Source organism: Mirounga angustirostris, unplaced genomic scaffold (assembly GCF_029215605.1).
Source record: "Mirounga angustirostris isolate CCGP_5_RB_7025 unplaced genomic scaffold, mMirAng1.0.hap1 SCAF_11, whole genome shotgun sequence".
In the NCBI taxonomy this organism is placed as follows: domain Eukaryota; kingdom Metazoa; phylum Chordata; class Mammalia; order Carnivora; family Phocidae; genus Mirounga; species Mirounga angustirostris.
This window is the reverse complement of record NW_026991719.1, coordinates 13,264,163-13,552,520: the sequence shown is the minus strand read 5'-3', so window position 1 is coordinate 13,552,520 and position 288,358 is coordinate 13,264,163. Positions and strand designations below refer to the sequence as shown.

Here is a 288,358-nt window from a genome sequence, read left to right as displayed (position 1 = left end):
TTTGGGCCCTATAGGGTATAATACCTAGGTTACGAGCCAGAGGTCCCAGCACAAGGCCACTTTGGCAGAACAGTGTCACCCTGCAGTGGGCTGCACAGAGGCCTCAACAGGTACCCAGGGGTCTGCAAGTCAGCAGGAGCCGAGGGGAGGCCTGGTCACCCTGGGAGGCATAGGCCTTGGCCACACCAAAAGAATGGTCAGATCCCAAGTTGCACCAGCAAAAAAAGACATCAACCTAGCATCCAGAAGAGGCTAAGGAACCTGCCTAAGTTCCTTTCCTGATGGAGTAGGGAATGTGCTCTCTCACCAAATGAGTGTCTGAACATCTCCTGATAGGCCCATTTATATTATCACAGCTGACTACGCTGAAACCAGATTGGACATTTCGTTTAATTTTATCCCACCAACAAGCAGGTGGGGCCTCAGTAGGCTCATTAAAGATCAAATAAAATAATTTTGTTGGCCCACCCACGTGCCGGTGAGTTTAATTCAGCCATGTGTACAATGAAGGGGCTTAGCCAAATGACCTTCCGTGTGCTTTCTAACTTTAGAATGTTGTGATTTGGGACCTGATGCAGCAGGAGGCCACCAGAGCTGAGAACAATCTGAGACAGCCCCGGAGGAGAAGAGGACTGCCCTGCGTCTCCACAACAGGGAGGCAGCCCCCAGGTAAAACAGCCCTCGGGCCCAGAAGATATATGCTCCCTCCGCCGGGCCACACTGTGTCCTTGCGGCCAGTACAGGATTAATCTGGTAACTTTGCAGTGCTGGGGCCTCACCTGTTCAACTAAACTTCCCAAACTCAGGTGCTGCCTCAGTCTCAACCCCGTGTCCCCAGGGCGTGGCACACTGAAGACGCTGAACATTCCCGCAATCCTTTCGTCTCCTTTTTAGTCATGGCTCTAGCTTCATGCCCTTGATTTGTTCCTCTGGTAACTTCAGTTCTCCCACATGATTCACTCATTCAGCAAATATTTACTAACCCCTTCCCTAGGGCCCGACATTGAGCTGAACCCTAGAGGTCGGACAAATGTAAGACGCGGGCTCTGCCCTCAAGGAGCTCAGCCTACTGATGAAGACAGACACAGGAACAAATCACTGCTAAGTAACGTGGCTCTGGCAACAAGAGAAGTGCATGCAAGGCATTACAGGAGTGCTGAAGAGAGGCACTGTGGGGCTTGGGGCCGAGAGGCCAATGGGTCTGCAGATGGGGCTGCGTGGAGAGGAGTGTCAGCCTAGACACCGTCCCCGCGGACGACTGACACCCTCACGCACGGATTCCCACCCCCAGAGTGCCAGCTAAGCTTAACACAGACTGTGACATGTCAGATCTCAAATCCCAGTCCTTTTCCCACGGTGAAAAGAACGGGCATTGAGTTAAAGTTTCCTCTGAAACTCCTTCTAACGTCTTGGCTCCACATGCCAAGCCACTGTTCTCCCCTGCATTCAGTTTATGTATGGCGACCACTGGCCTAGAGAGAGAGGAGACTTGGAAGGCCCACGCCCACAACACAGTGTCTCCCCTACCCAGGCCATCCCTGGGAGTTGTGGGGTCCGGGCCAAACTTACTTTAAGCTCTTGAGATGAAGTTGATATTAAGGGCTGATCCAAAAGGGAAAAGAGGCCTCCAACTCGGCGCCGTCCATAATCCACCCAGACCCCGTCAGAGCCATTCCCCATGGTGGCATGTGCTGCCCGATGGGCTTTCCTGCCCACCCGCCAGCACCCGCAGCTCGGTCGGTGGGCTGCCTGAGGCTGCTGGGGGCCGCTGTGTTGTTGAGCGGGGACAATGAGCTGCGCAGGGACAGAGCCTCGGGGACATACCGGTAGGTACCGGGTGTAAACGAGCCCGGTAAAGAGCACCCCTTCGAAGTGGAGTCAGGCATGTCTGTGGGCTTTGCTGTCTGCCTCACCCCTGCTTTGCCTCCTTCCCTCCCGGCCCACTTCCCACTCCCATCCTGGTCTTTAATACAGCGCCATCCCCAGAAGCCTCAGGCCGGAGTTTGCTTCCAGGGAACGCAGCCCCAGGACTGGAGGGGGGCGTTCTGTGCTCCCCACTGGCTTGATTTAGGTAAGGGGGGTGGGGGTGAGCTTCAGGACCTTCGTTTACCACCTGGTGACAGGCACCTGGGCCACCCCAACTCCTTCTCCAGGCTACAAGCCACAGTGTCACGGGGCCTGTTTCACCTCAGCACCTGCCCCGTTTCTCCGCAATCTGGGGGAGGCATTGTGAGCTCACCAAACCTTCTGGACCAAGCCCTTCTCTGCTAAAATGCCAAGAGGTCTCCTACAAGCCACTGAAAGTAGCTTCCTACATAAACTTTGCTTGGGTTAGCCCTAGGGCTTCTGCCAAGTGTCATGAAAAAAGGCACATAGGTTTGAGTCCTGACCGCTCATCCGGGGGGTTACAATGGGGGGAAGGGTGTGGGCGCACTTTCACCTGGACAGGGGAGAGAACAAAAGATTTCTCACTCGACATTGACTGAGCTTTTCCTTGCCAGCTTTTTCTGAAAGAAATTCTGTTATAAGCGTCCTTGACCACAGAAGATCATGAAAATACTAAGGGAACATTTTTAGGCTTAATGTAGCACCTCTAAATCATGTATCTTGGCAGCACAGGTCCTGCTGACTCGGGATGTCAGAATTGGCAGGTGTGAAAAATCCCTACCGTCCATCACTGTAAAACTCATCTTCTCCCTGGGGTCTGAAGCTAGCAGAGCTGAGGAAAAAGAAAACACATCGAGGAGGAGACGCTGCAGGAAAAACAGCCAGGGCCTTCAGACTCAGAGACAGTGACATTCATCATCATTAGCCAAATGAAGAGTTAAGCCAAAGGTCAGCAACCTCTCCATTACCGGCTCCCTCGTCAGAACGGCTGGCAGAAGGCGGGCCAGACAGTTTCTGAGAGGCCCCCAGTTTGTGGCACACATGTCACTTGGGTGTGAGGTGGCCTTGTGAAGACCTTCAGCAAAGGCATGGCCAAGTACACCCTTGGTGCTCCTGCCCTGGTCTATGTAGTCTGGACAGAAATTTGGTGGAAGGTACTTGTCATTCAGAGGACAGTGGACATAAAGGACAAGATGAGGTTCTGGAGAGGGTGTGGGTAGGGTCTAGAGGGAGAGGCTTCCAGAATGAAGAGGCTTCAGGGGCATCTCTAGCTGTGGGCAGGACTGCTATATATTCACTAAAATCCACTTCCTGTGTTCACTGGCACACAGCTAGATACATTTCTCAGCCTTCCTTGTGTTAGGCATTGACGTGTGACTGAGTTCTGGGTAGTGGAACATGGACAGAAATGTGGTATACCTGTCCTCACTTTGAGCCATAGAACCTCCTAGAGGATACCCCCCACTCCCTTCCCACCCCTGCCTCCCAGGGACAGAGGATGGAGTGGGCAGCACTGAAGCCCTAGAGAGCAGAGGCACAGGGGGGCAGGGATCCGGGAACCCCCAGCCCCACACGGTCAGCCGGACTTTGTGTGGGCAAGAAGCAAATGTGTGTTGTGTTAAGCCCCTGAGGTTCTGGGGTTTACCTGTGAGAGCAGCTAATATTACCTAAATTAATTCAGCAGGGAAGCAGAACCATGACAAAAACCAGCTTCAGTGTTTCACAGTTGAGCCAAGAATGGGCATTGCTGACAAGAATCCTAATGAGAAACAAACCTACAAAGTACGAGTTCCCTGGGTCACAAGTTTCCTTCCTCAGGTTGAGAAGCAGAGTACAAACAGCAAGTGCTGTGCACGCTGACAGGCCTAGAGGTGAATTCTGGCCTTCCCCCTGCTGGTTGTGGGACCTCACAATGGTGCTTCTCCTCTAAGGCTCCCTTGCCTCACCTTTAAAATAGAGACAGGCTCATTCCTGGGGTTGTCATAAGGCTCAAGTTCAATGAGATTACGCATCTAGTGTCCACACAATGCCTCATGCAGAGTAGACCCACGTTAAATATGAGCTTTCCATTTTCTTCCTTTTCTTCCTCCAGAAACTTCTGCACACTTGCCGTTTTTCCACCATCATCCCTGGGTAGTGTCTGACCTCAGGGAAATGGCAGACACCTAGACGTCTCACGATTTATCGGGTGCAGTAGAAAGCCAGGGGCCACTGCTGGCCTTCTTTGTCACGCTGGGCCAACTTGACCAAGGCTTTCATTGCCCTGATTGATCATGTTCATTTTGAGCTGCATTTGGCTTGGAAAAAAATTCGTCCCCAGCCCTCATGGTGAGCAGGCCCCAAAGATACCTGAGCAAATCTGCTACCCAGCTCCGGTGGCGGGCCCCCAGGCGTCTGGCCCCCCGGCCGCCGTCGTGCAGCTGTGACTGACAGGCAGCGGGGAGCAGAAGCTCTGATGTGAGGATCTGCATTGGCTTCTAGAAAAACAGCAACAGCAGCAGCAGGCTCCACCGGAAAGCAGCCCTGCCAGCACGGCTGATGCGAACACCCCACCGCCCAGGGACCCACACCGGAGGGTAAAACAGCAGGTGATTGATGGCTTCCCAAACTAACTTAGCAGACCAACTTGACTCTAGAGTTGAAGACGGAGGTTTGATTCCAGCCAGACCCTAGTGGGCCATTTCCTGACAGCTTGGAGCAGAGAGCAAGAACTGAATGTTGCTTCCTCAGCTGTACACAGAAATAGTCCCTTGCAAGTGTGGGCAGCTCTAGCAGCAGGGCTCAGGCCTGGCAGCTGAAAGACTCCCAGTGCCTAGGCCATGACCCAGACCCATGCTGTCGGAACTTCCGGGGCTGGGACCCAGGCATCTGGAGGCTTTCAAGCTTCCCCAGGTGATTCCACCGTGCAGCTCAGGGCGAGAATCCCTGGGCTACCCCTTCCAAGTACTCACCCTTGCATTAGCTCCCTCCCTTAATGTAGGACTGTTGGCCCCATTTGACAGAGAAGACAATAAACTCAGACAGCAAAACTAATTTACTTAAAGTCCTATGCCTGATACGTGAACGAGCTAGGATGCGGCCCCAGCCTTTTGGTATTTAATTCAGTAATCTTTCTCCTTAACCCTTCCAGCCTCATCTTCCTCTTCTATAAAATGAGCATCCCATTAACCTACCTCACAGGGCTGTTGTAAGGATGAAACAACTCCATCTTACTGTTTAATTCATTTGGCTTAATATCTACATATGGCCTTCCAGTTTGCCCAGCACTCTTCAAGCACTTTACCAATATTAACTCAGCTTAGTTCACTAAAATAGCTTCCTGTACCCTCCTACACCACTGGGGGTAATTACTCTGGGGAGTGATTTAGCAACATGAACAATTGCCTTTAAAATGTGTGAACTTTTTGACCCAGCAAAATCTTAAAAGTCATGAAAGGAAATAATTAAGGGCGTATGAAAAAAATTGAACTACAAGGGTGATCGCTGCAGTTTTTATAATGACAAAAAAATGGGAAACACTAATTTTCAAATATAAGGGATTCATTAAATAAATTATAGCACAGCAAAAAGCTGAACTAGCACGGCTCAGTTTTAAATGGTGTGCGGCACACCCTTCCATGTTATCCGCCTCTGATTCTGGGGGAGCTATTTCATAACTCTGTAAGCTGTATCACTGATGCAATGTAAAGTCTCTCTTGCTTAGAGACAGGCAAATCCTATCCTGTCCTGTCCTGTAGAAGTTCAAGGGACTGCCCTCACCCACTGTGGAAGAGTAGTTTTGCCTCCGTTTGCACCTTCATTTCAATATTCTTTATCTATAAATATGTCTTTTCTTTTTTTTTTTTAAAGATTTTATTTATTTATTTGAGAGAGAGAGTGAGAGAGAGAAAGAGCACAAGAGGGGGGAGCGGGAGAGGGAGAAGCAGACTCCCCGCTGAGCAGGGAGCCCGATGCGGGACTCGATCCCAGGACTCCAGGATCATGACCTGAGCCGAAGGCAGTCGCTCAAACAACTGAGCCACCCAGGCGCCCATAAATATGTCTTTTCTTTGGATTTTTTTTTTTTAAGATTGATTGATTGATTGATTGATTGATTTTAGAGGGGGGGAGGGGGAGAAGGAGAGGAGAGAGAGAATCCCAAGCAGGCTCCATGCCCAGCTTGAGCCCAACATGGGGCTTGATCTCACGACCCTGAGATCATGACCTGAGCTGAAATCAAGAGCTGGACGCTTAACCAACTGAGCCACCCAGGCGCCACTTTGGATTTTCTTTTGAACCATCTGCCTGGTTCCCTCATATTTTTAATGAGTTAAATAAAACCTTTAACAAGTGTAAAATGAAATAAATAAATGATATGTGGCAAACAGATCCCAGGGTGGTTATGTTCACACTGGGCATAACACCCTCCCCTTGAGTGTGGGTGGAATCTGCAACTTGCTTCTAACAAACGGACCATGGCAAAGGTGATGAGATGTCATTCCTCATTCCATTGGAATGAGATGTCACTCCAAACCACTCCTACATTATAATGTAGATATAAACAGATATAGACAGATACGGACATAGATACAATACTTATCTTGCTAGCACACACTAGAGAGACTCTCTGGCCGGCTTTGAATAACAACTGCCATATTGTGAATTGCCTATAGAGAGAGCCACATGGCCCAGATTGCTGGTGGCCTCTAGGACCTAAGGGCAGCCTCTAGCCAACAACCAGGAAGAAGCTGAACCCTCAGACATGCAGCCTTAGGAGAATGAATTCTCCCAACAACCTAAATGAGCTCAAATGTGGACTCTTCCCTAGTCGAGCCTCCAGATGAGAAAGAAGCTTGGTCTACATCATGTTTGTAGCCTCAAGACCTTGAGCAGAGGCTCAAACTAAGCCAGGCCTGGACTCCTGACTGATGGAAACTGCAAGATAATAAATGGTGTTGTTTTAAGATCCTGGATATGTAGTAATTTGTTACACTGAAATAGAAACTAATAGGGGTGTCATGAAAGAATATTCTTTTACATGAAAGATATCTACAAAATACTATTCAATTACAAGCTCAGATTATAAAGCAATATGATTCAACTCTCTCTCTCTCTCTCTCACACACACACACACACACACCACACGCAGAATCTAGAAAGCTAATAGTATAGTAGAACTTGGGATGGCTTGTATTTCTTCTTTTTGATTCTCTGTACCTTCTAAAATTAGTTGCATTTTTAATATAATATTAGAAAACATTGAAAATAAAAATACTGAATAAAATATTCAAGTGTGGTTCTGTCAGGGTGGTGAAATCATGGTTGAATTTTATATTTCAGAATTCAAAAAGTTATTTTAATTTTTCCACTTTGAAGAGCTGACACTGACCGGTATAATTAAACAGAATAAATAAACAATGCCCAATTATTTTTTTCAATGACTGAAGAAAAACCCCACCATCATTGCTCTCAGATGTAATCAGGAGGGAAAAATCCATCCATGTGGGGTCTGTCTGCCACACATAGAGATACAGGACAACACAGAGTTAATAGCACGAACTCTAGTGCCATATGACCTGGATTCTAAGTTTGGCTACCCAGTGGTATTTTCTGGGCAAATTATTTAGTCTCATCTATAAAATGGGAGAATAATAATATCTACCTTGTAGGGTAAGGATATCATGGGGATTCAATAAGACAGTGTATATAATTTATTTTAAAATGACCCTGGTATATAATAGGTGCTCAATAAATTTTGGTTAGTGTTATCATCATCATCATAATTACAGTTATTATCAACCAACTTCCTGTTGCAGGAGTGGCAGATATTTCAGTCCTGATTTTATTCTTAGGTTCATTAAAACAAGTACAAAGAAAAACATAAGAATTATAATTATGGCATATTAATTCAGGTATTTAAAAGAATATCACATGCCTTGAAAGACCTAAAGTGGATGCTATGGGATGCCGAAGACACATTTTGCCCACCTCAATGCTAGAAAGAGATTCTTCGGTATAATTAGCACTACGCTTCTGCTGGGGTGACATGGGGTGGTTGGAACTGGCCCTTTAAGAATTTGAGTCAAGCTGGTTTGAGGTTTATCGCAGGCTCTAATAAACTGGTTCGTTATGGTATGAGGTGAGTCAGGTCTGGGTCAAAACTCTCTCAACATTCCAGGGGCCTCTGGGCACTGGGTGGGAGGTGGGAGCACTCCAAGGCCACCATGAAGCACAGCTGACGAGTTACAGCTGCCCTTTGGGATAGTGTCCAAATCTGGGCTTGGTTGGGGCAGGCCAGGCCAAGGAGACTTGACAAACAGGCTGGAGCAGGAGAGGGGCCAACATCAGGGGACCTGTAGGCTGGGTGTCTGGTGATGTGACCACAGGCAACAGGCAAGTGGCCAGCCAGACAGGCAGATGGAATCAGGCACGTTCTACAAACTTTTCATTGCCTGGGACAGATCTGGCCTCGGGAGGCTGGCCGAGAGCGGTTGGCAGAGACTAGGCCAAGCCACCGATGGCACAAGGGAGCCAAGCTACTGGCAGCAGCGCCACAGCTCTAAGACGCTAAGGATGGTTTGCTGTCCCAAGGCTCCAAACACTTCCAGAGACAGACATGGAATTGCTCCCATGATGAACAGGGTAAAAAATGAAATCCTTCTAAATCTCCCCCAAGAAAACTCCAAAAGGAAATTCATGCTTCCTCAGGAGGACCTCTCTCCGCACTCACAAAGCCCAAGCAGCGCAATAATCTCATCCATGTTGTTTAGATTAGGAGCTCAGCAATGCATGGTGAGGAAGGAGCGATACAGCCCCAGACTCAGAGAAGGGACAGTGCCTCTCTGGTGGGTCAGGTTTTACTATGATCATGATGATGATTATAATTATGATTATGATTATGATCCTTGAAAAGAAACTTCAGATGTGTTTAAATAACTGGCCTTTTAAGATTCCAATCCTAAAATGTCAAGACCAGTTTCCTAATTCACAACTAAAAAGGTGGAGAGCAATTTAGACATAAATATTTTCCTGTGCATGTGGAACTGTCCACTATTTAACTAGTTTCCAACCCTGGAAGGAAAAGATTTCTAACTTGAAAGGATTGTCTGCTTTGGTGCTTTCCTTTTTGCTCTCATGGCCAAACGATATCCAGGTCATTGTCTCCTTAGACACAGAACACTGCAGGAGCCTTTTTACCCTGCAACTGTCTGCTAAAGCCAGCATACCCAAATCACTGCTTTGAGGGGTACAATACCCCACTTAAAAGCCTATGATGGTGCCTACATTTAGTCAGGGTGAGTAATGTCAGATGCTGTAACAAACAACCTAAAAAATCTCAATGACTTAACATGATAAATGTTTCTTTCTTGTTCATGCAAAGTCCACTCTGCTGAATGGTTCTTCTGTAAGGGGAGATTCAGGAATCTAGTTTTTATCAATCTGGAGGTTCTATCATCCTGTGTGTTCAAGGGCTGAGCTCGTATCATCCAGCTACCATGTGGGGCAAAGGGAGAGCACGGAGGATCCTATACTTACTACCTAGCCATCTCAGCCTGGAGGTTACACACACTCCTACCACTCACATCCCATTGGAGAGAACGAGTCATGTGCAAGGAGAACTGGGAAAACATAGTCTCTGGCTGGGCAGCCAGTTCCCAGCAATAACTCTACACTACAGAATGGGAAACCCAGTATTTGGTGGTCAGCCAACCATCTATTCCAACAGAATCTCCTCACCCACTGAATTACTTCCAAACGTTTTAGGATGGTATTCAAAACCTACCCCAACTTAGCCCCAATTCAAGTCGTGGAGGCCATCTTCTAGCCAACCAAGATGACCCAGTCTCCCACCACCACCAGACATATCAGTTAGCTTTGGCTGCATAGCAAACCATTCTAAAACTTAGTGGCTTGAAAAAATAACCATCTATTTAGATCACAATTCTTCAGATTGGCAATTTGGGTTGAGCTCAACTGAGAGATTCTTCCGGCCCAGCTCTGCTCCCTCATGGTCAGCTGCCAGACTGGCTAGGGGCTTTGGATCTAGAGAGTACCTCGGCTGGGACAGCTTGCCTTTGCTTCATGTGGTCTCTCATCCTCCACTAGGCTACTCCTGGCTTGTAAACCTAGCAGCAGCAGGCTTACGAGAATGAGAGCAGAATAGTGCAGAGCCCCTTGAGGTCCAAGCTCAGAACTCACTCACTTCTGCAGCATTTTAATAAACAAAGCTAGTCACAAGGCCAGTTCAGATTCAAGGGGTGGAGAAGAGAGTCCACCTCTTGATAGGAGGATGCGTGAAAGTACTACACCAGACATGTACTATGCTCTCCACGCCTTCCTCACAGGGTGTCATCTACCCAAAACCTCTCCCTCCTCCTTGTCTTTCTCTGTGGACAACTCCGGTTCAAATGCCTCCTATTCCACAATGACTTCTGCCTTAGTTTAGATTCTCCCAAAAACAGAGCCTGAGACAAGGACTTAGATGGAGATATTGAGTGAAAAAGTAAAAAGAGTAAAGCAGAGATGGAAGAAAAGCCAAAATGGGGGTGCTTTACTGAGATCACTGCTGGGGGGTAGGCAATGAGAGGTTGATTCCACGGGGATCCCTAAGAAGCTAGGGGATACCTCTCAGGAGTGTCCATTATTCAAAGAAGTGGGGCCCGGAGCCTTTCTCCACCAGCTCCCATTTTTTATTGGTTGAGGGTTACCCTGAAGGACAGTATCTTCCCCACACTTTCGGGCTGCTCTTGCATGTGGACCAAGCCAGCTCCCACAGCATCAGAGGACAGCCTTGAGGCAGAAAGACCCATGAGCAGGTCTGAAGTGGGATGCTGTCAGCATGATCATGAGCTCCCCTGGAACTATCCTCTACAGCTGTGTCTGAAATCAGAGACCAGGGAATGTTTTCTGAGGTCCCAAAAATGTTAGACATAATTTCCCTGATGTCTTGTTGGAGAGGAATTCTCCCTCCTCAGGGATCCTGTGCTCTGAAGTTTCCATTATTCCTATGGCAACAATTACATACTGTTTTTAACTGTAGACATTCATATATGTGTACAATCTCCCTTCTGGACTAAAAGCCACTAGAGGACAGTGGCTACATCAGATAGAACTTTTTAGAGCCTTAAGTTGGCCCCTAGCGCCAAGCCCTATCAGTTGTGTTGGCTGAGTAAGGACATCAGTGCACATACTGACATGGTAATCCTTCACTCCAACACTCCAACTAGTAACTGCAGGTATCCATAATGCGCACCACTAGAGGGGTCGTAGAAAACAAACAGAAACAAGCAGAAGACTCACACTGCCCAATCTCAGGAATTTTTAAATCTTGTTGGGTATATAAACCACACACACGCACACACCATAAAGTCTAATAGAGAACACACTGAAGGTTCGCAGCGAGGAGGTAGGGGCATGGGGGAGACAGGTGATGGGGATGAAGGAGCGCACTCGTTGTGATGAGCACCGGGTGTCGTACGGAAGCGATGCATCACTAGAGTGCACACCTGAAACCATAGTACACTGTATGTTAACTAACTGGAATTTAAATAAAAACTGTTTTAAAAAGTAAACATGTCTAAGGCAATGCCATGGAGTAATCTGGGGGGACAATGGTTATGCCAGGAAGATCAAAGGAGGTGGTGGATTAGTCTGGCTGCCATAGTGGAGACCTAGCTGAAGAAGGATACAGTGCAGTAAGAATGAGGTGCCATTCTTCACCAAATGGGTTAATATTTTTACAATGTCTTTCTGGTCATAAATATGATCCATGTGCATTATAGAAGAGTTGGAAGATGCCAAAAAGAACAAAGAATAGAGTTCATAATCCTACCACCCAAACGTAACCACTGAAAACACTTTGGCATAGTTCCTTTTTTCCTCCTTCATACACATTTATGTTATGTGGTTGAAGTCATACTGGATATTGATTCCTAGTTTATTTAGCATGAGAGCTAGAAGAGACAGAGAAAATTGAGCCCAACTGCCTCATTATGTAAATGAGAAATGGAAAGCCCAGAGAAATCCAGGGACATATGAAGCCCCCAGAGTTAAGACCAGAATAGAGGTCTTCCAATTCCAATCCAGTGCTCTTTCTATGATAAGATGCTGCCTCTATTTACCTCTTCTTCCTTCCCACATAATTACGAATATAGACAATAAACTTATGTTTGTGGCTTGAGATTTCCCAAGTCAGTATGTGCATTTAAAATTGTTTGCCTACATGTGCACACACTGTCAGGGAAAGAGGTAATGGTGACCAACAGAGCCACCCCAATGAGAAAGCACTGGAGCATGCAGCAGGGACTCTGTAAGTGTGACTGGGGTGTTCGTGTGGCTGGGGCATACAGAGAGGCAGAGCAGGACTCTCAGCTCCGTTTTTTCCACATGTCCTCAAGTATAAGCTCAAAATGTTCTGTTGCCCATGCTGGAATATAAAATAAACTTCTCATCCAGGAAGGTGTTTCTGCCAGGTCTCCTCTGTGTCTGGGTGGATTCGTTTTTCTAAAAACGTTATGGTCCTCTGCAAAGAATGACTACAAGGGCTGCAGATGTTGTGGGCTCCTGTGAGCAGATGTTCATGACTGTAAAATCTCAGGGAAATTATACCTCAGCCTTTTAAGTCAATGAGCTAAAACCCAACATAACGTTCTGGGCTATTTATTATTTCCCCCCCTTAGGGCAGGCTGTGGATTAGTAGCAACAAAACAAATACATTTCCTGGGCAGTAGCCCATGGTCACCGGGGTCACAGATAAGCCCAAACCTCTCTGTGTCTTGGCCACGATGATGATCTTTCTTCTGGGCTTAACTGACAACACAAACCCTCTGGTTTCAGAGGAGAAATATATTCAGGGATTCTGTGGGCGGCAAAGAAAGCAACACCTCCCCCACACCACACCCCCCCCCACCTCCGGAAGTGACTTCCAACCCCTCCACTGCCACTGTCACCCATGCCAGGCGTGAAAGAATCAGAGCGTCAAAAGAGAGCTTCGGAATGATTTAACCTCCCTCCTATTCTGGAACCCAGTGCAGTCTTACAAAAAATTATGCATAATAATCAGGAAGGCTTAAAGGAATTTTTATAAATAGGCATTAGAAGAAGTCACAGCTCGCTTGCTTGCTTGCTTGCTTGCTTTTAGTAAATGCAAGAACATCTCTTTTGTTCACCCATACTTCAGTATCTAAGCACCTTTTTGTGGGGAGAGATCAGGTTCCTTCTGCGAAGCTATGCATCATTTCTGTTCAAGAATAAGGACAGGGCATAACATTCTCACCACCGTGAACAAACGAGCACACAAGCTGTTTTCTTTCTTCCTCTCCACCAACCTCTCCTCCCTTCCTACCAACCCTTCCACCCAAGCGTGGAAGTCAATGAGTGATGAATAGCAATCTCCCAAGCATGATTCAACATTAGGCCAGAACATTGCAAGAAGCAGACTCCAAGCAACCTTCAAAAGCAGAATCTGTTCAAAAACACACTCCACTCTTCCTCAGACAACAAAATGGGGTACAGACTGGTCCACAACCGGAATCCCCGCAGATGGGAATCTGGAGAGAATGACAGAATTGTGGCGGGGAAAGCACATGAAAATATTGCACTTACTTTAAACGCCCAAGGGGAGAACAAGATTCCTAGGTGCTGAGAATGATTTGTAACCAGCAAACAAATAGGCACTTCATGGCTGAGCCCATTCCAAGCAATACAGCTAGGGTGCAATCTGGTTTGGTTGGTGGCAGTAGGCAGAAGTCCAGGTTGCTTTAGTTTATCCAAACTGGTTTGTCCATTTCTTGCTTTAATGTGCAGAGTTTGTTTTTAAAAATCATTGCTAACAGCTTCTCTCACAGTCTGACCGACTCACCAAATGTGTATCTGGTGGAGCAAACCAGAGCTGTTTAGTAAGTTTGGGGATCAGAAGTTGTAGAAGTCGAGAGGGAGGAGCAAGATGCCAGAGGAGTAGGAGACCTGGATTTCATCTGGTCCCAGGAATTCAGCTGGATAGGGATCAAACCATTCTGAACACCTACGAACTCAACAGGAGATCGAAGAAAAGAATAGCAGCAACTCTCTGAACAGAAAAGCGACCACTTTCTGGAAGGTAGGACGTAAGGAGAAGTGAATCCCAGGCGATATTCGGGAGGATAGACGGCGGGGGAGGGGCCTCCGTCGGCCGCTTCTGGCAAGTGATAGAGCCGCGGAGCACAAAATCGGAACTTTTAAAAGTCTGCTCCGCCAAGGGACGTCACTCTGGTGGCTAAGCGGGGGGTGGAACCCCCCGGGATAGTGTGGTCTCAGGACCCTCGGGGTCACAGAAGGACCGGGGGTGCCTGAGGGCGGCCGAGCTCCCAGGTATCGGAGCAGGGAAGCCGGCTGCAGAGGCGGAGCCCAGGGCGGGCTCTCAGCTCGGGGTGGCCATAAACCGTGATCCGCGGCACAGTCGGGCCCCTGCTCCTCCAGCAGGGACCCAACAAGCGGCAGATCCGGGGAGACTCCCCTTCCTCCCCCGGGAGGAGCCGCGCGGGAGGGCACCGCAGGGATCTGCTGGGTTTGGAGACTCCACCCGGGGTCGGGTGCCAGAGAGAGAAACGCGCGGTCACAGGCCGGGTGAGCACGGAGTGCGGCCGGAGACCGGGGAGACGGGAGTGACTGACGGCTTTTCTCTGGGGGCTCACTGAGGAGCGGGGCCCCGAGTTCTCGGCTCCTCCGGGGCGGAGATTGGGAGGCCTCCATTTTCACTCTCCGCCTCCAAAGCTGTACGGAAAGCTCGCAGGGAACAAAAGCCCCGGAGAGCAACTCGAGCAGATTACTTAGCCTGGACCGGGCAAGATCGGGGCAATTCCGCCTCCAGCAGAGACATTTGGAAACCACGGCAACAGGCCCCTCCCCAGAAGATCAGCGAGAACAGCCAGCCAAGACCAAGTTTACCGATCAATGAGAACGGCAGAACTCCAGCACTAGGGGAATACTACACATAGAATTCACGACTTTTTTACCATGATTCTTTAGTCTTTCAAAGTTAATTTTTTTTTAATTTTCCTTTTTTCTTTTTCTTTTTTTTTTTGAATTTTTCTTTTTCCCTTTTTCAACCAACATCTTATCAATTCCTTTTTTAAATTTTTCATTTTTACAGTCATATTCTAGCTCTTCATTGTATTTAACCGTATTTTTTGTGTATATATAAGTTTTTCTTTCTTTAAAATTTTGGGATACAGTTTCTTCTAACAGACCAAAATATACCCTAAATCTAGTGTATGATGTTGTCCTAGTCTCCCGCATGATCACATTCTTTTTTTTTCATTTTTTTCAACCAACTTCTTATCAATTCCTTTTTTAAAATCTTTTTTAATTTGCATCTTCATAGTCATATCCCTTCATCTTATTTACCCTTATTTTTGTATATATATGTTTTTCTTTCTTTAAAATTTTGGGAGGCAATTTCTTCTAACAGACAAAAATACACCCAAAATCTAGTGTGTGGCTCTGTTAGTTTCACCAGCTTGATCATATTCTTTTTTTTTCACCCCTTTCTTTTCCCCCTGGTTTCGGGTCTCTTCTGCTTTGTTTAGTGTATATTTTTCTGGGGTCGTTGTTACCCTTTTAGCATTTTTTTAGCATTTTGTTCTCTCATTCATTTATTCTCATCTAGACAAAATGACAAAATGGAAAAACTCACCTCAAAAAAAAAAGCAAGAGGAAGTACCGACTGCCAGGGACCTAATCAATACAGACATTAGTAAGATGTTGGAACTAGAGTTCAGAATGACAATTATAAAGATACTAGCTGGGCTTGAAAAAAGCATAGAAGATACTAGAGAATCCCTTTCTGGAGAAATAAAAGAACTAAAATCTAACCAAGTGGAAATCAAAAAGGCTATTAATGAGGTACAATAAAAAATGTAGGCGCTAACTTCTAGGATAAATGAGGCAGAAGAGAGAATTAGTGATACAGAAGACCAAATGATGGAAAATAAAGAAGCTAAGAAAAAGAGAGATAAACAACTACTGGATCATGAGGGCAGAATTCGAGAGATAAGCGATACCATAAGACAAAACAACATTAGAATAATTGGGATCCCAGAAGAAGAAGAAAGAGAGAGAGGGGCAGAAGGTATATTGGAGCAAATTACAGCAGAGAACTTCCCTAATCTGGGAAAGGAAACAGGCATCAAAATCCAGGAGGCACAGAGAATCCCCCTCAAAATCAATAGAAATAGGTCAACACCCCGACATAGTAAGACTCACAAGTCTCAGAGACAAAGAGAAAATCCTGAAAGCAGCTCAGGACAAGTGGTCTGTAGCCTACCATGGTAGAAACATTAGGTTGGCAGCAGACCTATCCACAGAGACCTGGCAGGCCAGAAAGGACTGGCAGGATATATTTAGAGCACTAAACGAGAAAAATATGCAGCCAAGAATACTATATCCAGCTAGGCTGTCATTGAAAATAGAAGGAGAGATAAAAAGCTTCCAGAAAAAACAAAAACTAAAAGAATTTGCAAACACCAAACCAGCCCTACAAGAAATATTGAAAGGTGTCCTCTAAGCAAAGAAAGAGCCTAAAAGTAACACAGACCAGAAAGGAACAGAGACAATATACAGTAACAGTCACCTTACAGGCAATACAATGGCACTAAATTCATATCGTTCAGTAGTTACTCTGAATGTAAATGGGCTAATCAAAAGACATAGGGTATCAGATTGGATAAAAAAAAACAAGACCCATCAATATGCTGTCTTGAAGAGACTCATTTTAGACCCAAACACACCTCCAGGTTTAAAGTGAGGGGGTGGAAAACCATTTACCATGCTAATGGACACCAAAAGAAAGCTGGGGTAGCAATCCTTATATCACACAAATTAGATTTTAAACCAAAGAGTATAATAAGAGATGAGGAAGGACACTACATCCTACTTAAAGGATCTATCCAACAAGATCTAACAATTATAAATATCTATGCCCCTAACATGGGAGAAGCCAATTATATAAGCCAATTAATAACAAAATCAAAGAAACACATCGATAATAATACAGTAATAGTAGGGGACGTTAACACCCCCATCACCAAAATGGACAGATCACCTAAGCAAAAGATCAACAGGGAAATAAAGGCTTTAAAGGACACACTGGACCAGATGGACTTCACAGATATATTTAGAACATTCCATCTCAGAGCAACAGAATACACATTCTTCTCTAGTGCCCATGGAACATTCTCCAGAATAGATCACATCCTAGGTTACAAATCAGGTCTCAACCAGTACCAAAAGATTGGGATCATTCCTTGCCTATTTTCAGACCACAATGCTTTGAAACTAGAACTCAATCCCAAGAAGAAAGTCGGAAACAACTCAAATACATGGAGGCTAAAGAGCATCCTACTAAACAATGAATGGGTCAGCCAGGAAATTAAAGAAGAATTTAAAAAATTCATGGGAACAAATGAAAATGAAAACACAACTGTTCAAAATCTTTGGGATGCAGCAAAGGCAGTCCTAAGAGGAAAGTATGTAGCAATACAAGCCTTTCTCAAGAAACAAGAAAAGTCTCAAATACACAATCTAACCCTACACCTAAAGGAGCTGGAGAGAGAACAGCAAATAAAGCCAAAACCCAGCAGAGAAGAGAAATAATAAAGATCAGAGCAGAAATCAATGAAATAGGAACCAAAAGAACAGTAGAACAGATCAACAAAACTAGGAGCTGGTTCTTTGAAAGAATAAATAAAATTGATAAACCCCTGGCCAGACTTATCAAAAAGAAAAGAGAAAGGACCCAAATAAATAAAATCATGAATGAAAGAGGAGAGATCACAACCAACACCAAAGAAATACAAACAATTATAAGAACGTATTATGAGCAACTATATGCCAGCAAATTAGATAATCTGGAAGAAATGAATGCATTCCTAGAGATGTATCAACTACCAAAACTGAACCAGGAAGAAATAGAAAACCTAAACAGACCCATAACCACTAAGGAAATTGAAGCAGTCATCAAAAATCTCCCAACAAACAAGAGCCCAGGGCCAGATGGCTTCCCAGGGGAATTCTACCAAACATTTAAAGAAGAATTAATACCTATTCTTCTGAAGCTGTTTCAAAGAATATAAATGGAAGGAAAACTTCCAAACTCATTTTACGAGGCTAGCATTACCTTGATCCCAAAACCAGACAAAGAACCCATCAAAAAGGTGAACTACAGACCAATATCCTGGATGAACATGGATGCAAAAATTCTCACCAAAATACTAGCCAATAGGATCCAACAGTACATTAAAAGGATTATTCACCATGACCAAGTGGGATTTATTCCTGGGCTGCAAGATTGGTTCAACATCTGCAAATCAATCAATGATACAATCCATTAATAAAAAAAAGAACAAGAACCATATGATCCTCTCAATAGATGCAGAAAAAGCATTTGACAAAATGCAGCATCATTTCTTGATTAAAACTCCTCAGAGTGTAGAAATAGAGGGTACATACCTCAATATCATAAAAGCCATGTATGAAAAACCCACAGCAAATATCATACTCAATGGGAAAAACTGAGAGCTTTTCCCCCTAAGGTCAGGAACACGGCAGGGATGTCCACTATCACCACTGCTATTCAACATAGTGCTAGAATTCCTAGCCTCAGCAATCAGACAACAAAAAGAAATAAAAGGCATCCGAATCAGCAAAGGAGTGAAACTCTCACTGTTTGCAGATGATATGATACTTTATGTGGAAAACCCAAAAGACTCCACCCCAAAACTGCTAGAACTCATACGGGAATTCAGTAAAGTGGCAGGATATAAAATCAATGCACAGAAATCAGTGGCATTTCTATACACCAGCAAGACAGAAGAAAGAGAAATTAAAGAGTCGATCCCATTTACAATTGCACCCAAAACCATAAGATACCTAGGAATAAATCTAACCAAAGAGGCAAAGAATCTGTACTCAGAAAACTATAGAATACTCATGAGAGAAATTGAGGAAGACACAAAGAAATGGAAAAACGTCCCATGCTCATGGATTGGAAAAACAAATATTGTGAAAATGTCAATGCTACCTAGAGCAATCTACACATTTAATGCAATCCCTATCAAAATACCATCCACTTTTTTCAAAGAAATGGAACAAATAATCCTAAAATTTGTATGGAACCAGAAAAGACACCGAATAGCCGGAGGAATGTTGGGAAAAAAAAAAAAAAAGCAATGCCGGTGGCATCACAATTCCGGACTTCAAGCTCTATTACAAAGCTGTCATCATCAAGACGGTATGGTACTGGCACAAAAACAGACATATAGATCGATGGAACAGAATAGAGAGCCCAGAAATGGACCCTCAACTCTATGGTCAACTAATCTTTGACAAAGCAGGAAAAAATGTCCAACGAAAAAAAGACAGTCTCTTCAGCAAATGGTGTTGGGAAAATTGGGCAGCCACATGCAGAAGAATGAAACTAGACCATTTCCTTACACCACACACAAAAATAGACTCAAAATGGATGAAAGACCTAAATGTGAGACAGGAATCCATCAAAATCCTTGAGGAGAACACAGGCAGCAACCTCTTCGACCTCAGCCGCAGCAACTTCTTCCTAGAAACATCGCCAAAGGCAAGGGAAGCAAGGGCAAAAATGAACTATTGGGACTTCATCAAGATAAAAAGCTTTTGCACAGCAAAAGAAACAGTCAACAGAACCAAGGACAATGGACAGAATTGGAAAAGATATTTGCAAATGACATATCAGATAAAGGGCTAGTATCCAAAATCTATAAAGAACTTCTCAAACTCAACACCCAAAGAACAAATAATCCAATCAAGAAATGGGCAGAAGACATGAACAGACATTTCTGCAAAGAAGACATCCAAATGGCCAATAGACATATGAAAAAGTGCTCAAATCACTCGGCATCAGGGAAATCCAAATGAAAACCTCAATGAGATACCACCTCACACTAGTCAGAATGGCTAAAATTAACAATTCAGGAAACGACAGATGTTGGCGAGGATGCGGAGGAAGGGGAACCCTCCTACACTGTTGGTGGGAATGCAAGCTGGTGTAGCCACTCTGGAAAACAGTATGGAGGTTCCTCAAAAAGTTGAAAATAGAGCTACCCTACGATCCAGCAATTGCACTACTGGGTATTTACCCCAAAGATACAAATGTAGTGATCCGAAGGGGCATGTGCACCCCAATGTGTATAGCAGCAATGTCCACAATAGCCAAACTATGGAAAGAGCCTACATGTCCATCAACAGATGAATGGATAAAGATGTGGTATATATATACAATGGAATATTATGCAGCCATCAAAAAAAAAAGAAATCTTGCCATTTGCAATGACATGGATGGAACTAGAGGGTATTATGCTAAGTGAAATAAGTCAATCAGAGAAAGACAAGTACCATATGATCTCACTGATATGAGGAATTTGAGAAACAAGACAGAGGATCATAGGGGAAGGGAGGGAAAAATGAAACAAGACGAAACCAGAGAGGGTGACAAACCATAAGAGACTCTTAATCTCAGGAAACAAACTGAGGGTTGCTGAAGTGGAGGGGGGTGGGAGGGAGGGGGTGGCTGGGTGATGGACACTGGGGAGGGTATGTGCTATGGTGAGCACTGTGAATTGTGTAAGACTGATGAATCACAGACCTGTACCCCTGAAACAAATAATACATTACATGTTAATTTAAAAAAATTTTTTAAAAAGAAGTTGTAGAAGTCCCCGATAATTTCTATTTTCTCTCTGCAAATGATGACAAGTTTATTTCCTATAAATTCAATGCAGGGGGTGTGTGTGAGTGGATGTGTGTGTGTCTGTGTTGGCAGAGGGCAGTGCTGAAGAAAATGGAGGAGGAGGAAAACGGGAGAAATAGAGCTAAGGTCACAGAGAATGATCGTGTAACAGTGTTGAGGCCTCAGGTAACTTGGACAATCCAACTCTGTATATGCCATTGTCTGATTTGTTTCCCATGAGCCTGGGTATAGATTGACCAGGTCTGACAGCTAGACTGACCCAGAGGTAGGGTTTTGTCAGGTGAGGGCAAATAAAGGCTAAGGAGGCCATGGAGTTCAGGATATTTTCAAGAATGTGAAGAGTAGGGCGCCTGGGTGGCTCAGTTGGTTAAGCGACTGCCTTCGGCTCAGGTCATGATCCTGGAGTCCCGGGATCGAGTCCCGTATCGGGCTCCCTGCTCGGCAGGGAGTCTGCTTCGTCCTCTGACCCTATCCCCTCTCATGTGTTCTCTGTCTCTCATTCTCTCTCTCTCAAATAAATAAATAAAATCTTAAAAAAAAAAAAAAAAAAGAATGTGAAGAGTACCTGGAGGGAAGACGACAGAGAAGAATACCCGGAGCTCACACAAGGCAGGATATAGTACCTGTTCCCACCGACCAGCATGGAAAGCCTTTTAAGTCATGGGGCATTAGGTGGAGCACTCAGAAGTGTTTCGCCTCAATCACGGGAAATAATGAGCCCTAAACTAAACGTTGTTCTGGTCCTGCCTAGTAAGTCTCAGAAGCAAGACCCAAAAGAATCACACTGCTTCTAAGTAATTTAACCACATCCCAGATAAAGGGAAAACTATTTAGTGGAGTGCAAAAATACCCAACACCCAATAAGGTAAAATTCACAATGTCTGGTATCCAATAAAAAATATACCAAGAAAGCAAAGAAGCAGGAAAATCAATCAATTGAAACTGACATAGAATGACAGAAATGATTGAATTAGTAAGCAAAGTCATTAAGACAGTTATTATAACTATTCCATATGTTCTAGAAGCTAGAGGAAAGAGCACAAGCTAACTAGAGACAGAAATGGTAAAAATATGGTAAATTATAGCTCTTTAAAGCATGTGTGCAGGTTGAAAGCAAAATACAGAACACCATGTGATGGGGTTCTCAATATATGTTGATGTAAGACAACTATAGCATGAAGAGGGGAGGGTAAAGAGATCTACATGGCAGTAAGATTTCTACATTTTCATCAAAGTAGGAAAATACTGACTCTAAATAGACTGTGAAAAGATAAGTATGCATTTTGCAATCCCTAAACAACTACTAAAAGATAATCAGCTGGTTAAAACATACCACAGTACTGGCCCAAAAGGGGATCCTACATCTGTTGCCATAAAAAAAGTCAATAAACCATCAGAAAACCATCACCTCCACAATTACTGCTCTAGGGCAGGGGGTCAACAAACTATGGGCCAAATTTTTATAAATCAAGTTTTCTTGGAAAACAGTCATGTTCATTTATTTACATATCATATATGTCTGTTTTCATGCTACAGTGGCCTACTATCTGGCCTTTTACAGCAAGCTTGTGGACTCCTGCTCAAGTACTTTATAGCCTCAGCCCAGGCCATATCGACAAAGATGAAAGCCCTATGATCTGCCTCTCAACCTGCGTTAAGTTAGAGCTTCACACAGGGACCACTTTAACTGCTGCTAGAGAAGCAAAACTGCCTCATTTCTACTTTGCACATCTCTCAGGAAGGTATCTTCAGGGCAAAACCTGGGACACATATGGAATCCAAGCTGTAAGAGAAAACAGCAAATGGATTTAGCTTTCCAGTCCCCAGCATGCAGTCAGGCATGCTGCAGAGGCCTGGAATGGAACTCAGTGGGCCAATTTGTACTATCTGCCAAACCATCCACCTTAACAGTCATTCCAAATAAGAAATCCATGATCAAGCCAACAGGATGGAAACCAGGAAAAGGTTTGAGGAGAACAGAAGGCACTTTACTTTTATTATTTAATTTTTGAGATATACTTCACATACCATAAAATTCACTATTTGAAAGTGTATGATTTAGTGGTTTTTAATATGTTCAAAAACCTGTAACGCCATCACTACTATCTAATTCCAGAAAATTCACCACCCCAAAGAGAGCCCACACCCATTAGCAGTCATTCCCTATTTACCCCTCCTCCTAGCCCCTGGCAACAGCTCTTCTTAGCTTTCTGTCTCTATGGACTTGCCTGTTGAGTACCTTTCTTATAAATAGACTCATGTGGCATTTTGTGTTTGACTTCTTTTACTTAACACGATGTTGAAAGGTTCATCCATGTTGTAGCATGTGTCAATACTTCATTCCTTTTTTGGATATGGGTGGATACACCATATTTTGTTTTTTCATTCATCAGCTGATGGATATTTGGGATGGTTCCACTTTGGGCTATTATAAATAATGCTGCTATGAATATCTGTGTACAACTTTTTGTGTAGACATATATTTTCAATTCTCTTGGGTAAATGGGTAGGAGTAGAATTGCTAGGTCACATACTAACTCAATGTTTAACTTTTCAGGAACTGCCAAATTGTTTTTCAAAGCAGCTGCACCATTTTACAATCTTTTTTTTTCAAAGATTTTATTTATTCATTTGAGACACAGAGATACAGAGAGAGAGAGCATGAGTAGGGAGAGAGGCAGAGGGAGAGGAAGAAGCAGGCTCCCCGCTGAGCCAGGAGCCCGATGTGGGGCTCGATCCCAGTACCCTGGGATCATGACCCGAGCTGAAGGCAGACGCTTAACTGTCTGAGCCACCCAGGCGCCCTACCATTTTACAATCTTAACAGCATTGTAGAAGGGTTCCAATTTCTCCACATCATTGCCAAAACTTGTTATTTTCTGTTTCTTTAAATAATATCATCCTAATGTATATGAAGCAGTATCGTATGGTTTTGACTTGCATTTTCCTAATGAGTAATGGTGTCAGGAATTTTTTTGTGTTTGTTGACCATTTGTATATCTTCATTAGAGAAAAGTCTATTCAAAGACATTACCAATTTGAAAAATTGGGTTATTTGATTTTTATTATTGAGTTGTAAGAGCTCTTTGCATATTCTGGATACCAATTATCAGATATATGATATCTGATTTGTAAATATTTTGTCTGATTCTGTGAGTTGTCTTCTCATTTTCTTTTTTAAAAGATTTTATTTATTTATTTGAGAGAGAGAGAGAGAGAAACAGAGAGAGAGCACAAGTGGGGAAAGCAGCAGAGGGAGAGGGAGAAGCAGGCTTCCCGCCAAGCAGGGAGCCCAATGCAAGGCTCGATCCCAGGACCTCGGGATCACGACCTGAGCCAAAGGCAGAAGCTTAACCGACTGAGCCACCCAGGCACCCCTGTCTTTTCATTTTCTTGATAGCATCTTTTGAAGCACCAACATTTTTATTTTGATGAAATCCAATTTATCTATTTTTTCTTTTATCATTTGTGTTTTTGCTGCCATGTTAAGTAACTATAGCCTAATTCAAGGATACAAAGATTTATGTGTATACTTTCTTCTAAGAGTTTTATAGTTTTAGCTTTGCATTTAGGTCTTTGGTCCATTTTTTTAAAGATTCACTTATTTATTTGAGAGAGAGAGAGAATGCAGGGGGGGCATGGAGTGGGGGAAGGAGAAGGAGAGAGAGTCTTAAGCAGACTCCACGCTGAGCATGGAGCCTGATGCAGGGCTCCATTTCATGACCCTGAGATCATGACCTGAGCCGACACCAAGAATCAGGCACTTAACTGACTGCACCACCCAGGCACCCCGGTCTTTGATCCATTTTATAAGTTAAATTTTGCATATGATGTGAAGTAGTGGTCCAACTTCATTCTTTTGCATATGGATTTCTAGTTGTTCTAGCACCATTTACTAGAAAGACTGTGTTCATGCCTTATTGAATTGTGTTGGTATCCTTGTAGAAAATCAATGGGCCATAAATGTAAGGCTTTTTTTTTTTTGAATCTCAGCTCTAGTCCATTGATCTATATGTCTAGTCTTATGCCTGTATCACATTGTCTTGATTACTATTGCTTTATGGTGAGTTTGAAATTGGAAAGTGTAAGTCTTCCAATTTTGTTATTCTTTTTCAACACTGTTTTAGCTCTTTTGGGTTTTTTGAGTTTCCATTTGAATTTTAGGAAAAGCTTATCAATTTATGCAAAAAAGGCAGTTAGGACTTGGATAGGGATTGCACAGAATCTATAGATCAATGTGGGGAGTTTTGTCAATTTGACAGTATTAAGTCTTTCAATCCATGAATATGGGGTACCTTTCTATTTATTTGGGTCTTCTTTAATTTCTTTCAATAATGTTTTGTAATTTTCAGGGTATAAGTCTTGCACATCTTTTCTTCAATTTATTCCTAAGTATGTTATGCTTTATGTTTCTTTTGTAAATGGAATTGTTCTTTAATTTCATTTTCAGAGTCTTCGTTGCTAGTGCATAGAAATACAATTGATATTTTAAAGATTTCATTTATTTGTCAGAGAGAGAGAGCACAAGCGGGGGGGGGGCGGGGGGAGGCAGAGGGAGAAGCAGGCTCCCTGCTGAGCAAGGAGCCCGATGTGGGACTCAATTCCAGGACCCTGGGATCATGACCTGAGCTGAAGGCAGCCACTTAACCAACTGAGCCACCCAGGTGTCCTAGAAATACAATTGATTTTTTAAAAGATTTTTATCTGAGAGAGAAAGAGCACATATGGGGGGAGGAGGGACAGAGGGAGAGGGAGAAGCAGACTCCCCACTGAGCAGGGAGCACTACGACATGGGGCTTGAGCCCAAGACCCTGAGATCACGACCTAAGCCAAAGGCAGACACCTAACTGACTGAGCCACCCAGACGCCCCTACAACTGATTTTTTAATATTGATCCTGTGTCCTTTTACCTTGCTGAACTTGTTGGTTAGCTCTAATTTTCTCTCTCTCCCTCCCCCCACTCCTCTGTGTGTGTGTGTGTGTGTGTGTATTCTTTAGGATTTTCTATATCCAAATCATGTCATCTGCAAATAGAGATCGTTTTTACTTCTTCCTTTCTAATCTGGATACATTTTGTTTTATTTACTTGCCTAACTGCCCTGGCTAGATCATCCAGTTAAATGTTTAACAGAATTACCAAGAAGGGGACTTGGTAATCCTCGTCCTGTTCTTGGGAGGAAAGCTTTCAGTCCTAAGTATGATGTTAGCTGTAGGTTTTTCATTGATGCCCCTTACATAGTTAAGGAAGTTCCCTTCTATTCCTAGTTTGTTGAGTGTTTTCATCATGAAAAGATGCTGGATTTTGTCAAATGCTTTTTCTTTGTCTATTGAGGTGATCAAGGGGGTTTTGTCCTTTATTAATATGATGTATTACATTGATTTTCACACAATGAAACAATCCTGTGTACATTAAATAAACATCACTTGGTCATAGTGTATATTCCTGTTTATATGTGGATTTGGTTTGCCAGTGTTTTGGTGAGGATTTATGCATCTATAATCATAATGGATATTGGTCTATAGTTTTCTTTTGCTGTAACATCTTTGTCTGGTTTTTGTATCAGGGTAATGCTGGCCACATGGAATGAGTTGAGAAGTATTCCCTCTTCTATTTTTTGGAAGAGTTTCTGAAGGCTTGGTGTTCATTCTTCCTTAAACATTCGGTAGAATTCACCAGTGAAGTCATCTGGTCCTTTACTCTGTGAAAAGTTTTTTGATTACTGATTCAATCAATGTCTTTACTTACATCCAGATTTTCTGTTTCTGCTTGAGTCAGTTTCAGTATTTGTGTCTTTCTGGGAATTTGTCCTTATCATCTAGGTTATCCAATTTGTTGACATAAAATTGTTCATATTATTCCCTTTTAATCACTGCCATTTCTATAAGGTCGGTAGGAATGTCCCCACATTCATTATTCACTTTATTAAAATGAGTCTTCTCCTTTTTCTTGCTCAGTCTATTTATAGGTTGGTCAATTTTGTTGCTCCTTTCAGAGACCCAGCTATTGGTTTCACTAATACTTCTTTGTTGTTTTTCTATTTTCTATTTCATTAATTTCCACTCTAATCTTTGTCACTTCCTTCCTTCCACTTGCTTTGGGTTTAGTTTCCTCTTCTTTTTCTGGATTCTTTTTTTTTTTTTTTTAAGATTTTATTTATTTATTTGACAGAGAGAGATAGCGAGAGAGGGAACACAAGCAGGGGGAGTGGGAGAGGGAGAAGCAGGCTTCCCGCCAAGCAGGGAGCCTGATGTGGGGCTTGATCCCAGGACCCTGGGATCATGACTTGAGCCGAAGGCAGTCGCTTAACGACTGAGCCACCCAGGCGCCCCTTTTTTCTGGATTCTTAAGGTAGAAAGTTATTGGTTTGAGATCTTTCCTTTTTTTTTTAAATGTAGGCATTTACACCTATAAATTTCTCTATAAGCACTGCTTGAGCTGAATTCCATAAGTTTTGTCTATTTCTCCCTTCAATTCTGTCAGCTTCTGCGTCATGTATTTTGGGACTCTGTTCTTAGGTGCACACATGTTTATCATTGTTTTCTCTTGCTAATTAATTGACCCCTTTATCATTATAAAGCATCCTTCTTTGTCTCTAGTAACAATTGTTTTCTCAAAGTCTATTTTATCTGACATTAGCATAGCCACTCTAATTCTTTTGATTACATTTGCATGATATCTCTTTCTATCCTTTTACTTTCAAGCCATTTGTGTCTTTGAATCTAAGATGTCTCTTGTAGAAGGCACATTGTGGATCATTTTTAAAATATCCATTATGCCAATCTCTGCCTTTTGTCTGTTTAACCCATTTATATTTAATAACATGGGGCCTACACCTACCATTTTGTTATTTGTTTTCTATATTTGTTTTCTATTTCTTTTGTGTTAGATATATTTAGTGTACCATTTTAATTCTTTTTATTTCTTTTATTATATTTTTGAGTTATTTTCTTAGTGATTGCCCTGGGGATTAAATTAAAATATTAACTTATAACAATCTAGCTTGGATTAATACCAACTTAACTTCAATAGTCTATAAAAACTTTGCTCCTATATAGCTCCCTGGATTGCTGTAACCTTTGGCCAGTTGCCAGAGTTCTGGAAAAAATTGATTCTGACCATTTTTGCTAGTATTCTTATAGCTTTTATGGAGGAGAGTATTTCTGGAGGTCTTTGCTCCAACATCTCCAGTGACATTACTCCCAGGCAGTTCACTTTTAAAGGGTGCCTATAATCTTAGGAAGGAGTGAAATAGAGTAGCTAAAGGTGTAAAAGTAAAGATGGCTGTTGTTGCTTCTCAGTAGGTATATAGCTGTGGAGGAGTGCATTGTTGTTTCCAACTATCTACCCCTCTCTCTATCCATGCCCCCTGTCTGCCCTGTGACTTTGCAGTGCTTCCATCTAGAGGTGGAATATAGTTCTCTAATCCACTGATGATGTTGCCTAGCTATATAGCTTTCTTTGGCCAAGGGGAATGTGGACAAAAGTGAGGGTGCCAGTTCTGAGCTTAGATCATAAAGCAGTTGATGTTTCCACTCATCCTTTTTCTGCTGCTGCCATCACCATGAGAAGAACATGTGCAGCTAGTCTGCTGGTCCAAGAAAGAAAAGAGATACAGGAAGCCAACCTGGACTCAACCTGGAGTTTGGAGCCAAGTTCAGCCAAGCTTGGTCTATATCATGGAAATGTAAACCAACCCACAGGTGTGTGAACAAGAACAAATGATTTAAGCTGGTGAGTTTTGAGCCGGTTTATTATATAGCCCTGTTGTGGCAACAGCTGGCTGATACATGTTGTTTTGATCATACCTTTGTAAGACCTGGACCTCAAATACAAATAGACCTACCAGTTATTTGTGCCACTACCACTTTCCTTCTCTCTCTCTTATCAAATGGAAGAGTTTGCTCTACCTTCTCTGGGCTAAGGAGCCATTTTAGATTTTTGTCAGTTATGAAATGAATATCTGGTATGAAAGGCAACAACTACATTAGATCAAGCACACCCAAGGCAGCCTCTACCTCTCAAGGAAGCAGCCAGCAAATCACTCCTCAGAGAGCAGAAACTCAAGGTCAAAAAACCAGGTCTTTTTTTCAAAAGAGAAATGATCAATTCTTCCCTCTCTGAGGGGAACAGTTTGCAGTATAGAAAGCAGTAATGGAAACACCAGTTTTCATTCCAAGGATTTTCTTCCAGAAAACTGGTTATTTTCTTCAGAGCAGTTTGTGATCACATGCTCTGAACTAGATGACATCATTTGCGGGGGGAAAATGTCTCTGTCTCAGTATCTTTCTGGTGAAAATTTGTTTAACAGCCCATAGGCTCTTGGCCCTGAAAAAGGAGAGTGTGAGGAAGATATATGGGGAAATGGTTGTAAAGGTACTTGGTAACCTTTATAGGTGTTTTTTTAAAGTTGTTGGCAATTTTTTGTTGGCTACTATACCTTGCTCAGTTAAATTTTTAGTCTTTAACAGGTAAACTCTAGCTTACTGATAATGTTAATCATGGATGATGATCATTAGAATAATGTTAAAGAATGAAGTAAGTACAGAAAAATTGGTTAATTCTTTTCTGGATATAGGAAAGGGTGTGTTCTGTGAGGTGGTAAATGAATGTACATGTATGAAAGTTTAAGCCTAACAGTTCACTGATGCCTCTGCCCTCAATCTTTTTTTCTCTTTTAAGATTTTATTTATTTATTTGACAGAAAGAGACATTGAGAGAGGAAACACAAGCAGGGGGAGTGGGAGAAGGAGAAGCAGGCCTCCCACTGAGCAGGTAGCCCAATGTGGGGCTCGATCCCAGGCCCCCGGGATCATGACCTGAGCCGAAGGCAGACGCTTAACCGACTGAGCCACCCAGGCACCCCCCTCTGCCCTCAATCTTAAGGACATGTGTTATTTATGTAACCCCCTTCAAGTGGGGCTTATGTACATCAAGGAGGTGTAGGGTTTTTTTTTTTTTTAATGAAAGAGAAACACATTTTCTGGAGAACCAAAGAGTGAACCAAGTACAACTGCTTGCTTGGGGACTGGCAATCTATGGCAGATTTACAATTGTCATGAGCCTATGACAGCCATTGTCGTTTGCCTATCCCAACTCTCATCATAGTCTTCTTTTAGTAATACAACCCCAATTTTATTTAATATAACCATGGTCTTGCTTGAAGATTACATTTCCCAGCCTCTCTTGCAATTAGATATAGCCAAGTGACGAAGTATTGGCCAATGAAATGTAAAAGGATATATGTATGGCTTATAGGTAGTCTCTTTAAAAGAACCACAATTCCCTTAATTACCTCTTTCTTGTTCCTACTGCCTGAAATGGGTGTAATGACTGGAGACCCATATTGGACCATAAAGTGACCTTAAAAAAAGGAAGCCACGTGCTAAGAATTATAAAACAGCATGATATTCACCAGGCTTCCTGTGACATGAAGCTACTATTCTAGCCCTGGCCTGTTACCTCCTGGCCTATTACCTTCTTTTACCTCAGAGAAGAATAAAATTCATTTCCTTAAAGCCAGGTTTATTGTATAATATATAGTAAAATTCACTCTTTTTAGGTGCACAGTTCAATGAGTTTTGACAAATTTATACAGTCATGTTACCACCACCACATTCAAGATGTAGACCATTTCCATCCCGCCCAAAGAAGTTCCCTCATGTTCCTTTGCATTTAATCCCTGCCCCCATCTTGAGCCACTAGAGATCACGGATTTGATTTCTGTCCAAACAGTTTACCTTATCCAGAATGTCACATAATTGGAACCATACAGTATGTAGCCTCTTATATTTGGCTTTTTTCACTTAGCATAATGCTTTTGAGATTCATCCACGCCATTGCATGTTATCAGTAGTTTGTCCCTTTTTGTGGCTCAGGTACTACAATTTATTAATTCATTCCCCACCTGATGGGTATTTGGAGTGTCTCCAGTGTTGGTAATTATAAATATAGCTACTACAACTATTTGTGTACAAGTCCTCGTATGGACGTAGTTCACTTCTCCTGAGTGGTACTGATGGGTAGTATGATAAGTTTACATTTAATAGTATAAGAATCTGCTAAGCCCATTTTTACCCAGCAGCAATGTATAAGACTTCCTATTGCTCTGAACCCTTGTCAGCACTTGATAATGTCAGAAATTTTCATTTTACCCATTCTAATAGGTGTGCAGTGGTATCTCACTGTGGTTTTAATTTGCATTTCTCTAATGACTAATAATGTTGAGCATCTTTTCCTGTGCTTACGTCATCTCTTTTGTGGAGTGTATGTCCAAATCTTTTGCCCATATTTTTAGTTGTCTTCTTAGTGTTGAGTTGTATTTAAGATATAAGTCCTTTATGAGACATGTGCTTTGTAAATATTTTCTCCTGAAGTGTAATTTGTAATTTTCTCAACAGCATCTTTAAAAAAACAGAAGTGTTTAATTTTGATGAAGTTCAATTAGCAAATTTTTCTTTTGTGGTTTGTGCATTTTGTGTCCTATTTAAGAGTATGTTGCCTGCCCCAAAGATTTTCTCTTATGTTTCCTTTTAGAATTTTTATAGTGTTGGACGCCTGGGTGGCTCAGTTGGTTAAGCAACTGCCTTCGGCTCAGGTCGTGATCCTGAAGTCCCGGGATCGAGTCCCGCATCAGGCTCCCTGCTCAGCAGGGAGTCTGCTTCTCCCTCTGACCCTCCTCCCTCTCATGCTCTCTGTCTCTCATTCTCTCTCTCTCTCAAATAAATAAATAAAAAATAAAAAATAAAGAATTTTTATAGTGTTAACACTTACATTTGGATTTATGATATATTTCAAATTTATTTTTATATATGGTGCAAGGTAAAGGTTGAAGTTCACTTTTCTGCCTATGGTTATCCAACTGTTCCAGCACCATTTACTGAAAGACCATCCTCCTTCCACTTGAATTACTTTGGCACCACTGTTAAAAATTAACTGACCATATATACAGGGGACTATTTCTGGACTCTATATTTTGCTCTGCTGATCTATGTATCTATCTTTACGTCAATGCCATGCTGTCTTGATTACTGTAGCTTTGTAGTAAGTCTTCTAATCGATAGTGAGAGTCCTCAACTTTGACCTTTTTGTTTTCAGAACTGTCCTGGCTAGGGGAGCCTCAGCCAGTTAAGCATCTGTCTTCGGCTCAGGTCATGATCCCGGGGTCCTGGGATCGAGCCCCGATTCAGGCTCCCTGCTCAGCCGGAAGCCTGCTTCTTCCTCTCCCACTCCCCCTGCTTGTGTTCCCTCTCTCACTCTCTCTCTCTGTCAAATAAATAAATAAAATCTTTAAAAAAAACTGTCCTGGCTATTTTAATTGCCTTAATTTTCCATGTAAATTTTAGAGTTAGCCTGTCAGTTTCTACAAATAAGAATTGTAGGATTTTGACTGGGATTGCTTTGAATCTATAGATAATTTGAGAAGCATTGACAACCTAACAACTTTGAGCCTCTGACCCACGAACATGGCATACCAAGAGAAAAATAAAATTCTATCTCATTTAAGACCCTGTTGCTCACAGTTTGTTTTTACATTCAGCCAAGCCTAATGCTAATCAACACAGAGGCATTCACAACTTGTTATGAATGCATCAGACCTCAGTTAAAAGAAATAGAGGTACTAAAAAAGAAAAAAGGATGGCAAAAGGACACTGGAGTCAACCTGAAAGAACTTCAAATAGCCAAAAATGAAACAATTTGAACCAAATAAATACTGATGGTACTGGATTGTAACCCAAAGAAGAAAACAAATATCCATGAATGCATACTGATATAAATACATCATTGAATACATGGGGAAGAAGAAACAAATATTCCTTACATTAGAATTTCAACTAACATATATAGAAAGAAGGAGAAAAACAGAAAATCACCCTTAGAACACCACAGCAATAACTGCTGCAGGCAAGAGTCATTGATGTGTGCGCATATGTCAAATTCTTTAAACTTTACACTTTATGTATGTGCAGTTTGTTGTGTGTCAATTTCACTTTAGTAACACTGGAAAATTAATCTCGCTGTCTTTTATACTCCAATGAAAAGTTAACAATGTGGTACTTCATTCAAGTACAGGAGGTGAACTTTCTGTGGGCAGCAGAACTGTTCTAATACCTACAGTTCAAGTATCAGAGTATATCCACGGAAATAAGGGCAGGTTCTGTGGGTAATCTGCCCTTACGCCCTCACCCTTACCACATCAGGTGCTGGCCCAACTTCCAAAAGCCAGCACCTGCATTTGCCTGCTGGACTGCTCTGGCTGCTAAAACCGACTTGGCCTGCCCATCTGTCAGGCCAGAAGTGCCAGGGAATTAATGTCCTCAGAGGAACAGCCCTCAACCTGTGACTTCTGGGAATTGACTGGTGTATAAACATCCCAGCTTTCTCATCTCTTGGGGGTAGTAACTCTAAAACACATGTTCTACAGTGTTCCCCAGAGGTCCAGAACAAGACTATGCTCTCCTATTGCCTACAGAGCTAACTGGTTTGATAATGTACCCTGTCTTCCCATGCTTCTCTCACTCCCCCCACTTCTCTACTGGCATTTCCTTTACTTCCAAATAAACTACTTGCTCTTGAATCCTTGTCTCAGGGCTGGCTTCTGGGGGAACCCAAACTAAGACAAAGATGTAGTGGGCACCTTTAGTGAATACATGAGCATCCGTAAGAAATATGGCTAAGAAACATACTCCCCTTGAATAGAAAAACTACCAAGAGTTTCAGGAACCTAAAACTTTATGTTTCAGCCTATGAATACTTTAGAATTACTGTCTATAAAACCAGTGCGATTAAAAATAAGCAATACTCTCTCCCTCTGCCCCTCCTTCCTCTCTAAAGCATTAATTAATTAATTAAAAAGTAGGGTCGCCTGGGTGGCTTAGTCAGCTAAGCAGGACTCTTGATTTCAGCTCAGGTCATGATCTCAGGGTTGTGAGATTGAGCCCCGTGTCAGGCTCTGGCCTGGGCATGGAGCCTGCTTAAGATTCTCTCTCTCCCTCTGCCTCTGCCCCTCCCCCCATCTCTTCCTCGAGAAGAGAAAGAGAAGAAAGAAAGAAAGAAAGAAAGAAAGAAAGAAAGAAAGAAAGAAAGAAAGAAAGAAAGAAAGAAAGAGAAAGAAAGAAAAGCAATAATATATGCAACTAGCTTAGAGCTGATCTGCTTCTCACCATTTCTGATGGATAACTCAGGCAATCTTGACCATCATCCAGTTTATTGTCAGTCTAACAGTATATATTTGTCTATTTGTCAAATGTTCAGCAACTCTTCACCACTGGGGTTTTTGTTTTTGCTATCCCTTAGTTGTTTGTTTTCCTAAGATATCTGAGAAGAAAAGAGGAGGGCAAGCTCATTACACAAAGCTTCAGCTTTATAAAGCAATTACTTATCCTAATGAGAGGGGGTGCTGAGCTCAAGGCTTGAATACAATGGGTTGACAATGCACAATTTGCATCATGTATTAACAGGGCAATTAAAACCCATGCAAAATCTAGATATTGGAAATGAAATGGTTCTGGAAATAGCAGCAGCTGACATAGTTACTTATCACCTGAGGAGTGTTGGTAATTGTGATAGATTGCAAAAATTGTCCCAATTCTTTGCTTTTGCATGTACTTACACCCCCTTTGCCATGTAACTTTGTAGTGTTCTTTTGCTGTGTGTGGAGGTTCAGCTATATGGCTTCCTTTTGGACAAATATAGGAGACTATGACACAAACAGAGGTTTGCAAAGAGCCTCCATGATTGGACTGGCTCGCTCTTGCCTTCTGTCATCACCATAAGAACATACTCAGGATGGTCTGATGGTGGATAAGAGACATGTGGAGCACAGCCAAGTCGCCTCACTCATTTTAGCCAAGGCCATCTTGGACCAGCTGACAGTCAGCTAATTGCCAGAAATGCAAGTAAACCTGGGCAAGACCAGATATACTGCTCAGTTGAGCCATCACCAACCCAGAGACACATTAAACTTATACATAATATTTTGAGCCACTGAGTTTTGCAGTGGCTTGTTACATAGCATTCTGATGGAGATAACTAATACAATAAGGCTGGGGATTGAGGAGTATAACCTTTCTTGGGGCAATGGGCCCCAAAACTCACATAAAAATGGGTACATTTAGCAAGTCATCTGAATACTCATAAATATCTAGGTATGTGATGGATTCTAAAACACCCATAGCAGAGATTGCAAACTGGTGGCCCACCATCCATATCTGGAGATGTGTTCCTATGGAATGGTGAAAGCATGATTTCCTGTCTTCTTTTCAGTCAGAAATAAGTGAATCCTATATATTAGAGAGCTCACCTCTATTGGCTTAAACTTCTTTCTCTACTACCAATTGGATGTAGAATCTAAAGGTAGACCTTGGGGGGTCAATAAAACTTGACTCTGTATCAGATAGGGTTCAGTCAGAGAAAAAGAACCACGAGGAATGATGTAGAATAAGAATTGGTCATAGGGATGTGACCTTCAGCAATTATGGAAACTGGTAAAATGGTCTCAGTTTGGTTGTTTCTTCTGCATCTGGTGCAGAGCCTGTAGTCAAGTAGGCATGAGCTAGGCAAGCACAGGCTCTTCCTAGGCTATGATTATGTCCACACAACTTTCTCTCTCATTTTAGTTATGAAGTCAAAAGGCATAATAATACTTTATTTTTTTTAATGTAAAGCTACAGAAGCCCTGTTATTGACATCATTTTTCCTCCCTGAGTTCATCATTGGGGTGTATATACTGAGCCAAATGGTGTCTGGATAGTTTAGCCTCCTGTGAATCACATGAATACCCATTACCTAAATCAAACTGGGTTTCTATTAGCAAAGAATATTAGGAGAGATGGGTGGGCAGTGGCTTTGTGTCTATTCATTCACTCGGCATTTACTTTATACCTGTAACCACATCAAGAGCATCAGATATGAAAGCTCCACAAGTAACATGTAGGAAAAGAGAATTTCTCCATGGCTCAGAAAAATTAAGTATGACCATCTTGTGAGTTCTACAGGGAAACTTAAAAATAGACACATGAAATGGCCAACAAGCACATAAAAATATGCTCTACTTAATTAGTCATTAGGGAAATGCAAATCAAAACCACAATGAGGGGCGCCTGGGTGGCTCAGTCATTAGGCGTCTGCCTTTGGCTCAGGTCATGATCTCAGGGTCCTGGGATCGAGCCCCGCATCGGGCTCACTGCTCGGCGGGAAGCCTGCTTCTTCCTCGCCCACTCCCCCTGCTTATGCTCCCTCTCTCACTGTCTCTGTCAAATAAATAAATAAAATCTTAAAAAACAAAACAAAACCACAATGAGATACCACTTCACATCCACTAAGATTTCCCAAAAACCAGGAAAGTAAGTGTTGGTGAAGATGTGGAGAAACCGAAACCCTCATACACTACTGGTAGGAATCTAAAATGGTACAGAGGTATAGAAAACTGTGTGGCAGGTCCTCAAAATGTTAAACAGAATTATCATGACCCAGCAATTCTACTTCTAGTATCTAACCCCCAAAGACAAGCATTTGCCCACACAAAAACTTGTATGTGAATATTCATATCAGCATTATTCATAATAGCCAAAAACTGGAAACCCAAGTGTCCATGAATGAATAAATGGATAAATAAATTATGATCTATCCACACAACGGAATAGCATTCAGCTATAAAAAGGAATGAAATACTGCTACATGCTACCATGTAGATGAACCTTGAAAACATTATGTTAAGTGAGAGAAACCTGACATATATTGTATGATTCCACTACCTGAAAGGTCCAGAATAGGCAAATTTATAGAGCCAGAAAGCAGATTACTGATTGCCTGGGACTGGGGGAGATGGAATGGGCAATGCTTGCTCAATTAAATCCCATTTAACTATGGGGTTTCCTTTTGGGGGATGAAGATATTCTGTAACTAGACAGAAGTGGTGATTGTACAACACTATGAATGTGCTGCCATGGGATTGTTCACTTTAAAATGGTTAATTTCATTACATGTAAATTTTATTTCATTTTTTAAAAATCTTTAATAAAAGACACATGAAAGAAAATAGCTTTTCCCACCTTTTTGTTAAGAATAAAGTAGTTAGAACTGCCAAATCCACCCTGTGTTAAAAAAGAGGCAGGTCTGAGAAATAAAAATCTTCCAAAGATGGCAGAGCAAAAAGATGGAAGGAACCCAGGTTTGGATGAGTTGTCAAGTTGTTTTAAATGATCTGTCACAAAACCACTCTTCCTTAAGACTTTTTATCTTGTGAGATAATTAATTCCCCTATTAAGAAGTCTTAGGAATGGGATGTTCGCCAAATGCTTTTATTTTCTCTCTTTTGTTTATATTTGCTGTCTGGAAGCTGGCAGGCTTCTGGAAATTTCCCTAAATGATTCCAGATATTCCCATAATTCTTTTCAGACACCACACCTTTTGAAAACACTCCTCTTTACTTACCTGTAGAAACCAGACACGCACCATTCCTATTGTTATAAAAGCCAAGTGCTGTGAACCTAACCACTTACAGAACCCAACCATTCCAGACCTCCCAGAAACAGAGACTGGAGCAGGACAGAACACAGGTACATTCTGTCCAGATCTTATGTGCAGTTCATGGGCACTTGAAATTCCATAGTCAGAAGGAACCTGACTTTCAACAAAATGGATTTCTTTTTAGTCTCAATCTCACAATTAATTTTAGTGTTTCTGTATATGCTAACGGGGCCTCTTCTCATTCCTATTGCTAGATGCACACACACATGCCCACACTTCACAGCATGTTCCTGCAGAAATGTTTTTACTTTAAAAATTAGTCAGAAATAGGGGTGCCTGGGTGGCTCAGTCATTAAGCATCTGCCTTCGGCTCAGGTCATGATCCCAGGGTCCTGGGATCCAGCCCTGCATCGGATCGGGCTCGCTGCTCAGCAGGAAGCCTGCTTCTCCCTCTCCCACTCCCCCTGCTTGTGTTCCCTCTCTGTCTCTCTCTCTGTCAAAAAATAAATAAAACCTTAAAAAAAATTAGTCAGAAATAGGGGCACCTGGGTGGTGCAGTCGGTTGAGCATCCGGCTCTTGATTTTTGCTCTGGTCATGATCTTGGGGTCGTGGGATCGAGCCCCGTGTCATCCCTGAGGGCTCTGCGGTCAGTGCGGAGTCTGCTTGTCCATCTCCCTCCGCTCTTCCCCCTGCTCACGCGCGTTAATAGGTGAATAAATAGAATTTTTTTAAAAATTTGCTCAGAAATCACAATGCCACAAATCCCTCAATGTAGCTCTATCTCGTCCTACCCCAGCCCATGTCCCCCCAAAGAAACCGCGTTGGGCGGAAGCAAAAGGAGGAGGTAGGAAGGCAATTTGCCACTTCCTGCCCTTCCCTGCGCTGGAGCCATGAAGGAGGTGGAAATCCTCAGGGGTACTTGAGCTACGGTTGTGGGGGTCCCGTGTTGCCAGCCACATCATTGGACAGGAGCCAAGGCAGGTTCTCCTTCGTATTATTCAAGATATTTCATATGAAGAACTCAAATGATATCTGCTGATTTAAGCTTTGTGTCAGGTATAACTTATCCCAACTATGACTCACGTGATGCTATATAGCTGCAGAATGTTTCCACATACATCATGCTATTTAATTGGGGCTATAGTTCCTCAAAATAGGTCATCTTCTTGTCCCCACTTTATGATAGGAAGTCAAGAAGTTAGGAGCCATGAATTGCATGTAGACACAGCCTGGACATGGCAGCCTGGCCTCCAGCCCAGGCCTTCTGAGCCCAGATCTCATGCTCTTTCTCTTTGTGTTCTCTGTATTCTGGGGCCCAACTCCTAGTACTTGGCACTCAGGGTCCTCCTTGGAAGGACTTAGGAGTCTCCAGGGACTCCTAACTCCCACCCCACAGCCCAGGCTGTCTGATGTTCCCTTTGCTAAACTTACTGTTACAGCAGCTACCTGTAACTGAGTCAAGAAATGCTGCTTTCATGGCCAGACTCATGAACTGGGGAGTAAATCATAACCCTGCAGGACTGATGGAGATAAGAACAGAATTTCCTTTAGAGACCCACTAGAAGCACACACCATACCTCTCTGACCTTTTTTCATTTTTCTTTTTTTTATATTTTAAAGATGTTTATTTATTTATTTATTTGACAGAGAGAGCGCGCACACATGCACAAGCAGGGAGAGCGGGAGAGGGAGAAGCAGGCTCCCCACTGAGCATGGAGTCGATGTGGGGCTCGATCCCACCCTGGGATCATGACCCCAGCTGAATCCCAGCTGAAGGCAGACGCCTAACCGACTGAGCCACTCAGACACCCCCCCTTTTTTTCATTTTTCAAGAGAAAACTTTTCTTAAAAAACATGAATGCTCACAGAGGTCAGAAAGAGCCTTATATCTTTTGGTCTCCCCCCCGCCATCCCTACTTACCCCATCCCCAGGAAATTCCTGGTAGACACCATAATGCTGGAAAGTCAAATAAGAACTTTGTGTTAGTTTCCTATTGCTACCATAACAAATAACCACAAATTTAGTGGTTTGAAACAACATAACTTTATTATCTTACACTTCTGAAGGTCAGAAGTCTAGGTACAGAATGGCTTAGTTTTTCTAAAATAAAATTAAGGTGTTGGCAGAGCTTTATTCCTTTCTGGAGGCTCTGGGGATGAATCTGCTTCCATGCACAGTCAAGTTGTTGACACAATTCAGTTCTTTGGGACGATAGCACTAAGGTCCTTGTTTCCTTGTTGGTTGTCATCTAGAAGCCTCTCTCAGCTCTTTATGGCCAGTTGTGTTCCTCATCACATTGCCCCCTCCACCTGCAAGTCCTTCCGATCTTCACATCTCTGCCTTCCTCTTTTGCTTTTAAAAGGACTTATGTGATCACATGAGGTCTATTAGATAATCCAGAATAATCTTCCTGTTTTAAAGTCAGCTGATTAGCAACCATAATTACATCTGCAAAATCCCCTTTGCCATGTAACACAACATGACCACAGGAATAACACCAGAACACCAGAGGGTGAAAATGGGAGGGGGCACCAAATTCTGCTTAGCACAATCCACCCTCTGGTGGCCCCCATGAGCCCCATACACTGCACATGGCCCCAAGTTTTCCCTATGGTATTTAAGCTTTGTCTATGGTGGTTAGGGTTTCTCTACAATTGTCCTTAATCTTTCTGAGCCCTGACCAACAGTATTTAACACCCACATTTCTACTAACAGTCTATTTAAGACAATCTAGGCTTTTCTCTATCATTCTGCCGCATCCTAGGTAAGTTACTTCACTTCTCAGGATTAAAAATTTCTTCATTTGCATGAATACTAGTTTTAAATTTTACAGAATACCCCACAGAATGATCTTAATCATCTCCTAAGTGGCTTTGGATTTCAGCCATTACCAGGCTCCACAAAAAGAATGTCATCAAAACTGGGGCGCCTGGGTGGCTCAGTTGGTTAAGCGTCTGATTCTTGATTTCACCTCAGGTCATGATCTCAGGGTCGTGAGATCGAACCCCATGTCAGGCTCCGTGATGAGCATGGATCCTGCTTAAGATTCTCTCTCTTTCCCTCTCCCTTTGCCCCTCCCCCTCTCCTTCTCGTAAAAAAGAAAAGAAGAAGAATGTCATCAAACTATCTGGTGGTCCGTTTTGGGCCAGTTCAAAAAAGGGGCTGCGGTCTGGTGAAGTTGTTTGCCTATCTCAAGATCAGGTGTGGGCTGGTGGTCTCTGAGATGATCTCTGAGATGATCCTGAGACAAAGATCCTCTATTTCCCAATGCTGGACACAATGCCAAGGACTGACAACAACCAATCCTCAATTTTTAGTTTAACAAACACATGTCTAGCATTTTGCTAACTAGGCACTATTCTAAGTTCTTTATATTAACATATGGGCACTATTATTGGTAAGTTATGGATGAGGATGTGAGGCATAGAGAAGCAAGTAACTTGCCGAAGACCACATAGCTATTAAGGGATGGAGCCAGCATTCCTTAATAAAGATCTCATACTTTTAACCACTATGCTATACTGCTGGAGAGCCAACCTCCAGGCCACCCCTTCTTACTCATCCCAACAGTGGAGTTACAAGACATGACAAGAGGACATTATCACCCCACCCCCACCCTACTGCCTCCCCTGGGCCATCAGAGAATTAAGGAAGAGAGGTACTTGGGAGAAGAAGAAAACGAGGTGACCAAAATCAGAGTTAGGGAAGGAGGTAGAAAGTACAGAAGTTGGACATTAATGGGCTCAAAATGTTAAAAGTTTAAGCCTGTGTCTCCATGTCTTCTGCCTCATGGCTGCTTAAAGCTGACTTCCAGAAATGCTGAGACATTCTAGCCAGAGAGCAGAGTGAAAAGAGAATCAGCTATGATCTTCAGAGAGCAAGCTGAACACACAGTGGGAGCCAATAAAAAAAACTGATTAAAATATATTTTAAACTATTTTAATTGTTGTGTCTATCAGAGGGAGGAAACTACTATTTAAAACGTAAAATCACTATAACCAGCCATGCTGCCATCTAAGAGAAAAATCCCTATTATTAAGAAATATATGTCTACATTGTTTCTTCCCCTTACAGAGGCTGGCAAGAAAAGAATGAGAAAATACAGAAATGTTAAAGCTTCTATCATTCTTCTACGCTGTGAAAGGTGAGGTTGCAAACTGGCAGTGAGTAGGCCCAACCTGGCTCACAGACATGTTTTGTTTGGCCTGCGTAATGTTAGCCTGCACAGTGGGTTTTTTTCCCCCTCCGTGTTTTAAATTGAAAATAGTTGCCAACATATAAAAAAAAATAGGCAAGAACTCTTTGACAGATGTATTGCAAATAAGTTCTACTGTGCCGCAGCCTGCCAAAACTCTCTTTGTTGTGAATTCTGATAAACAGAGGTTCCTAATCTTAATGAAATCCAATTTATCAATCTTTTCCTTTTTGGTTAATTCTTTGTATGCCCTGTTTAAAAAAACTCTTTATGAAATTCATGAAGATATTACCCTATACTTTATTCCAGAAGCCTTATTGTTTTACCTTTCACATTTAGATCTATGGCCCATATTGAACTAATTTTTGCACACGGTAGGGATCCAGGTTCATTTTTTTCCACATGCATATCTAATTGTTCCAGTACCATTTATTGAAAAGACCATCTTTTTCGCCCACTGAATTATGGTAACATCTTTAATGTAAATCAAGGGATTATATATGTGTGAATGTGTTTCTGGGATCTCTATTCTGTACTATTGATCTGTTTGTCTAACATCTGCAAAAATACCATACTCTTAATTACTGTGGCTTTATAGCTAGTCTTGAAATCTAGTAATATAAGTCCTCCAACTCTGTTCTTCTTCAAGATTATTTTGACTATTCATTGGGATGAAAACTTAAAATTGGTACATGTACATTATACCTCAATAAAAAAGTAGGTAACATAAAACAGACGTTCTGGGGGGTAAGGCAGAGGTGATATTGAGCCCCTCTCAAGGAATTAGAAATCTAGCAACACAGGAGCCCGTATGGCAATCATCTAGACCTGCCCTCATAGACGGAGTATACCAGCATGGATCTGTCACAGTCCCGGCTTATGACTCCCTACCACTGTGACGTATGGGCCAGCGCCACTTCTCATCTTACTCTGACTCACTTCACTAATTTACACTGCTGCTCGGATCCTGGAAGTATTTAAATTAATGGACTAACTTAGCAGAACCTGTTCATGTAGCTCTGACCATGTAAAGGGGTGTCCCTGGCAGTGATGGGGAGAAGGCTACATTGCTCTGAATAATTGAGGGGAAATGAAGGAAGCCTCAGGGGCTCCCCTGGAGGTTTCACAACACAGTCACTATTAACATGTGGGGCCAAACCATTCTCTGTGGTGGGGTTTGTGCGATGCACTGTAGGATGTTAGCAGCATCCCTGTCTTTAACCCAGGCTATGCCCTCCCAAGTTGCGACAACCAAAAACGTTTCTGGATATTGCCAAATGTTCCCTGGGGGGCAGAGGCAGAAGTGCACCCAGTTGAGACCTACTGGCCCAGACCTAGCATAGAAACAGGAAGGAGAGAAAAGAGATCTGTAGTGGGGGTCTGGGCACTGAGTTAGAACAGAAATACTGGCAGGACCTCCCCAGTTCCCACCTGCCACCTTCCGTCTTCACTCGGAGAGTGCACTGTGCAGCTCAGAGCTGTGAATGGGTCGGCCGCAGCACAACCCGCAAGGGGCATCTTTCGTACAGAACACAATGTGAACAACGTCCCCTGGATATAAACTCTATTCCATAAATTCTGCCCCTTTCCCGCCCCACCCCATCTTCCATACACAGACACACAAATGCCTCGTGTAAATGACGTTCTGCCGGGAAATAGATGGTCCATCTATCAAACTAATTCCTAGGAAACATATCTGAGCCAGAAGTGACAAGGATAAAAACATCAGTTCCTCTGCCTCTCACAATCTCCAGAAAGACTGAGATGCAGGCTCTCACCACACATGGGTTGAGGTTCAAGCCAGTTTCATTTGCATTTCAAAGGTCCTACATCACAATTCTCTGTATCTGTATTTAATTTGCTTTGCTTTCCTTTATTTCATTCCCCAAGCATTATCTTACTTCCCTTTGGCTTTCCTTCAGCCTTGTTGCTTTGAGTAAGTCTAATCCAGGGGTGGAGGCATGCACTCTGTTCCACAGTGGTGTACCTAGGGCAGGAGTGGTCCACCCCAGGTCCAAGAAACTGGGGTGCATTCTCTGTAAAAAGTTTAAAAGAAAAACAGTAACAGAACTGACCACAAGTCAGTCTTTTATTTTCAGCATGTGCCAGTGGTTCTAAACTTGTTTAGACACTGGCCAATGTTAAAATGCACCCCCCCAAATATTCTGTCGGTCTATGTTCAAAACAATTACTGTGGTTACTGTTGTTATATATATATATATATATATATATATATATATATATATATATATATATATATATATACTCTATGATTGAAAGACAAATGCAATGAGAAAATCGCTTAGACCTGCCAACACCAATGTCTGCACTTCCAAAATACCTATTCTAAAAACAGTATGGCAGTACTCTTTGAAGTTGGAGTTTGCCACAGAGATGCTACACTTGGGAGCATTTCTCCCCCAGACTCAGGGATTTTCAGAATTATTAAATAAATTCAAATGAGAACTCGTGTTCCAAACAAATCGGTATTTCAGCTTCATTTCCAAACTCTTCATTCCTGTACTTCGTTAAGCCTTCCTGCCAAAAAAAAGAAAAAAAAAGAAAGAAAGAAAAAAGGAACAGAAGAGCCCTGTGCCTTTCGGTCACCTCAGTGCCCATTATCTCCCCCAAAAGGAAAGAAGTGAGGATGGAAAACGTCTCGCGTCATCCAGTGGAGCTCCTGCCTCGCAGGGTTTAGTCCCTTGTGCTCTGGGCTTCGGGCCTTTGTCCAAACACATGCCACAAGATGTGTAACAAATCAAATGAACAGGTTTGGTTCATGTCAGAAGCACCAGTTTACAGTCTTCCAGTGAAGACTCTTCTACCTCCTTTCTAGGAGGTAGAAAAAAATGGAGAGAACACCTATCACTTCTTGAATATTAGTGAAGTGACTTCATGCGTTTGTGCTTAAATCTTGAAAGAGGCTAGAATTTCAGGATGCTTTATGCCTTCTCATGACATGCCTTCCCATCCAGCCCCCATGCCCAACTCTGGCCACTTCCTCCCCTCCACACTCCACTGGCTCCTCCTTCCAGACGAGAATCTTTTGCAGTTGCCAGAATACACCATGTTCTTATACTGCCTTGCCTTAACATATGCAGCTCCCTCTGCCCGGAACACCCTCTTTTTCTTAGTTAATGCTTATCCCTTCTTTAAGACTCTTCCATGAAGCTCTCCTGGATCCCCACAGTCTGAATTAGATGTCCCACCCCCACACCATGTGTTCGCAGAGCCAACTGGCCTTGTGTCTCCTGGTGGACAATGTGCCCACTACAACTTTTTCCTCCTGAACTGACAGCTAGACCACATTTCCCAGTCTCCATCACAGTTAACTGTTGTCATCTGAGCTCTGGGAAATGAAGTATGCATAGAAGTGATGTGTAGCACTTCAGTGAAGAGAAATTTTATCTTTCCTACAGTATCTTTTTTTCCTAAAAGGAGGAAGATGAAAGCACACATGAAAGGAGTCTGGGTCCCCACATAACCACAAAGAAAATGGGGCAACTAAGAATATCCACTCTGTACTGTAAGGTGAGAAATACACGTCCATTGGGTCAAGCCACTCTACTCTTGGGGTTCTTTGTTACAGCAGTCAGCCTACCCTCATACATCTTAGTAACCGTCCCACACTGCACTGCAGTTCCTGTGTAGGGGTCTGTGAGCAACTTGAGGGAAGGGATGCTGTATTGTAGGTCTCACCTCCAGTTCCTGACATAGTATTCGATACACAGCAAGAGCACGGCAAGTATCTGTGGAGGGAAGGTCAGGAGAGGGAACAAACTCATGACTGGACCCTGTAGCACAGGAGAAAGACTGCCTGAGGAACCTTTTGATCCTTTGCTGTCAACTAACTGAGACCTAGATGAGTCCATGTTGCCTCTCTGCACCACGGTTTCTTTGGCTGTAAAATGAAATTAGCTAGAGCAGCAGTTCAGTAGTAGTGGGCACCAGTATCACGTGGAGGGCTTGTCATCACGAACACTGCCAGGCCCACTCCCAGAGTCCCTGATTCAATTATTCTCCAATGATAAGTTCCCCAATGATGCTGATACTGCTGGTCCAGGGACCACATTTTGGGAACCACTTGCCTAGAGGACCTCAGATCTCTTTTATCTCCAAAATGATCCTCACCAGCGCTTGGGAAAGGTCAGGGTCAGGTGATCTCCAGTGCCCAAGTTTATGAGCCAGATCACAGAAGATTTTTTCCAGAGTTCATTTGGTATTCAGAACTACTAGATTACTAGAAATATCCCATGTGTAGTCCACCATATGCATTCACCATACAGAATAAAACCCCCATATGATAGGAAACTGGTAGACTCCTAAAATTATTCAAATTTTAAAAGTAAGAAACTGCAACTGGGATGACAGATTACTTGGTGGGGCTCTCAAGCCCACTCTTCCTGAGCCCTCCCCCTTTACCCCTACTCTAGCTAAGGATGTGATGATGGGAACATTTTTGAACAAAAAGAATACTGACAGGATGAAGCAAATTACCTGGACCCCACATTAAGTCAAATTTTCAATTCAGTCGTTCTTTAAAATGCACTGTTAGGCATGATCTCCCATGATCGCCCAGCGTTGACCCTGTAAAGATGTTTAAGGGCCTACCTCAGATCACTAGGAGGTAAAAATAATAAAATCTCAGACTTTAAATGGGAAGACCTCCAACTCTTTCCCACGGCACTTCCAGGAAATGCACAAGATCAAATGCAGGCCACAACATATCGACACCAAGACTCCATAAAAGCACACTTAGTTGTCATACATTTATTTTTAACATAGCACCTCAGTTTCACATCGTGTACATTTTCCAAAGTTGGAGATTTTTAATCTACTATGTTCTTCACAGACTTTCCAACAAGTGTGAAAAAGAGGCAGTAAGGTTAGCATCTACAAGTCACAATCCAATATAGGTCACCCTATATTTATGTTTAAGATCAATATACATAATGTTCCCAAGGCCTAGCAAATGTGTAAGACTCTGGCTAAGTAAAATATTAACACAACTTGTTAGCACATTATGAAAAGACAGAAGGCATCAAATATATACTTTGCTGTTACTCATTTTACTGTTCAATGTACCTGTAGTGAAAAAATATACACTTTTACTCTCAAGGTTAAAATAGACCATCACCTCATTCTCTCTCCTGGCCCACTGTAATGAAGACCAAAATGGCCCTTCCTGCCTCTGGCTTTCTTGAACATATTTGCGATGAAGACAAAAAGAATGGCAGTGCTAAAGAAAAGGGTACACCCGGTTCCCAAGATAGGTACAGGTGAATTCCTCATACAAGTTGCCTTAAGACAAAACAAAAACAACAAAACTCAGCTGATTCAATCGCCCTATGATGGGGTGCTTGCATCCAACTGCACCGCTCTTGAGGGCAGAGCTCTGTGAAGGACCTTCAGGATCCAGTCCTGTTGTCCAACAGAGTACTTTAGCAGGACGTAACTGGTCGCTGAATTTCCCTAGTGTGGCCCTCAAATCCCAATACAAGCCCTCTTGAAAGTCCCTTGTCCTCTGGTCTTCAGAGTCTTAAGCCCATTTTCTCCAACTTCCCACAGCCATGAACTTAAATTAGAGCAAGACAGGAGAACTCACAAAACACAAAAAAATAAACATTTTCCAATTGTTAAGAACACAGCAAGTCTTCTGTAACTAGAACAAGTCCTCTCAGTTGAAACCCTGCCTTCATCATCATGTAGGTTAGCAAATGTAGACAGTAACTATCTAAGCCTAAAAGCAATTGTGTACTCAGCATCCCTTGCTCACATTAACAGACTGGCTGTTTCAGGGAACACCTGTAAGGCAACCTCTGAACGCCTATTTTTGAGGAAGGCAGCAGCTCTTAGACTCTGTGCTGCTTTTAAAGTCTGTCCTCCATGTCTGTTCTTACAGCTGCTCTAGGGAGGGTCATAAAACTAGATGCATTTCTCACTGCAAACAGGCAAAGTGGGGTGGCGCACAGAGTAAGACTCACACGCAAACTGCCATCAGTGACTGAGCTGTTGGCATTGGTGGGCAGTAGCCTTCAGCCTGTGCCAAAAGAGGAGATGCCACCTCAGAATTCCAAAAACCCAAATCCCCACTTCTACTAGGAACTTGAATTACACTAAGTCATGATGCAAAAAAAGAACATAACAAAACACCCATCACTAAAGTGTAAATTCAAGAGATCCTCTGAAATCAGAGTTTTCAAAAGAGTACACTTGCAACAGAATAAGCCAGTTGGAAAGAGAAACCAAAGTCACTAGTGTTCTATTTATTTAACTAGAGGAGAAAGAGACCTTCCTTTTTCTAACTGATATTACATTTTGTTCATAATGTTTAAACCACAAGCTACTAAGTCTTACTTGTCAATAATATGGGAAGATCTGGTTGCTATGATATTGGGAATTCTTTTTTTTTATACTTTCAAAATCACATTCTTTTTGTGATGTTTAGTCAGGAGGTGTGATTGTAGTTTGTGTTGAACAAATGTTTTCAGCTGTAAGGTGTTATACTGTAACAGATCTTTCCAACTACTGCTTAGAAGAAGACATTTGCAAATGTCTGTCTTAATTGCAAGAAAAACACCCATTCGATTTTCTTATTAATCTTCTGAGTACAAATCTATTATTACCATGGTTGAGAGATCATTTAAGAAATAGACAAATTATCATTTATAAAGAGACTATAGAATCAAGTCACATATTAAGAGAAGAATGCTTTATGATAGTTCAGACACTGGTAGGAAATCAAAGAAAAATGCATGTTTTTGATTACTCCCCCTGAAATATGCTGAAATCGAACATTTGCAACCCACATAACTAAAGATATATCGAAGAAAACCGTAACTTACTACATATTGAGTTCATTTCCATCGCAGGAGTCTATTTGAAAAACAAACCCCCGTAAGGAATCCAGGAATGGAATCCATTCAAAGCAACAACTGTCAAAAGTTCTGCCAAGAAACTTGGAGTAATTTATTGCATCATGAAAGGTGAGGTGTTCAGAAGAACAAATAGTTCAATCATATTCTTCCCTTCAGATTTTATTTTTTGCTTCAATCCAAGAGAAATATCTAGATCTAAAACTCACTGAAACATGTTTTCATACTTGAAGACTAAGTAAATAAAGTTCAACATGGTAAACAGAAGAAACCCTCCTAATCTATTTTTAGTATTGCTAGAGGCTAGAGGACTTGACTCAGAATCTGTAAGATCAGCTGGCATTCCAACTCTGCCAGTAGTTATCTCTCTACAGATTCTTGGGCTAGAAAATGTAGTTTCTGATGGCCTTGGTTTCCCCACAAGCAAACTGCAGGGGACGGGTACAAGTGCTCTCAGCTCTGACATCCTCTTCTCCAAGGAGAGTAAAATGGGCATAGCTTCCAGCTAAGATGTCTCCCCTCCCAACCAGGCCCAAAGCACTTGCCTAGTATTTATAAAGCAGTTAGATCTTTCCAACTGAAACAAGTGCAAGTATCTGCCTTGATTACAACAGCATCTCCATTCCAGAAATCTACCTCTTGGTTGTACTTCATGTCTGCTGGACAGGGATGTGGCAGAAGTAATACACCACTTACAAGAGACACTGAGGTACCCCATTAGCCCGCTATCAATTCCTACTGTGCTTTCATCATGGGACTATAGGACCCCTTTAGAGGAAGACCACTTAACAAGTTTATGAAGCCCCCACAGATGGGGGCAACATCGACATTATGTCCACTGAATTCTGCCCAACGAGTGGGTCTAGTTTTGGAGAAGTTTTATAGAACTTCTATAATGGTGATTTCAGTCCCAGCCTTCCTGTAAATCACATTGAAGGCTCACAGAAACATACAGGAGCTATAATCCTAAATTAAAAGTGCACATTCTGAGAAAACAGAGACATGGAAGAAGAGCACTAGTCAGGTAATAATAATAGTGTATATTGGTTTTTTTTTTTAACCCACTTCTAAGCAACTAATACACTATGGTCACTGTTAAGTGCAGTCAAGGAGGGCACGTATTGCATGGAGCACTGGATGTTATATGTAAACAATGAATCATGGAACACTACATCAAAAACTAATGATGTAATGTATGGGGATTAACATAATAAAATTTTAAAATGTAAAAAAAAAAGAAAGCTGAGTATAGACATTGATGTGTGCTTTAATGCAATGCTCATCTCAAAATATCGGTGAAACTATGCAACTCATGGGACTTTAACTGTCCAATGTGAGTTTGGTCCTTTAGTGAAGACCAAGCCAGCTAAACAAAACCCCAACCTCCTAATTTGTCTCACTCTGGCACTGACTTGATGGGGGGAAAACATATCAATATTTTTTTTAAATGTATACTAAAGACTAACATTCCTGAGCTCATATGCCTCCTTACTGGACATGCAGTGCTATCTCGAGGGAGCGCACAGGTACTGGAAGATGAGGAGATGGAGCGCACACGCTGTTCTTTCCCGGGCGGAATGTAACAAAAGCTAAGCATGCTGTGGAATGTCTGCAGCAAGGACATTGCTGATAAAAATAGCTTTAGCCCCTCGATCTCAGGACATGGGAAAAGAGGTTACGTCAAAAATCTGCACTGCCCATTCATAATCTTAGGAAGGGTTTAAAATGACTCCAAACCCCTCCCAGAGGGACAGAAAAGGCTACCCAAAAGGGAAAGAAAGGGGGAATAGAGAAATAGTTTAAGTTCTGGGATTTTCAAAATCAAATCAATTCAAAATCTTTTAATATGCACAGGATAGAATCAACAATTTGTTTTTCTTTGGGAAAACATCATCTGATTGAGCCTTTCTCTTCTGCCATTAAGCTATTGATAAAGCTTGCAAATAAACTAAGGAAGCATTAAATAAACACCTCCTTATTCTAAAAGCTGTCAACTCTACTGAAACTGAAGGCTTAATCCCACACTGCAAACCTATCCTAAACCACCTCAAAAAGGACCCCAGGCACACCCCACACCTCTACTCTAAGAATGGGTAAATTAGCAAAATACACGAGAGAGAGAGAGAGAGAGAGAGAGAGAGAGAGAGAAAGAGAGCATTTCTTGTAATCAGTCTCTCAAAGTGATGTGAAAGCGGGCATGCCCTGATCCCTGTGGGGGTCAGTCACTTCCCATATTCAACTTGAGCTTTCAGGAGCAGTGGGTGATCAAAACTTCCACAGGATACTGGCTTCGGCAATTTGAGCTCATGGTTTTACATCACATACACTGGAGTCAGCTGGGCTCCACTGGACGGTACATAAACCAATCACTTCCCAAGGGTACACTTCACAGAGAACAAACAGTTGTATATCCAGAGTGAAGATCGGTTTTCTTTCATTAGTCCTTTATACTCAATACAATCACAATCCAGGTTAAAATAACAAAGACAAAAATAACTACCAGAGTTGTTGGATTGCTGGTAACAACCATTTCCCCTTCTTCTCCAGGGTGAATACCTGGGTTCAAGCAACAAATATTTAACAGTCCAAACAGTCTCTTCAGCCTTTCACATCTGATGTGTAGTTTCCAAATTCATGCATTTACAAACATGTTATCCCATGCAGGATAAAAGTAGCGATCTGGCAACTATTTATTTAATTTGATCGAGTGAGGCGGTTAAAGTGGATTGCTCTTACCCAAAAATTTACATGAAAGGACTGAATTCTGTGAGTTGAAGGCCTAACTGGGCCAAGTTAAATAGATCATTGACAAAACTTCCACTTTACAGAGGTGCAAAGACCCAATAAGTCTCTGCCATTTAACAGAAAACAATAGTTATGTATTATTTATAGCTAGATACAATGTCAAAATGGCACTAGAGAAGCAATTTTTGGCATATGGTGGCGGAGGGCACGGAGCCTGTCTAAATCTGATGCTCTTGTTTTAGTTTTTGCTTTTATTATCATCATGCCAAAGACTATCCAGTTGGAATCCCAATTATTCAGGAAACCAAGCTACTGTATTTGATATACATACAAAAATAAAACAAGCATCCTGAAGGTATTGGCTATGAGGTTTTATACAAATCATAAATTCTTTAAATAAATAATGCTCTAAATTGTTTTTAATTGCTAGAAGATTGGTTTTTGGTAAGGAGCAACATCTAACAACTTGAGGAAGTACTTAAGAATGGGAGATAAATTCCACTGAAACTATAATTTCAAGTGTGAGAATCAGTTGTATTTTTTCCACCAGAGTAAAACATACAAGTGAAGTACAAGAGAAAAGGAAATATGGATTATATTCCGCTGCTCGCAGCTTTTCACACAGTCTTGGACACCTATGACAAGTAGTTGGGTTGAAACATTCAAAGGAAAGATCTTGGCAGAAAAAGTCACCCACTGTTACTTGAGTCTTGGGGGTTACAACACAGTGACTGGACGAAGTTGTTCCAATTGGTTTTCCAACGCAATCCGTTCTTGATGAACCTCCTGATTTGTACAAAACAGAGAGAAGGAAACAAAAAAGCAAAGGGGTCATTTCCTGGGTTCATCCCTACTTCATCAGATATTAAAAAGAAACTTGTAAGCAGACCCACAAACACTGAAGTACCACATGATTCTAGGGCAAGCAGACTAGAAGGCATCATATTTACAACTGGTGACTAGACAGAGGCGGCTTCACAATTTGTCATCTCGCAGCTCCTCTCTGAAGATGAGGAAATGAAACTGACTGACGCCACCCCTACCTCAATCTCACTGGCAGTGTTAACAGGATCAGTGGCTGGCAGAAGTCGATGTTAAAAATCAAAAGACAAGAGGCTGGGAGAGAGCAGAAAAGCAAAAGCAGAATACTAATACTGAGAGGTGAGCCAGCAGGACTCAATTTCTAGCTGCGATCTCTCATTTCTAGTCCAGCACCACACCCTGCCGGGTCTGAGGGATGAGCAAATGCACTGGCCATCCCTCTGCCAAAATCTCATCTTGGCTCCTGCACAAAACACAGCTGAGGGTATGACTGCATGGCTAAAGGCAGGGAGAAAGAAAAACAGGATCAGCCATCTGCTATTTGGGAATTCAAACTTTCGGCCCTAAAACAGATTTATTGGCAGGAAGAGAGGGGACACTTAAAGACATTCGTAAGTAGAATCAGTTAAGATGGGAAAGAACTCTGTAGAAAGGCTTAATTCTGAGATACCCCAGAAGAATTAACATGCTAACAGTCCAAACAGAGTTCAGCAAGCATTTGTTCACCCTCCCCCACTACCCAGCCATCTAAGAGTCTTTGATTAACTGTATACTATGGGCCAGATTCTGCTCTAGATGTGACAGTACCAGCAAAGAACAAGATGGATCAGACCAATGCCTTCATAGGCTTTATTCTCAAATGGCTAGAGGAAGACAATAAAGAACAAGATACTTTCAAAAGGAAATAAATAAGATGAGGTAATAGAGGAATCTGGAAGACAGGTGGAACAGCTGGTCATGGAAGGCTTCTCAGAGGTGATGCTATCTGAGCAGAGACTTGAATGAACTGAGGGGTGAGCCATATGAAGACATGGGGGAAGGATATTCAGGGAGACAAAATGGCAACTACGGGGGCGCCTGGGTGGCTCAGTCATTAAGCGTCTGCCTTCGGCTCAGGTCATGATCCCAGGATCCTGGGATTGAGCCCGCATTGGGCTCCCTGCTCCACGGGAAGCCTGCTTCTCCCTCTCCCACTTCCCCCTGCTTGTGTTCCCTCTCTCGCTGTGTCTCTGTCTAAATAAATAAAAAATTTTTTTAAAAAATGGCAACTACAAAGGCCCCAAGGGAGGGAATAAGTTTGGTGTGTTTGATACCAGAAAGGCCTGTGTGACCAGAGGAGAGGGAGCCAGGAAGACACTGGCAAGAGCTGAAGTCTGAGAGTTAGGCACAGACCTTGTGGACAGAGTCAGGAGTGTGGACACCATTCACAGTACAGGGGGATAGCATTGTGGGTTTTGAATCAGGGAATGTATGTGGCTTAATTTAGAATTTAAAATGTTCACTCTAGCTACTGTGTAGACAGTGGATTATAGAGTAGGGCAAGAGCGCAGGCAGGGAAGAGTTGCAAGGTTACTGCATGGACCCAGGTGAGAAATGAAAATGGCTCTGATCAGGGTAGCAGCCATAAAGATGGCAAGAACTGGATGAATTCTGGTTTTGTTTTGTTTTGTTTTGTTTTTTTTAATTTAGAACTGATAGGACTTGCTGATAAAGTTGACGTAGAAAAGAAGGAAAGAGATTTGTGATCAAGCAAGTGGGTGGTTAGTAAGTGGTACTGAGAACAAGATTAGATGAGAAATAGGCATTTCAAAGGGACGGTTGGGAATGAAGCGTCTGAGGTGTGTATTAGATATATTAAGAGAATATGTTGAGTAAGCAGTTGTAATTGCACGTCCAAAGATCAGAGGTAAAAGAAGTAAGGTTTGAGACATAAATTTAGGATCACCAGGCTATGGATGATCTTCAAAGCCCTGAGATTGTGTATCATCTAGCAAAAGAATACAGACAGAGGTTGCAGGTGAAAGATGGAACTGAACATACACAGCATACTCATTCCCTACTAGAACTCCACTAAAACAATGAAAAAAAGTTTTTTAAGTCACAAACACACAAGAACAAGAAAAACAAAAGGGAAGAAGTGATACCAATACAATTTGCAAGCAGGAAGGCAAACTGATGAATGGTAAATGACTCAGCAAATCCAAGCAAAATAAATGTGGGCATTCTACCAGTTGTTACATTGCTGCATGGTGGGGTTCGTCTGTAAAGTGACCCAAGTACCTCTTTATTCAAGGGGCCTGCATCTGTAAACTGACTTAGTCTGGAAATTGATTGACAGGCTGTGACTAAAGCTCTATTTTGATGATTCTTCAGACTTCTATTCACGTGAGCTAGAACATTTTCACTCATACAGATCAAGAAGAGAAAACTAAACCTAAGCTAAGCATAGCGACAAAACAAGAACCAACTTGATTTTACACAGAAGAGTTCCTGAAAGACTCAAGCTGGCAGTGCCAGATACCTACGTAAGTGGAAGCGGAAGAGGGGAGGAGGATGGCTAGAATAAGTGTTGGGTGAAAGTCTGCTTCAGAAGCAATTAGCTCCCCAGCTTCTTCCTGCTACCGGGGCAGAATACTGAAGATTTATTCCTTGAAAAGGTAAAACACAGGGCCTCTTGATTAGCAGTACAGAGACACAGCTGAGGACAAGATACTGGACTGGAACTAAGGAGATTAAATGAATATCCTAGATACTGAGACCCACAGCCCTCTCCCTCCACTGAACCAGGTCTTTCCCTCCATGTAGGAGACTTAAAAAAAAAAATCTCTCTGGAAATTCTATCAGATTAAAAAGAAAGCACCAATGATACTGCCTTGGGAGGATCCCCAACTATACAGCCCAACCAGACTGTAAGACTGAAGCTCAAAGTTGACAAGCCCCACAACATGCTATGCACTTCCAGGGAGCATTTGCATCCTCCTCCTAAATATAAGCAAAGGACCATCAGATATTGAAGGAAAGCATCTAATAAGAAATACGTAATAGTAAAATAGAAAAGTATTCAGGAAGAAAAAAACTACCATTAATAAAAAATATTACAACAATGAAATGAGAATAGGATATCTTTAAAAAGAAACAATTAGAGAACAAAAAATGAACTCTTGGTTAGTAAATAACAGTTTGAAAACTTAAAATTAAGTAAGTCTCCAGAAATGGACAAAAAGACAAAAATAAAGAGAAGGACAGAAAACAGAAGATAAAATATGAAAATATTAGAATACCAACAAGCTAAGAGTTCCAAAGTCTGAAAAATATCAGCAAGCAAAAACAGAGAAAATGGGCAGGGGAGTGGGGGGGGTGGGGAAGAAACATGGAGAAAATACAACAATAACAAAAACCAAGAAAACCCTCAGAACTGAAGAATATGGGTTTCCAAATTAAAAGGGCTTACCAAGAAGAAAGAACATTGTATGAAAATGATCTACACCAAAGCAAAGTAAGAGGGGAGAAAAACAAGAAATAAAACACACAAAAAAACAAGTTTGTACACAAAGATTCATAAAACAGAATGAACTTTGACATTTTAAAAAATAATCTTTTTCATTACATGGTAAGAGTGACTTTTTTTTTAGCGTACAGTTCTATAAACTTCAACACATGTATGTATTTGTGTAACTGCCAACAACCAAAAAGCTCCCTGGTACAACTCACTGATCTATAAACCTTCACCTTCACGCACAACCCCTGGCAACTACCAGTCTGTTTCCCAGCACTATAGTTTTGTCTTTTCAAGAAAGTTAAAAAAAGGGATCAAACAGTATAAAACCTTTCGACCCTGGCTTGCCTCACTCAGTGTAACGTCTTTGGAGTTTCATCCAAGTTGTGTGTATCACTACTTTTACTGCCGAGTGCTATTTCATTGTGTGAATGTACCACACTTGACCTATTCATCCTCTGAAGTACATCTGGGCTGTTTCCAAGTTTTGGCCATCACATAAAACTGTTATGAACATTCATGTACAGACTTTTTAGTGAACACAAGTTTTCATTTCACTGGTGGATACCCAGGAGTAGAACTGCTGGATCACATACTCAGTGCATATATAACGTCCTAAGAAACTGCCAAATGATTTTTCAGAGTGGGGTACCATTTTGCATTCCTATCAGTGCATGAGAGTCCCAGTTGCCAGCACCCGGTATTGTCATTATTTTCTGTCTTAGCAATTCTACTATACATGTGGTGGTACAAGATCACAGTTTTAATTTGCATTTCCCTATGGCTAATAATGCTGAGTTCTTCTCACGTGTTTATTTGCCATCCTTATATCCTCTTTGGTGAAGTGTCTGTTCAAGTCCTTTGAGTTTTTGGAGTTTTGAGAGTTCTTGAGTTTGGAGAGTTCTTTATATAATCTGGATACAAGTCGTTTGTCAAATATATGGGTTGCAAATATTTTCTCCCAGTCTGTAGCTTGTCTCTTAATTCTCCTGACAGTATTCTAGGCAGAGCAAAAGTTTTTAATTTTGATGAAGTACAATTTAATTTTTCTGTTCTAGGTTACGCTTTTGGCATCATTTCTAACACCAGGTCATGCAGATTTTTTCCTATCTTTTCTTCCAAAAGTTTTACACCTTTATGTTTTATGTTTTCATCTATGACCCACTTCAAGTTAATCTTTGTATAAGGACTGAGGTTTCAATCAAGGTTCGGTTTTTTTTTCCACATATGGAGGACCCATTGTTAGAAAACAACTGTTGAAAAGACTATCCCCTTTCTCAATGAATTGATGTTGCACCTTTGTCAAAGACGGAATGGCTATATTCATGTAGTCTACTTCACAATCCTCTATCCTGCTCCACTGATCTATGCATCAATCCCTCCCCCAAGCCCATATTGTCTTGATTACTGAAGCCTGATACTAAAGTGATTCCTCCAACTTTGTTTCAGCTATTCAAGTTCCTTGGCCCTTACATAAAAATTATCAGATTAGCTGATCTATACCTACAAAAAGTCCTGCTGGCACTGTGATTGGTATTGTAGTGAAACTATAGATCACTTTGGAGAAAAGTAACATCACTACTATGTTAAGTCTTCCAATCCACAAAAAGCAAACATGTCTCTCCATTTATTTAGGTCTTGGATTTCTTTTAGGAGCACTTTATAGTTTTCAATATTCACAACATATGTGTTTTGATGAATTTATATGAATTGATACCTAAGTATTTCATTTGGAGGAGGGTGGCAAGATATCGTGAATGGCAGTGTTTTTCATATTTCTGTTACCAATTGTTCATTGCTTACATAAAAGAATATGATTGGTTTTTGTGTGTTGACCTTGTATTCTGTAACCTTCACAAACTCAATTAGACAATGAAAATGTAAAAACCAATTCAATTTGCAATAGTGTCACAAAAAATTAGGAATAAATTTAAGAAAACACATGTAATATGTGTACACTCGGAACTGCTAAGAGAAATTTCACAAGATATAAATAATTAGAAGATGTACTCTACTAACAGATTAGGAGACTCAACACCGTTTAGATTTTGATCCTCCTTAAACTGATCTATAGATTCAAACGAATCCAATCATAAGCCTGGCAGGCTATTTTGTAGCAAATGACACAATGATTCTAAAATTTATATGAAAGAAGGGGCCCAGAATATCCAAAGGAATCTTGAAAAAGAAGAGCACGTTGAAAAATTTATACTACCTGATTTTCTTACTACAAAGTAACAGTAATCACGATTGTGTGCTACTGGTGTAAGAATCAACAAATAGATTAAAGGAACAGAGTAAGAACCCAGGGGCACCTGGGTGGCTTAGTTGGTTAACCATCTGATGCTTGATTTCGGCTCAGGTCATGATTTTGGGGTTGTGAGATTGAGCCCCATGTCCAGCTCTGTGCTCACTGTGGAGTCTGCTTGAGATTCTCTCTCTCCCTCTGCCCCTCCCCCATTGGCGTGCTCTCTCTCAGAAAAAAAAAAAAAAAAAAACAGAAATAAATCAACACTTATATGGTCATTAGACTTTTCACAAGGGGACCAAAGTAATCCAAGGAGAAAAGAAATTCTTTTCAACAAATGGTGCTAGGTTAGATATTGATATAGGGAAAAAACAAACCTTGACCCTAATCTCAAACCATACACAAAACTTCACTTGAGGTGGATCACAGACATTGGTGCAGCCACTATGGGAAACGCTATGAAAGTTCATCAAAAAATGACAAAATTATCAGGAGTAACATCAGCATCATGGCTGTATAAGACATCCCTTGTCCATGTCCCTCTGCCAACAACAACAGTGCCAAAAAAAATCTGGCTTTCATTCATGGGCAAAGTGCCTTTGTGTGAGCTGTGCGATCCAGCACCATACATAGACCAAGAGATCCACCCAGCCATGTATTGGGTAATAGGCACACAGACCTCAGTCCCAGCTCTGGACCCTGCACTGGCTTCTGAACCAGCTCTAGTCCCTCTTAGCCACCATCTGGGAGTCTATGGAAAACACTGTTTTAGACAATCACCCATGGATGACAAAGCCTTGGTGGAAGTCCAAATTTCCAGGAGAGAAGTTCTAGCACAATGCTAGAGCAAAAAAAAAAAAAAAAATAGTAGTTTGGATGCACTGGAGGACATAAGAGGAACTGTAAGATTTTACTCATATCACCCTCCTCCACAAGGTAGCACAGCTTAGGGCCAAGAGAGATCTTCTCAGCCCATGATTTCTCCCATGGGAGAAACAGGAGTGTGTGGGTACACACCCACCTTCCCCAGCTGTGTGGGACACTGCCAAAGAGGCTCAATTCTCTCTTGCCCCGTCCAGAGTACTGAATTATAAACTGCATGACCAAGAGGCAGAAAGTAGCTGGGAGAGCGGCAGACAGGACCCTCAGAAGGTATTAAAGGAAACATGGACCCTACAAAATGTGTTGCGGGACTCATCAAGAAGCCTACTCATGAGCTTCTGGGGATCCTCCAACTGCCCACAGGATACTTTTCAGCATACCTCTAGCCTTACCCTCTCTCTCTCTCTCTCTCTCACACACACACACACACACCTATCCTGTACCAGATACCTGTTCACACTCCCTAGGCAGCAAACTTTGGCAGGTGGCTGGTGAGCACATGCATAAAGGCTGTGCTGGCTCAAATCTGAGGGTCATGGAGAGACCACAAAATTGAGCTTTAGTGCCACCTTTGGGAAAACAAAAGAGAGGCTGCTAGCACTTGGCCTGGTGTTTTGCAGGATCAGAAGGCATATAAGCTTAATAATTCTTCCACAAGAGGGAGCAAAAAATGTCAAGCAGCTACATTCATAAAAGGTCTGAGAAAGCCTCAGAATCCCTAGCAGGACTGATGAAACGTACTTGTCTCCTGAAGGCAGTTAATAAAGACTGAAGGAAGTGACCGCTACTTCAAATACGAAGACAGCAATGCAAAATTTCAAGGAACATGAAAAATTAAGGAAACATGACACCAACAAAATATTGCAGTAATGTCCAGTAACCAAACCCAAAGACATGGAGATGTGTGATTTACCTGCTAAAGAATTTAAAATAGCTGTCTTAAGAAAACTCACTGAGCTACAAGAGAACACAAAAAGACAAAATCAGGAAAACCAAATTATACAAACAAAATGAGAAGTCTAACAAAGAGACAGAAGTCATTAAAAAAGAACCAAAGAGAAATTCTGGAGCTGAAGAATGAATGAAAGGAAAATTACAATAGAGAGCAAAAACATCAAAATGGATCAAACAGAAGAAAGAGTCTATGAGACAGAAGACAGAACTTTAAAATTATACAGTCAGAAGAGAACAACAACAAAAAATAATCAAAAAGAGTGAAGAAAGGCTACATTACCTATAGGGTACCATCAAAAGAAATAATATGTGATTTGCTGGACTTCCAAAAGTTGGAAAGAGAAGGGGGCAGAAAATGTATTTAAATAAATAATGGCTGATGAGAGATATGGATACAAGTCCATAAAGCTCACAGACCACCAAACTTAACTTAAAGAGATCCTCTTCAAGATTCATTATAATAAAACTGTCAAAAATCAAAGAGACACGATCTTAAAAGCAGCAAAAGAAGTTTGTAACTTACAAGCAAAGCCCCAAAAGGCTCTCAGCAGATTTCTCAGCAAGCACCTTACAGACAGGCCAGGAAAGAGTGGGATAATATATTCAAAGTGCTAAAAGAAAAAAAATGTCAACCAAGAACACTCTATTTGGCAAAGTAATCCTTCAGAAATGAAGAAGGATTAAACACTTTCCCAGAAAAACAAAGTTGAGTGGGTTCATCAACATTAGACCAGCCTTGCCAAGAAAGGCCGAAAGGAGTTCTTCAAGCTGAAATGAAAGAATGCTAATCAGCAACATGAAAACATAAAAAAATACAACATACTGGTAAATGTAAGTATATAGTAAGATTCAGAATACTCTAATACTGTAATATGATGGGGTGTTAACCACTTAACTCTATTACAAGGTAAAAGGACAAGAGAATCAAAAATACCTATAGCTATTTACAAATCAATCAATGTGATACATCACACATTATCAAGAGGAAGGATAAAAACCCTATGACTATCTCAATAGATGAAAAAAACACATCTGACAAAGTACAACATTCATTCATGATAAAGACTCTCAACAAAGTGGGTTTAGAGGTAATATACCTCAACATAATAAAGGCCATCTAATGAAAAACACACAGCTAACATCATACTCAATGGTGAAAAACTGAAAGCATTACCTCTAAGATCAGTAATAAGATGAGGATGTTTACTCTCACCACTTTTATTCAACATAGTACTGGAAATCCTAGCTGCAGCAATCAGACAAGAAAAAGAAATAAAAGGCATCTAAACCAGTAAAAATAAAGTAAAACTGCCACTATTTGCAGATGAGGATATGAGACACAGAAAACCCTAAAGACAGCACCAAAAAAATATTAAAATAAGTGAATTCAGTGAAGTTGCAGAATACAAAACTAATATATAGAAACCTCTTGCGTTTCTAAATACTAAAAATGAAGTAGCAGAAAGAGAAATTAAGAAAACAATCCCATTGACATTTGCATCAGAAAGAATAAAATAGCTAAGGATAAAATTAACCAAGGAGGTGAAAGACCTGTACTCTGAAAACTATAAGACACTGATGAAAGAAACTGAAGATGACAAAAACAAATGGAAAGATATTCCATGCTCATGGATTGGGGGAACAAATATTTTTTAAATGTCCATACTACCCAAAGCACTCTACAGATTCAATGCAATCCCTATCAAAATACCAACAGCATTTTTCACAGAACTAGAACAAATAATCCTAAATTTCACATGGAACCACAAAAGACCTCAAATAGCCAAAGCAAACTTGAGAAAGAAGAACAAAGCTGGAGGTATCACAACCCCAGATTTCAAGATATACTACAAAGCTGTAGTAATCAAAACAGTGTGGTACTGGCACAAAAACAGACACATAGATCAAAAGAACAGAATAGAGAGCCCAGAAATAAACCCACACTTATAGGGTCAATTAATCTATGACAAAGGAGGCAAGAATATCCAATGGGAAAAAGTCTCTTCAATAAATGGTGTTGGGAAAACTGGACAGCTACATGCAAAAGAATGAAATTGGACCACTTTCTTACACTATACACAAACATAAATTCAAAGTGGATTAAGACTAAATATGAGACCTGAAACCATAAAACTCCTAAAAGAAAACATAGGCAGTAATCTCTTGGCTATCAGCCTTAGCAACATTTATGGATATGTCTCCTTAGGCAAGGGAAAATAAACTAATAGAGCTATACCAAAATAAAAAGCTTTTGCACAGCCAAGAAAACCATCAGCAAAAAGGCAACCTACTGAATAAGGGAAGAAGATATCTGCAAATGATTTATCTGATGAGGGATTAATATTCAAAATATATAAAAGACTTATACAACTCAATACCAAAACAAAACCCAATCCAATTAAAAAATGGGCAAAGGACCTAAACAGACATTTTTCCAAAGAAGACATACAAATGACTACCAGACACATGAAAAGATGTTCCACATCACTAGTTATTGGAGAAAGGCAAGTCAAAATCACAATGCGATATCACCTTACACCTGTCAAAATGGCTAGTATCAAAAAGATATGAAATAACAAGTGTTAGTGAGGATATGAAGAAAAAGGAACACTCATGCACTGTTAGTAGGAATGCAAATTGGTGCAGCCACTATGGGAAACAGTATGAAGGTTCCTCAAAAAAAGGAAAAAAACTACCATATGACCCAGTAATTCCAAAATTCAGTGTTTATCCAAAGAAAATTAAAAACACTAATTCAAAAAGATATAGGCACCCCTATGTTTACTGCAGCATTATTTAAAATAGCCAAGATACAGAAGCAACCCAAGTGTCTATCAATAGATGAATGGGTAAAAAAATGTGACACACACACACACACACACACACACACAGAGGAATATTACTCAGCCACAAAAAAGAATGAAATCCTGCCACTTGCAACAACATGGATGGACCTAAAAGGTACAATGCTAAGTGAAATATGTTAGACAGAGAATGACAAATACCATATGATTCCACTTATACATGGAATCTGAAAAATAAAACAAATGAACAAACAAAAAAACGGACTCTTAAATACATAGAACTGGTGGATGCCAGAGAGGAGGTGAGTGGAAGGATGGGCAAAATAGGTGAAGTGGATTAAGAGGTACAAAATTCCAGTTATAAAATAAGTAAGTCATGGAGATGAAAAGTACAGCATAGGGAATATAGTCAATAATATTATAATAACACTGCATGGTGACAGATGGTGACTACACTTGTGGTAGTGAGCGCTGTACTCAGAATACACAGAATTGCAGAATCACTATGTTATATGCCTGAAACTAAGTAACATTGTATGTCAACTATACTTCAATAATAAAAAAGTTAATAAAAAGCAAATCAGTATCATACAGGGAAGCAGAGTGCCAAAGGTGCTGGAGACTTGGTATTACTCCTCCTCTGCTCTGTTACATGGTAGCTAAGTGACCATGGGCCAGTCACACAGATTTCAAGGGCCTTGCTATGCCCATCTGTTGAAGGAGGGTTTCCAAGCTCTCTTAAAGCTCTGAAATTCTATGATTTAGAATCCTAAAAATCAAGTACATAAAACATTAATAGGCACAATGCTAGAGTGACAAGCATCCAGTTAATACCTTGAGGGAAAACAATGAGGTAGTATAACTTTTAACAGGAATTAATACAATTAAGGCAATAAAAATTATTTCACTCCTGAACAACCAATAGGTCAAAGAAGAAATCAAAAACGATCTTGAAACAAATGAAAATGGAAACACAACATACCAAAACAAATGACCAACAGGTATGTAAAAGATGCCCAACATCAGCAATCACCAAGGAAATGTAAATCAAAACCACAATGAAAGGTACGTGGCTGGCTCAGTTGGTGGAGTATGCAACTCTTGATCTCAGGGCTGTGAGTTCAAGCCCCACATTGGGTGTGGAGCCTACTTTAAAAAAAAAAAAAAAAACTACAATGAGGTATCACATTACACCTGTTAGAATGGCTATTATCAAAAAGGTAAGACATAAGTGTTGCCAAAAATGTGGAGAAAAGGGAATCCTTGTGCACTGTTGGTAGGAATGTAAATTGGTGCAGCCACCATGGAAAACAGCATGGAGGTTCCTCAATATTAAAAAAAAGAACTACCACATGATCCAGCAATCCCACTTCCAAGTATCCAAATGAAATAAAAATCAGGATCTCAAAGGGATATCTCCACTCCCATGTTCACTGCAGTATTATTTACAACAGCCAAGCTATGGCAACATTAGTATCTGTCTACAAATGAATGGATAAAGATGTAGTACATACATACAATGGAGTACCATTCAGCCATAAGAAAGAAGGAAATCCTGTCATTTGTGACATGGATGGACCTTGCAGGCACTATGCCAAGGGGAGTAAGACAGAGAAAGGCAAATACTGCATGATATCACCTGTGTGTGGAATATAAAAAAAGCCAAATTCATAAAAACAGAAAGTAGAATGGAAGTTGCCAGGAGCTGGAGGGGAAATGGAGAGATGTTAACTAAGGGTGCAAAGTTCCAGTTATAAGATGAGTAAGTTCTAGGGATCTAATGTACAACATGGTGTCTATAGTTAGCAATACTACATTACATACTTCAAAGCTGCCAAGAGAGTAAATCTTAAATGTTCTCACCACATAAAAGAATTGGTAATTATGTGAGGTGACAAAGGTATTAACAGTACTATGATAATCATATTGCAATATGTAAATGTATCAAATCAACATGTTGATACCTATACACAGTGTTATATGTCAATTATATCTCAATAAACCTGAAAAAAATAGAACTACCAAATATGATCCAGCTTCTGGGTATATATCCAAAGGAATTAAAATCAGTATCTTGAAGAGATTATCTGTACTCTCATGTTCACTGTGGCATTATTCACAGTAGCCAAGACATGGAAGGAACCTAAGTATCTACCGATGGACAAATGGATAAAGAAAATATATATACATACAATGGGATATTATTCAGTCTTTAAAAAGAAAGAAATTCAGCCATTTGCAACAACATAGATAAACTTGGAGGACATTACACTAAGGAAAATGAGCCAGACACAGAAGGACAAATGCTAAGTGACACCACTCATATGAGGAATTTACAACAGTCAAACTCCTAGAAGGAGAGTAGAAAATGGTGGTTGTCAGAGGCTGGGGGAAATGGGGAAGTACTATTCAAAGGGTACAAAGTTTCAGTTATACAGAATGATTAAGGTCCAGGGATCTACTATACAGCATAGTGCCTACGATGAATTATACTGTAGTGTATAATTAAAAATTTGCCAAGAGGGCAGATCTTATTATGTTAAGTGTTCTTGTCATGTTCACAAAATAATAATGATGATAATAATAAGAGGGGGAAGGAAACTTTTAGATGTGATGAATAGTTTTATGGCATAAATTGTGGTGATGGGTCCATGGATATATAATTATCTTCCAACTGTATGTATCACATTGCATACATTAAATATGCATCGTTTGTTGTGTATCAATCATACCTCAATAAAGTGGTTTAAAAAAGTAACTTAAGACCTAAATGCAAAAGCTAAAACAATAATGGCTTTAAAAGAAAACATAGGAGACTATCTTCATAATTTAGATGTAGGCAGTTTCCCTATATGAGAAGAAAATAAGAACCATAAGAGAAAAAAACCCAATAAATTAGACTGTTTAAAAGTTAAAAATATCTGTTCTTGAAAAGATACAGTTAAGAAAATGAAAGACTGGAAGAAAACATTTATAAAACAGGTATCTGACAAAGGACTAGTAACCAAGATAGTATAAAAAGCATCTACTTACAATGCCACAAAAGACGACAAAAAATGATTTTTTAAATGGCCAGATACTTTGAACACTTCATAAAACATATGAAAGGTAAATAATTGTAATAAAAAATGCTCAGCAAAATTAAGCATCAAGGAGATGCAAAATAAAAACTAAATCACCACAGGATAAACAAAAATTAAAAGATCACCACCAAATGTTGGCAAGGATGTGGAATAACAGGAACTCTCACGTTCTAGTGGGAGGAGTGCAAAATGCTACAACCACTTTGGGAAAAGCTCTAGCAGTTTCTTTTCTTTTTTCGTCTTAAAGACTTTATTTATTTATTTGACAGAGGGAGAGACGAGAGAGAGAGAGCGAGCAAGAACACAAGCAGGGGGAGCGGCAGGCAGAAGGAAAGGAAGAAGCGGGCTTCCCGCTGAGCAGAGAGCCCAACGTGGGGCTCGATCCCAGGACCCTGAGATCATGACCGGAGCCAAAGGGCAGACGCTTCACTGACTGAGCCACCCAGGCGCCCCAAGCTTTAGCAGTTTCTAATAAAACTAATCACATATGTTCGCCACATTACCTACTAATCCAAATCTTAGGTACTTCCCCAAGAGAAATGAGGACATATTTCCACACAAAGACTTATTCAAGAATGTGGTTTTCTTCAAAATAGCCAAAAACTAGCAACAGCTCACATGTCTATTAATAGAAGAACTGATAATGAAATTGCAGAATAATCACTCAGTGGAATACTATCCAGCAGTAAAAAGGAATGGATTACTGACACGTGCATTATCAATGAATCTCAAAAATGTAATACTAAGTGAAATAAGCTTTACATAAAAGTACGTGTTAGGGAACACCATTTATATAAAGTTACAGAATAAACAACACTATGACATAACAAAGTCAGAACAGTGGTTGCCTCTGTGTGCGTGGGGCTGGAATTGACAGGGAAGGAGCATGAGGGAGCCTCGTAGGATGACGGTAATGTTCTGTATCTTGATAGGGGTTTGGGTTCCATAAGTATATGCATTTGTAAAAATTCAGCAAATGGCACACTTAGCATCTGTGCATTCATTCTATGTAAAACTTACATCATCAAAAAAACCTGTAAAAATACTGAACTCTAGTTACTGATCTGCATGTTGCAATATTTAGGGGATGCATACAGATGTCTACAATTTACTGAAAAACATGTTAAAAATAAGGTAGAATGAGGAACAGAGGGGTAGATATGTGATAAAACAAGTATAGTAAAATGTTAAAAGAGGTGGCTATAAAAGTATTTACCATAGGATTCTTTCACCTTTCTTGTATGCTTAAAAATGTTCATAATAAAATATTGGGGCAAAGGGGGAGTAATAAAAGAGAACTCAAAGAAGGAAGAAATAGCACAGAATGCTAAGGAAGAAGCACCAGGAAGGGAGGGAAGGAGGGAGGGAGGGAGGTAGTGGAAGGAACAGGAAAAAAGTATAGTAGTCCAAAAGCCAGTGAGAAAGGCCATTTCAGAGGAGGCAATGGCCAATTGTGTAGAATTCTGAAAATTCGAGTAACATTGAAAGCGGCCCATTGGATTTGGTTGTAGGAGGGATGTGAATGGAGCAGAGCAAAGCCAAATTGAAGTGGAGAGAGAGAAAGCTGTTGGTGAGGAAGGAGAGTAAATGAAAACAACTCCTAAGAAACCTAGCTGGGAAGGAGAGCAGAGAGAGGGGGCTGCAATTGAAGAAGGATGTGAAGTCAAGATAATGGACAATACTGGAGCACGTTTATATGGATGGGAATGATGCAGTAGAGAATCAGGGGATGCAGTAGGTAGAACTGTGTCCCCCAAAATGATATGCTTAAGTCCTAACTCCCAGCATCTGTAAATGTGACCTCATAGAAAAATAGGACCTTTGTGGATGTAATTTAATTAAAATGCAGTTATGCTAAACTAGGGCAGGCCTTAATTCAATGACTGGTGTCCCTATAAGAAGAGGACACTTAAATAAGAAGAGGAATTTGGACACAGACACAGAGAGACCCAGAGAGAAGACCATGTGACAGTGAAGACAGATATTGGAATGACACATCTGGAAGCCAAGGAACGCCCAGGATTGCCAGCCACTACTAGAAGCTGGGAAGAAAGAAGAAGGATTCTCCCCTAGAGCCTTCAGAGACAGAGCACGGCTCTGCTGACACCTTGATTTCAGACTTCTAGCCGCCAGAGTTGTGAGAAGTGATTTCTGGTACTTTCAGCCACCAAGGTTGTAGTACTTTGTTATGGCAGTCCTGGAAAACCAAAACAGGGGAGATGAATGGTGATGAGAAAGAGGTGGTAAGGAGAGAGGTGATGTTCTTGAGAAGGTGATACGGAACCATTTGCCCGCCGGAGGGGTCGGGCCTTTGATAGTATCAGGGCTACCCTCCTCCACCTACATAAGTATATACATAAGTATATTCAGGGAGGATCTAAACAATCAAGGGCTTGTCCAGAAGCTTTCGGGAATGAAGAATGCTTCAGACAGCCTTTGTAATAAATTCTCTGTCCTAGTCACTAATAAACAATATGTAGCCTGCATATTCAAGTTGCTAGTCTTCCTCTAAACATACAAGAACCAGCCCATGAAACTTAAGTGCAGCCATTCTCTGCCTTCCAAAAGAGGTTTGAGAACAAAGATGCAAGTCTTACCAACAGAAATGGAAGCAGGTGCTCAGCCAATGGTCAAAACAAAACCACCAGATGAAAAGCCCAGTAATCCAATTTCGGGAAGCTCCTTACCTTGAGCTGCTGTTGAAGTTCACTGTTCAGCCGGGCCAGCACTGCATTTGCCTCTTTATTTTTGCGGATAGCAGTCTGAATGGCCTTCTTCTGTTTGGAAGACTGTCTATAAAAAAGTACAAACAGTTCAGGGAAATAGAACTCAGAGGTCCGGACCCTTGTGGGTCAGAACACTGACTCATGAGAAGTGCTCAACTAACAAGGGGCTAATGTCACAGGCAGGCAGGCAGACACACATCAAATGAAACAAATTTGTCCGGATGAATTATTCACACCTGGAGTACTTCCCATTTTATAACTTGAAAGACAAGCTGTGAATTGGACCTTTTCAAACGCCGCATTCCATTTATTCCAAGACATTTTAATAAGTATTTCTTCCTGACAAACCACATTAACTAGAATGCCCTTTTTGTGTAAGCCTTAATGGCATTTTTAAAAGACCTGCAGGTGGCCCCTGTGGACAAGTCTGAAGGAAATGAATAGAAGAACATTCTCTTTAGGAAAAATCCTACATTAACTTAGCCGGCCTATACAAGTCTCCTTCATTTCTTTATTATTAGGCATGAATGCTTGAGTGTGTCTATGTGTGTGAGTATGCTCAGGCATGTGCATATACCAGCATACATCTGTGGCACTTGAGAAAATGTTTTAATACCACTATTGCCAAATTAAGTCAATAGTAAATTCACAGAGCAGGTATAACTAGGGTGACCATATGTTCCACTTTGCCCGTTACAGTCTCTGCTTACACTGCTTGACTGGCCCTAATTATTCTTGGAACCCTCTTTCTCCCTCAAAGCTGTCTACAGTTGGGATGATATATCAACACGATGGTATAACCTACAGCCTTATATCCCACAGCAAAAAATACTGAATTTGCAGAGCAAAAGGGCAATTTAAGTTCCCCTAGGAAAACAGACATATGTGCAACCTGTGAGACGTAGGTTCTATGCCAGGGCAACTTAACCGGAATGCATAGTGACCATTGTGGAGATGATTACTATTCACTGAGAATATACACTATGCTACCCACTCTGCTAATCTGCAGAAGGCATACTCCGTTCCCCAAGAAGTTGAAAGATTAATTTTTTCATCCATAAATAGGCAGGGAAGAGGATTTAAAATCTACTTTCAGAAAGATAAGGATTGGATTTCCAGTTTCAGGACAACATGGAGTAGACATACTTCTCTCTACCCCACCAACTACAGTTAAAATCCTGGACATAATATGTAAGACAAACATAAGATTACTCCAAAAAGTGGAGTGAAGAAGGCAAACCAGCCCAGGAACTCAGTACTCAGGGAAACACATAGCAGTGAATTCCCTGGGTTTTCTCTTTTGCTTCATATATCCCAGACTGGATGGTGGAGAAGTCAGCAAGCCATAAATGTCAATAAGGTCAGACAATAAAAAGCCTCCCCCAACCCAAATACTGCTCTCTCTAGCCAAATGACTTGGAAAGGGGCAGCCTAGCAAGATATAAATTAGACACAATATCTCTCCTGGACATAGATATCTGCAAAATCTTTAACAAAATATTAACAAATAGAATTTAGCAATGTATTAAAAACTTATACACCATGACCAAGAGAGCTTTATTCCAGAGATGAAAGGCTGATTCGATATTCAAAAGTCAATCAGTGCAATCCACCATCCTAACAGATGAAAGAAAAAAATCACATATCAACTGATATAGAAAAATCACCTGATAAAACTCAATAACCATTCATGACAAAAACTCTCAGAAAACTGAATAGAGGCCAACTTGTCCAACTTGATGAAGAACTTCTACCAAAAAACTACAGCTGACATCATACATAATGAAAAACTGAATGCTCTCCCCCCTGAGATGAGGAACAAAGCAAGGATTTCTACTTTCATTACTATTTTCAACACAGTGCTAGAAGTCCTAGCCAACACAGTAATGCAAGAAAAGGAAATAAAAGGCACACATAACTGAAAAGAATGAAACTGTCCCTATCTGCAGATGACATGATGGCCTACATAGAAAATTCCAAGGAATCTATAAAAAAATTCTCTGAACTAATAAAAATGAGTTTTGAGGAGAGAAGATTAACATACAAAAATCAAAAGAATGGGGGCGCTTGGGTGGCTCAGTCAGTTAAGCATCCGGCTTTTGATTTTGGCTCGGGTCATGATCTCTGGGTTGTGGGATCGAGCCCGGCATTGGGCTCTGCACTCAGGGTGGAGTCTGCTTGTTCCTCTTCCTCTGCTCCTCTCCCTCCCTCCCTCTCTCTCTCTCTCTCTCAGATAAATAGATAATCTTTTTAAAAAATCAACAGAATTTTGATACACTAACATTGAATACTTGGGAAAAAATAAAAAATACAGTATCATTTACAAAGCTTCAAACTGAAGTTCTTAGATATATCAAAACATACACAAGATTTACATGCTGAAAACTATATACAACAGTAATGAAAAATAGGATCAAAATAGAGAAATATTTATCATGTTCATGGATTGAATGACTCAAAATAGTAAAGATGCCAAATCTCCTCAGACTGATATAAAGGTTTAAGACAATTCCTTTTTAAAAAAATTATTTTAGATTATTTATCTATCTATCTATCTATCTATCTATCTATCTATCTATCTATCTATCTGATAGAGAAAGAGACACGCAAGAAGAACACAAGCCGGCAGGGGGGGCAGGCGAGGGAGATGGAGAAGCAGGCTCCCCGCTGAGCAGGGAGCCCCACGGGGCACTTGGTCCCAGGACCCCAGGATCATGACCTGAGCTGAAAGCAAATGCTTAACCAACTGAGCCACTGAGGTGCACCAAAGGTTTAGCACAATTCGTATCAAAATCTCAGCAAGAATTTTTGTGGATCAAGACAAAATTATTCTAAAATTTATATGGAAAGTTAGAGGAATTAGAATACCTAAAACAATTTTGAAAAATCGTAATAAAAGTGGGAGAAATAGAAGACATTTTATTATATAGCTATAGTAATCAAGTAAATAAGTAATGAAGACAGTAATCAAGACTGTGTGGATTAATAGGCAGAGGGAAACACACATCGATCAGTGGAACAGAATAGAGAACCCAGAAACACACTCACACTAGTACAGACAACTTACTTCTGACAGAGGTGCAAAAGCAAGTCAATGGAGCAAGAACAGCTTTTTCTTTTTTTTTTTTTAAGATTTATTTTATTTTTAGAGAGAGAGAGAACGTGCCTGACTGGGGGGTGGGGCAGAGGAAGAGAATCTTTCAACCGCAACGTCCCAAACTGCTGAGCGCAGACTGGGGAGCCCAATGCAGGGCTCAATCCCACCGCCCATGAGATCATGACCTGAGCCAAAACCAAGAGTCAGACACCCAACCAACTGAGCCACCCTGGCGTCCCGAGAATAACCTTTTCAACCAACAGCGCCGAAGCAATTCAACATCCACAGGCCAAGAACCCTGACCCAGATCTTACATAAAACAACACAAAATGGATCAAGCAACTTAAATATAAAGTGTAAAATTATATAACTTTTAGAATAAAACATGAGAGAAAATCTTCAGGACCAAGGGCTTGTTCGTGAAGAGTTTTTAGATGTAACAACAAAAGCACAATCCATAAAAGAAAAAAAATAAGTTGGGCTTCTTCAAAATTTTAAAAACTTTTGTATTGCAAATGACTGTTAAGAGGATGAAATGACAAGCTATAGACTGAGAGAAAATATTTGCAAACCACATTCCTGACAATTGATATGTATTTAAAATATATAAAAAGAACTCTCAAATCTCAACAGCAAAAAAAACAATTCAATTAGAAAATGGGCAAAGGACATGAAGAGACATGTTACCAAAGAGGATATATGATGGTAAATATACACATGAAAAGACATTCAACATCATTAGCCATTAGGGAAATGCAAATTAAGACCATGACAGGATAGAACAACCCACATACTTGAACAGCTAAAATAAAAAAATAGTGACAAAACCAAATGCTGGTGAGGATGTGGAGAAACTGCATCTGTCATACATTGCTGGTGGAAATGTAAAATGGTACAGCCATTTTGGAAAACAACTTGGCAGTTTCTTTTAAAACTAAACATACACTCCACACACAACCCAGCAATCACACTCTTGGACATTTATACCAGAGAAACGAAAATTTATGCACACACAAGAACCTGTACACAAGATGCTCACAGTCACTTTATTTATAATGCTCAACAACTAGACACAGCCAAAACATCTCTCAACAAGTGAATGGCTCAAGAGACTATGGCACATCCATACCACAGAATACTGCTTAGCAGTGCTGATTGAGATATATAACTTGGATGTCAAGGGACTGTGCCAAGTGAAAAAAGCCAAACTCAGAAGATCATGCTGTGTGATTCTATTTATATAACATTCTCAAAATGAAAAAATTCTAGAGATGGGAAACAGATCAGTGGTTGCCAGGGGTAAGGAATGGCGAGGAGAGGGTAGGTCTGATTTCTGTACCTTGATTACAGTGGCAGTTACAAGACTCTACACATGTGATTAAACGGCATGGAACAATACATATGCTGTCCCAATGTCAGTTGCCTCGTTTTGATATTGTACTATAGTTAGGTAAAATGTAATCATTAAGAGAAACTAGGTAAAAGATCCACAGAACCGCTCTGCACTGTTGTTGTAATTTCCTGTGAATCTGTAATTATATCAAAATAAAAGGTTTAAAAAAAAAAGTTGATCAGAACTTGATGCCCCTCCTTACACTACTACTACTCTATGTGTGTCCAGCTCCTAACGGTTTCCTCCTCCTTTAGGAACTGGCTCCATCTCCTTCCACCTCCTCCACAGGGATGGGTCCCTGGCAGGGAGTTCTAGTTGTCTCAAGAAAATCCTCACCTCTATTTTGACACTTGAATGGATCTGGCCCATGCCAAGCTGACCAGATTCTCCCTCCGAAGGACTTGAGTTATGGCTAATATTTCAGTTCAGCCTGGGTCCAGCACAGTGAGAATGTAATCTCTGGAGTGGAAGGTGCTTGAGAAGTCTTTGTAGATAAAAACGTCAAAAACACCTTAAGAAAACTGAGAGGCATCAGAATGAGCCCCAGAAGGTTTGCAATCTTCTCTTCCAATCCACTCCTGCCACTGATTTCCCTGAATCACCCCTATATCCTTATAATAAAGAGTATATTTTGCTACCTCAAGTCGCTTTTTATTATTTGCTACCAAAGGAGCCGTAAATAACACAAAGATAGGATCAAGCCCAGAATACCTCTGAAGGGGTCAGCAAAGCATTTAACCTGCATCACCCTCTTAAGAGTTGCCTCTGGAGTTTCTCTCTTCAGGTCCTCCCAGTATTTTTACTCACTGTTCCAGGCTGTGCTCTAACTGGCATGGTTTCCAGGGAGGAAAATGAAGGAGTAACACTTAAGTAGACATTTATTTTGTCTCACTCTATTGTGTGTCATGCTATCTATCAATTCAGAACTGCAACACTGTGAGGCACTGTCCACTCAAGGTTTTGTGGCAGACTATCCTCCAAAACCTGTTCTTGCGCCTTCTTACATGCAGTAGCCTATTATTCTCAGTTTGAGTGGCCCTCCAACTAGAAACTACATTTCCCTGTCTCTCTGCAGGTAGGTAAGACCATATGACTAAGTTTGGGCCAAAGGGATCAGAGATGCCACTTCTGAGTCATACCCTTAAAAGTAGTCTGTTTTCTCTCCATTTGTTCCTTCCCCCTCTCTGGGGCCCAGAATGTGAACATGTTAGGGAGCCATCTTCAACCACAGGGATAAAGGCAACCCCCATGGGGATCTAGAATAAGAATATGGGCAGGCACCTGGGTTCCTGCACGGAGCTACTCTATGCTTTGGGACCACTCACCAACTCAGACTTTTATACAAGAAAGAAGTCAATTTCTATGTTATTTGAGTGCTTGTTACCTGGGTTACATTCAGGCAGCTGAACCAATATTTGAAAGAATATAAACTGGGGTCTCTAGATGAGAAAAATCTTAGCCTTCAACCTGAGCCCTGATTTCTCCCAAGGAATTGTGAGCACAGCTTCTAAGAATTGAACCTGTATTGCCTTTTCTCTACTTGGAAATGGCAGGTTTTCATTAGGGATGCCACTCATCAACCCCACAGACATTCCAGTACTGCCAGCCATGAAGCAGGAAGGAAAACAGACTCCCAACCACACTGAGAATGTCATGCAGGCAAGCAGACACTGCCACACTGGCTGCTGGGCATGCCCTGGGGTGGTCCAGGACACTTCCCGGGGTTATAGAGAAGAGCAAAAGCCATGGAGGCGGGCACAGTTTCAGTCGTAGTACTGCTATACAACATCCTCTCTCTCTAAACTGTTCAAACCATTCTATTTTCCCAAAGTCCATCTTTACTAGATGCACAAGATGTGAGGGGAAACCAAGTAAGCCAAATTATTTCTTTAAAAAACCTACTTTTGTCCTTACAAGCAGCTCAGTAATTTTGACACAATCCAACAGTTGTTTATTAGTTATAATCTGGACTCAGCAGCTCACTTAGACTATTTTATTTTTCCTTTGCCCTAAATGAAATAGACAATGACAATATCTGAAAGAGATTTTGTTTCTTAACAATAGTTCAGTTCTGACGTTCATTTCCCAAAGAGAGGATGACCATTTTCCAACTAGTTTATTTTTTTGGCCTTCCTTAACCAGTGTTCTGTTAGATAATTAAGAAAATTATTTGTGACTCTTTTCTCAAATTTCCCCAAAACAATACACAGTAAAGACCACTCTACATGCATAGGAGAGAAGTTAAGATCCTACAGACAATGGATGTCTAAGGGCATCAGAGTTTCATTCTTTCCCAGAACCCTGGGTGAGAAAGAACTATACAGACTAACGATCATGTGTCTGGCTGTCTCTCTCTCCAGGGCTTAAAAAATGATGAATGCTAAGTTGCTTCTTATCAACCCCAAATAAAGTAGTCTAGGAACTAAAACAAGTTGTATGAAATTCCCTGACCCAAAGCTTACATCCAACATTTACAGCACTATTTGTGTTGCTGTGGTCGCTAGCCTCTCTCGGTCTGACACCATGTGGTCACCTAACTAGTGAGAGAGTATCACAATGAGGGACAGTCACTAAACAGGCAGATAAAAGGAAATATCTCCTTTCAACAAACAATTCGGGGACAACTGTATATCTATATGCAAAAGAATGAAGTTGGGCCCCTTCCTCACACTATACACAAACATGAACTCAAAATTAACCATGGGTTTCAATGTAAGAGCTAAAACTATAAAACCTATAGGAGCAAACACAGGAAAAAATCTTCATGAACTTGGGTTAGGCAGTGGTTTTCAAGCTCTGACACCAAAAGCACAAGTAACAAAAGAAAAAAAATAAACTGGACCCCGTCAATATTAAAAACTTTTGTGCTGCAAATGACACCATCAAGAAAGTGAAATGATGGGGCGCCTGGGTGGCTCAGTCGGTTAAGTGACTGCCTTCGGCTCAGGTCATGATCCTGGAGTCCCGGGATCGAGTCCCTGGATCAAGTCCCGCATCGGGCTCCCTGCTCAGCAAGGAGCCTGCTTCTCCCTCTATCCCTCCCCCCTCTCATGTACTCTCTCTCTCTCATTCTCGCTCTCTCAAATAAATAAATCTTAAAAAAAAAAAAAAAGAAAGTGAAATGACAACCTATAGAATGGGAGAAAATACTTGCAAAGCATACATCTGACAAGGGACTTGTATCCAGCATAGGTCAAGAACTCATAACTCAAAATAAAAAGATAAATAATCCAAGCAGGAAAAGGCAAAGGATCTGAGCAGACATTTTTCCAAAAAAGATAAACAAATGGCCAATAAGCACATGAAAAGATGCTCAACATCATTAGCCATTAGGGAAATGCAATCAAAAACACAATGAGATACCCCTTCACACCCACCAGGATGGCTGTAATAATTTTTTTTAAAAAGGTAACAACAAGGGGCGCCTGGGTGGCTCAGTCAGTTAAGCGTCTGCCTTCAGCTCAGGTCATGATCCCAGGGTCCTGGGATCGAGCCCTACATCGGGCTCCCTGCTCAGCTGGGAGCCTGCTTCTCCCTCTCCCTCTGCTGCTCTGCCTGCTTGTGCTCTCTCTCTCACTATCTCTCTCTGTGTGTCAAATAAATAAATAAAATCTTTATTAAAAAAAAAAAACAGGAGAAATTGGAACTCTCATATGTTACTGGGAGGACTGTAAAATGCTGCAGCCACTGTGGAAAACAGTTTGGCAAGTCCTCAAAATATTAGAGTGACCATATGACCTAGCAATTCCACTCCTAGGTACATACTCAAGACAAATGAAAACATAAGTCCACACTAAAACTTGTACACACATAGTATACCAGCATTATTCTTTATAGCTTCAAAGTGGGAACAACCCAAATGTCCATCAAGTGATGAGAAGATAAATAAAATGTGGTATATCCATACAATGGGACATTATTTAGCAATAAAAAGGAATCAAGTACTGATTCATGCTACAATATGGATAAACCTTGAACACATTATGTGAACTGAAAAAAAGCCAGCCACAGAAGACCACATGTTGCATGGTCCCATCTACATGAAATGGCCAGAACAGGCAAACCTATAAAGACAGAAAGTAGATTAGTGGTTGCCTGGGACATGGACAGGGAATGGAAAGTGACTGCTAATCAGCACAGAATTTCTTTTGGGGGTGATGAAAATGTTCTAAAATTAGTTTGTGACAGCAGTTGAACAACTTTGTGCATATACTAAAAACCACTGAACTGTACACGTAAAAGGGTGAAATGTATGCTATATGAATTATATCTCAATAAAACTGTTTAAAAAAAAAAGACGAAGGAAAGAAACTGAAAAAGACCTCTGCGGGAGCTCCACCAGCTGCCCTCCATCCAGTCGGTGGAGCGGGGGGTGCTGTAAGCACCACTGACTGACCAGCAGTAATGTGAAGCAGAGACCCAGTGGAAAGCCAGGGTGGCACATGGAAGCAAGTTTAGCCATCTGTGTCCCTGACAGGGATCCATCCCCCAGGCTTGACAGTGGTGGAAAGATGATCAAAGCTCTCAGGGGCCATTAAGGACAAAACAGATTTCCTTTATGCACTGATACCACCAGGGAGCTGTCTATTTGGAAAAACAAACAACAAAACCATCATCTGAAGAGTGCTATACAGATTCACAATGGGGTTTTGGCTTCAGAGGCAAGTTGCACCCACAGAATCTGTTGCTCCTTTTTCTACAACAGCGTAAGCAGGAGAAACCCACAGCAGCTCCTGGGATCAGCAAGGTCCTGAGAGCAGTGTCACAGGGCTTATCTTGAGCACTGACGTTAGTGACCAGTCGAGTTCACTTGTGAAGTCACACACAGTAGCAGGTTTCTGCCCTCAACACCTCGCTCAATTTCACTACAGGGAAACTGAGGCGAGTGATAGCCTTTCTTAAAGCCAAAGTCTCTGTAGAAAATTCGTTTGTCCAGGGCGCCTGGGTGGCTCAGTTGGTTAAGCGACTGCCTTCAGCTCAGGTCATGATCCTGGAGTCCCGGGATCGAGTCCCGCAACGGGCTCCCTGCTCAGCGGGGAGTCTGCTTCTCCCTCTGACCCTCCCCCCTCTCATGTGCTCTCTCTCATTCTCTCTCTCTCAAATAAATAAATAAAAATCTTAAAAAAAGAAAAGAAAAGAAAAGAAAAGAAAATTGGTTTGTCCAGAGCATTATTCTCTTGGTTCCTGGCCTTATCCACAGACGCCCCCACACCCCGCCACCCTCTCCAATGTCTATTACAGGCAGTCAGACAGATATTCTGGAGGCTCCACAGGTGACCATTCTGTTCTGAGATGATCGACAACAGAAAATTTTCATGGGGAATGAAAAAAAATCACAAGCACATCTACTCAAAGTTGGGTCTGAGGGTCAGGAAGCTAGCCATTTGCCCTGGGGGGCAGCATAAGACAGGCAAAGAGGGAAACTGCCATTTTTATCACTGTCTTCTTCCTAGGAAAACGTGGCCCAGCACAAGGAAGAGGGGTGGGAAGGAGACGAAGAGGAGGAGGGAAGGGAAGGAAATCAAACCAAACTGAAACACCACAGCTTTGTACTCGCTTGCCCCTTGGCTCAGGTTAAGTCCTATAGCTTAGAAGGTCTCTTTCTAGGTGACTGGGAGCCTGTAGTACCACCAGAGAGGAGGAAGGCAAAACTACAGCCATAAAATCACACTCTTCTATGGCCATGGGTATAAATATAAACAGATTTACATGTACATGCATACGAAGATTGAAAAGGTAGTTTCTGACCTCCCTGATGTGACGTACTTACTTCTGGACTGCTGTGTGGGGTTTCCCGGTCACTGCCAACGCTGCCCCACCAACAGTGCTAGAAGGCTCTTGGCTTTCTGGAGCTGGGTTTTCAGGTCGTAATTTCCTTCGGATGGGCTTTGATGGAGGCTGAGAATATGGTATGTCCTGTGGATTAAATACAAAACAATAAAACCCAAAAGTTAAAAACTGAAATGCTCCCCCATCATGCCCATGTGCTCATGTTCCTCCTAGGCCCATTCTCAGGTCAGGTGCACACTCTGTTCAAACCCCACACCCGAGGATATAAAGCTGATTCATGGCTTCGCGAGAATGGGGGAGGGGGGTAAGGGGGCAGGGACATGGGCATCAGATTCTAGGGGCCTTTCTTTTTTCCTTTTTTTTTTCTTTCCCTGCTTGCAGCCTATTACCGCTTTTTGCACCTGAAAAGACCCAGGAATCAGATTCCAGTGGCCCACCTGCCCACCCTCCCTTTTTTCAATGCTGTGTGCATCTCACACCATGAGGCCTTTTCTGACTGAAGACAAAGCTCGCTCTTGCCTCACTTTGGGTCTTGTGGGAATATGTTGTAAGTTTTGAAGTTTGTGAAGGTCTCAGTCATCTGCTCCTCATTCTTCCACTCCCAATTCATACATGAAGCCAAGCTCAAGGGCCACAGTGTCTTCTGGAAGGAGACAGCCAGCCTGCTTCCTGGGAGGCCCCTCCTCCCCCGTGCTCCCAAGCCCAGGACCCATGCTCTGACCAGAGGAGGGCCTTAGAAAAATGGGGAGCAGCAAGGAGAGGGTAACAAGGTGAACAGAGAGCACAATAAGTGAGTGGCACCTCCTGAGCAAGTGACCTGGGACTCAGTGACACTGGTGGGCTATGGTGAAGACACCAAGATGCAAGAGGGGACTGTGGCACATGGACAAAGAAGGGCAGACTACCCCGCCCCCCACCAGAGGCCCTCCTAGAGCCTCAGTAGCATGAAGGGTTCTGCCAAAGGCACTTGGCCCTCCCCACCACCCCTCCTCAACTTGCCAAAAGCAAGGCCGCCATTTAGCTGGGAGGCTGAAGAGGAAGTGCAAACTGTCAGTGACATCAAGGTCAGACCCAAGAATCATCAGCACCCTAATCTTCACAAAAAAACCAAATTCTAGGAAAGCTGGATCATTAACATTCAGGTCAGGACACTGAAACCAAAGTAAAACAGATCTGCAAACAGAGACCAGAAGCCCAGGGGTGGGGCTCACAATGCCATCACAGAGGCACCTTCCCACAGGCCTTACCTTCTTTGTTGGACTACTGTCTGCAGCTTGAGAGGGGGCTCTGTTCAGCTGGGGGTGTATTTCAGCCTCAGATGCTTGTTCAGACTGTAGAGAAATATCACAGAGAAGATAAAAATGCAAAAACATGAACACCTAAATATATAATGGACAGCACTTAGAAAATGTCACTAAGTGGAAGCTGATTTAAACCAACTTGCAGCCAAGCATGGTCAAGTCTTTGGATCCTTGAGAAAACCTTCTCTAGACCCTGCCATTCCTTCCCATGTCCCCTTTGTTCAATCTTAGGAAAAGGAGTCATGGTAGTGTTGTCTATAACTAGACATAGGTATTGCTAAAAACGAATGTTTTACAAGCTCAAACTAAAAAAAATAATAATAAATAATGCTTATTGAAAAAAAAGGGCTGGGAAATGAACTAAAATTTTAACCCAAGCACTAACAAAAACAGTAACCATAATGAAAAAAAAAAAACAGAAACTTTAAAAAACATTAAATACCTAAGAAAAACACTCTAAGAGATATGACTCTTTACCTTAAAAATGTAGGGGTGAGAGAGCATGATGGAAGGAGTAAACAGAAGGGTTGAGGCTGCCAAGTGGTATGGAACAAGTGCACAAAGATTGGCGAGGACTGCCCCCAAAGCACTTCAAGACCAAGCAGATGCCAGAGAACCAAGCAGGAGAGTACAGGGAGACCAGGCACCATGTGCTGCTCCCTATCTCCAGGAGGCCTGCTACATGCAGCTGCTATTAGCCATCAATGCAAAGTGTTAACATGCAAAGAAAAAACCCTCCGTATGAACTAACGTGACTTCTTCATTATAGTGACATTAGTCCTCTACCCGCAAAGTAATATGCATCTGCAGCACAACAATCATCCTTAGGGTATCCATTCTGTCCCTAACCTGGCCTTCCCTAACTCCTTGCAGAGCCTGGCTTCTTCCTTCCTCTGCCTCTACTGAAACAGACAAGGGCACTAATGCTCCCCCATTTATTGGATTCTTGCTGCCTCTTCTAGTTTTCTCCCAAGCCTTCTGCCCAGCACAGCACCCCTATCTTTTAAAACTCCTGTCCCTGGCATCTGAGGAACTACAATCTCCTACTGGCAATCATTCTCTCTCTTTCCTGTTTTGACTCCTCTTATCCCTCAGATATAGGATTTCTCAAGGTTCTGTCTTTGGTTCTCCCACCGTATTCCTCCTACCACCATTCATTCTTTTCCAGAGCAATCCCATCTGCTCCTACATTTGCATTGCCCTAGCTAGAAACCTTGATTCCCAGCCACCTCTCCACCTCTTCAAACCCATCATGCAGGCACTCAACATGTATGAGTTCTCATTCCAAGTTTTGCTTATGGTCTTCTCCCTTCCATTAAGGATAACTGTATTGCTGCTGCCGTCGACACTGATCTGAAACACCAAACACTGTGCCACACAGTTCCCCAGGAGGTCTGCACAAATGAAAGCATTTCATCATCACAGTCCTAAGAAATAGTTATTACCCCCATCCTATCGGTGAAGACACTGAGCATCAAGAACTTGAGGAACTCACCCAAGATCCCACAAACAGCAGGGTCTGGACCCAGGCCTCAAGTTCCAATGGTGGGCTTGTGACCACTATGCTATACAGCCTCAGGTACTCTTGGACCCAAGTGGTACTCATTCAAGAAATATTGATTGACCAGCTACTGCAGGCAGGCCCCGTGCTAGAGCTGGTATTCAAGATAAACAATACTTAGACCTTTCTTACAAGAAGCTTGAAGTCTAGTGGAAAAGGCAAAGAAATGATGGGGCAAACATGCTTCAGTGGAATTCAGACTTTGGTGAGTAAGTATGGGGGCTCCAGGAACACCCAGGCCATGTGGGTCAGCAAAGATTTGGGTGAAGGTGATGTCACAGCTAAGACCTGAGTGATAAGCAGGGTGCAGCCACCTAGAGGGGCAGTGCATGGGGATGGTGAGAAAGGAAGCTCCAGTACCCACCAGCTTAGGACACCATGACAATTCAGAGGCCTATCCCCAAGGCAGGAACCATGAGAGAAGCAGATGTAAGAAGAGCTCACTTTCAGGCACACTGAGTTTGAAACACCCGGGCAACAGCCATGCAAAGCTATCTGGGAGCCATTCCTCATCAAGAGTATGGGGAATGTAAGAGTTCACCCACCTCCCCTGGGGGTTCTAACAAATGATGTCATATTTCAACACCTGCAGGCCCAGGGGCGCCTGGGTAGCACTGTCGGTTAAGTGCTCAGTTTGATTTCGGCTCAGCTCATGATCTCAGGGTCCTGAGATCAAGCCCTGCAACTGGCTCCTCGCTGAGCATGGAGCCTGCTTGGGATTCTCTCTCTCTCTCTCTCCCTCTGCCCCTCCCCCCACTCTCACGTGTGCTCTCTCAAAAGAAAGAAAGAAAGAAAGAAAGAAAGAAAGAAAGAAAGAAAGAAAGAAAGAAAGAAAGAAAGAAAGAAAGAAAGAAAGAAAGAAAGAAAAGAAAAAGATCTGCGGGCCCAATGTCAGCTTTATTAATGGCTGAGTGAGGGCCCAACAACCTCTCAAACGCAGGGCTTCCCCTGACCTGTGCGGAAGAACACAGCTTGGACCTGATGTCCCTTCTTGCCTTCCATCCGCAAATCCATTGCTTGGAACACAAATGTTCTGGCCTCAAGTTTATGCATGCAGTCCTCTGCAGGACCCCAGGTAGGCACTGACACATCCTGCCAGCCAGCCAGAGAGAAAAGGAGTGACGGACCAGTCTTGCCTTTCACCTGCTCAGCTCCCCTCCATCATCAGGCAGAGAGAAGTGTTTGCCCTAATGCTCCCTTTCCTGAGGAGACGAGCAGTCTCCCTCTTGTGGAAATACTGAGGGAAATGATAAATCAGACCCTCTTTTCAACAAAAACAAGGATTCCAAGCATAGCAAAAGTAGTAGAAGGTCATTGTCATTGCCTCTGCTTTCTCTTAAACATCTCTAAAAACCCAAACGACAATACAGTGGGAGTTGGGAAGGATGAAAAAGCAGTTGTGAAAAGTGCCTGACAATTTTTTCCATTTATAGGTTTACCTTCCTGAAATCAGATCTAAAGGCTGAGGTTTTCTAGCTCCACAACCAAGAACAAACAGCTTCTTGGCACTATGTGAGGTGGAATCTCACCATCAACCTCCTTGGGAGGAACATCAAGACTTCCCCTCCCCACTCCATGTCTGATTCTAAATGGGTCCATCCATGGAACATTCAGAGGAGTAAAATCTTGCGAGGGGCCTGGAGCACAGGAATCACGAAGGTCCTGGAAAGGCAGAGCTTCACCAGGGCCAGACATTATCCCAGGAAAAGAGATGAGGAAAGAAAACTAGCATTGTGGTATTAAAAAAAAACAAAAAACAACCAACAACTAAAGATGAGATTTAGAGATACAAAAGCCCCTCTTTGCAAGAAACTATTTCACTTTCCCTCAGGAAAATAGTGTAAGGCTTAGCAGCTGAAAAGCAGAACAAACTGGGGAGATTTCTTTGCTATTTCTTCAGACTTTTCTAAGGTAACTTGAAGAGAATGATAACCCATGAAACAGGGGAGTCTCAGCAGCTCCCTTTTATCTCCATATATTAAAGTAGAGAACAACTCTATGAATATGGACAATATGCCCTTGTCTGAAAGTTCTCATTGTCTGAACTGATATCCAATGCCTGAATCCTGTGGATTACAATTACTAGTACAAATGGCAGTCCTTCCCTCACAGCTCACAATGTAACATGGACCCAACCAGGATGTGGCAAGGCAGGAAAATGTACTTTTAGCCAAGAGCTCATTGAAACTCCAGCTAAGGTTCCTTTTAAAAATATATATCTCATATTTTTAATATTAATACTTCCCTACCCACAAATAAGAAATATAGTTTCATCCTAATTTTGCAAGGAAAAGCCTGTATGAGTTACATGGACTTAGAGGGTGCTGCCACTCCAAATGTAGAGATCTGTTCTGGGATTTTGCCTACTCCCATGGTTGATGGGACAACATGGTCCCTGCTCAGGTAGCTCCCCAGAAATGGACACAGGCCTAGGAAGGCTAAGCATCTTGCTTCTCCACTAGAAGAAGGGTTTGTTCAGTTACTCAATTTTACAGATATTTATTTCACATATTTCATGTATCACTTTCCAAAAATCTTCATCTCATGTTCTGCTTCTGGGAACCAGACCTGAGACACCAGGCAAACTGCTCCCAAAACAAGGGAGTTAAAGCACTCTAGTATTCTCCTCCTTGGTCTCTCTCTAGGATTACTTGCTCTGGAAAAAGTCAGCTGCCATCTTGTGAGGACACTCAATCAGTCCTAACAAGTAGCCCATGTAGCGAGGAATTAAGGCATCCCACCAATAGCCATGTGGGAGAGCCACCTTAGAGGTGGATCCTCCAGCCCCAGTCAAGCCTTCAGATGACTGAAGCCTAATGAGAGACCCTGAGCTGAAACCACCAGATCAGTTTCTCCTAAATCTCTAAGCCACAGAAACTATGAGATAGTAAATGTCAGTTGTTCAAGGCCTCTAAAAACACCCACTCTAATAGGTCTGAAATTTGGGGTCTAGTAGGGTACGGAATAAGGGTGAACAGTAGAGAAGAATAAGAGAGCCAAAGCTGGAGAAAAGCAGTGAAGTGGATCCCACATGGTCTTAGAGATCACTGTCCCAGATGGTCTATTTGCCACTCAGCACCATTCCCCACTTCCAGGCTCTTCCCTATGTTGCAGGGGGTAAAAGCCTGGGAAGAACATTTATAAAATCTCCTTTCAATAATATTCCTTGTTGACTCCGACAGTCACTCACATGAAACCAAGAAGGTGAGAGAAACAAGCTGTGTTACTGTTCCTCAGGCAGTGGTGGGAAGAAAAGCATGGGATTCAGCAGTCAGAGGATCTTATAGTGGCCTCAGGCATTTCCCCACAAATCATTACTTAGATGCTGTGGGCAGCCTGAGGTCCTCCAGGTATTTCCTTTAGTTCTTGCAATGTCTTAACATTCAGAAACTTGCGGCAAACCTGACTGATGGCCTTCCCTCGTCTTTGCTCCTCTAGCACAGCTAATTCCTTAAGTACCTAATCCCTTAAATGAAATCTCTTCCAGTGTGAAATACCTAGAGTGGTTTCTGATTTCCCAACCAGACCTTGGCTGATACGTCCATGTTGAGGATTTGGAGCTTACCCTGACGGCCATGGGGGAGGGGGGGGGCACTGAAAGATTTTAAGTAGGGAAGTGATAGGACTAGATTTGCATTTTAGAAAGATTATTCTGAATCCAATGAGTAAAATGTATTAGAAGCAACCCATAGTGGGCAGAGGCAATTCACTTAAAAGACGAAAATGAAAACAAGACAAGAGATGATGGTCACTTAAACCAGTCTGGTGGGAGTGGGGATAGGCAGATTTGAGAGCTATGTGGCTTGAGACTGGATACATCCTTGGTGATTGATGGTATGTGATAAATGAAAGGAAAGAACAATGACACATGGGAGCCAGATTTTGATCTTCAACAATGGATAAATGGTTGAGAGGAAATAGTTTAAAGCCAGAGGAAAAGAAATATGGCAGCATAAAAGCTGAATAAAATTAAGCAGATTCATCACAAGCAGTGCTAAAACAACCGACCTCTATCTTCTTACAGCAGTATCTCTCAAATAGGGGTTCCAGGGAATACCAGTTCTATGAATTGCCTAGACAGGGATAGGAAAACCTTTTCTGTAAAGAGCCAGAAAATAAATATTTTTAGTTGTACAGGCCATTTGGTCTCTGCATCTCCAATGCATATGTGCAATTCTGCTACTGAGTGTTAAAGTAGCCAAAGAAGACAACACAATGAATGGGTGGGACTATGTTCCAATAAACTTTATCTACAAAAACAGGATGGTGGGACAGATTTGGCCTGTGGGCCATAGTTTGTCAGCCCCTGGACTAGAGGAAACAGAATCTCCAGATAAGCTTAGGGAACACGGCACAGTCTATCTCCCTCCTAGAAATTCACAGAGTACATAGCACATCACACACACTCTGAAATCCTGTGAGGTAAAGGAAGCCACTGCCTTTGCTTAACCCAGCACTTCCCGATCTGATTTGGCTTCAACTTCTAACTCTCATGTAACTCCTATTAACATCCAGCAGAACTAATGTTCTGTGGAACACACTCTAGGAAACACTGACCTACAGACTGGGTTTTAGAGGAACAAAGGAAAAATATTCCATTGGACTCAAATGCCAAATGCCACATTCCACTCCTAATCCTTCGAGAGGAGCATTCTGCAGAGTGGTTGGCAGATCCAGCTCCGGGGAGCCTCTGCTAGATCCCCTTCCCCAAGAGTGTGGAGGCAGGGTAAGGATGGGGTTGCTGCCTGGCAAGAAAGGCCTCCCTTCGTTTCTCCCTTCCTCCCTCCTTCCTTACAATAGCAGCTGTTGCTGCTGCCAGCTACTTCTCTGCATGAATTTATTTACTGGGCTTCCTTTAAAAGCTCCTGGACAAAAACACAATAAAATCATTCACTATAATAGTTAAAGCAGATGAACACAACACTGATAAATTATGGATTTTTTAAAGAAGCTTAAAACAACATGTCCCAGATTCCAGTCCCACCCAGGCAGGCTAGCTTTGCAAAGGTCCCATAGCTCCCATCTAAGTCCATGTGCTCACTACACCTCCTACCTGGGCTCCTGCAAAAACTGCCTTGGGTCTTTTTCTAGCTTTTGGGTTTTTTCCCAGTCCAACCCACCCTGCACACACTGAGGAAATAATTTTGTAAAGCACCTTCTCTCATCAAAATACTTTTTCCTCAAATCCCTTCAATTGGTCCCTAAGGCCTATGGCATAGCACCACAGGCCTTAGGGACACTCAGCCAGTTAAAGATCTTCTATCATCTGGCTCCAATTTGCCTCTGCATCATAACTACATTAGTTTGCCCATATGGATCCCGCTCCAGGCACATAAGTATTACCTGAATCTTCAAACAGACCAGAAATCCCTTCTCAACTCCATTCTGTTTGTTCTAGACCTTCTAAGCCCAGTGGTTCCCAAATATAGCTGCACAGGAGAATTATCCAGGGAATTTTTATAAATTACAGACTTTTGGATACTACCCCAGACTTCCCTAATTAGAATCTCCAAGGGGTGGAGTATTAGAAACTTCTATTTTAACAAGCTCCCTGGGTAATTTTTATGTAGCCAGTCAGACCAACTGGGGACCATCGATGGCCCAAACTCTTCATTTAAGAGATGAGAACACCAAGTCTCCAAGGTCCAGCTCTGAAAAAGGCCACAGGTGCTGCACTAAAACTAACCAGGCTTCTTAACTGTTTTCTTGTCCATTTACCATGGAGGGAAATAGGGGTGTCTGCCATATGGTTTCATAAAATAAATATTTGAAGCTGGGCAAAATCTTCAGCAGTAATACTTTTGTTTAAAAGTCAAATCTGTGGGGTGCCTGGCTGATACACTCAGTGGAGTGTGCAACTCTTGATCTCAGGGTTATAAGTTCAAGCCCCATGTTGGGTGTAGAGATTACTTAAAAAAAATAAAATCTTGGGGCACCTGGGTGGCTCAGGTGGTTAAGCATCTGCCTTCGGCTCAGGTCATGATCCCAGGGTCCTGGGATTGAGCCCCCACATTGGGCTCCCTGCTCAGCAGGGAGCCTGCTTCTCCCTCTCCCTCTACTGTTCCCCCTGCTTGTGCTCTCTTGCTCTGTCAAACAAATAAAATCTTTAAAAAATAATAAAATAAAATCTTAAAAGTAAATAAGTAAATAAACATCAAATTTGCAACAACAAAAAAGAATCAGTGGAGAGGGGAAATTAGAGGAAGATGATCAAGAGGTACAAACTTCCAGTTATAAGATAAATAAGTAGTAGAGATGTAATGCACAGCATGGTGACCATAGATAACACTGCTGCACAATATATAGGAAAGTTATTAAGAGAGTAAACCCTAAGAGTTCTCATGACAAGGAAAAAATTTTTTCCTTTCCTTTCTTTTTTTTGGAGAGGGAGGGGGAGGGGCCAAGGGAGAGGGAGAGAGAGAATCCCAAGCAGGCTCCACACCCAGCCCAGAGCCCAACACGGGGTTTGATCTCACAACCCTGAGATCATGACCTGAGCCAAAATCAGGAGTCAGATGCTCAACCGACGGAGCCACCCAGGCGCCCCTTCTTTCTTTTTATTTTATCTATATGAGAAGATGAATGTTAGCTGAACCTATTGTGGTATTCTTTCACAATATATGTAAATCAAACCATCATCCTGTACACCTTAAACTTACACAGAGATGTATATTATTTCTCAATAAAACTGGGAAAGGAGATCAAATCACTTTTTAAAAATTAAGTAGTCTAAGGGCACCTGGGTGGCTCAATCAGTTAAGCATCCAACTCTTGATTTCCGCTCAGGTCATGACCTCAGGGTCATAGAGTCAAGCCCTGTGTCAGGCTCCATGCTCAGCAGGGAGCCCACTTAAGATTCTCTCTCCCTCTTCTTCTCCCTCTGCCTCTGCCCCTCACCCCACTCGTGCACTCACTCTCTCTCTCTCCCTAGTAAACAAATAAATCTTTTTTTAAAAAACTAAATAGTCTAAATTGCAGAACTAATTGCTAAGATGTGGATAATTGGTGAATTTATTTTATAAACTTTATAATACTCATGCTGACAGATTAGAGAAAGAAACTCAAGTTTCATCTATCACCCAAGAATTCAGGCAGAGCCCAAGACTGGGAATCACGAAGGCAGCAGCTAAATTCGAGGCAGATGAGCAGATGACTGTGCTATGGCCTCTAGGGAATCTCCAGCATCCCACTGGTATTCTAAATGTCATTTGGTGCCTACCTTTCACCTGACCTCCATCTCTGCTAGGTAAGGGCACATGAGAAAAAGCCACGTGGTCACATCCAGTCATAGAAGATGCAGCACAGTGGCCACAGCAAAGCCCATCATGCCACAATCAGTTTCAGAGACAGGGTCCAAAAAACCTGAATTTCTCTGCAAGAACGATTGCCAAAATCCATGACCCAAGTCACCTATGAGAGACAGAAATGGAGCTGATGTAGAAGCACTTGGAGTGCATGATCTGTGTTTTGCTTCACTGTCCTTTCCCCAGTGCCTAAGCTGAATGGCAGCACATAGCAAGTACTCAAATCAATGTGTGGAATGAGCTAGTGATGAACCCAACACTGTTTTGTGTTCCACTGGACAAGTCAAGAATTCATCCTGCCATAACTGAAGCCACAGGGCACATCAGTTACAGGGCAGAGGCTCTGGAATCCATCCAGGGTTTGCACTTGTTTGGTATATAACCGGGGCATGTACTAACCTCTCTGAGACACAGTTTCTTCATCTGCACAAGGGGATAATTCACCTAAATCCTAGCATTTGTAAAGATTAAGCAAAATAGCTGTCTAGAGGGCTAAGCACAGTAACACAGTAGCCACTCAATAATGGCAGCTACTGGGGCGCCTGGGTGGCTCAGTTGGTTAAGCGACTGCCTTCGGCTCAGGTCATGATCCTGGAGTCCCGGGATCAAGTCCCGCATCAGGCTCCCTGCTCGGCAGGGAGTCTGCTTCTCCCTCTGACCCTCCTCCCTCTCATGCTCTCTGTCTCTCATTCTCCCTCTCTCAAATAAATAAATAAAATCTTTAAAAAAAAAAATAATGGCAGCTACTATCATAATTAAGAGTAAATATACAGGGGCGCCTGGGTGGGGCAGTCAGTTAAGCATCCGACTCTTGGTTTTGGCTCAGGTCATGATCTCAGGATCGTGAGATTAAGCCCCACATCGGGCTCTGAGTTTCATGGGGAGTCTGCTTGAGAATTCTCTCTCTCCCTCTGCCCCTCCCCCTGCTCATGCTCTCGCTCTTTCTCTAAAATAAATAAATACATCTTTAAAGAAAAAAGAGTAAATATACAATTGGGTTTCCCAGGCATAGATTCTGCAACTGCAAAGAGCACCCAATTCAACATAAAGGACTCTTCCTCTTTTGCCAAAAGATGAAAACCTAGACTGAGAAAGTGCTGACTCCAGCTTAGAGTATACACAGATCCCATAAAGCAGGCTATCCATAATCCAAATTTGTGCCACTGAATATTGCTGCTATCAATACTGGAGGGAAGAAGCTTTTAAAAATAAAAGCCCTTTCAGATTTCATGGCTGCCTCAGCACAGACATCTCAAGCAGCTTACACTGAACATCTCTGGTGGCCCCCTACAGCTGGCCAATCCAACAAGGACGACACCCAGGGGAACACTGAAAGAGGAGCTCAGGGACAACTGCAATAGAAATGGATCATCAGTAACTATAATGGGCAACTAGTCTCTGCATACAGCAGTCACATAGCATAATCTCTTGGGGATTTCTGGAAGCCACTGGATTATGGACAATATCCATGAAACAGACTTACTGTGACGAAGGACCATGGGTGTTTTATTTTGGTCTAAAAGACAAATATTTTTACTATGACTAGGGTTTTGTCCTTCTATTTCCAATTTCTACTAATAGAAATCTGAGTCAAGTCTGAGCCCCACCCTCTATTCATCACATACCTAAAAGCCATATGATAATGTTCTCTGCAGAGTCAACAACATAGACTTCATAGTTAAGGGGATCTATGACAGGATTCTCTGGAGATTCACATTTCCCACTGAGTAAGGCTGAAAAAAGATGCCATACGCATGCCTCTTGCCATACCAAATGGACGCTTTCTCAACAGGCAGCCACCACCATCACAATTCAAAGACATCTGGATATGAGGCCTTTAGAAATCCCTTTTGCTGGTCCCTCAACGCTGACATACATAGGCCTGGCAACAAGAGCAAAAGTATATAAAAATTTCCAAGTGCCTCAAAGCCCTAGCCCTAGCCTCACTCGATATTTTACCACTCTTAAAGTTTTTAATTCAATTCCGAGTTCTGTTGTTCTGTATTAGGGATGAAAATATTTGAACAACATCTTCTCTAACTAGTGATAGCGGGTAAGTAGACTATGATTAATGTCCACTTTGGGGTTGACACAGCCTTTCCTGCAGGAGCTATGTCCATCACAAGAAGGTGGCTTCTAAAAATTTCAATTAGAAATAGCTAGCTAGAGAGGGAACTATAAAAATTATTAAGAGTTAGGAGCCAGTCACAGAATAAATCCAGTATTGATAAGGATATAAATACTGGAACAGGAACACTGTTAATGGAATATAAATCAGTACAAACACTTTATAAAACTGTTTGGCAGTACCTACTAAGGCTGAACAGATGCCTATCCTATGACCCAGCAATTCTACTGTAGGCATATACCCAAGAGAAATGAAAACATCCATCCACTCAAAAACTTGTGCATGAATATGCATAGCAGCATGATTCATAATTGCCAAAATCTGAAAACTACCTAAATGTCCATCAACAGTGGAAAGCAGTGATATCTTTGCATATACAATGGAATACTATACAGCAATGACCTACAATTATACACAATAATGTGGATGAATCACACAATATCATGTAAGCAAAAGAAGCCAGACACAAGAGTATATACTGCATGGCTCCACTTATATAAGGTAGCAAACAGGTAAAACTGATCTACGCTATCAGAAATCAGAATAATGGTAACCCTAAGAAGGGATAGTAACTGGAAAACAGCATAAGACGGACTTTCTGGGGTGCTAGTAATATTTTGTTTCTTGATTTGAGTGCTGATTATACACGTATGTTCAGCTTGTGAAAATTCATTCAGTTGCACACTTAATGTGCACTTTTCAATATGCATGTTATACTTCAATAAAAAGTTAAAAAATAAATCCAGTAGAGCCTTTCCTGTAATGGCCTTAAAGTGCCACCTAGTGGCACAAGTTAAATATAAACAAGAGGGAAGTTTCATCTCTAGTGACTTCAAAAATATGGTCCCATTTCTAACAGCACATTCTGGGATTGGGCTGCAACAGTGCCCTAGACCAAAAACAAACAAACAAACAAAAGGTTCCTGTGTGACACACAGAATCCGACAGAAGGATTCAGCAGCAAGTGAAGCTGTCTACTACAGAGCACACTAGTACCAATGAGTTGATGATACACATCACCTCCCAGCCCCACCTGCCATCAGCCACGGTGGAAGTTTTTACAACACAGACAACAGGAAAGGCTACAGAGTGGGGCTTTTTCTTTTTCCAGAGGGAACGTTTACCAACACACCAGGAAGTGATACATACAGAATTTGCTGAACAGAACAGGGCATTCAAGAGGAGTTGGGAAGAAAGAAATCCTTTATCCTGTTTCTCCTGGATGGGTTTCTTTCCCTCTTTCTCACCTTAAAGGCAAGGCCTTAGTCTGGTTTCTTCCGATTATGCCTAAGAAACACAAAGTTAGGAAGGCCTGCCCAGAGCAAGCCTTTGAAGCTGCCAAATGAATAAAGAATATTTGCTCAAGGTTTTGCTAGTGAGATGTGAAAGACAGCACATCTTGGTCAGATAAAGGTTCTCAAGGCAAAGCTGCAAACTATAAATAAAGGCATCACGATCCTTGAGTTAGGAGATGGTGGGTTAAAAGGCTTATAAGGAGGCCTACCTGTCTTTCCATCGATTCTGCTCCTTCATGTTTCCATTATTTACAGGAAAAGGCGATGATCTGGATTTGGAGCTACAGGCTGTAGTTTGCTGACCCCTGATGTAGGCAGAGGGCCAGCCTACGAAAGGTCACGAAATAGGGAAAGAATGCCATTCTACTACAAGTGGTTTAGTAAGCCAGTCCAGCACTCATTCTGGGCTTAGGACCGGCCACTAATTTCTGGTTATCCTGAGTCTGCTCCTCCGTGTTTGCCAACGAGAACCTGCTTCTGTTTTGCTGGGCCTGGAGTGATAATAATTGTAACAGCTACTTTGCACTGAGGCCTGACTATATGCCAGGAACCATTCTAAGTGCTTTATGGATACTCATTTAATCATTATAACAACCCTATGAAAGTAGACACTACCATTAACCCCACTTTATACGTGATGAAACTGAGACACAGAGAGAATAAATAACTTGGCCAAAGATACACAGCCAGCAAGAGGAAGGGGTAAAATTTGAACCCCAAGCTCATGTCCTTAACTATTCTGTCAAGGTGCCTCCCTGGGTCTGACTCCTAGCTGTCCTCCATTGTCCTTTCCCATGAACACCACAGCACATTTGGACACCCTTCCATCCTGCCCCACTTCCATACTTGCTCCTTCCCTGACACACAGGAGTACTTCTTGGTTTTTGTCACTGTGGTGAGGGGGACAGAAAAGAGAAATAAGGATTCCATTGTTTAGGAACCTAGAAACCAACCATAATTGACCCCCAGGGGAAAGACTGAGGTAGCCTGTTAATTATAGGAAATATGGCATCCAGCTATTGCCTATAATCCTTGACAATACAGCATGAGAAAATGGATTTAAATGAGATACATAGGCACACCAGGAGACATAATAAAATGGATGGTGTTAGGCATGAGTATATCACAACCTTTGTGCCATCGTAGTTCTTGGCAAAGTATGGACCTGTTGTAAGCATATTCCATCAACGGGATGAACTTACGGCATCTTCCAGAGGAATGATGCAAGCAAAGTCAGCTTTATACAATGATACCATGAACACAATACAGTAAGGGAGGGAAACTAATTGTTAAGAAGAGACATGTTAAGGGGCGCCTGGCTGGCTCAGTCAGAAGAGCGTGCAACTCTTGATTTCAGGGTTGTGAGTTCGAGTTCCATGCTGGGTGTAGAAATTACCAAAAGAAACTAATTCTGGGACATGGTTGGCTAGCACAGCATAGTTGGAGGAACTGGCACTCTGAGGCAAGATAGCCAGGATTAGAATCATCCCATTAATTCTTACTTGCTGTGGGTGACCTTGAGGAAATTCCTGAAGTTCTCTGTGCCTTGGTTTACTTATGTGCAAAATGAGAATAACAATAGAACCTATCGAGTATGGTTGTTATGAAGATCAAGCATGCATTCATCAAGCCCTTAAAAGAGCATCTGACATATAAGCACTATATATAATTATTTATTAAACAGAAGTTCTGCCTTTTTGTTTCCTATTAAAAAACAGAATAAGGATTACAACACTTGGCCTTTTGCTACACCAGATATGGTCCACTGACCAAAGTGTGAAAGCTATTTTGGCCAAGATAAATGTAAGTCTGCACTGCACTTTAGCATTTTCGCTTAATGTATGGAAATACTTCATATTTTGAGGCGACTGGGTGGCACGGTCATTAAGTGCCTGCCTTCGGCTCAGGTCATGATCCCGGGGTAATGGGATGGAGTCCCGCATCGGGGTCCCTGCTCAGCGGGGAGTCTGCTTCTCCCTCTCCCTCTGCCTGCCACTTCCCCTGCTTGCACTCTCTGTCAAATAAATAAATAAAATCTTCACCAAAAAAAGGAAATACTTCGTATTTAGAAAATTATTGGTGGGCACAGAGACTGGAAATTCTTGCTAACTTTTGCTTAGCAAATCTATAGTTAATTTTTGTGCTGTGCAATGAGTGATTCCACTCTCTCTCTAAATGTTTATCATTAAATTTCTAGCACCTCCTCAGAAACCTTTCCCAGTTCTCCTCTTTACAAGAGCTAGCTAGCTTTAAAAAAAAAAAAGGGCTAGCTAGCTCTGTCACTCACTAGCTGAGAGGCTCCAAGGAACTCACTTTCACTTTCTGAACCTCAACTTGCTCTGCTGTAAAATAATATGCAAGGACAGATGAGAGAGCATGAACATAAAAAGTGTTAAAATTAAAAAGACTCAGACACACTCAGAAGCAAGCTCAACATCCCTGTAGGGTCAAATTACAAAGTGGTCGGTGAGGCTGAGGGTTCAGAAGCAGGCAGAGGCAGCTGAGAGCTCATACACAGCAAAGTAACAGGTATTCAAATGCCCCAGATGAAGCAGGGGAATTCCGCCACGCTCATTTCCTGAAGCCAGAAGCTAAGGTGGTGCTTCACTACCTGTAAAGCTGCAAAACCAGGATGAAGCCTGGAAATGTACTCAGAACTGCCTACTTATGAAAGTAAACAGAAGCAGGGGCGCCTGGGTGGCTCAGTCGTTAAGCGTCTAACTTCGGCTCAGGTCATGTTCCCAGGGCCCTGGGATGGAGCCCCGCATCGGGCTCCCTGCTCGGCGGGAAGCCTGCTTCTCCCTCTCCCACTCCCCCTGCTCGTGTTCCCTCTCTCGCGGTGTCTCTCACTGTCAAATAAATAAATAAAATCTTTAAAAAAAGAAAGTAAACAGAAGCAGATAGAGCACTGCAGCCTGGTCTTACGTTAAGCCACCATCTGGTGCCATCCGCACCATCTCTGACATGTGTACCAGACAGAAGGGCTGAACCTCAACTATAAGAACTAGCCCTACACTGGAGGCCCATGGGTGCAGGGCTACGGGGTGTGCTTGGCAGACACACCATGAACTGCTGGACAGGGAGGAGCTCCAGAACTGAGAATGAAATTTAAACTCCAATTCAAAATAAGACCACTAAACAAATTTCCAGAAGCATGAAGAAAAAACCCAATACTAAGAAGAATAGCCAAAAAAGAGAGAGAGAGAGAAGATGACTTTACTCTTGAAAAAAATGAAAACAGAACAAGTTGAAATTGACTTCAAAATAATTATGTTTAAATCCTCTCCAAGTTAAAAGTAGAAAATGCATCCTTAAAAAAAAAGAGAGACACAAGGGGTGCCTGGGTGGCTCAGTCGCTGGGCGTCTGCCTTCGGCTCAGGTCATGATCCCAGGGTCCTGGGATTGAACCCTGCATCAGGTTCCCTGCTCTGTGGGAAGCCTGTTTCTCCCTCTCCCACTCCCCCTGCTTGTATTCCTTTACCAAAAAAAGACAAGTATGAAACAGAAATGGGGGAAAAGTGAAACAAGAACAGATTGACAGAAACAAGAATGGACTATAAAACTTGGACTCATATACAGCTACACAAAAGAATGATTAATTTGGAAGATAAAGGTTTCACCGAGGGCCAGGAGAGATCACAACATAAAAAGACTGAAAGAGCCATCACCAGAAATAAAAGGTGTATTGACAGACACAGAAACATAGCTAACTGGACTTTGAAAAGAAAACAGAGTAAGTAGAGAATCAAAACCTGCAGAGATATGACTAGGAATGTTCCAAATTAGAAGACATGGTTTTCCAGATGGAAAACGCACACCAAGCATCATCTGGAATAAATAGGTTTAAATCTATGCTTAGACACATCGCAGTCAAATGAAAATAGAACATCGAAAATAAAGTTTTAAAAGCCACCCTAAAGAAAAAATAGTCAATCCAAAGGAACCAAAAAGAGAATTCTCAGCAACAACAATAAACACCAGAAGACAAGGAGGTAATACATTCACAATGCTGAAGGAAAATAACCTTCAATCTGGAATTCTGCACAATACAAAATTACCATTTAAGAGAAAGGGCAATAAGAGTTTACTATCCAGAGAACATGGATGAAAAAAACTAGAAAAAGAGAAAAAACTACATGATAGATTTCAGTAAACACTGTGTTTGAACCTCATAACTGCTGGAGTTAACCTAACTATGTGATTATGCAATATGACATAAGTTCTGAGAGCATGGTGTCTAAAAGTAGCTTCCTAAGAGTCAGTTTCTTCTGATGAAGCTTTGAGTGACTTTTTAAAATTCTAATTGTCCTATCAGAGAGCATTTTTTCCCTTTTTCCTAAACGTTAATTGGAAGAGGAACTCTTTAAAAGAAAAACTACATAATTTTCTCACCAAAAAGAGCTATCTAAACTACTACCAATTACTTAGCAGTTTACCTCCAAATGCTTGACAGCAGACACTTGACATTTTGGACTGAAATATCTGGAGACCTTTGCGGACACCCCAATTCACATACATACCATTCATATAGTCTCCCCAAAATAGAGAATGTACTTACAATAAACAAGTTATAAGATGACATAGTTAGGTTATAAATTAATTATTTAAGTGACCCCTTGAGGCCCCTAAAAAGAGTTAGTGGAAATTCACCGAGGAGTTAAAAACCTCAAAAGCCCACTGGGAAGGGAACACAGGCCAGAAACGCTGAGAAAGGAATTCAAAATCTGACCATGGCAAAGGGTCCAATCACTGTGTTCCACAGACATTCCAGATCACCCTGAGAAGGCAGAACACCTTACTGTCAAAAGTCTACTAAACACTTTCATGTGGTACAATCAGGAAACATTTCTGTACTCAGCTGTTATCCTTCTTTTCCACTATTTTCCATATAATCATTTTAATAGATGTCTAATACCCTATTAGGCAGATAGACAATACCCTTAACCAGAGGCACCTTCTTGGACATCTGTTTGTATTGTTTTTTATTTTTATTAATAATACTAAAATAAATATCATAAAGCTTTTCCTTTCTTTTCAACAGTTCTTGGCATACATATTAATAGCATTTGTTGATAGCTGGCAAAACTATGTATGCTCTTTTAAACGGCAGGGATTTATCCTTAATCTTCCCTCCACTAATACAATGCCAGTATTTCCTCACTATATCTCTGTCATCTCCCTAAACTTATCACTACGGCAGTTTCCTCTACCTTTTTAATTTCTCATTCAATGCCAACTGTTTGAGAACAGCTTTCAAATTCCTTTAATAAATCCTTATGTGAGAGGACCTGTAGAACTCTCAAGATTCAATCCACAGAGGCTGGTCTAAACCACAGTTGTCTTCATGTTACACCAACCTGGAGCTCTGATGATCAATGTGAGTCATCTGTGAACCAATCCTACAACTAGGGAAGGTACAGTAAAATGTACTGCCAAAATTAATACAGGGAAAAAAAAACCTTACACAAAACAGAATCGTTCTACTGGAATATTCGACCTTGATAAATTCAAAACAACATTATCTACAGTGAGAGATAAATTTATCAGAATCTGAGTTTAGTTTAAAATAAAGCCTTTTAGGGGCGCCTGCGTGGCTCAGTCGTTAAGCGCCTGCCTTCGGCTCAGGTCACGATCCCAGGGTCCTGGGATCGAGTCCTGCATCGGGCTCCCTGCTCTGTGGGAAGCCTGCTTCTCCCTCTCCCACTCCCCCTGCTTGTATGCCTCCTCTCACTGTCTCTCTCTCTCTCAAATAAATAAAATCTTTAAAAAAAAAATAAAGCCTTTTAAACAGAGGATACAAAAACCAATTTTGCTATCATTTTCCTACTCTCTATATCACTTATCTCAACTCTACATCATTTCCTTCCTTCTGCTACCTTTGGATTTAGCTTGCTCTTCTTTTTCTAATTTCTTATGGTATAATGTTTGCTTACTGATTTTGGATCCCTTTTTAAATATAAGTGCTTATAGGTATAAATTTCCCCAGAGTACTGTTAGTACTGTTCTCTCATAGGTTTTGGTATGTTTTCTCTTTCATTCATCTCAAGGTATTTTCCAATTTCACTTGTAACTTCTTCTTTGACCCACTAGTTTTTTTAAGAATATGGTGCCTAATTTCCACATGTTAGTGAATCTTCCTGTGTTACATCCATTACTGATTTCTAGTTTCATTCCACTTTAGTCACTCTTTATGATTTCAATCTTTTTAAATTTATTGCGACTTGTTTTGTGACTAATATCTGGTCTATCCTGGGGAATGTTCCATGTGCCCAAGAGAATGCGTCTTGTGCTATTGTTGGGTAGAGTGTTCTATAGATGTCGCTCAGGTCTAGGGGATTGAGAGGGCTGTTCACATCCTCTATTTCCTTACTGGTCTTCTGTCCAGTTGTTCTATCCATTACTAAAAGTGAGATTTTGTAGAACTGTCTGCTACTTCAATTCTATTGGTTTTTGCTTCATACATTTTGGGGCTCTGTGGTTAGGTGTGTATATTTTTATAAATTTTTTACCATCTTAATGGAATAACCTTTTTATCAATATATAATGTCCTTCTATGTCCTGTAACAATTTTTGTCTTTAAGTCTATTTAGTATAATGTGACTAAAGCCACCGGGCTCTCTTTTGGTTACTACTTGCATGAAATATCTTTTTCCATTCTTCCATTTTCTTTTTTTTTTTTAAGATTTTATTTATTTATTTGACAGAGACACAGTGAGAGAGGGAACACAAGCAGGGGGAGTGGGAGAGGAAGAAGCAGGCTTCCCGCGGAGCACGGAGCCCCATGCGGGACTCGATCCCAGGATCCTGGGATTATGACCTGAGCTGAAGGCAGATGCTTAATGACTGAGCCACCCAGGCACCCCTCCCATTCTTCCATTTTCAACCTATTTTTAACATTGGATCGAAAGTGAGTCTCTTGTAGACAAGCATGTAGTTGGATTACTTTTTAAATCCATCTGTTTCTGCCAATTAATTGGAAATATTTATCCATTTAAAGTAATTACATATAAGGAAAGATTTACTTCTGCCATTTGCTGTTTGTTTTTTTTTTTTTTTAAGATTTTCATTTATTTATTTGAGAGAGAGAGAATGAGAGAGAGCATATAAGAGGGGGAAGGGTCAGAGGGAGAAGCAGGCTCCCTGCCGAGCAGGGAGCCCAATGCGGGACTCAATCCCGGGACTCCAGGATCATGACCTGAGCCGAAGGCAGTCGCTCAACCAACTGAGCCACCCAGGCGCCCTGCTGTTTGTTTCTTAATTAAATTAAAATTTACATTTTAAAAACCTTATACCTGTTTGGTTCCTCAGTAGTTCCATCACTTCCTTTTTTATGATTTTTTCCTAGTATACCATTTTTGTTACCTTCTCATTGTCATATTTTTTATATTTTTTAGGGTTTTTTCCTTAGTAGTTACCCTAAGGATTGGTTAACATCTTAACTTTATAACAATCAAATTTGAATTAATACCAACTTAGTGCCAAGAGTATACAAAAACTCTACTCCTTTACAGCCCTGCTGCCCCTTATATTATTATTGTCACAAATTATATCCTTATATATGTGTGCTCATTAACACAGATTTGTGATTATTGTTTTAAGTATTTTTCTTTTAAATCATATAGAAAACAGAAGAGTTACAAATCAACACTACTGGCTTTGAGATTTACCGATGTGGCTACCTTCAGCATTCTTCCTTTCTTGTTATGGCTTCAAGCTACTGTCTAGTGTCCTTTCATTTCAATCTGGAGAACTCCCTTTAGCATTTGTTATGGGGCAGGTCTACAAGTGACAAACTCCTTGGGTGTTTGCTTATTGGGAAAGGTCTGTCTCCAGTGACACTATCTGTCGGGGTATAAGGTGCTTCCCCAGGCCACCTGTTGCCATCAGATCAGGGTTAGGAGACCCCTTTGGTCTCTGCTAAAACCATGTTTGCCAGCTAGGAAAGTACCACCCCAAGTTGTCTGCTGCCACCAAGTGAGGGACAAGAGACCAACTCCCAGACTGGTCTCTGATGACACCACAGGGAGGGACATCTGTAGTATTTGGCTGGGGTAGGGCAGGTGTTGTCAAAAAGGTTTCTATCTAGCTTGTCTACCCTTTTCCCAGTCCTTTGGCTAGGGAGTAGGCTTTTCTCGAGGCCTTTTTTTTGGGGGGGGGGGGGTCTACATTTGTTGGCAGTTCCAGGTTGCAGGCTTCTCCAGTACTCAGTCCAGGATATATGGCAGATTTTTTTACAACTCAGGGAACTCACTGCCATGCCATTACTCAAGTCCTAAGGCCCTAGCCAGTCCACTTTCCTGTTTACATCTTTCAAAGTCCTCTTTCTGTTTATTACGTCCAGGGCTTTTAGTTGTACTTAGCAGTGGGGTAAAGCAGGGAGAAATTAGTCTAAATCATCTTGTCCTCAATTGTGTTTTATGATGTTTCAATTATATTTGCAACAAAATTTTTCTTGGACAGAGGAATACAACACAGAATCAGAGACCTTAAGCACTAAAAGGATCTATCTACCCTAAACTTCACATTTTATAAAAGAGTCAGTAGGTCTGTGAGACTAATCTGCGTACTTCCCACAAAGCTACAGAGTAGTAGAGCTAAGAACAAGAGCACAGATACATTCATATTATGCTCTACAGCTTTCAGTATGGTCTTTCATCATCACAGATGAAGATAGATCCTGGGACTAGATCTTCTTTCCTTAATTACAGAAATACTCATTAACATACTGTGATTTTCAGCTAATCTACAGCGTGCACTGTAAGACAAAACAGGGTAACACTCGAAGAAAGCGAAGGTAGCATTCTAGGTGATAGGTTTGTAAACTCTCTTCAGAATAATTACGAAGTTTCAAATACATGAATGTATAGAAAAATACCTTTTGACATATACTAACCTTACATACTGACGAATGAAAATTAGGATGTTGTATGTATCTTTGAAAGCTCACAAATATGCTTTATCTACATAGCCAATATATTAAGGTGATTCGATGACTAATGTACATTACATGAGATCCTCTGCATATATTATAGCAAAAGATCTCATGATATTTGATGTATGCCCACTGAGTTTTAATTTGATCAGGAGAAAAGCCATGAAATGTTAGAAGTGGTGACATTTCCATATTGTTTATACTTAAAGAACGCTTTCTTATAGATATTTAAAGTTGCCAATGAGATAGTACTTCATTTTACTCTATTAAAAATTATTTAGTATGTGTTTAAAATGGATTGAGTATGCAAGTTAAACTTTAATCAAATTTACATTTTAAAAACCTATTAAATAACCCTGTGAGAAACTTACATTATCACCAGTAATGCCCTCCCCCAAAGACCAAGAAAGAACAAGTGTGTGTGGAGTTCTAAAACGCTTAATTTCTTCCAGGAGAATTTACTATTTTGTATCACCAACTATACATTAACTTACAGAAAGAATACTTGAAATGACAGGATATTAATTTATAAGGACATTTTCTAGAAAAGCATAGTGTCAAGTATTTTAGAAGTAGTTCAGGGCCTACAAACTGCCATTTGAGTTGAAGTGAGCCCATCTTTCCTTTAAAATGACAAGAGGGTAGGATCTTACTTAAAAAGTTGTGTCTAAAAAAAAAAGGGCACCTGGGTGGCTCAGTTGGTTAAGCGACTGCCTTCGGCTCAGGTCATGATCCCGGAGTCCTGGGATCGAGTCCCGCATCGGGCTCCCGGCTCGGCAGGGAGTCTGCTTCTCCCTCTGACCCTCCTCCCTCTCATGCTCTCTGTCTCTCATTCTCTCTCTCTCAAATAAATAAATAAATAAAATCTTTAAAAAAAAAAAAAAAGTTGTGTCTAAGAAATCTGGCTTTGAAATAGAACAGCAAGCCCAGCATACTCCTACTGGGTTCAGTAGTGCCTTAGGGATCTCATTCTAGCCAGATGACAAAGTTAGATGAAAGACTCACTATGTGGACTATGGTTTCCTCTCAAGGCCACCTGGGTTCACGGCTAGTCCTTCAAAATAGTACACACAGGACCTGAGGTGCACAGTGGCTAGTCCTTCCAGCAAGACCATCCCATCAAGCCCTCTAACCCTGCTGGAGTCAGCCATCCCAAGAAGACTGAGACTCCCAAGGCCATCCATCAGGATCTGGGTTCTTGTCCCCACAGGGTATGGGTACATCCCCTAACCTGACCTTATGCCTCCCACCCTCCCCAACTCAAGAAAAGACTTCCACTGCACACCTGAAGAACTTAGGGCATGGGGCACCTGGGTAGCTCAGTCGTTAAGTGCCTGCCTGCCTTCGGCTCAGGTCCTGATCACAGGGTCCTGGGATCAAGCCCCCGCATCAGGCTCTCGGCTCAGTGGGGAGTCTGCTTCTCCCTCTCCCTCTGTCCCTCCCCCTGCTTGTGCTCTGCCTCTCCTCTCTCTCTCTCAAATAAATAAAATCTTAAAAAAAAAGAGAGAGAACTCAGGGCATACCATTAACAAATCCCATAGATTCTCAACTTCATCTCTGAACATTCCTTCTCTTGCCTTAATTCAGTGTCTCTCAATCCTGACTACACTTCAGAATCATGTGGGGAGCTTCTTAAAACTCCCAAAGCCTGGGCCTCCCACCACACCAAAATCTCTGGGGGTGGGACTCAGACCTCAGTAGATTTAAAGCTCTCCTCCAGATGATTCCTGTGTGCACAATGTGAATACCACTGGGCTGATACCCTGTGCTCTCCCATAGGGGCTGCTCCCCCAACAGAACTCTCTTGTCAGGGGGCCCTTCCTCTCCCAAAGCTCTGGCACCATTGGGCCTCAAGTGGGCAGGCCACTGGCTCTTCACTGCCACATCCACTCTCCCCTAAAATCTAGCTTTCTAAATTTCAGACAGTTCCTTGAACACATGGGGATCTCTTGCATGCCTGCCTCCTTGCATTTGCTTTTTCTCTACAGTAATGCTCTGAACCCCTCAGCCATCTGAAAAGAAAAGTTCTCTTGTTTAAAACTCATTTCACTGGTCACCTTAGCCCTTCCATGAAGCCCTCTTGGTCTAAGCTTAAAAGTATTGATCAAATGCTTCCTCCACAGTACTTTCACCCTACAGTGCTATTTTAGTACTCACTGCATTGCCAGTGAGAAGCACTTGCCATTATAAGGTAAGAAATTAGTGGTATCAACAGGAAAATTCTGAGCACATTAGTCTACAGGGAGCCCTAATTCATCGAATGTGGTGCTAATATAAAACTGAAAAGATGGGGCACCTGGGTGGCTCAGTCTAGGTTAAGCATCTGCCTTCGGCTCAGGTCATGATCCCGGGGTCCTGGGATCGAGCCCCGCCCGTATCGGGCTCCCTGCTCAGTGGGAAGCCTGCTTCTCCCTCTCCCTCTCCCACTCCCCCTGCTTGTGTTCCCTCTCTCACTGTGTCTCTCTCTGTCAAATAAATAAATAAAATCTTTAAAAAAAAACTGAAAAGATTATCCTTTGTACCAAAAAAACTTTTTTGATGAAGATTATTGCCATAAGAAATTTGGCATGAGATCAATACAATTAAAGAGATTTAATTATTGGAGTACCAAATAGGCCCTTAGCAGAGAACTGATGGCATTTTACTCAGTTTATATGCATACAAACAGTGAGCTACTAAGTTTAACTCTCATGTTAACTCTGCTCCATATGAAACAGTTAACTCTAACTGCTTTTTAATCATTTATGTTATGAATCAGTCTTTTTTAAAAAATTAATAAATGTGTCACCTCTTCTGAACTGAGCCAAAATACCATGCCTTGGTCTCTAGCTTGTCCTCAGGAAAACATGGAACACAAACCATTTGACTCTTTATATAGTCACTTGGTCCCTCTTGGTCTTACCTATAGTATGCAAAATAAAAAGATCTGTTTCTTTGAATTTATTCCTTTTCCTAACTCTAGGGCCCCATTTGTATAATTTACTCCAGATGTCCATATCATCACACTAGTGCTTAGTATTAAGGGCCAGCTAAACTGCATTTTATGCTGAAAACCTATACTTCATCTCTCTTACTTGGTAAAGTAGAGATATACTTCTAGCATATGTAGAAATGATCTCTATATACCTTTGTGGACACATCTGCAAATGTACAAATGCTTTTCTCTCACATACTTAAAACCTCGAAGGACATCACTGACTGGCCACATAGTTTTTTAAATAGTTGTTCCTTTTTAGGGAACAGAATGTTTTCTTGTTTATTATAATGTAGTCTTAACCATTTATCAAGTTAAGTAATATGAAAATTTTAAACCCAGGGGTGCCTGGGTGGCTCAGTCAGTTAAGTATCTGCCTTCGGCAGGTCATGATCCCAGGATTCTGGGATTGCGTCCCGGGCTCCCTGCTCAGTGGGGAGTCTGCCTCTCCCTCTGTACTCGAGCTCGCTCTCTCTCTCTCTCAAATAAACAAAAATCTTTTTTAAAAAAAAGAAAAATTTAAATCCAAAACCTTTTTATCTTAATCTCTTCTCAGAGCTACTGATAAATTTAAGATTTAAATTATACCAAGCTTCCTTGTTTCTCCCCTAGGTACTACAGTTTAAGCCTCGTAAAAAAGACTCTGAGGTTAGGTGTATATATTTTTTTTCCAAAATCAGGTCGATTGTCCATATATAACAAGGAACACTCAAAAAAAAATGTTTAACAGAACAAAAGAAGAACTCAAAGTTTGCTATAATAAAGCTTGTGGTAAAAATGACCTCATGAGAGAGTAAGCCAGAAGGAAAAGAAAAGCAAATAAAAAAAAAAAAACAAAAAACAGAACAAACTGAAAACATGACAACTAGAAATCTGAAGCTAACATGTGGTAAACTTTCTTTTTCAGTTTCAACTCTTCTAGGGAAAACGACTGGCCTAAGATATAAAAATTTAACTTTAATCACATAATATAGAGAGGAGGTGCCAGATGAAAGCAGTTTGGAAACGTCCTTACCAATATTTTAAAGCTGGGGAGAATAACGTTCCCTAACCACCAAGCCCTCAGGGGACTGTTAAGTCTTGTATAAAGAAAGAGGTGAATGGTCACACACACTACGAAATTGCAAGCTTTACCAAAATTGACCAGGTTTCTTTACTGTAGGACTTCAAACCCTTTAATGAGCCCATACGCACCGTGAATCTTCACAAGCGGGCACTGAGGCAGCAGCCTACAAATTTGTCTTACCACAGAGCCCTGTTAATATCTCCCAGAAGACCGCTGTATCACAAGCAGTGTGGGAAAGACCAGAATATACAGGTGCCCCACCCACATGGTTAGCTGAGCCTCTCCCAGGGCCATTGGGAATTTGACACTGCACAACGACTAAATACAGTCACGTGTTCAGCACCCAGGATTTCCTCTGTTCAATGTGTGTGTCCCACTTACAGTAGAGGAAAAGGGGAGAGTAGGCGGAGGGAAGTGGAGAAGGGCTTTTCTGCCTGCATTTCTTACACACCTGTTTCTGTAGTCTGAAATCTCCAAAGTTAGGCAGCTGAGTTGGAGGCTTGGGCTGAGCACTGCACTCACTGTTTACATTGTGATGGGAAATCTGGTAGACAAAGAAGCAGTCTCATTCATTAACAGTGACTTGAGAATTCCCAGCCCCCCATCAGATCCTTGGTCACTAAGACCCCAAGCAGGCAGGAAGCCCACCTCAAGCAGGTCAAATGAGGACTGCTGATAGCAGCAACGCATTTCACAACCAGGAAGTCATTCCTGTTACTTGTACAGTAGAAGGTAAGGAAGTGGATCACAAAAGCCCTTTCAGACAGGTCTTGCATGCATTCATCCGGGTGGCTCCCAAGCCCCAGTTTGAAACCAGTAGCTGGTAGATAACTGCCTCCCGAATGCCCACTATTTTGTTGTGACAAAGCCCAGGTTTGCTGTTGGTGCCAGTCAGGAGTTTGGTCTCATCTAGGTCCTCCACAGGGGGCACGTAGTGAAAGCCTCACCCGCTAGAGCAACAGATCACTGTCTTACTGTATACATAGATGCTTCAGCTCCAATGATGGGGAGGGCAGGGACCTTTAGGAGACAGACCTCAGTTTGGGAGCTGGCTCTACCTATTTACTAGCTATGTTACCTTGGCTGACTTGCTTAACCCTGTATGCTTCAATTTCCTCATCTGTAAAAAAATAAAAGCTATTAACACCTACTTCAAAGGATTTTTGTGAAGATTAAATAATGCATTGAAAGCACTTAGCACAATACCTGGTCTACTGCAGATTCTCAATAAACAGAGCTATTCATTTAAATGAGTAGAAATTATAATCAGGGAAAAGCTTAGGATGGAACTAAAGCTTGCCATTAGATATACAGCAGGGACTTAATAAATACTTGTTGACTGATTAATCAACAACTTTTAAAGCCAATCCTGGAGTATTAGAAAGGGGGTTCTCACTCGTTTATATGTGAGTCAGGAAGAACAGGGCTTTTAATTACTCTTCAAACTGAGGAAGGAAAGCAGTACTCATTGTATTTGCACCTCAAGGTTGAGCAGATGCTAAAGATGATCTAATTCTCTAAAAGAAGGACAAGCAAATGTTCAAAGTGGTTTCAGTGACTCAGTAAGTCCTAAGATGTGCCATGTGGAAAGGTATGTTCTGAAACATCTAGAGCAATAAGGCAAAAACTAGGACTGTTAATACAGAAATTTCCCAACATTTTCTGCTGAAAGTTAGAGGGCCTTTAAAGACAGGAAGTCTCTTCAGCAGCAATTACTGAAAAGAAGTATCTGTAGTGCCTTTTACCACACTCTGCAGATTTGCTGCTTGCTTCTCATTTCCAACTCTACAAGGAGTGTTGATGAATAAGGCCATAGTAGCACATATAAATGAGGCAGAATTAATTCACAAATGAAACAGATTTTTGTGACACACTCTCCCAAGTCCTGCTGTTTCAGCTTATTGTTCCAAAGGAAAATACCATCCTAACGATAAAGAAAGCACTGTAGGTCCAAACCACAGCACTAACACCATGGTGATGACCATTAATTATGGAGAATTAACACAGCTCCTAAAATACTGATGAAAATATACACACCCAGACTGTACATACTATACAGAAAAACCATGTCCCCAACCCCCCAATTGGAGAGATACCCATTCTTCTACGCCTTTCTCTATCTGAAAATGACATGCAACCTTCTATGGCCAAAGGTAAACCAGTATGCATTTGTTTGGTTGCTTATTGAGGAAACTTTCCCTTTTCTACATGAGGCTGGGAGACTGGCTGGATAAGAGGAAATGCAACCACTTTCTGCTCTCTTTGTCCAGATGCCATCTTGGGAATGTGACCAGCCAGTTCTGTGGCAGTCAACCCTTGCAAAGGAAGCACAGTGGCAGGACAATTTCACTATACCCAACAGTTCACAGAAATCAACTTCTGTTTCCTACCTGTGATGGACAAGGTCTTGGAGGGAGCGCAGGTGGTGGAGGTAACAATCCTGACTTAGTAGCTGAAAAGAAAAACATACGCTGTTAAGAATTACCAAAAACACATCAGGTGCTGCATTCAGGGTGGGGTCTGCTTGAGGTAGTCCTCCCCCTCTCCCTGTGCCCCTCCCCCCCAAAATAAATAAATATTTAAAAAAAAGAATTACCAAAAACAAAATACCCTTTCCACTTTTTAACTAGGAATACCAATTGCAGTTAACATGTTTAAGTTATTAAAATCCATCTGAAGGCTTAATTTAAAAAAAAGGAGTACATGCTATTTCTAATCCCTTTTTCATTTTCATCCTATCTACCCCAAATCCAATTATTTATATAGGCTGTTTTGATTAAGACAGTATAAAACAGTAAGGAAAAGACATCCTTTGATCAAAGGACTGGAACCCAGCAAGGGAAAGGCAGTCAATCCCTCATTATTCTGATGTTACTTATTTAGTTTCAAATAATCTAGGCCCTTTGGTTTCTCTAATATTTCTCTCTCTCTCTTGGCCATTACACTACTCATTAGCTCAGCAAGTGGGCTACAGAAACGAAGGGAGCCAGAGTCCCCATGGGCAGCTCTCCTGCCCTGTAAGCTAGTGGGTCTGACAACAGCAGGGAGGCTGAAAGAGATGGGACTAAATGATGTTGAGGGACCCTTCAAAGATCTCAATTTCCTTTTCTCTCCCTGATCCTTATTAGCAGAAATAATAAAATCTGTTTCTACCATAATCTGGCTCCATTTAAAGGATGTTTTGAACAAAAGTCTCAGTCTAATTTTTTTTAATTTTGTGAAATATAGAAAAAATTTGAGTTAAGCTAAGAATGTCTGAGTTGTACCTAAATCAAATAAACATCTGCTAGTGAATTATAAATAAAGCTCATAATCACGCATAAGAAATAAATTTATTGTCACACACTGGCAAGTTAAACCATATTCTTTACAAACTCCTTTAAAAAGCATACCGTGCTCTATATAACCATACCTAGTTTATTGGCAATTCTATAGTATGTGTGCTAATATTTGGACAATTTTCTGTGACTTAAAAATAAATCATAGCAATGTGCCAAGAACATGAGGGTTTTTGAAAATCACTTTTGATCTGACCTAGCTAGATCAGATGAGCCCGAAGTTGGGAGTCTGGGGCTTTCCAGAAAGGTAACTTAAGAGTAATTTCATAGACATTTGCATTCTGAACCAGTGCACGGATCTGGTACAACCATGTGGGCCCATCAATGATTTCTCTCAATCTGCCTTTCATTAAAATTTATGAAACACATCAGTGGGTCAAAACTCCAGAGGTGGTGAGACCTTGAACAGCCTTGGATAACAAAGCATGTAGGCAGCAGAAAAACAAAAGCCTCAGGAATTATCCATCTCAGGGCCACTCCCTACTCTAAAGGTCCTCAGGATCAGGCCTTTAAATTACCATCTTCTTTAAAAACAAAATTTTAAAAATCTACACATGCTTTTAAAGGAAAGGCCTTGCACCGGAACAAAGTGTATGTTAAAATAACCCTTTATTAACAAAAGAGGACTAAGAATTGATAAGCCATTATCAAAGAGGACTAAGATTGACAAGCCATTAAATAAACTTCCGCTTCCAGCAAGAGGGAATAACAAAGACCAGATTCACCCTCCCATTTGAAACAGCCCAAAACAAACATATGTTTTTTATATGAAATAAGTTTTAAGGCATGAGAGGAAAATGTATAAAACAACAGTTTTCAAGACACTAGGAAATCCTGTAACAAAAGACAGTGATCCCTGAGAGACAGGAAACCAACCAGCTGAGTTGTAGGACTCACTGTCCCTGCTTAGTATACTCAGATATAGGACCTACATCCAGATGCATGTCTGATTCATTTCATTTTTACCATTTTTTAATTTAAAAAATGCCTTATTTTTGTAAAAGATGATATGAGGGTGTTTCTGAATATACTTTTGGATAAAATCCTATCACCTATGAATATTAACAGCAATTTGGTTTCTTCTTTTAAGTACCTTTATCTATTTCTTTATCTATTTTTTTTTTATCTTACCTGGCTAGAACATCTACTATAAAGTTATCTTATAATAATCATATGGGCATTCTTATCTTCTCTTGATCTCAAAGGGAAGGCTTTCACTCTTTCAACATTAGGTATGGTATTTGCTGTAGGTTTGTGTAGAAACCCTTTAATAGATTATGAAAATTTCCACCTATTATTTTGAGACTTTTGTGATAATCTGTTGATGCATTTTAACCAAAATTGCATGTCCACCCACTGAGATGATAGTATGATTTTTCCCCTTTTAAGTAGTTAATACGATGTTACATTATAAAATTTTAAATATGCCAACCTAGGATAATCCCAACTTGGTCAGGTTTTTATATCTGCTAGATTTAGCTGGCTAATATCCTGTTTAGGATTTTTGCCAACTATATTCATAAGTGAGACTGATAAGTGAGTTTCCTTTCTCATATGGTTATCTGTTAGGCTTCATTCGGCTGGAGAGTGTTCCCCATCTCTACTCTGGAATAGGCTGCTGTTGTTGAATGGCAGGTAAAACTTGACAGCAGAAGCATCTGGGCCTGGAGTTTTGTTTGAAACAAGATTTTTAATGACTTCACTGCTTTAACTGTTACAGGATTATTTAGACTTTCTAATTCTTAAGTCAGTTTTGATAAATGATATTTTTCTAGATATTTATTGTCTAAATGTCCATATTTATTGCCATAAAGACGTTCCCATGCCCTCCTCTACTCATCTTAATCTCTGTGCACATAACTTTTTTTTTCTACTAATACTGTTTGTATCATCACTCTAGTTTCCCTTCATTGAGCTCACCTGACATTTGTCCATTTTATTACTCTTTTCAAAAACCAACTTGCCTGCAACTCTGTATTGTCTGCTTGCTTTCTGCTTCATTAATGTCTGTTCACTTCCTTGCATTTTCTTTCTTTGGGCTTATCCTATTGTTCTTTTTCTAGTTTAAATTACTTGCTTAACTGATTGTGTTTCTTCTTTTCTAACGTAAGCATTCAGTGTTACAAATGTTCTTCCAAGTGTCACAGGTTTTGATATGTTCTCATTCAGTATTAAAGTTTTCCTAGTTTCCATTACAACCTCTTTTATGATCTTACCTTTGTCTGAAGTCTTTAGAATTTCCTTCATGGATAGTCTGTTGTAGCAAGCTTAGTCAGTTTGTGTGACTGAAAAGTCTTTATTTTACCTTCATTCTTCAAAGATTATTTCACTGGGTATAGATTCTTGATGGACAGCTATTTTTGCACAGCACATTAAAAATAACATTTTGCTATCTCCTGGCTTACACTGTTGCTGTCAAGAAGTCAGGTGTCTATAGAATCATTGTTTTTTTGGTAAGTAGTCTGTCTTTTTTCTGGTTGATTTCTAAATCTCTTTGAGGTGCTCTGCAGTACTGAACTTGACACTGAGTCTGCCTATTTCTTCATCCTCTTTTTCTTTCATAACCTACTGATCTTCACTAGAATTTCTGAACCATGTGGCATCCTGTTCACTCTGGGAAATTCTGAGTGATTCTCCAAATATTCTTTCTGCCATTTTCTCTTACCTCTCCTTTTGGAGTTCTTTGTCTCAACTGTGCTGTGTTCTGGATAATTTTCTAAGATCTACTGTTCCATTAACTAATTCCCTTTCCAACTGTGCTTAATGTCCTGTTAATCCAATCTTTAAAAGTTTATTTCAATGACTGTTTCATTTCTGGTTCTATTTGATCTGTTTTCAAAATGGTTTTTTCGTTTTTATAATTTCTTGGCTATGTGCTCATTTTCTCCATCTCCTTTTCTTTCAACTTATTAAACATATTTATGTAACAGTCTGTGTCTGATAATCCCACAGTCTGCAGGCTTTGTATTTACTACCCTTTTGCTGCTCCTACTAGCTCTCTCTGTGTTCCATTTCCTAGAGTGCTTGGCAACCTCTGACTCTGAATGCATATCCCTTGGAACTTTACCTGCAGGAATTGGGCCCTGTGTGGAAAGTGGGTTCCTCCTCTACTGTGTCTGCCAGAAACCCGGAGGTGCTTATCAACCTGGGATCACTTGAAACTAAAAGCTTGGCTTGATACTGTATAGGATTCCTAGTTTCTGCTGTCCTGAATTTTATTAAATGTCCTATAGTAAGACTTCTGAGTCTAGATAGTAGCTTGAATATCTGCAACTAATCTCAGTCTTACCTCATTAACATAATAGTGAAAAGAAACTGTTTAAATTTTCTTGTTTAAATTTGGAACTGGGAAAATAGATGAGTGGCTGATAGCTAAATGAGCAGCAGAGAAAGCAGACAATAATCAAGGTGTACCACAGAAGCCCTCCAGTTCTCAAGACTGATGACATCAAACTCCTCTGGAAGTAGGGGTAAAATTAAGAAAGCAATAAAAAGTAAAGAAAATTAACTAATAGTGAATCTTATTTCCTACCCTTTAGAAGGGCATACCTTGACAATACCCTTGAAGACTGGGTTCCAGCTACACCTCATGCAGGTTTTGGCTTCAGGATCCCTGCTTCTGTGGTCCCCTCTGCCTGTAGAGTCCATGCCCTACCCCTACTCCACCTGGATAATTCAGGATATAGTAAGTGTCCAACAAATATTTGTTTGAACTAACATAAGAACTACAGGACCATGATCCATCCCCATATTAAAAAAAAAAAAAAGACTAATTGAAGCCCTTTAGGAGGAGTTAGATCCTGAGATTTTTCTCCCACATTCTGCATATTTTCATCATGTTTCCCACTCCAGCAAAAGGCTAGAAGTATCTTTCTTCTCCAGGGAGGTCATCAGGCCCAGATAAAGGCATGGGGCCATACTGAAAACAGGGGGATCTAGTAAATGTATACATTCTGGATGCTGAGACTGCCAACCCTCTTCCTCTCTGGTCTCAGACTTTTGTATCCAGAGGTTAAAAGAAGTGCTCCAGTGAACTGGACCAGCCAAGAAGTAAGATTTAGATACCAACATCAAGAGATCTCCAACAAGATGACCAAATCATATCATTCCACCATGAAACCCACAAGACAGCAAGTCTTATCCATTTATCCATATATTCCAATCAGCTTTTTACTCCCTTTCTTAAACAGAAACAGATGAAGTATTATCAGATATCTGCATAAAAATTTCTAAGACAGAGCAATATAAATAAAAAAGGTTAATCTCAAAGATACAGATTAGATCTATAATGGGAGAATAATTTAATGTATATTAGTATCACCATAATGATCATTCAGTTTATTCCAGAATTACTTAAACATTTACTATGTATCAGGCATTGTTTGAGGTGCTGAGAAAATACCAATGGAAAAAAAACAACAGGGAAAAAAGCTCTACCCTCATGAAGCTTTATTTTACTGAGAAGACAGTGAATGGGGTGGGAGTAAGGAGTGAAATTTCTCAAAGTTATCAGGGAAATCATCAGTAAGAAATAAGAGATGTTATTTGCAAAGATGAAATACTCAAGATGCTACTGAAAAAAAGAACAGTCGAATAATTAAAAAGAGCACCTGGAAATTAAAAACATGATAGCAGGAAAGGAAAGCTTAATAGAAAGATAATCTAAGGAGATCTTTTTTTAAGGATTTATTTATCTGAGAGTGAGAGAGAGAGCACACACACGTGACTGCAGAGGGGAGAGGCAGAGGGAAAAGGAGAGAGAGTCCCAAGCAGACTCCACGCTGAGCACAGAGCCCAACGTGGGGCTCAATCCCACAACCCTGAGATCACGACCTGAGCTGAAACCAAGAGTGGGACACTTAATTGACTGTGCCACCCAGGCACCCCAATCTAAGGAGATCTTTAAAAAAGTAGGATAATATCCAAATAAAAGTTCCACAAAAAGAGAGAAAATAGCAGGGAAAAAAAATCACATAGTCCAAAAAAACTACCCAGAAATGAAGAACAGGACTTTCTAAATTAAAAGAGCCCACTGAGTACCCAGAACAATGGAAAAAAACAGACCCATGGCAAGGCACATCAATACGAAATTTCAAAATACTGGAGTTTGAAGATTCTACAAGTTTCCAGCAGGGGGTGGAAGAGGATGGCAGGCCACATCCAAAGGATCAAGAGTCCAAACAGTTTTAGATTTTTAATATACCACTGAAAGCTAGAATTCATTGGAGCAATGTCATGAAAATTCTGAAGAAAACTGACTTCCAACCGATGGTTTAATATACAAATGAGCAGCCTGCACGATGGCTCAATTAAAGGTATTTTTAGACATTCAGGGGCTTGTATTGAGCTCTATGTACCTTTCCAAAAAAGCTACTCAAGGATGTGTTCTACCAAAGCAAGAGATTAAACCAAGAAAGAGCAAGGCATAGGATAAAGGAGCTCCAACATGGAAGAAGAAGAGAATCGTTGGATGACAGAGAAGGGAGATGCCATGATGAAAATTATGTAGCAGGCATAGAAGACAATCACTCTACATTTCTTCAAACAGATGAAACTAATACGTGTGTCCAAATTTCATAAGAGGAACTTTAGAAAATTGAGGGAGTCTACAGTTGCTTCAGGGGCAAGTACATTGAAAAGAAATAAGCTTGATTATGCACTCCAAGGCCAACAAAAATCTGCACAAGTAAATAATTTACTATATGGCTTACATAACCATAAGAATAATATAAACACTAAATACTGATCTAACCAAAATTCTACTCTAACTGTACTGAGAGGGTGAAAGAGGAGAAAAGTTGCTAGATAGGGGAAGGCAGCAGATGATGACTAAAACTGAAAAGTCAACAAGAGGTTATACAAATACATTATTTTGTTTTGTTTTGTTTAAAGATTTTATTTATTTGACAGAGAGAAAAACAGTGAAAGAGGGAACACAAGCAGGAGAGTGGGAGAGAGAGAAGCAGGCTTCCCATGGAGCAGGGAGCCCAATGCGGGGCTCAATCCCAGGACCCTGGGATCATGACCTGAGCTGAAGGCAGATGCTTAACGACTGAGCCACCCAGGTGCCCCACATACAAATACGTTATTTTGAAATGTGAATACCAAAAGGATATAAACAATTTTGTAGCAGAGTGTATTCTCTCAAGTCTTGAGGTATATCAATGGTCTTGGAGGTACTTCCCAAACTTCAGTTTATTCCCTCAATTCAGCATGGAGCCCTGGCCCTTCCCCTCCACCGTATCAGGGCATCAGCTGTGATGATTCACTTTTCCAGCTTTTTCCCTCTCTTTCCAGAAGTCATGTCCACTGACCCTCAGTCAAGAGAAGGTAAAACTAAGAGTACCCACTCACTTCACTTCACTCCAGATTTGGAGTTTCAGTAAGAAACCTACTCACACACATGGCTTCTAGAAGGAGGCAGGCAGAGTCAAGCCTCGGGTTTTCCCTTAGCTGCTACTCTCTCTCAAAAAAAAAAAAAAAAGGGCATTAGCTCATACATCTTTCCTTATTTGGTTCCTGCTGAAAAATCTCTTCTATATGTTCATGACCCCACATTCATTTCCTTTAACAGTAGGTGATACTAATCTACCTTCATTCTACCAAGTTTATGTCTGATTCACCTTTTTATCTCCCAGAGCACCTAAACACACTGCCTTGTGTGTATTAAGTATTCACATGGTGGATGAATAACTGGAACTGAATTTAGTAAAATATCTCCTCTTATAATAGTTTCAGTCCATTCATGATCTTAAATTGGATTCAAATATTTTATCTGGCATGCTCTTATCAATTTAAAAAAGAGAAAGGGGCGCCTGGGTGGCTCAGTCAATGAAGCGTCTGCCCTTTGGCTCAGGTCATGATCTCAGGGTCTTGGGATTGAGCCCCACATTGGGCTCCCTGCTCAGTGGGGAGTCTGCTTCTCCCTCTCCCTGCCGCTCCTCCTGCTTGTACTTACTCTGTCAAAGAAATAAATAAAATCTATAAAAAAAAATTAAAAAGAGAGAAAAAGTATACCTTCATGCAAAGTGAAACTGAAAAAATACTTTAGCTGAGTAATCTAGCATACACATGCAAAAGATGACAACATACCTGTTAATAGTAACACCTGCTTTCCCAGAAGGGAAGAGAAGGAAAGAAGAGGGGAGGAGAACACTTTTGATGCATATATTAAAAGGTATACCATACATGTGAAGCTACTGTAGGTTTATTCCTGAAGTCTCACAGTTAATAAGGTAGAATACCAGATACCAGCAAGGTTTTGTCAAATCAGAAAATTCTGTAAGTGTAACCAGGGAAAAAATAATAGATACCCAAATCCTGAAAACCAGATTTAAAAGTTCATGAAAGAAGCTGCCATTTAATCCTAAACTCAGAAAACATAGTAATAATTACTAATGTTTATTAAATTTGTTGAAAGATGTGCATTTTCTAGCACTGATCTACTGAATCTCAGGTTCCTGGTATCTTCATCCAAAACTTTAACCTCTAAATTTTTTTATCCTTTTATTTTATTATGCTTAGAAATTTCCAGACAAAATATTACCCATATATGTTACTATTTACTAATTTCCCTCAGATTTTTACAAAGCCCCAAATCAATGATTTAATGAAAACATGTTCCAAATTACTAAGTAGAAATAAAGCAGCAAATGTGGCAATTGAAAGTTGCAAGGAACAGAAAGCCAATTCTTCGGGGGAGAGACACTTGGAGTAACTTCAGCTGTGAAAAGGTCTCCCATCCCCCCCAAACTAGGAATATTTTATGAAGAAAATAAAACCATTCAAATGCCAAAGGAAAAAAAAAACACTTAAAGGATGGAAAATGTTGAAAGGAGCCTGCCAGTGGGACCTGCACTTTTAAGCATCAATCAAGCAGAGAGTTAGCCATATGCAAAGCTTCAAGGATTTCATCAGTGAGGACCATTCTTCTTCTTGGCAAGTTCATTAAAATGGCTATTTCTTTGTAATAGAAAATGTACTTTCTTTCCTTACTAATCACAAAAGCATGTGTGAGCCTATGCCTATCTCCTAATCACCCAGTTACACACAGTGATGGGTTCATATGTCATATACACCTACGAATATGACAAAATGTTTGCCAGGAGTACTTTTCCAACAAGAGCTGCTTTGATCCCCTGATAACGGCCCACTTCCCCCCAAACACACAAGCTCATTAAATTCTCTGTTAAACACAACAATTACTTTTCACCAGTTAAAAGATAGGAACTTACACATGACTTGGAATTGTTCACCAGGGAAAATATTAATGACTGAGTTTGGAAAAGTAATGAGATCAAATTCAATTCTTCCACTTCGCAGATGAGAAAATTAAGGCCTGGAGAAGTAAAATGACATCACCAAAGCTACTATGAGGCAGCAATCAGTATCACATTTTGAACCTACAGGACAGGTAATGGAAAAGGGCACTGAGATAGGGGATAAACAGCTGGACAGGTGTTATTGTATATCCAGGAATAAGCATGTCAGAAGGTTGAAAGTAAACTATGCAACTTCAAGGAACTAAAATGATGCTTCTGAATATGCTACATGCCACATACTCAAATAAATAAGATGCTAGACACTATCTTAAAATGTGCCACTGTAGTAAATATTTAGCCTTCTAAGTCATGTGATTACCTTTTCACAAGACTACACATGACTCCCTGGCTTTAAAAAATATTCAGTGTAGGGGCGCCTGGGTGGCTCAGTTGGTTAAGCAACTGCCTTCAGCTCAGGTCATGATCCTGGAGTCCCAGGATCGAGTCCCGCATCGGGCTCCCTGCTCAGTGGGGAGCCTGCTTCTCCCTCTGATCCTCCCCCATCTCATGCTCTCTCTCTCTCATTCTCTCTCTCAAATAAATAAATAAAATCTTTAAAAAATATATTCAGTGTAGTACTGCCATAAGGACAGTACTGCCATAAGGACTGCCAACAAACAGAACAGAGAGTCCGGAAATAAACCCTTATATTTACAGTCAAGTGATTTTCAACAAAGGTGCCATGGCAACTCAATAGGGAAAAGAGAGTATTTTTCAACAAGTACTGCTGAAACAACTGGATATCCACATACAAAAAAATGAATTTAGACCCTTAGCTCACACTACAAACGAAAATTAAATCAAAATGGATTAGAGATATGAATATAAGCATATTGTAGTATTTTTAGAAATAAATAATAGAAAAACTCCAAGACATTAGGTTAGGCAAAGATTCCTTAGATATGACACCAAAAGCACAATCTAAACAGGAAAGAATTTATAAACTGTACTTCATCAAAATGCAAAACTTTTTTGCTTCAAAATACTCCATTAAGAAAATGGAAAGACAAGTCACAGAATGGCAAGGAAATATTTGCAAATTACACATGTGATAAAGGCCTTATATCCAGAATATACAAAGAACTCCAGAATATATAACTCAACAATAAAAAGACACCCAATTTAAATATGGGCAAATGATTTCAGTAGACATTTCACCAAAGAAGACATAGGAATCATTAATAAGCACATGAAAAGATGTTCAGTATCATTAGTCATCAGGGAAACAAATTAAAACCACAACTAAATACCACATCACACCCAGCAGGACAGCTGTAATTAAAAAAAAAAAAATAGTAAGCATTGGTAAAAATGGGAAGAAACAGTAACCCTTGCACATTGCTGCTGGAAATGTGAGATAGTATGGACACTTTAGAAAACAGTTTGGCAGCTTTTTAAATTACCATACACCCTGTAATTCCACTCGTAGGTCCTGTGCCAAGAGAAATGAAAACATATGTCCCACAAAGACTTGTATGCAAGTGTTCATGGTAGCATTATTCCTAACAGGCAAAAAGTATAAAAAACTCAGATGTCCATGAAACTGAAGAATGGAGAGACAAAATGTGGTACATCCATACAATGGAACACTACTCCACAATAAAAAAAATGAAATACTGATACATGCTACAATTTAGATGAACCTCGAAAACATCAAAGTATAGAAAACCAGACACAAAAGACCCATATTTTGTATGATTTCATTTATATGAAATGTCCAGAAAAGGCAAATCTATAGAAACAGGAAGGAGGTAGATTACTGGTTGTCTGGGGCTGGGCGTGGGGATTGACTGTAAACAGGCATGAGGCATATTATTGGGGTGCTGAAAAGGTTCTGAAACTGGATTATGGTAACAGCACAATCTGATAAATTTACTGGAAATCACTGAGTTGTACACTTAAAATGGATGAACTTTATGGTCTGAAAATTATACCTCAATAGTTTTTTTTTCAAGCTAAGGTTGGGGATAAAAGTGTAATTAGTCATATGGGAGAGGGAACACAGATAAAACAAAATGGGCCATAGTTGATCATAGTTGAGGCCAGGGATTCAGTATACTGTTCCTTTCCTTTTTTTATACATACTTAACATAACAATCTGATAATAACAATTTATATTAATAACAATTTTTGATCATCAAAAAAAGAAATTCCTAAGATCTCCAACTATTTATGAAGGCAAAACTTTCTTTCCTGTCTCCCTAAAGAACCTTGGGGAAATTGGCTCAACACTGTAAATCACATAAAAGAAAACACAGGAGGGGCACCTGGGTGGCTCAGTTGTTGAGCGTCTGCCTTCGGCTCGGGTCATGATCCCAGGGTCCTGGGATCAAGCCCCGCATCGGGCTTCCTGCTCGGCAGGAGGCCTGCTTCTCCCTCTCCCAGTCCCCCTGCTTGTGCTCCCTCTCTCACTGTGTCTCTCTCTGTCAAATAAATAAATAAAATCTTTAAAAAAAAAAAAAAGAAAAAGGAAAACAATATTACTTTCTTGCACATTGGGCACCATATCTATTCCTTAATATATCTTTCAACTTTAGATGAATTATTACCTATAGAAAAATAGTAAGGTGTGCCCCCCCAAAATTAAATTAATATAGATTGCCTTCTCCAACACCAAATCTGTTGCAACAAAAACTTGAACAAAAAGGGCGCCTGGGTGGCTCAGTTGGTTGAGCGACTGCCTTCGGCTCAGGTCATGATCCCAGGGTCCTAGGATCGAGTCCCGCGTCAGGCTCTTTGCTCTGCAGGGAGCCTGCTTCTCCCTCTCCCTCTGCCTGCTATTCCACCTGCTTGTACTCTCTCTCTCTCTGTCAAATAAATAAATAAAATCGTTAAAAAAAAAAAAAAAAAAAAAAAACCTGAACAAAGAGGATTCTCATGGAGAACAAAGCAATTACATTTTCTAGATCTCAGCCTCATCACCTGTAATATGTGAGAGGTGGCCAAGATGACATGTAAGTTGTCTTTTACACTGACACTCTATGATTCTAGAATTTATTTGCCAGTTTTTTCCAATAACTCCTTCTTCTTGTACCACAGGTTAACAAGGTCCCAGACAGAGATACGGGCAGAGTTAAGCAACAAAAACACATGAGAATTAACCTTGGTAAAGGTCAAGTTTCATTTCTCATATTACTTTTATATGAATGCATTTCTCCTAATCATTTTACTATGAAACTCCTTAGGGTGGTTAAAAACGTGTATGTGTGTGTGTGTGTGTCTTGGACGGAAGGCAGGCAGGCAACTTGGAAAAAGATTCTATTATCTTGGTAGGGTCTCTTTTCCACCATGACATATAGTCAAACCAACATCTAAGTCTGAAACACTTCAAAACGAGTTTGTGATGACAACTACTCCACATCAAAGTTTCTCAATCACCCCACCTTTTGCAATCTGGATTAACCCTACCACTCCAATGAACTGTTCTAAGACTTCCTAGGAACATAGTTTGCAAACTCCTTCTCCCCGAGTCCCCATTCTTATTGATCAGTAGCAAACCTTAAGACTTCTGGTCTCTACTTCCTGAAATATACTCCTCCCTGAGCATTCCAGGCCATGGTGCTTGTCCCTTACTGAATTCATGTGTTCTCATGGCTTTAGGTCTAGCTGTTATGGCAATTTGGTGTTTACATAGAAAGACCTGAGAAGTTTTAAATAAGGAAGTGACATCATGGCTGAACTTAAGACAATTAATCCTGTTGCACTATGAAGGAAAGAACAAAGCAAGCAAACCAGACTGGAGATTATATAGTAGTCTCCAAGGCAACTGGTAATAAGAAGTGAACCAAGGCAGATATCAAAGAAAAATCAGCAGAATTTGGCTGCAAAAGTTATATCCATCCTTCAAAGGCTAGCTCAACAGCCTGTACAACCACTCCAACATATCTACAGATCATCCTAGTTAGAAACCACCCAGACTCAGCATCCTTTTCACATGTAACTATAATACTGACTGGCAGAATGTGGGACCATATCCATATTCCTCTTACAATTCTCCACAGTACATATAGTACACAGTAAGTGTTCAATAAATATTGGTTAAATGATAAGACACTTTTGCTGGTCACCATTATTGAAGTCTATTTCAGTTTTCATGTAACTCTCTAAGCTCAAATGCATACACTGAGAATTGTATTGCTTTTTTTGTTTTTTTTAGAGAGAGAGAGAGAGCATATGCAAGTGGGCGGGGGGGGGGCAGAAGAAGAAGGAGAGACAGAATCTTAAGCTGGGCGTGGAGCCCAACACGAGGCTTGATCTCACGACCCTGAGATCATGACCTGAGCCGAAATCATGAATCATGGAACATCAACCATACATTACATCAAAAACTAATGATGTAATGTATGGTGATTAACATAACATAAAAAAAAAAAAGAATCAGATGTTTAACCGAGTCACCCAGGCACCCCAAGAATTGTAGTGTTTTATGCTATTCTTCAGCTCACAAGTTTTGTAACAGTCATAAGCAAAATGTCTAACAATAGATAAATGGTTAAATAAACTAAGACCCAAATTAATAAAGGTAAAAGAAATGAGAGTATCACCATTTTGCAACTACCAATGAAACAATGGATCTAAGCAGTAGTTTGCTGAGAACAGCTCATACCAGCTTATGAGAGCCAACCGTATACATAAGTTCCAACCTCACATGTCGTAAGACATCAGTAAGAATAAAATTGGCTGTGGCAGGAATGTTTATACCATAAAAATTGGTAAATAGCCAGTTAAACATTTATCAACACACCACCGGATGTAGGCAATGAGGATCAATACCTGATAAAATGATTATCTGAAAGGCTGTTGGGGATCTCTATAATAACGGATGAATCAAGCTAATACTTCATGAACCCATCGATAAATCAAACATCACAAAAATGGAGTCATTAGACATCAGAGACCTCCTAATGTGATGCAGTAGAAAATACACAGCATCACTAGGAACTACTCTTGTTAAAAATAGAATGTGATGGGGCGCCTGGGTGGCTCAGTCAGTCAAGCGGCTGCCTTCGGCTCAGGTCATAATCCCAGGGTCCTGGGATCGAGCCCCACGTCGGGCTCCCTGCTCAGTGGAGAGTCTGTTTCTCCCTCTCCCTCTCCCTCTGCCTGCCTCTCTGCCTACTTGTGCACTCTCTCTCTCTGTCAAATAAATAAATAAAATCTTTTTTAAAAAAATAGAATGTGATTCGGGGCGCCTGGGTGGCTCAGTCGGTTAAGCGGCTGCCTTCGGCTCAGGTCATGATCCCAGGGTCCTGGGATTGAGCCCTGCGTCGGGCTCCCTGCTCGGCGGGAAGCCTGCTTCTCCCTCTCCCACTCCCCCTGCTTGTGTCCCTGCTCTCGCTATCTCTCTCTCTGTTAATAAAGTATTAAAAAAAAATAGAATGTGAATCTAATCAAACCTAGATCCACCTACCAGTTTGTAAGAAATACAAAAGAAAAGGTTTAGTGATTAAGTTATTTTAAAAAGGCCTTACCTGGGCGCCTGGGTAGCTCAGTTGGTTAAGCGACTGCCTTCGGCTCAGGTCATGATCCTGGAGTCCCTGGATCGAGTCCCACATCGGGCTCCCTGCTCGGCAGGGAGTCTGCTTCTCCCTCTGACCCTCCCCCCTCTCATGTGCTCTCTCTCATTCTCTCTCTCTCAAATAAATAAATAAAATCTTTAAAAAAAATAAATAATAAGGCCTTACCTATTAGAGATACATATAAAGTATGTATGAAATTACATAATATCTGGCATTTGATCTGGGGATGGAGATTTTCTACTTTTACATAAATTTGAAGTTTTCCATAATACAGTTTTTAACAAAGTAGCCAGTATATAGAATGTATATAAAAGAATGACAAAATTACCCGTACTGACATGGATAGATCTCTAAGAAATAACAAATTGTGAAAAAGCACAGGGGAAACATGTACAATGTGATGCCAATTATTTTAAAGACAAAAAACATGGAATTGATGTTATAAATGGACTAGAAAATGTCAGGATACCTTCCCTGGGGAGGATACTGGACTTGGTGGAAATGAGGTTAAGGAACAGATTTGTAATGTTTGAATTTTACACAGAAGAATGTATTTGTCTATTACTCAAATGAGTTTTTGTTATTTTAGAGAGAGAGCAAAGAGAGAGTGGGGGGGCGGCAGGTAGAGGGGCAGGAGGAGAGAGAAACTCAGACTCCATGCTGAGCATGGAGCCCAATGCAGGGCTCAGTCTCATAACCCTGAGATCATGACCTGAACCAAAACCAAGAGTCAGACGCTTAACCAACTGCGCTACCCAGGCGCCCCTACTCAAATGAGTTTTATAAGCATTTTAAAAATAAAGATTATACCGGGGCACCTGGGTGGCTCAGTCGTTAAGCATCTGCCTTCGGCTTAGGTCATGATCCTAGGGTCCTGGGATCGAGCCCCGCATCAGGCTCCCTGCTCAGTGGGGAGCCTGCTTCTCCCTCTCCCACTCCCCCTGCTTGTGTTCCCTCTCTAGCTGTCTCTCTCTCTCTGTCAAATAAATAAATAAAATCTTTAAAAAAATAAAAAATAAAGATTATACCAACATTTCCTACTGCATCCTCCTGAGATTCTAGTCCTATTCTTTCCCACAGTCCCTTGTTCAAGCACTCAGCCAGCCAGGGAAAGCTATAAAGCCAGAGAGTGGATAGAAAAGAGAATACACCCTGTCTAATAGCAGGACTAGCTGTACCCTCACCTTGGCAAGCCTTTGTAAACCTTCTTGGCACAAATCATAGCACTATGCTAGTATAGAAACTTTCACGTAACTATTAGAAAAGAAAAAAACCCTATAAATAAAGAAAGGAACAGGAAACAGCAAAAAGAAGCCAAGGACAGACAGCACACTGTAAGCATACCTCCCAAAGATGGAGACTGGCACATATCTAGATGAACACACTGAGTACTGGCACAGACAAGCTTGGAAATACCAGCACTGTATTTTCACCTCTGAAAATGTTCATCTAGCCCAACAGCTCAAATATACTTCTCCAGGTTTAAATGAACTTCTAGATTTCAAATCTCATGACCGAGTGACACTATACTGCAGACAACACCTTTTATCCTTCAACTACTGAGAAGCTCAGAAGGAAACCTCAATGCTCTGTCACTACAAATTCTGAATGTGTTACTTCTAACTATAGACCCCTACCACAAATAAGATCAGGCCTGAAAGCAAGGATTCAGATGTAGAAAGCTAGAAAGAATTCCTTGGCCCTTTAAAGACAAATGACTGTCGTGACAGCCAACTGCCCAGGTGTGGAGATGAATCTCAGTCCTCAGCTGGCTAGTGAAGGAGGATAAGGGCTGCAACCAACAGAAATAACAGCACTGTGCACTTCTTAAGAATTCAACATCCAGGGGCCCCTGGGTCTCTCAGTCGGTTAAGCGTCTGACTCTTTATCTCAAACTCAGGTCTTGATCTCAGGGTTGTGAGTTCAAGCCATACATTGGGCTCCATGCTAGGTGTGGAGCCTACTTAATTAAGAAAAAAAAAAAATTCAGCGTCCAGCATAGGCAGCTGAACAGAGACAAGACTACCAAATATCTGGCAAAATGGACAAGTTGGGAGACTCAAGTGGGGGTCAAGAGAAGAGAAATACTTGCCCCTTCTTAAGGCAGTGGAGTGTAGGCAAGCCCAGGACCACCATCTACTAGCTCTACGACCTTAGGCAAATTAACTTCTGCACCTCAATTTCTGTATTTCTAAAGTGGGGATACAACAGCACCTACCTCATTAGGGTTATTGTTAAGGATAAGAGCTAATGCATGGAAACTGCTTTAAATGTGTCCTCTGTACAAAGTAAGCCTCAAATTCAAATCAGCCATCATCACTATGTATCTAGTGCTAGGTGTTAATAAAGAGCCTAAAAACAACTCTAACAAATAGGGAAACTTGGCTTGGGACAGAGTAGCCACTGCATACTTACAGGTAAAGAATATACTACTCAGGTGACCTGGGTGGCTCAGTCGGTTAAGCGTCTGCCTTCAGCTCAGGTCATGATCTCCAGGTCCTGGGATCGAGACCTTCATCGGGCTCCCTGCTCAGCAGGGAGTCTGCTTCTCACTCTCTTTCCCCCTCCCCATCACGCATTCTCTCTCACTTTCTTTCACATAAATAAATAAAATCTTTTTTAAAAAAATATACTACTTATAAAGGAACTAGATCAACTGGTTTCACATATGAGAGAAAAAGTACAGCTGGATGCTAGCAGTCAGTAATGATTCTTTAAATGTCCTCCAAACGCTAAAAGGGATTCCCTCCATGATTTGTGGTAGCTGCATGATTAGTTAAGCAGTTAGAAGTCCAATAATGAGAATGCTTCCAAACTCATTATCTAAGTTAAGGATAAGATGTGTCCAGACAACTAACAGACAAGTTCAACAAGGTTACAAGATAGATCAATACATAAAAACCAATTATACTTCTATACACCAGCAATGAAGACTGCAAAAATGAAATTAAGAAAACAATTCCCTTTAGGCTAACATCAAAATAAAACACTTAAGAATAAATTTTTACAAGTGTAAAACCTTTTTGTGAAAACTACAAAATATTGTTGAAAGAAATTAAAGACTTAAATAAACAGAAATACATCCTGTGTTCATGGATTGGAAGATTTAATATTGTTAAGATGGAAAACATCACCGTTTTACACAATATGTACAATTTTTATTTGTCCATTAGCATCATTATAAAGTTTGGGAAAAAAGACTGTTGAGATGGCAATACTAACCAAACTGATTTACAGAGTCAACGCAATCCCTACCAAACTCCCAGTTGCCTTTTTTTTAAAAAACAGAAATTGACAACCTGATCCTAAATTTCATATGGAAATGCGAGGGACCCAGAATAACCAAAACAATCTTGAAAAAGAAGAGAGGCACCTGGGTGGCTCAGTCAGTTATGTATCTGACCCTTGATTTCAGCTCATGATCTCAGGGTCTTGAGATCAAGCCCCACGTCAGGCTCCATGCTCACTGGGGAGTCTGCTTGAGATTCTCTCTGTCCCTCTCCCTCTGCCCCTCCCCATCCTGTGCGCTTGCTCACGCCCTCTCTCTCTCTCAAATAAATAAATCTTTAAAAAAAAAAAAAGTAAAGAAAAGAAGAAAGTGAGCAGACTCACACCTCCCAAATGCAAAATGTATTACAATTCTCCAACAATCACAACAGTATGGTGCTAGCACAAGGATAGATACATTAATATCAATGGAATAGAATTGAGAACCAGAAATAAGCCTGTATGTTTTTGGTCACTTGATTTTTAATAAGGGTGCCAGGAAAATTAAACAGGGAATAATATTTTCTCAACAAATGGTACTGGGACAACTGGATAGCCACACGCAAAAAAAAAAAAAAATTGAACCCCTACCTCACACCACATACAAAAAAATCAACTCAAAATGGATCACAGACCTAAATGTAAGAGCTAAAAATATAAATATCTTAGAAGAAAAGAGGAGTATGTGTTTGTGGCCTTGAGTTAGGCAATGATTTCTTAGATATGACACCAAAAGGACAAAATTAAAAGCTTCTGCACTTCAAAGGATACCATTAAAAATGTTGAAAGGACAACCCACAAAATGAGAGAAAATATTTTTAAATCATGTATGTGAAAAGGGACTTGTATCCAGAATATATAAATAACCCTTACAACAATAAGAGACAAATAGCCCAATTTTAAACTGGGCAAAGATTTTGAACAGACATTTCTCCAAAAATGACATAAATATGGCCAATAGGCACATGAAAAGATGTTCAACATCATTAGTCACTAGAAAATGCAAATCAAGGGGCGTCTGGCTAGCTCAGTTGGAAGACCATCTGACTCTTGATCTCAGGGTCGTGGGTTTGAGCCCCACACTGGGTACAGAGATTACTTTAAAATACTTTAAAAAAAGAAAATGCAAATCAAAACCATGATAAGATACCATTTCATACCTACTAGGATGACTAAAATAAAAAGGATGGGCAATAACAAGTGCTTCAAGAGTGAGAAACTGCAGTCCTCACACACTGGATGGTAAACTGGTACAGCCACTTTGGTAGTTCCTCAAGATGTCCAACTTAGAGTTACCATACAACCCGGAACTTCCACTCCCATGTATATCCATGAAGTGATAAATGGATAAATAAAATGTGTCATATTCCTACAATGTAATATTATTCGTCCATAAAAGGAATGAAGTACTCCTACATGCTACAACATGGATACACCTTGCAAACATTATACTAAGTGAAAGAAGCCAGTTACAAAAGACCATATATTGTGGGATGCCATTAATACGGAATGTCCAGAACAGGCAAATTCACGGAAACTGAAAGGAGGCTAGAGGTTGCCAACAGCTGGTGGGAGAGGACAGGGGAATGAAGAAGGACTTCTAATGAGTATGGGGCTTCTTTTTGGGGTGAGGAAAATGTCCTAAAATTGGATAATGCTAGTGGTTGCACAACAGTATGAATATACTACAAGCCACTGAACTATATACTTTAAAAGGGCAAATTTTATAGTGTGTGGATTTTACCTCAATAAAGCTTTCATTTAAAAAAAAAAAAAATTTGGGACGCCTAAGTGGCTCAGTCGGTTAAGCGTCTGCCTTCGGCTCAGGTCATGATCCCAGGGTCCTGGGATCGAGTCCCACATCGGGCTCCTTGCTCAGCAAGGAGCCTGCTTCTCCCTCTGCCTGCCTCTGTCTCTCTCTCTGATAAATAAATAAAATCTTAAAAAAAAAAAAACTGTCCAGACTGCTAAACTGAACCCTTAGCTGGCTGTGTACTGTGGACCCAAAAGTTTGGGGGTGGAGCAGGAATCCCATAATCCTACTGGATTTTAAAAGGGAACAAGTAGCACTCACAGGAATGATACAATAAGGAAATCTATAAGGTCGAAGCCATTTGTGTGAGCAAATTCATCCTTTAGAGAACTTGAAAGGTTAAATTTGGTAAGAGATGTTGTATCTCTTATTCCCAAAGGGTTTACGTATTTCTCAAGTTGCAGAAATATCAATTTGTAGAAAAACCCAGACAGACTCTTCTCAGCTGGCCAACTAAAAAATACAACCCCCTTCCAAATTAAGACAGAGCCCTTATCACACTTTGCCCATCTGTACATCTCACAATGGAGACTACGGGAAGTCCTCTTAACTATTCCTCAATATTGGAAGGGCACTGAAGAGGAATCTGAAGGACATATCAGAGTCTTAAAAAATGTTCTAAAATGCTTCTGTCATTTTAGCTGCATTCTACAAAGTGGCAGCAGACTGGTCATAAAAATACCCTGGACATAGTATGGTAGGTAAATCTGAGACAGGTAAACTGGGCCAGGGAAGGACATTTCTGGTACTCTCAGGTACTATCTGGTCACTGTGGCTATAGAGTGAAAAGCAAAATTTTTATAATATCTGTACTTGAGGCAAAATTAAAAAGATACAAGTGGATATTCAATAAGAAGTAAGTTTCTCTCTCACTCCTGTCCCCAGTCATCCTATTCTCTTCCCCAGAGGCAACCACTATTACCACTTTCCTAAGTATCCTTCCAAAATCTGCCTATACATTTAAGAACACGCATATTCTGCACCATGCCTCTTTCATTTAATTTATGTCAGATGGCTTTCCACTTAGTACACATACCTTATTCTTTTTAACTGCTTCTTAAGTTTCCATAATATGGATGTACCATAATTTCTTAACCCTGGAATGAATTATTATCAGTATGTCTAAAGCAGAAATAAAACATTAGCTATCCATGGGTAGATGCTACCCATGGATGTGTTTTGTTCAGCCATCACAATGGTTTTAACATGTGGATCTGAATGTATTTGGCCACATGCGATGTGGTAGAAAGAGCTCCCCACCAACATTCACTCTCCTCTTTTACAGTAAGAGAGATGTCAATGGGAAATGGCTACCCTGCCAGGAACTACATTTCCCAGCTGCCCAGCAGCTAGCTATATTCATGGGACTAGGTTTCCCCAGTTAGAGCTGAGTGGAAGTGATGAAGATTTCTGGTCTGCAGCTTTAAAGGGATGGCTATGTTTCCTCCAAACAACCTCTGTCCCTTCTGCCAGGTAGAAGCTCAATGACTGGCACAGGGCTATTTTGGCAGAGGCAGCACTGAAGGGGTTGACCATCACCGTGGCAACCTCCAGCTGCAAGCTTTAGACATGGCTCTGGAAGGGGCAAGTCACTGTTGAGAGTGGAAGGAGGGTAGTTCCCACCCCACATGGTGGAACAAAAGAAACCCCTGCTTTATGAAAACAACTGTTTCAATGAGGAAAAAGAAGTTAGTATCTAAAGAGTATTGCCTTCACAGTTTGATTTTTCTTACGGAAATTTCAGTAACATAATATGTTTTATAAAACAAAATAATAATAAAATATGTTTTGTGGCGGTAAGCATAGAGCTATAAAATCTAAACATTCCAGGTCTGACTGCATCTAGATTTTGTGCATTTGCATCATCACTGACTGAGACTTTCTTGCACATTTTTGTGTTCTCTCAAATGCAGCAGCTGTTTGGGCCTTGACAGGATGGCTCCCTGACCTGGATCAGCTATTACAAAGGTGATCTCCCATGGGGCGCCTGGGTGGCTCAGTCGGTTAAGCATCTGCTTTCAGCTCAGGTCATGATTCCAGGACCCTAGGATCAAGTCCCGCATCGGGCTCCCTGCTCAGTGGGAGCCGGCTTCTCCCTCTCCTGCTACCCCCCTGCTTGTGTGCTCTCTCTCTTTCTGTCAAATAAATAAATAAATAAAAGCTTTTAAAAAACAACAACAAAGGTGGTCTCCCTTTTACACACAGCAATCATGTCATATCAACTTCTCCCTATGAAAACATACACTTAGGTGTAATACCAGTACCTGCCTATCTAGAGCCCTGGGATTATCCAGACTCCCGTAAATTTAAATTCATACTGTTTTTACAGATATCAAAGGTAAAGCCAATTGTCCCATACTGCCAAAGTGGCTTGTTCACTTTTATAGATTTACATTCGACATCAGCCCTTTGTCATTCTTCCCCATATCATCTTACTGATCTCCCTAAATTTGAAGGCATTAATGCTCTAATGAAGGCATTCTAAGTTCTTCCTTTAAATCCCACCAAATCCTTCACCAAGTCTGTAGGAAGGGCTCTCTGTGTGCTCTCCTCCCCTTGGTCATCACAGTCTTCTATTTCCTTCTCCTCCCTTTATATAAACATCATCACTCCTATGTAACAACCATCTCATCATTTTCTGCACTTCCCTCTTTCATTCTTGCTTCTTTGCATCTTCTCTCCATCCTATTTCTTCTCCACACAATCAGTCCACCATAGGCCACTCTGACTCAGCAACCTAGCCTCACTTACTCTGTTTTTCACAGTCCTTTGCTTGTAATACAGCAGGCAACTGGGGCTCGGTCTCTCTGTGAGCCCACCAAGGAACTGTAGGGAAGGGATTACAGACCTGAACCACTAGAGATCAAGGGGGGCAAGGGACTTTATCCTCTCACTCCCTTTCCTCAATGATTTCTGGGCAAATGAGTGCCTATGGGTCAAACATGTTGCTATTAGGATTATGTTTATTATCTCACCAAAACCCTATAGCTCCGTGGACTGTTGGCCCTATTTTAGAGATTAAAAATCTGAAATGCAGAAAGATTAAGCCACTTGCTGAAAATCAAACAGTTAATAAGCAGCAGAGCTGGACTCCAAATCCAGTCTTGTCTCTTCCACCATACGATGCAATGTTGTAAAAGCCAGAGCACATCCATTCCCCAGGACTGCTGGCACTCCAGCCAGAGAGATACTTGCACGCTTCCAGCCTCTCCATGCAAGGAAAACGTATTAAGATAGCTGCCCAGATTGTTTTAATCTTTTTGCATGCATAGAAAAATCTTCTGGGTCATAATCCGCCAGCCATGTGAAATTTTTATAGCATCATCATCCGTGGCTACTCCCACCTCAAATACTAGTTACTATGAAATTATGCCAGAATTTGGATCAAAGTATGGGGGGAAATGCAAGGCAAATTTTTATCTGATGAACTCATGGCAGAGAATCAAATTTCATAGAGAGTTCCAGACTCTAGTATATTAAAAAACAATCTGTAACTTTACTGTGAGGAGACTACTTTATTAGAACAACTAAAACATGCTGAGCTCTGCTGGGACACAGAGGTCATGCTAATGTGTGAGCCAAGGAGAGTCTTTTCTTGCTTTTGTAGAAAAGATAATAATCTGCAAATCACTAGCATCTGAGGCTGGCTTGATTTAAAATGCACACAGATAGAGAAAAAGTTCCAGGAAATCACTATATTTATAGCTTGCCTACATCAGTCAGTAGAAAGGCCCTTGCTGCTCCCAAAATAACACTCGGGAAGGTGCTGCATCCTAACACCTTTGCTAAGCAAAGGCATGCATGGTTCTCATCTGCTGTTCTGTAGGTTCCCTAGGAGGACATCTCCCACTTCACAGGGAGCCAGGGAAGGAGACTGGGCCCTCCAACTTCCCCCACCTCCAGCCCAGCTGTACAGCAGCTGGCTCAAGGAAGTCCCAGTCCCAGAAGCCCTCAGCAGGCCACCTGGAGGAGCCCTTGCCCTAGTTCCCCCCACCAACCACCTAACCATCAGTCAGATTTAGAAAGCAAGCCCCTTAGCATTAAACCCTCCAAGACACCGCATCTTCACCACAAGGATAAGATGCAGAGGAAGATTCTGGCCAGGTGTCGATCGCCAAGGTCTTTCACAAAGAACTGCGTAAGCATCTCAGGAAATGACAGACAATATACAAATTATATACAAATTACTTATATACAAATTACCACAATACGGAGAACAAGACCCCAGCCATGCACTCAGTGGGCTGTCTGGGGTTTAAGTATTTTAATCTTCTTGGTACAGAATTTCATAATTCTTGGTCCATATGGGTGTGGGCAAGGCTCCAGACACATAGGATATCTTATCGGTTTAGAACTGCTTTCCCTCCGGGCGCCTGGGTGGCTCAGTTGGTTAAGCGACTGCCTTCGGCTCAGGTCATGATCCTGGAGTCCCGGGATCGAGTCCTGCATCGGGCTCCCTGCTCGGCGGGGAGTCTGCTACTCCCTCTCCCGCTCCTCCCTCTTGTGCTCTCTCTCTCTCTCTCTCTCAAATAAATAAATAAAATCTTTAAAAAAAAAAAAAAAAAGAACTGCTTTCCCTCCCAAGAATACCATAGCAACTCGAGGACCTTCCTGGGACGGGAAATGGCCAGATCTGCTCGTTCTGTGGACTCACAAAGGCCTCTGTGGCAGACACACATCCAGTGACTCCAACAAGAAAGGGAAAGACTGGGGTGCAGAGGGGCACTTCACCTGGCACACTGGGCTGGAAGACTTTATTCAGATCCAAGGAGGAGGCTCTGGAATGGGTTTTCTGTGGCCGCGGTGGCGGGGTAGGAGGGTCCTCGCCCCTTTTCATGGCCTCTTCTATGGAGGTGCTAGAGTAAGATCTGCAGCAAAATAAGGAAAGGTCAGAAGGGAGACAGCAAAGCTTTAGTCTCTGAAGTAGGGTTGAAATGGAAATACCCACAAAAGTCAAAGTCACTACAAAGGACTGACCAGGGCCCATCTCAAAGCAACCACGAATTCAGCTGTCCCTTGGGTGCCACTACCTGCAATAATTGTCCAAACCCAAACCATGAATCAGACCCTTTTTTAACCTCTTTGTTCATACTACATCTTAGACCTAAATTTACACAAAGGAAAAGCTTTCTGTAAATTCAAATCCGTTTCTATGGGTATTGTTAATAAGAATAACATGTAAGTCTTCTGCTCAGCCACTTCCATATTTTAACAGAAGGGCTTCATGGTCTTAATGGACTGCAGCACTTTTCTCCTGTTTACATGTGAACACGATGACAGGCACGTATGGAAGTGGGGCAGATAACCTGAGAGTAAGAATCAGAGGCTCAAGGGAATACGCCACAAATGAAATTCAGGAAAGGGAAACACACATCTATCAGATGAAGGGGTCTAGGCTGTCTTACCATGAGAAATACTAGTTTGGGGAAATTTTCAAAGCAAAAGCTTCCTCTTAACCTTGTCCCTCAATCTGTAACAAGGCAGTACCTAACTAGACAACTTCTGAGATTGTAACTCTAATAATTACATTCAAAGAAACAGAAAATAAATAACCTGCCAAAGGTAACATAGCTAGAAAGTTACATTGGTTCAATTCAAACTCCAATCTGTTTCTAAATTCCATTTTTAAAATAGTCTGATACTGCCTATAAGCCAAGAAAGAAATCTTTTGGCAGTAGCGGCTAAACTACTTACTAGAGACTTAATTATTTTCTAAATTAATTCAACTCAGTACATTAATCAATTGCTTAGAAACAGGTTTGTGGATGAGTTCCCAATATGATTTTCTAAGAAGTGGATGTGTACATCTGTTCTACTCAGCCTCTCAGCTACACTCATGTCAAAGAACAAAATGACCTTAGAGTCAGAGATATGCTCTAGAGACAAATTAACATCAGAAAACTATTATTAGTATTTAGCTATTAGAGTGTCATTTATGAAATCAGAATCTATCGATTACTATTAAGCAACTTCAGTTCTTGGTAGAGCTGGTTTTGACATAGCAAGTTTTTACTTTCCCAAATCATTCCCTCAACGTTTCTTTGTGGTAGTTGAAGAGTTTTGTCATGCAAGGTTGCAATCTTTCATAAAGCTGCCATAAAGGCATGGAACGTGCTCCGGGGTGGTCCCTGTAAAACAACTGGCAAGACAGTCAAGGTAAAGGCATGCAGGAACTGGCAGGAAGAATGGTCTGATACTTTCAATCAGAGTGAAAGGAAATTGATAGGAAAATACAACAAAGTTTTCAAATGGGAACTCTTGATTTAAAAAGGAAATCAGAGGGGCACCAGGGTGGCTCAGTCGTTAAGCGTCTGCCTTCGGCTCTGGTCATGATCCCAGGGTCCTGGGATCGAGCCCCGCATCACGCTCCCTGCTCAGCGGGAAGCTTGCTTCTCCCTCTCCCACTCCCCCTGCTTGCGTTCCCTCTCTTGCTGTCTCTCTGTCAAATAAACAAATAAAATCTTAAAAAAAAAGTTGGCCAGAGATATTAATAATAGAACAGGTAACCATGAAATTTTGTACTTTCATTCACTTGGAGAAAGAGAGGAAGTCAATAGAAGAAAACTGTGAGGTTTAACTTAAAGTTAACACAGCACACATAAACAGATTTCTGGAATTCAAAGGTTTTTCATACTATGAGGGCAGATAAATGTTACTATTTCTACATCCTAAAGCCAGTACTTTAAGCCAGTACAGTAAAAGATCCATTCATCCTTTAAAAAAAAAAAAAAAAAGATGAGTAAATGTGGTAGCACAGACAGAAACAGTGACTATACCTTTTTTCCTGCCAAAAAGATTACTGTTATCTATTGTTTCAAAAAATGTGAATATAGATATCTGTATCTTCTATAAACAAGGAAACAAAACCCCAATTTAGAAACTCCAGACATAAAAGATAAACTAAGGGATAACTCTCAGATTTACAAGACGACGAGGTTTCCTCAATTATCAATATTTCAAGCATATAAAATATGATCAGATTTAAATTCACTTTTTCAGGAATGTGTCTCAGTAGCCAAAGGAAGAAAAAAGTCACTAAGAGCCAAAGCAAACACATATGTACTGTCCTTACACTGCTGTCTACCACTGAAGAGTGGTCCCAACACCATTTCTCCTCTCTGATGTTCTATTAATGTTTCCATATTTCTCCTCATCCTCCACTCTGATGTCTGATGTCAACTGCAGCTCTGTCTTACTCGCTCTCCCTCTTCTACTAGCTTCTACTGATCTAAAAACTGTGAAGCTTGGGGCACCTGGGTGGCTCAGTCGTTAAGCGTCTCCCTTCGGCTCAGGTCATGATCCCAGGGTCCAGGGATGGAGCCCGCATCGGGCTCCCTGCTCGGCGGGAAGCCTGCTTCTCCCTCTCCCACTCCCCCTGCTTGTGTTCCCTCTCTTACTGTCTCTCTCTCTGTCAAATAACAAAATCTATTAAAAACAACAACAACAACAACAACAAACAAACCGTGAAGCCAAAAAGCAGCTCTAAGACAGGATAAAACAGACCATAAGCACTGCTTACCTAAAGCCTCAAGCCTCATTAAAATCACCGTGAGCATTTTCTTTTCCTACTCTAGATTTCATCCCTCAGGCGTCTTACTTTTGGGTGTCCACCTTGTCATGATAGTAAATTTCAGTGTTACCTTTGAACCACATTTCCTTCTCTCCAAAACTACTGCCCTCTATTCCTTATCATCTTGCAACAACTGGGCCATATCCACACAAACCACTTCTTGTCAGGCGACCTGCCAGAAGCAGCCACCGTCTTCCAGCGCTAATAAACACAGAAACTGAGAGTCTCCCAGCCGCACTGCATGCTCCAAGCAGGCCCTTCATGACAAGTGAATTCACCCCTATTCTAAGCTTCAAATCTGAAGGAAAAGGAAATTGTGGGTTGGGCTTCAGGTTGTGGGATTTTATTTCTAGTCAGGGACAGGATAGAAGGGGCATTAAAGCAGAAATTAAACAAACACTACCTGGATCTTGGTCTTGCTTTGAGACTGTTGGAATCCTTAGAAGTGGCTGAAACAAAGATTAGTTGTTGTTTACTTGGCTTTCATTTCTGCAGTTGAACAGGTTTATAAGCAATACCTGGGCTAGTAGAGAACAAACATTATCAACAGGTAAATGTGAGGTACAGGTGTCCCTGTGGAGAACTTGACCGCCTCCACATTTTCATTATTTTGTAATTTTATTTCTAAAGCTAAAGGCACAATTTAAAGGAAGGAGAAACCAATATTTTTTTCCTTTTGTTAGAGTACTAAGGAGCTATTCTCAAATCTACGTTGACGAATGAAGAAATTCCAGTCTAAAAAGACAACCCTCTCAAGGGGTTATCTACTTGTATAATAGTGGGTTCAGACCTGTGGTTTTCTTGGTCTATCATGATAGCCTAGTAATTGATTTTGAACCAGCTTCCCCTGAAAGCTAAGAAGAAATCTATCAGGTTACATATTTCAAGATTTTTTAAAAATACACTACCAGAGCAGCATGACCACAAGAAATCAAAGCTCCCACAAGTTGAAATAAGCTACACAGATTCTCCTGTAAGAAAATATTCTTGTGTCCTATGTCTCTGTGACCAAATCATACACAGGATATTACAGAGTGAAATCATTAAAATATTTTATCAACCATATGACTTTTCCTTATCAAATGTAAATCATGAACTAACTTGCTCAGTATTGACACCCATGAAGCCTACTTTCCCATCACAGTTGCTGGGAGTAATTAGAAACATTTACAAAAAGATTAATCCTTTTTTATGTTTTCAGTACCCTACGAAAGACAACTTTAGAAACCATTAGTTATGCTAAGCTGCAAATTTTTCATCATAAAATGTCATAAAAATCCATAGAAAAAGTGCTACTCTAACTAGGAACAAGGAGAATATAGTTTGTATACTGTTTGCACAAATTCTTCCAAACATTTTCTTATGTTTCAGTGAATTATCCCACCCCTTTTTACATTGCTCCTAAAGATAAAAACCCTCCTTGGGATGAAGCAGCCTGAATTGACGATGGTCATTAAAATCCATGGGTTAGATAAGCAGGAGAGGAAAGGGGAGCTAAAAATGCTAACAAGGCACAAAGCAAACTAGCAATATATATTCCCTTAGATATGGTCAGCTGCCGAAAAGATGCATTTATCCCAAAATAAGAATTTTGGTTTGGTGTAGTGAGAACATAGGCATCTTTCAACTTCAATCCATCAAAATGCTGCCAGAGCCCTGAAAAGCATGGGAGGCCCAAGGAGTTTGAGCCCTGTCCTGCCCATTCTCATGCATCCACATCTGCAGGGATATGTGGCTCCCCCCGCCACCCCTGACCCCAAAAACCCCAGGCAGCAAAGGAAAGGGGCCTAAGGGGAGCCCATCCTGCAGTCAAGCAGGTTGCCGTGGGGCTGAGTGAACAGGGTGACCAGACTCACCACAAAGCTGGGGGCCACCCTCTGGGCAGGCTGCCCACAACTGGCTCTGAACCCCTCTTCTCCCTCAGGCGACACTGCTTTCCAGAAATATATGGGTCGGGAAAGTCTCAGCCACATTAAAATAAAAGTCTGGTTCCCCAAATCAGACCACGGGGGTGACCGTTAATTCCTTTGTCAACAGCCATTATCTCTGTCTTTTTGCTGGGGTGAGAATGGGTGTGGAAGGAGTGGAAAACCCTGGAGGGGAGAGATAGACATACAGACAGATGGGGTGTGGGGGAATGGATAAGCAGTGGAGACCCAGACAGGTGTCCTGAGGCCTACATGTCCCTCCTGGCCACAACGGTAACTATTATGATTCTGAGCCTCAGTTTCCTCGTCTACAGAATGAAGATAATAAAAATGTGGCCCCTTTCTCACAAGGAGAGAGGTGAAAGTACTTTGAAAACTAACTATATTTTAGAATTGCAAAATATTACTGTTGGAGAGTGCTCCTAATTTTTCAAGCTTAGAAACCTGGATTCTAAATTTAGTTCCCATTAGGACAGCAAAGGAGGTACAGGTGGGAGAAGGTAATGGAAGCAGAAAACTGTTCTACCCTGTAAGACCATGGGGTGATAGCTGGCAACGGGGCAGCTGCTAGAATCACCAACGGTGTCTGAAGACTACAGTGTGAGGGTCAACAGGCCTAATCCCCTCAGCATGACTTACAGACATCAAGAAAAAGATCACCATTGTACAGTGTGCCCTGTTGAATTAGGCTGGAATATGATGTTAGCTAAGGAATCTATTAGACTCCACTAATATGTACACTTTCAGCATTTAAAAGGGTAAGGGCATATTAAAAAATATGTGACAAGGAATTACCCCCATTCCCTGACAACAGTCCCACCACAACATCATCTTCATCACCATTACTATTACCATTATTATCATCATTATTACCACCCATTGTGGAAGAGCAGGGCAGGGAGATATTTCTCCTGCCATCTGCAAAAATATATCCCAGGCAGATCTTGATAAGTCCCTACAGGTTTCGGATCACAAAAAACTAGAGAACACTATTCCAGTTAAGTCTTCCATCAGCCTCCAAGCCGCTGAAAGTCAGACTCAGCATTTGGGGCATGTGAGTATCTGCAAAAACGGCCAGGGCATGTTGTACTGGAATCCAGGCAGAAGCCAGTGGGGAGATCACAGCTTCTCATTTAGCTGGGAAGAGGGAAGAAGAATGACAACTTCCTAGAACACCCCGGGCATGTCATCTTTGCAGCAAACTGAAATAGGATAAAAAGGCAAGCCTGAAGTTTAATTCTCTAAAAGGCAGCACTCAACTGAGGTGAAATGTCCGTGTGGCATGGACAGACATTCAGAGTTAGAAACCACCACGTTGGGCGCCTGGGTGGCTCAGTTGGTTAAGCGACTGCCTTCGGCTCGGGTCATGATCCTGGAGTCCCGGGATCGAGTCCCCCATCGGGCTCCCTGCTCAGCGGGGAGTCTGTTTCTCCCTCTGACCTTCCCCCCTCTCGTGCTCTCTCTTTCTCATTCTCTCTCTGAAATAAATAAATAAAATCTTTAAAAAAAAAAGAAACCACCACGTTGAAACTCTAGTGTCTCACACTAGAAATCCAAACATGCCCCAGGAAAGGGGGTATTAAATAGGTTTTCAGATGAAGGATTCCCTCATATCCACTCCAGAAAGGGGCAGCAGTAGGAAAAATGAATCAGAAGCTACATAGCATGTTCCCATGCAGAATGAAACAAATGCAGATGTGCTTTGCACACCGTGGCACACCCTCGTAGCATTTGTCTGGTGACCCCATTCCCCTGTCAGTGAAGGAATATTAAAAATGAAGCTCATGCTTCAGAGAACACACAATGCTCATGGGAAAAACAGCAAGTTATTAGCCTAAAAGGCTGTTGGAAAAGCACCAATTTAACTCTCCAAGTTCAACTAGCTTTTATTAACACCGTTAACATGAAGTTTACAAAAACAGAGGTGCATCCACTTTAGCTCCAGAAATTAGAGGTGGAAAGAACTTACCTCAGGCATTTGTCCTGACATGGGATAAGAGGGCAAGCCTAAAGTCTAATTCTCTAACAAGCCAGCAATCCATTTGTCTTTACATAAACTGAGCATTTCTCCCTATGATGAAGGAACCCAAACTAGGCTTGAGAATTCCGACCACTTTTGGAGGCATGGTTGATCTACAGTCTCAATTTTCCAATTCTTTTTTTTTTTTAAGATTTTATTTATTTATTAGAGAGAGAGAGAATGAGAGAGAGCACATGAGAGGGGGGAGGGTCAGAGGGAGAAGCAGACTCCCTGCCGAGCAGAGAGCCCGATGCGGGACTCGATCCCAGGACTCCAGGATCATGACCTGAGCCGAAGGCAGTCGCTTAACCAGCTAAGCCACCCAGGCGCCCTCAATTTTCCAATTCTTAACATCATCTCCTAAAGGCAGGGGTTCCCCAAATAGGCCACACATCAGAATCACCTGGGGTGCTGCCTAAACACACAGAATCTTCAACCTCATCACCGAAATCAATCATATATTCTCATTCATATTCATGTTCTCTCTCTCTCTCTCTCCCCTCCTCCTTCTATCTTCCCCCGCCCCTCTCTCTCTTTTAAACCTTGAATGAACTTAGTGTTTGGGAAATGCTGTACTATAGCATAAGGCTCAATGTTATACTGATTCCTTTGTTCCAACTTTAAACAAATAAGCCTGGGATGATAGCTAGCTAACCAAAACAAACATGATTTACTTATTAAATATTATGAAAGATAACAATGAGAGAATGCAGCAACTTCTTCCACATCCTCACAACTGGAGCTCCAAAGAGTAATGCCCTCCCTAGCCAGTTTGCTTTCAACTAGGTTCAGCTTGGTTCAGTGATGGCTCCCATCAAGAGAGCTGAGGACACAGGCCTGGCCCTCTCCACAGTTCACAGACACAGTTCCAACTCTTCAAGAACATGGGCAAACACAACTTTTCTTTTTCTCCTTGGAATCCACTCCCTGTATAAGCACATTTACTTGCCTTCCTGGTGGTGAAGTCTAATGAAAACATTTGAGATTTTTGCTCTGGAAATGGAAAAGTTCAACTGTGGGCCTCCAGTTGATCTACCAATCAGCTCCTTACTCTACACAGAAACCACAATGGCTTACTGAAATCTCAAATCCAAGCCTTCCCAATTTCACAGTAAAAGTAACAATGAAACTCTAACTTCAAACTGCGTGATCCTATCAGTGAAACCTAAATTCAGAACTTAAAAATAAAAAACACTCTCTTCTCATACCTGAAAAGAGGGAAGCGGTAAAAAGCAACCAAAAGACTTCCTTAGAATAAAACACAAGGCGCCCAGCGTGAGGCCCGGAAGAGACCCCAGTCCGTCGTGAGCTAGGGTTACCGCGGAAAAGAAGCCACTGCACCCCACAGCCACGTGGGGTGGGTGTGGGGCGGGGTTCGTTGGTCCAGGAGAAGGACACTATGGACCCCCGAGGGCCAGCACCCCCCCAGCCTTTCCAGCGGCCTAAGGAAACTGGTCGTGTCCGCCATCGGAAGACGAGGCGGGAGCGCAATGAGGCCCTGATGGGCAGCCGCCAGCCATTGACCCGTCAGGATCCTCCTGTGACCAGTCAGGATCCCTCTGTGGTCCCTACTGCTCCCAAGCTTGTGGTCATAACCCAGGGCCGGCTGAGCCGGGAGCACTGGGGTCTCTTCAACCATGAGGAGAAATCTCTTGACGTGGCATGGCTGCTTAGCTGTGAGTCCCTGGAGCCAGGCACCCCTTCACTCCCCACCAAACCCTCCCCGAGCCCAAGGTGGGCCCAAGAACCAGCCCCACAGTCAAGGGGCAAGGAGAACCAGGTGCCTAGAGGCTCCGGCCCAGGCCCACCCAGTCCCCCAGAGCTCCGTGGCTGGGGGCAGCTGCTGGAGGAGCTGCAGCGCCAGCTGATTCTGCCACAGGCCTTCCCCAGGAGGAACCTAGTGCAAGAAGCCAGGGATGCCACTGTGGGCACCTTACAGACCTCACCGTGGTGCTCCGTGGCTGCCAGCCACCCTTACCAGGGACCAAGCCTGGGGGCCCTGAAAGCCGAAGGATGACACCCTCCTGCATCAACAGCCCTGAGCCAGCCCCAGGGGAGGGGAGGCAGAGGAGGCAACAGAGGACAAAGATGCTCACGTTTGCCATGCCTCACACCTGCAGCACTCCCATGGTGCACAGGGTGAGCCTGGCAGCGCCAAAAGGTGCTGGCCACCCCCCGTGCCCTTGCTGCCTTCGCCATCCGGGGCAGCCTGGGGCCCCCCAACAGCCTTTGACCTGCTGAAAAGCATCTGGCTGGTAGCCACGCTGCCCCCTCCGCGGCCCTGGGGGGTCCGGCCCCAACAGCCCATGCCTCAGCCACCATCACCCTTGTTGCCCAGAACCTCTACCCTGGACTGGAGCCCCAGCCCCCCTGCCCGACTGCCCAGCCTCTCCTGGGTGGTGGCCCAGAGCAGCCCAGAGGCCTGGTCCTTTCCACCCATGGGACTGTACTGAGGGGGCTGAGACTGGGCTGGGGGCACCCCTAATCACCTCAATAAAGTACCTTCTACATGGTCAAAAAATAAATACAAGGCAAATATTTAGAGAGAAACTTACACTACCACCTATTTTCTACTCACTGAAACTACTGGGTTTTTTAAATTAGAAATAATGACATAAAAATATATTAAAATGGTTTTCTCTTACCTGGATCCTCAGACATATCCTTTGGTAAGGCTTCATCCGCAGTACTTTTCAAAGCTAGACGTATTTTGTTTTGTTCTAGACGTGTTTTGTTTTGTTCTTAAACAACAAGAGAAAGAAAGGAGAAAAAAAAACTGTAAAATTTTATGTCTGAGGCACATTACATTAAAACAAAGAATCCAGGCCACCTGGGTGGCTCAGTCGTTAAGCGTCTGCCTTCGGCTCAGGTCATGATCCCAGGGTCCTGGGATCGAGCCCCTCATTGGGCTCCCTGCTCAGCGGGAAGCCTGCTTCTCCCTCTCCCACTCCCCCTGCTTGTGTTCCCGCTCTCTCTCTGTGTCTCTGCCAAATAAATAAATAAAATCTTTTTTAAAAAAAAATAAAACAAAGAATCCCTAGTCGTCACTTATGAAAATGGTGTTATAAACCTCTACAGGTTGGTACAGCACTTAGTAAAACAATAAAGACCCCCTAAAGTATGGAAATAGGTTTTCATCCCACAAGGAACAAAGCAGTATTTCCAATTTTCAACAGAGAGCACCTCTAGTGGCTATGAGGAATATTACCAGAAAGTATGAGAAATTTCCCCCTTTCATTCCTGACAGCCAGACCAATGACATCAGAATCTCTCTGGGAGTGAGATGCAGTCTTCAGTATTTTTAGACCTCACCTGGTTATTCCAATGTGCAATCAAGGCTTAGACTCACTAGTAAAGACCGTGATCAGAGTACACACTGCTGCAAAAAATGTCTAGTTCTGCCTGCCTCTCCTGAGCAAATATTTAAATAGAGAGCAAGCAATTATTGTTTCCGAATGGAAAACTTATTTTTCATGTTTAATTCCTGTACAAAGCAGCAACAATGGCAGGTCTCGACAATAAACCTGAAATAGCTTCCCTGATTTTTAGTCCCTTCAGATAAGCCTCTCATTCATGGGTAGTAAATCAGTATCAAATAATAAAAAGAATACTGGCTTGAGACTTAGAAAATCTTTGTTCTTATCTCCATTCTTTTTATTATTAAACAAATGATTCACACTGCCTGCACTTCGGTTTACTCATCTCTGCGTTTTAGGTGATAAAACATACTAGCCCCCATTCAGTTTTGTGAGAACCGAGTAAGACAATGAATGAGGAAGGACCTGGTAGATTAATATAAAGAATTATATGGAGTGGTGTTGGCGGGGGGAGGGGGGTCAGGGGGGTAGACATCCAACTGTTCTTCTAAATATTCCTAGGCCAACTCATCTCTGTGCTTCATGGTAGCTCTAACATGGAAAACTGTGCTGTACTGCTTCTCACTTGCCCAGTAAGATAGACAAATGGTTGCTGGCTCCACGACACAGCCTCGCATCCACAAAGTCACAAGATAAATCCCAGGGACAGAAACTCTCTCCAGAAGATAACTTCCTCAAGGATTAGACCTGTGCACAAATATGCATTTATACTGATGTTCTGGAATCACATCTGCCAACCCAAGATGTTAAGCTCTCAATTCTTCCAGCTTCCAGTCATTTCCTAATTAGTGCAACCAAATCCCAATGTAAAGTGTCAGAGTAGTCTGAGGGTCAGCAGTGAGTAAGGGGCCAATGAGTTAGGGGGCTTTGGAAGCTCCTGTTACCACTTCAGAAATTACAGTTTTTTGACAACTATTTGAACTACTTAATCCATCCAAATGTGTTCATATACTGAACACTTTCCTCATATGCTCCAGAAGCCAGCCATTCCAAGAGAAGTAGATGAAGAAACACAGGTAGAATGTCCCTAAAGGAAGAAAACTCATTCTTTTCATACCTTGTTTGTCATCACTAGTCACATCTTGGGCTGGGACAGGAAAGTCAGCCATGTCTTTAATAGATAGCTTCTTGGAAAAGAAAAGTAAATAAATTATACAGGTTGAAGTGTAAATTAAGTTACATGTACATATGATGAAAATGCTTTAAAAACAACACATTTTGCCAATATTCCTGTCTTCAGTAAACTCTGACATTTAATACTACTTTATTTTATTAGATTCCTAGTGAGGTATAGGTTAACTTGTGTTGAAATTTTACATATGGGGCACCTGGCTGGCTCAGTCAGTAGAGTGAGTGACTCTTGATCTCAGGGTCCTGAGTTCGAGTCCCACACTGGGTGTAGAGATTACTTTAAAAATTTTTTACATTTTTTTAAAAAAAGAAAATTTACACGTGCAGAGAAAAAAAATGACGATTCAGATTTAGGCATATGTATAAGACTGCACAATAAATCTGAATCTGGTGTGGGATTCAGCCAGAGAATTGTGTAACATTTGCCCATTCTGCCAAAAACAAACTTGCACTTTATGTACTTTTTCACAAGCAGAGAGAGGTTCTGACAAGTGGCCCCATAATGTAGATATTTGCCAAAATCTGTTATGCAGAGAGTGTTCAACCCTGATTCAAACAGCCCCTTGTCAAGGAATAAGAAAAATGAGCAGAACAAAATTTTCTCCTAACTCAATTAGGGGAAGTCTTCACTAATACTAATAAGAAAGAATACCCAAATTGATCACATATTGGTCACTTAAAATTCTATTTAAGGGGCGCCTGGGTGGCTCAGTCATTAAGCGTCTGCCTTCAACTCAGGTCATGATCCCAGGGTCCTGGGATCGAGTCCCACATCGGGCTCCCTGCTCGGCAGGAAGCCTGCTTCTCCCTCTCCCACTCTCCCTGTTTGTGTTCCCTCTCTTGCTGTCTCTCTCTCTGTTAACAAATAAATAAAATCTTAAAAAATAATAATAATAATAAAATCCTATTTAAAATCTACTTACTATAAATTTATTTCTTACAAAGTCTCAATTAATATGCATTCTAAGACCTCTGATAAAAGAATATATATTAATATTTACTATATATATATATAAATTCTGGAAAGATACATAAAAATTGAAGGGTGACTGGGTAGATGGGGGAAAGGATGGGAGGAGGACTTGTCACTATATGCCTTTTGATATTCTTTTAATTTTAAACATATTCAGAAAATCAAACAAACCTTAAAGGAAATAAGGTAAATCCTGGAGCCATCTAGTGCTCCAGAAGGTTAACTGGTTTGCCTCTCAGAATCTGAACAACCCCAGTGAGATAAGCAATACTTCTGTTTTTCAACTGTTTCAAAGAACGGAATTCAGTACTGCTTGGTGGTAACCTGATCTAGGATTTAACAATCCTCAGGCAGGTGATTCTTGGCATTACCATGAAGCCTCCAGATATAATTTCCTATTCAAAGTCTACTATCTCCAATAGAACAGAGAATGTATCTTAACAGTGCCTTTCTTTCATTTGCTTCTCCCACCTGGACTATAACTAGATCCCTAGTAAAAGAAAATGATTTAGGAGTAGAAAATATAAATAAAAAGTCATCCCCAAAAAAGCACCTTTGAAAGAAATTTTTAAAACCTAAATAAATAGAAAGGCATCCCATGCTCATGGGTCAGTAGACTCAATATTGTTAAGGTGGCAATACTCCCCCAAATTCATCTACAGATTCAGTGCAATCCTTCTTCACTTTTTTGCAGAATTTGAACAGCTTGTCCTAAATCTCATAAAGAAATGCAAAGGACCCAGAATAGTGAAAGTATTCTTAAAAAAGAACAACAAAAAAAACAAAGTTGAAGGACTCAGACTTTCCAATTTCAAACCTCACCACAAAGTTATAGTCATCAAGACAGGGTGGTACTAGCATTATGAGAGACATCCAGATCAATGGAATAGAACTGAGAATCCATAAATAAGCCCTTACATTTACAGTCAACTGATTTTCAACAAAGGTGCAAGACAATTCAATGGGGGAAAATTGTCTTTTAATAAATGATTCTGAAATAACTGGATATCCATACACAGAGGAATGAAGGTGGGGGCGCCTGGGTGGCACAATCTGTTAAGCATCCAACTCTTGGCTTTGGTTCATATCATGATCTCAGGGTCATGAGATCAAGCCCTCCACCAGGCTCCACACTCAGCACAGAGTCTGCTTAAGACACTCTCTCTCCCTCTTCCTCCCTACCCCTCCCCCCCGCTCTCTTTCTCTCTCTCTAAAATAAATAAATATATCTTTGACATAAAAAAAAGGATGGGGGCACCTGGGTGGCTCAGTCATTAAGCGTCTGCCTTCAGCTCAGGTCATGATCCCAGGGTCCTGGGATCGAGCCCCGCATTGGGCTCCCTGCTCCGCAGGAAGCCTGCTTCTCCCTCTCCCACTCCCCCTGCTTGTGTTCCCTCTCTGTCTCTCCCTCTGTCAAAAAATTAAAAAAAAAAAAAAAGGATGAAGGTGGACCTCTTCCTCGTGGCATACACAATAATTTACTCAAACTAGATCACAGACCTAAATATAAGATCTAAAACTATACAACTCTTAGAAGACCACAGAGGAGTAAATATTCATGATCTTCTGTTAGGCAATGGTTTCTTAGATATGACACCAAAAGCACAAGCAACAAAAGAAGAAAAGAGACAAACTGGACCTTGTTAAAATAAAAGACATTTGTGTTACAGAGGTCACTATCAAGAAAGGAAAAAGAGGGGATGCCTGGGTGGCTCAGTCAGTTGGGTTTCTGCCTTCAGCTCGGTCATGGTCCCAGGGTCCTGGGATCAAGTCCCACTTCGGGCTCCTTGCTCAGCGGGGAGCCTACTTCTCCCTCTGCCTGCCATTCCCCCTGCTTGTGCTCTCTCTCTCTGATAAATAAATAAAATCTTTAAAAAAATAAAATAAAGCATTGAATTAAAAAAAAGAAGAAAGGAAAAAGAGGGGTGCCTGAGTGGCTCAGCCGGTTGGGCACCTGCCTTCAGCTTGGGTCATGATCCCAGGGTCCTGGGATCGAGCCCCATATCGGGCTCCCTGCTCAGCAGGGAGTCTGCTTCTCCCTCTCCCTCTGCTGCTCCCCTGCTCGTGCTCTCTCTCTCTCTCTCTCTCTCTGTCAAATAAATAAATAAAATCTTTAAAAAAAAAAAGAAAGAAAGGAAAAAGAAAAACCAAAGAAAGAAAATACTTGCAAATTATATATTGAATAAGGGACTTATATTCAGAATATATAAAGAATATTTACAACTCAATAATAACCCAATTTATAAAATGACAAAAGATTTGAATAGACATCTCACCAAAGAAGATATACAAATAGCAAATAAGCACAAGAAAAGATGCTCAACATCAGTAGTCATTAGGAAACTTAACTCAAAACCACAATGGGATACCAACCACTTCACTCCCACTAGAATGGCTAAAATAAAAACCACAAACAATAACAAGTATTTTTTAAAGGATTTTATTTATTTATTTTAGAGAGAAAGAGAGAGAGGGGAGAGAGACAAGCAGACTTGCACTAAGCATGGAGCCCCACGTGGGGCTCAATCCCAGGACCCTGAGATCATGACCTGAGCCAAAACCAGGAGTCGGCTGCTTAACTGACTGAGCCACCTGGGCGCCCCCAAAACAAGTGTTAACAAGGATATGGAACAATTGGACCCCTCATACATTACTGGTAGAGGAATGTAAAATGCTGCAGGTGCTTAGGAAAGCAGTTTGGTAGTACCTCAAAAAGTTAAGCACAAGTTACAATATGACACACAGCTCCACTCCAGGTAAACACCCAAGAGAATTGAAAACATTGTGCTCACAAAAAAATTGCCACATGAATGTTCACAACAGCATTTTTTCTCTCACAACTCCAAAGTGGGAACAAGCCAAATGTCCATCAACTGAAGAACAGACAAACAAAATGTGGCAGATCCACACAATGGAATACTACTCAGCAATAAAAAGGAATGAGCACTGATACATGCTAGAACATGAATGAACTTTGAAACATTATACTAGGGGCACCCGGCTGGCTCATTCCATTAAGCATCTGCCTTCAGCTCAGGTCATGATCCTGGAGTTCCAGGATCAAGGCCCACATCAGGCTCCCTGTTCAGCAAGGAGTCTGCTTCTCCCTCTGCCCTTTACCCTGCTTGTGCTCACTCACGCTCTCTCTCAAATAAATTTTTTAAAAAATGAAACATTATATTAAACGAAAGAAAGCATCACCAAAAAAAACCCCCATAATATTCTATGATTCTATACGAAATATCCACAATAGGCAAATTCGGAGACAGAAAATAGATTACTGATCACCAGAGGCTGGGGGGAAGGGAGGACAGTCAATGAGTGCTAATGAGTACAGGCTTTCTTTTCTGGAGTGATGAAAAATGTTCTAAAATAAGACTATACTGATGGTTGCACAACTCTGTTAATACACTAAAAACCATTGGATTGTATACTTCAGTTGAGTATAGTATGTGAATTATATTTTAGTAAAGCTGTTTACAAAAGAAAGAAATCTAGTAATCTAAGAAGCACTGCTAAAGAGGACTTTACCTGAAATTGTAATCTTTAATTCTTGAAGGAAACAAGTACATGGTTACAGCTTTGCTGTCTAGAGATCTGATCTGTACTGCTGAGCAAAGTTCTCATGACCTGAATCAGCTACAGCTTCATTCACAACACAAACACCTATATGGAGTCATCCCTCACAGGACTAGTACCAAGATCTATTTAAATCCCAGGTATGCATTCATGAGAGATTAAAAGATTGGTAGAAAGAACAATGAATAAAATAGAAGAAAATGAAATATTTAATCATTAGCTACTAAAATTTGACCTACACTTCTTGAATGGCCAAAGCCTCAATTAACCTCATTACTTAGTCCTTGAATTCTGTATATTATTACATGATTATGTAAAAGCACCCCACCCTAGAATATAACAATTTTGTGCAGAAAGAGTTGTTGTTGTGGTTGTTGCTGTTGTTGTTGTCGTTGTTGTTGTTTTGCTTTCTTGTTTGGACAGGGCAAAGCAAAGACTTTTAACTACCACCAACCTCCATCAAAAGAGCCAGTTTAAAGTATACAGAAGTATCTAACATAAAACTAGCTGCACATCACATCCATAAAGGTGAATATCCATAATGTCATCAAGGACATCAGAGTGTGCGTGTGTTTAAAAGTATCTCCATTTACAGACTTCACAGCCAACTGTATATTGGCTCCTTTCCTTTTAGACAGATGATAAATGACTACATGGGAGAAAGCAACACAAGCCAGTAATTAATTTCTCTAAAACACAGCATTATTTGTTTCTGTTGGAAGGGCAAAGGCCACCTGATACCGTGGCAAGTTGAAACATAACATTTATCGAGAAAATAAGAATTTATGACATTTTTCAATAAATCAACCTCATAATTTTACACAAGCAAGGGGACCCACAGCAAACAAACAAACAAAAACAGGGCAACTGCATAAGTCTCCAGACATTGCCAGCAGCCCCAGAGTATACAGAGGGTCGGGAAAAGTGGCTAATTACTGTTATCTGTTTCTCAGTCGTACACATTCTTAAAAAAAAGAAATTTAAAAACCTAAAACTCTTCAAATGCACATCTATCACTCTTCCTGATGTCACTTTATACCTATTTCCCATGAGTAGAAATCTGCTAAGGAAAGTAACAGAGGCTCTGACTCAAAGAAAGAGTAGGAGAGAGGCCAAGAGAGGTGTTATCAGAGGGAACACTGCAGAATCAGGCTGATTCCATCACAGAGGAACAGAGGACGTCATTGCAACACAGACTATATGCATGAGAGCCCCATGGAAAAAAATAAATAATCACACACAGTGGCAAGAAATGAAAGAAATGGCCCTGTATCCTGCGTCTGACTTCCATCATCTTGCAACAATTTTAACCAGGGTCAGGGGACTATAATAGCAGCCTATGAGTAAAACGCCATTTATTACACATTTCCAGACTTTTTTTTAGGATGGGAACAGCAGATATCATAAGGTGTCATCACAGCAATCATAACAGTGATAATGATGATGAAGAGTGTGCTGACCTTAACAATAACCATAATGACTCCTATTTATTGATGCATACCTAAGGACCACTAAGCATGTGGCTAGGACCTTACATCAGTAACCCAACATTGTAGGAATTCTACAGATACCTCTTGGGGATAATCCAAATCAGTCTTCATTTGGTCCCAACACTAAAAAACCCTGAGGGAGAAGGCAGCTTTGATTGTATTTTGAGATCCTCTTACACAGTTCTCAAACTTCCTCTTACAACTATTCTGGGTCCATAAGACCTTGTTCATAACTCAGCTACTAAAAATACTTTCCTACATTTACTTCAAAATTAAAGCTTGGTTAAAATAAACAACTTGCCTAGCATTTTTCTGGCTTACTTTGTCTACACCTACATTTCACCCCTAGAAGGTCAAGAGACTACTTTGCTTATTTCACTAAATCTAGTTCTAAGAAGAAAAGAAAAAAAGTAATTATAGATATATCTGGTGTCTAGATTTGAAAGGCTGAGCCCCAACATAAGGACTCGGCATGAAGAGAAAATGTTATGAAAGTGGATTTTCTAGAGTTTGTAAAGAACACAGGCTAATGGATTTTAATTCCACACACATCCTTATTTATTAACATATGAAGATCTTTTACCTCCATCCGATTCAAGTCACGGGGTTGTTGGTTTGCAGGCATTGACTCAGAATAAGAATCAAATAGTGTGCACTCCCGCTTGGGCTTAGGAAAGGCTAAGAAGAAACAAAAATACATAAGAATATATACTATATTCACAGCAGGCATTGTTTCCTATCAGCTCTTCTGTGCTTAGGAAATATAACAACAAAATCTGCTAGCACCAATACACTACTTATGGCAGTAATCACGCCAAGGTATTATTTTAAGTTCTTCACATACACAACCTACTATTTCTATCATCCCCATTTTACATGTGATGAAATTAAGGAGCAGGGAAGTTAAGCAACTTACTCAAGGTCATATAGCTGGTAAATGCAAGACCAGGGACTTGAACTGTCAGCATTTACGTTGTAACATAGTAGTAACCTTCACTATCACAATACTTTACATTTTAACTATGCTACTAGCATTAATTTCTAAATGGCAGTAACTGGTGATAGTTTTAATGCTATAAACATTAAGTAAGGAAATACTTCATTTTAGCTATTATTGTTTGAAATAGACATGATCTTTTAATGATAGGGGACCAAGAAAACTTTATAAAATACTCTTTTCTTTTGGTTAGCAGAAATAACAAAAATAAGAGCACAAGTTCTTGCTGATTTACAACAAGGAAAGAAGAATCACATTTTGGGTTTCTTCTAACAGAACAGTGACAGAAGCTGCTATGTTAGCTGGGTAGCTGAGTGGATTATGCTACTTGGTAAACTAATACTCAACACACCATTTCTGAGAAGCAGATTCTGTTTCACCACTTTGTCTCAAAGTAATTAAGAAAGAAATGTCTCAACAACCAGGAAATTGGTCAATATCTCAAGGAGGAAAAAGCAGATCATGGTAGACAATAACCAGAAGCTACAAATTTGTCAAGACCAGATATTAAGAAATCAAAATTTTAATGCCACGTTTAAACAATTTTTGAATCAAATGTTAAAAATGGATTGGCATTATTTTTAATCCTTTCTCACCCTCCCACCCCCACCAGAGTTTGAAATGCCACCTTGCCTCTGCAGTAAAGTACTGGCCACTAACAGCTACCATATGCAGTTCAGTATAAGCACCTTAAATTGTTCGTTTGCTTACTTTGGTCTGAATTTCACTGATATTGAGTAAGGATAGGGTTAAGATATAGGCAGGGAGAGATAGGGGGCCCTTGACTAGGCTCTGAAAGAGTGAACAAGAGATAAGGGAGTAGACCAGGCCATCTGGCCCCTGATGTGAGGGAATATTTTTCTTTGGCGGCTACAGTGTAATCACAGAAATTGACCAAACCTCAAAGAAGTCAGTCCTTAAGGGTGTTACCAATAGTCCCTGCTCAGACCAAGATGGCCCAAGAATCTCAAGGCCACAAGCTCCCTAGGTCAAGTTTTCAATAAAAGACCAGCCTAAAACCCCTCAGTGGCAACCCATTCAGGACCCCTCTCATTCTGAGAGCTTTTTATTTCCTTTCTGCTCTCACCTTACTTAATAAACTTTCACTTCACCCCTTTGTGTCTGAGAGGTCATTCTTCGACTCTATGAGACAAGAACCCTGCGATCCTGCAACAATATCAAGTAGGGCAAATCTCGGGCCCTGGCAATTTTTCTGACTATACCACGTAGTCTCATTTCCTTGGTAAAAACTCAGCAAAACACCTTTCCAAGTACCATTCCACAATCCGGCCACACAAGCAGGTTTAAGATTTCTGCTTCTAGTTTACCAATCAGTGATTTGACTAGAATTATTACATGACTTAAGCTTTATCATGAGAGGGTCTTGCTACAGAGAAACCTAACACTTTCCAAACCTACAAATGCCATTGTTAACTGCTAAATTTCTCTCTAGCCTGTCCCCATCTCTCCAACTCCACTGTTACCTCCCTAGTGCCAGCCCCCTGTGGATCTAACTGGACTGCTGCCATAACCTGGTCTTTGAGTTTGCACCCTTGCTCCTCAAAACCTGCTCTCCAATCAGCAACCAGCACAATCCTCTCCGACAGCAACTCTGTGGCACTTCCCTGCTTAAAACCCATCAACGTCATTGCCCATGGTTTGTTCCGTACCTTCCTCTTTAGCCTCATCCCCAGCCCCTCCAGCTCTAGCTCCTAGCACTCCAGATGCTGTGGCCTGAACTTTCCATGCCTCCCGTGCTCCAAGTCCCCTCTGAGGGCCTCTGCAGCATACCCGCTGCCCCCTCTGCCCAGAGCCTACTCTTGCCCCCTTCTTCACCTACATAGCCCTTAGCTCATCCTTCACATCTTAGCTCAAATATTTAAGGAAGTCTTCCCCAAGGTCATACACCCTCTTGCTGCAGCTATGCTTCTCCACAGCACCTATCACTGCCTCTAATTACAAGTACACGAGTTTACTGAACATCGATCCTCTAACTGCCGGCAAGTTCCATGACGGTAAAAATGCTGTTCTATACAGCATTCTGACCAGTGAGAGTAACACAGTGCTCACACAATTATTTTTAACAAACTCTACAGTAAAAATCTATACCACAATCCACCCAGTCACCTAGACAGGAAAATATCAAAGGCCCATGGGTAAGCTACCAAGTAATCCAACTTTTCCTTCCAACTGTGTCCTTTAATTTCCACTATTAGGGAAAAAATCAGATACAACAATTTGTTTCATTATTTTATTGAAAAAAAGCTTGTATAATTGTAAATGCAAGATGGTATCAACCAAATTTATACTCTTCACCAATCTTATTGAAAACTGGATTAGATTATTTTTAAGACTGAATGTAGATCAGGGAAAAAAATGCAACAAAAGGTAAGCTTTTAAAAAAGCCAAGTGGGATACCATAAAAATGAACCCCCAAAATGAACAGAATCACTCATATATGCAGTCTAAAAGTACAGAGAAAACCTAGACAGTTCTGGCCATTTTCTTGAGCTATATACAAAAATAAACATGAGTGATAAACATTAAAAAGTTAACTGTTAAACCCTCAGGGTTTGCCTAAAATATACCATCACTGAGTTTGATGGAGTTTTATGAGGTCTCTAATGGTTTTTGTTAGAACTGTGTAATTATTATTTAAGATGAATCCCACAAGCTCTGGAAACGATGTGCAGTTTTGTTTAATTGAAGGGTATGTGATGAATTCTCCAGTTGTTTCTGTCTAAATGCATGCTGACAGCCTCCACAAAAGATCAGGAACAAACAAGGGGCTTCATTCCAAATGAAAGGAAGATGCCTCTTGACTGGCACTCTGTTTTACAGACTCCCCGCTACTGCATAAGCAAGGCAAAAGCAGCCACTTGCAGCAGTGAAGGAATCAAAGGAGGCTACTTGTCTTCTGTTAACACACTTTTTGCACAGGGCTTTCAGATTTTTTTTAAATTTTATCAGTAGCTTTTGAAACAATCCATGAAATACTTGGATACCTACAAAGTGACCCCTCAAACAAGGAGTCATGACACCTGGCAGAGGTTCCATGGCCACAGGACATCAGAACAGTACAACAGCATTCATCAAAACCCAAAGACAGAAAGCTAAGTGTGGGTTGGGGAAATAAGGTTACCACAATAAGATGCCCAGGCCTCACAATAGGAAACAGTGACAGTATTAAATATAACTAAATAGTCCTGGAGCAGACCTTTGCCCTCTGGTCAGCTGTTCATCCCCATGAAAGAGACAAAGCTCCATGTGGCCCTGCTCCCAGGAGAAGGGGCTCCTGGATGACCTGATACTGACTTGGTTATGAAAGCTACACCCTTGCCAAGATAGCCCCAAGGATGTTAGCTCTTCTTTGCCTCAATCCAGGAGGAACAGAGAGAAAAAGATGGTGAGATAGACACCAAAGTAGAAACAGAGCTGTATGCCATGCTGCCCAATTGCAAACTGGTTCCTGGGGACCCACGAGGGTCGCCCCCAGCCTAGAAGGAAGGGTAGCAGCAGGCTGGAGTTACATCCTGCTGTAGTCAGAAAGCAGCTGCTATTTGCAAAGTCTAAGCTCTGAAATTAGTAGTAGCGTCTACTGCCTGAACTCTCCCCTTCATACATTTTATGGAGGCATTTAGGGAAGATCCCAGAACGGGTCACTCTCCCCCCAACATGTTTACCTGCCACTGGCAGTGGCCACACACTTGGTCTCTTCCCTTTGGTTGAGCTTTGGCCCACTCACTACCAAATACAGAAAATGACAGACTTTTTATTTAAGAGTCAGAGACCCCAAGACTGACTTAGATAATTCACAGGCCACTTTAAATCTAGTGTTGTTATGAGGGGACAAGACATGAGAAACTAGGGCCTTTTTCAAATCTAAACACGAAATGTGTACTCTGTTAAAGACTATTCAGTTTCTTTAGACATTGCTCCTTCTTGCCAACAATCATCCATAACTAGAGTTCTCATGTTTTTAAGAGGCCTTCCCTAAAAACTGAGAAAGCTTATTGACAGCACCAACTGTTTCTGGACCCTTTCAATGGAAGCTATACTTCTCTGAGTAACAGAAATCGTTATCAGTGCCCACTGCCTTTGAAAAGGGCAAGAGATACTTAATCTTCCAAAAGAATTGATACAAATGTTAGACTCACCATGACTCTTTCTTATTGAAAGGGTATGGGGGTAATAGCTTTATTAAGGAGAAAGACAAAGAGTTGTAGTCCAACCTTGTGGTGTGCCAAATGTTCTGTATCTCTATCTGATTGCAGTTACATAGATGTATACAGATGTAAAAATTTTTCAAGGGAACATTAAGATCACAGCACTTTGTACATTTCCTGGCATGTAATTTTTTAACTTCATCAGGTATAAGAGTTCCATTCCATTCCATTGCCCCAGGCCACTTGGGGACACTAGGATGTACCTAAAGATGCCAAGTCAGCACTTGGCTCTACAGGAAGATCTTTCTCTTCATTTTATATCAGCTAGGAGGTTCAGTACTTGCCTACTCCACAATTTTCATGAAAGGGTAAGTGACTGGTTCAAATCCATCCAGAGAACAATAGAATGGGAATAACAGATGACTCACACTTAACCCACATCATCCCTATTACTTATATCATAAGATATGAGAGTCTAATATCGGTTAAAGGACTTTAGACACAAAAGACTCCACAAAGTGCCTGGATACCACCTGAAGGCACAAAAAGTGCTTATAATAAGGCCTGGATGGAAAATGTCAAAGGTTTAGGACTTTGATGAGGCCTTACCTGCTTGCAGGTACTCTGGCTGCAGAGTCGGAGGCAGGCCCTCGGGTAGTGGGTAACCGTTTTTCCGAGCCACAATGAGATGAAATGCAGCACAGAACTCAGGCAGGGTCAGGGCTCCATCGCAGTCAGCATCACTAAGTTCCCTAAATATAACATGTCACAAGCACCTAACATGGGGCTTAGAGGAAAAGATACTCAGCCTCAAATATGCAAACATGAGGCACCTGGGTGGCGCAGTCCGTTAAGCATCCGACTCTTGGTTTCAGCTCAGGTCATGATCTCAGGGTCCTAAGATAGAGACCCATGTCGGGCTCTGTGCTCAGCGCAGAGATTGCTTAAGACTCTCCCTCTCCCTTTGCCCCTGCCCCTTCCCCACCCCACCTGCATCTCTGCCCCTTCCCCACCCACCTCAAATTAAATAAATAAATAAATCTTTAAAAAAAAAAATATGCAAACACAACTCCCAGGCTCTCTGGTGGTGGCCCTGCAAAGTCTCCAAACTCCTATGAAATCTCAGGGAGCACTTGGAGGACGACGGCTGATCAACAGCGCTGGTACCAGCACCACTTCATAAACAAAACTTTACACTCTTCAGGTTCTCTGGCAGGTCTGTTTTACAGCACTGAGTACACAAGACAAGAAACTATAGCACAAAAAGGAAAATAAGGCTCAGGATTCATTAGTCAACAGTCATTCAGTAGTAAATGGGTGGTGTGAAGAGCTCCAGACCTGGTGCTCACAACAGTCAGAGTAAGGGCGGGCCTCAACCTTTTTACAGTTGTCCCAGCCATTATACAGTTACCCGAGCTCAGAAATGAGCACTTTATTTTTCAGCTTTAAGGAAGAACCCTGAACTTTTCAAGTCACATAAATGTTGTATCAAAGATTTGCTTGATAGGGCGCCTGGGTGGCTCAGTCGTTAAGCAGCTGCCTTCCGCTCAGGTCATGACCCCAGGGTCCTGGGATGGAGCCCCGCATCGGGCTCCCTGCTCCACGGGGAGTCTGCTTCTCCCTCTCCCACTCCCCCTTGCTTGTGTTCCCTCTCTCGCTCTCTCTCTGCCAAATAAATAAAATCTTTAAAAAAAATAATATTAGTAATAATAAATACTGGTCGAATTATGTTTTCAGATAAAACCAGCAACTTGGGAAGGCTGGAACCAGATAAGACAGAAAGGAAGAAAGTCTTGAAAAGGCTTATCTTTGCTTCAGTCAGTGTCTCCCACTAAAAGGCACAGACCTATTTACTCAGCACAAAAGAAACCTATTTGCCAAAGTAACTAAGATCAACCAGTCTCTTAGGTGTATAGAGACTATATACTTGTGCTGGGACAAGTAAAGAGATAGGATATAAAACCGTGCTGGAAAGCTATCACTATTTCAAAGAAGAAATATAGAAGGTAAGCTCCCTAACTTTCCTCTGGACCAATCACATTCTCCTCCCCTCCAATATTTAGAATACACCAGCCCTGAAAGCAGCTCCCCAGGGTGAGAAGTCAGGGAACTGTTTCAAACGCTGGGTGGAGAGAATACCATTCAGCTTTCATGGGTATGTCTCAACAAAAAGATAGAAAGCCTCATGCCAATAATGTTAAGACTGGGAATTCTGCCAAAACAGAGTGTCTTCTTTTCAAAATGATAATTCCTTTTTTCCCCCTAGCTTTAAAATCTAATATAAGGCTTGTTGTAAAAAAAAAAAAAAAAAAAAAAAAAAAAAATGCCAGAATATATTGCTAAAGAACCTAAATCCAGCTCAGAATCCCAGATACACTGGCACGCACAAGTGTTACTGGAATAGTTTTCCAATAAAATGCACAAAACATGACAAGCAATTTTAAATCCTGCCACAATTTTTGTAAATCCTCGTGAAAAAAGTCTCATATAAATATTCCAATGTTTTAATTATATATTTATAGCAGCATGGTCTCCCCCCCCCAGGCTTGAGGAAGAAGAGCCCACACACAGCCGGGAGTTTACAGAGGCACCGAGCGTTCTCATAAACGCAAATCAGCCATCTGGACTGTCCTGGTACAGCCCTTCGGGAGCATGGGCTGCAGCCAGCGCAGCAGCAAGATGCAGTGCGCACCACAGCTGCAAGTCTGAACTAGGGCCCAGCCAAACTGATGAAGCTCAGAGGCAGCTAGAATAGTCAAATTTGACTTAATTCCAAAACATATGTGGACCTTCTTGTTCACCTGGCCTCATAAAATATTTTAAAGAAGAGTTTTTCAAGATCCTCTGGGTACCTGCATCATATCGAGTAGAAATATCTGAAAATGAAATTCACAAGATGGGAATGCTCATATGCCCACACAATTGTTTAGACAGGAAAGAGATCTAGAGGAGGATAATAATTGCAAAATTAATTTTTAAATAACAGCTAACAGATACAGTGCGCCACACACTGAACATTGTGCTTTTCATATAGTAACTTATATATAATATAACTTCTTTCATATAATAACTTATATATAACAATATATATAATATAGTTATAATAACCTCACAGCAACAAAAGTCTTAAGTTCTATTCACTCTCTTCGTCTGTTAAAAAAAACATTCAAGGGGCCCCCGGGTGGCACAGTCAGTTAAGTGTCTGACTCTTGATTTCAGTTCAGGTCATGATCTTAGGGTCGTGAATTTGAGCCCGTGTCAGGCTCCATGCTCAGTGGGGAGTCGCTTGAGATTCTTTCCCTCTCTTTTGCCCCTCCCCATTTGTGCTCTCTAAAATAAATAAATAAATTCTTTTTAAAAAAACATTCAAGGGGTGCCTGGGTGGCTCAGTTGGTTAAGCATCTGCTTTCGGCTCAGGTCATGATCCCGGGGTCCTGGGATCAGCCCCGCGTCGGGCTCTCTGCTCAGCGGGGAGCCTGCTTCTCCCTCTCTCTCTGCCTGCCACTCCCCCTGCTTGTGCTCTCTCTCTCTCTCTGTCAAATAAATAATAAAATCTTAAAAAAGAAAACATTCAAAAGATAAAACTTTCAAAATGCAAAAGTAGGAGCTAAGGAATGGGTATGTAATGACACTATAATACTAATATGGCATTAATTATACTTACCATATGTAGGAGAGTTCTGGAATGGAAAGCTTTGATTTGGTGAAGAAGTTCTTGGCCACAGAACCTGCCAAGAGAGCCATTGTTTAAATAAATCATTAATTACTTATCTAGAGCAGCTTTTATATTTATATATAAATGAATCACCATTTTTTCATTCAGAATCCCTACCATATAACAACAAATGTAACATTTGTTCATCAAAGCAACTATAAATCCTATGGCTAAAAACAACATATGAACAGCTTTTAAAAGAATATATAAATTACAATAGGGCAAAAGAAACAATATCATAATACTTATTATGATATGTGAATCACATAAATTCCTTCTTCATTTTTCCAAAAATCTGCAAAAGTTTATTCAAAATTCAAAAGACAAATTTCAAAATTATTAAAGTAAAAATCTGTCAAGCACTTTTAATGAAAGGATGAGAAAGTAATATACAATCATGGTAGAAAACAGCAAAAAGAAAATTAACACCATTGATCTTATCACACAAAGACATGGTAAAGAGTCTGGTGAAATTTAAGATCTCTTGGTGGCTCTTTAAGAAACTTATCCAGGAACCTCTTGCTACTTTCTTTATCTATCACAAATTTACCAGTATCTATTGAAATCAGGTAATCATTCCATTTTACACGTTATATAGCTCCAAGTCCCAACTGCACTTAAAATGTTAGACTGATCCTTACTGAGATTGAAATTTTTTATGGTTTCAGCTCTAAGACCACAAATTCAAAATTCAAAGGCTTCAATTCTAACACAAAGTACAGTCAAATCCAAGCCTCAAGCTCTAAACTGATTAAGTCAAAAGCCTTTCCTTGGCAATCACAAGTCTTCTAACTGGTCTTAAAACAAGGGATTATAATGGACCCTAAAACAGATGTATTGTCCTTTGATTAAATTATTAAGGATCAAAGGCAAAATGCCCTATTAACCAATGAGCTTTGTCTCAAAAGCATCCTGGGAAATAATGCTGTCACAGGACTGCTGGCCATCAGTGAAGCTACCCTGTCAAACATTTATCAGAGATGTCTTAAGAGCCTATTTATCAGCTATTTTATAGATATAAAGACATTCTCCCCTCAACTCATTCTTCTTTTTCTCCCTTGATATCCTTTCTTCAAATTACACTAGGCCCAAACCCAAGCCAGAGACCCAGCCTGGCCTTCAGACAGTAGAGAGAGACTGTTCTGGCATGGTGTCCCAAAGAGATTAGGTAGGGCCCATCCGGAAGCCAACAGCTAACAAATTCAGTCGTGCCCTGGCTGTCGCCTGCCAGAGAAGGAAGCTGATGAGAAAGCCCAAGTGCTCCCTCCTTTGGTGCCGACAGATGTTTAATTAGTGAGGGGGAACCCTCACCCCAGCCCTAATCCCAGCCAACCTAGAAACCCCAACCCAGCCTCCTTTCCTTGCTCTCTCCAGCCATTTTCAGACCTGCTGGGAAGCTTTATATGGGGCAAAAGAGGGAGAGGTGAGGCTTAAAAAAGTTGTCAGCAATCAAACATCAAAATGTGGATTCAAACTTTCTATTACAAGGAGTCTCTCAGCCCAGTAAAAAACAGCTATACATAGCATTGATGTATCAGTGATAAATATTAACACAATGAACAGATAAAATCTTTCAAAAATAAAGACCAATAACACAATACAAAAATGGGTAGAGCTATGACAGTTCACAGAAATAGATGCAACTGACCCTTTTTTTTTATTTAAGTAAACTCTACCCCAACATGGGACTCGAACTCATGACCCCAAAATCAAGAGTTGCATGCTCTTACCAATTAAGCCAGCCAGGTGCCCAACTGACTCTTAATCATTTACATATATAAAAAACCCTCAACCTTCTTTGTAAGAGATCCATGAAACAGAGCCACACAAAGACATGATTTCTTGCCTATCAAATGGGGGAAAAATACAAAAGTCAGTGAACATGTAGTGATAGTAAGACTGTGGGAAAATGGGCATTTCCTACAATGCTGGTGAAATGACAGCACGGTACAACCCCACTAAAGGAGTGTTTTGCAACATCTAGCAAAATTGGATTATCCAAAGATACACTGACAAAGAAGTACAGAGGGTTATTCACAACAAAAATATGTGTAATAGCAAAAGACTAGAAATAATCCCAAAAGGGGACTAGCTAAATAAATGACTGCATATCACACAATCTAGTAGTACACAACTTATAAAAGCGAATGGGAAATATGTCTACATGCAATATGGAGTAATCACCAGGACATAATGTTAAGTGGAACAAGCAAGGTGGAGAGAAGTATAAATCGTATGCTACCATTTATCTCACAAAAGATGGGAGATAAGAATATACACACACATATAGATCTATTCACACATACATGAATTTGCTTTTACTTTTAAAAACAGACAAACCATAAAAAAGGGGGCAAGGAAGGAAAGGGCAGAGGGGATAGGAATAGAAGCTAGACTTCTTTGTAAATTGTTTTGTAGACTCAAATTCAGAATTGTGAAAATATTTTATATGTGTATAAAACTAAATTTCAAAAAGACCACAATCCCTAAAAATTGAAATCAAAACAATTAAAGGTGACAAGAACAAAGCTGGAGAACTCCCACTTCCTAATTTCAAAACCTACAATACTCAAGACAGTGTGGTACTGGCATTAGACTAAACAGTGAAAATCAGTGCGAAAAAATTAACATCCAGAAATAAACCCTCACATTCATAGTAAACTGAATTTTGACAAGAATGCTAAAACAATTAAATCATGGGAAGAATCACTTTTTCAAAAAAAATGTGCTGGGACAACTGGAGATCCACATGTGAAAGAAGCAATTTTTTTTTAAAGATTTTATTTATTTATTTGACAGAGAGAGAGAGACAGCTAGAGAGGGAACACAAGCAGGGGGAGTGGGAGAGGGAGAAGTAGGCTTCCCACCGAGCAGGGAGCCCGATGCGGGGCTCGATCCCAGGACCCTGGGACCATGACCCAAGCCGAAGGCAGACGCTTAACGACTGAGCCACCCAGGCGCCCCTGAAAGAAGTAATTTGAACACCTACCTGATATCATACACAAAAATTAACTCAAAATGGATCAAAGACCTAAATGTAAGAGATAAAACTGTAATATATATACCTGCTTAGAGGAAAATATAGACATAAATTTTCATGAACTTGGTTTAGGCAATGATCTTTATGGCACCAAAAGCACAATCAACAAGAAATAGATAAACTGGACACCATCAACACTAAACAAGCCACCCACTGAGAAAAAATATTTCCAAATCCAATATGTGATAAGGAACATGTATCTAGAATACAGGCATACCTCGTTTTATTATGCTTCACTTTACTGCACTTGGCAAATGTTGCATTTTTTTTTTTTTTTTTTTACAAACTGAAGGTCCGTGGCATCCTTGTGTTGAGCAAGCCTATTGGTACCATTTTTCCAAAAGCATTTGCTCACCTCGTGTCTGTATATCACATTTTGGTAATTCTTGCAATATTTCAAACTTTTCCATTATTATTATATTTGTTATGGTGATCTGTGATCAGTGATTACAACTCACTGAAAGCTCACATGATGGTTTGTATATTTTAGCAATAAATTATTTTTTAATTAAAACATATACAGTGCTTTTTTTTTTAAGATTTTATTTATTTATTCATGAGAGATAGAGAGAGAGAGAGGCAGAGGCAAGGGAGAAGCAGGCTCCCCAAGGAGCAGGGAGCCCGATGCGGGACTCGATCCCGGGACCCTGGGATCATGACCTGAGCTGAAGGCAGACGCTTAACCGACTGAGCCACCCAGGCATCCCTACAGTGCTTTTTTTAAGATACAATGCTATTGTACCCTTAACAGACTATAGTATAGTGTAAATATAATTTTTATATGCACTGGGAAATCAAAAAATTTATTTGACATGCTTTATTGCAATATCCACTTCATTGCCATCATTTAGAACCAAACCTTCAATACATCGAAGTTATGCCTGTACATAAGGAACTCTTACCATTCAGTATTTGTTTAAAATGGCAAAGGATTTGAATAGACATTTCTCTAAAGAAGATAAACAAATGGTTAATAAGAACATGAAAGGATGTTCAATTTCATTTTTCATCTGGGAAATGCTAATCATAACCACAAAGAGATACTACTTCACACTCACTAGCGAGGTAGGAGGGAAGGGAGACTCAGGAGACAAGTTGATCAAAGTAAAGCCATTCTGGTTTTAGACTGACCCTTAACCTAAAAGTCAGCAGGTAGTAGACAGAGTCACAAGATCTGACTCATGGAAGACCACAAGACCCCACTCCCTCGGGCAATAAAAGCCACAAAGGCCGGACATTCTTAAAATTGCTCCCTGTGGGTAATTTCACAACCCTAAGACAATGGCAAAACTAACTACCCAATGTAAATGATAAACCCAAAATTAAGGAGTAAGCCCCTCCCTACAGAGTTAGCTAATTTTTCAAACTTACAAAACCCTTTCTTAGAAGCAAAGGGGGGGTCGTCTTCCTCACCTGGGAGAAGATATCACTATTCTATCTGTGAAGTAACTCCTTTCTCACTTCTATACTTAATAAATTTTTGTCTGTTTTTCTAAACCGCTTGCTCTTGAATTCTTTCTCACACAAAGCCAAGAACACTCAAGGCAAGAGGCCTGAGGCCCTCCCTCTCAGGACCTTGGCCCATCTAGCATCACTAGGATGGCTAAAAGCAAAAGACAGTTAAGTGTTGGCTATAAGCAAAAGACAGATAATAAGTGTTGGTGAGTAACTGGAACCTTCATATGCTGCTGGTGGCAATGTAAAATGATGCAGCCACCGTGCAAAACAGTCTGACTGGTCCTCAAATGATTGAACACAGAGTTACGATATGACCCAGCAATTCCACTTCTAGGTATATATTTAAGGGAAATAAAAACATACATCTATACGAAAACGTGCACACAAATGTTCTGAGTAGCAATTTTCTTTTTTTTTTTTTAAGATTTTTTATTTATTTGAGAGAGTGAGAGAGCGAGGATGAGAGCGGGGTGCGGAGCAGAAGGAGAAGCGGACTCCCCACTGAACAGAGAGGCCGATGTGGGGCTCGATCCCGGGACTCCAGGATCATGACCTGAGCTGAAGGCAGCCACTCAACTGACTGAGCCACCCAGGCACCCCTGAACAACATTATTCTTAAGAGCCAAAAAGTGGAAACAACACAAATCAAGTGCCCATCAACTCATGAATAAATAAAAAGTAGTATATCTATACAATGGAAATTATTCAGCCATAAAAAAGCAATGAAGTTCTAGTACATAGTACAACCTGGATAAACCTTAAAAATATTATGCTAAGTGAAAGAAGTCAGACACGAAAAAAGACCACACATTATATGATTTCATTTATAGGAAAAGCCCAAAATAGGTGAATCTTTAGAGAGAAAAAGTAGTTTAGTCATTATGTAGGGCTGGGAGGTGGGGAGAGCAGGAATGGGGAATAAGTGCTAATAAGTAGGTGTTTGTTAGGGGTAATGAAAGTGCTCTAAATTCAGATTGTGAATATACTCTGTAAATACACGAAAACCACTAAACTGTACACTTTTTACAGGGGTGAATTTTATGTTAATATCTCAAAAAAAGATGTTTTTTTAAAAGAGACAACACCTAATTGCAATATATTAACCCCTCTTGACCTTAAACAAACTAAACTGTTTTTAAAAGGCATTTGTGAGACAATCAGGGAAATCTAAACAAAGACTTGATAACATTAAGGAAATGTGTTTTGTATTTTTTTCATGTGTGCCAATGAATTGCGGTTATGTTTTTAAAAGAAGTCTTTCTTATCATTCGAGATACGACCTGAAATACTTTCAAATGAAATGATCTGATAACTGCTTCAAAATCATCTGGGCTGAGAGAGGATACAGACAGAACAAAATCATTGGTGCTGTGTAATAGGTTACAGAGGGGTTTGTTATACTAGCCACTCTAGTTGTATCCGTATTTGAAATTCTGCAAAATAAAAAAGTTAAAATAAAAACACTCCTAACAGCTACCCATTTGTATTTGTCTACTTATACACATACATTATGAAGAAACTCACTTAAGGGGCGCTTGGGTGGCTCAGTCGGTTAAGCGTCTGCCTTCAACTCAGGTCCAGGGTCCTGGGATCGAGCCCCACATGGAGCCCCGTGTCTCCCTCTCCCCCTGAGACCCCCCTCCGGCTCGTGCTCTCTCTCTCTCTCAAATAAATAAATAAATAAAATCTTTAAAAAAAATTTTAAAACTCACTTAAGCAGTGGGTAAGGTTAGCAAATGGTCAATCTGGGTTTCTGCTTATTTTAAGTCCTGTTGCCAACATGAATTTGTTGTATCTACAATATTCTCCTTAGAATAAAGTATTACCATCAATTAGAAAAATTATGTCTGAATTTATATAAGTATATTTCAATTACACACCTTATTTCTCAAGAGAAAATTAGTCCACATTCAGTACGTCAGGTTACAGTTATTGAGGGCATATTGTTATTCTTCAAAATTGAAGTACAAAAGGAAAGTTTTATGAATTTTTCTTCCAGACTCTACTATTTCACTGTTTAGTCTTCAGTCCAGGAAAATGCACATAGGAATTAAATCAATTTGCCTCAGTTTGAATTTTACATGAGAACTCAACAGGAATACATATTTAGAAGACAACCCAGAAGAACAGACATGTGGACATAAAACTGCTGGCCCATTTTCCTCCCATATTTTAATTTCTCTCAGAAAATCCAGAGGAGAAAGACTTGAGCCAAAGAAAACGAGCATGAATTTGGACTTCTAAAGCATACATAACAGTAAGAGACTTGAGACACTAAATCTTTAGAAGGCTACACTACATCTTTGCTCTAATATGAATAAGCAATTAAAGAGGTCGTCTTGGTGCCATAGTCTACCATTTCAAGAACTGCTCCAACTAATAAGGCACAGGTCTAAACCAGGTTCCCCCAAATTCCCATTTAAACCTTTGACACTGAAATATAATTTTCCAAATATCATTGCCAACTATTTTTATGCATGGTTTATAGCTGATAAGAAATTCAATCTTAGGGGTGCCTGGGTGGCTCAGTCGTTAAGCAGCTGCCTTCGGCTCAGGTCATGGTCCCAGGGTCCCAGGATGGAGCCCCTGCATCGGGCTCCCTGCTCTGCGGGGAGCCTGCTTCTCCCTCTCCCTCCCCCACCCCCCCGCTTGTATTCCCTCTCTCGCTGTCTCTCTCTCTGTGTCAAATAAATAAATACAATCTTAAAAAAAAAAAAAAAGAAATTCAATCTTAGAGGAAAACAAATCAAAATCACAGAGATTGTCACATTCATTTTGTGTGAACTATTTCTCAAGATGTGTACTGTTATCTATATGAGACAATGATCCTGGACCCATGTCTTCACCCATCAGACTTAGTTACCTGAAATGAAGGAACTCGGGTCAGGCTGAAGGGATCGGAACTGATTGACATAGTACTCGCGCTGTTCTTCTGTTATCCGCCAGGGTTCATCTGGGTAATTACTGTTGTTATCATGCGGTTCTCTCTCCACGGAAAAGGACTTTTAAAAATAAATAAGCAAATGCTCAGAGGTAAAAATATAAAACATCAGTAAAAGTTATCATGCATTATACTTATTTTTTTCCTCAAGAGAATACATTTAAACACCTTGTAACTAGAACATAATTAGAACATAAACTTCTACAGGGCAGACATCATGCTTTATAATTTTTTTGTATACCTCAAAGTTGTTAACAGGACTGAGAATGAAATACTGAACACTTGGTGAATGATGAAAGTTTTTCCAATGTGATGAAGAAAGAGTAAAAAGGACAATCATTCTTTTTAAACATTTTATTTATTTATTTATTTATTTATTTATTTATTTATTTATTTATTTATTGAGAGCAGGTGTGAGGCGGGTAGGGATTGAGAGAGAGGGAGCAAGAGAATCTTAAGCAGGCTCCACACCCAGCGTGGAGCTGGACTCAGGACCAATCTCACAACCCTGAGATCAGGACCTGAGTGAAATCAAGAGTCGGGACGCTTAACCAACTGAGCCAGCCAGGTGCCCCAAAAGGACGATCATTCTTATCTTCAAATATTCACCACATTTTTATCCTTTTAGATTAGCTGAGTAGGCAGCAAAATAATCTAGATTTCTTTTAAACCATTTTTTTTAATCTACAAAAGCTATAACCATGTCATCTTTTTTCTGAAGCATTCCCATTGTATAAATCTGGGAATCAAAAGTTCCAATTCCAATTCCACCTCCCCAGGTCCTACTCGAGCGGCAAGTCAGGAACACAGAACCTCTCGTTCCGCATTTGTGAACTATGGATAATACTTAGTAATAGTACTGGGTGGGGAGAACTGCTCATGGGACCCCAACAGGGTAACATAACAAGGGGTGCATCAGACCTGACACTAGGGGGCATGCAAGGCAAATGTGAGGATTTAAGGATACAGAGAACCAGAAAAATAGTTCAGGGGAAAAGACTGTACTAGGCAGTGAGAAAAGCAGCAAAACTGGTGATTCTGGAAGGAGGAGCCTAAGGCTTTGTTCCATCCCTCCCATATACCCTAAGGCTAAGGTGCTACTTGCCAAGGGCCACTTTCATGGAACCAAGAGGTGAACACAAGGAGCATGATCCTTTAGGACAAAAGGAGACTAGGAAAGAAAAGGAGAGGTATTACTGCTAATAAGCCACCAAGTTGCCTGCTTCTGCACACACTATCAAGAAATTAATCATTAGGGGCACCTGGGTGGCTCAGTAGTTAAGCGTCAGCCTTCAGCTCAGGTCACGATCCCAGGGTCCTGGGATCGAGCCCTGCATCCCTGCATCGGGCTCCCTGCTCAGCGGGAAGCCTGCTTCTCCCTCTCCCACTCCCCCTGCTTGTGTTCCCTCTCTCGCGGTCTCTCTGTGTCAAAAAAAATAAAAACATCTTTTAAAAAGAAGAAATTAATCATTAGGAGGGCATTCTACTCACTATCCCTAGAAAAGAAAGCCGACCACCTCTGCACCCTTCCTCCCACCCCAACACACACACCCCATTTCCAGCAAGTAATTCTTTTCAGGAACACCCAGCTCCCTCCTCTGTGGACTTTCAAAGATGAAATATGACTATAAAATGTTGAGCTGTGATATAACCTTGAGATTTCATTTTTAAAGTTTTCATACTAGGTGAGTTTCCACTAAATGTAGATCAAACCATTTTTAAATGCCCCAGAAGCCACTAATCATTAGTTAATATCATAAATTCATAGAATGCTTTCAAATTTACAAAGCACTACACACACCTATCTCATCTGAGCATCTCAAAACCTTTGAAAGGTAGACATAGCAGGGATTATTATACTTTTCCCAGATGAGGAAATGAAGGCTCATACAACTTAAGAGATGAGTCCAGGGGCGCCTGGGTGGCTCAGTCATTAAGCATCTGCCTTCGGCTCAGGTCATGATCCCGGGGTCCTGGGATCGAGCCCCGCATCGGGCTCCCTTTGCTCAATGGGGAGTCTGCTTCTCCCTCTCCCGCTGTCCCTCCCCCTGCTCATTCTCTCTCTCTCAAATAAATAAACAGAATCTTTTAAAAAAAAAAGAGAGAGATGAGTCCATATCCTTCATTATTTGCAATCAGCATTATTGCATTATTGCAGTCAGCAAGTAATTACCCCCTCTGTTTTATCTGTTGTTCAAAGTCAGCCTACTCCATATCAGGCCTTTTTTAAATTGAGTTGCATCAGGGACCTTGAGAACATGATGCTAAGTGAAATAAGTCTGGGACGCCTGGGTGGCTCAGTTGGTTAAGCGACTGCCTTCAGCTCAGGTCATGATCCCAGGGTCCTGGGATGGAGTCCCGCATCGGGCTCCCTGCTCTGCGGGGAGCCTGCTTCTCCCTCTCCCACTCCCCCTGCTTGTGTTCCCTCTCTCGCTGTGTCTCTCTCTGTCAAATAAATAAATAAAATCTTTAAAAAAAAAAAAAAGAAAGAAAGAAGTCTGACATAGAAAGACAAATACTGTATGATTTATATGTGGAACAAAAAAAAAATCAAACTCACAGATACAGAGAACAGATTGGTGGCTGTCAGACGTGGGGGATGGGCAAAATGGGTAAAAGTGGTCAAAAGGTACAAACTTCTGGTTATAAGGTAAATAAGTCCTAGGGCTGTAATGTAAAGCATGGTGACTATAGTTAATGATACTGTTATATGTATTTAAAAGTTGCTTAAAAAGTAAATCTTAAAAGTTGTCATCACAAGAAAAAAATCTGTAACTATGTATGATGATGGATGCTGACTAGACTTAGTGTAGTAATCATTTTGCATTATAGACATATATCAAATAATTACACTGCACACCTAATACAATGTTATACAATTTATCTCAATTTAAAAAAATAATAATTTTTAAAAATTGAGTTGCATCCAAGTTGTTTAACTCTCATCGTTCTGATAATAAACAATATAAATAAAGCAAGAAAGGCTACAAGTCAGTCTAAGCACCCGATGGACCACACAATTTTCCAAAACACTCGAGCCAAATTCAAATGCTCCACACTAGCACTTTCTGAACAAGCCCAAATGTCTGACCAGGTTGCAGGGGCAAAACCCAGGGTAGAGGGCGTCAGTATGCTATGGATTGGGTTCTTGGCCAAATTATAATGTGTAGAGCTCCCAGGAACACTGTCCTTCTGGTTGGCACTGAAGGAAACAGATGGAGTAAAGGTTTCTAAAAAGCTGGGCACGGACAGGACACAAGAATGGATGTTTACGACTGATCGATCAAGCAGACAGAGACAGTTCATAAACCTGGCAGGACACTTGTGAAAAGCTGTGTCCCACCGGCCACCCTGCAAATGAAGACACGAAAATCTCTGTGCTGGGTGTTGGCTACTGCATTCCTGGTTCCGATACAGAAGCTACTATTCCCCTAGAATACACTCCTTTCCACCTGGACCTGAAGCTGCCATACCCAGTTGTTGTTGTGATGTCAGCCCATGTTTGTTCTTTCTCCAGTCCCATGACCACCTGCTCCCTCTGTTCCCTCTCACACATTATCTCACTCCCGACTGGCGTCAGTGGCCTCTTAGCAGGTCTCAAGTCTATTCTGGCAGCAGGGTTTAAAAGCCTACAGAGATGACCTGTCACCTATAAAAAACATTTACCTCCTCCACATGGCCTTTAGGGCCCTTATAATCCAACCTCCTCCCTGCTCACTCTTAGCAGGCTTCTGATTGCACACATGCTGGCTCTTCATGGGTCAGATCTTTGTCTTCTTCCCAGACCATCCCTTCTCTGATCCCAGCCTGCTCAAATCCTATTACTCGAGTCCCACTGCCCCAAAGGCTCTCCAACGTACCTGCCAGGCCCACAGCCACTTCAGAGGGCAATGCCCATCCCCCAACTCTGATACAAAGGTGGGCTTGGCAGCCACATGTGCACCACAAGACCCACCTCACACCTGGTCTCACCCAATTGAGTCCAAGTAAGGAAGGGAGGGCATAGAGTTTCTGGCCTCTGGGATCCTCTTGCATGGAAAGCTCTACCCTAGCAAGAAAAACTTCAGCCAGATGCTCATTACTGGGGGTGTGGATAAGAAATATGAAGATCAAAAGCACAGAAAGCAGGCCCTGAATGGATGCAGTGAAGCCATGATATAGAGTAAGGGCCCAGTGGGACTTCAAGTCATGAGGAAGCCAGAACCAGTATAAGCAGAACCTGTGAGGTAGAGAAGTACTAAAAAGAACAGGGGGTGAGGATGGCTGTTGGCAGCCAAAAGATAGCAGATAGTGAAGCAAACTCAAGGAAACTAGGGCAAGCACAAATAACCAAGAACACTCACTCTTTAGGACCACTGGGCCACTCCTTGTCTCTCATTTCTTGGATTCCCATGAGAACTTCAACCCCACCTCCTTTTTAAGAAGACTTAAGCTGGCAAGGAGAGTCCCTGCTCCCTAAAACCAAAAAAGCCTTGCAACAAAGAGAGAGAAGGCATATGAACATTGTATAATCTGTACATAACATAGCATGGCCCTTCTACTGGCTTACACTAAATGTGTTAACTACCCCCATTCTCTTTCCCCTTGCTTCTCACTGCATGCTTTTAATTGATTTAATAAACAAGTAATTAAGCATCTTAAAAAATATGAATTCTTGGGGCGCCTGGGTGGCTCAGTTGTTAAGCGTCTGCCTTCAGCTCAGGTCATGGTCCCAGGGTCCTGGGATCGAGCCCCGCATCAGGCTCCCTGCTGTGCAGGAAGCCTGCTTCTTCTCCCTTTCCCACTCCTTCTGCTTGTGTCCCCACTCTCACTGTGTCTCTCTGTCAAATAAATAAATAAAATCTTTTTAAAAAATATGAATTCTTATAAGTATCACACAGTTTGAACATTTCAAGTGCTCCTGAATATCATCACTCAGGTTTCAACCTGGGGGACCAGAACCATATCATGTATTCCTTTATTCCGCATATAGTCCCTAGCAGGTACATCACAGATACTAAAAAGTAGTGTGAGATCCACTTATTGATGGGCTCTAGTAAGTTCAGGTGTTTGTCTTACATTAAGAGGTGCAGAAACACTACTCTGTGTTGTGGGCTGAATGAAAGAAAACCTATGAGTCTATTTCACATTTAAAGTTTCAGATCTATCAAAAGAAATCCATGTCTACCTTCCTGTGGTTCATCCAGTCTCTGATCTCTATGGGGAGTTCTCAAGTTCCATATCCATTAAGTGAGTATTTCAGTGTCAGGTGAGGGCAAACAGAAGGAGTAGATCACATTCCACATATCCTTAGGCTGAAATAGTCCAAAAGAAAGCTCATCTACAAGAAGCAAAATGATTTGAACTTTGCTGCATGAAGAGTGATCCACTCATTCATTCATTCAACAGACATTGAACACCAAGTATATCCCAGACAATAGTGACTCGGGATACACTGATGGGCAAACAGATTCTTTTTCCCAGGAAACCTAGGGTCTCATGAGAGAGAAAGACAAACAGGCAATCTCAAAACAGTGAAGTGCTATGACAAGACAGGGTACTCTAGAGCTTTGCTACTCAAAGTACAGTCCCCAGACCACCCAAATCAGCATCACCTGGAGACTCCCTAGAAACACAGAACCTCAGGCTCTACCTTACATCTGGGGAATCAAAGTCTGGGAGTGGGACCCAGGAATCTGTGGTTTAACAAGCCCTCTAGATGATGTGAAGCACACTCAAGTTTGAGAAGCAATGCCATAAAACATGCAGAGCAAGACAAACAAAAGGAACAGCATTTACAAAAACCCCCAAAAATGAGAGAAAATGGCCATCTTCTGCAAGTAGCTCAGTTGGACTACATGTAGATAGAATAGGCTGCTAATACAACATGGATGTTAGTGGAGCTGCCTGAAGATAGTCCAGACAACAATCAGGGCCCAGATCATGAAAGCCCAGGTATACCAGGTTAAGAGATACAGACTGTATCTAGAAGACAATAGGGAGCCACAGATAAGTATTAAACAGAACAATGATATTATCAGATGTCAGTTACAGAAAGAACACTTCAGTGATGAGAATGGAAGGGGAAAGACTAAAGGTAGGAGGACAAGTTAAGACCATATGAGCAACCCTGGCCAGAGGTCAAGATGGCCCAGAGTTAGGGAGGGGATGAGAAGAGACAGGGAGAAAAAAGCCACATGGCCAGGACCAGAGGAAGGCCCATTCCAGCAGTGGGATGGCAGCTAAGGACTTCTCTGTCAGCAGCTAGAGGGCCATCTTGCTGCAGGACCCAGATGCATGGAACATCTTCTCCAAATGAACCCAATGTCAACTGAAACAACTGGCCCAACTTACAAAGATCTGAAAAGTCAGCCACCAGAGAGAGAATACCCAACTGCAAAGACTGAAGGCACTGAGAAATGTGGGTGGATGAACTATGGAGCCTCGGGCTTCCAAGGTGAAGCCAGAGCCAGGAAAAGCCCCAACTGCGCATGCACCCTAAGAGGACTCTTCCACTTCAATTCCAGTTCCAGTGGTTTCATCAACTGGGTAGAACTATTTGCTAGTTGGTGCCAATTTTAAGTTCTGCCAGCGTTTTAAGAAAAAATGAGAGAGAAACCTTCCACATCTGTCCACTTAAGCCACATACATATGGTTCATTATGCAGTTTCTCTAGACACAGGAGAATTAGATTTGCTTATATTTAAAACATTCAAAGCCTTAGTTTCGTTTCAAGTGAAATGCAAATATTTGGCACTACAAGTTATTATCTCAAGGGAAAACCGGCTGTTTATCATGAAAGAGACTTCAAAAGACTCATTAAAAAGTAATACTATTAATAAAATCCCAAAAGGTGACATTTACCCCTGAAGTATCTTAAAAATCAAGCACAGCTGAATAATATGAATTGCAAGGAGGCATTATCAGGGAGAATTTACAAAGGGTGTGTATATATTGTTTCAACCACAGAACATTTCTGTTTTGAATATAATCCCACCCTGGAGATATCCTATAAATGCTGCCCAAGAGTCCAGCCATTTCACCTGAGGATGCAATGATCTTATACCAGTGCCTTAGTAAACAAACCATCTGGCATAGCAAAAGCTCATACAGAGCCCACAGTAAGGATTTGAGAACACCTCACCTGCCAACAATATTTTGGAAATAAGACAGCCTCAGTGCAACTACTGATCAAAACACGATTTCATGGGGCGCCTGGGGGGCTCAGTCTTTGAGCGTCTGCCTTCTGCTCGGGTCATGATCCCAGGGTCCTGGGATCGAGACCCGCATCAGGTTCCCTGCTTCGCAGGAGGCCTGCTTCTCCCTCCCCTACTCCTCCTGCTTGTGTTCTCTCTCTCGCTGCATCTGTCAAATAAATAAATAAAATCTTAAAAAAAAAAAAAAAAAGAATTGTCTTCACCTTGTTGCACTTTTCCATACTACTTAAAAAAACACACACACACACAATTTCATGAGCAAAGATGTGAGAAGACTCAATCTCCCCTAATGAGAAAGAAGGACTAACAGGCTGGTGAGACTAGACTAGAGCCCAAGTGAATATTAATCTGCCTAAGGAAAGATCATGGTCACTGATCAGCCATGGGGCTGAGGAGAAAGAAGAGTCATAGAGGCAAATGACAGCCTTGCTGATATAGGGGATTATATCCTCTGATCATTTATATGTCCTCTGATCATTTACGTGGCCCGAGGCCTGGTACAGAAGTATCACTGAGTGGCTGTGGCTGCCCTCCCAACAATGACATGTTCTACCACACCCCCTGCAGTTGGTTGCAGCCATGTGACTGAGTTCTAGCCAAGGCAATGTGAGTACAAGTGACCGGCACCACTTCCATGTACAGCTAGCACTCTGTGGCACTCTATGCTCGTCCCCAAGGGCCACTGAATGGGGGACGGCACAGCCACGGGACAGAAGGAGCACTGGTGCCTGAATCACCATGTGGAGGAAGGCTGCCTACCAACCTGTTAGATGAGTGAGAAATATACCAATGCAATGAAGTCATTAAAACGCAAGGCATATTTGTCATACCGGCTATTAGTCTAACTATCCTTCAGGCAAGGCCCAAAGGAAAAGCAGGCCTGCCCAGTCCCAATGGCACAGCCATTCCTGCACTGAAGATGGAAGCATAAGGCTTCGTTTTGTAATTTGACCACCTAATGACATGAGACAATTCTGAGCCTATACAATTTTATAATTTGTCCATGCAGATGATCTATAGGGACAGCATGTGTGTGGACGCATCATTACAGCCATCTTTCTATGTCTGGTTAATAGGAGTTTATGTTTCATGGGTTTGAAGGAGATTTACGGGAAGATGGACTGAGTAAAAAGAGGAGAGGGCCAGGGTAAAACTGGGAAAACTATTAAATGAGGAATGAAGAAAACAAGATGGAGCTCAACAATTTTGTTTTGAACTTTCAACTGGTTACTCTGTGTAATACTTTACAATCTTGTGCATTTATCTTCTGTCTCACACCCCACTCTCACTATAATAAAAGGTCCATGAGGGTAGGAAAACTGGTCTAGTCTGATCACTGCTGTATCCCCAGCACCTAGACAAGTGCCTATCTATGCTCATACATGTTTTTTTTCAGTGACTAAACAAATTGGACAAATGGACAATTCCAATCCAGAGACAGAAAGGTTAACCTGAGCTCTCCTATGATGACTAGACCTGAACTTTATATGCATTTATTAAACAACCTCACCTAACTGTAAAGGCTGGGCCCCCTCCTTTACCAATGAAATTAAAGGAAAAAATTCTTTTCTTTTTATTTTGAAATAATTATAGATTCACAGGAAGTTGCAATAAATGACTTCTGGTTTTACCTGTAGAGAAGTTAGTTAAAATTAAATCCTAATAGCAATTTAACCTTATCAGTTTCTTCATGGAAATACATCCATAGAGATGCCAAACTTGCTCAGAGATCTAATTTCAACAGCTTAGGAGGTTGATTGCAAAGTGTAGGAATCTGAATCTAATGAGCAACACAGAGTTGCTGCTTATTAAGATAAACTAAATTTTAAAAGCAATCACCACAGACATAGGAGATTGTCAGGGAACACATATTCACGACTTTGCTAAGTGCCAGGAACTATAAGCACCCAATACACATGACCTATTTTCACCTTCACAACAACCCTGAGACGTAGGTCCCATTATTTCCAATTTGCAGAAGAGGAAACTGAGGATTAAGGAAGGGAAGTGACTTACCAAGATCACACGCCGACTAAAATGGTAGAGCCAGAACATGAGCAGAGTCCAGAGTACTCTTTTTTAATGAGCAATCCCTATGCCTCTCCCTCCCTCTCTTATCCATCCATCCTGTAACAATATACCATTTCCTTTTAAGAAACACCCTCACTATTCTGAAAACTATAAAACACTGATGAAAGAAATTCAAGACGACATAAAGAAATGGAAAAACATTCCATGCTCATGGACTGGAAGAACAAGTACTGTTAAAATGTCTATATTACCCAAAGCAATCTACACATTTAATGCAATCCTTATCAAAATACCAACAGCAGGGGCGCCTGGGTGGCTCAGTCAGTTGAGCGTCTGCCTTCGGCTTGGGTCATGATCCCAGGGTCCTGGGATCGAGCTCCGCATCGGGCTCCCTGCTCCGCGGGAAGCCTGCTTCTCCCTCCCCCACTCCCCCTGCTTGTGTTCCCTCTCTTGCTGTGTCTCTCTCTGTCAAATAAATAAATAAAATCTTCAAAAAAAAAAAAAAGAAAATCTTTAAAAAAAAATACCAACAGCATTTTTCACAGAGCTAGAACAAACAATCCTAAAATTCATATGGAACCACAAAAGACCTCAAATAGCCAAAGCAATCTTGAAAAAGACAAACAAAACTGCAGGCATCACAATTCCAGACTTCAAATTATATTATAAAGCAGTAGTAATTAAAACAGTATGGTACTGGCATAAAAACAGATTCACAGAACAATGGAAGAGAATAGAAAATCCAGAAATAAACCCACAATTAGATGGTCAATTAATCTTTGACAAAGGAGGAATGAATATGCAATGGGAAAAAGTCTCTTCCACAAATGGTGTTGGGAAAACTGGACAGCTACATGCAAAAGAATGAAACTCGACCGTTTTCTTTCACCATACACAAAAATAGACTCAAAATGGATTAAAGACTTAATTGAGACCTGAAAACCACAAAAATCCTAGAAGAGAGCACAGGCAGTAATTTCTCTGACATCGGCCCTAGCAACATTTTTCTAGTTATGCCTCCTGAGGCAAGGGAAACAAAATCAAAAATAAACTATAGGGACTACATCCAAAAAAAAAAAAAAAAGCTTCTGCACAGCAAAGTAAACACTCAACAAAACTAAAAGGCAACCTATGGAATGAGAGAAGATATCTGCAAGTGATAAATCCAATAGAAGAGTTAGTATCCAAAATATATTTTATCTTTTTAAAATATTTTATTTATTTATTTGACAGAGAGACAGCAAGAGAGGGAACACAAGCAGGTGGAGTGGGAGAGGGAGAAGCAGGCTTCCTGCTGAGCAAGAAGCCCGATGCGGGGCTCCATCCCAGGACCCTGGGATCACAACCTGAGCTGAAGGCAGACGCTTAACGACTAAGCCACCCAGGCGCCCCCAAGATATATTTTAAAAAACTTACACAACTCAATACCAAAAAACAAATAACCCAATTAAAAAATGGGCAGAAGACATGAACAGACATTTCTCCAAAGAATACATCCATATGGCCAATAGACACATGAAAAGATGCTCAACATCACTCATCATCAGGGAAATGCAAATCAAAGCCACAATGAGATATCACCTCACACCTCGAAGAATGGCTAAAATCGAGACAAGAAACAAGTGTTGGCAAGGATGTGGAGAAAGGGGAACCCTCTTGCATTGTTGGTGGGAATGCAAACTGGTGCAGCCACTGTGGAAAACAGTATGGAGGTTCCTCAAAAAATTAAAAATATAACTACCTTAGGACCCAGTAATCACACTATTATTTACCCAAAAAACTATAAAAACACTAATTCAAAGGGATACATGCACCCCTATGTTTATTGCAGCATTATTTACAATAGCCAAATTATGGAAGCAGCCCACGTGTCCATGGATAAATGAATGGATAAAGATGTGGGGTGGAAGCAAGTATGTGTGTGTACACACACACACACACACACACACACACACCCCACAGAAATATTACTCAGCCTCGGGGCACCTGGGTGGCTCAGTTGTTAAGTTTCTGCCTTCGGCTCAGGTCATGATCCCAGGGTCCTGCTCCCTGCTCAGCGGGAAGCCTGCTTCTCCCTCTCCCTCTCCTGCTCCCCTTGCTTGTGCTCCCTCTCTCGCTGTCTATCAAATAAATAAAATCTTTAAAAAAAAAAAAAAGAAAGAAATAGGGGCGCCTGGGTGGCTCAGCCGTTAAGCGTCTGCCTTCAGCTCAGGTCATGATCCCAGGGTCCTGGGATCGAGCCCCGCATCGGGCTCCCTGCTCCGCGGGAAGCCTGCTTCTCCCTCTCCCACTCCCCCTGCTTGTGTTCCAGCTCTCGCTATCTCTCTGTCAAATAAATAAATAAAATCTTAAAAAAAAAAAAAAAGAAATATTACTCAGCCACAAAAAGGAATGAAATCTTGCCTTGTGCAACAACATGGATAGAGCCAGGGAGTATAATGCTAAGTGAAATAAGTCAGTCTGAGAAAGACAAATACCATATGATCTCACTCATATATAGAATTTAAGAAACAAAACAAACGAGCAAAGGAAAACAAAAAGAGAGACAAACCAAGAAACACACTCTTAACCATAGAGAACTGATGGCTACCAGAGGGGGGGTGGGGGGTGGGTGAAATAGATGATGGGGATTAAAGAGTAGACTCGCCATGATGAAAAAAATAAAGTAAAATAAAATAAAACAGGAACACCCTCACTCCAATGCCAAAATCAATGTAGCAATTTTGCAGACTGCAGATATTCATCTGGGATATGAATATCCTATACTTACACATCTCTCCCATTATCTAATTTAGTCATGGATTTGGACCAGTAAACTATTAAATCATACAGACAGAGCACCATCTTATTGCTCACACACATATAAGCATCTGGCATGTTTTCACATCAGGAAAGAATCCTGTAGACAGCCATACAATACAGGTATTCAATCATTTCACTGTTATTTTAGCATGTGGCACTAACACTATTTTGATTAACATAAGAAATGCTTATGAATAATCACTATCTCCAACTCTTCCATCATGAGCCAAGATCTGCTACTCCAGAGGGCATTTTTCCTTGGGATTTTGCTCTCTGCTTGGAGGAGTCCAGAAGAAAGTGAGAAATCAGCAGTAAGAGGAGATTTTGATGAGGCTGTGGACTTCCAGTACCACTACACTAACATGCCCACCCCAATCCTTGCCAGTTTGGTCAAGGGCACCTGTCTCCTTCACTATGCCCTCCCCTTAACACTCATGGCAGCCTGAGGTCAGATGGGAAACAGATGTGCCAAGATCTGGGGCTGAATTCGAGGAATGCTTTAGACAATGAGGCTACATATTGGAGGTGCAAAAAGAGTGCAGACTCTGGAGGCAGACAGGCCTGGGCTCAAATCTGGGATGGTCACTTGGGCCACTTAACTTCTGAACCATCAGTTCCCCACCTAAAAGGCAGTGCCATGGACCACAGGGCTCTGCCTACCTCTCCAGCTTCATCTCCCTCCCACTCCAGGCTCTGGCCACACTGGCCTTCTTTCAGGTCTTGGACTGTGTCTCCTCTGTGTGCTGTATACATGGTATACTGGCCCACTCAGTACCCACTCCATTCCCTCTTAGCATAACTCTGCACTGCAGGCGCTGGCTAAGTAAAAGTACATTATCCAAATACCTCTGCTGCTAGAATTCCAGATGGGACTTAGGTTCCACTAAACACGCCCACGGAAGGCTGATTCAAAACAAGTCACATGGTAAAAGAGGCAGGGAACAAAGCATTCACTTGGCGGGCCTGGGTCATACACAGTGTGGAGCTGCAGCCGAAAGCTATGGCGACAGCTGCCCAGCTCTGTAGCTTCCTGATTGTGGCAAAGGCAAAGCTCCCTCAGCCGTCCAGCCATCCAGTCCTGCTGTGTGGTTCGGGGAATTGTTCCTGCAAGCTCAGAAGAGTCTGAATCTTCAGCCCTTCCAAAGATCTGGTAGATCTCCCACCCGCTTATTAGAAATTCCTATTTGCATCTAAAACTAATGATGTAATGTATGGTGATTAACAATAAAAAATTTAAGAAAAAGAAATTCCTATTTGCGGGGCACCTGGGTGGCTCAGTCATTAAGTGTCTGCCTTCGGCTCAGGTCATGATCCCAGGGTCCTGGGATCGAGCCCCTCATCGGGCTCCCTGCTCTGCGGGAAGCCTGCTTCTTCCTCTCCCATTCCCCCTGCTTGTGTTCCCTCTCTTGCTGTCTCTCTGTCAAAATAAATAAATAAAATCTTTAAAAAAAAAAAAGAAATCCCTGTTTGCTCCAGCTAGCCAGAGTAGATTCTGTCATCCACAATGAAACCCTGACCAATGAAAACAGACCAGTGCACTCAGCCAGACACCCCTCTCCTTACCTCCCAGCACCATCCTCCCTTTGCCTGGTTACTTCCTAGTCATCCTTCACAGCTCAGCTCAAGCAGCACTTCTTTTTTTTTTTTTTTAAAGATTTTATTTATTCATTTGAGAGAGAGAATGAGATAGAGAGAGAGCATGAGAGGGAGGAGGGTCAGAGGGAGAAGCAGACTGCCCGCCAAGCAGGGAGCCTGATGCGGGACCCGATCCCGGGACTCCAGGATCATGACCTGAGCCAAAGGCAGTCGCTTAACCAACTGAGCCACCCAGGTGCCCTCAAGCAGCACTTCTTTAGGGAAGCCTTCCCTCACTTTCTAGCCCTAGGTAGGATTTCTCTGTCACATGCCATGGAAATCCTCTCTTGTTAGGGCAGCTGTCAGTTTTCCATTATACATGCAGAGGTGGGACCATCTGATTCACATTCATCTACCCCGCCTGACTGCAAGTTCCCTGAGAGCCGGGACCATGTTTGTAGTCCTCAGGGTACCCTTGGCATGGTGCCGGACCCACACCAGCCACTTAGTATCCCTGAGTGGATGAGTACAGGACATAATCTCGCAAGGAGTCTACCTTGCAAGAGTGTTGGGAGAACTGAAAGGACACACACAAGTAAAGGGACGAGCACAGCACCAGGACCAAATAAGCACTCAGTTGGTAGAGACTCTCATTCGGATAGGCAACTAGGGGCATGACACCACCTGTTCACCTGATATCAGGAGGAATACCAATGGGCCCAGGGGCTGAAATGGTGCCGTTGTAAAGGCACCTTCCATATTTCTACCAAAGTATATACCAGCTAACTGAGACCAAGGGGTCCTGGAGAATATGCCAGAAACAAACAAACACTCTGTTTTTCAGCTTTAAATAGTACTACCTGGGACCAGGAGTTCAATTGGATGCTTACATCTGAGAGAGTAAATCAGAGGTGCTCCTGTCCACCATATCAATGTGGGCCCTAGCTACTACCAAGAAAGCTCTGGACACCATAATGCCCACAACTGTGGGGAAAAGCAATGCTGACCCTACAAATAAAACATGCTCATTTGCTTTTGTCGGTAGTCTAATGACCTATTAAGCACTATATGGAAGCTAGAATTCTCATGTGTACCAGGATCCACCATTTTTACCCTCCCTCCACCCTACTGTCTCCAAGCACGGATTCTGTAAGGCCTTAAGGCAGCACCCCAATGAATACTAATATTTACTGAGTTTTCTTTTTCCCATAAAAATCCTTCAGTTTCGGGCGCCTGGGTGGCTCAGTTGGTTAAGCGACTGCCTTTGGCTCAGGTCATGATCCTGGAGTCCCGGGATCGAGTCCCGCATCGGGCTCCCTGCTCGGCAGGGAGTCTGCTTCTCCCTCTGACCCTCCTCCCTCTCATGCTCTCTGTCTCTCATTGTCTCTCTCGCAAATAAATAAAAAATCTTTAAAAAAAAAAAAATTTATAAAAAAAAATCCTTCAGTTTCAATGCCAGGTACCCTGTTCTTATATCCTGGAATCACCTCTCTTTCAATGATCCTGTATCTCTTTACTATTCTCATTCTGTAACGTGAAACATTTTTCATGTAGAAATGCCTCCCAACAAACAAACCAATCAACTACCATCACTTTAATTGTTAAGAAGCATAGGTAAAGGGTAAGCACCCGAAGAAGATAATAAGAGACAGACAAAAAGAATTAGGCTAAAAAAAAATTTCAGTATCAACTGAAATGCTTCAGAAATAAGGGAAAAAGAAGTAGGTGAAGGAAAGAAGTAGGAAGGAGGCTTCATGCGATGAAAAACAGAACCTCTTTGTGGTAACAGTGACTAACTGGGTATCTGTGAGTCCTAGTAGTAGATTCAGTGAAGTAGAACATATCAACCCTTTCTACCCCTTAAGGAGATGGTAAAACTCCAGCTAAGGTTGAAATCAAACGCGGAATTAATCTGGTAAAACAAGAGGTCAAGAACAAGGCATATACATTCCTATAAAATTTATCAAACCAGTTCTTCCTGTTACACACCAAGACAAACACCCATATACTCCTTCCCGCCCTCTTCCTCCTCCTCCTCCTCCTCCTCCTCCTCCTCGTCCTCCTCCCTCTCCCCTCACCCTCTTCTACTTCAGTCAGAGGAAGAGAATTTAGCAATGCCAAGAGGTCAACACACACACAATGTATTAACATTCACTATCCCTAACAACAGAAGACTTTCCTAGCCCTAATCTCTACCCATAAACTAAGTAACTCAACTTTCTGCCCTAAAGGTATAAATAAGAAATTCCTGTTGCTGGAGGGCCTAGGGTGCTCCAGAACCAAGAGAGGTTGGGGTCCCTAAACTCCTACAAGGGCCTTGGGTACCCAGGACCTCTTCTCAACCACACAAGGAGCAATTTTCCACATACACTGCAGCCTCTCATTTGTCCAAAGGAAAAGAGACACCAGCTTCTGGTTTCAGACTGGCAGGAATGACAAACCAGTAAGAAAACACTGATAACTCAAAAAAGAGGCATAGGATATGAAGTTATTTACTGAAAAGGAAACACAAATGTCTCACAAATGTCATATACTCCACTTCACTAATAAAGAGAAATGTTGTGGTGCCTGGGTGGCTCACTCGGTTGGGCGTCTGCCTTCGGCTCAGGTCATGATCCCAGAGTTCTGGGATGGAGCCCACATCGGGCTCCCTGCTCAGCGGGGAGCCTGCTTCTCCCTCTCCCTCTGCCCCTGCTCCAGCACTCTCTCTCTCAAATAAATAAATAAAATCTTCTAAAAAATTAAAAATTAAAAATAAAGGAAAATGTTCATTAAAACTACACCTAGATAGGGGCGCGTCGGTGGCTCAGTCGGTTAAGCGTCTGCCTTCAGCTCAGGTCATAATCCCTGGGTTCTGGGATCGAGTCCTGCATCGGGCTCCCTGCTCAGTGGGGAGCCTGCTTCTCCCTCTCCCTCTGCCCACCACTCCCCCTGCTTGTACCCTCTCTCTGTCAAATAAATAAATAATCTTAAAAAAAAAACTACACTGAGATATCATTTTTCACCTATCAGATTGGCAAAGGTGTAAGTTTTTTAGCACATTGTGTTAGCATGGGTATGGGAAAATAAACACTTTCATATATTGTTGGTAAATGTGTGAATTAGTACAGTCTCCAATTTGAAAATCTCTATCAAAAATAAAAATGTGTAGGAGCGCCTGGGTGGCTCAGTCAGTTAAGCGTCTGCCTTCAGCTCAGGTCATGATCCCAGGGTCCAGGGATCAAGCCCCACGTAGGGCTCCCTGCTCAGCAGGGAGCCTGCTTCTCCCTCTCCTCCCTGCTCATGCTCTCTCTCGCTATCTCTGTCTCTCTCAAATAAATAAATAAAATCTTTAAAAAATAAAATAAAAATGTGTAGATACTTCATCCAATTATTCCATTTCTAAGAACTGGTGCTCTCTCTCTCTCTCTCTATATATATATATGCATATGCAAACAATGCTCTAAGTTCCAGATGCTGATCAGAAGGAGCTGATCCATAAATGATTTATGGAAGATGCACATAATAAAATACCATGCATTTGAAAAAAACAAAATATGAAGACTGCTATAGAATGTTGTTAACGTTTATTGCTAAGTAAAATATGCAAGTGTGTAACAGATGTATATAGTATGCTACCATATGTATAAAAAGCTGGAACTATATGTTTTGCACCTATTACATATAATTTCATATAAGAATACCTATATTCACTTGTATATGCGTAAAATAGTCCTAGAATGATACAAAAGAAATGTGTCATATTAGCTGTCTGTAGGATAGGGAAGTGGATGGCCAGTGGTGGGGACAGAAGGGACACTTTTCATTCTGCACCCTTTAGTATCTTTTTAATTTTTGACATATTTTTTAAATTTTTAATTGCTCTTAAGAACAAGGGTATTTGAAAGTTCACAACCCATGATCCAAAAAAAAACAAAAACAAAAAACACCAGTGCAGTGTAAACAAGCCAGCAGCACCGTAGCATGCTTTTGCTGCAACCAAGCAAAGAGGGCGAGCATGTTAGGTGGCTGCACAGCTCCAGCCCCTCAGGAGAACATCTGAGTGGGCTTCTTCAGTGGCTCACGAGCCCACTGGTTTGACTGCAAGATGTGGAGCACAAAAAAGGGCAAGAACGAAATGTGGAAATGTGGAGTGGCGTCATGCTGAAGTACGCCCAGGGCGCTTCACGGGGCAAGGTCACAGCTCTCAGATAAGGAGAGAGGGGAAAGATTCCAAAACAAGGAAGGAAAAATGCCTGAGGCTCCACTCAAAGAAAACAAAACAACCACAAAAACAGCCCCCACCCAGGCCAAATGACCATGAAAGAGCCCCCTATGGGCCCGACCTGCCACACAGGCCATTCCTCTGGGCTGAGAACCAGGTAAGAGAAGCAGAGTGGCTCAGACAATACTGAGTAGGCCCCACTTGTTGACCTGCTTCTTTCTTCTCCACACTCAGAACACCAACTTGCTCACAACTCACCTCTAAGCCACCTCATTCAATCCCATCCCCGTCTTCCAGCCACAGCCTCTACTCTCTGCTCTCCTTACCCCACAGCATGCTAGTCCCATCCATCCATAAGATACCTTTCACACCATAAAAAGTTCTCCCAGAGCAGCGACAGCCTTCCAGAAAGTCTAGTTCTTCCTGTTCTCATCAAAACGACTATAGTGAACAACTTAATCACAGTGACTATCCATTCTCTTCTGACTTATGCCAACAGCACTCTGACAGAACCTCAGGGTATTTGTTTCTTTTACCATCCTTTACACACTTCTTTTCTATTTAGAACCATTCCAAAGGGAGGCAAGGAGCAAAGAGAATCTGCTTCTGGCCATAAGTACCTACAATTAAGTCCTGGGTGAGACGGGGGGCATGGTAAAAAATTGAAATTGAGCAAGAATGAGGGGGGGGGAAGGAGACAACTAATTTAAATAAATGTTTTGCAAGTCACAGACTTTTAGATTAATATGGTGGCTGGCTAGCAATGTCTAACAATGTCTGCCTAGTTAGTAAAAAGCTTCCACCACAAATATAGCCAAGAGCCCCAGGTAAAATGGCAGAGTGATGAATTTCTCTAAATTCTGTTTATCAGTTTTTTGTCTTTGAAGTAATAAAGACAAATGAGTATTTAGAATTTATCCCAGAAGGCTGTTAAGTTCACCCCTCCAGAAAGAGAAGAATATATCACAGCATGTATATTTAGGGTACGAAAAGTGAGTATGTTTTGATTTAAAATAAAAGATAATTTTTTTTCTACTGAGATCTGCCTGGAAGGATATTTCATTTGCCAAGCCTGTCTCCCTAAAGTCAGATAAAAATATATTGCATATATTTTATATATGTATGTGTATATATATATGTACATATGTACACATATACACAAATATACATATATATGAATACCTATATTTGTTTATATATGTATAATATACTCCTGGAATGGTACAAAACAAACATACCAGTTGCCTCTGGAATGTGAAACCAATAAAGACTGAATGCCATCCTCTAGCTGAGCTTACAGATAAATGAGACAGTAATGAACCATTTTTTTAAGAATGAAAAAATGGAAATTTCACATCTACAAGAAATATTAGAAAATTCTCAAACTTAATGTTATCAATAGAAAAAAAGGATACATGAACTGAGACAAAGGAGAAAACAAGGCAAAAGCCAGGATGGAGAATAAGGTTCCCACACAGAGAACACTGACCATCGGGGAAACAACAGTAGCTCTGTGTGGCCGGAGTACGGAGGGAGAGAAGTGAGCTACTGTGGCTGAAAAAGTATTAAGCAGGGGCAACACCAGGGCCCTGAGAGCCATGTTCAGGAATGTAGGCGATATGAAGAGAGCAACAGGCAGAGAGTGACAGGTCTCAATCAAGGGAGTAGAGTGATTAGATATGTATTTTTAAGATTTGAAAAGGGCACGAGGGGAAGCAAGGAAAAAGAGTTAGAGGCTGACAGAATAGATTCAGTGACAGAGGAAGATGGTCTGAACCAAAGAAATGCAGAATAACGGACAGGTAAGACAGGCATTTAGAAAATGAAATGGCCGGCACCTGGTAACTAAGTGGGCAGAAGAGCCAAGAGACAAGCCAAATATAGAGACTAGCATTCTGGCCCGTGCTAATAGATGGACGGAGCCAGGAATGGAAGGGTGAAAGCTGGCTTTGTGGGAAAGACATGTTAGTTTAAACTCACAGTGGGACATGTGAGTGAGGATGTCTGGCAGATGGAGCTATGTGGTCATAAGCTTCCATATAGCTAAAGAGGAACAGAGTGAGAAGCAGACCCAGGCATCACCAACATGTGAGGTGCTAGTGGAAGTAGGAGAATGGAAAAAGAAGATTAGGAAGAAGTAGTCACAAAAGCAGGAAGAAAACCAGGAGAGGATGGCATCATGTACACCAAAATTTGAGAGCATGTCAAGAAGGTGGTCAGTGTCAAAAGTTGCTAAGGGGTCAATGAAACAAGGACTTAACCCAAGGTAGTTTCTGGCAACTGCAGCAAAAACAGAGGCAGCGGAGTATAGTGGGAGCAAAAGGGACAATTCTAAATCCTACACCAGCCAATTACAAATGTTGATGGTTAAGATAATTTGTGAAAAGTAAACCACAAAATGACCTATAAACACATGATAAACAGATGAATCAGGAAAGAAGACTTAGTATTTCTAATATATATATATGTGTGTGTACATATATATATTTAAAGATTTTATTTGAGAGAGAGAGAACACGAGCAGGAGGAGGTACAGAGGGAGAGGGAGAAGCAGACTCCCCGCTGAGCAAGGAGCCCGACTGGAGCTCGATCCCAGGATCCTGAGATCATGACCTGAGGTGAAGGCAGACACTTAACCGAATGAGCCACCCAGGTGCCCCAAAGACTTAGTATTTCTTTACAAATCACTGTCAACCATTCACTGATCTAGGATATGCTCAGTATCTGAAATTTCAAGGGAAAAAACTTCCAACCCTAAACAAAAAAACCCTGAAATTTCTAAAATATTAGACAAAAAAAAAATTATTCATGCCAATATCTGGGTGCTGAATTTGGCATAAGCATCTCTAAAATGCCAAGTTCATGAGCTGCAAGAGCACTGGCCCAGGGTCCTGAATAACCTCCCTAAGTACCCAGAGGCCACTCCCCTTCCAATCATAAGAAACAACTTGAATACAAGTCCACAGAGGAAGCTAGAAGAGAGCAAGGTTGCCAACAGCACACTAACGTGGCAATGTGATGGGAATGAGTTACCCCAGCCTAGCCTACTACCAGCCCCAATCCATATTAATCCCCTACCACCAAAAACCTTCTCTTTAGATCCCCTCATCTACATGACTAATTCAGGCTGGCATTTTCCTTTCTGGGAATTGGAGTTCAGCCAAACCAAGATGACAGGCATAAGAAGGAAACCTAGAAACAAAAGCAAGAAAAACACATCAGCCATGAAAACCACAAACTGCTGTCCCAAGGAAGGCCCCTTGTTCTCATCTTAAACAGAAGGCAATACTCCAATCAGGAGGGAGTAGGGGCGGGGCTTCCACTGATGCCAAACAAACATTAAGGGAGTCAGACTATTGCAGATTATTCCAATGGACTGTTAAATCCATTCCAAGTCATTCATGTTACAGAAAAGAGAAGAAACTTGCCCAAGGTCACACAGTTTGGCCAGACCTGGGTAAGAACCCATCTGTTTTTTTCTGCACCAGACCATAAGTCCTTCTAATGGCCAACAACTGCCAAATACTGATGTCCAGCCCTGGCTCTCCCCAAAGTTCCAGAGCCATATTTCCTACCATCTCTTTGACACCTCCTCTTGGCTATCCCAAAAGCTCAAATCCCAACATCCAACACTGAACTCATGATCTTTCCCTAATACTCTCAATGCCAGTTTTTCATCCAGGGCTTCTTAGCTTACCAGATATCATCACCATCTATCTGGTTCCTGAGCCAGACTAAGAAAATATGTCCTGTGTTTGAACTCCAGCCCTATCACTTCCTAGCTGTGACTCTGGGTAAATTAAATAAGGTCTTTAAACCTCAGGTTTTGTCATCTAATAAATGGGACACCCAGGAGTCCAAGATGGCTTCATCCATACCAGTGAAGCAGAAGCAGCTCATGGCAAACTAGAAGAGCTACCAAGCTGGATACTGATGTGGGATTTCACCCTAAAGGTGCTGCTGGAGCATTTCAAAGAGGTTACTACCAACCAGTATTATAAATAAGTATGTCAATGTGAAGAAAGTGGGGGCATCGCTGGGATTTCTATGGTGCCGGCAGCTTACGTGCTTTTCAACTACTGTCATTGTTACAAGGACCACTGAAGACGGCCCAGTGTGGAGGCACATTCTGCATTCCTGACCATGACCTTTGCCTGGCACCCTTGAATCCTTTCATATCCTAACTGAGAATTAACATCCAATAAAAGATGACTGGTACATGGAAAAAAATGAGATAACAGGAATTACCTCATAACACAGCGGCGAGCACTAAAGAAGATGATGTGTATAAAATGCTAAGCACTAGAAAACAGACTATTTTCTAGTCCTGTAAGCGCAGTGCCCTCTATCTTCTTGCCTACTCCCCCCATTCCCATCCCTTGACCTGGTTAACACCTATGAATCCTTCTCATTTCAACTCAAATGTGACACCCCACTAAAAGCCTTCCTTGGGTGCCTGGGTGGCTCAGTTGGTTGGGCGACTGCCTTCGGCTCAGGTCATGATCCTGGAATCCCAGGATCGAGTCCCACATCGGGCTCCCTGCTCAGCAGGGAGTCTGCTTCTCCCTCTGACCCTCTCATGCTCTATCTCATTCTCTGTCTCAAATAAATAAATAAAATCTTTAAAAAATAAAAATAAAAGCCTTCCTTGATTGCCCCCTACCAGCTAAGGGTAGGTCATAACTGTGCCCCCACACGTTGTTTTTCATCCTCAAAGCAGTGTAATTTCCATTCACAACACATAATGACATATTTACTGTGCAATGTTTTGATTATTGGCCACTTCCCCCAATTGCGTATAAGCTCAATGAGGGCAGGGACTAGAAGTGTTAAACCTCATTTTTGTATCCTCAACACAGTACCTGGCACTTAATAGGTGTTTAGTAAACATCAGCTGAATGAAGTGTCCACGAAGCATGTCTACCAGCAGGAAACATGGACCCAGAGATTTGAAGAGAAGTCATAGGACATGAATCCAAGTACAAACCCAAGGCATCCCATCCAGAGGACTAGGTAGAAAGGGTCTGGTAAGCCCTACCTGACCACTGCAAAGTTCATGATTTACTGCTTGTTTGACCACTATTCTAACAATTCAGGATTAGGTCTCCATGGCACTAAGATACACTCTGTACACACATGCACAGCCACATCCTAGAGAATTTTCTAGATGAATCCCAGTCCCCCCTACACCTTTCTTAACGTAACCATCATTCCCACAGTGGGTGTGATTCTTATGTTTAAAGACATATTTTTATAACACAGGCCCTCTCACAACACAGCCAACTACTACATCTGGGGCTCAGCTAAATAAAGAGTTCTTTGTTCCAACTTGGGGGTGAAGGTGAGCTCTACTGGACAGAGGAGAGAATGGCATCTTGGCTCTCCAATATGGTACTAGTAAGGGATCATCAGGAATATTTTTTACTACACCCAAAGTCAGTTTATGTAGCAACTCCAGAATCTAGCCTCCCTATAATATAGAACCCTAATGTATAGTAAAATATTTTAAAGTGCAGATTTTGACACTGGGCAGACCTGGCTTCAAATTCTGGTTCTGCCACTTACTAGTTATGAATAAAACCTTAGACCTCTCTTGGCCACAGTTAACTCATCTACACTAGCAGATAAAACAGTACCTAGATCTTACAGTTGTAGGAAGCATTAAATATAAATACACAGCATATGGCTAAATTATTATCCTTAAGAAAGTTCTTTGTACACAGACTACCACCTTAGAAGATAAAGTTCTGTCCATAACACAGTTCTGGGCCGAAGAGATTGCCCCATTCCCAGAGGGTAGTCATTGAACACCATGATCTGTCCTTAGCCTTTGTCTATTCTGTTTGAGACTAGCAGCCCAATTCTTTATAGGAATATCTGACACTACCCTTCTATTCTGAGTAGAACTGCCACTGCGTAAGTGATCCTTCTTCCTAAGTTGGATAACCAAAATGTCATACAAACCACCCAACTTCCTCTTGTCTTTAGGGTCAAACAGTACACCCAGTTTTTTCATAATTCCTCTCATGTAGACACACACACCAGCAAGCACACACCCTTTTTTGAGAATATGACTTCCCCAGCATAGGATTCAGAGACACTACACAAGATAACAGTTGCAGACATGAAAATAATAACAGTTCTTTATCCAAAAGACAACACTGGAGAAAGGGAAGCTGAAATTTTCTAAGCCAGGAGAAATGGAGACATCACTTGTTCGTCTGCCATAATATTCCTTTTATATCTATTACATATAAGAAACAGCAGTTACTGCCACATGTAAAATAACTGTCCTCCAAACAGCAGGGACTAGGCCCTGAGACAGAATGCAGAAGAACTACCTCCGCCTTCCAAAAGCTTGCAATGTGATTGGAGGCACAAAACAAAGTGCAACAGCTAAGTATGCACTGAATGAATAATAATAAAGAATAAGGCAGAAATAAGATAGGCTATTTTGGAAAAAAATAAAGCACTCCTGAAAGAGGTGCCTAATGATGTAGGTGGAAGGGCGTTTTAGACATACAAAAGACCAAGAACCAGCTTGGATTAGTCTAGAGACACTGAGAAAGGGTAGAAACACACATTACAAAAAAGATGTAGGAGAACAGGGGCATCTGGCTAGCTCAGTCAGTAGGTCATGAGACTCTGGATCTTGGGGTCATGAGTTCAACCCCATATTGGGGGTAGAACTTAACTTAAAAAAAAAGATTTATGAAAATATATAAGCAACAGAACAAGAAGTGCAATATTTGCATAAGGGGGCAGTGTTAAATCTCCCTTACAAAAAAAAAAAAAAAAAATGAGGGCCCATCAAAAATTCATGTCCCCAAAGTCTCCCACTGGCATAGCCCCACAACATCACTTACCCGAATAAGGGAAGCCTGATGCCGAGGGGGCTTGGCTCCTGGGGCCCCCGACGAGGGTCCTTCAGGCTGGACAAGGGGCTGTCTAGCTTCGTAAGGAGCTGAAAAAGCAGGAGGAAAAGTCAGCACAGTACAAAAAGATTCCACCCAAAAATTATGACTTCACACTCAAACTGAGAGTGTCTGTTCTTCAGAGAAGAATTAGCAAAGGAATTAGAATTTATGTACATAGGGCCACCTTGCACAAACCAACCTTGGGTACAATTTAGGGAAGCAATCTAAAGACATTCAACTGATTCATGAAAAGACAGGAAAATATTTACATCAAGTTGAGATTAGGAATAAATTAGAAGGGTGGAATTGTTAAGAATCTAAACTGCAATTGAAAGCAATAATAAGAGTCAGAAAAGTGCCATGTTATAAATGCTCAAATTCTAAATATCAGGTAAATTCTATATATACCCACTGGTTTAAAAGTCTTGCATTCATCATCCATCTTCCAAAGCACCAAGAAAATAAATATGCATTTTGAACACTAAGAATCAACATTATCATTCATTTTTCAAAAATAAATGGCACAGTCTTCTTTTCCTTATTGGAAAGAATGTAAAACCAAGGAGAGAAAAGTACAAAAAGGAATAAATGTATTTTATATTTATTTTATCTTTCAATAACCAAACAAAAAATAATTTTGCTGACTTTGAGAAAAGTTCTTATGCCACAAAAACAAATGCATTTTTTTATTCCTTTTATTTCCAGAACACTTCATAATGATCTTGTCAATATGGTAGGAAAACAGTTAAACATAACCAGGTAGTATTCAGGGCTAACAGAAAGGAGAAATTATCACCCATGATGAAACCATTTTTGATTAACATTTCTGGCTAACAATTCAACTTTTTGGAAGTATATCAAGAAGTAAAATGCTGGAGCCCCTGGGTGGCTCAGTCAGTTAAGCATCTGACTTCTGCTCAGGTCATGATCTCAGGATCCTGGGATCGAGCTCCGCATTAGGTTCCCTGCTCAGCGGGGAGTCTGCTTGTCCCTTTCCCCCTCTCTCTACCCCTCCCCCCCGATTCGTGCTCTCGCTCTCTCTCAAATAATTAAATAAAATCTTTAAAAAAAAGAAGTAATATGCTTTCTTCCTACAGCTTCCTTATAAATAAAATTAGGTAGAGAGAGCAGGGCAGCCTGTTATGGCAGCACCCTTAGCATACTTTGATCATTTGAAAAGAAAGGAGGTGTAAGAACAGCAAACCACTCTTGGGCTCACATCTGCTTTTTATATTTCCTCCAAGGGACTGGAACACAACATTATAACACATTTAAAATACATTAGAACATCAAAAATCATTACCTAGCAAAGCATTAAATAGATTTTCAGACCCTGCTAAGAATAAATAAAAATATATAAACTGCAAAAGACACAAACCCGAGAACACATAATCCAAATCTTAGAAGATAAGTCTCAGGGGCGCTTGGGTGGCTCAGTCATTAAGCGTCTGCCTTCAGCTCAGGTCATGATCCCAGGGTCCTGGGCTCGAGCCCCGTATCGGGCTCCCTGCTCCACGGGAAGCCTGCTTCTCCCTCTCCCACTCCCCCTGCTTGTGTTCCCTCTCTCGCTATGTCTCTGTCTGTCAAATAAATAAATAAAATCGTTTTTTTTAAAAAAAAAGAAGGAGATAAGTCTCAGCTGGTAGACAGGTGTCCTTCAAAGAAGGATTTTTTTTTTTTTTAGGATTTTTAAAATTAATTTATTTTTATTTTTTATTTAAATTCAATTAATTAACATATAGTATATTATTAGTTTCAGAGGCAGAGTTCAGTCAAAGATGGATTTTTAAGATCATTCCATTTTGATGGAATACCCAATGCCAGAATTAAACTCTCAATGCCAGAAGTTTTGAACCATAGTAAACTATACCATGGTTGGGAGACTAGTGGTCATGAGCTTTCCCTGGGTAGCTGATCCCCCATGCTTCAGGTTTCCCTCAGAGGGAGGGAGCTTCTACTGCAAAGGAGGACACATATGCAAGGAAGCCATATGGCCCATGGCTCCAGTCCCTTACCTACAAGGGTCTTCCCTCAGAAGAAATAGACATATCTCATCAGTAAGGCTTGAACAAAGACTCATCTGCATGAGGGATCATTTTTGGAAAGGCCTGGCCTCAACGGCAGATTTTCTCTTCCTACTCCTGTGGGAAGCCTGGGTTGGCCACACCAGCTGGTGACTGGAAAGGTGAGTGTATGAAGCCCATCTGGTTACAAATCTAAAACACGTGCTCCGATCAGCTCTGTCAGTACCAGAGCTGATAATCTGACCATCATCAGTCTGACTCCTGTCTCAATCCTCAGTTGGATCTCAACTCAGAAGGTAAAAAGGCGCTACTTATTGCCTCTACTCTCCTTCCTCCCAAATAAAACCTGGAACGTTCAATTCAACGAAAAGGAAATAATTCTTAGATACCCTTATGAGAGGTTTAATAAGGAACTAGAAGTATCATCTTTCTCCAAAGGGAGGAGTATAAAATGAACCCTAAAGATTTCATCACTCTGAGATTCAGTGTCAAACTAGAACAGGGACCACTAGTAACTGCACAATAAAGACTCTACATCTGCAGTCAACCTAATGAATTATATCCAGGAGGTGACTTTCAAGAATACTTAAGAGCTTCAGAAATAAAACAGGTAGCAGATTCTAAAAACACAAAAGAAAATACTAGGCAACATTGGAGCACCTACAGTGTGCCAGGAACTGCTAGGCACAGAGGTTTATATAACAGTCCTTATTTGATCCACACAGCAAACCTCTGAAACAGATGTTATTCCACTTTACAGATAAGAGAAACTGAAGCTCAGAAAAGTGACATATCCATAGTCACACAGGCCAGAAACACAGGCTCACCAAGTCTACCTTTAGACCCAGGAGACTGACATCATAGCCCATACTCTTAAGAGAGTACATTCCTAGAATTGATACGTCAGAATAAGATGTGTAAGAAAAAACAGAACAGGTACCTTGATATGGAGATAAGACCTTAGGTATCAGAAGAAACAGATAAGATTTGAAAGTAGTTGCCTCTGGAGATCAGAAATAGGTTGAGTGGGAAGGAGAACAGTTGTTTTCACTACAGGTATTTAAATATTACTTAACTATATGGATGTTATAACCGTGATTTAACCGTTTTTTAAATATGAGTAGCAGGATCTGCCTCTGAAGGTTGTGCTAAGAAGCAAATAATGCACATGAAGATCTCTGCACGATGCCTGGCACACAAGTCTTAGCCACTGAATGTTAACTATAGGTACATCCAGCAAGTCAGACTAGCAGGAGCCAGGAGAGAAGTCGAAGAGGGGCTCTGAATCAGACTGGTCTGGAGACACTCAGTCTGATTTAAAACATACTGACATATATTCCCCACTAGCCAGGAATCATAGCAGAATCTTGGACAGGAAAATGACCCCAGAAAAATGTATTCCTAGAAAAATATTCCAGCAGTGAGACTCCTTTCTGAAAAGGCATAAATTAAGAATAACTCTAGGGATGCCTGGGTGGCTCAGTTGGTTAAGCGACTGCCTTTGGCTCAGGTCATGATCCCAGGGTCCTGGGATTGAGCCCCGCATGGGGCTCCCTGCTCAGCGGGGAATCTGCCCCTTCCCCACGCTCGTGCACTCACTCCCACGCACTCTCTCTCTCTCTGCCTCAAATTTAAAAAAAAAAAAAGAATAACTCCAACAATGCTTACTACCAGAGTCACTAAGATTTAACAGATTTTAGATATGCTACTATTTAGATCAAAGGGAAGATGGAGTACAGAAAAAGGAAAGAGAATCCTGGGTTTGTCAGATGGGTTGATGGCATGGTGAAGGCAACAGAGTTAAGAAACTGATGGAAAAGAGCATGGAAGCCTTAAGAAAAACTGAGTTCTGGGGCGCCTGGGTGGCTCAGTTGGTTAAGCGGACTGCCTTCAGCTCAGGTCATGATCCTGGAGTCCCGGGATCGAGTACCACATCAGGCTCCCTGCTCGGCAGGGAGTCTGCTTCTCCCTCTGACCCTCCTCCCTCTCATGCTCTCTGTCTCTCATTCTCTCTCTCGCAAATAAATAAAATCTTAAAAAAAAAAAAAAAGAAAGAAAAGAAAAACTGAGTTCTGAAAATGTGGGGAGAGAGAGAATGAAGACATGTGGGATTCTCTTACTTCTTGACCTAAGGATATATGAAAGAAAAGGAAGAAGACAGGCCAAGAAAATCCTCTGGGGGAGAATCTACAGACATTACAAAAATAGGAGTGAACAAGCTTTGAGGTGAATATTATCAATTAGAAGCAAAAATCACAAGACTGAACCAAGTCGCAGCTAGAAAAACTCTCCCTTCCTTTGACTTAGAGAAATCTACATGGCAGCACCTGTAAACATTTTATTTCTGAATGACCTTGTTTCCAGTTAAAGGACCCTAATCAATGGCTAGACCCAAAAAACTCAAACTCTTTGAGAAACAGGCAACTAAAGAGTTCACTCACACTCCTCTCTATGGGTATGCTGTGCAAAGAAGAACCCTCTGGAACAGTAGCTCATCAAGTTTAAGGTTCATGATATCAGGGAAAAAAAAAACAGGAAGGGGTAACTTAGAAAAATACATTCCAAGAATAAAAAGTGACAACAAGGAAATGTCTTCACATCTAATAGAATGACTACAATTAAAAGCACTGAAGAAAAGGAAACCAATGAGAGAACCAAATGCTGGCAAGGAAGACAGAACTCTCATACATCGCCAGTAGGAATATACAAGCACTTGGTAAAACTCTTTGGCAGTTTCTTATACACCTTCCCTAAGGTACAGCAATTCTACTCCTAGGTGCCAGGGAAATGACAATATATGTCACAAAAAGACTCACAAACAAACGTTCATTGTATCCTTACTCATAACAGCCAAACACTGGAAACAACCCAAATGTCCATCAACAGGAAAATGGATCATCAAATTGTGCTGCATTCACACGAAACACTACTGAGTAATAAAGAGAAACAAACTACTGAGACCCAGAACAACATGGATGAATCTCAAGCACTGTGCTGAGGGAAAGACGGCAGACACATAAGAGTATAACCATTCAAGAGGACTCCATTTATATCAAGTTCTAAAAGAGACAAAACTCATCTAAGGTGATAAAAGTCAGAACAGTCCTCACAATGGGGGCCAAGGAGTGACTGGAAAGGGTGACATAAATGTTCTGTTCTTGATCAAAGCGGTGGCTACATGGATGTTAAAACTCAAACTGGAGATTTTTAAATGTGTGCATTTTATCATTTAGAAAACAATAAAACAGAACGAAGGCATGGTCAGCCGTGACATAGGCCTCTAAGAGTCGAGAAAGATGGAGAGAAGCGGGTTGTCTCCCTGCCAATGGTGGAATGGAAGCCCAATGTGAATGGAATGAGGAAAGATCGGGGCAAGGAGTAGACAGAGCAAATGCAGACAAGTTGTTAAAGGAATAACAAAAAAAGATAGGGTCGAACTTGGTAATAGGCTGACTCAGTAGAACAAAAAATGACTCACCTGTGAATTAAAAGCCAAAAAACAGGCACCACGCTGGGCATAAAACTCCAGTGTCCAAGCCCAAATAACATTAGGAATCAAAAAAAAAAAAAACTCCATTTCTAAAACTAGGGAAGTCAGGCAGAAGAGACTATAAGAGGAAAATGAAGAATTCTCATTTCGTTTCAGACTCTAATGGGTCATCCAAGTTTCAGGAGAGTCATTTTTTGTTACTAACCCTTAATAACATCATCTTGCATTTGCATAGGACTGAATTTCCCATCAGACTTTATACTTGTGTTCTCACTAATCCTCACAAAACCCCTATAGAATACTGTTACCCCATTTTAAAAGAGGAGAGGAAATCACAGTTCAGAGCAGTTCAATGGCTTGCCCAAGATCACATAGCTAGTCACATTAAACCCATGCCTTCTGATTCCAATCAAAAGATTTTTCCATTATGCCACACCCGCTCCTCTCTACAAGATTACAACCTCTCTTTAGCCTAGCACACATTTTTATCTGTGTCCCTCTAGAACTCACCACTATTTTCAATGCAGCAAAAACCTGCAGAAACTGGGTCATTTTCAAACACAGTCCACAAAGTACAAAAGGAAGGTTACGGATAACCAATTCTAGAATACCTTTAATTGGTCCTATCTTAAACTACGAGCCTGAGCCCCAGGAGGACAAGATGCTGCAGTGAATTTATGGAGCTTTAGGCACCGCAGGCGAGATGGCCAACTCTGCAAGTCATCCTCGGAACCAACTAATGTATTTTACCACGAACATGGCCAGCATAGATTAAATGTGAGCAACCAGGCAACCCCACAACTAGGCACTATACACATTTCTCAGCAAATGCTTCCCCTACCATTTATGTCCCTTATTCTTATTCCCAAACACAAGAGCTAAATATTTTCATTATGTGATTGGTCTTTAAAGGTTGAATCAACTCTTTTGCTTTTGCAGAGTTATATTTTTAAGTAGTTTCATAAAAGCAGTTGTTATATAAATATGTTTGGAATGTTTGCTGAAAGGAACAACAATTCCGGGGCGCCTGGGTGGCTCAGTCATTAAGCGTCTGCCTTCGGCTCAGGTCATGATCCCAGGGTCCTGGGATTGAGCCCCACATCAGGCTCCCCGCTCTGCGGGAAGCCTGCTTCTCCCACTCCCCCTGCTTGTGTCCCCTCTCTCGCTGTGTCTCTCTCTGTCAAATAAATAAATAAAATCTTAAAAAAAAAAAAAAAGGAACAATTCCAAAACAATACCCATCTTTCACGTGCTATGTTCCTGTGTAATGAAATCTGTATACAAAGGATTAAATCATCTAAATCATTTACAAGTCTAAAGATAAACTAGTCTGTAGGATAGGAGACAAGGCATTACTAAGATATATTTCATTTTAGTTTTTTAAAAAAAAAACCTTGAGAGTATAAAATTAAATTGAGCCATGTTTTCAAGGACAGAGGTAATTAAGTCCAGAGATTCAGCAGCTGGTGGCACTGCTGGCTGATAGACTAAGGAGTCTCTAAGACACTGCCTGGGACAGTTGAACAAGATCGCCTCTTACCTGGATGCATCTGCTCTGTGCTGCTCCGCAGTTTGCTGTAGCCATGGCTCAAGGGCACCCTCTGGTAATGAGGCGGGGAAGAAGGAGGGGAGGCGAGGGGTGACATCGTGGGAGACTGTGTTTCCTGCTTCAAAAGAACCAGAGCAGAGTTCAGAGCCAATCACTCGAGAAGCCTGGCGCTCTGAGCTGCAGTTATGAAGTATAATGCAACTCTATTGCCGGCGAGATGGCTGATTTAACAAATGGAAGGAATGTTTTCTCAAAAACACAGTTTGGTTAAAATGCCGTGTCTGAGGATTCACATCTCCCAGAGAACAAAGTCTCACCAGCGCTTAGTTGCCTAATTTACTAAAACAAGCCTGAAATGCTTTCAGTTATTCCGCTAAAATTTTCCTTTGGAAAATGGAAGACAATGATCACATGAAAAGGCATTCATACGTCCCAAATCTGATCTCTTTGTGGGTAAATTCAAATTTCATTCATTAATAAAGGCTCCTATTTCCTGGATTTACACTTATCAAGTCTTCTAGCAAAGAAAAGAATATTTGTATGGCAAATTTCTTTGTCTTACAGAAGATATTATATTGAATATAATTTGACTTTTCTGCATGATTCAGTACCTTTATTAGAAGCATGAGCTGTACCTTGATGCCCTCAGGGTTTACTAATGTGTAAGACTATTTACCTCTTTCTTGATAGGCTCACTCTTCTGAGATATTATACTTCTGTCTCTATCAATCACCACCTGACTATAGCAATTAGTGCTCTAATTTTAAAAGCCCATCCTCCCTATCCTTGTCCCTAACCTGCTAAATGTGTAATGGCAGCATTTCCCAAGATGGAATTCCAAACATGCTCTGCAAGAAAAGATTCCCTGGTCAAAGAAGTTTAGTAAACACAAATCTCCAGGTCTCTTTACAGCAGGACTTCTCAGGGCCTTGAATGTGCTAACGTGCACTATAACTCTCCAAGCCTGAGGATGTAGTCTTTCCCCCAAGAAAAGAATATGAAGCAGCATTCTCCAAACATATTTAACCACTGAAACCTTTTCTCCAAACTTTTTGTGAGGAGAGGGTCTATTAAAAACTCCTAGCGATGCCTGGCTGGCTCAATCAGTAGAGCGTGTGACTCTTGATCATGGAGTCCTGAGTTAAAGCCCCACACTGGGTGTAGGGTTTACTTAAAAAAATAAAAAATAAAAAAACTCCTATAAGCTACATTTCAAAGAACCCATTTGGAAATGCTGATTAGAGAAATCAAGTAAGTGTGTTAAATCAGTAGTTTTACTTTGGACACAGTTCTACATTCAAGTAGGCTCTAAAGGGCCCAGGGGTGGCTATATGTCAGCTGCTTTTTCTTGCTACAAGGAAACTTTACTGGCTGACTTCCAAGTCTATAATTGAATCCCAGATGGTGAGGTTTGCTAGAAGCTTGACAGCAGATATGAGGCACTGCTACGTGAGGTTTCATGGTCAGAATCAAAAGGACATGCCTTATCAGACTGTTTACCTGTTTATCCTCATCGTCCATTCTTTTGAAGGTATTTTTTTCTGTGATTAAATATGGAATCTGAACCTTAGCGCCATGCAGTTCCGCCGGGTTCCCGAATCGTATGTCAGCATCAGTCTTTGACATCATAAAGCGAGGCAGTGGCAGTTCTTTAGGACCAGAATCAGAGAAGCTCAAGTAAGGCTTCATTTTAAAACTGTGAAAAGCGGGACTCAATGGCCAAAAGATGAATCACTTTTGAGGAAAAATTCCAGAGCACTAAATATAGATTAAATTTTTATTTTGACATAATGAAGACTCTAATAATGCCGTGAGAGAAAAATGCTTCTGCTTTACAACAAAGCGTTCTGGCTTCACATTTTTAAATGCTGTCAAATCATTGCAGAGGATATTCAGGTTGTGGACTGCTCTCCCACCTCAGCCTTTAGTCCAGCACCAGCAAGAAGGATGTGATATTGTATAAACACAGTAATTGGCAAATGAAGGAGGCAAAACCTATACAACACATATTAATATGCCAGACACTACTGTAAGATCTGCAAATGTTAAGTCATTTAATCCTCACAACAATTCAATAAGGTAAGACTATCATTAGCCTTCTTTTACAGATGTGGAAACAAACACAAAGGAGCTAAGTAACACCCCCAAGATCGCACAGCTCATCATCTCTGGCAGAGCTGTCAGTGCCTAGAGCTGCTGCCCTACAGACAGGCCGCTCATTCCTAGGGCAAACTTACTGGGTAAAACAGGTTTTCACCCTATGTCATTCCTTAAGGAATTTTCACACTCGATCTCCAATTGTCTTTTCACAATAGAATAAGGAAAATGGTATCAAGTTAGAGCCATCAGTCCAACGTTCAGCCAGATTCTACTGTCAAAACCAATAGCCACACTCACAATGCTACAAAGAGCTGAAACGCAACAGTCTGGAATATTTACTTATCTCTCAAATATCTGATAAAACTATTCTGAAACAAATGATGCTTTGGCACACTTCTAGTTCTCAGCACAGCAAATCACACACAATCACACAACACAAAGAACTCCAAAAATGGGGATAATATTATGGATTATGCATAATGATTTGCATCTGTATCCATTGTTCAGGATAATACTCATCACCGTGCCTCTGCACTTCCATCAGCGCTCTATTCCAAACACAGCTGCATTTCCACTGATTGATGCTGTGCTAAAGCCAGAAAACATCTTAGCAACAACAACCAAGTATCCTAGCTCCCCAGGCAAAGAAGGCCCCTGGTTCTCTAATATCCACATCATGTTTATTTTTAGTTGCTATGTCCACATTTGATTCAAAGAAGTAGGCAATATGATGACTCCCTGCATGATCAATCAGCCAAAGGCCCAAGAGACATAAATAGAATAAGCAACCTGGAAAATTAAACCAGGACTCTCCTCTAAAGAGAGGATGGCCACCATTTTGATCATGGTAATGTTTCCCAACCTCAGCAGCTCTCCAGTACTCAAGGCAGGAAGGGACTTCAAAAGAAAAAAAGGCAGAAGAAAAGAAAACCTAGATTCTTCATAAATCAAATATAAGCTCATCCTACGGTTATCTTCTCAGAAAGGTGTTTGTTTCAGTTCAGTCTGCAAAAGGTATCTAAAAAGATGGAACAAAATCACATAAAATAATTTGCACCCTGATTGCCCATAAGAGGATGACTCTACTTCCAAACACTACTTGAGGAAGAAGAGAAGTAAATGTTCACGTTTGTAAACTCCCTGACCAGTGTTTTACTGGGTGTTCAACACATAATTCTGGGAACAATAGAATACAAACACGAGAAGATGAATATCAACTATTATTATACTAGGACTCCCAGATATCCTTTAGGACACTGTCACATCACACAGTCTCCTTCCCTGGCGATGGCATTTCTCCAGAACTATTCACCTGGCAAAGAACCTCTCTCCTGCAGATGGCCACCAAACAGTAAAACACAAAATACAGCTGAATTTCTCTTGTACTTTCTTTGCTTAATGTGGTTTTAAACAACTCTCACTTAACAGAATTGTAACCATACATAATAATAATCCTATCACTGAAAACTTTCATGAAGTTGCTATCTCCCTTAACTGCTCCAAGCTTTCTAAAAGTCAAAAGTACAACTCTAGTTTGTAAATATTCAGTCTCAATGTTTTTTTGTAGTCATATGGAGAACATATTTAATAGTGAAATTTCATTCAAAAATTAATCAATAAAGTATCTGCTATCTGTGTCAAGTAATCACAAGACAAGAGCCATTTGTAGTAGTTGGTTAGAATCTTTTCTCCTAAACTGAATTAAGTTAACACAAGGAAATAGAGTTCAAATTAAAGGTTTATGGGGGCCACGGAGACAATGAGTACAGCCATCCAAGGCAGTAATTTGTTTCATAATGTCATCTTAGGTTGTAGTCTTTGAACACAGAAACACTTTGTATATTAAATATAAATGACTTTTTCCCTTCCACAAAGAAAACTATGCTTCTAAACATCTGACCCTCTAAAAAGTAAGGGAAAAATCCTTTCATTTTCCATATTTGATGGAGACATGAATATAAGAAATACTTCCATTTCCTCAATTAGAAAAAATGTAAACATAAAACAGAAATGGAATAACAAATGGTAAATGACAATGGGGAGAGGTGGGGCTGAGCAGAGAGCCCATGTTCCATCTAAAATGGCAGCTGCTGTTCACTGTCCTTCAATACTGTCCACTAGAAATTGAAGGCGAGCCACATACATAATTGTAAATTGTGTAGTAACTACAATATTTTTTAAGTGAAGAAGCAAGTCACAAAAAGACAAACACTGTATGACTGACTTATATGAAGGATCAATAGTCAAATGTATAGGGACAGAACGCAGAATGGCAGTTGCCTGTGACTAGGGCAAGGGGAAATGCAGAGCTGTTTAATGGCTATAGAGTTTCATGTATCTAAGATGAAAAGAGTTCTGGAGATGCATGGTGGACATGGTTGCACAATATGAATGTACTAAATGGTACAATTAAAAAATGGCTGGCTGGCACCTGGCTGGCTCAGTAGGTAGAACATGCAATTCTTGATCTCAAGGTCATGAGTTTGAGCCCCACACTGGGTGTGGAGATTACTTTAAAAAAAACAGTTAAGATAAATTTTATGGTAAATTTTATGTTATGTATATTTTATCACAATTTTTCAAAACTTTTCCAAATAAAAAGGAAACAGGTGAAATTAATTTTAATAATTATTTCAACCCAATATTATTATAAGATATAATCGAGATAAAAATTATTAATGAAGTAGTTTACATTCTTTTTTTCAGACCTTTCAAAGTCCCAGGTGTTTTTACATGCACTGCACACCTTGATTCAGACGTACCGCATTTCAAGTGCTCAGTAGCCACACTAGTATGGCTACTGGCTACCCTACTAGAACAGCACAATTCCAGTTGATGGTTGACACGAGGGAATGTGGACCACTGTGGCCAGAAATCTGGATTTTACTAAGAGATATTATAATGTTAAATGTTAACAACTAATTGATTTCTTTTAAAATTACGTAAGGAGTATTTTGTATGGAGGGATAATTTACATAAATCTTAAGTGTACCATCTGAAGAATGTGACAAATGTATATATAAGAACATACACCCAAACTAAGATAGGACATTTCCATCCTATAGAATTTTCCTTCACATCCATTTCTAGTTAATCCCCTCTCCTTGTCCCACTCGGCAACCCCTGTTCTAATACCTAAATCCAAACTACCTTTGCCATTATAGAACTTCACATAATGGAATCACTCAGTATTTATCCTTGAAACTAGCTTCCCTTACATTTTGTCTGTGAGAATCATCCAGTGTACTGTATGTAGACATAGTTTATTCCTTTTCATTGCTATGGAATAATCCATTTTTATGAATATATTGAGATTTTTTTTTAAATCCATTCTCCTATGATAAACATCTGGGCTGTTTCCAGTTTGGGGCCATTATGAATATAGCTATTACAAACATTCTAATAAATGGTTTTTGATGGACATGAATTAATTTATTTTGGGCATAAACCTATGAACTAAGTCCAACCCACTGCCTATTTCTGTATACCCTGTGAGTTAAGAATGGGTATTATATTTTTGAATGTCTGAAAAACATCAAAAGAAAAATAGTTGTGATGTGAAAACTGTATGACAGTCAAATTTCAGTGTCCATAAATAAAGATTTTTTGGAACAACGCCACTCTCCTTTGTTTACATATCGTCCATATCCGCTTTCATAGTTCAAGGGCAGAGTCAGGTAGTTGCAGCAAAGGCCATATGGTTCACAAAGCCTAAAATATCCACCACCTAGCCCTTTACAGGAATAGTTTGCTGATCCCAGTCTTACACAATGCAATGGTTCAAGTAAAACATAGCCTTACTAAAACAATAAAGGTGCATTTAATGGAAAAATATTTTACACGGCTTGAGTATTTTTAAATTTTAAATAATTTACATTAAATTAAAAATTCAATTCCTCAACCAACACTAACCATATGTGGCTAGTAAGTGCTCTATTACTTGGCACAGTTTAGATGCTTTTCCAAATTTTTGACAATACCTGATTTTATGCCCACAACAACCCTGTAGGACAGGTACTATTGGTATACCCCTTCTCCAGGTGAGCCATTTAAAGCTCAAAAAGGTTAGGAAATTTGTCTGAGGGCACACAAATAAAAAGAGATGGTGCAAACAATTCAAAATCAGGTAACCTATTGCTGGGGGCCTGCACTCAGCCACTAGGCTATACTGTCATCCTGAAAATTAAAATATTCTTTCTATTGCAGGTCTGAACACTCAGCATGAAACTGTGGCATTTCAGAGCTGGAAAATAGCCTAGAGAAAACCTGCTTGGAATATCCACATCTTACAGGTGAAGAACTAAGTCCAGGAAGGGGAGGGTGGGCCTTGTCTTAGTCATGCAGCAATTTGGTGACAGAAGCATGACCACAACACTCCTGCCTGCGGGGACTCTCTCTTGTAATTTTTCGAGGGGTAATGGCAAATAAATTACATTTACTCAGCAATTTCATAAAAGGGCATTTAATTAAAAAAAAAAAAAACCTTAGAATTGAATGCATTTCATTTTATAAATAACTCCTTCTTTTGTCCTAATTCTTTCTCCTTTTCACTACAGACTGTGTCAGACTGCCACTAGATCAATAACCAGTTTGGGGAACACAGCCCCAGAGGCTATGTGAACCACGTTATTGTACTATTAGCATTCAGAGACTCCCAGAGGGGCTGTGGAAAGAAATCATGGGGTCAGTCATCTTGGATAAGAAAAAAAATTACATCTTTCTTCTCCCTACCCTAACTGCAAGTTAGCATTTCCTTCAATTATGAATGCAGGCAACAAAGCGCTGTAGTATCATTAGCAGCAACTGTAACTTTGTCACCCACCGAAATCAGATATTTATATATCACATTACACTTGTTGTAGACATCTTGAAGTACTGTTTATGCTCATCACTACTTTGAAAGTATGGTAGTTATTTAGGTCACTGTTAGGTCTCTTATTTCAATGCACTAATGAAGAAGTATGTATATTGCCATATAACACTTTTTAAAAATATCTTAGCTTTAATTTCAATATAATTGGTTTCCTTTAGACTCCTATGTCTTTGTATACATTTAAAATATTATTCCCGGGGGCGCCTGGGTGGCTCAGTCGTTAAGCGTCTGCCTTCGGCTCAGGTCATGGTCCCAGGGTCCTGGGATCGAGCCCCGCATCAGGCTCCCTGCTCAGCCAGGAGCCTGCTTCTCCCTCTCCCAGTCCCCCTGCTTGTGTTCCCTCTCTCACTTTGTCTCTCTCTGTCAAATAAATAAATAAAATCTTTAAAAAATAAATAAAATAAAATAAAACATTATTCCAAGAAGGAGTATCAGACTGCCAAAGGAGCCCATGACACAAGAGGATACAAAACCTACTCTAAACCCTACCTATCCCTTCCCTCAGTCCTCACACCCTGTTATGACCAGTCCTCAGAAAGGAAGGGACAACAGCTCCCAGGGAAAATGTCCACCATGCACTTTCCTCATCAGGAATTCTTCATTGGTCCTCAATTTCACCCCTTCCTTCTGTTCTCTTAAATCATCATAAGGCTTCACCATCTCTGTAACTGGCCAAATAAGGTGAAGCTAGAGAGAGATCTAGTGCCAACATTTAAGGAGGTGGTTACTCTCAGGCCCTGATTCTTTAAACGCAGAATCAGCACCTGTACAGCCCTGAGAATGAGTTCCCCCTTAAAGTTACGTATGCTGGGTGCCTCTGGCCTCACCCCAGTTCAGGCCCTGCTATAACCAAATATATACTCATGGTGTAAGCAAAGCTCTCGAAAATGCTCCACTCAACTTTCATAAGAACTCAGTCTCAACCCTGGCTCCACATAACAATCACCTGGGGAGCTATTAAAAATCCCCATGTTCATGAAGAAGATGTGGTGTGTGTGTATATATATATATATATATATATATATATATATACACAATGGAATATTATGCAGCCATCAAAAGGAATGAGATCTTGCCATTTGCAACGACTTGGATGGAACTGGAGGGTATTATGTTGAGCGAAATAAGTCAAACAGAGAAAGACATGTATCATATGACCTCACTGATATGAGGAATTCTTAATCACAGGAAACAAACTGAGGGTTGCTGGAGTGGGGGGTGGGGTGGGAGGGAGGGGGTTACTGGGTGATAGACACTGGGGAGGGTATGTGCTCTGGTAAGCGCTGTGAATGGTGCAAGAGTATTGAATCTCAGATCTGTACCTCTGAAACAAATAATGCAATATATGTTAAGAAAAAAAAAAAAGAAGAAGAAGAAGAAGGTAGCAGGAGGGGAAGAATGAAGGGGGGGAAATCGGAGGGGTAGATGAACCATGAGAGACGATGGACTCTGAAAAACAAACTGAGGGTTCTAGAGGGGAGGGGAGTGGGAGGATGGGTTAGCCTGGTGATGGGTATTGAGGAGGGCACATTCTGCATGGAGCACTGGGTGTTATGCACAAACAATGAATCATGGAACACTACATCTAAAACTAATGGTGTAATGTATGGGGATTAACATAAGAATAAAAAAAATAAAACAAAAAAATCCCCATGTTCAGGCTGTACCACAGGCTAATTAAATGAGAATTTCTGGAGGTGGCCCCTAGCACCTCTATTTTTTACTTTGCATTTAAAGCTCTCCAGCAGATTCTCAAGTGCAAACAAGGCTGGGAACCACGGCCTGAGAAAGAAGACTTCTTTAGAAATCCCTCAGGAGTTCTGGATGAATCTGAAATCCAACTGTTTGAGCTTAAAAAGTGACAGATGATTAAGACTCAGTCCCCATGCACAAACACTCATCTCTTCATTCACTCAACAAATGTGCCCTGAGTGTCCACAGTGCTCCACAGCACAGATCTTCCTCCCTTCCCTTCAGGTAAGCTTGCAGACTAGTGAGGAAGACAGAAATTAGTCAAACCTGTAAAGGAGTATTTACAAACTGATTAAAGTGCTATAAAGGAACAGATGCTGAGAGAGAGTAAGGTAGGGAGAGGACTGTCACACAGAAGCATTATCTAACAGGATTAACCCATCCAAGGATTACCTAACTCCCTAGGGATATGTACTTTTGTTTTGAGTTAATATTTACTCTTCATTATGCATCTTACAACTTTACTGGTAGAAAACTGTTAGCTAACTAATCTTGTCTAATAGCAATGCAAGTGAATTTCATCTTAGAAAAGAGTATAATAACCAAATTACAGTTTTACTGCTCTACAGGGCATTCATCAATTTTATATGTAATTTAGCAATCTTACTCCAGCATTCTATCTTTCCATGACTATAAATACTTCTGACTCTCCTACACTTTCTTGAACCAGCTTTACTCTACACTGGTTCCTTCATTAATGAATTAATTTGACAGAACCTACTTTAGACAGGATGGTGGGGACAGTCCACAAATCCTGAAGGATGAGGAGGAAAAGCCAGCCACTGGAAAGAGAGGGGGAGAAACAGACTGCCGGGAACCCAAGACCTCAAGATAACATGGTCTTTCCCACACCAGAAATGGCTAGGCCAGGGAGGCCGGGCTACAGATTGCGAACACAAGGGGCGGGGGCAAGTTTAAGATGAGGATGGAGAAGCAGAGACTAGATTACTTAAGGGCCTTAAAGATCAGTGTAGTGACTTTGATTTTAGTCTGATGTACAACAAGCCAACCAGTGGAGGATTTCAAGGAGTAGGATGAAAAGATCATTCCTACTGCCGCATGGGAAAAGAGACTAAAAGAGAGAAGAGAGGAGGCCAAGAAATCAATGACAAAACCACTGTGATATCTGAGTGAGTGGCTGAAGATGGCTGGGTCTAGTAGGTATAGAGAGATGGAGGGAGCAAGCAATGAGACTAGAGCTGCACTGCCAGGAATGTTGATGGATTACATTGTGGAGCAAGGGAAAGGGCGGAATCAAGGATGACTTCTAGGTTCCTGGATTGAGCAACTATAGATGCTGGTGGCATTGGCCAAAATGGGCAAGGCTGGGGGTTAGAGGTTAACACACACATGCACACAGACGCATGTAATTCGTGAAGTAAGAATAGACTCACAACTCCATGAGTGTGATGAAGCTACTACAACCTTTCAGATTAAGTTCTCACAGAGCATTCTCTTTGGCCTTCAAGGTTTGTGTCATCAAACATTAAACTAATGGATTTCAAGCAGTAAATTGGAAAATTCTAAGTGGCAGCTCAAAGTGTGGCCCAATGTTGCCCTCATTCTTACTTAACATATGCTGACTGCAAATAACTTTCATTTAATAAATCTTTAAATGAAGGAATAAGTTCAAAATTAACTGTGAGTATACTTAAACTGTCAAAGGTAAAAGGCAGCATCAGGATTTATAAAATACAACTGAAAAGGCCTTACACTTGTGAAAAAGTGTTAATCCTTTACACATGTCATAATTTAGACAACTCCCCCCCTTCTCCCCCTTTTCCGCTCCCAGGAAATTTGGCTATAGATGTGGGCACAAATCAGGTAAAAGACCATTCTAACGTAAAATAAACAACAAAAGTGTTAAAAATTTATTCTTGAATACAACAAAGCAGCTTTAACTTTTCCAGAAGATAAAGTTGGAAGATACAACAATAAAGCTTAATGATCATTTACAATGGAATGGAAACTGGAAGCTTTCCGTGTCTACCCCAAGTCCAATTACAATGTGATGTTAATCACAGCAAGTGACTTACATCAGAGACCACTCTGCCTTATAGTGATAAACACCAAACTTGCCACTGAAATAATGCTCCATTAAAAACTATTTTAAGGAACCAAATTATGTAATATCAAGGGATGCCTTTGGGTAAGATTTTTTTTCCCATTCAGAATATATTCCATGATTCCAGATTATAATCAGCACCTTACTAAACCGAATAATCAAGAAGAGGCTACTATGCATGAAGATCGAGGAAAGTGAAGGCTGAGCTTCTGGCTCCAAACTCTACTAACCTTATGTCTTTAGGCAAATTACTCAACGCCCCCTAAACTTCAATTTCCACATCTGTAAGAGAAGGATAACAACAGTACCACAGGAGAGACTTCCAGTGTTTATCCAGAGCCAGTTGTCTCCTTGCAGGCACAGAAGAGAATTACACCGCCCCCAGTCTGCTCTGCAGTTCAGTGGATCCATGTGACAAGTTCTGGCCAATGCACTGTGAGCAGGAGTCATGTGAGTCATATCCAAGACCAAGTATTTAACTGCTAGGGTGAGAAGCTATTTCTCTGTTGCAGCAATTATAGGAACAGGTGCTTGCCAGGGGAGGGGGGGTGCCACAAGATAAAGTAGCCAGGATCCTGAAGCCACCACATGGAGGGCAGCTGCCCTAGAGGGTCACCGCGACCCACTGCAAAGCAAGAAGTGACCCTGTATTTTGTTAAGGCACTGGGATTTCAGTGGGATTTGTTTCACAGTTTATCGTAGGCAATGCAAACTAACACAAACACCTAATTTAGTAGGATGTCGTGAGGACTAAATGAGATGGTATCTGGCGGACACTAAGCCTTTAATAAAGATTAGTGGGATGATTTTGGCTCCCTGATGGTTAGCGCAAAAGGGCTTTATTTCCCATAGTCAAGCTAACAGAATCTTCTCAGCTATTTAAGAGTTGTCCTACAAGGTTCCTGAACCCACTTTGAGGTTTATCAAGAACTTCACAGGACAGGCATGGACAGATGAGTGGTTTTTATCTCAAAATGAGGAAAAGGATAAAGTTCCTGCATGGCTGCATGAACTTATGAAAGTAACTCAGATCAGAGTAAATGAACAGAGGACTTCAGCACAGCCCTGGAATAACCACCTTCTTCATAGAGATTTGTAAACCCAATACTGAGGCAGTATAAATGATGCTCTGGGGCTTTACTTGTTAAGTTGTGGAAAGTGTTCAAACATTCACTGGGTTGGGGGCAGGGATGGCAAGATAAGAAAACGTTAAATCAAAACTTTGAGAAGCTAAATTCATTCTGCCAAAAGTCTGGTAGCTCCAGAGGACTTACTAATCATTAGAAGGGTGCTTCAGGAATTGGGGGATTAAAGGACGATCATGCATGACAGGACTCGCAGGGGCAGGAGCAGAAATAGGAGCGGTTCCACTCTAACTCTCCCACGTACTTGTCCCCTTGTCCCTAACAGAATTTCAAATGGCATTATATATTCTTCAAGAGGAAAATAAAACTACATGTTATTATTTTGCCACAGGCTCTAGAATTCCTGTCCCGATCTCCTTCTGCTGAAGAACAAAAACTATTTTAACGTCAAGTCCGTTAAAGGCATGAATCTCAGGTCACTCTCTGAATATTTTTCCCATTTCAAAAAGAAAAAGTAAGATACCTGCTAAGTTTTCTTACTTTATTTTACAACAGTTGGAAGAAGCAAGGAGAAATTCCACAAATGCTTATAACGGGCCTTAAGCCCACTAAAAATGGTTCTCATAAACAAGACAGCCATCATGGACAATCAAATACATAAACGGGAGATACTTACCACATTTAAGACTCTCTAGCCGTACAGGGAGGCCAGACTGTGCTGCAGCAATCAGTTTTAAGGCAATGTAAAACTGTGTTGGACCAAACCAACCAACCCGCTTTGCACCACACAGTTCTGTGATCTGAAAACAGACAAGAAAAACCAGGCTGAAAACCCCATTTCATAACAGGAAAATGAGACAAGCTATATTATGAAATCTCAAGGATTTCACAGCGTAGCTAACCAAAAACTCCCTGGAGAACCTATGTGTACACACTGGTTAGGGGTTTTTTCCACCAGTTTACAGGAAGATTTTCAATTCAGATAATTAAATTCTACCTACTCATGATGTTTCAGGACTGAGTGATTATTCCTCCTCTTTCAAAGACAAAAATAAAGGTGACAAAGATGGCTGTTACTGTTCTTACAAAAGACAGTGACTTGTTCAGGGGGTGGATACTAATGTACAAAGTCTAGAAGATCACTGGGGTGAAAAGAGAACAGGTTAGTCATTACCACTACTTGTGGATTATCCCAGCTGATCAAAACTAAAAGTGAATTAATTATTTTTAAAGTTTTCAGGCAACAGGATTTCCTAAGCATTGAAACTACATCACAAGTGCTCACTTCAGAGAACCAAAGGGGCGGGGGGGGGGGGGAGGTTCCTATGAACACAAATGTCTTTAAGATCTTGCAATCTTTAATTTGCAGACCTTAAATTAACACATATCCTATTGGTAGTTTAAAACTAACAAATATTCAATGACTTTTTAAAGTTATTTCAAAGTAATACTCAAAAGTTCAAATAAGAGTAAATGGGGTGAAGATCTAAAAAGGACCCTCCACTTCCTATGGCCCAGAGGAAAACATTATATTCTTTTAGAAATGTTCTATGCATATATATAGCACACACCTGTGTTTTTCCTCTTGTTTACTCAATACTTTATACAAACAGAATACCATATACTATTTTGCAACTTGTTTTCATTTAGCATTATCCCTTGAAAAAAAAAATCTTCTCTACCAGCAGAGTTAAAAATACATCTTTCTTTTAACAACTACATAATACTCTGCTATAAAGATACACCGTGGTTTCTTTTTTTTAGTTGGTCCTTATGGATGGGCTTTTAGATTTCCAAACTATAAACAGCCACTAATTAATCTTAAGAAAATTCCTATAAAAATTCAACTAGGATGTCAGCAAAAAATGGGGGGAATAAAGGCCTCCAAAAATTCTCTCCTCTATCAAAGCAATGAGAAAACTATGCAAAGGGACAGAACTCTGGAAATGAACCAAAGGCTCGCAGCAATCCAGGGAGCGTTTATTCAAGAAAAGCTGTGAATCTCAGGAAGAACACTGAGCTTTGTGGTATTTAACTGGCCTTACACCCAAGCCCCCATCCCAACTGCGGGCATCACTGTGGTTGCAGGCATCCCCAGCCTGCAGTCACAGTGAGACAAACAGCCTGGCAGCCACAGGAGGGGGCAGGACAGGGCTGGGCTTCTTCGATGTATACATTAGTGTTTGTCTTTCTCTTTCTCCCCTCCCCCCTCTCTCTCTCATTTTCCCTCTCTCTCTCATTTTCCCTCCCTCCCTTCTTCCCCCGCTCCCTTCTTTCCTTCTGATATTTCTAGTATTTCTCAGAGCAGGTGGTCTAACTCTCCTAGCCCTAGACTACAAGCTGGGGTTGGGGGGAGGGGGCGAGTACTGTCTTCTTGGCTGGATCCACCAAGAATGGAGCTTTCCTCATATGGAACTGGTGGAGGACAGGTGGGGAGCAGGTCATGGTTCAAATACTGCAGACTCACTGCTCTTACCAAGATTTAGGAGATTTTCTTGAATGTTTCTCCATTTGCTGTATGTCCTCAGGTCAATTTCCAATGACTTTAATTATTTTTTATATTTTTTTGTTACCATTTAAAATGTTGCTTCATTGGAGAGGGTCTGCTGAGTTTCTCAGGCTGCTGTTCCAAAAGTCTCAATCCTCCCCAGATTCACTGACTGGAGAAGCAATAGGATGTTATGGTAGAGAACAGCCCTTGGAGTAAATGACTTGGTTGTGAATCCTGGCCTGGGCACTAATTAGCTGTTTGCATAACCTAAGGCAAACTACTTAACTCTTGTGCCTCAGTCTCCCCATAAGTGTAAAAAGAGGTAACGGTAATTACCTCGAGAGCTAATTAGCAGCGCTGAAAATAGTGCCCATTCAATAAATGCACTGCTGTCTGATTTATTGATCCACTTGTCTTATTTTGTTCCCAGTCTAGGTGCATATTAGAATAACCTGAGGAGCTTCTGAAAAATACAGTTACCTATGCCCTACCCCCCAAAGATTCTGCTTTAGCTGGTAAATTGTGCAGCCCAGGCATGCGTATTTTTGCAAAGCTCTCAACGTAATTCTAATGTGCAGCCAAGGCTGAGAATTACTGCTCCTTCAGTGATCTCATTCCCTCTCCAGGCCTCAATTACCATCCAAATGATCACCAAATCACTCTCTACAAACGTAACATCTCAGATGCTTCATGCACTTTTCCAAAACCCTAACACAGATACCCAATGCCATCTCAGACAATAACATAAATAAGCCCCTTCCCACATATCCTGGCACCTGTTAATTAATCTTGCTGATGTCAACTATTCCATATCCTAAATCAGAAACATCTCCAATGGCAACCATATCCAGTTGATCCTACCACTGACCCATGTCCCAAATCAAGGCTATCTTCTCCCCTGTCACAGCCTTAACCCTTCCTAATATCTCACCTGGCTACCGTGACAGATTTTCTAAATAGAATTCACACACTTAACCATACAGGGACAGATTTCTTTAACTTTTTTCTAACTTTATTCCATAGTTGGTAGTGCTCTCGCAACAAAACATGCAGGCACTAATACTGAGAGAGATGAAAAACCCGAGTGTGACTTTCAGGTAATAGTGAGTTTTCCTCAAGTGAAAAGTAGACATCAATACTAATTATCAGAATTTGTTTCAAGAAGAAATATAATATTCATATGGAAAAACATAGATACAGAAAAGCATACAAATCCTAAGTGTATAGTGTATGGGGAGATAAGTTTTCACAAATGGAACACAACTACATAACAAGCAGCCAGGATCAAGAAATAAAACATTACAAGTCTTCTAGAAGCCGCCCTGTGCAGCTCCTTTCAATCGCTACCCATATGCCATTTTCCTAACTTCTAATACCATAAATTAGTCTTGCCTTTTTCTGAACTTTACAGAGTCAAAGAGTATGTACCCATATGTCTGGCTTCTTTGTTCAATGTTATTTGTAACATTGTTCCAAGTTGCTGAGGAAAATTACGGTCCAATCATTTTAGTTGTTATTCAAATATTTGTGTGGATATATCACAAATTATCTATCCTTCTGCCACTGGACATTTGGATGGTTTCCACTTTGGGTCTATTCTGAATCGTGCTGCTCTAATATTCTTGCTCATGTCTTGTCAAGACATGTAGAGCAGAATACATTGGCCTGAAATACATTTCTCTTTAGGTTTTTATCTAAGAGTGGTAATTGCTGGCTTACCAGATATGTGTATGTTTAGTGTTAGTAGATACGGCCACACTGCCACCAAGGGAGTTTGGGAATTCAGTTTGCTTTACGTCCTTGCCAACACTTGGTATTTTTAGGTTTTTTCATTTTCAGCATTCTAATGGGAGTGTGGTATAATATCTCATTGTAGTTTTACTTTGCATTTTTCTGAGAACTAGGAAGTTTATCACCTTTTCATAGGATCATAGGTATTATGGTCCTGAGACCAATCCCAAAACGTGAAGGGGGGGGTATCCCACACAGCACCAAGTAATTCTCCAGACAACGCTTGGGTATCCTACAGTTCAACTCAACTCTGACAGGATTACCTAGAGACAGCATCAGATTCCACAGATTAAGGGCTCAGTCCTCCAAGACTGCCCCCTTGGGCACCACCCCCCCACTTCAGACATAAGTCACAAGCCCAGGTTGTTACCAATTGGCTATAAATCAGATGTTCCCATGACCCCCTCCTCAGGTTTGGTTAATTGGCTACAACAGCTCACAGAACTCAACATTTTACTCAGTAGATTAAGTTTAGTATAAAAAAGGATATAACCCAGATACAGCCAAATGAAAGAAATGAATAGGGCAAGGTATGGGGGAGTGTGCAGTTTCTATAGCCTCTTGGGAGCACCACTCCACTCTCCCCAAATACCTGGTGCTCACCAACCCAGAAGCTCTCTGAAATCTGTCCTTTTGGGTTTTTATGGATGCTTCATTACATAAGCATGATTTGATTAAATCACTGACCACTGGCAATTGATTCAACCTCCAGCCCCCTCCCCGCCTGGAGGTTTGTGGGGGGCGGGTATCCAAAGTTCCAAACCTCGGATCACAAGGTTGGTTCCCTTGGCAACCAGCCCCCATCCTGGTTACCTGAGGGCTTACCCTAAGTCACCTTATTAACATTAAAAAAAGACACATTTACTGCTCCGATCACAGGAAATTCCAAGGGTTTTAGGGGCTCTGTGCTTTAGGAACTGGGCTGGAGACTAAATACATATTTCTTATTATAAACCACAACGTTACCACGGGCATGTGACCATTTATTTGCATGTGACCAATTCTCTACTAATCTCCATCAAATAGGGAGATGTGTTTGTTGTTCATCTGTTCATTCTCTGCCATATTGTCTATACTTAATAAATACTGGTTGAATAAATAATTTTTCTGACCCATACTCACCTCAGCTCATCTTGCAATTCCAGTTTGTCTTCCACAGTATCTGCATATTCTTCCTTTTGAAAGCTGACAATACTGTTATGCTTTAAGACATCTCATCCTGGAAGTCCACCATCCTCAAGACAATATTCTATCTCCTTAGTTTGGCATTAAAGTCCCTTCACAACCTCGCCCGGAACAGCTTCTCCAGTTTCATCTCTGAACATGGATGAAACACGGACACACAAACGAACACACACACACGCACTTCTGTAGCTGCATTCCATTTCTCCCACTGTCACAGACACATCTTGTACTTTCACTTCTCTGTATCTATGCACATGGTGCAGAAGATGGCAAACTAAATAGCCTTGAAGTCAAGGCTGGTTTGCAACACGGAAAACTAATTAGTTTTATAACTTAGGGCAAATTTATTTGAATCTGCCTGAAACCTAATTTCCTCATTTGTAAAACAGAGATAGTGCCTCCCTCATAGGACTATTGTGAAGGAAAAAATGAACTAGTGTACTAAATGAACCTAATACAATGCTTAGGGATATTCAGTAATTGCTGGGTTCCATCCCTTTTACCTGAAACTGGAACTTACTCCCTCCGTTCTTGAATGCTACTTCTCTGTAGCTCCTTCCTTCCCAAGTCCCCAGGTATAGTTTATTTTCCCTGTGTATTCTCTGACTCTTCAAATATATATAAATGCCCACCCACCACATGATATACTGCCTCGGATTTGTTTCCAAATAAAAGGCGGGAGGGGAATAAGTAGAGCAGAGCGTATGGGTGCAACAAGCATGCCCCTGAGTTGAGAACTGTTTAAGTTGGGTGATGGCATTAATGGGGGTTCATTCTCCTACTCTGTCTGTACTTACATGTATGTTTGACATTCTCCACATTCAAGCTTTTTCATGTCTATTTCAGCACTTATCACATATTATAATTATCTGTTTATCTCTGCCTCCCATTAAATTGTCTTCTCTCCAAGGGCAAGGGGTAACTTCCATTCACCTCCCACCCAGCACAAGGACAGGCATCCAGGATGCAGTCAAAAAAATTTTCAATTAAGTGAATGAACCAACCCTCACAAAAAGTAACTGAGTTGTATAATACATCCCTTACTGTGAATATATGTTACACATCTTCAGATACAGGCTTGCCTATACATGGGAAAAAACACCAACATCATCAATGTGGTTCCAGCATCAATATAGTTGTGTTGCAGAATAATCCCTAAAAAATTATAATCCTTGACATGCAAACAATTTAACTACTATTTCAGTGTTAATTTAATATCAAGTTAACCTTCAGATATTGCTTTGCCGTAAGTAATACATAGAACTGAAAAGCTCTTAACTAAAGGTAAATGAAATTGCTATTAAACCTCCATATTGGTACTTTGAGACCAACACTCAAATCTGACATTAGTAAACTGCTTTATTTACCTTGGAAAGTATCCTTTGGTCCCATACACCACTAGGATCACTGCTTTGTAGCAAACGTGGAACATACACACATAAATGAGGTAAACCCATAGGTCACTTTTCTTGCTCTTTGTACACTAACCCTCCAAGAGACATGCCAAGAAATTTCTGAAATATTCAAGCCATAAGGAAGACAAAGTAATTATTATAAGCCTTTGGAACTTACGTATGGACCCTTGTAAGACTGAAATGTCTCAATTCAAAAAAGAGGTTAATTTTCTAAGTTTTGTTTCTCAAGGTTCAAGATGTTCTAAATCTAAATTAAATTCTCCATGGAAAAGCTCTAAATTGTAGGTAGAAATATTTTAACACAAACTGAAGAAAATAAGGTGGTGCTTTATCCCCAAATACTCAATTAGCAGGAGATATTTTATATAATTGCTCCTTCAAACAGTCCAAGTTGCCAAGCCTTGCTCAAAATAAAGAAAAAATAGAAAGATTCCACTCCTTTTTTTTAGTCTAAACTCCAAACCTGTAACTCTCAGCTGGATCCACCTCAGATTACACGTTGTGCAAATTTCTGACACAGAACAAGAACCTATGGACTCATATTTGTTTTCTCAGGTGGAAGGCCAGAGATGAGGGGGAAAAAAAGGAATGGATGAAATCAATTCCTTACAGCTTACAGATGTACACTAAACTGTGGGGGTGCTGGATACGAATCAGAAAAACTCACCGACCATTTGGGAGGAACCTGGACAAAGTTCTGGAAGAAGATTGAAGGCCACTAAACTAGCTTCCCTCCAACCTAATTCTGAAAGATTAAGTGACTGTGCTGAGTAATCAGTCCACACATGTTCCAGTTTCCCTGAAATAATACTTTCTTTCCTAACTGAAATGTAATAAATTTTCAGAGCTATTTAAAAGTTGGAATAAGCTTCTCTCTTTCAAGTATTTTTTAAAGACTTCCTTAGAAAGATTTAAAATTGTAAAAAGTCTTGTTGGGAGGGGTTGAAAGAATTCTGCAAGAGCACCAGTGGACCCTTATTTACTATTCTTTCTCTGCTGTAGCTGCCGAGTTCAGATTCTTTGCTCACACATCGACTACTTCAAGTCCTGCCCTTAGACTCATGCAATTTCACCACACCATCCTTCACACTCCCTCCATGAGATCTTATTGAAACAAGATCACCCCCAACTCAAAGGGACTTTCAGGGCTCCTCGTTCCCTTTCCTGTAAAACCCAGACTCCTGAGCATGGCTTTTGAGGCCCTCCCATCTGGCCTAAACAACCTTTCCAACAATCCCACGTCTGCCTCCTCCCCACCCTGCATCTAAGGCTTCAGCCACTCCAGATGCCAACCAGTCTCTCAACACGTAAGAGCCACTCAAACCTATGGGCACCTGGTGTGTCCCCTGCCTGGAAGCCAGAGGTCTCCCCACTTCATTACCCGCAAGACTCATTCTCCAGATTACCTCAAGACCAACCTTATGTTTGCAACCTTAACTCCATATGGCATGTTTTCTGCATTCCAATAACCCTCCTCACTAGCTTTCTATCACATCACTAGCCTTGTAATATAGCCAAGTCTGTATTTTGGTCATTGTCTCCACTGTACTCCCAACTCCTTCCCCTATCCCCCAAGTGCCCAGCCCAAGGCAAGAGTATATCTTTATCATGTGTACCCGAGGACTCATATTTTACAATGCTTGCTATTTTTCAGTTGCTCAATTAATGTTTGCTGAATTAATTCATTTCACAGCCTGTAGTAACAGAATCACTCCTCTTTCTCTCATCTTGTAATTACTTTTACAAGTGGCTGCTAAATTGGCTTCAGTCATTTCACACCATATAGCCATAAGAGTTCCCACAGGAATATAAGAGAATATCAACTTATCTGTTCCATCCCTGCTCAGGTAGGAAGGACTGGTTAGGATCAAAGCACGAGGAAAGGCCTCATCATGCCTTTGCCTCAGAGCCCAGAACACCTCAGTGATGCTCCACCAGCTAGGTGCTCCAGAGATGCACACTGCAGGCTTCTTCCTTCAAGCCTCCTTCTCAGCAAATCCGCAGGAGATGTCAGCCCCCAAGTAGGCACCCTCAACAATAGAAATATAGAGGAATATTTGAAGGACATGCTTACAAGTTGTACCAGCTGAAGAGTCAGGTCAACCATCCTGAGTTTTCCTTTCCTGTTCATTTACACATTCTAAAAATCAAGAGGAATTTTCAGTCCAGAGGTACCTGGGTGAGCTGCCCAAGAAAATATGAACCCCCATATCCAAATACTCAACATCAAGTACCACAGTATATGCCTAAGCCAAACTAGCACACTGTTAACGAGAAGACAGACATTCAGTGCTTAGGCATAATTTCAGACAGAAAAGCCCACTAATACCTGGAAATACTTAACACTTTAAAATGTATTAGGCACCTCCCCATTAAAAGCATTGTGTTCGGGCCTTGCTACGAAGTGAGCAGCACTGAACAAAATAACTTACTCTTTTCTCTCTCTCACTCTCTCACTCCCTCCCTCCCCCACCCCTAAATACTTTACTATTCACCTCCCCAAAACAGAGATATTCTCCTACACCATCCCACCATCATCACATCTCAGGAAATCAACATTAATATCATCATACAACATATGATCCATACTCAGGCTCCCTCAATTGTCCTATAAATGGCCTACAGAACTCTTCCTCTTTCATATCCAAGATTTAATTAATGTTTATGCATTACATTTTTATCTTATCTCTCCTTAATCTTCCCTTAATCTAGCACCATCTCCCTTGGTTATTCATGACACTGAATCCTTTCAAGAGTGCACAGTGTTCCTGCACAATGTTCCACATTTTAGATTTGTCTGTTTCCTTATAACATTCACATCAAACATTTCTGGCAGAAACACCACATAGGTGATACTGTGATATAGTAAGAGGTACACATCAGTGAGGGGCACATAATGTCAGAACATCCCACCATTGGTTACCAAGCCTGGCCATTTGGTTAAGGTGGTGACAGCCAGATCTCTCCATTGTAAAAACATGTTTTCACTTAATAATTGCAGACCATTCTATCCCCTGACAAATCGGCTTTTCAATCTGTTAAATACTAATTCTAAGTAAGTCTAGCTAAATTACATCAACATCTATAGAACTGGAATCCTAATTCAAAATCACAACAAAGATGGGGAGATTATTTATTCCATGTGGTATGTGTCATTACCTCCAGTTTATGCACAAATAAACACAACTTAGTTAAGTGAGATGTTCAAGGTCACAAGTTCGGAGCCAATACTCAAACTTACACATGCATGTGTCCAAAGCTCATGGTCTTCCCATTACAACAGGGGTTGGAAAACTAATGTTCACAAGCCAAACCTGGATCATTGCCTGGTTTTGTATGGCCCATGAGCTGAGAATGGTTTTTACAGATGAACATTTGCAATCAATCTGATGATCACGGAATGATAACTTTGAATCCCATTAGGTAAAATGTTATCCCAAAAACAAGAATCCCATGTTTCTTACTAGCAGAACTGTATTACAAAAAAAAAAACAAAAAAAAAAAACACACACACACACACAAAAATGGTACTGGATTATTGTATTTTGAATTTTGTCAATAAAAAGTTTGTGGAAGTTTGCTTTGTTTCTTGTTATATAAGTACCTATATAATGTCCTCAATTTTGCCTCTTGGCCTACAAAGCCTAAAAATATTTACTACCAGGCCCTTTACAGAAAGGGTTACCAACCCCTGCACAACAACACACTGCCTCCCTGAGCTATACTTTATATCCTTGCAGATATCCTCAATAGCCATGCAGAAAGGATATTTTCTTGAAATAATCAGCTATACTAAGTAAATGCCAGCTTAAAGAGTGAACACTTCCATTAGGAAAGAACACAGGGGCCTGGGTGGCTCAGTCGGTTAAGCGCCTGCCTTAGACTCAGGTCATGATCTCTGGGTCCTGGGATCGAGCCGGGCATAGTTGGGCTCCCTGCTCATGCTTCTCCCACTCCCTCTGCCCTTCCCCCTGCTCATGTGCTCACTCAAGCGTGCGCTCTCTTTCCCCCTCTCAAATAAATAAAATAAAATCTTTTAAAAAAAGAACACACATGTATTTACCCCCCATTTTCTACCCATTTATATACATTTGTTTAAAATTTTCCAAAGCTTTTGAACGAGGGCTTCCTACACAACTACATATTTTCACAGCAACCAACTGGAGCAACTGGATGCCAGATTTCAGTTAGAAGCAAAATTTATGCAATAATTAACACCCTAAAAATATGATTCTGCCCTTTTTTCCAGCTTTGAGGTATAACTGACAAATAATGTCATATAAAGTATACATTGTGATTATTCTCTATACATACCCATTATGAAAGGATCCCCCCAGAGTTAATTAACATATTCATCACCTCACCTATTTACTTCTGTGTGTGTGTGAGAACACTTAAGTTCTACTCTCTTAGCTAATTTCAATTATACCATACAGTGTTATAAACTATACTCACCATGTTTAACATTAGATCCTAGATGTTATACATCTTATAACTGAAAATGTGTACCCTTTTACCATCCTCTCCCCCTTTCCTCCACCCCCTACCCACCCCAGCCCCTGACAACCACCATTCTATTCCGTTTCCATGAGTTTGACTTTTTATTTCCTCCCAAGATTCCACATTGAAGTGATGCCATATAGTATTTGTCTGTGCCTGGCTTATTTCACTTATTTGCTTTTTATTTTAAAGGGGAAAAGGTATTATAAATCTTCATAATCATTCTTTGAAAATGTCCTTACGCATTTGTGAAAACATAATGATCCAAGTCCTCTCAACGTGTAAGCTCCTCCCAAGTTGCAAATCAATTTTGGAAGCTACATTATCTTTCAGATTCCCCATGATGCCATTTAATTTAAGGTCAGAGAATCTATAATAAAATTATAGGCCGAATCCAGCCCAGATGCTAAAAACAGGCTATCCTGGCAGAGGTTACAGCCCAGACCTGGTTTGCCAGCATTCTTGGCCCAAGGCCTAAAATTCACCCCAGTAGTGGGGAAGACCTAGCCTGCCACTCTGGCTCAGATGAAATCTGAACAGGGAAAAGACTCTCAGCAAAAAATCAGGAACTTGTACACTGCTAGTGAAAACACAGATTGGTATGACATCCAGAGACCATGTGGCAATATCCCTAAGAATTATAATCAACTTTTTGATCTAGGAATTCTACCTCCATGAATTTATATTCCATTTTACACAATTAAATGACATATGTACAAGGTCATTCAATACATATTGTCTAAGATACAGATTGGAAAACACCTAGAGGTCCCTCATATAAAATATTAGTTCAATCAACTGTGGTTCATCCACACAACAGAATTCTAGGCAGCTTTAGTAGACATGTTGTCATATCTGTGATTACCCATCGTCTTTTGAAAGCTTTTCTTTTTGGAGAAATTTCTCATATTACAAGTCTCGCCTCCCAACTTGAAGGCTGAGAATCAAATTCCTAGGCTTCTTTGCAGGTAAATTGCAAACATGTGACCACAGCTCCACTGATCAGACATATGCACACATGACTTCACTTGGGAAGTAAGAAATATAAGGGAAGAGAAGCTGCTCAGAGCATCTACTTTTGCAGGTGGGAAGCTGCAGTAGCTGCAAAGCTGCCTTCCTGGCTCAGGATGACAATGGAAGCACCTGCAGTCAAGGTAAATCCCTGCTATCTGCTGCTCAGTGTGGGCAGGAGCACAGGTGGCTTCCACTTAATACCTGTGCTATGCGGGGCTTGGAAAGTTAGATGCTGGCCTGTTCCTCCAGCCTCCAAACAATTGTACCAGTTACCTGAAGTCCTAATCCCTCTTTGGCTTAACTATCTAGAGTGGATTCAGCTGTCTGCCACAAAAAAACAAAAACCACGAACTAAAGAAGAATGAGGAAGCTCCTTGTATAATGCATGGAAAGATCATCAGGTTAAACTGTTGAAACAGAAAAGGCAAGGTGCACAATATGGGTATAGGAGGTTCTTATTTTAAGGGGGTTGACTGTAGACACATTTATTTATACATTCATACGCTATCTCTGGAAGTTGAAGCTAACAAACTTGGCTGCCAGCTGCCCTCCAGGGGACGGGGAAGGGGGAGGGGGAGGGGGAAGGGGAAGGGAAGGGGAAGGGTTGGCCAAGGCACAGGGGTAGGGAAGAGTTTGCTGTATTTCATATTATACCTTTTGATTTTTGAATTTCGTACATGTATTATCTACTTAAAATGAATTCAAAAAAGTTGTGAGGAGTAAGAGACAAAAGCCTAAGCTCACGTCAGCAGAAAATATTATAGACACACCCCAGAACCATTCCCCTCCCACTTGCTCTAAGTGCAATTTCAAAACAAAGTGCCCAGCTGGACAAAGCTGCAACAATCCTCACTCACCGAGCCCACATTTAACACACAAACACAGTGCTCTTTCCTCTAAATTGTCAACACAGACCAAGGCAGCAGCTTGCTTTATGAAAATGAGTTATCTTTGTCAAAGGTAGCTCTAACTGGGTGACCAAGGGGAATGCACCTGACCTCCCTTGGTCTCAAGTCTCATCTAATGGAATGAAGCACTCTGACTAGATTGGACACAAGGCTTTTTCTAGATCCATAAATTTTATAAATATGAATTTTATGAGTAAAAGCTAAAATTACAGTTTGAACCTCTCCCTCTGGCACTTACCACTTCTACTTTGTATTATGATTCTCAGTATACCTGCTACATCCCCCTACAAGGCCACAAGTCTCTTGAGGGCAAGTCCAGAATTGCATTCCCCACAGCACCCATCCCATTGATTTCCCACTAAGAACGCTTATGGAATACTTTAAATATGCCCTACTGAGTTTTAACTCTTCACTGCACTGAGAGAACCCCTATAAATGTTGTCTTGTACCACTGAATTGTGGTACACCACCCTATTCAAAAAAAATTATGTGAATACACCACCCTATTCAAAAAAAATTTTTCAGATTTAAAGGATCAGAGACACTACCTGATTCCAGGAGAGAAAGCACCTCAGGTGAGTTCAGGTAAGTCATTTTGTAATCACCTGATTCCAAGCAAACAAAGCCAAAGAGAAATACAACATATTCCCCCAGAACTTTGAATTTACTCAGTTTTTTTGTTTTGTTTTTGCAGGAGGGAGATCACTTTTGAATTGAAACAAAGAAATATGTTAAGGAGTTGAGCATGAAACTAATATGGTTCCTAAAGATGAGAATTCAAAGGAATTCTACACTCAAGCTAACTGCTTTGGTTTTTGCACAATGGATTGGCATACATTGGTCGGACAGAGTGATTCTACAGATTTTATCATGCACCTATACTGATGTTAGGAGTGAGGAAAGATTATAGGTAGTGATGACATTTGATGACAATGATTTATTATGACTTTTATAAACTAGGCCTTTGGAAAGACAAGCTGTCCAACTGGCTGCACACGTGCAGGCACACATCTCAGGGTCAGGAGTTCCTCAGGGTTGTCACCTGCCAGAGGACAAATTGGGATATAACACTTCGAACTGAGCTGAGGGGAAGAGTGCAATGAGAGTGAACCACCCAGGTACTAAGGAAGCATCCTGCCCACCCCAAGAAGACAGTCACTGTGATGTAGAACAGTATAGGGGGAAAGAACAATAGAATCAACAGCAAGAACATCTACTGAGGGCTGACCATGTGCCAGGCAGTGATTTAAATGCCAGGAATCGATGAGATGAAGAAACGCACACACGCACACACACAGAGTCTTGACACTAGAAACTGAATTAAAATGCAACGGCGGGGGCGCCTGGGTGGCTCAGTTGGTTAAGCGACTGCCTTCGGCTCAGGTCATGATCCTGGAGTCCCGGGATCGAGTCCCACATCGGGCTACCTGCTCGGCGGGGAGCCTGCTTCTGCCTCTGACCTTCCCCCCTCTCATGTGCTCTCTCTCATTCTGTCTCAAATAAATAAATCTTTAAAAAAAAAATGCAACGGCAGCTCAGATTACAAAAGAAAATTCATTTTAGGATGCTGGCCCTGGTTTCTAGGCTCTGCACATCACAAACTTTTGTACAGCTGGAGGCAGCAAAATCTCAGGTGAACACACATGCACTGCCAAGATTACATAAAGCTTTTACTGGTTCTGGCAACTCAGACTTTTCTCAACAGCCAAAGGATTCACTTTTCAGACTGTTTACTTTAGACATTTTTAGTGCTTTTCAAAAATAAAATTAGAGGTTGGGGTTATTTGGTATTTTTGTAAGTTTGTTCATTTCAGTCCCTTCTATGTATCTTTTATTTTATACACAGTCATGCATGCCCAGGCACACATGCACTCACTCATACACACATTCCCGTTTCAAACTAGTGCCTTGATGAGAGAAATAGAGCATGCCAAGGCACCTCACATCAGTGGAGCACCCATATATTATATACAAATCCTTGAAATGTTTTGGGAGGGGATGAACGAATGGAAATTAAGTCTCAGATCACATTAGAGTTCTCACTCTCCAACCTAAACTCAGACAGATCAGACCCTCCAGCACAGAGTTAAACTCATACCAAAAATAGCACTTTTTGATGGGGTAGGCAATCTGACTTCATTAATTGGGTTTCTTTGTCAAATTCTTTGTGAAGACTCTTTCAACTGGTAAAACAACAAATGCTCCTCTCCCCTCCTTGACGTTCTGGCAGCCTCCTTGCAAGAAAGCTGGCCCCCTCAAAGCAGGCTATACTGCAGGGCACTGAAACCGGAAATGGGCCCCCTCCCTGTTCATTGACTATTCTCCCCACAGCAGGGCCTCATGACAACCAGCACAGTAAGTCCCCCAGTGTCATCATAGCAAATGCAAATGGATTCTTCGGCCCAACTAGCCAGAACCCAGCTCCAAGTCCACTCTGCTATTGGTCCTACTGTGACTTAATGGCCATATTATATTAAGGAGACTAACCTCTTTCCAGGACCAAATCCCCTTTCTCTGCCCCAGCAATAAACATCCATCCTCTTCCCCCCTCTAGCTTAACAGACACCCATCATCTAAGGCCTGGCCTTGCTCTCAACTGTCTGTCCTTGTCCTGCACCTCACCCCCAGGTACCCACTGACACTTCCCTGATACCCAAACCCCCAAACTTTCCCTGCTCTTAGGTCTCCTGTCACTGAGTTATGCTTGCCAGGAGGGACATCCCTAGGATCCAAGTGGATCTCCTATGTTGTACCTTGAATGACCTCTAGACACTATTCCATCAGCGGGGATAGACTTTGCATTGCCTGGTCTGAGACAATCCACCCATCCCCCCCTAAACTGGCACCCCCACCACAATGGATGAGCTGAGGTCTAGGTCCTGATTTCTCCCAAGACAATCTACCCAAGTACAATCCACTCTCACAAGCTATGCCTAGAGATTTGACAACTTAGACATATTTGACACAGAAAGAATAGTCCCTACCCTCCAAGAGTTTATAATCTTTTATGGACTTAATGTTTGTGGCCCCCCCAAATTCATCTGTTAAAACCATACCCCTCAATGTGATGGTATTAAAAGATGGGGCCTTTGGGAGCTGATGAGGATTAGATGAGATCATGAGGGTAGAGACCCCATGAATGGAATTTGTACCCTTATAGTCACAAGACAGTCTGCTTCCCTCTTTCTGCCATGTCAGGACACACACACAGCAAGAAGCTGGCTGCCTGCGACCCAGAAGAGAACCCTCACCAGAACTTGACCATGCTGGCACCCTGACCTTGGAATTCCAGCCTTTAGAACTATCAGAAATAAATTTCTGTTGTTTATAAGCCACTCAGTTTATGGTATTTTGTTACAGCAGCCTAAGCTAAACATGATCTGATTGGGATATGTGCATCCAAGAAGTTTGAGAAGAAGGATTAACATTTCTCAAGCACCTACTACACAATCTCCAAGCATTATGCTTTCCTATGTATTATTTCTAATACTTAAACTAATCCTACATAAATGGTTTTGCAGATAGGCACTTCAGGATTCAGAATGGTTATCAGAGAAATTCTGGAAAATGAGAAATGACCTGAATTTAAAGATCTTGCTGCTCAGCAATTCATATTATAAATGTCAGTCACATAAACCAAATTCACTGCACAAATAGGCAACCCCTTATGTTCACTAAGATACCATTCATTCATTCATTCATTCTCTTAGGTGGTGCACTGTGGCAGTGAATGGAGTCTCTTTGGGCCTACCAACTAAAAGACACATACTGTTTGTACCTTGGCAACCAGAGATACATGCAAATTAGGGCCCACTTATTTTTTGGACTTCCAAATGGCCAAGAGCACACATCTGTGAGAAAGGGAGCAGGTGTAAAGGGTACAAGCGCAGACTATTTTCTCTCCATAGAACCAAGGAATGAACCTCAAAGCCGGTTTCATCCTAACTGTGCTAAAATGGAGCTAACCAGAGTACAAAACAGAAAGTAATGAACATTTTGCAGTTTTTCTTTTGGCTGCCCAGCTTCACAACACCTTGCCAATGTTTATGAAATTTTCTACCTGCCTTCAGCTAAATAAGTTAAAAATTATGTCAGATACTCAGTTTCCTAATTTCAGCTCAATCAGGGTATGGACACAGTCCCTCAGCTTGGTCAGACACACCACAGGGCACTTGAATCAGTAACAACTATGCAAAGCATCAGGAAGAGCAGATCACTGTTTTCTGAAAACAGCAGCGACGTCAGTTCCCAGGGGCAACAGGGGTGCCGAGCCCCACACCTGAGGTCCAGTGCAGGCAAAGAGAGGTATACCTGGAGGCACCCAATATTCAGAAGCTACAGTTCTCGCATCTTCACCAGACCAAATCTGTGGCATGATATGGGCTGCAGTTCTAGCAGTGCTGCCCCTTAGGCACTTTTCAAGCCTTTTCCAGCTTTCTTAGGAAAAGACTGAGCTACCCAATAAACTCTTTTTCTGCTTAAATTACCCACAGGTAATTTCTGTTACTAACATGATTGTGTCACAACTCCGGAGTGTTATAGAGAACAGGTCAAAAGTGAGCCTTAATTGGCCCAGAGCATCCAAACTCAGCTCTATCAATTATCTATTGCTGCATAACCAACCACCCCAAAACTTCAGTCCTTAAAACATTTATTTAGTGCATAATTTTGGGGTCAGCAATTTGGACTGAGCTCAGGTCGGCAATTTTATTGATGTGGACCAGACTCTGCTGAGATCAGGTGGGGCTCACTTATGCTTCCACAGTTGGCTATGGGGTTGACTGGGGGCCTCCATCCTCCTCCACGTATCTTCTCATTCAGCAGGTGAGCCCGTGCTTTTCCACTTGGGGGCAGAGCTCCCAAAGCAGCAAGAACTGAAGGTGAAATGCTTCTTCAGACCAAGGCTCAAAACTTGCACAAGGTCACTTCTACTATATTCTATGACTAAAGCAAGTCACAAGACCAGACAACACTCTAAGGATGGAGACATAGACTCCACATCTTGATGATGATGATGATGATGATGATGCTCAGTCGGTTAGGTGTCTGACTCTTGCTTTTGGCTTCAGTCATGATCTCAGGGTCATGAGATCGAGCCCCACATTGGGCACCACACTCAGCATGGCATCTGCTTGAGATTCTTTCCCCCTTTTTCCCTCCCCCTCTGTCCCTCCCCCAGCTTGCACTCCCTCTCTCTCCAAAATAAATAAAATCTTTTAAAAAAAAAAGAAGATGCACAGTATTGGGGGAATTTTGCAATCTACCATAGCTGACAGATAAACAGCACAATGGGGAAGCTGTCACAATAGTGACAACCCTATGGATTCCCATTTATTACAACTGCTTATATCCAGAATCTGTGCTCTCATCACCATTTCCATTAACCTACCACCACTGTCAGCCACTAAACCAACAACAGCTAAATAGAAGCAATAAATACATAGTACTGAGACCACGAACTCCACAGACTGTAAACAGTTAGATACAGGGGAGGCCCCTTGGATCTCCCATACTGCAGGGCACGCTAAAGATCATGAACTGAACTCATGTGGCATTGGACACCAGCTCTCTAAGCTATGGGCCTGCCTTTCTACAAACCTCAGCTTTCCTCCCCCACAGCTCACAATCAGCATTTTCTGCATATGAACAAATGGGTAGTTTGATCACTTCAAGCAAAGGACTAGTTAATACCCCTCAATTTACAGAAAAACTTACTATAACTTCAAGAGAATCTAAAAAAGCTCTGCTCTGAATTTGTTTATTAGGATCTTGAAGAGGTTTAACCATATCCTCTTAAATTGGCAAGAGCCACTTAAACTGGCAGACCCCACAAACTGAAACTCGATGTTTCCCTGACAACTGTTGAACTGAGACAGGAAAGGCTCTTGTGAGAAGTCTCCATGGAAACCACCCAGTCCTTGCATCTACCATTTACCTTATTCTTTGGTTGGCATTCAAGCACATCAAATTAGCAATAAAAACGTAAGGAAGTTGGGAAGGCTTTGGAGCAATGAAGATTGTCTATGTTTGGTACACTGAGATTTTCCAGGAAAAAGAAAGCATACTCAGTCCAAATGTCTCAGGACTTAGATTAAGAAGCGTCTGCATGCCCAACCCATTTTTAAAAATACTCTAGGAAGTTTTAAAACACAGTGTACTGGTTTCCCTAGGGCTGCTATGACAAAGTACCACAAGCTGGACAGCTTAAAACAAAAAAATTCATTGTCTCACATTTTTGGAGGCTGGAAGTCCAAAATCAAGGTATCAACAGGGTTGGTTCCTTATTTTTTTTTTTTAAGATTTTATTTATTTATTTCAGACAGAGAGCGAGCGAGCAAGCACGAGTGGGATGGGGGTGGGGCCCAGAGAGAGAAGCAGGCTCCAGGCTGAGCAGGGAGCCCGACACGGGGCTTGATCCCAGGACCCCAGGATCATGACTGGAGCTGAAGGCAGACACTTAACCGACTGAGCCACCCAGGCCCTATGTACCTTCCTAATGGAAGTGTTCATTCTTTAAGCTGGCATTTACTTAGCATAGCGGATTATTTCAAGAAAATATCCTTTCTGCATGGCTATTGAGGATATCTGCAAGGATATAAAGTATAGCTCAGGGAGGCAGTGTGTTGTTGTGCAGGGGTTGGTAACCCTTTCTGTAAAGGGCCTGGTAGTAAATATTTTTAGGCTTTGTAGGCCAAGAGGCAAAATTGAGGACATTATATAGGTACTTACATAACAAGAAACAAAGCAAACTTCCACAAACTTTTTATTGACAAAATTCAAAATACAATAATCTAGTACAATTTTTGGGTTTGTTTTTGTTTTTGTTTTGTAATACAGTTCTGCTAGTAAGAAACATGGGATTCTTGTTTTGGGGATAACATTTTACCTAACGGGATTCAAAGTTATCATTCCGCGATCATCAAATTGATTGCAAATGTTCATCTGTAAAAACCATTCTCAGCTCATGGGCCATACAAAACCAGGCAATGATCCAGATTTGGCTCATGAACATTAGTTTTCCAACCCCTGCTGTAATGGGAAGACCATGAGCTTTGGTTCTTCTAAGAGCCAACAGCTTCTAAGAGCTCTAAGGGAAAATCTGTTCCGTGCCTCTCTCCTAACACCTGGGAGCCCCAAGAGTTCCTTGGCTTGTAAATACGTCACTCCAATCTTCATCTTCACATGGCATTCTCGTTATGTGGACTAGGACTAGGAGCCCACCCTACTCCAGTATGACCTCATCTTAACTTGATTACATCTACAAAGAACTATTTCCAAATAAGGCCACATTTCAAGGTACTGGGGGTTAGAACTTCAACATATCTTTTTGCAGGGACACAATTTAACCCATAACATACAGCTTTTATATAAAGTATTTGATTTTACCTATTCACTAAGTGTTTGTTAAAGCAAATTGATAGTTCCATTTAATTTATGGCTTAATCAAAATAGAAAGTTCATACTTGTTCACACTGCTGCACTTAGCTACTGAAATCTGAGCAAATGCAGCCTTTATTCTGAATGGTCATGTGCCCAACTAAAAACTGGAGTTTCTACTGCAAAAGAGAAGGGAATGAACATCAGCGAACAAACGGAAATCTCTATCACATAGGCAAAGAGAAAAAAAATCACTCAGGAAAAACAAGTCCAGTGTCCAGATACTCTGGCCCTTAGTTAAGAACACACTGCAAAAATGAGATCATAAAAGTTAACGGTGCTTGGAAACGACCCTGAAACTGAAATGAAGAAACTAGTATGTGTCTAGCAGAAAACCAGAGACAAAAGGCACACAAAGGGCATACAGAAAATAGCTTCCTAAATTAAAAACACTTGAAGAAAAAAGTCAATCATACACCTACATACAGGGACTCACATGGACCCATTTCAGAACAAAAATGGGCCAGAACCTTGGAACACCACCAAATTAAAAAATGCTACCTTATTTATTATTTCTGATTCTTCTGACTCTGATCTTTGTAGATCCTGTTGTATTTTTTCTTTCTTAAATGCTTTTTTAAAAATTAAACTATTTTGAGATAATTGTAGATTCACATGCAGTTTTAAGAAATGACAGGGGAAAGATCCTGTGTATCCTTTACCCAATTTCCCCTGAATAATAACATCTTGTAAAACTACAGTACAAGAACACAACCAGCATACTGACATTGATACAGTCAAGATAGAGAACAGAAAATTTCCTTCACCACAAGGATCTCTCATGCTGTCCTTTTATACCAATCACTTTACTCCTGCCCATGCCCCTCAGGCCCTGAGAACCACTAATCTCTTCTCCATTTCTATATCCATAGTTCATTCTCTTTTATTGCTGAGTAGTATTCCATGGTATGGATGTACCAATATGTTTAACCATTTACCCACTGAAGGACATCTGTGTCATTTCCAGTTATGGGCTATTAAGAATCAAGCTGCTATAAACATTTGTGCACAGGTTTTTGGGTAAACATAAATCTTCATTTCTCTGGGATAAATGCCCAGGAATGCAATTGCTGGATCATATGGTATATTCAGTGTTTTAAAAAAAAAAACTGCCAAACTGTTTTCCAGAGGGGCTACATCACTGTACCATCTCGTCAGCAAGCTATGAATGATCTCGTTTCTCAGCAGCCTCATCAGAATTTGGTGATGTCACTATTTTTTATTTTAGCCATTCTGCTAGGTATGTAGTGATCTCTCACTGTGGCTTTAATTTGCATTTCCCTAATGGCTAATGATGTTGAACATCCTTTCATGTGCTTATTTGTCATCTGTCTATATATCCTTTTATCTCTCTTGCCCATTCTCTAACTGGATTGTTTGTTTTCTTACTGTTGAGTTTTGACAGTTCTTTATATATTATAGTCTTTTGTCAAATATGTGATGTACAAATACTTTCTCCACTCTGTAGCTTGTCTCTTAAAGTCTTTCTCAGAATAAGAATTATTAATTTTGATGGAATCTAATTTATCATTTTTTTCCTTTTATGGATCATACCTTTGGTGTCAAGTCTAAAAAGTCTTTGCCTAGCCCTAGGTCCTAAAGACTTATGTTTTTTTTTTAATTTATAGTTTTATGTTTAATATTTAAGTTTGTGATCTAGTTTGTTTTTAATATATAAATATATACACATATGAATAAAATACACATATATATGTATACACACACACACACACACACAAATAATGTTAAGCTGAGAGAAGGGATAGTGGAGTTAAAGGTCCTTCCATTGTCCAGGAGAAAGATAAAGATAAAACTTAATGGTAATAATTTTTTACGAAAGCATCCCCTAAACACCTCCTCTTAGGTTCAGAAGGTGGAAAAACCTCCATCTCCCCTCATTTCATTGCTTTTCAGCCAAATCAAAGTAAAATCATTCACCCACTAGCATCACTGGGTGGCAAGATGCTATGTGTCTCTAATAAATCCCTCCTTAAAATATCTATAAGAGTACTCACCAGTGCCAAACCATCCATCTCCATGCTCTTCACTGCCAGGATGACCAACCATCCTGGTTTGCCTAGGGCTGAGGGGGTTCCCAGGATGTGGGTCTTCCAGTGCTAAAACTGAGAAAGTCCAAGGTGGTCACCCTACTTCCAGCTCCAACAGCCCATACTCGTGAAATGGATTGAGTGAGGTATGAGTAGCTCCTCTCTTTTCCACTCACTTCTAGTGAGCAGGTCACCAAGTGGAACTCATTAAAGTCAAGCACACAGGCTCACCTATAAATGCCACCTTTTAAGTGCTCCCCAAATGATGTTTTTGAAAGCACATAAACTCCTTGGCTCCTCAAAGGTACAGTGTGTCAACAAGTTAGCTGAAACAGAACCCATGGATATTTTATCAGGCTCTGTTTTCTCACTTTCTAGATCCCACTGTCCTACTAAAGAATACCAGTATGCAGCAGAGAAACAAAATCTATTTTAATCTAAGAGAATTGGGAAACTTCCAAAGAGCACTGACCTGAAAAATCTTGACACAGCAGAGGAAATCAATTTTCTACCAAAGCCATGCAGAGGATTAGACTCAGATTTAGGCCAATAAAAGATTTACATTCCATCCAAGTCCCAATATAACATGATGCACAGATGAAAACATGCTTGTGAGCTGACATAACTGGCACACATCACAAAGTCCAAAGAAGTCAGCTCTTAAGAACACATGTCCCAAAGGTAAAAACACACAATATGTAAGTTGTACAAAATATTCTGATGAATCATAACATAATCAATCTTTCAAACGTATTTTTATAATTAGTTTTTATTCTCATCTTGGCCTCTTTTCAAAATGACTGCCCACAAAACTTCAGGATCAGAAAATAACATCAGTCATGCATTTATAATGATCAAAAAATTCTTAAAATTGATAATAGATATCTTAAAATTTAAAAAAACCTCCAGCTTCCCACCTTTCAAATATTAGACAACTGGGGCACCTGGGTGGCTCAGTCGGTTGGGCATCTGCCTTCAGCTCAGGTCATGATCCCAGGGTTCTGGGATCGAGCCCCGTGGCGGGCTCCCTGCTTGGCAGGGAGTCTGCTTCTCCCTCTCCCTCTGCCCCTCCACCCCACTTGTGCTGTATCTATTGCGTGCTCTCTCTCTTTTCTTTCTCAAATAAATAAAATCTTTTTTAAAAAAATATTAGACAACTACTCCACCCACATGCCACACGCATGCAGACAATTTGACATTATACCTCATTCTTATTATAACCTCTGTTAATAATGATAAAATCTCCTGTACAAAGCTACACTTAGAACCAAAAGTACTGGTGACCAGCTTGACCTTGACTGACCTGGGCACCTGTACTAGGCAGTGTGCAATGAGAAGGCAGTTCTCAGGTGGCCACCTATTTCTGGCTACAGTGAAAATTAAAATTAAAGCTGCCTTTCATGGTGCTCTTCACTTTTGCAAATTTTCTTCAAATCCTTATTTTTTTTCAATCTTCCTATGTCTAAGAAAGAAAATATGATGCATAGGATGTCAAGTCAATAGAAAAAGTCAAGGAAAGCTATCACTGTGTAAATGAAGCATGACATTGGGACAGCAGGAGTCAAGATCAAAAGTGAGTGAGCCAGCCTCTGTGTAGAATTGGTCACATCCAACTAAACACAATTTTGAAAGGAAAAGGAAAATACTTAAAGGAAGCAAAAAGCTCTAAGCCAATGCAATCAACAGTGGTTAAAAGTGATGGGCTGATTCCCGGGGTGGAAACGTTTTTGATTTCATGGTTGCACGATTAGACACAGTAAATCCATATACCTCTGTTTCCAGTCAAGGCCTATCTTCTATTCCCCAAAGCTCAAACCAAGTTAAAATAAACAAAAGTACAGTTAAACTGCTTCAGGAAGAGGACCCATTAACATCTTCAAGCTTCAGGAAAACCTAATTCAACCTCAGAGATACACAGAAAAACTCAGTTCTGAATTTGTTTCAACAAATCCCCTTTCCAACAGGCACTAGATTGATGGGCACCACACATTAAATGGAAGGGGTGCTTCCCAGAAATAGATGAATAAAGAAAGGAAAGGCTCCTGCAAGAAGTCTCCATGGAAACCACCCAGTCCTTGCATCTACCATTTATCTTCTATTTTGGCTGTCATTCAAGCACACCAAATCAGCAATAAAAACATAAAGAAGTTGGAAAGGCTTTGGAATTGAAGAATTCAGTGTTTGGTACATGGAGATTTTCCAGGAAAAAAAGAAAGCACCAGCAGTCTGAACTTCTCAGGACTCAAGAGGCCTCTGCTAGCTCAGCCCATTAAAAAACAAATCCCCCAAAGGAGTGTGTTTGTCATGATGAGCACCGGGTGATGTATGGAATTGTTGAATCACTATATTGCACACCTAGAACTAATACTACACTGTATGTTAACTGGAATTTAAATAAAAACTTAAAAAAATTCCCCAAATGAAGTGTTTGCAACACAGCTTTTATAGTATGTATTTGATTTTGTCCATTCATTAAATACTTCTAAAAGTAAATTTATATTTCCATTTATGTTGTGAATGATTTGGGTATTTTAAAGTTAGAAATTCTGATTTGGAATTTTAAAATATGAAAAGGAAATACAACTTACAATTTTGCGACTATGGGAAATAAGGATCCTACACATGTTCTAACCAGTGTCCCAGATGGGCCCCAGTGATGTCCACATCCTAGTATTCATGATGCCCTTGTATAGCCCTTTTCCACACTGTTTCAGGGCTATCTGTGTGATCAACTGAATGTGGCAGAAGTGATGATCTCTGAGGTGAGGACATAAAAGATACTGTGGCTTCTTAAAAAAGGGTGGGGGGATGCCTGGTTGGCTCAGTCAGTAGAGCATGCGACTCCCGATCTCAGGGTTGTGTGTTCAAGCCCCAGATTGGTCATAGAGCTTACTTTAAAATATATATACATAAAAATACACATACTGTGTGACTTCTATCTTGCTATCTCTCTCAGATCCCTCACTCTGGGGGAAGCCATCTGCTATGTCATGAAGACATTTGAGCAGCCCTAAGGAGACATGTGGTGAGAAACTGAGGCCTCCTGCCAACAGCCATGTAAGTGAGCCATCGTGGAAGCAGATCGTCCATCTCCAATTGGGCCTTCGGATGGCTGAGGCCTGGATGACAACTTGACTGCAACCCCAGGAGTGACTGTGAGCCAGAACCACCAGCTTAACTTCTGGATTCCTGAGTCTCAGAAGCTATGTGAGATAATAAATGTTTGTTGTTTTAAAGTGCTAAATTTTGAGGTGATTCTTTATGTAGCCAATAGAAAGCTAATACACCACAAACTATTACCACTCAGGCATTGCCTGCCTTCCTTTAGGTTGAAACCAATGCTAAAGAGATAGTATAGGATTGTGTAAAGGACAGGGTTCTGCAGGCAAATATACCTGGGTCAAATCCCAGGGATTTAACAGTGATCTACTGAATGCAGCCCATCATAGACTGGAAAACCTTTTCTTCTTAAACTTTTGTCATAGTAATATCTTATCCTCTGAAGGCAAATTCTCAAATGAAAGTCAAAGTTGCCTGCAAAGTACTTTGCAGGGCCCACACAAGAGGCAACAGAAAATAATTCCCTTTTGACCTTTAACTTTTTTTTTTTTAATATTTTTGATGATAGGCACTTAACTAGGAAACTGCTTTCTTAAACTGTGGTCAGAATAATAAGATATGATAACTCTTATACTCTGCACTCTATTAGGAAAGAGGTTCTTCATTTTTTATGCCATGGACTCTCTGCCAGTCTGGTAAAGCCTTATGGATCCCTTTTAGGAATGACATTTTTAAATGCAAAAAATAAGCATAGGACTACATGGGAAGCCAGTTATTGAAATAGTTATTAAAATATTGTACTCATTTGTGATTTAGCAATATATATGCCATTTTATTATGGCATTAAGTATCAAGAACAAGTGGAAACTCCAATAACTGCCAAAACTTTGAAGTAGTGATTAGCATAAATGATACTGCATATTTGCAACAGCTGTAATGCATTATGAAGCTGAGTGATGACAAGTCACAGGTGGGGCTAATAGCACTGTGATTTGTTGCCCACATTCATTAATTGATGAAAATGCTAAATATCCATTATTAGTCAAATAAAGATGTACTTTTTTTATTCATTCAAAGTCAAGGTCCCCTTGAATTCTATCCACAGATCCTTTGGAGACCTAAAAACCCAGGAAAAGAATTCGTGTTTAAAATGAATAATAACCTGGGCGCCTGGGTGGCTCAGATGGTTGAGCGTCTGCCTTCGGCTCGGGTCATGATCCCAGGGTCCTGGGATCGAGTCCGGCATCGGGCTCCCTGCTCAGCGGGGAGCCTGCTTCTCCCTCTGCCTCTCTCTCTCATGAATAAATAAATAAAATCTTTTAAAAAAATAAAATAAAATGAATAATAACCTAAGATGTGAATCCTTCCCAGAGGGATGCAAATTTTAATATCTATGCAGATACCATTTAGAATGTTTTCTTTATAAACATAGATACAAAGGGTTGTGATTTTTGTGATTGTTTTACACTACCAATGGCTTGTACCCAGCACATAAAAAAGCGAATGTGAATAAATAACATCTACACCTGGAATAAAAGAAGTAACCCATGTTCACTTTTATTTTGAATATTCTCTTGACAGAAATCCTGTTGTTAGACTTGGCTGACTGCCTAGAATTTTATTTGGACTAGCCCTTCACCAAGGGAGAGAAAGCAAATTTTATACTACCCTCAGAATTTATCCTCCACCTACCTCCTACACTTGAGATTGTTCTCAGATTTCTTAATCAATACTGAAGCAAGTAAAATCTCCTGTGGCTATGAATTTTGGCACTCTTAATGATATCCATGGAAACGTCCTAATTGAAAACATTCAGTTCCCATTGGATCATCTTATCCCATGAAGCATTTAAGAGAATTTGTTTAAATCCTCCCACATTTTGACACCTCATAAAGAGTCTTGCAGTGCTAGGTAATACATGTATGGTATGGGGGAGGACCTGTAATCTGAGCATTCAAAATAATTCTAGGGACTTGCCTAGGGGCACTCAAAACTCTGACTAGGATGTGTTTGTATTAGTAAATTTAGCTTTTTGTCTGTAATGTAAACAGCACTCTTAAGTTAGGCAAAACTTATCAGAAATTTCCTTTTTTAGGGGTGCCTGTGTGGCTCAGTTGGTTAAGCGTCCAACTCTTGATTTCAGCTCATGTCATGATCTCAGGGTTGTGAGATAGAGTCCCGCAACGGGCTCTGCGCTAGGCGTGGAGCCTGCTTAAGATTCCCCACCCCCTTTGCCCCTCGCCCCCTCTCTCAACAATAAATGAATGAATGAATGAATGAATGAATGAAATTTCCTTTTTTATTACATTAAAAATTGACCATTTAGGGGCGCCGGGCTGGCACAGTCAGTAGAGCATCCAACTCTTGATCTCAGAGTGGTAAATTCAAGCCCCACATTGGTTGTAGAGATTACATAAAAAAAAAAAAAAAATTGACCTTTTATTAACTTAGGCAATAGAAGAGAAGGTGGTAGAAGCTAGAAGCCACTTGGTTTCTCACCGTTCCTCATAATTCTGCCTCACATGTTATTAAATGGCCCACAATTTCTAGTTAGAATCAACATCGCTTTTCCTACTTTAAAAATCCAGGGCTACCGGGGTGCCTAGGTGGCTCAGTCAGTTAAGCAGCTACCTGCAGCTCAGGTCATGATCACAGGGTCCTGCATAGGGAGCCTGCTTCTGCCTCTCCCTCTGCCTGCCACTCCCCGCTTGTCTGCGCACGCTTGCTCTCTCTCTCTCTCTGTCAAATAAATAAATAAAATCTTTAAAAAAGAAAGATCCAGTGCTACAAATAATAAGTACAGGATCATAAAAAGATCCACCTCTACTATTCTCTTGCCCAAGGCATATCTGTTTAGAGAATCAGATGCTGCCATTAAGAAAAGCTATTTTACCTTTTTATACCTTCTTCCTTATGTTGTAAAAAGGAGGTGAGGTTGTCATGCCCCTCTTGCGCCAAAAACTTAGGATTACTGCAACTGAACCCAAGCCTTACCTTCACCAATTCTATATCCCAGTGACACTGCTCCTAATGCTATAGTGCTCACTCAGCATGAGTGGCCCAAGAAAAAAAAGAAAACACAAGGGCACAGAGAGAGCATGGATACCAGCCAAGGCTGACAGAGTTTCAATAACCTGGGATTAGAAAAGCTGTACAAATATATTTATTATCAAGATGTTTCAACTTGTTATTATTATCAGCTTATTTTCACGGAGTAAAAGGTCTTCTGTGCTCACACCAGATGGCCAGGAGAGCATTAGGAAATCATTTCTAAAGGATGTGCTCAGTAATCCAAAACAAGCCAAAAGGTGAACCTCCTGCTATTTGGACAACGCAATATCCACACAAAGAGCAGAGAAAATAAAGTGTTCCTTCTTTCCTTCAAGTTTCTACCTTGATTAGGTTACAAATATGACAAAATAAAATAATAAGTATCATAATCCCAATATCAAATATGTTTGCCAATATCTAAGTTGAGCTTAAAAGAGACACTTCCATTCCATCACCACCCTATGAGAAGTGCAACTACCCAGGGACCACCATGATGTGAGAAGGCTGAGCCATGTGGAAAGGGCCTGGAGGATGAGCTACCACATGGAAAGAGACAGCCACAGACACTGAGGAGACTTTCCTAAGAATGAAGAGGCAATTTTGGAAGTGGAACCTGCAGTACCAGCCACCCAATCAATGCCATCTAGAGCCCAGAGGAGACATTCTGAAATCCCTGACCAATAAAACTGTAAGCCACCAAGTTCTGGAGCAGGTTTTCAGGCAGCAATGTAGAACCAAAATAGACAGTCATCACCTCTTGTAATGAGCTCTGGCACCACCAGAGAAGTAACAACGAGGTGACCCGATCATTCTTCAAACAGGAGTAGAAAATGAACAAGGGTCCTTCTAGCTGGCTCAGACCTCAAAGACACTCATCCTGAATCCTCAGGCAAAAGTTATCTGCAGTAAGAAAGGGACTGCCTGACTTCTGCCTGACTCATCCCAATAGGAATCATTAAGGCCACAGGGACTCTAATGGTGAGGGGCTACCTCATTCAACTTAAGATCTCCCATGAGTAGGAAGCTGAGGCAGGACCCTAAATACTACTTACTCTTCAGAAAAATGACCTCTTGCCTCTAGGAATCCTCTCCATCCCCTGTGTGAACCACAGAGAAATCCTGTAAACTGTTTGCAGGTACCTAACTAATAATGCCATCTATCAATACACTAATCTCGGGCGCCTGGGTGGCTCAGTTGGTTAAGCGACTGCCTTCGGCTCAGGTCATGATCCTGGAGTCCCGGGATCGAGTCCCGCATCGGGCTCCCTGCTCGGCAGGGAGTCTGCTTCTCCCTCTGACCCTCCTCCCTCTCATGCTCTCTGTCTCTCATTCTGTCTCAAATAAATAAATAAAATCTTTAAAAAAAAAAGATTAAAAAAAAATACACTAATCTCTCAAGAGCAAGACAAAGCTACTCCTGGAGTCTCTCTTACATCAACAGCCCACATGAACCAAGGAATCTGTCAACAGTCTCAAGGCCTTGTCAAATTTGTCAAGGAAATGAAACAGACACCCAACACCATATAGCAAAGGAATAAGTGGGTCATCTGAGCAATATTATTATAGGAGAATTTTAAAATCTATACCTGTTTCTTCAGTTCCAGCAAACTAGAACATGTGGCCATGCAATCTGTATTCTACAGTTCTATTAAAATTAGTTCTAATAAATATTCCCAACACAGAATGATTGTGAGTGAAACCCCGAAGAACACTGAGGAATGTTACTAAGAATAAGGAGCCCCCTTTATTCTGCAAAGTGTTTTATAGTTTTGTCCCAAAGCAGCCTTTGCAGAGAAGCTGGTTTTGTTATGGTCACTTTAAAGACCAGGGAATAGGGACACACAAAGACTGCAGTGAGAAAAAGTGCCTTTATGAACCCTGGGCCTCTAACACTGCTAGAATTTATCCCAATTTGTATGTATTTATACCTATCAAACCATGTACAAAAGCATGGATGATCTGAATGCCTATACCCAACTGGTAGATGGCCAAGATGGAAAACATAAGAGGCAATTTAAACTCTGGTCTGCTTCCCTACAGCAATAATTTCACCTCTCCTTGCCCTTATCCCATCCAAAATACCCCAACCCCAGAGGTAAAAATTACAAACCAATAATTATTTCTGTCAACTTTCAGAATAAAACTGCTCCCCGTACCAAGATTTGGAGTACTATATATTAATTCATGCCAAAATGCAGAAATTGCAAATAATATTTTTATCATATTCTTGATATGGGAAAAAAGTTGACTGACCTTATCCCAGATATAACAGAAAGCTGTTTATACTAAAATATTGTGATGACATTAAAATAAGGTTACCAGGAGCTAGGGGTGAGGGGAAATGGATAATTATTGTTTAGTAGGTACAGAGTTTGTTTGGGATGATGAAAAAGTTCTGGAAAGGGATAGTAGTGATGGTTGTACAACACTGCAAATGTACTTAATACCAAAGAATTGTACACTTAAAAACGGTTACAATGGTAAATTTTATGTATTTTACTACAACAAAAATATTTTTAAGAAAAAATTGCCTGCATGAGGAAATAAAAACAATATGAATGGGTAAATCCTGCATTAACATTTCAATGGTAGATGACTCAAAGAAAAAAAGTTTAAAACTTGGTTTCATGTTAGATATATGTCAAGCTGAATGCTTCTGAAAGTCTTTTCAATCATAATTTTTCAGTCAAAACACTGCTGTAAGAGGATTCCTGGTATTGATCACTCTGATATTTCTTATTTAAAAACATGTCAGACATAGGCAATACTTTAACCAAATGATAAAAACTTAAATCACCAATGAGGGACAAGGAGACATCATGTGCCTCCTAATGCATTCATTACCTGAGAAGGACCCACTGCTTATGCAGTATCCAGACAAAAATGCATAATCTTATCTAAACATGAGTTGGTTGGTGGCTACCAACCAAACCCAAATTTGGTACATTCTACAAAATAATGTCATGAAATGTCATTGTTCAAAATGTCAATGTCACAAAAGACAAAGGCTTGCAGGAACAATCCCAAATCAAAGGAGAATAAAGAGCCATGACAAATAAATTTAGTATGTTCCTGGGTGGGATCCTGTATCAGGAAAAAACAGAAACACTCCTACGAAGAATTTTTTGGGGACAACTGGGGAAATTGGAATACAGACTGCAAACTAAAGTACTGTATTGATATTAACCTTCCTGAATTTGAGGGGCGCCTGGGTGGCTCCATCAGTTAAGTGTCTGCCTTCAGCTCAAGTCATGATCTCAGGGTCCTGGGATCGAGCCCCTCATTGGGCTCTCTGCTCAGCAGGGAGCCGCTTCTCCCTCTCCCTCTGTCCCTTCCTCCACTCATGTGCATGTGCTCTCTCTTCCTCTCTCTCATTCTTTTTCTCTAATGACTAAAATCTTTAAAATAACTTCCTGAGTTTGAATAACTCTATGTGCTTGTGTACAGTTTTCAAATTTAATACTTCAGTGGAAAACTGTTGAAAACAGTATCGTGACTAGATACCGTAAATCTAAAGAAAAGAGAATGGTTTATAAATGCTGTAATCTAGTTAGTGAAAGTGCCTTTTCACAGGGGTATGAGGTAGCAATTCTGCAACTACTTTACATGTATACTAGAATTAAACAGATAAATATTTAAGTTTAAACTATTAAGGCATATAAGAGCATGATGTATGCAACTTAATCTCAAATGGTTTAGTACAGGTAGATGATAAATAAATGGATGGATGAACAGATATAAAATACATATATATATACATGGAGAGAGAGAAAGAAAATAAGGTAAAATGGGGCAAATGTCAAGTAAACCTAGGTAAAGGGTACATAGGCATTTTTTGGTACTATTCTCACAACTTTTGTGTCAGTTCGAAATTACTTTAAAATAAAAAGCTTAACCTGGGTCCTTGAATTATTATATGACAGAAAACCACCTACACAACCAAAAATATGGGGCGCCTGGGTGGCTCAGTCATTAAGCGTCTGCCTTCGGCTCAGGTCATGTTCTCAGGGTCCTGGGATCGAGCCCCGCGTCGGGCTCCCTGCTCCACGGGTAGCCTGCTTCTCCCTCTCCCACTCCCCCTGCTGTGTTCCTTCTCTTGCTGTGTCTCTCTCTGTCAAATAAATAAATAAAATCTTTAAAAAAACAAAACAAAACAAAAAATACGCACATTGGGAAGGAAAGCTTCTATTGTGTTAAGCCTCTGAAAGTTGGGGTACACAGTTGCTAGTGTTACACTAACCAATACGATAGGACTTTAATGTAATTGATCTTGGCTTCTTGGAGGACAGAGCACTATTTTACTTAATCGAATATTTTTCATAAATACTCTAGGAAATGATATGAATATGGATCCACCAACAAATGCTAAAAATTAACAGGCAAAGTTTGAGGAAAAATAGGATATTCACAAAGTCTCAAAGCACCTCCCCCCAAGATACTTTAACTATGGGGGATACTCTGCAGATACCAACTTAAGGGATCAAGGTAAATAACACCATTAATAAGACTATCAACATTATGAACTCCATGATAGAGTGCAATGGAAAGGATACATCACTGTTTTTCTAGTAATCTTGCCAAAAAATGCACTTCATTCAAATCATAAGAAAATATGAAACAAACCCAAATTAAGGACTATTCTACAAAATAACTGATCAATATTCTTCAAAAGTGTCACGAAAGATTAAAAAACTGTTACAGACTTGGGGCGCCTGGGTGGCTCAGTCGTTAAGCATCTGTCTTCGGCTCAGGTCATGATCCCAGAGTCCTGGGATCGAGCCCCACATCGGGCTCCCTGCTCCGTGGGAAGCCTGCTTCTCCCTCTCCCACTCCCCCTGCTTGTGTTCCCTCTTTCGCTGTGTCTTTCTGTCAAATAAATAAATAAAATCCAAAAAAAAAAAAAAAACCTGTTACAGACTAGACGAGACTAAGGAGAAATAAGTAAATGCAATATGGGATCCTGAATAGTATCTCAGAACAGAAATAGACCACCAGTGGAAAAGTGATGAAATGAGAATAAGGTCTGTAGTTTAGTTAATAATATTGTAATGACGTTAATTTCCTGTTCTTGATGACTGTACTGCTTATATAAGATGCTAATGGCAGCAAGGTGAGGAATATAAGGGAACTCTGTACTATTTTTGCAACTTTTCTAAAAGTCATTTTCTGTAAGCTCATCTCCTGAGTGATTGAATGAATAGTCCTACTGGATTGAACATACATGTTAACCCCCACTCCTACTCAAAACTCCACTAAGACGATAATACAGGGTTGTTTTTTTAAGTCTTAAAACTATAAGAACAAGAGAAAGGGAAAAAAACAAAATTATGGTGCCTAGAAAACAGATGGACATATAGTGAAGGGCAGGAAGTGGAAACCAAGGAGGTCAATTCATACAACAGACTCTGGGAAAGGACCCAACTCCCTCTGAGATGTAAACAGAGCTAGAGGCAGGAAGATAACAGCATTTCAAACCTAAGACACCATTATTTAGGTAGCACTAAGAAAACACAGCCAAATAAGATATGACACAACAGTAACACTACTTAGTGTTTATCTTAGACTTATTAAAGGAACTCTTTTATATTTTTCATTTTTCACTCATATATACATAGAAAAAAATAAGCAAAATCAGTTGTTCAAGGTTTTCCTAAAACTTCACATTCAGAATTGAACTTTTGTCAATCTTTTTGACTAAGAGTGGTCGATGTCCATGTTTTTCCAGCGTTGTCCTCTGTGCTACCAACACCATTTGATGATGCAGCATTTTTTTAAAAATCCATAAAAAGAAACTGGAACTATTAGTACTCAGCTTTCAAATTTTGTAAAGCTAGACTATTTTTGACTACTGCTTTGAGTTTGCTGCTAAACACTGCGGGAGCATCCAATTTACCACCTCTCTCACTACCCCCATCTCCCATCCATTTGGATCCTAAGAGTTAACAGTACTCCACTCTAGACTTCAGTATCCTTTTCCAAGCCACTTACACCCAGTAGGCCTGTTTTGATGCAATGGAAGATACCATTAATTGTGAGATGTCCTAATTTTAAGTGAGGGAGGGGGGAATATGTGCCTCAAAAATAAATAAAGCAAATCAAGACAATGTTGTACTGGCATAATAATAGAAATACAGAGCAATGGGATAGAATGAGTAGTCCAAACATAAACCCTTACATTTATGGTCAACTGATTTTGGACAAGGGTTCCAAAACCATTCAATGGCAAAAAAATGATGCTAGGACAACTTTGCAACAAATGGTATGAAGACAATTGGATATCCACATACACAAGAATGGAGCTGAACCCCTACCTTACACCACATACAAAAATTAACTCAAAACAGATCAAAGACCTAAATGTAAGAGCTAAAACTATACAACTTTTAGAAGAAAACACAGGAGGGGCGCCTGGGTGGCTCAGTCGTTAAGCGTCTGCCTTCAGCTCAGATCATGATCCCAGGGTCCTGGGATCGAGCCCCACATTGGGCTCCCTTCTCTGCGGGAAGCCTGCTTCTCCCTGTCCTACTCCCCCTGCTTGTGTTCCCGCTCTCGCTGTGTCTCTCTGTCAAATAAATAAATAAAATCTTTGAAAAAAAACCAAAAAACAAAAAAAACACAGGAGTAGATGTTCATGATCTTGGATCAGGCAATGGTTTCTTAAATATGACACCAAAAACACAAATGACAAAAGCAAAAAGTAAACAGATTACCTCATCAAAATAAAAAAAAAATTGTATGCTTCAGGGGTGCCTGGGTGGCTCAGTCAGTTATGCATCTGCCTCATGCTCAGGTCATGATCCCAGAGTCCTGGGATTAAGCCCCAGGTTGTCTGCTCAGCTGGGAGTCACCTTCTCCCTCTCCCTCTGCCCCTCCCCCCACTCATGCACTCTCTCTCTCTCTCTCTCTCTCTCAAATAAATAAAATCTTTAAAAAATGGGCGCCTGGGTGGCTCAGTTGGTTAAGTGACTGCCTTTGGCTCAGGTCATGATCCTGGAGTCCTGGGATCGAGTCCCGCATCGGGCTCCCTGCTCAGCAGGGAGTCTGCTTCTCCCTCTGACCCTCCCCCCTCTCATGCTCTATCTCATTCTCTCTCACAAATAAATAAATAAAATTAAAAAGGGGCGCCTGGGTGGCTCAGTTGGTTAAGCGACTGCCTTCGGCTCAGGTCATGATCCCGGAGTCCCGGGATCGAGTCCCGCATTGGGCTCCCTGCTCGGCGGGGAGTCTGCTTCGTCCTCTGACCCTATCCCCTCTCATGTGTTCTCTCTCTCTCATTCTCTCTCTCTCAAATAAATAAATAAAATCTTTAAAAAATACTGTATGCTTCAAAGGATACCATCAAGGGGTGCCTGGGTAGCTCAGTCGGTTAAGCATCTGCCTTCAGCTCAGGTCATGATCCCAGGGTCCTGGGATCGAGCCCCACATCAGGCTCCCTGCTCAGTGGGGAGCCGACTTCTCCTCCTTCCTTTGCCTGACACTCTGCCTACTTGTGCTCTCTATCTCTGACAAATAAATAAATAAAATCTTAAAAAAAAAAAAAAAGGACACCACCAAGAAAGTGAAAAGACAACCCACAAAACGAGAAAAATTGTGCAAGTCATTTATCTGATAGGGGACTTATATTTAGAATACAGAAAGAACTTCCACAACTCAAGATTTTATAAAGACAAACAACCTAATTTAAAAATGGGCAAAGGATCTAAACAGACGTTTCCCTAAGAAGATATATAAATGGCAAATAAGCACATGATATCATTCACATCATTAGTCACTAGGAGAATACAAACTAAAACCACCATAAGATACCATTTCTTACCCACTAGGATGGCTATAATAGAAAAGACAGACGATTAAAAAAAAAAAGAAAGAAAGAAAAAGAAAAGACAGACGATAACCAATGTTGGTGAGGATATGGAGAAATTGGAATCCTCATATATTGCTGGTGGGAAATGTAAAATGACACAGCAGCTTTCAAAGAGTCAGGCAGTTCCTCAAAAAATTGAACATAGAGGGGCACCTGGGTGGCTCAGTTGATGGAGCATCCAGCTCTCAATTTCGGCCCATGGCATGATCCTGGGGTCCTGGGTCAGGCCCCCCACTAACAAAAATAAATATATCTTTAAAAAAAATTGAGGGGCGCCTGGGTGGCTCAGTCGGTTAAGCGGCTGCCTTCAGCTCAGGTCATGATCCCAGGGTCCTGGGATCAAGCCCCGCTTTGGGCTCCCTGCTCAGCGGGGAGCCTGCTTCCCCCTCTCCTCCTCGCTCAGTGTGTTCACTCGCTATCTCTCTCGCTCTCAAATAAATAAATAAAATCTTTTTAAAAATTTTTTTAAATAAATAAATAAATAAAATTGAATACAGAGTTACTATATGTAATCTAGCAATTCCACTCCTAGGTTATTAACCAAGAGAAATGAAAACACACATCCACATAAAAACTTATACATAGGGGAGAGGGGTGGGGGCATCGGTTAGCCTGGTGATGGGTATTAAGGAGGGCACATACTGAATGGAGCACTGGGTGTTATACGCAAACAATGAATCATGGGGGGCGCCTGGGTGGCTCAGTTGGTTAAGCAACTGCCTTCGGCTCAGCCATGATCCCAGGGTCCTGGGATCGAGCCCCACATCGGGCTCCCTGCTCGGCGGGAAGCCTGCTTCTCCCTTGCCCACTCCCCCTGTTTGTGTTCCCTCTCTTGCTGTCTCGGTCAATTAAATAAAATCTTTAAAAAAAAAAAAACAATGAATCGTGGAACACTACATCAAAAACTAATGATGTAATGTATGGTGACTAACATAACATAATAAAATAAAATTTTTTTTTAAATTATACACAGGGCGCCTGGGTGGCTCAGTTGGTTAAGCGACTGCCTTCGGCTCAGGTCATGATCCTGGAGTCCCGGGATCGAGTCCCGCATCGGGCTCCCTGCTCGGCAGGGAGTCTGCTTCTCCCTCTGACCCTCCTCCCTCTCACGCTCTCTGTCTCTCATTCTCTCTCTCTCAAATAAATAAATAAAATCTTTAAAAAAAAAATTATACACAAATGTTCATAACAGCATTATTCATAACAGCCAAAATGTAGAAACATCCCATGTCTACCAACAGATGAATGGATGAGTAAAATATGGCATACACATAAAATCAAATATTACTGGGCCATAAAAAGTACTGATATATGCTACAACATGAACACTGAAAACGTTATGCTAAAAAAAAAAAACTAGCCACAAATGACCACATATTATACAATTCCATTTATAAGAAATGTTCAGAATAGGCAAATCCATACAGATAGAAAGCAGAGTTGTGGTTGCCTAGGGACAGTAGGACTGGGGATGACTACTACTGGGTACCCTGCCTAGGGTTTCTTTTTGTGGTGATGAAAATATTCTGGAAATATATAGTGGATATACTAAAAACTCAATTGTACACTTTAAATGGGTAAGTTGTATAGTATGTGAATTATATCTCAATAAAGCCATTAATTTAAAAAGTGAGGAAATAAGAGACAAAAAAGAAAACAAATTTTAAAAGAAAAAAAAAACTGCATGAATGTTCCAAAGCTGTGATCATGTTAAGTGTATTAAACCCAACAGGATGAATGTAGAAAATACAATCTTTATCTAATATAGGATTTATTAAATTAAAATAGCACAATCAGTTCAGGTGACTTAGTTAGGATTATTAAAGTATCAATGTTTATATGGTGGCTGAAAAGCCCAAAAGCAGAAAGCAACATAGTTAGAAATAAATAGAACTGGGGGGATTATAATTACTGATCTAGCAAAGAAAACACATTAATAAAGAGATAAAATTCATTACCCTTGTTTAGGAAGGGTTAGGAGGATTTGTTATAATAAAAAAAATCAATATGGATATAGAAAGAGTTGAAATCAAGTATATTTGAAATATGCCATAGTACGTGACAGTAGGCTTGTGAAAGGAAAATATAATACCCAAAGAGAATCCAAATACATATGAACCTGCATAAATCTAACCTGCTTTTATTATTCAGTACAATTTCCCATTCTAGATGTAGAATAATATAGAGTAGGGATTGGCAAACTTTGTACTTTAGGTTCTGAGGTTCTGTGGGCTATAAACAGTTTCTGTTACAACTATTCACCCAGCCACTCTAGTGTGAAAGCAGCCATATACTATACAGAAACGTTAAGTGTGGCTATGTGCCAATAAAACTTTGTTTATGGAAGCTGAAATCTGAGTTTCATATAATTTTCATGTCATGAAATAGTCTTTTTATTTCTGTCCCAACCATTTAATGTAAAAACCACTCTTCGCTCATTGGGCATACCAATAAATTAATTAATTAATTAACTGACTGACAGGATGGATTTGGCCCATGGACTATATTTTGTCATCCCCTGATAGAAGAATGCTTTTCAGTATTAGAAACACAACACCCTGATAAACAAAAAGGAACAACCAAGTCTTACACTGTACAGCAATACTTTTCAGAAACGAAAAGGCATACTAATAAGAATGCCTCATCTGAAAAAGTGACAAAAACCATTAAGAATATTTATGGGAATTATGGGGCACCTGGGTGGCTCAGTTGGTTAAGCATATGACTTCGGCTGAAGGTCATGATCTCAGGGTCCTGGGATGGAGCCCCATGTGGGGCTCCACGCTCAGCAGGGAGTCCGCTTGTCCCTCTCCCTCTGCCCCTCCCCTGACTCATGAGCGTGCACCGTGTGCATTCTCTCCCTAAAATAAATAAAATCTTTTAAAAAAAAGAATATTTATGGGAATTAAGTGAGTTAATTACACACAAAAATTTCTAAAAATAATAATGGATGCTCAGCACTCAAAAACTATTTCCAATATTATTAGCAAAAAGATATTTATACTGACTCAGAGAAAAGATAAAGGCAATGATCCCATTTCTGCAGTAGTACAACACAAATCAGAATTAAGAGTGATTACTTTTGGGGTACATGGGTGGCTCAGTCGGTTAAATATCCGACTCTTGATTTTGGCTCGGGTCATGATCTCAGGGTCCTGGGATCAAGCCCCACGTGAGGCTACACACTGGGCGTGGAGCCTGCTTGAGATTCTCTCTCCCTCTGCCCCTCCCCCTGCTTTCGAGCACACACTCTCTGGGTCTAAAAAAAGGGGGGTGATTACTTTTAGGTCTAAAATTCCCTGCCATGGTATTTTCTCAAGAAAGTCTAAAATTCTCAAGACTAAATTTTATTTCAGCACCAAGAAGCTGTTATTTACATATAAGACAAGTTTCTAGAAGAAAGGTGAGAGAATGACAAAATATTTAAAACTTATGGCTCTAAAAAGTTACCCAAAGGATTTCTCAAAGAAAAAACTAAGATTAGGGTCAAGATTTCAACCTTGGCTACACGTGTGAGGCCAATGCTAAAACCAGCATGGTGAACCGACCTTTCTTTACCAAGGATCTGTTCTATATAAGAACCCACAAGAAGTCACTACTTGATAAACAGCTCAGAGCTCATCTATTCCACCTAACCACTTGCTGCTACGTCTCAGTTTAAAAGTACGAGGCACTTAAGCAGAACCATTTGTTCAAGAACAGGAGAATTATACTACTTGGCCCCAGCCCAATCTTGTGTTGCATACCCTGTAACACCAACAGAAAGAGTAGAGAAGCCATTTACTTATCACCATGAGAGGTGCTTTCCATCACCGTATTCACCCGACCTAGAAAGGGAGGCTTAAAATTCACAATTAAACAGAGCACCACTACCTGCCTTTTCCAGATAAAACTGCGTTTTGAGAGAAAAAAGCAAATCAATAGTCATTTTGATTTCACAACCTTAAACAATGGATTGCTGACAAGGCACCCTGCTATACATTCACCCAACCACCTGTCGCCAACATCACCCTCAAACACAAAGGGCTATTTTTATGTAGTACACTACAGAGACAGATAATATCCCATTGCCATGGCAACAAGTTTTCCAGAAGATATGCTAGAGCCCATGAAGAATGCAAAAGAGAACAAAGTTCTCTCTTTGCACTTGCCTTTACTTTGCAGTATATGAGGAAGATTCTTTTTTAAGTCCTCGGTTTGCTCAATAGGGCCTTAGTAAGTTTGAGCAATGTACAAAGAAATTCCGAGTGGACACATATACAGCTATTTTGGGGTGAGGAAGAATCTCTACAGGAATCTTATCCTTCGGGGAAAGAAAAATGTCAAACTAATGCTAGGTCATACCCCCCAAATGTTATAATATACTTTCTACTCCCCTGAATTCATCTCTGGTCCCTAGGGCAACCTTTCCCACCATGTGCAGCTACTCCTGGCAAAATCTCCAAGAAGGCTACTCTATTGCTGTATTTTTCCCAGTGCCCTGAACAAGAACAAACCCAGCAACCCATGGAAATGTCCTACTCTGATCAAAAAGCATACACATGCATACATCCCATACCCAAATGCAAACAGACAACCCCACAGTCTTCAAGACTTTCCTAAAGAAGTAGAAAGCAGCAGCTCAGATGGGCCAGTCACTCCTGTCCAGCCCTCTCTTGTCCCTCATGAAAGTCTGCACACCCAAGCCCAGCTTGGCACAAATGGACTTCCCTTGCCCCCTACACCAGCCATGCCCCATTCTCCCTAGGATCCAGGGCGGTGGTTCCCAGTTCACCTTGTAGTCTGTGCTGGCTTTTCCTCCATGTGTCCCCCAGAACCACAACCCTTTATCCACTCTGCCCAGGAGGCTGGTCTCTATAAGCTTCAACTCCCAGGCTTTTCTGCCTCTCGTTTCCAGTTGGGCACTGGAGCACATCAGACAGAGTTGGTTATTTGTCCCTCAGCTCACCAGCCCCTCCCTGGCCACAGTTCTGGCAATGACTGCATTCTTCTAGACCACTGTTCTTTTAGGGGAATCACACCTTTCACAGCTTCAGCAACAACATTTCTTTCCTGGGCCCTTTCAGATCTAGGGACAGCAAAGGCTTCGTGCTGCTGCTAATCTCTCCAAGCCTCCATGCTGTTTTCAGTAAAACCCTCTGAGTGTGCCATTTCCTTCAGGGCCCTGAACAATACATAGCCTTACCTCAATTTCTTTTTTTTTAATGGTTTACAATCAATTTAGTATCTAATTTTTTTATTTTTTTTAAGATTTTATTTATTTATTTGACAGAGAGAGACACAGCGAGAGAGGGAACACAAGCAGGGGGAATGGGAGAGGGAGAAGCAGGCTTCCCGCCGAGCAGGGAGCCTGACGTGGGGCTCGATCCCAGGACCCCGGGCTCATGACCTGAGCCGAAGGCAGATGTTTAACGACTGAGCCACCCAGGCGCCCCTTTTTTAAAGATTTTATTTATTTATTTGAGAGAGAGAGAATGAGAGACAGAGAGCATGAGAGGGAGGAGGGTCAGAGGGAGAAGCAGACTCCCTGCCGAGCAGGGAGCCCGATGCGGGACTCGATCCCGGGACTCCGGGACCATGACCTGAGCCAAAGGCAGTAGCTTAACCAACTGAGCCACCCACGCGCCCCAGTATCTATTTTTAAACAACAATAATTACACCCGAGTTAAAGTCTTACCCCTTTATAAAAAACAATAAAATAAATTCTATGAAACAAATACTTAAAACTTCAATCAGTAAGAGAACATGTCAAATGTGGAATTTAAAATCAGCTGATAGGACAGATTAATAAATATTTTAAAGTTAGCTAACAAGTTGTAAATACTTTTGTAAATTTTATGATAGAAAAAATTTGATATATACAGATTTTTTAAAAAAAATAAGATGGAGGGGCGCGTGGGTGGCTCAGTCGGTTAAGCATCTACCTTCGGCTCAGGTCATGATTCCGGAGTCCTGGGATCAAGCCCCATGTCGGCTCCCTGCTCAGCGGGGAGCCTGCTTCTCCCTCCACCCCTCTTCCCCGCTCGTGCTCTCTCAATAAATAAAATCTTTTAAAAAAATAAATAAAAAATAAGATGGAAATTTCTTTCTTTCATGTAAAAGTAGTATAAAATTGGACTGTCTCAGACTAATAAGGCAGCTTCATAAAGGTATGGGACCCAGGTTCTCTCCCTATATACATATACTGCTGTTCTGCCATGCTCTACATGTAGCTTTTACCTCCAAAACCACCACATAAGCACCAGCCTTCATATTCCAGTACAGTTAACATGGAGTATTGTATTAGTCTCAGGTGTACAATATAGTAATTCAACAATTGTCTGTGTTACTCAGTGCTCATCATGATAAGTGTATTCTTAATCCCCTTCACCTATTTCACCCATCCCCCCCACCTACCTCCCCTCTGGTAACCATCAGTTTGTTCTCTAGAGTTAAGAGTCTGATTTTTTATCTTTTTTCCTTTGTTTCTTAAAATCCACACGAGTGAAAATCATATCGTATTGTCTTTCTCTGACTGACTTATTTCACTTAGCATTATACCCTTTAGATCCACCCATGTTGTTGCAAATGGCAAGATTTCGTTCATTTTTTTTTTCTACTTGAATCATCAAATTATATTTGGGAGAACTGACACAGAAATATTTAAAAAGTTTATTTCCAGAACAAGACCACTGAGCCCACATTAACATAAATATTTAGTATCAGAATAAAATCTTGAAAATGCTTTCTAAAATTCAAACTGAGCAAAAATTCTACTAAACCTTGATTTCCCCACCAAGCCAATGTATTAATTTTTCTTCTTGTCATATAAACCTTGTCTCGACGTTTTCCAAATCCCCAGCTTAAAATTTTTTAAGCATTTTATTCTTAAGTAATCACTACACTGAACATGGGGCTCAAACTCACAACCCCTAGGATCAACAGTCACATGCTCCACCAACTGAGCCAGCCAGGCGGCCCTGAAGTGATATCATCTTAGACATATAAGGTAGAATAGATTAAATTATTAAGGGGTGCCTGAGCCTTACCTCAATTTCTGATGGCTTCCTTGGCTTTGAAGTTTAAGCAGCCTTCTTGACCCTCGACTGTCTCATGTTCTGCTTTACCATACTGAAGCTCCTTAGAAGCAGATTCAAATCTCCTACTCAGACCCATAGATAGACTCACCCCTTTAAGCAAGAATTCCAACATTTACACAGAATTGCTATGAAAGCCATAGCCTCTCCACTGAGACATCATCAAGAAACCCCCCCTTTATTTTTTAGTTTGTCTCTTCAACAAAGACTGAATTTCAACCCAAATAATTATGAAAAATATTACCAGAAGTCATTTATCTATGTGACCATGGGCAAATTACTGAATCTCTCTGTACCTCCATTTTGTCTTCTTCAAACTGGGGGCGATAATACCTACTTTGTGGTTTGCTTGTGAAAATTAAATGAGATGAGCATTCTACAAGCTATAGGACAAGGCCAATTACATGGTAATCAGTAAATAAACGGTAGTAGCTACCATGATTGTTACCACGTATCTACAACCGGAGTAGATTTTGCCTCAAGGGACAATTATCTGGAAACATTTTTGGTTGAAACAACTTGGGGAAGGGCAGATACTGGCATCTACTTGATAGAGACCAGGGATGCTGCTAAACATTCTATAATGCACAGGACAGCCCCCACAGCAAAGAATGATCTGGCCCAAAGTGTCAATAGTGCCAAGGTGGAGAAAACTTAGAGAATGAAGAATAAATTAAAAGAACCTAGGGGTGGGGCGCCTGGGTGGCTCAGATGGTTAGGCGTCTGCCTTCAGCTCAGGTCATGATCCCAGGGTCCTGGGATCGAGTCCCGCATCAGGCTCCCTGCTCAGTGGGGAGCCTGCTTCTCCCTCTCCCTCTGCCACTCCCTCTGCTTGTGCTCTTCTGTCTATCTCTCGGTCAAATAAATAAATAAAAAATCTTTAAAAAAAAAAAAAAAACCTAGGGGTGCCCGGATGGCTCAATTGGTTGGGTGTCTGACTCTTGATTTTGGCTCAGGTTGTGATCTCAGGGCTGTGAGATCCAGCCTTGAGTGAGGGGAGACAGAGAATCTTAAGCAGGCTCCAAACCCGGGGAGTTTGCTGCTCCCTCTGCCTCTCCTGCTCCCCCTGCTTGTGCTCTGGAGTGCACTCTTTCTCTGTCAAATAAATAAGTAAAATCTTTTTAAAAAAATAACAAAAGTGGGTATGTAATTAAAAAAAAAAGATTCTCTCTCTCCCTCTACCTTTGCCCCTCCCCCCCCCAGCTTGCACTCTCCCTCTCTCTGTCTAAAAAAGAATCTAAGACATCCCACATGGTAAATTTCACGCACTTTGCTTCCAGCGCCATCTCTTAGTAACAAGACTCAAAGTTACCAGAGTGTATGCAAAGGAGAGGAATTAAAGCATTTTAAAACAATTTTAAAGGAATCCTAAAGGAGAAAAAAACTCAAAAAGCAAGCACACCAAACATCTCCAGGGTCAAAAACCTGTTCATGTAAAATCATCTGTTTTTCACAAGACTGACCCTGAACTAAGGGATAAACAAAGAGATTATTGCATTACATATGTTCTTTTTTTTTTTTTTTAAACCTAAACTCTTTTTTTTTTTTTTTTTTTTTTAGATTTTATTTATTTTTTTGACAGAGAGAGATATAGCGAGAGCAGGAACACAAGCAGGGGGAGCGGGACAGGGAGAAGCAGGCTCCCCGCCGAGCAGGGAGCCCGACGCGGGGCTCGATCCCAGGACCCTGGCATCATGACCTGAGCCGAAGGCAGACGCTTAACGACTGAGCCACCCAGGCGCCCGCATTACATATGTTCTTTTGAAGGCATCAGGGCAAACATTACACATTTAAGAAAGCCTGCTTTAAAAAAAAGCAAAAACAATACTTAATTGCTGGCATTTATGGGATTTACTTCAATTAGTCAGGAAATTAACACAGGTGAAACATTTAATTACCCCCAGGAGGCTGAACAAAGCTATTTTTCTGTAAACCAATGGCAAAGTGTTACAAATGAATTAAGTCAAAGCAAACGTTTACTACTAACCTAATATTAAAGAGCCTCTCCTGGTCCTGAATTAAATTATGAGGAGAGCCGAGTTTCTCCAGTCTGTTAAAAATCACTTTTCCTTCAGGTTTGTGTTCTAGCCCCTCTCTGAAGTAGAGAGAACAGTGGTAAATAAAACAGGCCCAAAGCCAGATGGCATGTGCCCCCCAGGGGCTCTCTGGAATGAAGCAGAGCAGAGAGGGCCAGACAGGAAGGTCAGGAGCAGGGAGAGTTGAGCAGGGACTGCAGGGACTGCAGAGCGAAGTCCTGGTGGGAGCAGCTGAGCTTTCATTCTCTCATTCTCTCTGGCCTTCCTTCCCCCTCGCAGGGCTGCCTGAAGGGGGAAGGACCACCGCAGCCTTAGGGAATCGCATTCCTGGCGCAGAGTTGCCAGCAGTGCTGCTGCCAGTCTGACTTTGAAAACGGTCAACTATGAAGTACTGAAGTTCCCAGTCCAGACACCTCACAACTCTTCAGAGCACGGCTTCTTGATCATTTCTGTGCTATGCCCCTTGCCCTTTGGTAGTCTGCATGGACCTCTTCTCAGAATACTGTTTTTAAATGCATAACATGAAACACTTAAAATAGATAGGATGATAAAAGAAACATACAGAAATACAACTATCAAAATATTAAAAAGCAAATCTGTGGTAGTAAGGCATGTGTTTGAATATGCATTACTACCTGCAATAATTATGATTTTTAAAAAATCCTATTTCTACAGGTGATGAAATCACAGGTACTACTACTACTACTGTGGTTTGTTGCCTATATGCACAATAGAAGGAAATGCTTGATTTCAGTTAGGGGTTGGTACAAACAAAAACGTATCTTTTTCCACATCTAAATTCACAGACCCCTGAAGTGGACCCAGGCCTGCTTTAGAGTATTCCGGGCAGGAGTGGACATGCAAGGCATTCATATCTACTTTTCCACTTCTTTTCCTGCCTCCTACTAGTTAAGAGGAAAAAACAAATTGCCTAAAGACTAAAACTGAAAATAATACATAAGAAGATATATACTTGCCAGTTCTACTTGGTATAAGAAAATGAATTACGCATGAAAATGTTTTAAAAGATAAAGAAATTTTAAATGAGTGGGTGAGCAAAAACATCTATATTATCTGGCCCCAAAATGATAAACAGAGTAATTTTCTGCTTCAGAAAACTCTGGAAGGCAAGTGTGGTACAAAGTTCCTAAGCTGACACATACCACCAATAATTCTCACTTCCTGCTGTCTTTGCTTTTGAATAATCCTCTCCCCTTCAGTGCAGACAAAACCTGTGACTTGCTTCTATATATAAGACAGGATATGGCAAAGGCAATGGGGTGTCACTCCTCTAAGCCAACGGGAGAGAGAGAATCTTCTTAAAGAAGCCAACAGCCATATTATGAACTGCCTATAGAAAGAGCCATGTGGCGGGGAACTGCAGGTTGTCTCTAGTAGCTGAGACCTTCAGTCCTAAACTCACGAGGAACAGAATTCTACTAACGGTGACATGAGCTTGGAAGAAGTCCCCAAGCTCCACAAAGAAATGCCACCCAGCCAATGCCTTGGTTTCAGCCTTGTGAAACCCTGACCTGCAGACCCAGTTAAGCCATGTCAGGACTCCCGACCCAAAGGAACAATAAGATAATAAATGTGCTGTTTTAAGCTGCAATTTAAATTTATGCGAAGTCATTATAGAGCAATAGATAATTCATGTAGTAACCAGTACAGAGGGTGAACAACCATCCCAATTTGCCTGCTTTGAAAACGGAATCTCGTGCCCCAGGAAACCCCACAGGCCTGAGCAACCCAGGCTGGTTAGTTACTATGATCTGAATGTGTGTCCCCCACAAAATACATCTGCTGAAATTCTAATGCCCAATGTGATGGTATTAGGAGGCAGGGCCTTTGGAAGGTACTTAGGTCATGAGGGTAGAGCCCTCACGAATGGGATGTAATGCCTTACAAAGAGGCTCCAGAGAGAACCCTAGCCCTTTCCACCATTTAAGGCCACAGCAAGAAGGTGCCAGCTATGAACCAGGAAAGGGGCCCCTCACCAGAAGGCAAACATGCCGGCACCATGATCTTGGACTACCAGCCTCCAGAACTGTGGGCAGTAAATTTCCATGGTTTATAAGCCACCCAGTCTGTGGAATTTGTTATAGCAGCCCAAACGGACTTAGCTGCCCACCAAAAAACATGTACTGAAGAAGAGAATGATGTAAATACAAAATCCTAGATACTTGCCTTTATGAAACAACGAGAAAATTTGAAAAAAAAAAAAAAAAAACCTGGAAAGGAACCAAACCCTCTTTAAAAAGTTACTGATAATTAGTGGAACAACTCAAAATTTCCTCACAACCAATTTTCCATACCCTTAAAGTAGGACAGTCCCCAGTTATGCATGTGAAACTAGGTCAATATTCAAATCCATCTTGCATTTTTTTTTTTTAAATAATCTCTAACCCAACTCAGGGCTTGAACTCACGACCTCAAGATCAAGAGTCACATGCTCCACCGACTGAACCAGCCAGGCGCCCCCATCTTGTATTTCTAGTCTTCACTTTTGTTACCTTTTCAGTCTCCCTATTGGTTTACCCAATTATTCTGAATCAGTCTCAAAAATCGTTATCTTTAAGACTGCAAATAGCTCGATCATGTGGAACCATCACTGTCTTGCCATTTGACCAAAAGCCAAAGATACCTTTTCTGCCTATATTAAACCCCTCCATGTTCCCATCTCCTCTGACCACTCCCAGGTTCCTTCTTTAAAGATAAACCCCATGAATTGTGTGATATCAGAGACTTGCAGGGTAGGGTACAAGAGTGAGAACACAGATGGAACAGAACTGATCGCACGTGCATTGATGGTTGTTGAGCATGGATGGCAAGCACAGAGGAATTTAATGTATTATTCCATCTACTTGTTTGAGATTTCCCATTTTAAAAAATATGAGAGGGGGCGCCTGGGTGGCTCAGTCGTTAAGCGTCTGCCTTCGGCTCAGGTCATGATCCCAGGGTCCTGGGATCCAGCCCCACATCGGGCTCCCTGCTCCGCGGGAAGCCTGCTTCTCCCTCTCCCACTCCCCCTGCCTGTGTTCCCTCTTTCGCTGTGTCTCTCTGTCAAATAAATAAATAAAATCTTTAAAAAAAAAAAAAAAAAGAATATCAGTGTGCATTTTGCTACCTATAAAGGAGCTTTTAATATTTGTACACATTTAGCACAGTCCCCCAGTCATGTGACATTCTATACAAAAATGCCACCTACTTTCCTCAGTCATAAAGGCCTCTACAACACCATAATGATGAGTCACTATAAGAATAGGTAATGAAGTTTTTTTTTTTTTAAGATTTTTATTTATTTATTTATTTGACAGAGAGAGACAAAGCAAGAGAAGGAACACAAGCAGGGGGAGTGGGAGAGGGAGAAGCAGGCCTCCCACCAAGCAGAGAGCCTGATGCAGGGCTCGACCCTGGGATCATGACCCGAACCGAAGGCAGACGCCCAACGACTGAGCCACCCAGGCGCCCCGGTAATGATTTTTAAAAAGGAAACATAAATGAACTACAGCTACATGTGTCAACAAAGATGAATCTCAAAAACGTAATAATGAGAGGAAAAGCAAGTTGCAGGTTACAGAGTACAATATTCCTAATTTTAAGTTGAAAAGTCATACAGGGGTGCCTGGGTGGCTCAGTTGGTTAAGGGTCTGCCTTCAGCTAGGGATTGAGCCCCGTGTTGGGCTCTCTGCTCAGCAGGGAGCCTGTTTCTCCTTCTGCCGCTTCGCCTACTTGCACTCTCTCTCTCTCTGTCAAATAAATAAAATCTTTAAAAAGTTGAAAAGCCATACAAAACAATATATTATTTTAGTGACATATATATACACACACAATATCTTCATGTATAATAAACATATTAACTTTTTTTTGTTTTGTTTTGTTTTTAAAGATTTTATTTATTTGTCAGAGAGAGAGAGAGAGTGAGTGAGAGAGAGCACAAGCAGGGGAAGCAGCAGGCAGAGGGAGAAGCAGGCTCCCCATTGAGCAAGGAGCCCCATGTGGGACTTGATGCCAGGACCCTGGGATCATGACCTGAGCCAAAGGCAGACGCTTAATTAACTGAGCCACTCAGGCGTCCCATTTTTTCAATTCATGCACACCAAATTCAGGACAGCAGTAACCTCTGGGGTTGGAAGGAAAGAGAATGGGACCAGAGAAAGAGATCACAGGAAACCTTCACACTGAATGAACTGTTTTACTTATTTGCTGGGTAATCCTCTAAGTTTTGCACACCTGAAGTTTTTTTTTTTTTGTTATAAAAGAGTCAACAAGCAACTATTATGCAAATGTCGCTCTTTTAACCACACAACGGTTTGGCTCTGGAACTTCCTATATCTGCTGGCATTCTTTCTTTTTTATAAAAAAAGAATACTACCTTAAACAGCAAATATTCTTTCTACTGTTATAGTATTCTGGCCTCTATCTTCTTAAAGTCTATGTTACAAAGGGATATGATATAAAGATGTAAAAACAGAAAACTGCCTTATTTGCATTTTTAAAAAACAGTTCTGGCTAACAACCTAACAATGGGGAAAGTTCACAAGAATTTTGTCTTTTACCTATAGTTTTCTTTAATGATTAAACAGTTGCTTCAATGAATTACAAGAAAACCTTTAAATAGGACTTCTTCCCAAAGGTGAGTCCATGCATAGGGCACCTGGGTAGCTCAGTCAGTTGAGCCTTGGACTTTTTTTTTTTTAAGATTTATTTATTGGGGTGCCTGGGTGGCTCAGTCGGTTAAGCAGCTGCCTTCCGCTCAGGTCATGATCTCACGGTCCTGGGATCAAGCCCCGCATCGGGCTCTCCTCTCAGTCAGCTGCAAGTCTGCTTCTCCCTCTCCCTCTGTGATCTCTCTCGCTTTCTCCCTAAGAAATAAATAAAATCTTTTAAAAAAAATAAAGATTTCATTTATTTGAGAGAGAGAGAGCACGCACAAGCGGGAGGGGCAGAAGGAGAGAGAATCTCAGACTCCAAGCTAAGTGGGGAGCCTGACGCAGGGCTCAATCTCACAACCCTGAGATCAGGACCTGAACCAAAAACCAAGAGTCAGACACTTAACTGACTGCACCACCCAGATGCCCTGAGCAACTGACTCTTTTTTTTAATTTTTTAAGATTTACTTATTTGTTTTAGAGAAAGAGAGTGAACAAGCACGGGGAGGGGTGGAGGGAGAGGGAGAGAGAAACTTCAGCAGACTCCTCGCTGAATTCAGAGCCCCACTTCGGGCTGATCTCATGACCCCGGAGATCATGACCTGAGCCAAAACCAAGAGTGGGACGCCCAACCGACTGCACCACCCAGCCCCCCCATCCTTCTCCACCCCCCCACCCAACTCCTGATTTTGGCTGCAGTGGTGATTTCAGGGTCCTGGGATTGAGCCCCCACATCCTCTGCACTCAGCGGGGAGTCTGCTTGAGATTCTCTCTGCCCTCCTCCCACCCCGTATGCTCTCTCTCTCTAAAATAAATAAATCTTTAAAAAAACAAAAACATGATTCTGTGCACAGGAATTTTTAAAATATCCCCTGCTTCTAGCAGCTTTGTTTTACTTCTTTACATCAATCAAAGCTGCTTAAGCAATCAGACATTTATTGGCTTTTTTCCAATTCAATGATTTCCCCTGATATTATAGAATCAGCAGTGTCTTATAGCTATGCCCCTTAATGTCTAAGAGTTAACCATCAAATCAGAAAGACAAACACCATATGATCTCATTTACATGTGGAATCTAAAAACAAAAAACCTGAACTCATAAATACAGAGGACAGATAGGTGGGGGAGGGATGGGTGAAAGTGATCAAAAGTTACAAACTTCCAGTTATAAAATAAGTAAGTCATGAGGATTTAATGTACAGCATGGACTATAGTTAATAATACCATACTATATATTTGAAAGTTGCTAAGAGAGTATGTATTTGAAAGTTGCTAAAAGAGTATATCATAAAACTTCTGATCACACAAAAAAATGTTTAACTATGTATGGTGACGGATGTAGACTTACTGTGGTGATCATTTCACAAAATATACAAATACCAATCATTATGTTGTATACCTGAAACTAATAGGTTACATGTTAATCATTTCCCAATTAAAAAAAAAAACTATTTCAAAATAAAAGGAGTTGACTATCATAAAAACTAAAACAAATTATGACTACTTCACATATGCACAGCATTCCCAGAGACTAACACACCATCCTAAAAGATAAATATTATAAATAAGTCTATATAATTTAATTCATTAAATCAAATGCAAAACTTGCTAGTTTAAGGTAGATATTTTATTTCTAGAGGTTATATTCTTCTTTTTTTTTTTTTTTTTTAAGTAAGCTCTACACCCATCATGGGGCTTGAACTCACAACCCCTTTATCAAGAGTCATGTGCTCTACCAATTGAGCCAGCCAGGTGCCCCTCTGGAGGTTATATTCCAAATTGTTTCTTACTCACATCAACTGAAGAATAAAAAACATTTGCACTGGAATGTAAACTCCATGAAGACAGGGATTTGTGTGATTCATTGTTGTAACCTCAGCATCTAGAACTGTCCGTTATGAGCAATAGAAATTCAAATGCAGGGACGCCTGGGTGGCTCAGTCGTTAAGCGTCTGCCTTCGGCTCAGGTCATGATCCCAGGGTCCTAGGATCGAGTCCCGCATCGGGTTCCTTGCTCAGTGGGGAGCCTGCTTCTCTCTCTCCCTCTGCTGCTCCCCCAGCTTGTGCTCTCTCTCTCTCTCTGACAAATAAATAAATAAAAATTTAAAAAAAAAAAAAAAAAGAAATTCAAATGCATGTCAAACCCAACCTGATTCCCACCACACCACCTTATGCCTTCTAGTAAAATCATGGCCTTTGAACACCAATGAAATACTTCACAACCTGAGAAACCAATCACTCTAACATTTGTAGTTCTTGTCTTAAAACAAAAACTATGTTTCTCAGACATTTATATTTTCTTTTTCTAATGTAAAGGGTTTTGTTCTACCATTTTTCACCTAGTACTAGAATCCAGCTTTTATTTATTTTTTTTAAAGATTTTATTTATTTATTTATTTGACAGAGAGAGAGACAGTAAGAGAGGGAACACAAGCAGGGGGAGTGGGAGAGGGAGAAGCAGGCTTCCTGCTGAGCAGGAAGCCCGATGCGAGGCTCGATCCCAGGACCCTGGGATCATGACCTGAGCTGAAGGCAGATGCTTAATGACTGAGCCACCCAGGTGCCCTAGAATCCAGCTTTTAAAATAAATCAGCAAATGAAGATAAATACTCTAAAAATAGGACCAAAAGACCTTTTTAAAATAGGCTATTATGATGCATTAAAATATAATTTAAGATGGCGAATAAACATATGACATGATGTTCAACATCATGTCATTAGGGAACTGCAAATTAAAACAACGAGATATCAATCACTACGTTCCTATGGTCAAAATAAACACTGATATCATTAAATGCTGGTGAGAATATGGAGCAACATGAACTCTCATGCATTGCTGAGGGGACTGCAAAATGGTACAGCCACTTCGGAAGACAGTTTGGCAGTTTTCTACAAAACTGAAGACACTCTTATATGATCCAGCAATCACACTTCTTGGTATTTACACAGAGGAACTGAAAACTTAAGTCCACACAAAAATCTGCACACAGATGTTTATAGCAACTTCATCTATAACTGCCAAAACTTGAAAGCAATCAAGATGTCCTCCAGTTCATGAATGGATAAACTGTGGTACATCCAAACAATGGAGTATTATTCAGCACTAAAAAGAAATGAGCCATCAAGCTATGAAAAGACATGGAGTTATCTTAAATGCATATTATTAATGAAAGACGCCAATCTGAAAAGATTACATACTGTGTTTTTCTAACTATATGACATTCTAAAAAAGGCAAAACTATGGAAACAGTAAAAAGATCAGTGGTTGCCTGCGGTTGGGGGTAAGTGGAAGGGATGACTATGCAGAGCACAGAGGATTTTTAGGTCAGTGAAACTATTCTGTATGATATTTTAATGGTAAATACATGTCATTATACATTTGTCCAAACCCACACAATGTTCAACACCAAGAGTGAACCATAATGTAAACTAGGGACTTGGGGTAATTATGATATGTCAATGTAGGTTCATCAATTGTAGCAAATGTATCACTCTGGAAGGGAGTATTCCTTTTTTTTTTTTTAAGATTTTATTTATTTATTTGACAGAGAGAGACACAGCGAGACAGGGAACACAAGCAGGGGGAGTGGGGAGGGAGAAACAGGCTTCCCACCGAGCAGGGAGCCCAATGCAGGGCTCAATCCCAGGACCCTGGGATCATGACCTGAGCCAAAGGCAGACACTTAATGACTTGAGCCACCCAGGCACCCCTGGAAGGGAGTATTCCTAATGGGGGAGGCTGTGTATGTGTGTGACGAGGGGGGTATATGGGAACACTATGCACCTCTCCTTCAATTTTGCTATTAATCTAAAACTGCTCTAAGAAAATCAAGTCTTGGGCGCCTGAGTGGCTCAGTTGGTTAAGCGACTGCCTTCGGCTCAGGTCATGATCCTGGAGTCCTGGGATCAAGACCCGCTTCTCCCTCTGACCCTCCCCCCTCTAGTGCTCTCTCTCTCTCATTCTCTCTCTCTGAAATAAATTAAATTAAAAATTAAGTCTTAATAAATATATATGTATTTTTAAAGATTTTATTTATTTATTTGACAGAGAGAGACACAGCAAGAGAGGGAACACAAGCAGGGGGAGTGCGAGAGGAAGAAGCAGGCTTCCCGCCGAGCAGGGAGCCCGATGCGGGGCTCGATCCCAGGACCCTGGGATCATGACCTGAGCCGAAGGCAGACGCTTAACCGACTGAGCCACCCAGGCACCCCAATAAATATATTTTTTTAAAAAACCTTGGAATGTACAACACCAAGAGTGAACCCTAATGCAAACTATGGACTTTGGGTAATAATGATATGTCAATGTCAATGTCAACTATAACAAATGTACCAGTCTGGTGGGGGATGTTGATAATGGAGGAGGCTGGCATGTGTGCTGGTAGGGGATGTATGGGAATTTTCTGTACCTTCCCCGTAATTTTGCTGTGAACATAAAACTGCTCTGAAAAAATTAAATCTATTAAAAAATATATATATATACACATTTCAACAGAAAAAAATCCTTAACATAACTCACTTTCATGACAAACTAACAGACATAGTTTATTTTTTACTGCAAGGAGGAGACAAAATTAAGTATTTTTGTAAAACATTTACTCCAGGTAAGATTTTCACCCTGCCTGAAATGTTATGCTAATCTTAATTATATGCTTATTAAGAAAAAAAAATCTGGCTGTTACCATAGAAATTACCAGGGATGGTTAGTGCCTCCATGATTTGGGCAGTTATACCTGTTGGGTCACTTAATTCTGAACTTACAGGTTCCTGTTCAACAGGGAAAGGCTAAAAATGTCTACATTTGTTTTAAAGAATGGCTAATACACTCATGGGGAAATGCAAATTGAGGTAAATGGAGCATGCACACACACATCAAGATACAACATGACACAGCACACCACAACACACACCACACCACTCCCCACTAAAATGGTTGGTAAAAATTAGGTGGCTGCTGACTGCTAGCTTTGTTTGAATCTCTTCTGATTACATTTCCCTGTCCAGGATGCCTCTGGTGTTCATTTTTACCTGTATGAAGAATACTGGATTATTGCAATTATATTAGGTTAATGGGGAAGTATGTATTTTATTTTGCTGGGCTGAGTAAGAAAGCTTAGAGCTCTGAGACATTTACTATAAGCAATCTTCTAGGCATGTCTCCCTTTGCCGACATCTGAAGCAGTCTCCAGTTTCAACTGGACATCGAGAATATAAACTCATTCATGCAAATGTACTGTGCCTTGGGTTCTTTCTAAATCATATATACTTGAAGGGAGCATGGATTCTAACACCAGGAAAGTCCCCTCCCCAATTCCTTAGGAGTGGTGAACCAACATATTCACATTTAATATGCCCACTTTCTCTTATCACACTCCATGTATTACTGACTACAAAATAAGCCTTAGCAGGTGCCCAGCTGTCATTTACTTGCTGTGTGGCCTCAGTCACTTATTCCTTTTTCAGTTGAGAAGTTGCAACATCATTTAATAAATTTATATGCTTGGGAATATTCTGAGGGCCTCAAGTAATGGCCATGGTTTGTGTTTTAAGACACTGACTTTTTGTCTACCTAGTTCAGCTCAACCACGGAACAGCAATTGCAGAACTTTCTACATATAAAGGACTTCTTAAGAGCTAAACAGCCATGCTAAGTTCTATGAATACTAATTACATTTTCAGAAATCCCTTTTAAAAGGTGAAAGATTACAGAGTGGCTAAAGTTATGCTCACAAACATATAGGCATATGCATGTTCCAGCAGTATAAAGCGCAGTCTTAAGTGGTAAGAAAAAAAATAAAGAACCTACAAACACAGTGACATTGCAAGTGAGCCATAAAACCCTCACTAATCCTCTAGAACTAGATTTTAAAATACCACTCCCCACTCTAAATATTCAATTGATGTTAACTTTCATACTAACTATTGTTTTTAAGAAAAGCTTCATTTCCATGCACCCCTATGTTTATAGTTTATAGCAACATTCTTCACAACAGTCAAGATATGGAAGCAACCCAAGTGTTATTTATTTATGCATACATATTTATTATGTATTATATCTATATAAAGAAATATTATTCAACCATCAAAAAGAATGAAATCTTGCCATTTGCAATGATATGGATGGAGCCAGAGTATAATGCTTAGCAAAATAAGTCAGTCAGAGAAAGACAAATACCATATGATTTCACTCATATGTGGAATTTAAGAAACAAAACAAGCAAAGGGAAAAGAGACAAATCAAGAAACAGACTCTTAATTACAGAGAACAAACTGGTGGTTACCAGAGGGGAGGAGGTGGGGGGATGGGTGAAATAGGTGAGGGGGATTAAAGAGTGCACTTGTCCTGATGAGCACAGGATGATGTATGGAAGTACAGAATTACTGTATTGTACACCTGAAACTAATATAATACTGTATGTTAACCGGAAATAAAATGAAAACTTAAAAAAAAAAAACAATTTTAAAAAGGTTTTCATGTTTTGGGCCTGATATTAAGAATCTTATCAACATGAAGGCCTGGTGATATCAAAAGACGATGCTTATCAAGTAGTCTTTCTCCAAGCTCCAAGGAAAGCACAAAACAAAAACAGCACGTGCTGTGGATCACTCCCTCCTCCTTTTCCAGGTATGGAGCAGCTAAAAGGAGGTAGCTATGACACACATTACTTTCCAGTTCTATTTCAAGTCCAAGTAATAAGATGGGAAACTACAGCTGTCTCCTATGGTGGATGTCTGGGTCTATCTCTAGCCCGAAACAGTAAGCTTGGCTTTGCCCTGACAGACATCCTCTTGCAGCCCTTTGTCCCTGCTCTGTTAAGGCTTTCCAATTTAATACCAATATTCAGAAATATGTTAGTGAGCAAATACATATAGTAGATATATATATCTAGATAGATAGATAGATTACATGGATATAGGGCGGACAACATTCAATTCTGGGCCCCTGACTCTACATACATACATACATACACACACATACACACACACACACGCGCGCACGCACACACACGCACACTTCAAGTTCAAATCCCAGCAAGGCACCCTGAGCGCCTACCCCTTTCCACCCACCCAGGAGAGGTAAAGGCAGGAGCAGCGAGCAGAGGTTAAACCAGACACTAGCCAAAACAAACACCACTTCCAGAACAAGGCAAACTTTGGGTCCGGACAGCTGCAGAGCCCCAGCAATGGCCGGGGGGGAGGGGAGGGAGTGTCAGTCTGTCTCAGGGGAGGAAGACGGGGAGCGCACCCAGCACTCCTGAGCTGCGGAGGAGGCTGGTGTTCCCCGGGGGACAAGGGCGTCGCCGCCATCCCCGACTTCGACCTGCCGAGGCCTCCAGGTCCTTGGGCAGCCCCATCGCCCCACCCCGCCCCCTTATCCCCACAGAAATGGTCCCCACAGACCTGCTGGGGCAGGGGGCGCGGGGACCTACCTGGTGCAACGTCTCGGCGGGCAGCTGCGACGCCCGGAACAGGTCGGCCACGGGGCCCGCGGCTGCGGTGACCGCTCCGGGGACGGCCCTGGCGGCCTCAGGGGGCCCGGAGCCGGGGCCCCCGCCTGCGGCGCCGGCGCAACGCGCGAAGAGCTCGGAGTAGCACTGCTGCTCGCCCTCGCTCAGTAGCAGCGGCGGCCCGGAGCCGCAGCCCCCGCCCGCCGCCGCCTCCATGGGGCCCGGAAAGGGGTCCGGCGGAGCACCGTCACCGGGTAAGGAGCCGCCGCCTTCGCCTCAGCCTCCGCCGCCTCGGTCTCGGCCTCGGCCGTCGCCGCCACCGCCCCCACGCCCCGCAGCTGCCGCGCTGCCGCTTCCTCCCGGCGCGCGCCGGCCCCGCCCCCGGACTTGAATGTTGTGCCTCCGCCGCGCGGCACATGGAGACAGGCGCGGGGCGGACCAATCGCAGCCTGAGATCGCACCCCGGCCCCGCCCCCGCCACCCCGCCCCGCGCCGCGCCGCGCCGCGCCGCGCCAGGTAACTAACTCTGCGGGCCGCCCACCCGGCGACCCGTCACCTGCCCCTCCCGCACTCCCCAGACCCGGAGGGCAGGAGCCAGCGCTTGGCGCGCCCACCCACCCCGAGAGGGGTGCCCTTGGCTCTCCTCGCTGGCTGGGAAGGGAGACAACTAGACCCACCTGGAGTATGGCGCTTTTCAGGGGGCGGAGAAAGCTGTGGTGATTTCGCCGTAGAACGCTGGAGCTGGTGCGGCGCCCTTCGCAGAAAAGGGAGGAGGCATGAGAAATTAAGTTTCCCTTTTTTCATAGCAGTAGCGCTTCTGTCCTCCTATGTCCTATGGAGATCCAGAGATCTCCATACGAACTGACCTACCCAGTGACTGACCATAGCGCTCACGGGGGCGATGAGGTTAGGCCACTTCCTCAGGTCTGGAGTTGAGCCTTAAAAAGGAACAGCATCAGTTAGTGTTAAATACTAGAGTAATAAGAGTAAAAGGGGCCCTAGGAAGAAGAATTGCATGTATAATATAGAAAACACAAAAAAATTAAGTCCAGGATAAAGCACTAATAAAAAATACATTTTAGAATTTAATGAAGAGATATATAAATCTTTCACCCCAAATAATTTTATAATTAAAAACAAAAACTATCTCAAGAAATAGCACTGATGATAACAAGTGTATTTTGGTATTTTGGTCAACTAAAATAAGGAGGAAGGGCAGGAAGACCGGGGGAAAAATCAACAGGTGGTAAAGGGGGGAGGGAATACATAAGAAGAAAAATTATGAGGGCGCCTGGCTAGTTGAGTAGGTAGAGCATACAACTCTTGATCTTGGGGTCGTGAGCTCAAGCCCCACGTTGGGCATAGAGTTTATTTAAAATAAAAGGTTTTAAAAAGAAGAAGAAGAAGAAAAATTATGTCAACTGATGGCCAGAGTAAGATTTTCCTTTTGGAATCTAAGGACATAAAATAAGATCCACTCCAAAAGCAGGAAGTTCTCATCTCTTCACTAAGATTTCCTTTTACCACATTTTGCTTTAGACCTGCCAGGAGAGAATTAAGACAGAAATAAGCTTGCAGACAAGAGTACAGAAAGGATAGTTAAGTAAGGAGCAGCAAAGACTATCTTAGCTGGGGAATTTCCATTTCAAAATCTAACCACACACTGTATTTTCCACAACTGTAATAATTTCTCAGGAAAACTGGAAGCCAAGAGATCATGTTTACCCTCTTCTGACCTTTTTAGTCATACTCAGGATTCCCTGAGAATGCCCCACCATTCTAACAGAGGTTAGAAAGGGACCCACTCTTTGTGATAAAAGCCAAACCCTACTTTCCCCTGTAACACCTGGGAAAAGAGATGTGAGGTATAATAATCCCTGACATTCATACAGTTCAAAGCTACATTATCTCGTTTAAGTAAGTCTCACAGTAACTCTCTGAGGTAGGTTGGGAAAACATTTTCATCTTCATTTTGCGGATGAGAAAATGGATACAGAGATGATGTGATTTACCCAACTGAATACTAGATTCGGAGCTGCTCTTCATTACTCAACTCAGTTTAATAAATTTGACAGGTAGTCATCAGCACCACAGATACTGGAGAAATGCGTAGAAAGTCTTACATCTGTGCCTATCCATCAAGCAGCACTCATTGGTAGAACAGAAAGTATTAACTGTGTCCCTACTGGAGTAAAAAAATACAAGATGTGTTCCTTTCAAGGAATCTGTAGCTTCGCTTGAAAAGACAAAACTAACACAATAAATAAAAACAAACAATAAAAGACAATATATAATTAAGTGCTAAATCGTGTACCCCGGGCTAAGTGTTGTGGGAGTTTAGAGAAGAGAGAAAATCCACGAGCCAGAGGTTTAATGGAGGTTTAATGGAGAAGGCCCCCAGATGGATGTTACAAATCCGTGCGACTGGGGGATGCAAAAGGGCCGGACAGAGAGGGGGGCTCACGGGAGAGGGAGGAGCCCCAGAGACTTGGCGCCAAGGAAGTGGTGAGTGTGGGACAGCGGGCTGGGGTGGGAGGGAGGGGGCAGCCTGTCTGGGGCTCTGGTATGCCAGAAGAAAGCTGCTCAATGGAGGACAAGAGGCAGAAGTGACCCACCAACAGTAACCAGTAAACCCAGGACGCAGGAGGGAAAAAATGGCATTTTTTAAATGTCTTAATATCTAAGGAATGCCAAGTGCTATTCTTTATTTCTGCAACAGTTTTTTGAATAAAAGAAATAGTTATCAAACTTCAGAGTAAACACAGCTAAGAATGTAATAACGAGAAACACTCATATCCCTTAAGGCTGACAGTAAACAAGAATGTTTTAGAAGAGAATTTCTTTTTACTTTTTGCAGTTCTAAACTTCCACACTTGTTTGGGCTCCATCATGGCTAGAGAGGCCAAAATGATAATACAGTTGACCTTTAAACAAGGCAGGGGTTAGGGGCACTGACCCCCATGCACTTGAAAATACACGTGTAGGGGCGCCTGGATGGCTCAGTCGGTTAAGCGGCTGCCTTTGGCTCAGGTCATGATCCCAGGGTCCTGGGATCGAGCCCCGCATCGGGCTCCCTGCTCGGTGGGGAGCCTGCTTCTCCCTCTCCCTCTGCCTGCCTCTCTGCCTACTTGTTCTCTCTATCTCTCTGTCAAATAAATAAATAAAATCTTTTAAAAAAAAGAAAGAAAATACACGCGTAACTCTTGACTCTCCAGAAACTTAACTAAGAGCCTACTGTTGACCAGAAGCCTTACCAATAGCAAATAGTTGATTAACATATATTTTGTATATGTATTATATACTATATTCTTACAATAAACTAAGCTAGAGAAAAGTGCTATTAAGAAAATCATAAGAGGGGGGCACCTGGGTGGCTCAGATGGTTAAGCGTCCGCCTTCAGCTCAGGTCATGATCCCAGCGTCCTGGGATCGAGCCCCACATCAGGCTCCCTGCTCAACGGGGAGCCTGCTTCTCCCTCTCCCTCTGCCTCTCTCCCTGCTCATGCTCTCTCTCTCTCTCTGTATCTCTGTGTCTCAAATGAATAAATAAAATCTTTAAAAAAAAAAAAAAGAAAAGAAAAGAAAATCATAAGAGGGGGCGCCTGGATGGCTCAGTCGTTAAGCGTCTGCCTTCAGCTCAGGTCATGATCCCAGGGTCCCGGGATCGAGTTCCGCATTGGGCTCCCTGCTCCACGGGAAGCCTGCTTCTACCTCTCCCACGCCCCCTGCTTGTGTTTCTTCTCTCACTGTGTCTTTCTCTATCAAATAAATAAAATCTTTTAAAAAAAGAAAAAGAAAATCATAAGAGAAAATACAATTTACAGTACTGCACCGTATTTATGGAAAAAAAGCCACGTGTAAGTGGACCAGCACAGTTCAAACCTGTGTTGTTCAAGGGTCAACTGTATATTCAGGAATAGCCAAGACAGAGTTTTTAAGTTTTGCTTTTTCCTTTTAAATCCAGCATGAGTGCCCTGCATAAAGATGACAACTGAACAAACCCAGAACAAGGTGCTGGTTACCTATAGTGAAGAGTTTCCTAAAGCAGGGGTTGGAAAACTAGGACCAGTTGTCTGGTTTTATTTTTATTTTATTTTATCTTTGGAGAGAAAGAGAGAGTGTGGAGAGGGGCAGGGGGAGAGAGAGAGAATCCCAAACAGGCTCCAAGCTCAGCACAGCGCCCGATGCAGGGCTTGTCCCACAGCCCTGAGATCATGACCTGAGCCGAAATCAAGAGTCAGACGCTTAACTGACTGAGCCACCCAGGCGCCCCAGTTTTCTGGTTTTGTATGGCTCACGAGCTAAGAATGGGTTGTACATTTTTTTTTAAGTAAACTCCACACCACGTGTAGGGCTTGAACTCACGACCCCGTGATCAAGAGTTCTGACAGAGCCAGCCAGGTGCCCCAGGTTGTACTTTTTTTTTTTTTTTTTTTTAAGTAGGCTCCTCGCTCAGCGTGGAGCCCAACTCAGGGCTTGAACTCACTGACCCTGAGATCAAGACGTGACTTGAAATCAAGAGTCAGACACTTGGGTCACCTGGGTGGCTCAGTCGGTTCAGCGACTCACTCTTGATTTCCACTCAGTGGAATGATCTCAGGGTCGTGGGATCGCGCCCCAGCTCAGGCTCTGCACTCAGCAGGGGTTTACTTGAGATTCTCTCTGCCCTCCCCCCACCCCAAATAAATCAATCTTTAAAAAAAAGAGTCAGAGGCTTAACTGACTAAGCCACTCAGGCGCCCCCTGGGTTATACATTTTTTAATGGTTGAAAAATAGTGCTTTCTGTACACTGAATAATATTTCAGGACATGTGAAAATTATATGAGGTTCACATTTCAGTATTCATAAGTAGAGTTTTACTGGAACAGCCAGGCCCCTTCATTTATGTGTTGTCTATGGCTGTTTTCACACTAGAATGGCAGAGTTGAGTCATTGCTTAAGGTCTCTGGACATTTATAGGAAAAATTTACTGATTCCTGTTTTATAGTATGGAAACCTAATCTTTTCTTTTTTGAGACCTAATATTTTCTTATACCTACAGCCAATTTATAGGTTACCTAGGCAGGGGAGGTATACAGAATTCTATTCGGCTTCTCTGAGCTTCAGAATTTTCATGAGTGATATTGAGATTCTTGACATAGTATTTCAAAGATTGTGAACTTTAAAAATTACTTAGTGAGGGACTGACCAATGTAAACACTAAATATTCACTTGTTTGACTGATTTTTTTTTTTTTTTTCTGGAAGTGGAGAAAGATCTTTGACAGTGTGAGAGGGAATCCTATTCCCCTGGCCACATTTTTTCTTGAGAAATTTCCTCTCTACTCCCCAGGAGGGAGTATGATGAAAACACTGGCGCTTCTCCCAGCTCCTCTCATTTTCTCTTCTCTACGGCAGAAGTGATGGGAGGGAGAAGAAACTGATCATTCCTGATTTTTAACAATGTCTCTCTCTATCCCTCTCTGTCTCTGTCTTTCTGTCTCACTCTGTTTCTCTTTCTCTCTTTCCTGACCCCTCTCTCTCTCTCTTTCAACCTCTCTCCCCACCACCAACATCCTTGAATTCTGTTGCCCTCAGAGAGGACTCCACTCTACCCAATTTCACATAGAAAGCACACTGAGGGGCGCCTGGGTGGCTCAGATGGTTAAGCGTCTGCCTTCGGCTCAGGTCATGATCCTGGAGTCCCTGGATCGAGTCCCGCATCGGGCTCCCTGCTCTGCGGGGAGCCTGCTTCTCCCTCTGCCTCTCTCTCTCTCTCTCTCTGTCTGTCATGAATAAATAAATAAAATCTTTAAAAAAAAAAAAAAAAAGAAAGCACACTGAGTTTGGGGCCACTCTCTCTTCCCACTTGTGGGATTTGATAGGTGTAAGACAGCAGTGTCCTTGCAGCTTGCCAGGTAAAAGTCTGCTTTGTAGACTCTCTTTGAGGTGGAGAAGGAAGGGGGTAGGGAAGGTAAGAAGAAACCTAATTGTGGCCACAAACCAATCTGAATTTCCAATTCAATTCCAGCAACAGTAAAGCTGATGTGGGCCACATGGACCCACCCAATTCATTCTACGCTCCTAGAGAGAGAGCTGTTGGAGTACTTGGCCCCCTGTATGCTCTGCAAACCACTAATGACAAATCTTACAAGTTATTGTCTCCCATAAACCAGTTTTGAACATCGATGAAATTATATATTATATCCACCCGTGTGTGTGTGAGAGAGAGAGAGAGAGAGAGAGAGAGAGAGAATGTGCCCTCTTCCTTCCTGTAGCAACTCCATCCTCTGAAGCAAAAGCTTGACAAATTGAGAAGGTGGCTGTTCCCAAGCAACACATAGTTTGTTCTCAGTAGCCCCGTTGGCCTCTTAGGTAACCTATCAGATAGCTCACCTCTCTCCATGGTAGCCCTGGGAATGGCTGAACAGAAACATTAAAAAGCTTTCTATGCACTGGGCAAGTCCAATAGTTATATCAGACAAACCGTAGCCGACAGTTGTCACGACTTGTTAACAATAGCAAGCTGTCTAACCTTGAGAAAGCAGCTTCCTGCTTGGTTTCCCTGAACAGGATTTTGGATAATAATTATCCGAGCCATATATTTTCATGGTGCTTTTAACATTCACCCATAATACTCAAGCACACTGTCAGAGCTTTCTTCTGTGTTTTGAAGGAATAAGAAAAAAATTCTTACTTTAGGTCTTCAGCGCTTTGGTCACCACAGATTTGAGCAAGGATTATTATTGATGAGATGGGTAGAATTCGTAAAATAAAATTTTCAGAAGCATTTCAGGTTTCTGAAAAAGAGAGGGTTCACTAAATGAGTCATGGTAGGCTAACTACTGAAACAAACAACTTGAAAAATCCCAGCGGGTTAACATAATAATGATTTATTTCTTGCTCCGGTCACAGTCCAACAAGAGTCTGTGCAGAAGAGTGGTTCTCTCTGTGTTCATTCAAGGACACTAGCTAGTAAGTCCTCCATCCCGTGGGACCTCACAGTCTTCCACTAGATGCTCTGCATCTGGCAGTTATAAAAAGAAAGAGAGAGCTGAACAGGGCTGGAAAGAGAGAGAGAGCATGGAAGATTGCTTACACAGGGGTTTTATGGGTCAGGGCCAGAGGCGGCACATATCACTTCCCCCTGCTTTCCATTGGTTAGAACTGAGTCATGTGGCTGCAGCAAACTGTAAGGGAGTCTGGGAAATGTAGTCGACGTATATAGCCAGGAAGAAGAAATGGGTTTGGGGAACATCTACCTGGATTCTGCCATAATTACCATACAAAATTTCAAACCTATTATAGACACTGTTGAGTCACTGCCAAGATTCCTGTCACCGGGCAATGCACCCATCAGGGAGTATAGTCTGCTAATGGCTCACAGCTGCTCCCTTCTTTGGAGACTTCCCCTCAGCCAACCTGGAGCCACCTCGGGGAGATTAAACCTCTACACCCCACCCCCCACGGACCAGCCCATAGCCAATGACTGACTGAAATGAAATCTAAAAGGCCAGCCCTTTGCCTTAAGGCAAGACCACCTCTGTGGTACAAATCATGCTCCACAGTGCCGGTGGGATCAGACTGAAGCAAGTCCTCAGCTGAGGCTGTTTCCTTGCTTACCTCCTTCTCCAGTCCCACCCCGCTTCCTTCACTCCCCTTCTCCTGAGAGTACTTCCTCAATGAGGCACTTACACAAGAATCCCCACCTCAGTTTCTGCACCCAGAGATCCCAACCTGAGCCAGGATTCTACATCAGAGAAAAATATGAATCACATCTCACGGAAAAAGCATGTGCAGCACAAGTCGATCTGTAAATATTTAAGTGCTCTCAGTAGAATATGTATAGTCTTATCCTCCATAAACAAAGGCCACTTTTCCTGCACTGCAAACAGAATCTTTTTATGGTGAATATGGATTATGGCCTCATCATTTTTCTTTCCTGCCCTTTCTACTTTGACTAAGTTGATGTGACTACTGAATCATCTAGGACTTGAGTCTCAGCCTTTCAAGGCCAGAAATGTGTTTATCACTTCGTTGGAGGCATTGCAGCCCATAGGAGACAGCAGGTACATAAATCACAATTCCTATTAACTGATTTACGTCCACAGAGATATCTGTTCTGTGAAACATAACTCCCCTTCTCTCTGGAGATAAATTTTAAATAAGAAAACTGTTTCTCAGATATAGAACCATAGAAACAAACAAAGGAACTAAATAAAGACAATGAGCCTGAAACAACCTTTTTCATAGTCAAAGATGGTTTCCAAGTAGCATTTCAAGGACAAGGAACACATCTTAATCATCTGGTCTCAATAAATAATTGATTTATTTTTTAATTTATTTTAGAGAGAGAATCAGCATGAGTGGGAAGGACAGAAGGAGAGGGAGACAGAGAGAGAATCTCAAGCAGACTCCATGCTGAGCATAGAGCCCAACACGGAGCTCTATCCCAGGACCCTGAGATCATGACCTGAGCCAAAACCAAGAGTCAGACGCTTAACCGACTGTGCCACCCAGGCGCCCCTTGATTTATTTTTTTTAAGACTGTATTTATGTGAGAGAGAGAGGGAGAGAGAGAGCAGGGGAAAAGGAGAGGGAGAAGCAGATCCCCCCCCCCCCCCCCGAGCTCAGAGCCTGACTTGGGGCTCCATTCCAGGACCCTGTGATCATAACCTGAGCCAAAACCAAGAATCGGACGATTAACCGACTGAACAACCCAGGCGCCCCAATAATTGATTTAAATCAAGGAAGAAATCAGAACTACCCGGAAAGTACTAGTAATACAATGGGAAAGTATCCTTCTAAGATTTCCTCTCATGAGAGGCTTATGTTTCCTTTGCCACTCCTAGTGGCAAATCTCCTCCTAGTTTAAACCTACTTTCATAACATGATTTTATTCCCAACTTCATGTCTTATTTACATTTTAACTCATGTCTTTGATTCTCTTCTCTAGGAGTTCCAGTCGCTAAAAACTTACATTTTAGTTTAGCTATTTCCTCATGACTTCTGAGTAAGTACCATAATCTCAATAATAGTTTCCAAAATAACAATGTAGATTTGGTTTTGTCTTGGAAATGTTCCTCTCTACATCTACTCTCATTTACAGATTATATCAGACTCTGGTGGAAAAGATCAGTTTTATATGTAAGCAGCTGTCCAGGCAGCATGATTTCAAGGTGCTTAAGGTTTGGAATTGTAAGGGAGCTTGGGTGGCTCAGTCGGTTGAGCATCTGACTCTCAATTTCAGCTCAGGTCATGATCTCAGGGTCGTGAGATTGAGCCCCGTGTCCGATTCCACGCTCAGTGGGGAGGCTGCTTGGGATTCTTTCTCTCCCTCTGCCTCTCCCCCGCCCTCTCTCTGTCAAATAAATAAATAAATCTCCTTTAAAAAGATATGGAATTTTATCAGTCATCTATTGCTGCATAACAGGAACTTGACCAACAGACATTTATTGTCTCACCATTTCTGCAAATCAGGAATGCAGCAGTGACTTAGCTGAATGGTTCTGGCTCACAGTCTCTCAGAAGGTTGCAGCCAAGCTGTTGGCCAGGGCTGCAGTTATCTGAAGGCTGAACTAGATAGAGCTGGAGGATCCATTTCCAAGATGGCACATTCACATGTTTGTTGACAGGAGGCTTCTGTTCCACTTATGTGGACGTCTCCACAAGGCTGCCTGAGTAGTTCGGGACATGGCAGCTGGCTTCTTCCAGAGCTAGGGATCTAAGACAGAGTATTTCTGCAAGCACAGTGTCTTTTATGACCTGGTCTTAGAAGTGATGCACCACTTCTACCATTCTATTTATTAGAAGCAAGTCACTAAGTGCAACTCACACTCAAAAAGAGGGGAATTGACCTCCAGCTCCTGAGAGGAATGTCAAAGAACTTACGAACACATTTTAAACCACTACACAACTCTTCTCAGAACTGGTTTTTCACTACCCTCTTGTTCTTCACACAGTCCCTCTCAAATTTTCAAAGTATGTTTTAATATGGTTTTGAGTTCAAATTGATATCAACCTATTTATAATCTTACAATGAGAACAGACAGGATTTTTTAAATCCATAGGCATTATTTTAGTTTATTAACTTTTTTTGCAGTAATTTCAGATTCACAGAAAACTGCAAAAATGGTACAAAGAATTCCTGTATATATCTCACTCAAATCCCCCAAATGCTTCCACATTTGCTTTATCTTTCTCTATATGTATATTTTCTTAATAATTTGAGAATTCTTTGCAGATATAATTTCCCTTTACCCTTGAATAATTCAGTGTACATTTCCAAAAAGACAAGGATATTCTCTTTATAACCACTGTACAATTACCAAAATCAGAAAAGTAGCTATCATCTAATCTACAAACTTTACTCAATTGTCACCAATTGTCCCATTAATGTCCTTTAGAGTAAAAGAGGAATAATTGCTTTTTCTCGTCCGGGATCCAATCCAGGATCACAAGTTGCATTTAACTGTCATGTCTCTTTGGTCTCCTTTCTTCTGGAGCAGTTCCTCAGTCTTTGTCTTTTTTTTTTTTTTTAAAGATTTTATTTATTTATTTATTTGACAGAGAGAGACACAGCGAGAGAGGGAACACAAGCAGGGCGAGTGGGAGAGGGAGAAGCAGGCTTCCCGCGGAGCAGGGAGCCCGATGCGGGGCTCGATGCGGGGCTCGATGCGGGGCTCGATGCGGGGCTCGATGCGGGGCTCGATGCGGGGCTCGATCCCAGGACCCTAGGATCATGACCTGAGCCGAAGGCAGACGCTTAACGACTGAGCCACCCAGGCGCCCCCCTCAGTCTTTGTCTTTCATGACCTTGACATTCTTGAAGACTTCCACTTATTATCTCAGTTTGAGATCAGATAGTATTCAACTTCTTTACAGACCTGCATCTTCATTCCTATGTAAGTTTTGTAAATCTCTCTAAGAAGCACATACAAATAAGCACTGCTAAATACTTTTAGTCTATAAATGGCTTGTGAGCCAACTGACAATTTTGAGAATTAATAAATAAAGGGAGAGAATCAAATATTGATCTTGCCTTGCCTACCAAGCTGTACCACTAGGGAACCAAACAGTGGATGAGGTAGAATTACAGAAGAAATGACAAAACTAAAATATCAGTATTTTGCAACCCCGAATTAATAAATAAATTCAAACACCAATCATCAACAACTGCTAACATCACAAAAAGAGTCTGACATTATGTGCTTCTAGCTAGACATATGCAACACAACCCATGACATACAACTTGCCAAAAAAGCAAAACTGAATTTCAAGTCTAATTCAGCACCATCCAATAGAAATATAATGCAAGCCACTACGTATTTCAAATCTTCCAGTTGCCACATTAAAAGCAATTAAAAAGTGGCTAACTGAATTTAAATTTAAAAAAAGTTAAAGAAAAATACAGCTTAATGTAAACATTGACATTCAAAATAAATCACACAATGGAAATATGTCCACGATATGTCCTGTGAATGAGGCAGACTGCAGAACAATTTCTATTGTTTGATTCCCATTTCTTTCTTTTTTTTAAAGAATTTATTTATTTATTTGACAAAGGGAGACACAGCGAGAGAGGAAACACAAGCAGGAGGAGTGGGAGAGGGAGAAGCAGGCTTCCCGCGGAGCAGGGAGCCCGATGCGTGGCCCGATCCCAGGACCCTGGGACCATGACCTGAGCCAAAGGCAGACGCTTCACGACTGAGCCACCAAGGCGCCCCTGATTCCCATTTCTGAAAAAAGAAAACTCTGTGTATGTCAATAGTAATTCTGGTGAGCAATTAATCCTGGGGAGTAAAAAGAATGAAGAATTTTTTAAAAAAAAATTATATAGACATATCATTAAATTTTATTATTTTCTATTATTAGTCAATTTAAAAGTTTTTTCCCCAGATTGTTCATGATTTAAATAATGCTGCATTAGGGGCGCCTGGGTGGCTCAGTCGTTAAGGGTCTGCCTTCGGCTCAGGTCATGATCCCAGAGTCCTGGGATCGAGCCCCACATCAGGCTCCCTGCTCCACAGGAAGCCTGCTTCTCCCTCGCCCACTCCCCCTGCTTGTGTTCCCTCTCTCACTGTGTCTCTCTCTGTCAAATAAATAAATAAAATATTTTTTAAAAATAAATAAATAAATAAATAATGCTGCATTAAACATCTTCTTCCATATTAAAAAATAATAATAATAATAAAAGCAACTAAAAAAATAAGTGAAATTAAGTTTACTGACATATTTATTTAACCCAATATAGTCAAAATATTATCATGTCAACATGAAATCAATATAAAAATTATTAGAGATAGTTTACATTTCTTTTTTGAACCAAGTCTTTGAAATCTGGTATGTAATTTACACTTACTGCACATCCCAGTTTGGACTAATGCTAAGGAAAATAATTATTCAGACACTTGTTAAAGATGTAAGGCAAATCTTCCTCAAGAGGGGCTACTACAATGAGGTTTTGCAGTATGGGAGAGAGATTGGGCTCAACTCCGAAGGCAAGAAAGACAAAGAGAGATTTATAGTCAAGGAGCAGAGTAGGGATCAGTGGATGGAAAATTACAAAGAGGAAATATCAAGGCTAGGGGGATTCTTGTAAGATGGACTCAACAGGATTCCTGCTGAAGGTGGGCCAGGATGAGAAGATTTCGAGGGTAGGGGATGAGGAATTTGATCAGATTTCAAGAGTGGGAGATTTTTTTTAAAAAAATTTTTTTAAATAAATAAATAATAAAATAAAAAAGTTGGGGAGAGCCTGGGTGGCTCAGCCAGTTAAGCGTCTGCCTTCAGCTCAGGTCATGACCCCAGGGTCCTGGGATCCAACCCCACGTCAGGCTCCCTGTTCAGCGGGGAGTATGCTTCTCCCTCTTCCTTTACCCCTCCCTCTGCCCCTCCTCTTGCTCATGCTCTGCTGTCTCTCTCAAATAAATAAATAAAATCTTAAAAAAAAAAAAAAAAGAGTGAGAGATTTTCATGAAACTCACCCAACAAGATTCTTGCTGAATCTGGACTAAGCAGGCCAAGGACAAAGCCCAAAGCTGGAACCCAGTCAGAAGGAGGACTCAGAGGAGTCTGCCTCAAGTTTGGTCAAGCAGAGTCCTTGTCACTAGTCACATCTCAGGTGCTCAGTAACCGCACATGGCCCGTAGCTACCATATTGGACAGTGCCGCTGTCGACAGAGCTACCAACGAGGAGGAGACTCCGAAGACAGAGAAACACGTTACACACCACCACGGAGAAGCGAGCAGCCAAAGCCAGCCCGTGGGATTCTCTACAAGGCAGTTCAATGTCTTCAGCATACAAATTGCAAGAGTGGGGAGGAGATAGAGGAGGAATCTCTACATGAAAAGAGATTTCAGACACATATATGGCTCCTGATTCAAACAAACTGAAACAAATGTATAGCACTTATGACGCAAATGGAAATTTGACCACAGGCTGGATATTGTATGATAGTAATTATTGTTCAATTTTTTCAGATGTGGTAATAGTCTTGTGGTTATGCTTAAAGAAAAAGAGTCCTTATCTTTTAAAGATACACACTGAACTATTTATGGGTGAAATTATGTGGTGTTTCAGATTCACTTCCCAATTATAAGGGGCATCCATTGATATGAAATATCCAGAATAGGCATATCAGGCATATCCTTAGAGACTGAAAGCAGATTAGTGTTTCCCAGGCCTGGGAAGATAGGGCAATGGGGAGTGACTGCTTAATGGGTATGGGGTTTCCTTTTTGGGGGAATAAGGTAGCGGCGACTGTCGCAAAAGATGATGAATTACTACATGTCACTTAATTGTACAGTTTAAAACGGTGGAAATTATTAATTTAATGTTAGATGAACGTTACCACAATAAAAGAAAGAAAATATTTGAAAGAAAAATAAAACTATGGGGAGGGGAATTATGTGGGATTATAGATGAAACAATGAGTTAGAGTTGGTAATTGTCATTTTATTATTCTCTTTATGTTTGTTTATGTCTAAAATTTCCCATAATAAAAAAATTTAAGAACAAAGTCTTTCAACCATAAAGGAAATTTGAATATGAACTGAGTATTTGATGATGTTAAAAGATATTGTTTATTTTAAAAGTGTGATAATAACGTAACGGCATAGTGGTTATGAGGGAAAAAAAACAACCCTGTCATTTATGGATGCATTCTGTATTATCTACAGGTGAAATGACATGGTATCTTGAATTTCCACTAGAATCCTTAGGCACAAAAGAGAAAATTAGGGAGGGGTTTAGTTTAAAACAAGAATTGGAAAATGTTGACAGGTGTTTAAGCTGAGCAATGGGTATGGGGGAGAGAGGATGATATCAATTCCTCTAATATTTTATGTTTGAAATTTTCAAACAAAATATTTTTAAAGTGTGTCAACCTGGGGCACCTGGCCGGTTCTGTCGGTAGAGCATATGACTGTTGCTGTCAGGGTCATGAGTTTGAGCCCTACGTTGGGTGTAGAGATTACTAAAAAAGAAAAAAATTGTTTTTTTAAAGATTTATTTATTTATTTAACAGAGAGAGAGATGGCGAGAGAGTGAACACAAGCAGGGGGAGTGGGAGAGGGAGAAGCAGGCTTCCCACGGAGCAGGGAGCCCGATGCGGGGCTTGATCACAGGACCCTGGGATCATGACCTGAGCCGAAGGCAGACGCTTAACGACTGAGCCACCCAGGCGCTCCCCCAAAAAAAAATTTAGATAAAAAAAAACTGAAGATATAAGAATGAAACCTTTAAAAAAAATTAAATAAATAAAATAAAATGAAATGAAAGTATGTCAAGGCTGTTAGCACCTTTTAGCATTCCCATCTTTCATCCCAATATGTAAGCTCTCACCTGGACTCCTGTATCTAAGTGGTTTTGTTTTTTGTTTGTTTGTTTTTTGGGGGTTTTTTGTATCTAAGTGGTTTTGAACCTTAACATTAAACAGAAATGTTGGGGCACCTGGGTGGCTCAGTCGTTAAGCGTCTGCCTTCGGCTTAGGTCATGATCCCGGGGTCCTGGGATCGAGCCCTGCTTCGGGCTCCCTGCTCAACAGGAAGCCTGCTTCTCCCTTTCCCACTCCTCATGCTTGTGTTCCCTCTCTCGCTGTTTCTCTGTCAAATAAATAAATAAAATCTTTTTAAAAAGAGAAATGTTAAACAAATAACAATATTAGGTCATGCTGTCCTCTATGAAAGTAATGAAATATCTGGCAACTCCTCGGATTTTCTTGTTGTTTTAGAATGTGCCTGCATGAGGAAGTTGAACAAGTCTGGCCTATAAGGCCTGCCTTCCTTCTGCACTGGAACATAGAAGGATATGTTCATTTTGAAGAGGATGTTTATTTCACATGTGGTATATTATCTCCACAAGACTCCACCCTTAACTCAAGTGGGAGCCAGGAACAGGAGCACCCACTAATAAGCTGGATTTTTTTTTTTCGCTTAGGAACCTCTTGGGGCCATAGTATTTGCAAAGGGTTTCCATATTACTACACATGCCAACTCAGTAACTATGAAAACAACAACAGTGGATTTAAAAAAAAGAGCTTATCACCTCTGTAATTATTTCCATGTTGGAACCAGAGTTCTGTACTTGGATTGATAGAAAAAGGCCTTAATACACAATGAGGCTTTAATCCATGGCCTTGTGCAACAGAAAAATTGGAAACATTTTTCAGTTCATGAAATTCATTCTCAATTTTGACCTAAGCCAGCTGTTTCATTTAATCCAATGGATATTTAAAACACACACACACACACACACACACAACTAGTCTTGCAGGAGCCGGATTCCACCTAGTAAAGCCTCAACAGACTTGTGATCCTCCAGGAAAGCACTATTAGAGAACTTTCACAAGGGGCGCCTGGGTGGCTCAGTTGGTTAAGTGACTGCCTTCGGCTCAGGTCATGATCCTGGAGTCCCGGGATCGAGTCCCGCATCCCTGCTCGGCAGGGAGTCTGCTTCTCCCTCTGACCCTCCCCCCTCTCATGTGCTCTCTCTCATTCTCTCTCTCTCAAATAAATAAATAAAATCTTAAAAAAAAAAAAAGAGAGAGAGAGAGAGAACTTTCACAAGCCTGTTACATCCTCAGGGTGGGTTCTTAACAACCGGCTTAAAATATATATGGAGCCAAGAGTATGAGAGTGTATCTAATACATAGCATGACCCACTAGGATGGCTATCATCAAAAAGACAGACAGTAACAAGTGTCAGAGAGGATGCAGAAACGGAAACCCTCAAACACTGCTCATGAGAATGTAACATGGAGCAGCCACTTTGGAAGTAAGTCTGAGCTCCTCAAAAAATTAACCGCAGAATTATCACAGGGCCTGGGGCTCCTGGGTAGCTCAGTTGGTTAAGCATCTGCCTTTGGCTCAGGTCATGATCTCGGGGTCCTGGGATAGAGCCCTGTGTCCTTGGGCTACCTGTTCAGCGGGGAGTCTGCTTCTCCCTCTCCCTCTGCCTCTCCCCCGCTCGTGCACGTGTGAACTCTCTCTCTCTCTAATAAATAAATAAAATCTTTAAAAAAAAGAATTATCGGGCACCTAGGTGGCTCAGTTGGTTAAGCGACTGCCTTCGGCTCGGGTCATGATCCTGGAGTCCCGGGATCGAGTCCCGCATCGGGCTCCCTGCTCAGCAGGGAGTCTGCTTCTCCCTCTGACCCTCCCCCCTCTCATGTGCTCTCTCTCTCTCTCTATCAAATAAATAAATAAAATCTTTAAAAAAAAATAAAAATAAAAAAATAAAAAATAAAAATAAATAAAATAAAATAAAATAAAAAAAAGAATTATCATAGGACCCAGCAATGCCACTCCTAGGTATATACCCGAAAGAAATGAAAACATATGTCCCTGTAAAACTTGTACACGAAGGTTTATAGCAGCATGATTCATAATATCCATAAAGTGGAAACAACCCACTGATGCATGGATAAATAAAATGCAGTATGGACACATAATGAAATAGTCTTTGATAATAAAAAAGAATGAAGTATTGACACATGCTACAACATGGATGAACCTGGAAAACATTATGCTAAGTGAGAAAAGCCAGACACAAAGGCCACATATTATATGATTCTATTTATATAAAATGTCTAGAATGGGCAAATAGAGACAGAGTGGCTGCCTAGGGTTGGGTGGGGGAAGTTGCAGGGAAATAGGGAGTGATTGTGAGCAAGTACGGGTTTCTTTTTGGGGTGATGAAAATGTTCTGGAATTAATAGTGATGTCTGCACAACCTTGTGAATATGCTAAAACCTGCTGAATTATACACTTTAAAAGGGTGAATATTATGGTATGTGAAATATGGCTCAATAAAAAAGTGTTTATAAATAATAGCATGGCACTACCACCTCCCCATTATTTGTTCCCACAGTACAATGTGTAGTGGGTAAGATTACAATCTCGTTCCTCTCCTTTTCCTAAATCATGCTTGGAATTTAACCCCCACCCCTACCAATCCACACTGACTCAAACAGGCAACACTTCACACTGCAAGCTACTGCTCTTTTGCACTTCATTACATCATGCAAATTCCATGATCACCTTGGACTATGTCAGTTAAAAAGCAAAGGGAAAGACTTGGCAAAGAGAGCGGTGGAATTGAGCTTTCTCAAATGGTGCCCTTTCTAAATCTTGCCTGTCCCTGCCTCTCTCTCTTCCGGAGGTCAGAGTCCCCAACAGAAGTCTGCGGCTCTGGAGAGTAGAACCGCACGAGGCAGCTCCATCTGGGTGTCCAGTTGGAGAGGGCAGGTCTCCAGCCTTGTCCCAAGCTTCTAGAAAGGAGTTTCTCTTTCCCACCCCTGGCACGTGGTGGCGGGGGTGGGTGGGTAGGGGCAACAGTTTAATAACTCAAGCATGTCCCACATGACACAGTGGGTATGTTCTGAGTGTTTCTGAAACTGTATAAACTAGATTTTCATAAGGATAAATGAAATTAAAACAAATTCAGGACAGGCTTAAAAATAAATCTATGTGAGGTGCCTGGCTGGCTCAGTCAAAGGAACATGCAACTCTTGATCTCAGGATGGTGAGTTCAAGCCCTACATTGGGTGTAAAGACTTTTAAAATTAATTAATTAATTAATTAAGAAAATCTATGCATCATCTTATTAAATGACTGTCTCCATTTCTTTGTTGGGTCATCCTTGAATATCATATGTCTAGTTTAGTTAAAGCACAGGAGACATATAATGTAAAGATTCTGTATTATAGATATACATATCTGAATATTTATTTTTACCTATAATTCATCAGAGAAGAGCTTCCTGAACCCAGAAAATGGTTAGGTTCAGATCTTAAGTAGTGAAGTTTATTTTTTTTTTAAGATTTTATTTATTTATTTAAGAGAGAGAGAGAGAGACAGCATGAGAGGGGAGAGGGTCAGAGGGAGAAGCAGGCTCCCTGCCAAGCCGGGAGCCCGATGTGGGACTCGATCCCGGGACTCCAGGATCATGACCTGAGCCGAAGGCAGTCGCTTAACCAACTGAGCCACCCAGGCGCCCAGTAGTGAAGTTAATTTAAAACTTTCTTTTTACCTTTTGAAACTACACATCTAAAACATATGTAGTAAGCTAGGCTAACTCTAAATGGGTTTTGTTGTTTTGTTTTCTTCCTTTTTTTCCAGTTTCTTTTTTTAAATTGAGGCATAATTGACATATAATATATTTGTTTCAGGTATACAACATAATATTTCAGTATTCGTATACACTGCAGGGTGCCTGAGTGGCTCATTCGTTAAGCGTCTGCCTTCGGCTCAGGTCATGATCTCAGTGTCCTGGGATTGAATCCCGCATCAGGCTCCCGGCTCAGCAGGAAGCCTGCTTCTCCCTCTCCCACTCCCCTGGCTTGTGTTCCTGCTCTCTCTCTCTCTCTCTTTTATTTATTTATTTGACAGAGAGAGACACAGCGAGAGAGGGAACACAAGCAGGGGGAGTGGGAGAGGGAGAAGCAGGCCCTCCGCCAAGCTGGGAGCCCGATGCGGGGCTCGATCCCAGGACCCCGGGATCATGACCCGAGCCAAAGGCAGATGCCCAACGACTGAGCCACCCAGGTGCCCCAATAAATAAAATATTTAAATAAAAATATTTGTATACACTGCAAAATGATCACCACAATAAGTCTAGTTAACATCCTTCACCATACAGTTATAAAAAATTTTTTTCTTGTGATGAGAACTTCTAATATCTATTCTCTTAGCAACTTTCAAATATGCAATACAGTATTATTAACTGTAGTCACCATGATGTACATGACATTCCCATGACTTATTTATTTTATAACTGAAAGTTTGTACCTTTTGACTCCCTTTCCCCATTTCACCTATCCCCTCCCCCACACACCTCTGGCAACAACCACCAATCTGTTCTCTGCACTTATTTTCTTCTTTCTTTTTTTTTTTAAGATTTATTTATTTATTTGAGAGAGAGAGAGAGAGACAGCACAGAGGGGGGAAAGGCAGACGGAGAGGAAGAGAGAAAATCCTCAAGCAGACTCCCCAATGAGCACAAAGCCCAACGTGGGGCTCGATCCCAGGACAGTGAGATCACGACCTGAGCCAAAATCAAGAGTTGGCTGTTTAACAGACTGAGCCACCCAGGCGCCCCCTTTTTTTTTTTATGTTATCCATATATATATACTGTATAAGTGAGATCATACAGTATTTCTTTCTCTTTTTTTAACTAAATGAAAAGTCTCTCTCAATTTATATAAAAATGAGGCAGAGCATAAATATGTAAAATGATAATTAAAATTTTAAAAATAATATCTTGCCCAAATTTCCATCAACAGATGAGTGGGTGAGCAAAATGTAATATATACATACAATGGAATATTTTTCAGCCATGAAAAGGAAAGAAATCCTGACACATGTTACAGTATAGGTAGGTCATCCATAAAATAAGTCAGACAGAGAAAGACAAGAGCTGTGTGATCTCACTTGTACGTGGGATCTAAAAACATTAAAACTTATAGAAACAGACTAGAATGGTGATTGCCAGGGGCGGAAGAGAGAAAGACATGGGGAGATGTTGGTCCAAGGGAACAAACTTTCAGTTATAAGATGAATAAGTTCTAGGGATCTGATGTACAGTATGGTGACTATAGTTAACAATACTCTATTGTGTGCTTGAAAGTGGCTAAGAGAGTAGATCTTGAAACTTCCAACCTGTGCACTGCTGATATTCTGGTAAATGAGACTGGTGATGCCAATGGTTTTCCCTCCTACTGTCGAGGCTTTCCTGTTCCAACCACCACCTTGGCTACCCTCCAACTAATATTCTCTGAGAAGTATTAGCTAAGTGTGGTACAAGGATCATTGGTGATGCCTGGAATCCATAAAAGGGGTTCACACGCAGTTCAGGAGACTCAGGGAAAAATATAAAACAATTGTGTCCACATACATTTAATAAATTTGAATTTAAGATAAATTATGAGTTTCACCAAAACTTCTGTTATCATTACCATCTTAAAGTTTGTGCCTTCACCATAAACACTAAATCGACCAGCTAACCAGGCTGCCCTTGATCTCAGCTAATGTATCTTTATGTCATTTGCATATCATTACTCACATTTGTCCAATTTGCATTTTTTGCTGTAACCACAGTGCTTCATCATAGTCCCAATTTGTAAAAATGAATCAGTGGTCCATTGAAGCATGAAAGGAGTTAAGCAAAAGTTATCTAAATACCACAGTGCAGAATAACTTCATAAGTGCAAACAGTGCCTAGAAAGTCAGTATGAATATAGAGATGACTCTCTATTGCTGGGGCAAGAGAATTTGTAAGTCTGACGGGCAGACAAAAAAGAATAGGAATAAGAAATACAATCATTGTATGAAAATTAGATTTTGTCTCTAGATCCCTGTGCTTTTGCCTGTTATGAAACTCTCAAATAGTGGCAGGAAGCCACCAAAGCATTGAATACGTTTCATAAACAAAGTACAATGACCTCTCTGGTAAACCAGCTGAGATTTTCCAGAATAAGCTAAAAATTGTGCTTTCCAGGATGCTAAAGGTTCAAGTTGTATTCCTGCCAAGAAGTTTGTAAAACTACTCACAAAGTTAATGGAAATGTTATGCTGGGAAGGAAAATGGAATGGCCTGTTGGCAAAATTCTCTGATCAAATGTTGGTGTTGTAGAAGCCCTAATATCAATGGCATTCTGTATGAACAAGCACTTATGATGGTGTTTATGTGAGCAGACATTTCACATTACAGCTCCAGTAAATTTGCTCTTGGCATGTGTAATGAGCATATATGAGTGAGAAGTGCTCGGTGTTTTGTTGTTGTTGTTTTTCTCTGAATACCCACGTTACAAAAGCGATTTTTCATTGAGGCAA

General features: G+C 41.3%; 1 protein-coding gene and 1 pseudogene across 12 annotated transcripts; one reads left to right on the top strand and one right to left on the bottom strand.

Moving 5' to 3' along the window:
• Positions 1-46,043: 46,043 nt before the first annotated feature.
• Positions 46,044-267,393, bottom strand: REPS2 (RALBP1 associated Eps domain containing 2). Of its 12 annotated transcripts, none has more exons than XM_064573814.1 (21): positions 267,029-267,393; positions 209,747-209,870; positions 198,696-198,844; positions 197,187-197,313; positions 190,082-190,179; positions 165,330-165,468; positions 157,918-157,981; positions 154,863-155,005; positions 149,674-149,768; positions 142,975-143,044; positions 141,186-141,281; positions 134,996-135,041; positions 131,754-131,890; positions 107,155-107,216; positions 105,843-105,884; positions 105,216-105,308; positions 79,451-79,534; positions 78,184-78,329; positions 67,885-67,990; positions 67,305-67,394; positions 46,044-51,694 (listed from the first exon to the last, which is right to left on the bottom strand). In XM_064573814.1, the coding sequence occupies exons 1-20, from the start codon at positions 267,260-267,262 to the stop codon at positions 67,320-67,322; spliced, it is 2,130 nt and encodes a 709-aa protein (XP_064429884.1). In that variant the 5' UTR covers positions 267,263-267,393; the 3' UTR covers positions 46,044-51,694; positions 67,305-67,319. The 12 variants fall into 12 exon arrangements, with proteins under 12 accessions (XP_064429884.1, XP_064429886.1, XP_064429885.1 ...); XM_064573816.1 differs by having other exon boundaries at positions 142,975-143,041; XM_064573815.1 differs by having other exon boundaries at positions 197,187-197,310.
• LOC123844665 (proline-rich protein 19-like) lies at positions 139,940-140,993 on the top strand (annotated as a pseudogene).
• Positions 267,394-288,358: the final 20,965 nt, after the last annotated feature.

Bases quoted from the DNA above. Each gene is read 5' to 3' on its own strand.
- REPS2 (XM_064573814.1), bottom strand. From the start codon at position 267,262: ATGGAGGCGGCGGCGGGCGGGGGCTGCGGCTCCGGGCCGCCGCTGCTA. The intron at 209,871-267,028 runs GTAGGTCCCCGC...GTCTGTTTTCAG, and splicing joins CCGCCGAGACGTTGCACCAG to ATCACAGAACTGTGTGGTGC. The intron at 190,180-197,186 runs GTAAGAGGCGAT...CTGCTTTTTCAG, and splicing joins CACAGAGCAGATGCATCCAG to CTCCTTACGAAGCTAGACAG.